At 38.8% G+C, this 288,358-nt stretch overlaps 2 protein-coding genes across 51 annotated transcripts; one reads left to right on the top strand and one right to left on the bottom strand.

Moving 5' to 3' along the window:
• Positions 1-50,493: 50,493 nt before the first annotated feature.
• Positions 50,494-111,013, bottom strand: LOC149128768 (uncharacterized). The gene is made up of 5 exons (XM_089306753.1): positions 110,735-111,013; positions 91,491-92,216; positions 89,113-89,168; positions 60,540-60,770; positions 50,494-50,805 (listed from the first exon to the last, which is right to left on the bottom strand). The coding sequence occupies exons 1-3, from the start codon at positions 111,011-111,013 to the stop codon at positions 89,115-89,117; spliced, it is 1,059 nt and encodes a 352-aa protein (XP_089162879.1). The 3' UTR covers positions 50,494-50,805; positions 60,540-60,770; positions 89,113-89,114.
• On the top strand, positions 91,245-274,118 carry MPDZ (multiple PDZ domain crumbs cell polarity complex component). 50 transcript variants are annotated; one of them, XM_089316857.1, is made up of 51 exons: positions 91,245-91,414; positions 121,873-121,957; positions 122,726-122,797; positions 125,133-125,299; positions 151,075-151,284; positions 152,018-152,157; positions 152,780-152,993; positions 153,765-153,893; positions 155,811-156,020; positions 159,346-159,460; positions 159,772-159,860; positions 170,048-170,231; positions 171,017-171,088; positions 173,348-173,457; positions 175,400-175,546; positions 176,973-177,137; positions 179,189-179,374; positions 180,566-180,775; positions 183,209-183,325; positions 186,294-186,461; positions 194,486-194,770; positions 195,019-195,142; positions 200,654-200,852; positions 203,761-203,802; positions 206,792-206,896; positions 209,590-209,682; positions 210,484-210,537; positions 226,261-226,438; positions 229,121-229,231; positions 233,126-233,224; positions 233,960-234,031; positions 236,355-236,514; positions 240,693-240,889; positions 242,042-242,133; positions 242,695-242,785; positions 245,618-245,698; positions 254,915-255,007; positions 255,095-255,169; positions 256,326-256,497; positions 258,722-258,867; positions 259,542-259,625; positions 259,780-259,973; positions 260,959-261,106; positions 264,594-264,680; positions 265,460-265,550; positions 266,453-266,496; positions 267,382-267,504; positions 268,759-268,863; positions 269,426-269,538; positions 270,776-270,899; positions 272,751-274,118. In XM_089316857.1, the coding sequence occupies exons 3-51, from the start codon at positions 122,782-122,784 to the stop codon at positions 272,895-272,897; spliced, it is 6,378 nt and encodes a 2,125-aa protein (XP_089172983.1). In that variant the 5' UTR covers positions 91,245-91,414; positions 121,873-121,957; positions 122,726-122,781; the 3' UTR covers positions 272,898-274,118. The 50 variants fall into 50 exon arrangements, with proteins under 50 accessions (XP_089172983.1, XP_069908102.2, XP_089173122.1 ...); XM_089316855.1 differs by having other exon boundaries at positions 91,314-91,420; XM_089316862.1 differs by lacking the exon at positions 91,245-91,414 and adding an exon at positions 91,452-91,590.
• Positions 274,119-288,358: the final 14,240 nt, after the last annotated feature.

The following is a 288,358-nucleotide window of genomic DNA, read 5'->3' as shown; positions in this document are numbered from 1 at the left end:
ATCCTTCAGTAGGGGTTCCACATGAGGGAAACTGCTTTGAGCAATGATATAATATTCATTTTATTTAAAAATGGTGATTGATAGAGAAAAATGAAGAAGATAGGGGAGCAAGGAAATGTGAGGGTAAGGGGAACAAGGGAGAGAAAAGAAAGGTATTAAATATAGACAGCCTTTTATAATACCATTCAAAATAGAGAGTGTGTCTTCATCACTCATGTTTGAAGACTAAATGGAAACAAATAGAGAATGCAATGTTTTAGTTCCATTAATTATGCCTCACTCAAAATAGGTGTTGATTTTTTCTTACTTTCTACTTATTAAACCATTTAGTGAGCTCCTTCTAGACTGAAAATGATGTGCTAGGTTATTTGCATTATGACGACTTTACACATTAAATCTGCAACTAGTTTACTATATCCTATTTCATAGGAGGGAAAACAGAGTCGGCTCAAGATCACTCTGCTAGCAAGTAGAAGAGGCAACATTTGGGTGTAATATTCACTTCTTTAAGCCGTGTGTCCTAATATAGAAATATGGGGTAACAATAACTATTTTTTTAACTTTTATTTAATGAATATAAATTTCCAAAGTACGGCTTATGGATTACAATGGCTTCCCCCCCCCCCATAACGTCCCTCCCACCCGCAACCCTCCCCTTTCCCATTCCCTCTCCCCTTCCATTCACATCAAGATTCATTTTCAATTCTCTTTATATACAGAAGATCAGTTTAGCATACATTAAGTAAAGATTTCAACAGTTTGCTCCCACAGAGAAACATAAAGTGAAAAATAATAGATGATTTTTTAAATGATGATGAAATCAGATCAGACCTATTGTCATGTTTAATCCCAGTGAGAGTCAAGTTGGGAATTGATAATTTTTTTTTTTTTTTTTTTACAGAAGATCAGTTTAGTATACATTAAGTAAAGATTTCAACCGTTTGCAGCCCCATAGAAACACAAAGTGAAATATACTGTTTGAGTACTCATTATAGCATTAAGCCTCAATGTAGAGCACATTAAGGACAGAGATCCTACATGAGGAGTAAGTGCACAGTGACTCCTGTTGTTGACTTTACAAATTGACACTCCTGTTTATGGCATCAGTAATCTCCCTATGCTCCAGTCATGAGTTTCCAAGGCTATGGAAGCCCCTTGAGTTCTCCGACTCTTACCTCGTTTAGACAAGGTCATAGTAAAGTGGAGGTTCTTTCCTCTTCCTTCAGAGAAAGGTACCTCCTTCTTTGAAGACCTGTTCTTTCCACTGGGATCTCACTTACAGAGATCTTTCATTTAGGTTTTGTTTTTTTTTTGCCAGAGTGTCTTGGCTTTCCATGCCTGAAATACTCTCATGGGCTTTCCAGCCAGATCGGAATGCCTTTAGGGCTGATTCTGAGGCCAGAGTGCTGTTTAGGACATCCGCCATTCTATGAGTCTGCTGAGTATCTCGCTTCCCATGTTGGATTACTCTCCCCTTTATTTATTCTATCGGTTAGTATTAGCAGGTACTAGACCCTAATGTTTATTGCAGCACAATTCACAATAGCCAAGACCTGGAACCAACCTAAATGCCCATCAACGGTAGACTGGATAAAGAAATTATGGGATATGTACTCTTTAGAATACTATACCGCAGTAAGAAACAACGAAATCCAGTCATTTGCAACAAAATGGAGGGATATGGAACACATCATGCTGAGTGAAATAAGCCAGTCCCAAAGGGACAAATACCATATGTTCTCCCTGATCGGTGACAACTGACTGAACACCAAAAAGGAAACTTCTTGAAGTGAAATCGACACTATGAGCAACGGTGACTTGATCAGCATAGCCCTGACTGTTAATGAACAACTTAATACATTATCCTTCTTAGTAGTTTTTTTTGTCTGTTCTACTTAATATGACTGGTTTAATTCTGTAATTAATACACAGTTATTCTTAAGTGTTGAAATTTAACTGAAATGTGATCCCTGTTAAACATAAGAGTGGGAATAAGAGAGGGAAGATGCTGCTCCTCCGCACGCGGAGGAGCCGCACCGGACCGGGCGCTTGTTGTTCCCCTTTTTTACAAGTCCTTTCTATAGTAAAGTAAGAATAAGTAAACAGCAAACTCCCAAAGCAAGAATGAGTAGAGAGAAATGAGAAAGAACGAAGTAACGAACTTCCCCGCGAACTCTCCAACGCACTCTCCAACCAACCCACACCACCATGCCGTCTCTCTCCTCCTATATAGTCCTCTCCACCAATCCCAACTCGGCTGCCCACACGCCGAGCACGCCGCTCTCCTCCAATCAGGAGCAGCTCCTGCAGCTTGTCAAGTTGGTGAGAGGCAGCTGGGTAGAAGCTGTTTACTTCTCTCCCAGCGCCATATTGTGGGAGAGCAGATGCATAGAATAAATCTTAATTCCAGTAACAGTATAGTCCGAATTGCTCCCCACAGATCCCCCTTTCTTTTTATTTTTTGGCGTTGATACGCGCCTGTGTAAAGTTCAGTGTGATCTTCATGCTATTGACTCTTGTTTGTCGTGCTACTTCAGAGTTTGTTGAAAAATGTCCCGTATTCCAAAGATCCCAGGGATTGGTTATTCATTGTTTTCTTCCTCAAATGGAGTTTTCTTCTTCTAGATCTTCTGCTGGCAGGTTTATCAACCGAATTCTTCTCTCAGGGGTCCATATTGGTTGTGCCGCACCCTGTGGAAAAAAACAAACGGCGCCTCGTACTCTTCTGAGTAAGGGGAACGGGCCTTTCCATTGGTTGTCCTGTAAATCCTTCCACATTACCCACTGTATTGATTCCTTATCAACTGATTGAGTATGCATTTCTGCAGGTGTTTTACCGTTCTTTTTCTTGTTCAAAAAGTTAATTGTATAAAGAGCTAGGGCCAAGACATCCTTGTTGGATGTGGCCATTTCCCCTATTCCCCCTTTTTGTTTAATTATTAAATTTTTTAAATATAAGTGAGCGCGTTCTACCACAGCTTGCCCTTGTGGATTGTATGGAATACCGGTAATATGGGAGATTCCGAATTCTTTCAAAAATGCAGCAAAACGCTTTGATGTATATGCTGGGCCGTTATCCGTTTTGATCACATGAGGAACTCCCCAGGCTGCAAAAGCCTGCAAGCAGTGTTGGATTACTTGTTGTACTCCTTCTTTATTCATGGCTGTGGCCATAATTACACCTGAGTATGTATCTACAGTGACGTGAACACAGCTTTGTCGCCCAAAAGAGGGGATATGTGTAACGTCCATCTGCCAGATATGTCCTGGTTTAAGGCCACGGGGATTGGCTCCCGCAGGAATCTTTGGAACTATGGTAACAACGCACTTTTCACAGGATCTAATGATATCTTCTGCTTGCTTGCGGGGAATATTAAATTTAAAACTTAAAGTGTGGGTGTTAACATGCCATTTAGAGTGATATTCTTTAGCTTGTTCCAAAGCGGTGCATGCAAGCAAGAATCTTGAATAGTGATCTGCCATCATGTTTCCTCGAGTAAGTGGGCCAGGTAAATTAGAATGAGCTCTTATGTGGCCTATGTAAATAGCATGCTCTCTTTGATTTAATAACCCCTGAATTTCACTTAGATAAGAATAGACTGAGGAGGATTTAAGAATAAGGCACTGTGTAGCGAGCATCTGAACTGCATTCACCACATATGCACTATCAGACAAAATATTCATGGGTGCACTCTCTCTGCGTAATACTGTTGCGATAATAGCTAATTCTGCATGTTGTGGAGAAGGGGATGCTGTTAAAACGAAATATCGTTGATTGTTAAATATAGCTGCTCCTGTTCCGCCTTTAGCTCCATCCGTAAATACGGTAACTGCCCCTTGAATTGGATCCCTTCGCACCTTCTGCACCCGTTTGATTGAAACCTGTGTGAAGTTAACAAATGGATGGCGAGGGTAGTGATTGTCAATCTCTATTTGTAGAATGAGAACTATGTATGCCCATTGCCAGCATTCCCTTGTAAAGGCTTCTACTGCCTCTTGAGCAAAGGGAACTACACATCGCTTTGGAGTCTTCCCTGCCATTTCTGTCGCCTTTTTTATTGCTGTTAATATTAAATCGGCCACCGCAATGCCTTGGGTGTATAGTACACGCGGTGCATGTGAATGTGGGTATACAAACAACAAGGGTCCTCCTTGCCAAATGACTGCGAAGGGATACAGCTGTTCCATAAAAATTAATATTTCTAGGGCTTGTTGTGGATCACATCTTTCCATCTGCATTGCTTTAATTTGTTTTTCAATTTTCTGTAACGCCAAGCGGGCTTCTATTGTCAATCTACGAGGGGAATCAAGCTGGGCATCTCCTTCTAAAATATTGAATAATGGCATCATATCTTCGGTAGTTAATTTACAATAGGGCCTCAACCAATTTAAATTGCCACATAATTTTTGGAAGTCATTAAGGGTCTGTAACCCATCTATTGCAATTTCAAATTCTAATGGGGTTACCTTTTCAGAAGTTACTTTAAGTCCTAAGTACTGTACTACTTCCCCTTTTTGTATCTTCTCTGGCGCTACTTGTAACCCAACTTTTTCCAAATATAATAGCAGCAGCTTATATGCTTCCATTAGGTGACTTTCACTTTCAGCCGTTATTAACAAGTCATCCATGTAGTGTAAAATTTGTACTTTTGGGCACTGTTGTCGAACCGGCTCTACTGCCTGGTCAACATATAGCTGGCATATGGCAGGACTGTTAGTCATTCCTTGGGGAAGCACCTTCCATTCATATCTTTTGTCGGGACCTTGATGATTAATGGAAGGTACGGTGAAAGCAAACCTCTGAGTGTCTTGTTCATGTAGAGGTATGCTAAAAAAGCAGTCCTTCAGATCGAGTACTATTAGTGGCCAATGCTTTGGGATCATAGTAGGAACCGGGAGTCCGGGTTGCAATGCCCCCATGGGTTGCATCTGCTGATTAACAGCCCGTAAATCATGCAACAACCGGTATTTCCCTGATTTTTTCTTTATCACGAATATTGGCGTATTCCATGGGGAGGTTGATGGTTGCAAATGGCCTGCCTCTAATTGTTGTGATACTATATCATTTACCGCAGCCAACTTTTCCTGGGTAAGGGGCCACTGTGGTATCCACTTTGGCTTGTTGTCCAGCCATGACAATGGCAGCGGCTGCATCTCAGTGGCCCCCACGAAAAACCCGTGTCCTGTCTTTTAAAATCGCCTATGGGCTGGGCTAGGTCCCTTCTGCCTTCTCTGGAGCCTAATCCTCTCTCCTGATATCCCTTTTTATACATAATACGCCGTCCTGTAGAACTCTCCAATTGATCCTCATTTGTTAACGTCAGTCCCAATTGTTCTAAAATGTCTCTTCCCCATAATGTGATGGGGAGTGCACTAACATAAGGTTGCACATTTCCCTTGTTCCCTTCTTGATCCTGCCAATGAAGCACCTGAGCACTCCTTGATGGTGTCATGGCCGCACCTAGGCCTACTAAAGTATTATCTCCTGGCTGAAGGGGCCATGACTTCGGCCAATCATTTTCCGAAATTATACTTACATCCGCACCTGTGTCTAGCAGGCCCTGAATTGACTTTCCTCTAATGGTTAAGGTCCACAGAGGTCGATCTGCTAGAGATAGGGACAAGGCTGCAAATTTCTCCCCTTGGGGTCCATTAACATCCTGCGCTCCAATCATGATCAGTATTTGAGCCACAGGTTCTTCTGGTTTGATTTGAATAATACCCTTTGTAGATTGTATTAGCACTTTTAGCTTATCAAAAGGTAATTGAATGACTCCGGTGATGACCATTAGGCCTCTCAAAGCATTTGTTTCTTTTCCTACGATTATTCCAAGTCCGTTATGCTCCGCTGAAATTGTTTCTGCCCTCACCTCTATGGCTTGTGGCCCCATTTGAGGTGTCAGTACCGAATATTCGGTGGCTCGTAACTCTGCGCGGTAAATATTTGGTTTTGGGACCGTGGCACCCACCGATTGTTTTGGCCCCGGGGTGCAGGGGCCCACATTCCGTTTTTTTGCTGTTGACCATATACACCTGATCTTCTTATGGGGCCCGGCTCATTTGGCATCCTCTGGGGATTGCCTGCGCTGTTTATTTTAAAGTAACATTCACTGACCCAATGATTTCCTCTTCTACAGCGTGGGCAAAGGCCTGGTCTTCTCGAGTTCTCTATGCCCTGCCGATCTCGGGCTGGAAATCTGGCCCTACATTCCCTCATTAGATGCCCTTCTCGACCACATCTAAAGCATATACGTCCCCTCATGTTCTGTCTAAATTGTCGGGTTACTGCTACTGCAGCATGTGATCCAGAAACTACATCATCCATGACATCCCTACAGATTTTCAAAAAGGTAGGGATGTCCTTATGCTGCCATGGTCTAAGAGCTTCCCGACATGTTTTATTGGCCTGTTCATATGCCAATCTTTTGACTAAGGGCATTGCTTCTTCCACGGTTTCGAAAATGTTTCCTGCTGCTTCCATTAATCGGTTCACGAAATCAGCGTAAGGTTCGGTAGGGCCCTGTACTATCTTAGTTAGGCTGTGTCTTACTTCTCCTTTTCTGGGTATCACCTTCCAGGCTCTTCTTGCTATCTCTCTCACCTGTAAGAGGACAGCTGTTGGTAATCGGGCCTGCTCATCGGGACAGGCAAATCGCCCTTCTCCATTTAACATTTCCTCATCCCATGCTTGATTCCCTGTTTGATAGTTCTGTTTTGAATATTCTCGCGCAAATTCTTTATAGGCAGCTAGCCACAAGAGGAAGCCACCCCCGCCTAATACCGCCTTTACTAAGTTTCTCCAATCCTCAGGTATTAGGCCTTGCTGCCCGATATTATCAAGGATTGCCTGAGTGTAACTTGCATGGGGCCCATACAATTGTACTGATTGCTGCAACTCTTTAAGTAATTTATGGTCAAGAGGCGTCCATCCCCTGTTTCCCTGTGGATCCTGAATTACAGGAAACACCTGGCCTGGTTCCTGGTACTGCTCCCAAGCAGGTTTTCTATAAACAGCTCCCCTTTGCTTGTTTTCGGTTCTTGGCCTTTCTAGCTCCTCCTGCATACCTACTCCCTCCATCACTCCTTCTTCCTCCCACTCTTCTTCAATCTCATGGGGAAAAAAGGGGCTTTTCTTTACAGGAGGAAACTTTGGTAGTACCAATGGGCGATACCGGGGTGGTGATTCATCCTTTATGGTTGAATTTGCCAGCCTTGTATGGCCAGGCATCTCTCTCGGGGGCGAGGTTCCCTCCTCAGCTTCCTTCTCCCCCCCATAAGCTTCCTGGCTCTCTAAATCCTTCTTTGATTTTCTTCTCACTTGTTCGTTACAATAGTTGCTCGCCTGGCTGCCCTGCCATAATTCTTCCTGCATTTCACTCCCCTCATTAAGCAACAACTCGATCCCTTCCGTGGGGTTCTGAAGCACCTGATCAACGAGTTGCCACAGCTTCAGCACTTCTATCGGTTCCCCAGCCTCGCGCATTTTCCGTCCCACCTGCCTCCACTGCTGTGGAAACCAGGGGGACGTCTCTACGATTGCTCTTACGAATGCATGAATTTTCCTCCCCCCTCGTTTCCCTTGCTTAGAGGAAAAGCTGCGACGAGGTGGGGAGTAGGAAGAGAGAGAGAGAGAAACCATATTTAGCCCATAGATGATCTTTAGGGAGAAACAGAGGATGGTGCCCAGGAGGAGGAAGAGGTAGCCAGTGGGCAAAGAGTAGCCAAAGAACTCCATTGTCTGTACCGTCTGTGACATGTTGGAGCAGTGAGCGTAATGGAAGACTGAGTCTCCCAGACGTTCCCAGTTAATACCTCCTTCCTAGCTTCTAATTTTCTTCCCCCGCGGCTTTTTTCCTAGGTTCTGACTAGCTTTTCACCGGCACTCTTTCCGTCCGGCCTTCCCCTAGGCTCTTTGCTAGTCTCTCTCTCCAGTAATTTCCCACTTCTTCCCGGTCTTTCCCTCCTAGGTTTCCTATCCGAGTCACGTTTCTTCCCTCCTAAGTTTGCTCTCCGTCCTAGGTTCCCTATCCGAGTCACGGCACCACTTGCTGCTCCTCCGCACGCGGAGGAGCCGCACCGGACCGGGCGCTTGTTGTTCCCCTTTTTTACAAGTCCTTTCTATAGTAAAGTAAGAATAAGTAAACAGCAAACTCCCAAAGCAAGAATGAGTAGAGAGAAATGAGAAAGAACGAAGTAACGAACTTCCCCGCGAACTCTCCAACGCACTCTCCAACCAACCCACACCACCATGCCGTCTCTCTCCTCCTATATAGTCCTCTCCACCAATCCCAACTCGGCTGCCCACACGCCGAGCACGCCGCTCTCCTCCAATCAGGAGCAGCTCCTGCAGCTTGTCAAGTTGGTGAGAGGCAGCTGGGTAGAAGCTGTTTACTTCTCTCCCAGCGCCATATTGTGGGAGAGCAGATGCATAGAATAAATCTTAATTCCAGTAACAGTATAGTCCGAATTGCTCCCCACAGGAAGAGATGTATAATTTGGGACATGCTCAAGCTGACTTGCCCCAAATGGTAGAGTTAGAAACATACCAGGGGACTCCAATTTAATCCCATCAAGGTGGCATGTACCAATGCCATCTCACTAGTCCAAATGATCAATTTCAGTTCACAATTGATCATAATGAAAGGACTAAGAGTCAAAGGGAGCACATAAACAATAACTATTTTTAAAAGATGTTTTAAATGTTACAAATAGCACATGAAAAGTTGTTTTGGAAGTGCCTAATACATAAAAGGCTGTGTGGTGATGGATAGCTATTGCATTATTATATCCCATAGGATAACTGGGGATACCTTTTCCCAAAAAACATACAGATGAGCAGAACTCCATTTTCCTCACAGGAAACTCAATGTATTTCCCAATATTTCCATCATTAACCAGTAGTTGACATTTCCCTCCTGTGATTTCCTGACTCCAGTGAATTTATTATTCAACTATAGTTTATAACTTTTTCATTGTTGGACCAGCATAAAATCAAATATTAAACATGCTGTTCTTAAAATATACTTGGCCATTTCAGCCTACAGTGATTTAGCTCCTTGGCTAAGCCATTTTCTTTCATTCTACCTAGCAGGGTAGCTGTCTCTTTCTAATTACTGTGGACTCAAAGCTTCAACCTCAGCCCCAAGCAGGTTTTCAAAATGTTTCCCTAAGGAAAACCAAGCTCTTACTTAGAAAAACCTTTGATAACATTGATAAAATAAATGTTTGCCCATGATTATTATGTGTATTTAGGTGAACTCTCATTTATATATGATCAGCCTGAATTCCTAACTTTTGGGATCTGATGCTTGCTGGGTGAATGACTGTCATTCTGACAATTCATTCTGGAATTTATTCATTTAATTCCAAAACAAGAAAGTTGGATGAGATGGTCAGCAAATCTCTATTTTTCTCAGTAACTGTACTCTTCTCAGAGCTTTTGGATAATTCCTTTTCTTATAAACTTCAGCACATAGGGTGGGGTTTGGAGTGGAATTTGAGAATATTTCAAAACCAATTGCAAGACTAAGGATACTTTATGCATATGGAAAAATCATCAATTTTGTTTTTGCTGGTTCACCAAACAAGAAAGGAAAGCCACAAAATCTCCTTCATCACTTTCAGTCAGGGCATACCATGTGACCACAGTAATAAAAACACAGGCAAAGGAGATACAATGCTTTAAAAATGATGGGGAGGGGCAGGAAAATAACTGTGAAGGATAAAATGTATTACAATAATATTGACGAGATCAGGAAATGTTTCCCTACCTAACCACTGAATTTTAGAGAGGTCAGTGCTTTGTTATGCTGAAGCACTTGGTAGTGTCTACAGCACCTAGCAGTAATACTCTTTTTGGTGTATATATATATATATATATCCTTACCCTAATTGTAAGGAAATTTGGACATTTGGAAGGATAAAAAAAGAAAATGAAAATTACTATGCTATCAATCCAGAATAGTCTTTGTTAATATTTTGATTTCTTTTTTTTTTCTAATTGGAATTGAATTGGGATGATAGTATAGATATCACTTTATAGTTTGCCTTATTTTTCTTTGTATGGGTGGCATTAATATTTTTCAAATCAGTCTAACTATGTTTTATGAAGTGTTGAGTCATGACTAAGGTCATATTAATCAAAATCAGGGTGGGTTGATGACAAGTCCTTAGAATTAGGAATGTGATTTGGTTTTCAGATGAAATGGTAAAGTTGGGCACTTGCCTTCAGAAATTCTGAGGGAGACTAAAAATCATCTCAATATTTGAAGTTGTTTTCTTTGACAGGAGCCACATCTCCTGGTTGTGTTTTATAAGCAATTGCTGCAATACATCTGAGTGAGCACTTCATAGAAGACCCCTGAGCAAAGCTCATTTCTGGGTGGAAGGCAGAGCAATGAGATTCAGAAACAAGGAAACTAGAGGCAATACAGTGCAACAGGGAGCTCAGTTACTTGTCGGTACCCTCGGGCATTTGTTGGTTCACACCCTAGCTTTCAACCCTCTCTAGTTGAGTAGGGCTTTACCTAAGGCACTAGGTTTCTTAATCTGTAATAGTTTATTCCCTATCTCACTGGGACTGTGTAGGAATTAATAAAATACATGTAAGTCATTTAACCCCAAATCTACTTTCAAGCACACAATAACTATTAACTATTCTTTATTATTGCTATTATTAGTAGTATTACTACTACTTTTTTTTTCAAGATCTAGGAATTATAAATTTTGGTAGAGAGCTGTCATCAAGCACTTCAGTTTTTCTCTGATCACAACATCCCTGCTTTTCTTAGTCTCTTTTTCCCATCCATTGGCAATATCTTGGGTAAATTCTGTAACATTCTGGTCTCCTTGATGTATTAAAATTCAATTCTGTGGTGGACATTTGGCTTAGTGGTTAAGCTGCCACTTGGGATGGCTGCATCTCATGTTGTACTGCCTAGGTTTGTATCCTAGTTCTACTCCCAATTCTAGCTTCCAACTAAAGAACACTCAGAAAGGCAGCAACTAATGGCTCAACTAATTGTGTCCCTGATACAAACATGGGGCACCTGAATTGAGTCCCTGGTACCCAAGTTGAGCCTGGCTCAGCTCTGGCCCTGGAAGAAATCTGGAGAGTAATCTAGAAGACGGGAGCACTCTGTTTCCCCTTACCTCTCTCTCTGCCTCTGAAATAAATATTGGACATCAATCCTCTTTAAAACTTTTGTCTCAGGTCATTTAAATCTCATCTTGTCTCTCAACCTTCCTCACTCCCAGAATTTTTGAATGGGAACTTTGAATGCCAAAATGGAGGGCAGGTGGTGTGGTCTGGCTCCAATAACTCTTCCCTGCTCCCTGATGAAGACCCAGTAACCCTGACTGGGATAATCAGGGAGTAGTAAAAGAATAAATGTTCACTACTGCCTCATTTCTCTACTGAATGTTCCCATGGACCTATTCCTGTTGGATTTTTGTCATCTCTATATAGTCATGAATGGTTTTCTGAGCCTCATCCAATGTTGGCTCCCTCATGAGCAATCTGCTTGAATTCTCAGTTAAGAGTTGTGTGGGCTTTCCCCCAGCACTGACCTCTAACATGGCATTCTAACTCAGTGTATCAGCTTGCTAGGACTGCCATAACAAAGTACCACTAATTAGGTGGCTTAAATAATAGAAATGTATTGTCTTCCGCTTTTTGAGGCTAGAAGTCTAAGATCAAGTGCTCAGTGGGATTGGTTCCCTGGCTTGTAGAAGCACCACCCTAATCTTTGCCTTCAACTGCATATGGTCTTCTCCCAGTGTTCATGTTTCCTCTCTGTCCAAACTTCCCCTTTTCATAAGGACACCAGTCTAATTGGATTAGGACCTATCCTCATGACATTTTCTTGACTAACTGCATCAATCACAGCTCCATTTGCAAATAAAGTCAAATTTTAAGATACTAGGTATTAGGAATTCCATATGTAAATTTTAGGGAGAAATAATTCAACCTCAAACTTTCAATAACTACCATCCCTGTGCCAATCAGCACTATTCCCAGCTCTTTCCTCTATAAGTGCACTCATTGCAAAAAATTAAGAAGTGATTTGAATTGGCCTTTATTTCTGACTCCTGCCTTGCTACATCTATGTTTATCACAAGAAATCAGTACCTAGCTCAAGACATTCTGTGCACACCCATCTTGGATTCACCCGCCATGTGATGCTAAGTAACTGAGTGTATACCATGTATCCCAGCAGATGTTCTTTTTTTAAATTTTTTAAAAATTTTTTGACAGGCAGAACTACACAGTGAGAGAGAGACAGAGAGAAAGGTCTTCCTTTGCCATTGGTTCACCCCCGAAATGGCCACTACGGCCAGAGTGCTGGGCTGATCCGAGGCCAGGAGCCAGGTGCTTCCTCCTGGTCTCCCATGCAGGTGCAGGGCCCAAGCACTTGGGCCATCCTCCACTGCCTTCCTGGGCCACAGCAGAGAGCTGGCCTGGAAGAGGAACAACTGGGACAGAATCCGGCGCCCCGACCGGGACTAGAACCTGCTGTGCCTGCACCGCAGGCAGAGGATTAGCCTAGTGAGCCGCAGCACGGGCCCCCAGCAGATATTCTTGTAGAAAGTCAAATCAAGTCCCCATACTTTGTTTAGCCATGCATATTTAATAACAAGTTTTCTGGGTTTTACAATGGTTGTCATACAATAAATATCTTCCTGTTTCTTTGTTTTGATTCTCTGGAAAGTAGCAGAAGTTCATGCAAAGACATGTGAAACAGCGGGAAAGTTTAGTGATGCTGTGTCCATTTCCCTCAGTGTCATGTCGACCTGGCTCTGCTCTGGGTTGCCCAACATGGCCCATGTGCTTGTACTCTACACTTAGCAGAATGTCTTACACTTGTTTCTTCATTTTAAAATCAGACGTCTGTTCAGCATATTGCCTCAATGTTGTAATTTGGAGAACTAATTCTAGCACAATGGTTGTCCAGTAAAATACTGTGGCATGTTTGGGAAGAGAGACTTAATGGACAGAATGATCCACAAACTGAGATCCATAATGCCTGCCCCAAGTATGTAATACCTTCCATGATAAAACTTCTAGATATAAGAATGACAGATTTCGGGTCTGGTGCTGTGGTGTAGTGGCCACATGGGCACCAGTTTGAGTCCCGGCTGTTCCACTTCCAATCCAGCTCCCTGCTAATGCACCTGGGAAAGCAGTAGGAGATGGCCTAAGCCCTTGGGCCTCTGTACCCATGTGGGAGACCCAGAAGAGTTCCTGGCTCCTGGCTTTGATCTGGCCCAGCCTTGGCCATTGCGGCCATTTGAAGAATGAACCAGTAGACGAAGATTTGCCTCTCCCTCTACCTCCCCCTCTCTTTGCAGCTCTGCATTTCAAATAAATAAATAAATCTTAAAAAAAAAGAATGACATACTTCAAGTCAAGAAAAGAGTGGAAAGGGAAATGAAGTGGAAGCTGATTTCTTCTCAGAACCCAGCATATGTGACCATTTCTCCAAAGCAGTGGTTATCAGAAGGTATTCCCTGGACCAGGTGGCATCAGCATCACCTGAGATCTTGTAAATTCAGATGCTGAAGCCACACTCCAGACTTATAGGATCATAAACTGTGGGAATAAGGCTCATCCTGCAGTGTTTTTACACATTCCCAGGTGAGTCTGATGCACTTTCAGATTGGAGAAGTACTGCTGTCAATCCATAGTTCTTACTAGTAGCTGCATATTAGAACAGCTGAGGCTTTGAAAAAAAAAAAAAAAAAGAAAAGCTGTTGTCTGAGCCCCTGATCCCTATCAGTGAGGACACAGTCTCTGATGTAGAGTCTGAGTACTGGCATTCTTAAAGGGCACCTCAGATTATTCTTTTTTTTTTTTTTTTAATTTATTTATTTATTTTTTTTTTTTTTTTTGACAGGCAGAGTGGACAGTGAGAGAGAGAGACAGAGAGAAAGGTCTTCCTTTGCCGTTAGTTCACCCTCCAATGGCCGCCGCGGCTGGCGCGCTGCGGCCGGCGCACCGCGCTGATCCGATGGCAGGAGCCAGGAGCCAGGAGCCAGGTGCTTTTCCTGGTCTCCCATGGGGTGCAGGGCCCAAGCACCTGGGCCATCCTCCACTGCACTCCCTGGCCACAGCAGAGAGCTGGCCTGGAAGAGGGGCAACCGGGACAGAATCCGGCGCCCCGACCGGGACTAGAACCCGGTGTGCCGGCGCCGCTAGGCGGAGGATTAGCCTAGTGAGCCGCGGCGCCGGCGCACCTCAGATTATTCTAATGAGCCACCAGAGTTGGGATCCACTCCTCCAAATCAGTAGATTCCACACTAGTCTAAAAAAATCCCCTTTGGGGCAGTTGTCCAAAGGGCGTGGACCTGGCCACCAGGGTTTCAGGATCCTATTCTGATTAACCTGGGGTGCCTGTATACTTACTTGCTTTCTACACTGGGTTTTAGGGTTATGTTTAGCTTGAACAAAGGATCCATGACTGGGAAGCACAAACATTAATCCTATGAAGGATAATAAATTGCAAAAACCAAGAGCCCCTTATTTCCTTCTAGTCCAGTTTTATGGAGAAGGTGAGACAGTAAAATAAATATATGTAGAGCTTATCAGGAAAGAATAGTGGCAGGAGGCTCTGCATGAGGTTATAGGACACCTGAGCTTTTGGAACAGACTACAGTGCATGGAAACTGTGTGGGAAGTAGAGGAATGTGGAGTGCTGTCCCAGCTGCTCATGGCTTCCCTTATCTGAGCCCTGGAAACTCCTTGCTCATTAGAACATAAATTATAGTCTCACAGATAAAAACATGCTCACCTTTGGAAAATAGCTTATGGTATGAAAGCATAAAGTTTATATTTTTTTCCTGATTTTGGTTTGTCAGCCTCAAATCTGTGAGCAAAAGATGAAATACAAAATATAGAGATGCTTAAAATATTCAGGAAGCCAAAGAGGGGTAATGTCATCATAGACAACACACAATGAAATTAAGCATTCTTTAAATGATTTATTCCAGACATGTGCACACGCATGCACACACACACACACACATTCAGAGAGACAGAGAAAGAGAGAGAGAGAGAGAGAGAACTCTCATCCACAAGTTAACTCACTTAATGCCTGAAATAGCCCAGTCCAGGCCAGATCCCAAGCCCAGAGCTGGGAATTCAACCTTCCCAGGGTCTGGTTTAGCAGGAAGCTATAGTCAGGAGCTGAAGCTAGAAATCGAACCCAGGCATGCCACTGTGGGCATCAACCACCAGGCTAAATGTCCACTCACAGTGGAATTTTTTGATGAAAAATAAAATAGTATAATTCAAACTATTTTAGAAGTTTAGGGTATCTATTTTAAGTCTATTTATTTTAACTGAAGTAATTTGAGTATGTAAAGATTTCAAGGTATATGCATATAAGAGTCAAAATACAAAAGGTGGATGGCTGTATTAACCAAGGTAGACAGTAGTTTAGAAAGAAATTTGACAGTCTCACTTTTTCTCCCCTTGCCTCCCCCTGCCTTCTACTGCTACTACAGTGAAAGACTTTGCCAACATTCATGATTAGGAGCTTGCAAATATCCACTGGTTCCCTGGAAAAGGAAATCTTACTATGGATAAAGCCGAGCAGTTACTGTGCTGATGACGGATGCGAGTTCTGAGTAAGCACAAAAACAATGAACAATATTTGAATTTGGAGAGGTATGAAAACAAATGCTTGATGAGTGTCATACATGTCAATGGAACAGATGGAGAGAAGAATGAACCTGCAGGGTGGGGAGGCAGAGGTGACTGTCAGAGGTGGTGAAAACAGGAAACTGCAGTTGGTGGGATACGTGGTTAGAATTATAATCATAACAGTGATCATCATGGGCACTTCCTTCCTCCCACCACCTCCGTGGTATAAATATGGCTCTAAAGTCCAAAAAACACTCCACAGAACACTCATAAAAATCACATTGTCCTTCCGATTCTGTTATGTGCACCCCTGCTCTCGAAACTCAACAAAGTGGCAGAGATTTTCCTGGCAGAGAGAAGCATAAAAGCAAGACTTTTCCTTTATAGGGGAACAAGGGGTCACAACCAACAGACAAGACCGAAACATGCAACCTTTCTTTCATCCTGATCCCTTACTAGTGGAAGATCAGAAACACTGTGGCTTGATGGAAGGGTCTTTAAAACTGCTTAAAGACAAGGACTACACCAACACGTTCGCAACACCCCACAATAAGCACAAGACCTTTAGTCTGACACGAATTATGAAGAGAGGCATCAAGTGGCCTTGAATTTTCTGCTAATTCTCAGAGTTACTAGAAGGTCTTCAATAAAAATTCCCAATGGCTTGTTCTGTTTTCCTTTAATGAATGTTTAGATAAGATGTATTTTTTGCAAATATCTTATGTATGTATCTTCCTACTATATTTTCAACCAATTTTATTACTGGAATTTGACTTATGTGTTAACTCTTACAACCGAGCCACAATTTATCAAACAGATTAAACTAGAAGTTCCCTGGCTGATACAGGGGGAGAGAAGATAGAGAGCACGCATGCAGCTGGGTCACCTTCTCTTCACCCCAGAGACTGAGACCTGGCATCCTTCGTGAAGCCTGGAAATACTTTCCAGAAGCTGCTGACAGTCATTGATCTAACTCATATGATGTTGGAGGTCATCATTCTGTATGGGGTATACGTAGAAAACCAGTAAATCAATATGTAGTTCAATAGCAGTGACCATCTATTAAGAAGTTAACAAGAAAGCTTTCTTCCCTTTAATAATCTGAGGGATTAGGCATTAGCTCTTTTTTTCCAATCTCTTCAAAGCTGATCAGTCCCTCTCTTTGGGTTCTTTCCTCTACACATTCAAACCCATACTTATCTCCAATATCCTTACAAAATTGCCACTCCCCATTCTATCCTGCTCTATATTTCTGCACTGACTTTCCTCCAAATTCATCTGCTTGCTACGTTGAAATCTCTTTTCCAATGTCTCATAAAGATCTCTACCACCACGCTAGTCACTGATAATATCCCAGCTCTCTTTTCTGTACATCTTTCTAGCTTCCTGTTCTCATATTTCTGAGACTTCTGATTTCCTCCACTGGAAATACTTCCCTATATAATCTTCCATAGCATTCCATTACCAATGTAGACCTTACATTTTCATTTTTCTCTCTGACAAGTATGTCTACCTTTGTTTCCTCTGATGCCTGGTTTTACTCCATGCTATTTTTTTTTTTGACAGGCAGAGTGGACAGTGAGAGAGAGAGAGAGAAAGGTCTTCCTTTTCCGTTAGTTCACCCCCAAAATGGCCACTATGGCCGGTGCACTGTGGCCAGCGCCAGGTGCTTCTTCTAGTCTCCCATACGGGTGCAGGGCCCAAGCACTTGGGCCATCCTCCACTGTACTCCCTGGCCACAGCAGAGTGCTGGACTGGAAGAGGAGCAACCGGGACAGAATCCAGCGCCTCGACTGGGACTAGAGCCCAGGGTGCCAGAGCCTCAGGCGGAGGATTAGCCTATTGAGCCACAGCGCCGGCCCCACTCCATGCTATCCAATGATAAAATAATGAAAACATTTGGCAGTAAAAATAGCCAAGGATAAGATATTACAAACAATAATAACAATGGTTAACATTTATATGAGGTGCTTTTAAACTTAGTAGAAAAAGGAATTAAAAGAAAATTTTCATTTTCCATGAACTTTTTGAAGTTATCTTGTATAGCATACTCTATGTGCCTAACACCATTCTAAGCATCTTTACATTTTACACATATGAACTCACAGAATCATCCTAACTACTTGTCTTACAGATGTGAATCGCGCAGTATCAAGCAATAACTTGCATAAGTTTGTAAACCAGTTAGGAGTTGAATTCAGGAGGTTTGGCTCCAGAGGCTTTGACCTGAATTGCTTACTAAAGATGAAGAGTATCCAGGCATGGGGTGTAAAGAGAAGGGGGTGGAATTTAAGGTGTCTGGGGTGAATTTTCAGGAAATACTTGGAGAGATTTTCAGGATAGGCAACAATGAAGTAGACATGAGAACTTAGTGTAGCAAACCACCAGGAAAGAAGGGGCAGGTGGATAGACAGAGAAGATTGCAAAAGGCAACAGTCACTTCCATGCAAAGAGTAGAAGAAGTGGAATTGGGTGGCCAACCAGTGTTGAAAGGATAAATTGCTGATGTAAACATGATGACTCATCTACAGAAAGGGATAATGTTTGGGGCTAGTCCAGAATAATTACTTAGACCAAGTTGATTTTTATAGATTAAAATGTAATGACAGCTTATACATTCTAATAAATGAAAATGCTAGTTCATTGCTTTCTATAATACATCAAATTGGATGAACTAAATGGATAAAATAATTGATTTGGCAGAAATTAAATCACATGTAATTTCTTCAACAACATAGGTAGAATTTAATTACAAGTATTTTCTATATCATCTATGGTGCCTAACTGCTGTCCCCAAAACCTTAGAATGGCATTTTCCATACCAGAATCACTGTGTTCAGATGAAAGAACAGATAGTGGAACTAAAAGAATGATGGATAGGTACAACTGACTAGGAAAATAATAAATAGCTAATATTTATTAAATCTTTACTGTATACTTGTCCCTACCCTACAAACTTTATGCCACTCATTTCTCAAAACAATTTGCATTGAAAGTGCTAGTTCCATTTCAAAATAAGGAAACAGAGGCCCCGAGATGAACAGGATTAGCATAGCAATGGTGAAGTTGAGATTCAAGTTACATATTATAGAGTGGAAGAGGGAGAGAGGATTGAAAATGCATGTCTGCTATGCAGAGATGTAATGTTAATTTAATCGATGCTAACGAAGACATTACAGAGCTGTAAAATGTTTCATTTGAAACCCCAGAGGGTAATTCTGCTTACCCCCACCTTTTATTGTGAGTCTCAGTGTCTGCATGAAAGGATTTCTGGTCAATGATTATACTTATAACAAGTCCACTAGAAATGAATAATTCCCAATGTATCTATTGTCATTTGTATTTTGCAAAGTACATTATTTAGTGTTATTTTATCATGAATGTGGCAGAGATATTACTAAGTAGAAACCTTGTCACAGGGAGGGAAGATGACTTGTTCACGTCCCACAGTATGACAGTGACAGCAGGTCTCTTCAATAGAACCCAAATCTGCAGCCCCTTACTTGGGATACTTGCAGGCTTCCAAAAGTTGCTCATCTCTGTACCTGACCCAAAGAATATCTTTGGAAACTACAAATGGAAGAAAGGCAAGTCATTCTACTTGAATATGTTGCTGCTATACAGAAATTCAATGGGTCTTGTCATCTAATGATAATATCATTACTCTCACTTTATTATCATTGTGAGAATGCAACCCACAAATCACAACACTATCCAAATTCAGGCTTTTGGAACAAAATGGATACAAGTGAATTTTTTTTTGGTTGATTCACTGTTTTATTCTTAACAAATCAAACTCTGGCAGCATACTTAAATCTTAATCTTAACATTTACAATCAGTGGCATGAGTAGGTTATACTCAAATTCTCTAGACCTTAATTTCCTAATCTGTAAAAAATATCTAATATCTATCTTGTTGGGTAGTTGTGAATATTAAATACAGTATGTAAGATGCTTCAAAAAGTGCCTGAGACATTGTAAACAGTAATAGTAATCATCACCATCATTTTCATCATCATCATTATTTCATGTTTTCTTTAAAATAGCACTGGCTGTAAGATTTCACATTGTTTAAAGAAAAACAGTGAAAATTAAAATCCAACTGTGACTTTCTATTAAATAAAACTCATCCAATCTTAGTATTGTTCGAAACATGAAAAAGGTCTGTCAGTATGTATACATGTATGTGTTCAAAGGTTGAAAGTTCAAAGTCAGTTGAATGAAGTTTAAGAGTGGAAAGTTTTAGCTAAATTTTCCCAAAGAAAGTTTAAAAGAACTTCTCTATTTGACAAAGTAAGATTCTCTCAACAGTTCAATGAAAATGTTCTGTAGTAGAGAGTACCATTATAATTAGTGTACTTTTAAACTTATGAATGATGTTTTAATTATGTGCATGATTCGTAGATTTGTGTAATCAGCTGATAATGTATACTGAAAACACAAATAAATACTTCTCATAGATCACTTGAAAAATAAGAATATTTTGTTTATGACCAGATAAATATTCTTGCAGATGTTTTCCTGTAAAAGAGGTGATATCCCGTGAATTTCAGGAACTTTATTGAAATGACAAAGTTCAAAATGCTGCCAAGGCCAACACATGAGGTTTACATAGTGGGAAAAGAACAGATTTCACTGTGTTGATGAGATTTTTATTTCTTGGTTCCCGTTTTCCATTACTGCTTGGTCAACAGCCATAAGCGATTCTGGGTGGTTATGCACAATAAATTTCTCAAATCTCATATCCTTCTCTCCAACTTTATTGAAGACCAAGCACAGATATTAACAGAGATTAAATATGCAGAAAACCTAGCAAATCAGTAGAGAACTAAGCCAAGACTTCCATGCATATTTTAAAATAATATAGTGCATAATCTATCTTTGAAACATTGACTATGTTTAATGATAGCATGATTCTAGCCTTACTAAATCATAGCACAGTTGATTCAGAATTTCAGACACTTTCACATTTATAGAAGCATTTGATTATATCAAATGCATTGAGCAATTGGGTAAATGTGGTTTTTTTTGTTTATTTTTTTCAAAAGTGAAGATTAATTATATATCAGCTGCTATTTGACTATCATGGCTTACCATTGGCAATGGACCCCTCATTTATTATGGTTTGAATTGGACATAAAACGAAAAGAGCTTTTGTCGCTCCCCCTCTTCATGGAGGAACGACACAGGACCCTGCGCTGTTCTTTTGTCTGCTCGGCCCTCCCCGGGTTTGCTGCTGGTTCTTCCCGGGTTGGCTACCGTCCCTTCCACCTCTGTGGAAGGGCGGTTCCCCCTAGCCACTTTCCCCACTTCCGCAGGAGAGTGGCACACCGCCGGCCGGCTCTCTCGGGGGCTGCACAGGTGTTCCTTCAGATAGATGTTCCCCTTAGATGTTCCTGGTGCATGTTGTCTCTCTCCTCCTTTATAGTCCTCTTCCACCAATCCCAACTCTGCTACCCACACGCTGAGTACGCTGCTCTCCTCCAATCAGGAGCAGGTCCTACTGTTTATTGGTTGAACTGGAGGCAGCTGTGTAGAAGCTGTTTCTCCCTTCTCAGCGCCATATTGTGGGAGAGCAGATGCATAGAATAAGTCTTAATTCCAGTAACAGTCTAGTCCGAGTTGCTCCCCACAGCTTTCTGATAAGCAGCTCACATAGTAAATGTAATAAGCTGAAATATTATGTTTTAAAAATATTTTGGCTTTTCCTTATTAGATTTTCAAGTCATTTTACTTTCAGTTGTTCTTTGTTGTTGTTGTTGTTGAATGGAGCACAGAGATTTCTATTGAGTCCCACATTTAAAAGGAAACATCTCTTTTAAAGTGCACTTACAAAGGTGTATTATGACTCTTTGAATCTAAGATGACTTTGATTACAAAACAGAACATTTGTTTGATATACTATTAAGAACAAAAAAAAATCAGCAATCATAGAACACATTCAAACTTTAGGTAAGTTAAAATGTAAAACTATGGATGACTTAGAATGAATAAAATTTCATAGTTTGCATATGAAAATGTGCCATATCATCTGAAGTACACTCAAAGAAGGCCACATATCCTACAGAGAAAATCAGGGAACTTGATTCAGGAATCATTATCAAGTTCCTACTTGACTCTGAATATTTAAGAATCACCTAATGCAAACGATCCAATCCCTAATTTGCATTCTAGAAACACAAGGGATCTCTACTAAACAATCCCTCTCCACCAGCCATTACAAATCTTAGAACAAAAGGGATACTCATAGTTTGCAAGACAGCTGTTTGGATGTCCCTGGCCAGCTCTGTATAAAAGAAAATGCAAGAAATAACAAATTCTCATTCAAAATAAATGGCTGATAAACGTATTTAAATGGGAGGCTTGGAGTCCAAGAAATGGCTGCAATCTCAATGATTGGTGGCCTGTAAGTTCTTATATCATGAGACCATGTGCATGTGCAAGGCTTATTCCTCCAGTGCAAGTGAATACCACACATCTCTTCTCTCTACCAGTCATTTTAATGCATTAAGCTGCATTATTACAAATATGATGTACTACCAGGAACTGGGAGAGGAAGAACAAGCCATATTTTAAAGGATTATGGAAGATAAATCAATAATACAAGGCTAGATTGAAAATAGGAAAAAGAAAAAAAAACTGGAATATGACAACAGAGAAGTGAACTATCAGTTAAGGAAGAAGAAAATTAAGTTTATCTGAATGGATTTTAGAAATGGAATGCAAGTATCTCAGGGCCTTTATGCTGACCTCCAGCATGATTTGGGATGGATTAGCCCTGTTCTTCTACAGGGTGTGTCAGGAAGCAATCAACAGCAGCATCCTTGGCTGGATCATTCTTACCTTCCAGCATAAATGTGTTCCCCTACTTGGGTTTCCCAAGGGATAGAAATTCTAGGAGCAGTATTTCCCCCAGGGTGTGCCCAAAAAATCATTCTAAATTTTATAGACATTGAAGAGATGTGTAGTTATTCTCATATGTGTAAATACTTCAATTAAGGAGTAAAAATGAACACTTTTGTTTACATAGTCTACCAAGTTTCTGTAAACTTACTTTAGTGGGGAATAAAATTGTCTCTGAACTGTGTGAGGTTATTTTCTATTTATTTTTTAGTCTCATTAAACATTGTTCTCTCTTTTGAAAGGAGGGAAAAGAATCAAGAGAAAATGTGCAGGAATGGTGCGCTTACATGACAACCTGCATTACAACAAATTACAAAGAAGCCCAACTTCAAGTGTGCCAAACTACACAAAACTATGAACTAACTGAAGCCAGACCGTGAGGCAAAAGTTTAGTTTGTATTGAAGCTTAATCTTTATAGAGTGTGTGAGCATGCGAAATAGACAAAAGACAGTTATGTGCAAGTTACTTTAAAAAAAAAAAAAAACAACTGCTTTTTGGCTTTTTTAATTCCAAAGTATGTATACTTCATATGCGTGACTCTAGATTTTTGATAGATTTTAGGAAATTAATTAGGCTTTGGACCCTGAGGTTTTCACACGTGTGTGGAATGTCTGTCCTTGAACTCAGTGGGTGCTCCATAGAGCAGAGCAGCTGCAACAACTTGAAAGGCATTTCTATTGTGTGTTGCTCACTGTGGCCCTGAGAACCGGAACTGAGGGAGGTTTACCAACGCCGTTCTCTGCTGTTACTGCTGTGCGGCTGCACCTTCCTTTATGGAAAGAGTATACTCTCTAAATGGCGACAGAAAGCAAATCTCTCCTCACTGCCTTCCATTATGTAATAATGAAATTAGTGAGTATTCCCATGTAAAGAATTGCAGTTCTAATAGAAAACAAAAATTCCTACCAAGTTCAGAGTAACTTTTTTTTCCCAATTGTGTGATGAAAAGGACAGCTTTCTAAGGATTCTCTAGTGGTAATCTTCCTAAAAAAATTTGCATTGACTAAAATGAAACTGATGATTCTAAGAAACAAGCATGCCCAAGGCTTGTTCCACATGAAAGCCATTGCTTTAATCTTTTAACATAGAAGGTGTTCCTTTAAATACAGTTTTGTAACTCGTTTCATTCCATGACAGATAGTCCTTGTTGCCACTCCTTTAAATGCAATGGTTCCTTGTGAAAGTTTCCTTAACATTGATTGGAAACTTTCTGTCACAAGTCAGGGGTGATTTGTTTGCTTTTTATTACTGAATTCTTTATAATACTCCAGGTGCTTTCTCATAGCTTTGTTTTTTATTTTATACCCTCAAACATAAGACATACCTATTTTTCAAAAATTTATTTATTTATTTATTTGAAACAGAGAAAGAGAGAGCTGAATGTCTTCCATTCACTGGTTCACTTGCCAAGTAGTCACAAAAGCTAGGGCTAGGCTAGGCCAAAGCCAGGTGCCTGGAACTCCATCCTGGTCTCCCCCATGGGTTGCAGGGGCAGAAGCACTAGGGCCATCCTCCACTGCCTTCCCAGCTGAATTAGCAGGGAGCTGGATCAGAAGTGGAGCAGCTAGGAGTTGAACTGGCTCTCCAATATGGAATGCTGACACCACAGACAGGGGCTTAACCTGCTAGGCCACAATGCCCAGATATACCTATTAATATCACAATTTTAAAGACAAGGAAGCAAAGTTTCAGGAAGGTTAAATAAATGGTTACAGGAAAAATTTGTCTGGTAGAATTAACATTTGCATAGAATTTTGTCTGATTCCAGAATCAACCCTATTTTCATGGATGATTGCTAAAAGAGGATGCTGCATACTTCATTATTTGTGGGCGTTCTATTTCTCCATTTCCTTTAGTAAAGTAGGCTTCAGTGGAATTTCGTTCAGAACCATAGGGTATAACTATCTTTGGGCAGCCAAAATTAAACTCCTTCAGAACAAATCTAGGAATAAATTAGAGAGAGAGAGAGAGAGAGAGAGAGAGAGAAACAGTACTGATTAGAACACATTGAAACAAATGTGAGAGGTAGCGTCTATGCAGTACACTTGACAAAGAACAGAACAGCATTGAAGCCCAGCCCACCATGAGATACCCAAAGTCTCTAAAGCAACAGATTGCATGCAACGCTGTGCTGTCCTTCTCATTAGAGGTTTGAATAGGTAGTGGTATGTCCTGCAGCAGTTCTCAGTTTTAGCGTGCACAGGCATCACTGGAAAATCATGCTCAAAGGTAGATTGTAGCTGACTGTGTCTAGACAGAGCCCAAGATTCTGCATGTCTAACAAGCTCCCAGGTGACCTTCAGGTGCTGCTTCTGGGAATACATTTTGAATTGCAAAGGTGCAGAGGAAATCACTAACTACTGCTTTAGGCAGACCAGAACTAGAAACCCAGGTCCACCACCTACTTTTTTTTCTTAATATTTACTTATTCATTTATTTATTTTGAAGGTAGAGTGGCAGAGAGACAGAGACAGAGACATCTTCTATCTGCTGATTCACTCTCCAAATGGCCACAACAGTTAGGTCTGGGCCAGACAGAAGCCAGGAGTCTCTACGTGGGTAGCAAGACCCAAGCACTCGTTCTATCTTCTGTTGTCCTCCCAGGACACATTAGCAAGAAGCTCAATTATAAGTGGAACAGCCAGGACTAGAACTGGCACTCCAATGGGGGATGCCAGCATTGCAGCAGTGGCTTAACCTGCTGTGCCACAATGTTGGCCTCTCTACCATCTTCTCAAGCTAAGGAATTAAAGAGAATATCTTTATATCTGAGCTCCTGTTTCTTTATCAGAATAGTAGACATGATAAGCATGTTTAATTAGGGGGATGACGCTGTGGCATAGTAGGTGATGCTGCAACTTGTGATAGTGGCATCCCACATCTGTGCTGGTTCACATCTCTGCTGCTCCACTTCCAATCCAGCTCCCTGCTAATGGGCCTGGAAAAGCAGCAGAAGATGGCCCACATGTTTGAGCCCCTGCAACTACATGGGAAACCCGGAGGAAGCTCCTGGTTCCTGGCTTCATACCAGCCTAGCCCTGGCAGTTGGGTGGAAAATCTTTGTCTCCATCTCTCCCTCTCTCTCTGTAACTCTGACTTTCAAATAAATAAATAAATCTTTATAAAAGAATAATTAGTACTGAATACTATTGGACATGCATTATAGGAATTATTTTATATTTACAATGATTCTACTTTACTATTCACAATGAAGAAAGAGATAGCCAAAAAGAGTTTAAATCACCTATAACAAGTTATGTGGCCAGAGATAATTCAGACACCAGGCAGCCTAGCATCCACCTTTAGGCCCTGCACCACAGAGGAATATACTACCTAGGTCTGTCTATCATGCATGTAAAATGCCATAACCTTAATTCAACTTCCCCTCTTCTACAACGAGGTTGGTTTTTAAACAGAATCTATTTAGAAGGGATGCCAATCTTTACAATGTGTTTTTCACAATGATCCTTTCTTGTGGACTTTTCTTCTGCTAGAGGAAGCCTTTGGTGTTCAGAGATTTGCATCAATTGCTACTGTCGACAGAAGGAATTGCTTTGATCTCTCTTGCGTTATTACTTGATCCATTTGTTTCTTTTCTTCCAGAGTGCCAAAAAAAGTCTACACAGAAAGTGCATTTACTGCAGCTATGATTTTATATGTGTACTTTGGCTTGAGCAACACAAACATCTGGATTTATCAAATATAAAATGGTGGTAGCTCATTTAACAGAATTACTAAAGCCATTTTTTTAACTAATAAGCTCTCTGATTTTTCAAAAATTTTTGAATAAGCTTTAATTTTTATTAAAAAAACCCTTTTCACAAGCTCTAACTGTTGTGTTGAAAATTGGAAACAACAGAAAAAATATTTTGCACGTATTGGTCTTCACATAAGCTGATCCAATCCTGAGAAGACTGACAGCGGATGAATGTATCTAGATCTTGTGGTACAACAGTTTGCTTCAAAAAGTAGCTTTAAATATTTCATATTTAAATTAATTCAAAACATAAAAGTTATTTTCCCTTTTATTTTAATTATTTCTATCATAGTTCTCGTCCTAATATCTAGGCTGAAGAGTGATGTGACATTTCTGAGGGAATTTTTTAGAATCTTCATTTCTAGAAATGCTGCCTTCATGTGGCAGAATTGTTTTGCTTCCTTTTATTCCCACCATGGATTTGTCTCAACATATCTGTTATTTGATAAAGTACACTGTGGAAATGCTGATTTTTATAATAAATATGTTCAAGATAAATTTTGTGAGGGGGAGAGAGGATGAGTTAAGCTACCATCTGCTCAACCCCAGCGAAAAAGATGAAAAATAATAAAGAATTTGTCTTTTGAGAATAGGGAAAGGTGGTGATGGGCTAGGGACTAGGAATGCCGGGTTAAAAAGACATGACTTTTTTTTTCTTTTGTGAGTTAGCAAGAGAGTGATGGAGAAAGAGAGGGGGAGAGAGAGAGTGAGCATGAGCGAGCATGAGAGAGGTTTCATCCACTGCTTCACTCTTCAAGCTCCCCTAATGCCATTGATGGCCCAGGCTGGAATGAGGCCAAAGCCAGGAGACAGGAGCCGAGTATTCAATCCTGGTCTCCTGTGTGGGCACCAGTACCAGAGTACTTGGGCCATCACTGCTCCCTCCAAGGGTCTGCAACAGAAAAACAGCTGTAACAGCTGGAATTCAGAGCTGCAGAAGCGCATCAAATTCAGGTACTCTTATATAGGACATGGCATCATAACTAGTGTCTTAACCACTAGGCCAAACACTTGCTCCCAATACATGTATTTTAAATTCTCAGTGATTGAAACAGTCTGATGCTGGGGCATGATTCCATAGATAAGGCAATGGGCCAAAAGAGAGAATCCAGAACAAGTTGAAATACATAAAAGAATTTAAAATATTTAGGGGAAGGCATTCCAATCAAATTCAGAAAATTCTTATAATTTAATAAATGATACTGGGATGACTAAGTTAAGAAAATAAGTTGAAGAGTTGGCCACTATGGTACAGCAGGTTAAGTTGCTGACTGGGATGCCCACATCACATATTTGATTGATTCGAGTCCAGGCTATTCCAATTGTGGTCCAGCTCTCTACAAATGTGCTTGGGAAGTGCCAGATTATGACTTAGTGCTTGGGTTCTTGCCACTCTTGTGAGAGACCCAGATGGAGTTCCTGACTCCTGACTTTGGTCTGGCCCAGGCCTCGATGTTGCAGGCATTAGAGAAGTGAACAGTAAGTGGAAGATCTGTCTCGATCTCTCTCTATCCCTCTCTCTCTCCCTCTGCCTTTCAAATAAATCAGTAAGTCTTTAAAAAGAGAAAGTTGGACCCATTTAGGACACCTTATATCAAATATAAGTTTATTTTCTTCTTTTTTTTTTAATTTATTGGCAGAGAGAGAGAGAGAGAGAGAGAGGTATCTTCCATCCACTGATACACTCCCCAAATGGCCGCAATGGCCGCAGATGGGCCAATAGAAGCCAGGAGTCAGGAGCTTCTTCCAGGTTGCCCACAGGGGTGCCTGGGCTTAATCATTTAGGCCATCTTTCACTGCATTCCCAGGTGCAGTAGCGGGGAGCGCTATTGGAAGTGGAGCAGCTGAGACTTGAACTTCTGTCCATATGGGATGCTGGCCCCCAGATGTAAGTTTCTAATAAATCAAATATTTAAATGCGAAAAAATGACACATAAAATGCAAGGAGTGGGGCCGGCACAGTGGCTCACTTGGTTAATCCTCCGCCTGTGGTACCGGCATCCCATATGGGCACCGGGTTCTAGTCCCGGTTGTTCCTCTTCCAGTCCAGCTCTCTGCTGTGGCCCAGGAGGGCAGTGGAGGATGGCCCAAGTGCTTAGGCCCCTGCACCTGTGTGGGAGACCTGGAAGAAGCACCTGGCTCCTGGCTTCAGATGGGCACAGCGCTGGCTGTGGCAGCCATTTGGTGGGTGAACCAATGGAAGGAAGACCTTTCTCTCTGTCTCTCTGTCTCACTGTCTATAACTCTACCTGTCAAATAAATAAAAAATAAATAAAAATTCAAGGAGAAAGCAATAAAAAATCATTAATAGGCTTGCTTTAGGAATAAACCGTGGAAGCCTCTGCAGATTTTATGAGAAGGGAGGAGATTATTCCACTTTGTTTTCAGCCACACCTGATCCCACTTTTGCCTGCATGACCCTGATAGGCTAGAGAACTTCAATGGCTCTGAAGTCCCTCCTTCAGTTACAGCCTTCCTAGTTCCTAAGCCAGTCTTGACCAGGACAGAAGTTAAAATAAAAATACTTGTTATTGACTTGGTCTCCAGGTCTAACTGTCTGTATTTGGAGTAACCACTGACTCCTTTTAGGCTTTCCAAAATGTAGCCTTTCATTTTGCTGTTTTGATAATCTTATACATTTCTTCTACTTTTCTGAGACAGAGTCCTCTTATATTGAAAAACAAGCAACCAAACATTCAACATTACTATGATTAAAACATATAAACAGAATAAGAGTTTGAACACTTATCTGATTTTCTAGGTTAACATTAATCTTATCTTTGTTCCCAAACAATGAACTTTTCATAACCATAACAAAACAGTGTGCTGTCTTAATAAGTTGAATCAGAAGACCACATAGTATACCTGGCTATTCACTTGTTTACACAAATGATGTTTCTGCAAATACTTGGTTGATTTCAATGCAGTTTATGTATTAGTCCATTTTCTCTTACTATAAGGAAATACCTGAAGGGTACTAACTTTATAAAGAAAGGAGATTTATTTAACTCAGAAGTTTTGGAGGCTAAAAGTACAAATAGCACAGCAGCAGATCAGGTGTGGGCCTTAGGGCCTAGGGTGGTAGCATGGACATGTTGGAAGAACAGATCACATTTCAAAAGAGGAGGCTAGAAAGCCATTTAGAGGCCAGTTCATTATTTTATTTATCTGAGAGGCAGAATTACAGAAATAGGGAGAGACAGAGAGAGAGGTCTTCCAAATGCTGGTTCTCTCCTCACTCTCTCTGGCTCTCACTGCTGGAGCTGGGCCAATCTGTAGCCAAGAGCCAGGAGCTTCTTCCATGTCTTCCATGCAGGTGCAGGGGCCCAAACACTTGGGCCATCCTCCACTGCCCTCCCGGGCCACAGCAGAGAGCTGGACTGGAAGAGGAACAATCTTTTACTGCTTTCCCAGGTCATCAGCAGGGAGCTGAATCGGAAGTGGAACAGCCAGGACTCAAACTGGAGGCCACTCCATTCTTAACAATTCACTCTCATGAGGGCTCAGGGGTCCCACAGTAGCTACTCTAATCCCTTCTAAAGACAATTCTTCAATGACCAAAGGACCTTCCGCTATGCCCCACTTCTTAAAGGATCCTGCAACTCTCCTCTCTGTCAAGTTCTCAACAGACAAATGAACACTTGGGGAACACCATATCCAAACCACAGCAGGTTATCTGGTCATAACATTTGGACAACTGTAAGATGAGTGAATCTACAGTGTTTCTAACTTCTTTCTTTCCTGCCCAAATGAGCTCTGGTTTTCCTCAAATACTTGCTTAGGAGAGATTCTCAGGCCTACAATTGTTTGATTAAAAGAGCATCAACTGGGATAAACACCAAGGTTTAGAGGCTTTGCCTATTGTAATTTCACACTTGATCTTAGCCAAAAGGCAGAGAAGGGATGCCTATTGTAATTTAAATAAAGCAACTGAGTCCTGGGCTGGACCTGTGGCTTTGTAGGTCAAGCTTCTGACAGAGGCACCTGGATCTCATATGGGTACCAGTTTGAGTCCCAGCTGCTCCTCTTCCCATCCAGCTCTCTGCTTATGGTCAGGGAAGGTGGCCCAAGTGCTTGGGCCCCTGCACTCACATGGGAGACCCAGAAGAACCTCCTGGCTTTGGATCAATCCAGCTCTGACAATTGCAGCCACTGGAGGAATGAACCAGTGGGTGGAAGACTTATTTCCCTCTCTTTCTGTCTCTCCTTCTCTTTTTCTGTAGCTCTGCCTCTCAAATAAATAAAAACATCTTAAAAAATAAAAATAAAGCCATCCTTGGATAGCAGACATTTCTGATGAGAACTTAGAATTAGATTAGTAATGGTTTCATAAGTGAGCCCAAATTCACTAAATATTTAAACTGTTTAAATTTCACAAAAACATGGTAAAATACACTTTTCAAGAATAAACATATAAAGCCTAGTACTTTAAAACAAGAAAAGCATATGCAAACTTAAAATTTAGAACAACAGTAAAAGAAGTTATTGGTTTTAAAAAAAAGCACTGCACACATTAAAAAAAAAAAACTATAGTTCATGGTAAGTCTAAATTACAGTTGGAAAAGTGCCAGCTAGTTACAGAACTCAGAAAAGGTGAAAATCTCCCAAACTAGAGTACAATTAATGCTGCCTGAGCTCTCTGGAATCCTTTCCAAATGTATTTCCAAATAAAAGTACTCTGCTTCTCTGTTGGATGCCAATAAATGGTATAACTTAAACTTGGGAACACACAACCCAGAAATAGCCAAGAGCTCATTTAAAAAACACCATGGAAGGATTCATTTCTTCATGTGACATGAAGAAGAAAAAAATTCTCTTTCTTAAAAATATCCTTCCACTTATTAGACATTCTACTCATTATATCAACCTTTTGTCTTCATTCCACAGTGATAAAATGACCAGTAGACAAATCTGGTTATGAAATTACACAGTAAAGTTTCCACACTGCCTAACTATACTTTGTTTCTTCTCTGGTGGTTTCTGGGACTTTTTTCTTCCCCCAAACCACCATAACATCTCCAGGGAGAATTGACAAGCAAAGCTGGTATTCACTGGACTTCAAAGCCATAGGTCAACTTACATATTCTAACATACTGCCTTCTTTAACTTACAATGAAAATGAAGCCCAGAAAGTTAATAAAACATGGGTGGCAATTGACAAAGTAGGCCTTAATTTCAATTAAGTAAAATATTTGTTATTAATTGCTCATATTCATTGGACACTTGTTTTGTGCAATACTGCTCTAAATTCTTTACCTAAATTTCCATATTTTATTTATCCACAATTCTCAAGACAATCATTAGTATTTGTCTTCTTGGATCAATAAGGAGATTGAGATAAAGTAACTTGTTCAAGGTTAGACCAGACTTGAGCAATGAGGAAAGAGCCTGAATTTACACCTTGTGAAATATACAACAAAATTAGCAAATTCCTGCCCTCAAGGAGCAATCTAGAAAAGATATAGTAATAATTCTTTACTATTAGTGTACAAAGCATACATAACTACATAGAAGACTATCCTATCTCTTAATCTGGGACTGCAGTGGTCCCATAGTTAGGAATGCACTTATAGGGGAGAAAAAACTATCTTTTCTATCCTAGGTTCATAGATGAAGCTTCTATAAAAAAAAAAAGGCAGACAGGCCGGCGCCGCGGCTCAATAGGCTAATATTCTGCTTGCAGCGCCGGCACACTGGGTTCTAGTCCCGGTTGGAGCGCCGGATTCTGTCCCAGTTGCCCCTCTTCCGGGCTAGCTCTCTGCTGTGGCCCGGGAGTGCCGTGGAGGATGGCCCAAGTCCTTGGGCCCTGCACCCCATGGGAGACCAGGAGAAGCACCTGGCTCCCGCCTTCGGATCAGCGCGGTGCGCCGGCCACAGCACGCCAGCCGTGGTGGCCCTTGGAGGGTGAACCAACGGCAAAAAGGAAGACCTTTCTCTCTGTCTCTCTCTCTCACTATCCACTCTGCCTGTCAAAAAAAAAAAAAAAAAAAAGAGAGAGACAGACAAAAACATCCAAATTTACTTATGTCTGATGTGCCACAGGAGTCTTCATAAGGAAATGAAGACCTAAATAAAGAGTTAAACTTAAATGTTTTTATACTAGATTTGATAAAGAAGTGGATAGTTATGGAGAAATAGGATTAGACAAAAGGGGTATGATCCAATGGGAATAAACTGTATCAAATTAATCAAGGCTTCTTTATTGAGGCTCTCTGCATACCCTCTTGCAGTAAAGGGTACCTAATTCAGTGGAAGTCCAGAAAATTCTTCCTAGCTTTTATGACCTGTATCAGGGGAGAAGGTTTGAAGAAAAGTGAGAGTGATTTTCCTGCTTCTGCAATCTTTTCAGATTTCTTCAGGATAAATTATTTTGTGGTAGTATGCCCCGAATCCCATTATTCCTATGACTTTAGCTTCATTATTATTGAACATATAATAATTCCAGAATCATACATAGATGCTATGTGGACAACACTTACCACATAAATGCAAACTATTTTGCTGCAGTATCTGCCTCAGTCATCTAACTCTTCAGCTAATATTTGGAAATTACCCTCAATGTCAATTGTCTTAAACTGATAATTAATTGCCCTTAATATGAAAGAAAATAAAAATTTCTCCAAGCCTGGGTTAGCTATGACAACCTTGGCAAAAAGATTGTACCATCTAGAATATACCTAATAAACAGTAAATAACACACAGAATTTAGAGTCTTGGTACTAATGGAACTCTTATCCTAAAACACTTTCATGAGAAACATTAAGATTCTTCCAGTATATTATTATGGCCGTCTTTCTTTTTCAAGAATAATGTTTCTTAATAGCTTCTAAAACTTCATAAGGGATCCCAGATATTGTAGGTTACTGACCCAACAGTCATTTCCATACAAACACAAAACGAGGTCTGAAAATTTCAGATATTCATTTTCCTAATCTCTTTGGATCTATGAGTATACAAACTTTCTTTTGAATAAGACTAGACTAAACAAAAAGGACTGGTCCAGATTAAAATATTGGTAAGAAGAATGATTGGACTTGGTTCAAGGTTGCTTTTATTTTGGCTTACTACTGAATTAGCGATCAAGTGGCACAAATGATATGCAGCAGAGAAGTATGCAAGAGACTGAGTGAGTGCAACTTTTGGAGCCTGTGAGTACTTAGTGAAACACAAATAGAAGGAAAAATGTACCAGTTATAAGGATCTGGGAAAATATAGGCTCAAACCCTTTTTATTAGAGTGGGAGAGAGATCACAAAGGTCTTAGAAGGCCTACCTACCACTTCATAAGGCAATTCCCCTCTGCATTGTACTTGCATAACTCAGATTCTATTTTTAACTGTATTTCAAAGCCTATGAAAGCCTTAGCCACAGTCGTCCAGAGAATGGGGAAGTATTCCCATCCAGAGAATGGGACTGGGTACAGAATGAGCTGTTTCTGGGAATGATTTTTTTTTTCTAATAAAAAGAAAGATGCACATTAAGCAAACTCTAGCCTCTTTTTTTCCTGAAGCAGACCAGGAATCCCAGATTCAAGCAGAAATCTTAATGACTGCACAGATGTGGGAAAGAAGGCCAACGTGTTGAGGACGGATGAGAAGGATAAAAAAATCCTACATTCTTGTCAACTTTGTTAAATTGATAGGATCATCAACCCTGGGATTTGTACCTCTAAATTTCTTCTTAAGAGAATAAAAGCTACATACGCCTGGATTTATTCCGGTACTTGTGTTTACAACATCTTAAGTGATGCAATTGGCACGCCAATTCTTTCATTAAGGAAATCAATCCTCAGAAAAGACAAAAAATATTTTAGGGAAGATATCCTCTCAGGAGAATGCTCTCTAAAGAGAAACTTTTGGCTCATAAATAGCACTTTTTCCCAGACAGTTCACTTGCAAAAGGGCTGGGGAAAGAGAGCAGAGGGGCTGAAGTCAGGGGGCAGGAATTCAGTAGAGGTTTTTCACATGGGTGGCAGGTACCCAACTACTTGTGTCATCAGCTGCTCCCTCCCAGTGTTCACACTGGCAGAACACTGGAATCAGGAGCTGAGCCAGGAGTTGAACCCCAGATCTAGGATGTAGACAACTTAACCAGCACCTTAAAAGCTAGGCCAAACACCAATTTTAGCATTCATTTAATTTATAATTTTTTGCTTGAATATCTGTGTTTCTTGATAAGCAGTTCCATAGCAAGCTCCAGAAAAGCAGAGACTATTACTGACATGATCTAAATTCTTTCCATCACAAATGTCTGGCAAATACATTTTGTTAAATTAATACCTCCAGTGAGATTATTTGAATCTCTTAAGGTCAACCTTAAGTCTAAGTCATTAACTATGTGAAACTATTTTCAATGGTTTCTTTAATTCATTTTTATGGTTTCCTTTTTATAAAAATTCTCTGCTCCCTATACCTCAGGTCTGCCTTTGACTTCCTCAAAGCTTCATGGTGCCCAGATCTTATAATTTTGTCATGTGTGTGTGTGTATGTGTGTGTGTAAATCTTCAGCACAACATATAATTTAGAGTTCTGGGCCTTCCACTCATTATTTATAATAGAAACTTAATAGCTGTTGAATAAATAAATATATTAATGAGCCAACTAACTCTGTGACCATAGCTTGGTCAATAATATCTTTAGGCCACATTTTCTTAATAGGCGAAATAAGGATTGAATCAACAAATCTTTGTTTAGTAGCCCATACATACAAGGCACCTAACCACTAACGTCATTTGGTAGCTACCATGTACAAGGCATCTAAACTCCATATCAGTTTGATTTTATTTAAATAGCAGGCTTAAATGTACTAAATGGGCTTTATTTTTTTCTTATTATCTGAAAATGTTCTAGGTTTATGGGATAAAACTGATTAGTATATAAGTATAAATTGGTTTCTTCATTAGTTAGATAGTATCTTGGTCTTTGAAAACAAGATACCTTGGGGCTGGCATTGTGGTGTGGTGGGCGAGGTTCCCGTTGTAGGACTGGAATCCCATTTGGGCACTGTTTTGAGTTCCAGCTGCTCTACTTCTGGTCCATATCCCTGATAATGTGCCTGGTAAGACAGTGGAGGATGGTCCAAGCGCTTGGGTCCTTGCACCTGAAGTGGGAGACACCACCCAGCTCTGGATGTTGCAGTCACTTGGGGAGTAAATCAGCAGATGGAGGACCTCTCTCTCTCGCTGTGTCTCTCACTTCCTCTCTCTGTCTCTCTCCCTCTCTGTAACTCTGCCTTTCAAATAAATAAATAAATCTAAAAAAGAAAGAAGAAAGGAAGGAAGAAAATAAACCTCAGATAACAATTTTGCCACCAGAAGGAAGCTTACAAAAATCTTAGGTCCCAATTTCCTCAATGTAGTCATTTCAATAAACTGGAATGGGAACCCAGGTGTATTGGTTTTCTATTTCTGTAAGAATTTATGCAAAATGTAGTGACTAGAACAATACAAATTTATTATCTTATAGTTGTGTAGAATCAAAGTCCAACAGATCCAACTGGATCACAAAGTATCTGCTCAGCCTTGTTCCTTTCTAGAGGCTCCATGGGAGGATCCACTTCTGTGTTATGCACAGTTTGAGAAAACATGTTCCTCATGACACCCTCCCCTATCCTCAGTATATCCTGATTAAATCTCCATGACTCATTCTCTGCCCTGCAATCTGGAAAAGATTCTTCACATTCAAGAACCCATGACATTCAATTGGGACCACAAAGATCAATCCATCAGAAGCTCTTTGTCTCAAAGGTTGGGGTCCTAGACACATCTGCAAAGTCATTTTTGCCATGGAAGGCAATGTACTAACAGATTCCAAGAATTCGAACAGGCACATCATTGGGGTACAATTATCCCTATCTACCATGCTGGGATTCCTAGCAATACTCTAATTTGTGTGCATGGGTGGTATACAGAAAGAATTTGCTACTGAAAAGGCATGGGGAAAGGAGACACTGGAGGTAGACAGATATTCTAAATGATATTTCCTCCTCTTGGCAAAGAGGTCCAGATGTGGAGCAGTAGTGGTGAAAATGGCAGGAATGGGAAAGATGATGAATTAATAGAGTTCAGTGTTGATTTCGGTTAGGTTTTATGAGCTAAATTTGAGAAAATGCAGCCTTGTGGTGAGGGCCATCTCTGAAGCATTAATATTGACAATTCACATCTGAATGTAGTTTTTTTACATAACATTTTTAGGTAAATAATCTAGAATTTTTTTCTTAAGTATGACATTTATTAGCTCCTAGAATATTTTGGTTCTGTGTTAATGACTGGAGAAATGAGGTCCAATTAACTAGGGATAAAAAACGGAATCTCAGGGAGAGCTGTATATCTGGAAGATGTATCAATGTCAAGATTTGTTTGGAAGGAGATCATGAGATCTTTTGGGGGTAAAAAGGTTTTCTAAGATAGGAGGTAAAATTAATATCATACAAAGAAGAGGAGATGAAGGGTTGGAGGATTGGTTAAGCAAACACAAATATTAACTTCTAAAATGTAAAAAAGTCTCTTAAAAGCAATCTGAACGTGGGGTAATAAAACCTAAATTAGAGATGCCCTGATTTAAAAGAGGTTACATGAGTTAGATTTAGTCTGGAAAAAAAAAAAAAAGAATAGGTTAGCATGAACTAAGCAAAGGACATTGTGCCACCTCTTCAGACCAGCACCCTACACCATCATTGTGTCTTAGAGACTTGCACTCTCTGGAATATATTTATTCTGACATGCTCTTACTTTCCTGACTTGAGATTTCAGAGTTAATTTATCCAGAGAAAAGTTGGCCTGACTCTTCTTTGTGAACCTTGGCAAGTTTTGAGTCTGTTGGTGGTATGGCTGTGGGCCCAATCCTCATCTAGTGAATGTAGTCAGTGACTGCATGTTCTTGGTATGCAGGCCTGTTTATGCGTACCAGAAAAAGAACTTCGACATAAAGGAAAAAGCCTTTAAGGTATTTGAGTCTTACAACTACTGTTAAATGTGAGGTGGGCTACCTCCTTATTACCGCACAGGTTTCTCTAATTTTGTTAATAAAAGCCAGATTCCCATTCCTGTAGTTATGTTGTGGCAATGATGAGTAAGAAGTGGAGAGAGCAGATGTGCAGAAACTCAATGAATAATAATTCTTGTCCTTCAGTACTAACTAGTTTTAAGTGCTCGCTATTGAACAATAATGAAAAGTGGCTGAAATCTTTGCTAATTTGTTAATTCTATGTGGCTCAGGTAAACGGTATTCCTTAGAGAGCCATTAACACTAGCACTCTACCTTTCTGGAATTAAATCAGAAGTTCAGATGCAGACAGTATCTTCAAAAAATTAAACACCTTTAAAAACTGAAAAAAAAATGTCGTTCAAATATCCAGATGTTTGACCATATGGTGCCAAACATCTGCATATTCATTCTACATTCAACAAGCTTTTACTGAAATGTTTGAAAAACTATGTATTGGTGAACTAATTCGTAGAACATCAGACCTGGAAGGGGGCCGAGAGGCCATCTAGTTTGTACATTTTCGAGCTGACAGTGGAGTGAAGATAGCTTTGTCCAGTGATGGAAAAAAAGATGAATTTGGTAAAGTAATTTTTACTGAATTCTGTTCGTTTTGATTATGTTTGCTGTCAGATAGATATAGTTATGCTCCTCTTAATTTTTAATAAAAAAGACACGGATGTAATTTCTCAGAGTCTTCAGCTGGCCTCAGAAGGGAAGAGATAAAAGCCGTGTTTCATTTACCAGGGAAGTGCTTCCACTTTTCCAGGACAAACGTTCATTACCAGAGTCTACATATGAAAGCAATTTAGAGTGCCTATCAGAGAGAAGCCTATTAGCTAAGTTCTTTGTACTAAATTAATGGGAGAGCTTCAAGGCTAATGAGACTAGAATATCATTGCTTTCACTTGGCATGATCTTCCTGGCATCTTTATATTCTTAAAATGCATTATATTGCTATGAAGCCACTGCCTCATTTCTTCAAATGATTTTATGAATTCTGAAGATCATGAAAACAACAAAAACAAAGGAATTATCCTTGTCATCTGTGCCACGCAAACCAAATGATATCTAATCCTGTTCACTTAAATACTTTCAGTATCCAGTTTATGAAAGTTATATATAGTGATGTTTCTTAAAATTCCAAAAGTGAACCAAATGATCTGGAAAAATATAGGCTATTTTTCTAAAAACATTACTAACTTCAATGTTATTCCTTCAATATCAGAAGCTTAATAATTATATGTTCCACAAATCAGTTTTCAGGTATTTATTGAAGATAAACCATAAGTGCAATTATGTTACAAGAATGCAGTGCACCGAAGGATGTGAGAGAAATATGTTATTTTCCCTTTTCTTGTCTTTACAGTCTAGACAGAGAAACTAGATTCAGATAAAATTAGAGAGTAATAAAAAGCCTTATAATTTGGTTCCAAATTGTGCATTTTGAACTTCAGAAACTTTTGGTGTTGAAATAAATTAAAAATGTTTGGCAAATAATTTTAGATTTCACGTTTATGTGTGTTTCTTTCAGCAGAGAGTGCTAAATTTACCCAGTGTGGAAAATGACAGAATATCCATCTAGGTTTGATTCCTGACACTTCTATTTGCATTTATATAATCTTTCAAATTGATGGATCACAATTAAAAATAGTAAGATTCACTATGACAATTATAGTTGGGAAGGTAACAGGAAACTAATTATCATTTGTTTAGCATTTAAAATTGCCAGATATTTTCCATTGGTTTTTTCATTTGGTTCTCAGAATAGTCTTATGAAGAAATACCTGAGAACCAGAGAAATAAACTAATTTTTCAAAGATTAAACAGTATGTAGAGGGTCAACATTAAAATCCAGATCTATTTCAGATGCAGTATTCTATTACAGCTCACTCATGATTAATTGTCATGTATCATGTTGTGGATACTTGAGTATTTAAAAATACAATTAGCTCATAGTTGCAATGAAACTCTGAGAATAAGCGAGATGAGATAAACATAAGCTTAACTTTGCCATTGATTCAATGAATGTGTTTTGGCCACTTAAACTGTACCTTCTGATTTATAAAAGAAGCAAGACAGAAAATTTAGGTTGGTCATTTGGAAAATTCATGGCTTCCAATTCAAATGATTGCCTGAGTCTCTTCTGAAATGACAAATTGTAGTAACTAATCTCATCCATATGCCAAAGGGTTAAGCATATTTCAATTCAAAACTCAAAATTAATATAATGTACTTCTGTATCCATTTGATAACTAAATCTAAATAACAAATATGTTCATTCTGTCCATTTTGATAGTACATCTATGAAGTTATAGAAGTAGGGGCATATTATTTCATAAGAAATTCTCAAATATTTACAAAATAATATTTTCCTATTTTAGATTTTGACTTTTTTAAAATGGAAGCAACATTCTTTCCAAATTTCTAAATATTTATTTACTTATTTATGTAGTTGAAAAGCATAGCTAAAGAGACAGAGACAGGCTGGCACCTTAGCTCACTTGGCTAATCCTCCACCTGTGGCGCCAGCACTCCGGGTTCTAGTTCCGGTTGGAGTGCCGGATTCTAGTCCCAGTTGTTCCTCTTCCAGTCCAGCTCTCTGCTGTGGCCCGGGAAGGCAGTGGAGGATGGCCCAAGTGCTTGGGTCTCTGCACCCGCATGGGAAACTGGGAGGAAGCACCCGGCTCTTAGCTTCGGATCGGCGTAGCGCCAGCCATGGCGGCCATTAGGGGAGTAAACCAACAGAAAGAAGACCTTTCTCTCTGTCTCTTTCACTGTCTATAACTCTCTCTCTCTCTCTCTCTCACTAACTCTGCCTGTCAAAAAAAAAAAAAAAAAAGAGAGAGAGAGGGAGAGAGACAGATCAATCACTGCACCTGCACCACTGATTTACTCCTCAATGCTCCCAACAGTCAGGGCTGGGACAGGCTGAACCCAGGAGCCTGGAACTCCATGTCTACCATTCAGGTGGCAGGGATCCAAGCACTTGACCACCATCTGTGCCTCCCACATTGCATTAACAAGAAGCTGGCTTAGAAGCGAAGTAGCCTGACTTGTACAGGCACTCAAACAGTTGTTTAACCAGTTGCACCATGATGCCCTCCACTTAATTTGAGTTTTTAAAAGTGTATTATTTTAAGATTTACCTTTTCTAATGAAATCTACCTAGGATGCATTGCAAATTTATCAGGAAATAAAGGTAATAACAAAAATAGATCTTATTATTAAAATTTGAAGCAATATATAAATCTTTCTTTTGAATAAAGACTTCTGTCAATCATCCAGTATGTAAATGGAACAATAAATATCAAATAAGGATTCAATTTTGAGAGCACTTACATGCTCATCATTCTTACATCTCATTCTATCGCTAAAATCAGAGATACCTTTTGTGTTTATTTTGACAATATTTTTCTCATTTTTTTTTTGACAGGCAGAGTTAGACAGAGAGACAGAGAGAAAGGTCTTCCTTCCGTTGGTTCAGCCCCCGATGGCCGCTATGGCCAGCGTGCTGGGCCGATCCGAGGCCAGGAGCCAGGTGCTTCCTCCTGGTCTCCCATGCAGGTGTAGGGCCCAAGCACTTGGGCCATCCTCCACTGCCTTCCCGGGCCACAGCAGAGAGCCGGACTAGAAGAAGAGTAACCAGGACAGAACTGGCGCCCCCACTGGGACCAGAACCTGGAGTGCCGGCGCCTCAGGTGGAAGATTAGCCTAGTGAGCCGCGGCGCCAGCCGATATTTTTCTCATTTTAAAACTATTTAAATACTTTATAATGAAGACTAATTTCCTGTCTCAGCTTTAGTATATTTTGCCAGAATGTCCCAAGTCCAACTTCAAATAACAAAGCTATGATCCTAAAAGAGATCTCCATGAGTCACTTTTTCTTATCCCATCCCTGTGTCCAGTCATTCTCCACCCTGGCCAGTCTTTACCTCCCCTATTTAACTGGTCACTTAGTCCACCAGTAAGCCATGTTCCAAGACTAGAAAAACAACACATTTCTGACTCAATAATATTCTTCCTGTTTACAATAAAAAATCTGAAATTAAAGTTTCATACTTGGTATTTCAGTCTATTGGTCTCACAACAATTTGAATTATCCATGCCTAGTTCCTAAATAATAAATTATTGTTTCTTATCTCTATAGTCCCCTTTCTAGTTTAACAGATATTCTTGCTTTGACCTGAGAATGTTTTAACACTCTGTCTTTCATACTACCCCCTCAAAAATATAATTACTATGAGTTGCACAACCACAGAAATTCTACAAACTCAATTCTTTGTACGATGCTACTTATTTTTAAAAGGAAGGATAATTCATTTCTTTCTCACACCTTTATTATAAATTTTAGTGATTAGGATGTGGTTAGTGAGAGAGAGAGGGAGAGAGAGAAAGGCCTTCCTATTTGCCGTTGGTTCACCCTCCAATGGCCACCACGGCTGGCGCGCTGCGGCCGGCGCACCGCGCTGATCCGAAACCAGGAGCCAGGTGCTTCTCCTGGTCTCCCATGGGGTACAGGGCCCAAGCACTTGGGCCATCCTCCACTGCCTTCCCGGGCCACAGCAGAGAGCTGGACTGGAAGAGGGGCAACCGGGACAGAATCCGGCGCCCCGACCGGGACTAGAACCCGGTGTGCCGGCGCTGCAAGGTGGAGGATTAGCCTAGTGAGCCGCAGCACTGGCCGACTTTTCAGTTAAATTTCAACACCTAAGAATAAATGTGTGTTAATTACAGAGTTCAACCAATAGCATTAACTAGAACAAAGAAAATACTAAAAGGGATAAAGTATTAAATTGTACATCAACAGTCAGGACAAGGGCTGATCAAGTCACTGTTTCTCATAGTGTCCATTTCACTTCACCAGGTTTCCTTTTTGATGCTTGGTTAGTTATCACCAATCAGGGAGAACATATGATATTTGTCCCTTTGGGACTGGCTTGATTCAGTCAGCATGATGTTTTCCAGATTCCTCGATTTTGTTGCAAATGACTGGATTTCATTGTTTTTTACTGCTGTATAGTATTCTATAGAGTACATGTCCCAGTGATGTAAATTTTAAGTGTAATATAGTTCTCCTTTTAAAAAGATGTATTTACTTATTTATTAGAAAGGCAGACAGAGAGAGACACAAACAGATCTTCTATCTGCTGGTTCACTCCCCAAATGTCCACAGAAGCCAGGCCTAAGCCAGGAGCCAGGAAATCTATCCTGGTCTCTCATGTTTTGGCAGGGACAAAAGTACATGGGCCATCATCTGTTATTCTCCCAGGCTTATTATCAAGAAATCAGGTCAGAAGCAAGCAGGCAGAACTTGAACCAGCACTCCAATATGGTATGCTGATGTTGCAAGCAGTGGCTAAACTCACTGTGCCATAATGATGGCCCTTTTAAGTCTATTTTTGCCACCCGTCCTATATACTTTGGTTGCATTTTAATTTATTTATGTCCCTCCTTGCTTTGTCTCCCAAAATTCGACAGCCTACAAATGCATATAACACAAAGTAAGATGAAAGTAAAAGTGCAAAAGGTGAAAATGAACTAAGAGTGCTTAGGAATCAGGTTATGTCAAAAACATAGATCATGAACACCTCCTGTTCCAGGTGCTATGCTTTATCATAAACCAAAGTCTATGGGGGGAGTCTGGTTATTAAACAACCCACTGTATTATGGAATTAAATTAAAAACAATTATAAAAATTCAGAAGAAGCAAACCAATAATGATACAAATATTGTCAGAACCCCATGAAAGATAATCAGTCTCAACAATATCCTTACTTGACATCGAATTTTCAAAAACTTGTTTCCAATGCTTGCCTTCAACAAATATCAAAGGCATTCAACAGAATGTATTAAAATAAAAGGAGTGGTACTAGGTAACACAATTACATGACTGAAATATATTGATCTTGGGAGTCAAAGAGAACACAGACATAAATTTTAAAATATCAGGAAGAATACCATGCATTATATTTCATAGAACAGTGCAACTCCAAATACCACCAATACACTGATTTGTATGATATAGATTGATTGACATATTTTTGTCTATTTTTATATCTGTTAAAATATAATATTATGGGTTTAGAATGGAGAACAGTGTCCACATTTGTTATTAAAACTGTCATAGTGTTGTTTTAAGAATGCACACATATTTGAGTTGAGTAAGTATTTTCCAAAGCCCTGGAGTTTAAATCCTTAATATTGTTTCTTTCATAGATACCTATTCAAATTATAACAGTCCAGGAATCTAACAGGTCAAAAGGATTTCATAGATGAGTTTATATAGATAAGTGGGATCTCACAAAGCTCCCATTAGTATGCACATGCAAAAAAAGCAATGTGTTGTTCCATAAATACTTTAGATGATACAGGGACATACGAAAACACAGGATGTCTGGGAATGTCTACACTGGTGAAATCAATTGAGGTATGTTAGAGCAAGAGAACCCTTATGGCCTGCAGATAGCTAATTTGTAGCTGTTTCTGATTTGAAAACTGGAGTAGACTTTTAATTTATGATTGAAAAGATTACATTCACCTTTGAAAGCTTAGGTAAATTAGATTGCCCCCAAGTCACCCTTGAAAAGTACCATAACCACCACCATCAGTTCAATTTGTAAAATGGATCCAATGAAAGAGTCGCTAGGGGCACATCATCACAAAGCTAGCCCTTAAATTAGGTATAAATAAGTACCACCAATACCTCCAGTAGGCAAATTAATTTCAAAGTGCAAGGATTTCTATCGAGCATTCTGTTCAAAAGTTCAACTCAACAATGCCAGCAGGACTTGTATAAATGAATCAATTCTAAGACTATGGTAGAAATGGAACAAAGATCACTCTTTTGTAATGGCTGGTATTTCTCTGTGCAAGATACTGTGACACTACTAAAGTGTGTTTCTCTAAAAGAACTTAGAGCCTCTAGCTTCCTGATACTAGATACTGTATATTAAAAAGGCCAGAGAAACCTGAAAGAGGATGAGTAATGTAATTTAAGTCTAACTTCTTAATTTCCTTCCATACTCTAACAAAACCTGCAATAAAGTTATGAGGAAAATAAGCCAGTTGTACAAAGATTTAGAAGGCAGCAATTGGGTCCATGAATTCTCATTAAATTAGTCCTATAAATCATATTCTATAGAATAACTCTGAAAAGCAAACCTTATCTTCTCCAGGAAAACCCACTGTATATATTTAAAACCTCATAAGATTCTATTACTTATGCTGTATATTGTATTAAGTAAGCCCATTTAAAGCATACACTTTAGCTTCCTTAAGCCAATGTTTTTACAAGTTCATGACCATGATAAAATATATTGCTTTTCAGTATAAATATCCTTTATGCCTATCATAACTATGTTCTACCAATTAAATTATACCAACATTTACAGGGCAAGTTTCCCTAGAAACAGAATGTGTTTAATGCCTGCAGTGACACCTACTGGTCATAAAGCACTTAATTCTTAAGGATAACTTGAAAATAATAGCATCCTAGGTCCACACTTTGATTCTCAAGTCCTGAATTCACCATCCACAGCAAATTCTTTCTTTTCATCAGCTACCTCATTTGGTAGCTTTTTGGTAATGTAAGAGACACACAAATAGCATGTTCTTTTAGAGAGTAAAGCTTTGTCATGCAGCAGTTTGTGTTATCTTTGCTGAATATGATGAAGAAATGTTCTTTTTGTTGGGCACAGATTGTCACAAATCATTTCAATCACGCTTATGCAAAACCAGATGTCTCCTCTTACTTAAGATGCTCATAAAAGATGGTGTTTCTGACAATTGGAGAAGAAAACGTAAGGGAAAGAAGCCTTTTACGTGAATTGTAGATGTACAGAACTGTCACCACTGCTATTGTCCCTAAGAGCCCCTGGATATCTGTATGTTCCATGTTGATGCTGTGGTCCTTTCTTGGGGATGTTGCTCACCTGATAGCTGCAAACTCTATCTATTAATATCCTCAAGGCTTCCCTTCCCAGATACAATCCAATACCACAGTTATATGTGCCATGTCTCTCATCACATGTCTTTTTCTCCACGTCTTTTTTGCCATCTCTCCTCTATAAAAATGCTATAAATTATTTAAAATCCTAAGAAGTTTTCCTGACCACTCTACTACCAATTCTCTCCCTGCCTGTGAGTTCTCATTATTTTTTGGTCTTTATATACTAAAAACACTGTGTATGCTCACATTTAGTCCCTACTATTATATTTATATAATAGAATCCATTTATGTATCATCTACAAAATGCTGGAAAAATGCTATGCTTGATGTAATGACTTTAATTTCATAATGACTATTCAAGTTAGGTATTATGATCTGTTTCTCAGATAAAGAAACTGACACTCAGAGAAATCAGATACCTGTTCATTGCAATAGACTGGCAAAGCTGGGACAGACATTTGGTCTAAGAGTTAAGATGCTGGTTGGGATGCCCACAGTCCATACCAGACCGCTTCGGTTCAAATCCCAGTTCCTCTCCCAGTTAAAGTTTGCTATACATGCTTGGGAAGCAGCAGGTGATGGCTCAAGTAATTTGGTTCCTGCCATCCACATGGGAGGCCTGGGTTGTGCATTTGGGGAATAAACCAGTAGATGGGAGCTCTCTCTGTCTCTGTCCTTCTGCTTCTCAAATAAATGAAACGGGTATTTTTTAAGAGAACCTAACAAAGTTAAGACATTAAAGCAAACCTGTCTTGAGTCCTAAACATCTCTTTCCATTATAACATGTGAGTGTGTTATCTGGAAGTTCTTTGTATCCTATTTCCAGTCCTAGGAGCAGTGAGGAACATCCCATCCTCTGTAGTCTGCCCCAATTCATTTACACAACGACAGCTTTCTAGAAAGTTAGCAAGCTTATATTAGTCAACAGAGTTTCAGCATATCCTCCTGCCTTTACCTAAAGGTTAAGGTTCCTGACTGGTGTGGAACCTATGGTGTTTTTATGGATGGTATCAGCTTCTGGACATAATGCCTGTCTTTTTGTCTCCTTACTGCTTGTGCACTGGCTTACTGAGAGATTGTTCAAAAAGACTGTCTCTCTATGCAATACTACAATTATGGGTCAATCATCATGCATTTTTCCAAACAGATACAATATATAATACCAAGAATGGGCCCTCATGTAGGTTATGAACTCTGGGTGATGGTGATATGTCAATCAATGTAGGTTCATCAGTCCTAACATATAGACAAAAACAACAGAAGTTCCTGTATTCGGATGTGAGGTGTTGATAGTGGGGGAGACTGTGCTTATGTGGAGACAAGATTATCTGGGAACTCTGTATTTTCCATTCATTTTTGCTGGAACCTAATATTTCTTAAAAATAAAGCTTATAACAACAACAACAACAAAGGGGCCAGCACTGTGGTGCAGTGGGTTAACACCCTGGCCTGCAGCACTGGCATCCCTTGTAGGCGCTGGTTCAAAACCCAGCTGCTCCACTTCCAATTCAGCTCTCTGCTATGGCCTGGGAAAGCAGTAGAAGATGGCCCAATTTCTTGGGCCCCTGTACCTGCATGGGAGACCCAGAAGAAGCTCTTGACTTCGGATCGGTGCAGCTCCGGCCGTTGCGGCCGACTGGGGAGTGAACCAGCAGATAGACCTCTCTCTCTCTCTGCCTCTCCTCTCTGTGTAACTCTTTCAAGTAAATAAATAAATCTTAAAGAACAACAACAAAAAACCCTCTAATGCCTGGGCCATACCACAGACAGGTAATTCAGAATCTCTGGGGGTCAGCCTTTGAATTGATGTGTGTTTAAATTTCCCCCGGTGACTCTAACATGCAGCCAGCATTGAAAACTGCTGAGCTAGTTTCTCCTGTATTTATGGAATGCCTTTGGTAACCAGGTTGCCTGGTGATAGATGGGGACATGCTTTACTGTAACTACATCATCTAACTGCATTTTCTCCATCCAACACCACTCTAGAGTCATCTCCATGGCAAGTCGTCAGTTTCAGCCTCCTTTATAATGATAATAATAACAAATGTTATATTGTATGTAAAACACATATAATATAATAAATCCGTGTTCCTGACAAGGAACCACATGTACACCTGACATAGCCCACATCACTCATATCATTTCTGGGTCTTTTTCCTATCATTCCCAGCATCTGACTTTTTCTGTGTGTAGTGGAAGATTAGAATTGCCAATAACTCCACTGTGGGTTTGATTTCTGCCTTCAGAAGTGTTCTTCTCTTTTGCCATCATCTTTCATGAAGTCTGTATCTGGATACGTTTACTGAGATCACAAACTTTCTCAAGCATTAGTTGCTGCCATGGGCCATACTAATATATGCTCCTTCAACAGTTAACCTGAAAAATGTTTCAGTCATCTTTAGCATTCATGAATATTTTCATGGATGCTGGTACCAAAAGCATCATAAATTCTCTGAGTGCATTCTCCATTCATACTGGTATAAACGGAGCTCCTAGTAAGGAATGACATATTCAGTCTCACTTCACTTTAAGAGATTGCCTGGGAATTACAATAGATAGAATTACAAAGCAGAGAAAGTTCCAACACAAGAAGCAGTCCACACAGCAGACTCATAGAATAACAAACACCCTAAACAGCACTCTGACCTCAGAATCAGCCCCTAAGGCCTGACTGAAAACACCATGAGAGCATTTGGGGATTGGAAAACCAAGACATAGTGGCAAAAATGGTTCTGCATGAAGGATCTCTGTGAGTGAAACCCCAGTGGAAAGAAGCGGCAAAGAAGGATGTACTTTTCTCTGAAGGGAGGACAGAAGTTCCATTTTGTATTTGGCCCTGTCTAAAAACCAACGGAGTTTGTGAACTCAAAAGGCTTCCATAGCCTTGGAAGCTCATGTCAAGAGCCTTGGGTGATCACTGACATCATATAATAAGAGTGTCGGTTGTTAAATCAACAACAGGAGTCACTGTGCACTTGCTCCCCATGCTGGACCTGTGTCCTTAATGAGTTGTGCTATGAGAATTAATGGTAAAACTTGTCTTCAAACTGTACTTTATACTTTGTGTGTCTCTGTGAGTGCAAACAATTGAAATCTCTCGGTCGGCGCCGCAGCTCACTTGGCTAATCCTCCACCTGTGGCGCCAGCACCCTGGATTCTAGTCCCTGTTGGGGCACAGGATTTTCCTGTGCAACCTGTTCTGGTTGCTCCTCTTCCAGTCCAGCTCTCTGCTGTGGCCCAGGAAGGCAGTGGAGAATGGCCCAAGTGTTTGGGCCCTGCACCCGCATGGGAGACCAGGAGGAAACTCCTGGCTTCGGATCAGCGTAGCGTGCTGGCCACAGTGTGCCATAGCGGCCATTTGGGGGTGAACCAACGGAAGGAAGACCTTTCTCTCTGTCTCTCTATCTCTTACTGTCTAACTCTGCCAGAAGGGAGAAGAGGAGGAAGAAGTGGAGGAGGAAGAGGAGGAGGAAGAAGAGGAGGAAGAGGAGGAGGAAGAAGAGGAGGAAGAATAAGAAGAAATCTCTCCTTAGTAGAGTTGGTCTTCTGTATATAAAGTCAATTAAAAACTATCTTAATGGAAAATGGAACAGGAGAGGGAGTGGGAAGTGGGATGGGAATGTGGATGGAAGTGTGGGAATGGGGGAAAGAAACACTATATCCCTAAAAGCTGTACATATGAAAATCTGTATTAATTAAATAAAAACCTTCAAACAAACAAAAGATTGGAAGCTCTTTAAGGACAGAAGATAGTCCTTATTTGTTTCTACCTCCTCATACAGTGCTTGATAAAACTTATCAAGATATTATTATAAGGAATGAATTAACCTTCCACTTACCTTCCTGAGATTCTGAAGTATGTTTAAAGAGTTAACACTACTGCCATTTTAGAAACATGCACTTGGACTATTTTTCCCTTTCGTGACAATGAAAGTTTCCACTAAGTTATGCAAAAGCCTCACTGAATACTCTTGACCAAAGTCAAATTGTGAGAGAGTTACAGAAAGTATGTAGTAAGTTTAGGGTCATTTGTACCTCATTCTAAGCTATCAAATATGAACTCTGGGCTATAACATGTGATTTTATTAACTGTTTCATTTGGGAATAAATAATAAATTACTCATTAAGAGGAAAAGAGATTCTGTTTTGAAAGTAAAACATGGGACCTGCTATTAAGCTCTAATTTTGTCACCACTGAACTTTCTAATCATCTCCAAGTTACTTAATGCTCTCTGTAAACTACTTGTGGAGTTTATTATTGCATATTTTTTGCAATAAGATTTACAGGCCAGATTTATAGGCACATAACAATAATGAAAATCACTATTATTGTTGATATTGGCATTTTCTTTGCATCACCATAAAATTTTTTAAATGAGGATTTAGCCTACAATTCAAATATGACATTTGTCACTAATCCACATTGCATTTTAAAAAGCTGATAATCTGCTAGATCAGTTAATAGTCTTAAAATACAGCCTTTCATTCCCAGGTATATATTTTTTAGAAGAGAACTGGCCATCATAGCTCAGAAAATATTTTGGCAGTGTCAGGACAGCTCTAATAAAGCAAATTATATGTATTTACCATCCATGCCAATCAGGTAATATCCAAATGTTCCACAGGTGTTTTATGAGGAATGGGTGATCTTAGTTTAGCTTTACCTTTGGATCTATATAATTTACACCAATATTCTAGTTCTGAGAGAGCTGTGTAATATCTGTCTTAGGAGTAGAAGAGAAAGCATAGGTCAGCTTCTCTTGATATAGAGCAATCAATCTTAGGACCAGATACTGCACATTTAATATGCCCACTGTTGTTCTGATGCTCTCTAAGCAGAAGATTAATATTATGGGATAGGAATGATGCAGTCAGACAGACCAGATGTTTATTTCTGTCTTCTTTTGGCTGTGATTGTTTAAATACAACCTAAAGAAAGGTTTAATGAATACTTGCTGTGGTGATGAAAGTTCCTGCAGTGGTTCCAGGTTTGCATGATTTGAATTGCATTTCAGCCTGATGTCAGGATGCTGGTGGGAGCCCATTAATGCCATTTTATAATACATTCTCTATGTGCATAATTTGGTATACATTTAACTGTGTGTGTGTGTATATATATATATATGTGTGTGTGTGTGTGTGTGTGTGTGTGTGTATAAACATAAATGTTTGTGTTTGTTATTTAAGGTATTCCAAGTAAGGTTTAAAGCATTGAGACCATCTGATTTGCATTTTTCAACAAGAACCAACATTTGTATTTATTTATGGAAACATTTTTGGCGTAAGACTTTCTACTAAATTATAATAAAAAGCTTTCTCTATTACCCTGGGGAATCTGGCAATCAGCCTACCTCCTACCCAGATCAGTCTTCCCCCACCCACTCTTGCGTTCTCCCACCCACTACACACATAACTTAAAGCTGTGTTCTTGCCTGGAGCTGGTGTTAAGGAGCAAGAGAAAATTAACCAAGATGGTATGTGGGAACATGGCTGTGAGTCCCTCGATCTATGAGGTCCCTGGAACCCACAGATTGACGATTTATCATTTCGGTGGCTCTATTTTCATTTCCTGTAAAACAGACACAATATATTTTGCATTTATATTTAAAAATGTAATAATATACAAGAAATGAGTTGAATACAATTATTCTTATGGCCTAAGGCTGGGAAAAACACATACCTATCATTTTAAAACTTTTCTCCTATACTCCCATCCAGTTTTTCAAGTCTAAACAGGATCAATTACTAGGCCTTCAAATAAACACTGTGATTTAAACATGAAAATATTATTACTACCACTAAGATAATAAGAAAAATAATGCACATATTGAATACTTGACTATCTTCAAAGCTATATCCTGACTTATATGTACACCTAACTTATATCCATAATTTCATCTTACTGTCAAAATTCTAATAGGTGAGTATTACTATAGTGCCCATTTTATAGATGCTATATCTGAAAATTCAACAAGTTAATGTGATTTGTCCAAGATCACATGACTCAAAAATGGGAAACAGGTAATATAATCCAAAAGTATCTTATTGAATTAATTTTTATTTAGATTGATTTATAATTTTTATTTTAAGAATAAATATCTCCCAATAATAAGTCTGTATTTTTAAGTACTAACCATCCTTGTATGCTATTAATAGTAATGAGGACAAGTATATATATATATATATTTTCCCATTGGTTGATCATTAATTGTGTTCAATTATCATATTAATGCTTTAATATCTCAGTTAATCTATATGTCCCTATAAATTGGGAATTTTTTTAAATAACAGGATCTTTAAAAATTATTCTAATAAACTTATTTTTGTTTTATTTGAAAGGCAGAGAGACAGAAGTAGAGAAACACTGAGACACAGAGAGATTTTCCAACTGCTGGTTCACTCCTCAAATGTCCACAATCACCAAGGCTGAAACCAGGAATTGAGAACTCATTTTGGATCTTCTACAGACGTTGAAGGAACACAATTATTTGAGCTACTACCTGCTGCCTCCCATGGTGTGCATTAGTAGGTAACTGGTCAGAGGTGCAAGAACCTGGACTCTGACCTCACACTCCCCTATTACGTAATGCAGGTGTCCAAACAGGCTTTTTTTAAGGTGGCATCAAATACTTACCTCCAGGAGGGCATTAGTAACAACACATAGGACCTTTTATCTGCCCATATTGATATGTATTAAGAGGTTTCTTCTGACTAAATTTCCCTGCTGGCATCCATCTCTTCAAGAAATTGATAAGATCAAGAACAAGCAAGATACCAAAATATACAGATGCCTAACCCTTTACATAAAATTATGGTGTATATGCTAGAACCTGTATACATCCTCTCATATACTGCAAATTATTTCTGGATTACTTACGATACCTAATACAATGTACTGCTACATAAATAGTTGTTATACTCTATTGTTTTGGGAATGACAAGAAACAAATAAATCTATTAAAAGATATGCATCTTTAGGTTGGAAATTACAAGATTTTTTTTTCTTTTTTTTTTTTAAGATCTTTTAAATTTATTTGAGAGGGAGAGTTATAGACAGAGGGAGAGACAAAGAGAAAGGTCTTCCATCTGCTGGGTAACTCCCCAAATAGCCGCAATGGCCGGAGCTTAGCTGATTCAAGGCCAGGAGCCAGGAACTTCTTCCAGGTCTCCCACGTGGGTGCAGGGGCCCAAGCACTTGGGCCATATAACACTCCTTTCCCAGGCCATAGCAGAGAGCTGGATTGGAAGAGGAGCAGCTGGACCACAAACTGGAGCCCAAATGGGATGCAGGTGCTGTAGGTGGAGATTTAGCCCACTATACCACAGTGCTGGCCCCAAGATATTATTGAAGAATATAAGAAAGACTAGATTTAATGGGCAGAAACTATATGCTTATAAAGAGAAATATTAAAATGATAAATATGTACAAATTTTTATCAAAATTGTCACAGAATTTGACTTGGTGCTTGACAAACTGTTACTAAAATTCTTCCGGGAACTAGTGAAAGAATAGCTAAACACATTTTTAAAGAATAGAATACTCATATTCTATACAAATATACAAATCTCCAGTAAAAAATATACAGTAGTAGTGTCAGTGCAGTCAAAGGGGCCAATGAAACAAAGTAGAAAGCTTAGAAAAGGAAACAAGTTCAAAGCCACTTACTAAATTATAGAAATGTCATTATAAATCAGTTAGATTTTTCAATTTTAAAATGGCATGAAAGCAATATACCTTCAATTGAAATGTGCTTTGAATTTTGGATTTTGATATTTTCCCAGGTTAATAATATGCCTCTTGTGATGCTAGGGGAGAGACAGCCACCTGCAGCTTCTAGTCAGTCACAGGATCACAATGGTAAACAACCAATATTCTACAGTGCACTGTGTTGCTAAACTATAATGTTCAGTAGTTAGGTGTATTAAATTTATTTTTGACATGATAATTTCAACTTATGATGAGTTTATAGGGAAGCAATCCTACCATTAGGATTACTGTCATATGCATATTTTTAAGATTTAATTATTTTTTGAAAGTCAGAGTTACAGAAAGAAAGGGAGAGGGAGAGGGAGAGGGGGAGAGAGAGAGAGAGAGAAACAAACAGACACAGAGAGATCTTCTATCTACTGGATCACACACCAGATGGCCGCAATGGCTGGAGCTTCATCTGGATTTTCCACATGGACAGTTACAGGGACCCAATCACTTGGGCCTTTTTCCACTACTTTTCCCAGCTTTACTAGATAGTCCACAATGCCGGATCCTGCCATATAAATTTTAAAACAGGTATAACTCTCTATCATAAAGAATACAAGATAAAAAAATACAAGATGAGGAGACTTTTTCACATCTGAATTGAAGCTACTAATGGCTCACATATGAGGCTGCTGTGAGGATTCAGTCCATAGATGATGACACTTATACAGGGTAAGCTAATATTGCTGATTTTGAAACAAGGAAAATAAGGATTGAGAAGTAAAATGCTATCATGCCATCACATAGCTAATAAGGACTGAAGTCAGGAACACTTGGGAGGACTATGTAACTATGCTTAGCTATCATTTGTTAGATCTATTTACCTGTTTGGTCTCTTAGTGCACAATGTGGTTTGATTGTCCTCTCTGAAACTCATATTTATACCTAATCCCCACATTCATGTGAAAGCAGCATTTGCATGAAGGGATTTGGGTAGGTAATTGGGATAACACCAAGTCACCAGAGTAGGGATCCCATGATAGACCAGTGGATTTATAAGAGGAAGAAAAAGCCAGGAATTGTTGCATGGTGGGTTAAGCTGCCACCTACAATGCTGGAATTCCATATGGGTGCTAGTTCAAGTCCTGACTGCTCCACTTTTGATCCAGCTCCCTACTGATGGGTCTGGGAAAGCAATAGAAGATCGCCCAAATGCTTGGGCCCCTGTGCCCATGTGGGAGACTGGGAAAAAGCTCCTGACTCCTGGCCTGTCCCAGCCCTGGTCATTGCAACCACTTGGAGAGTGACGGAAAGTATCTCTCTGTCTCTCCTTCTCTCTCTGTAACTCTGCCTTTCAAATAAATAAATAAATCTCAAAAGAGGAAGAAGAAGAAAAAGTAGGAGGAGAATGAGGAGAAGGAGAGACCACAGCTGACATTCTTGCTGTTTCCCTAGGTGATATTTTTTAAAGATTTATTTATTTATTTGACAGGCAGAGTTACAGAAGGAGAGAGAGAGGGGGAGTCACAGAGAGAGAAATCTTCTATCCACTGGTTCATCTCCAAACGGCCGCAATGGTCGGAGCCGGACTGATCTGAAGCTAGGAGCCAGGAGCTTCTGAGTCTCCCACCCAGTGCAGGGGCTCAAGTACTTGGGTCATCTTCTGTTGCCTTCCCATATGCATCAGCAGGGAGCTGGATCAGAAGTGGAACAACTGGGACTCAAACTGGCGCCCATAAGGGATGCTGGCACTGCAGGCAGTGACTTAACCTGCTTCACCACAGAGCCTCCCTAGGTGATATTATATCATGATGCAAAAAGAAGGCCTTCACCAGGTGCTGAGCAGATGCTGACACCATGCTATTGGAGTTCTCAGTCTCCAGAATTGGAAGCCAAAATAGACTCTCATTCTTTATAAATCGCTAAATCTCAGCTACTTTGTTGTAGCAACAGAAAATGAACTGATATAATGCTTAACGATGAAATATTAGTTTTCATTATTAAGGTCAAGATTTTAAAGTTTTCTCATTAAAAATATAAAAAACACTGGTGAGAGTGAAAGAAGCTAGCCACACTTACATGCCGTTGTGAAGAATCTAAATTTGCATTATTTCTTGGGTGGGAAATTGAAAGATCATGCCCAAATTTCAAAAAAACACAGAAGTTGACCCAGCAACTCCCCTACTTTATTTATAATTTTATTTTCAGCTTTTATACTACAAATAAGGGCAAAGAGATATTCATATTCATTGCAGCACTGTAGTAATAAAAACCCTGGAAACAGCATTAATAATCACCAAAGATGTATTGCTTTTAAAGTAAGATATGCTGCAGCCATTAAAAAGTGTCAGATCTACACTCTGCATCATATTACACTAAATAAAAGAGGTAAAATGAAAATATGTACAACATGTTTGCATTTGTGTACAAACAATGTAAGGATGTGTGCCTGGGTATTCTCACCTTCTTATCTATTCCTAGAAAATAACATAGGAAACAACAAGTGGGAGTTTCCTCTGAGGTTAAGAATAGCATGAAGAGGGATCAAGGGTGGGAGAAAGCTACTTTCAACTTGGTGCCCTTCAGTACCACTTTCAGTCTTTCCACTAACTTCATAAACACATAAATATTTTGAAGAAATGATCATACTTGCTTAAATGCAATATGAAAGTACCAAATACCTAAAGTCAGTATCTGCTCCATTCTTTCCTTTCCCAAACTAAGAAAAGGACTGAGAAAACTTTGGCAAGGAAGTAAGATGGTCTAGAAGGAGGCCGGAGGCAGCTGGGGATAGGGTACCAGGGAAGAAGGAGCAAAGGCAGACATCACTGAACCAGAGCTCTAGAAAAGAGAGCAATGGGGGAAGCAGTGATTCTTTCAGAAGTTCACTGTCAACACCATCCCAGAGTCTAGATGCCTGTAAAATGGCAGCATGGATAGTAACATTGAAACGTGTAACCAGAAAGCAGCAGGCATGGAAATAGCAGCTGTGTAAAACTGAATGAAGTGGAGGTGTCCACAAGGAAAGCTGCCTCTTGTAGCTTGAAGCAGGTCTTTGTATTTATATTTCCAGATGGTTCCACAAAAAACAGACACAAACCAGATGGCTTGAAACTGGACACCAAGCAGCCTTATTTTCAGCATCTGATATGATAGAGGACAAAAATCAAAGGTCAAGAAGAACTTTTGTGAGTATCCCGCCACCCTAGGTGTTCTGCTTCAAGTCAAAGTACAGTGTTGAGGGTTAGGGACCTCATGTTTCAGGACCTTGATTTGCAGCAGGCAGACACACAGGTGTACTTGATTTGATTTGACACCTGTGCTGGTGTGGCTTAAAGAGAATGGCTTCAGTGATCAAATCACATTTCTAACATAAAGCATGCAAAACTGATCATGACTTTTTTCTTGCTATTTAAAAACCTACGATCATATGAAAAAATTAAGAATTTTTTGAGAGGGACACGAACAAATCATGCCTTAATTTGTAGGCTATATTTGAAAAAATTGCAAATAATTTGAAGAGCTAGGAATTTGGCTATTTCTGGACATTAAAGTTAAATATACTTTCTTCAGCAATTCGGGAATATGTCATGATTTTGACATATGCATAGCACATATTCTATGGGAATCTGGCTTTTTAAAGCATTCTATAAACATTTCATTTTGCAATTATGAGAAAAACAAAAGCAAAACTGTATCTATATAAAAGAAAATTTTATATTTATATATATATATATAGAGAGAGAGAGAGAGAGAGAGAGAAGAAGAAGAAGGAGAAGAAGGAGAAGAAGTAGTAGTAGTAGTAACTTCATAAGACCTATACTTAGAGCAGGGAAAGCACTTTGTAACTAATAAGGCTCAAATAAACAATTTTAAATAAAGTTAAAATTAAACCTTTAATCTTTCTGATAATTGAAATACAAGTAAATTCCAGTTGACTTTTCCTTCTTTTCTTCCCAAAGAGTTTAGTTGTTTTAGTTATTTTTCCATCTCTTCTTACACCACTGGCAAATGCAATCCCTCAGTTTCATTTTATTGTTCCTTGGGATATTTCTTGATTTACATTTACTTTTCAAAAAAAATTAAAGAAACTTTTCCAAGACTTGTCCCATATCTTAACTTATTGAACCATCTGCCAGATTAATTTTACTTATCAAGCTCCTTTGTTTATTCTTTTGAGATGCTACACCGAGAGTCTATCAGATTTCTTATTTTTTCAAAGAAGAAACACAGATTGAGTTTTAACAGATGTTCAGATGTTTTAATTTTCGGAGTTTGCAATTCCCATTTGGCTTTAATGAGTTCATTCAAGTGATGCTGGCTTTTAGTAGATGGTATATGTTCTCACGCTTGCTTTCTCAGCTCTAAAACACAAAAGAATACTCAAGCCTGTGAAGCAAGTCTATTGTGGGAATGGAATTCTCACATGCCAGTAGGTTTGCAGAGAGGGGACATCCTTAGCTGGTGGGTTGGAAGTGTGGAGAGAGGACAAATAAGAAAACACTGCAAAAGTCAACTCTCCATCATGGAATCTAGCAACTTGCCTCTTATCAAACAAATCCTATACCCTCTTTGACATTTGTAACTACCTTTGATTTTAAATTATAACATTTGCTTGTACTATGTGTTATCTGACAAAATTTATTTGAAAAAGTGGAGTTTAATATTTACAGATTATGTCCCTAGGTCTATGGCCATACCACCCTGAATGCGCCCGATCTCATCTGTCAGATTATGTCCTTAGATTGTTATATCAAATTTTGTAAAATATCATTTAAAATTTTCAATATAATCATCATAGTCTTACCTGTTTCCAGTGGCAGACCCTTTAGTGACAGAACTAACTGGTGCTTGTTTCCTTACGCCAAAAGTTCAACAATTGTATGTATGATTCTGATATTTCAACTGACTGGTACTGAATATATAATCACTAGTAAAAATATTAAATATGACAATTCTTACCCCTAGGCGATACTATCTTGCTATGATGGACTTGATTAATGAATATCAATCCAAAAATCAGAGCTTGATATAATATTGTGTGGCATAATAGGTGTAAAATAGAATTACCAATTGCTATCCTATTGATACCCAAGATTTTAATATAAAATATGTATTATAATCAATAGAAAAGATTTTCATTGTGTAGGATTTCAAACTATTGGCAAATTCTAAATCAAGGATTGGGGCAGATATTTGACCTAGTGATTAAGCCACTCATTAGGAAGCCTGCACCCTGTATCCAAGTACCCGTGTTCAAGTCTCGGTCCCACTCAATTCCAGCTTCCTACTTATGTACACCCTGTGGAGTAGCATTGATGACTCACATTGTTGGATGCCAGCTTCCCACATGGGGAGATCTGATACAATTCCAGGCTCCAGAGTTTGGCCTGGCCTAGCCATAGCTGTTGTGGGAATTTCTTGAGTGAACCAGCAGATATAAGCTCTCTCTGACTCTCTGCCTATCACATAAATAAATAAATAGCAATGAGAAAGAATAGAGTTAATTTCTCTTGGGAATAAAACTAAGAGAGCAGGACACTCCAATCATTTTGTGATCTACTCCACCTTTTGTAGACATCATTCAATGCTCTGCTTTATACCTTACTCTCTGTTCCTCAAGTCTTACATTGTCCTGCCAAAATATAGCTCCTCAAAAGCTTGGATAAATCAATTGCATCTGGAGGACAATCTATAGAAAACACCACAAAAAAAAAAAAAAAAAAAAAAAAAACAACTTTGAGTGACAAAGATTTCCAATGATTCAAAGCACTTCATGCTTAAGTAAATGTCAGTTTAAGGATGTAACTTCTCCTGTATACCTGTATTATTTTAGATGACCTCAAGGTACCTGCTAATTCATTGGGAATAATTTTTAAAAATCTAAACTAAAATATTAGTAAAGTAAATTTAACTTGGATTACTCTAAGAATATAAGGATGATTTACTGGTAGAAAACTTGAGGATATTAAACAGCACGTCAGTAAATCCAATTAACAAATGTTGTGGGTAATCCTAATACAGAGGGAAAATTCAAGACCTTCCTGATAAAACTCAGAAAAATTAGAGAATGATATTTCTTAAATATTACACAGAGTGCTGATCGTACATTGATTGCCAAAGTCCTAGTTACAATGAAATTTGAGAGGCATTCCCAATAATTTGCAAAAAATGATAAGGATATGTGCAGAAGGGCTTTATCTGTGGCTTTTCTATGGCTCCTGTAATACAGAGTGACCAGCAGCTTCCCTCGGCTGCTATCTTTCCTCTACAGGAAGGTTTACAGCAGAGCCTCTTATGAAACAATTCCCTAACGAATGCCTTCACCAGCACTTTAGAGGGCAGATTTCTAGCAAATTCTACCAATGAGTCATCACACCAAGTTCTCCTTTGAATGAGCCACAGTCAGGAGGGAAGGAGAAGGGACTCTCCCTTGGACTCTTTGGTGGGGATTATATCATTCAATGCCCAGAAAAACCATAATCACTAGGTGATCAACATGCACACACTCAGTATTTCAGAAGTCAGGGTAGCATAGTGGCTGCAAGTATATATTTTGGAGCCAAGTTTTGGCTTCATCAGCTCCTATATATTTTGTCTTATGTAATGCCTGTACCTCCTCATTTGTAGCAGATATAATTATTACCTAATAGGTTACTTAATATATACAAAGAACGACAATGGAAGAAAGAGCAGGTAGATGTAAATGGTAGCTTTGAGGCGATGAAAGTAACAGGTATCTTATGGTCCTACTACAGAATTTCCAAGCTGACTTCAAAATGTAAATATTAATTTTAGAATCAGAAATGCATACATATTTAAGTTATGAAAGAAATTCTGAGGAATTATTTCTGGACCCAAGATATTCTAGTTATTACATGAAGCCACCTTCCCAATAAAATAAAGTGCAGGCTCACCAAAGGCACCTTTCATTTTGACAGCATTTACTTTGAGTCCTTTCCTGATGTACAGGTGCAGTATGCATCACTGAGAACATAATTTCAAATTTCCATAGAGCTATGCTTATAATCCATTCAACAATGAGGCAAGAGTAACTATAGCTAAATTTAAATTTGCATAATTACAATCTCACACAAATAAAAAGCATTCATTATGGGTATGCCTGGACTGGCTCCAGTTTGCATCATTCTCCAGACTATACAGCTAATATTATTAACAGCGCAGAGCAAATTCAAAATAAGTTTCAGGAATATCAACTATAAACATTTTTACCCAATTTCAAGATATCCATCATTTATCAATAAATCCTCACTTTTCTGCCAAATCTATTTGTCTTGAATTCTTTGTATCACACTCTAATAACTTTTCTGTTTTTCCCATTGACTATGTTACAAGTTGTGTTTTCTGCAACCCTCCTCCTTTTCATCAAATTACAGTACCTTTAAAGAGCACCTGCCAGTCTGGAGAAATTAATTTTCTTTCTTTTTTTTTAAGATTTTTATTTATTTATTTGACAGGTAGAGCTACAAACAGTGAAAGAGAGAGACAGAGAGACAGAGAGACAGAGAGACAGAGAGACAGAGAGAAAGGTCTTCCTTTAGTTGGTTCACTATCCAAATGGCCACAACGGCCGGAGCTGTGCTTACCTGAAGCTAGGAGCCAGGTGCTTCTTCCTGGTCTCCCATGCAGGTGCAGGGGCCCAAGCACTTGGGCCATCCTCTACTGCTATCCCAAGCCACAGCAGAGAGATAAATGGATTGGAAGAGGTGCAGCCGGGACTAGAACCGGTGCCCATATGGGATGCTGGCTCCATAGGCGGAGGATTAACCTAGTGCGCCACAGCGCCGGTCCCTTGAGAAATTAATTTTCTAATATCCCTGCAAGTTTAACACACAGAGGATTCAATGTTAATAGCAATGCCATTAATTTTTTTTATTTTACAACAAAAAAAAGAGAATCCCATATACTGTGACATATTCCACAACAATCTTATAGTAATTATTTCTAAGATAAAAAATAAAATATAAGCAGATATTTTAAACAAATTTGCAGTCACTAGAAAGAATTTCAGGCCAAAGTCTTCAAAAAATAGAAATCATTAAAATGCATATGATATATAAAAACAGAGATTTAGCCTTTTCTATTCCAACTTTGAGTACTGTTTTCAATTGCCCCACAGATTATAAACTTTATGGGAATCCTCTAGTTACTCTTCACTATTCATTATTGTTGAGCCTTCTAGATAGGCTACTCTTCAGATAAATACCACTGGGTGATTTCTATGCATGCCTTGTGGAACAGAATAATCAATCAACAAGCTTAAATCCCTGACCTACAAAATCATAAAATGTTAAAAACTGATAGCTATTTAAACCACAAAGTTTTGGGATCATTCCTTATGCAAAAAAGTAACAACCATTTGAACATTTCACACCTACTTTAATACCCACAACACTTATATGACAGAGATTATGAAAATCATGCCCTCTAAAGAATGAACTGTGATGAAGAAACATTTGCTTATTATGTGAAATAGTACTAGAGAATGCTCAGGCACTCATTTTATTAAGTAAATTTACAAATTCAGTTCAACTGGAAGCATACTTCTTGGCAGAAGATGGATTCTTCCTAGAATGAAGGTGCAACCCTTGCACAGATTTATTTATACAGAATAAAGCACTAAAATATTTTCCAGGGTTAGGAGAGGGAGATGAAAGTGAAGTCAGGAGGTAGAAAAGTTCAAAGCACATTAGCAGTATATCTGATAACAAAACTCCTGATTTCTTAAGAACCTTTGTTCTTGTTTTATTGTTATTATTATTTTTGTTTGTTTTACTCTAAGCAATCACTGTGTTTCTTCACAATTCCATCAGCACTATTTCATATTTGCATATAAGAGATAAAAATCTGACCTCTTAAACTGAAGATAAGAAGAAAAGTAAAGATGTGTACTGGAGCATGACCTATTTTGTCTCTACCTGAGTTTGAAAGATGAGTTTGTTGAATCCTTGTAGAAGAGCACAATGCATTGCCTGGATTATTGTGCTTCAGAGTTCTTCAGAGTCTATTCACAAATCAGGATATACCTCACAATTCACCTAGGAAATTTCTCAAATTATTTCTCTCTAAAAAGTCTGCTGTGGGATCTGACTGTCTGGCTGTATTGCACAAGATTCTTTTGGTGTACAATCCAAAAATCAAAACAAAACACAGAAAATACAACTCAAACTGACTGATGCATAAAAGGGAATTAATATCACTGAATAGTCAACTCTTTAAACTCCTCCCCACTGGTCTTAGTATGCTTTGTGCTGCTATGACAGACTGGGTTGTTTATAAAGAACAGAGATTTATTTCTTATCGTCCTGAAGACTTAGAAATCTAAGGTCAGGGGCTGCATCTGGTGAGGACTTCCTGCTGCATCAGCCCATGACAGAAGGCAGAAGGGCAAGAGAGCATGGTGAGACTAGGGAAGGATGCAGCTCACCTGTCATGCAAACCCACTCCTAGGAGAACTCACTCACTTTCATGCTAAGAGCAATAATACATTAAGGAGGGCAGAGTTCTAATGAACTAATTACTTCATAAAGGTCCCACCTCTCACTGTTGCATTGACAATTAAGTTTCTAACTCATGAACTCTGAGAACACAAATTGCACCACTACCAATACTTCCTCTCAGGTGCTTTCCAATATAGCTTAAGATTCATGGGGTTCGTGTTGTTGTGTGGAGTCAGATGGGTTAATGGACAATCAGGGGATCTCAATGGAATTTGGGGTGTAAAATATTTGCTTCCTTCCCCAGAATCTTTAGCAAGAACAAACAGGCTACCCACTTTCTTTCTTCTGAATCTCCAAATTTACCATGAGAAGAGCAAGGGAGCTCTTCCTGAGCTCACAGCTTATTGAGAAAACAAGTTACCTATCCCACCCTTAGCAGGCCAGAAAGGATGGAGAATTGTAAATCAGGTCTTTTGTTGAGTTTATCGCCAACTTGTTGATTGACATTTTGGTCTCCAAGATTGTACTTAAAAACCCGAATGCTAGAATGCTATGGGGACTTTTGGGTGGTTATTTCCTCTCTTGGAAGCCCACCCTCCATGCTGCTCCAGCTGGAGGTCTTTGATTTTAATAAATACTTTTGAATCTCTTTGCTGTCCGCTTGGAAATTCTTCTTCCATGTAAGACAAAGAATCGAAGTAACAATAATATCTCCGCAGCCATTTTCCAGTAACATTGTGATATAGTAGTTTAAGCCCCTACCTGCCACACCAGCCTTCCTTATGGGTGCTGCTTCAAGTCCCAGGTGTTCCACTACTGATTCCACTCTCTACTAATGCACCTGAGAAAGCAGTGGAAGGTGACTTAAGCACTTGGGCCTCTGCCACCCATATGGGAGACCTAGATGGAGTTCCTAGCTCCTTGCTTCTGCAGGGTCTGAGCCAGGTCATTATGGTCATTTGGGGAGTGAGTCAGGAGATGGAAGTGTTTCTCTCTCTCTCTCTCTCTCTCTTTCTACTTCTGCCTTTCAGATAAAGAAATCTTTATGAAAAAGATTCATAGTTACATTTCTATCCTTATATAACTGCTATTCATAGATGAGCCATTGTAAGTACTCATTTTTAAAATTCAAATGCAAACTCTTTTATAAGCATTAATGTTTTCTCAAATTATTCAAATACATCCAATGAACATCATCTTTTTTTTTATCTGGACTCTGCCCTCTAAGACAGCCTTTGTCCTGGGAACTCTCTTTTTTCTCCCTTTTCTAATCCATGTCTTATTTCCTGGCTTGCACATCTTGCCCTTTCTTGATTTACCCCTTTATTTTGGCAAATGGAAGATAATGTTTTCATACACAAAGTGTTAGATACCTTTAGTTGGCATAGATAGCTAACTGAGCTTAGAGTTTATGAATAGGGAATCTATTACTTTGGAATTTGAAAGCAGATATTCTTTGTCTTCTAACTCCCAGTAGTGCTATTGCTAAGTCCAAAAACATTGTGATTCTTAATTCTTTATTTGACCATGTGTTTTCTCTTGAGTAGCTTTCAGACTCTTATCTTTTCTCCCAAATGTTTGAAATTTCACAATTGCATGTCTTAGTTTAGATCTATTTTGATCCATTTTGATGTCAGGAGGGAACTTTGAAGTCTGAAAACTCATGACCTTTAGTTCTGGGAAATTTTCTTGAATTGTTTACACAGTGATTTGCCTCCCTTTGTTTCCTATCTTTGCATCTCTGAAAATTTGGACTTCCCAGGCTGATCTTGTTTTCTTATCTTTTCTCTACTATTTTCTATTTTTTGTGCATACTTTATCTCCTGAAAGATTTCAACTTATCAATCTAAAATTTCCAAAGCTGTTTTTTATTTCTACCATTGCTTTTACTTTCCCAAACTATTTTTTCTCTTTTTACAAATAACATTATTTTTTTAAATGAATGAGTTCTTTTATTTTTTTCTTCTGAACTTAGTTTCTTTGACATGTTATTCTTCCTATCCAATGTTTTCCAAGTCACATCTAACTCTGTGTATTTAGGTTTCTCTTTCATGATTGCAGCTTTCCTCAATTATCTAATGTTTCTTGATTCTGTAGTGATAGACTGCATGACCATTCATAAAATTTCCTGTTGTTTCTTCATATTTGAGTATTGTAGATGACCTCAAATCTAAATTTTCAGCAATTCCTTCCATCTTTTTGTACCTCCCCTCTCTTGAATATAGACTGGTCACATGATTTTTTTTTTTGATCAATACAATGAAGAAATGATGTCATACCAGTTTCAGCTGTAAGTCATAAGAGGACTGAAAACTTCTATTGAAATGTTTTCACCACCATGCAAGGAAGGGTGGCCTAGACTACAAAATAATAAGTGACATGTAGAAGAATTATTCACATGGAGGAGAATAAAGGTACTCTGATCAACAGCTGACACAAACTGTCATATATGGAAAATGGAAATGTTACTGGAGAAGCAAGGGCCCTTGTCTTTGAGCATGAAAGAATTCAGGTGTGAGACAGAGCAGTGGAAAGCAAAATAGCAAGGTTTATTAGGGTAGGGACATCCATAAGAATGGATGGGCACCTCTCCAGACAGAACCTGAGAGAGAGTGTGTAGTCCACATTTAGGCTGGGGCTTTTAAGGGGATGGGTCTTGCCCCCTGGAAGGTCATCAGGATTTGGGCAGGACTTTGAAGTACAGATACTGGGCTGCATCTGAAAGGTTATTGGGGTGACTTTGAAATGAGGATGCTGTACTACTATAGATGTCAGTTCCTTAGGCCCTTGTCACACACACACACACACACACACACACACTCACACACACACACACACAAGCTAATTTCTGACTTCCTACCTAACAGAAAGAGGCCATATCCTGGATGTGACAACCTTCACTGAGTTCTAGGTTAAATGCAGCCACCTCAGTTACTGGGTCTGAACCAAGACAGCAGAAGAGTCATCCTGCTGAGTCAAGCCAACCTTTAGAAATATGGAAAGTAATACTTCAATATCTATGTAGTAAATCACTAAGCTCTGGGTAATAGGTAACTGATTAGGGAATGTTATATATTCTTTGCTTTATGACTTTAGCTTGGTTATGTGACATGCTTTGATCAAAGAAATGTTAGAAGTGATGCCTGTCATTTCTGAGATATAGCTTTAAGAATGAATGTACAGTGTGGTGTTCACTGTTCCTACATACAAAAACAAAACAAACCAAAAAGTAAAGTTCTCTATTGATGCTGTTCCCAAGGAGCATGGGGTCAAATTGAAGCTGACATTGCCCAGAGCACTACATTACATGTGGAGATCATGTGTCACTCCAATACAATCTAATCCTCGTGTTGCCTGATACAAAGACTCAATAACCAGAAGGAAATTTAGGCGCATGATTACCCTATGAGATTCCCTGTAGGTAATCTGGCAGATGCTCCAAGTTTCCCATCCAGAAATGAAGGACTTACTTTCCCCACTTCTATAACTGCTGACAACTCAAACCTCAATTAGCACATAGCTTGGGAATTTGCTCTTAAACAGAGAAAACTTTCTCACCGAAATCATACCCTTTTCTTGGGGCAACCTACACCCAGTGATTAGTCAAAATGAAAAGTAAAACCCAATCTCTGTGTCATAATGGAGAACAATTCTGAAGGACCATGCCTGCTTTATAATTCTCCATGGGATCATTTTGAGATGTTATCACAACCCAACTTTCTCTCCCCAGTCCTTCCTCCTTCCTTTTTCTCCATTCCATGGTTGTGGCTCCCATAAACACATCCTAGTTAACTTTCTGCAAGGTAATCTCTATTTTGGAGGCAATTTCATGAAGAACATAACTTGGCATAGTTTCTGTTGTTTTATTTTTGTGGTTTTAAGGAGTACCTGATATCAATACCTTCACGAATTTTATTTTGCATTGATTGTATTCTTCAATAAAGAATTTTCAAATATGATGCTTAAGGAAATAGATCAGGTGGTTAGTGCTAACTCTACCTAATTAACCCCCCAGGTCAGAGACCTTAGTTTTTACCCTCCACAAAGAATAAGCTCGCCATCTCCTGCCATGATAAAAGGGACAATAATACTGTTGTGTGGAATGTATTAGGAGATCTAGGAGCATATTTCTGCTTGAAGATACTTTCAATCAATCCTACTTTCACTCTTTATTTTCAGAAGCAACTGATGCCACTAATTCCAAAGCCTGCAATGGAAGTCAAGTGGTTTGCAGCTTTCATTCCTTTCTAACTTCCAGAATGCTTTTATCCTAATCTCTTCTCCCAATATTGTTCCCTTTTTAAGCCTGTTTAATATAACCTTATCCATTAAGTCTCAATTCAGGAATGAAAGGAAATATGTATGTTTGAATCAGCCACTTTAATTAGAACTCCTATGTATTTACCCTCCTATATATGCATTAGAAGTACTGGTTCAATTTCTTGTTAAAATGTTTTCTATGGAAATCTTTATTAGAATTACATTTAAATTGTAAATTAACACAAGAATATTGAGTTTTCTTATTAACACCAAAACATAATTTTCCATTTATTCAAATCCTTTATGAATGTAAATCTAGTAATACAATCTTTTAAAGATAAATCTTTACTGAGGCCAGCACTTTGGCACAGCAGTTTGGGTCACCACCTGCAACGCCAGCATCCCATATGAGCGTCAGTTTGACTAGGAGATGTTGTGGCCACTTGAGAGTGAACTAGTGGATGGAAGATCTCTCTCTCACTCCCTGTGACTTTGAAATAAATAAATAAATTTTAAAAAGATACGTCTTATGTTTTAAAAGTATTCCACTATTTTATACTTTCTATTTATTTTAAAAATGAGATCTTTTATCCCGCGAGCAGCGGGGACAAGGCCAGTGCGCGCCGGGCAGGGGCCGCAGAGACCCCGAGCCCCGCGGCCGGGTTGGGTTGCACGGGGGCTGCCCCTACAGGGCTGCTGCTTACCGCGTGTCACTCGCCCTGTGACATATTGGCCTCTGGCTCAGTGCTGTCTTGGGGGTGGGTGTGAGCCAGCTTTCTGAGGAGCTGGTGCCCCGGAAGCCCACACTGTAATTTCTGCTGTTCCCTGAAACCTCCCACGCCAGAATCTCCCGTCTGGCAGCCAGTGAGTAAGGGCTTGGCCTCCTCCTGCAACCTGCGTAGTCGGGCCGGGCCTTCAGGGCTGCTTCCGCCCTCCAAGCACCCGCTGGGCCCAGAGGCAGCCCAAGGCCATGCCAGGGCAACCTAGTTCCCTAGCTCCGCCCAATCCCAGACGCCCAGTGTCCTTGGATGACGACTAGGGCCTTTCAGCCTGTTTCCTCTAAGCAAACGCGAGGAAGAGGCCCACCTACCTCATAGACCAGAAGCTCCTCAAATGCCAGTAGCCGTGGTAATGAAGCTGCAGTGCCCAGCTGGCTGGACTCAGGGGCTAGAATCTGTGGCACTCAGGCTCAGAGACAGATGTGACTCCTCTCTCCCCCACCGGCCCGCCCCAAGAAAATCCCAACCACTGGGGCTGGAGCTGTGGTGTAGCCAGTAAAGAGGTCGTGTGCAACACTGGCATCCTATATGAGTGCCGGTTTGAGGCCAGATGCTCTACTTTCTGTCCAGCTTCCTGATAATGTGCCTTGGAAGGCAGTGGAAGAGGTTCAAGTGCTTAGGCCCCCTGCACCCACGTGGAAGACCCAGAAGAAGCTCCTGGCTCTTGGCTTCAGCCCACAACTAGGGGTTGTGGCCATCTGGGGAGTGAACCAGCAGATAGAACAGATATTTCTTTCTCTTTCTCCCTCCCTCTCTCTCTCTCTCTCTTTTCCTCCCTCCCTCCTTCCCTCCCTCCTCCCATAGCTCTGCCTCTCAAATAAATAAATAATAAAAAGAGTTTTTTTAAATTATATTTACTATGTTTGTGATTAAATAAGGAAGAGATTGAGTTTGGGATATTAATTTTGCAACTGGGCATTCTATGATCAGAATCTGCTCAGTACCTGGGGGATTTTACTACAGAAACAGGAGAACCACCTATTTTGGGTACAGTATAAATGACATTTGAAAAATGGCAGTCAAACTACAGGGGTCACATTAGAAGTCTGCCTGCATGCCAATCAAACATAGATTTCCACTGTAGTTCCTTAATTTTACTGACTCCAGGGACTGTGGCTTGTTTTTTTTTTTTTTTTTCCTTTTTTCTTTTTTTCTTTTTTAATGTTTCTGCAGTATCTTCTTCTTACAGCTCAGGTGGACTCTTAGGAGACTTTAATGTTTCTACAAAAGAAAAAAAAATTCGCTTCTTCCTCTAGACCATCTATGAGAAACTTCTAATTCTGAGATATAAGCCAATAGGGGAAACCAGAAACAGGAAGGAAATTGTAATCAACTGCATTCAAAGATGGTCAGAAACATTTTCCCTAAGTTCCATGACAATGCCATATGCCTTTGCCTTTTCTCCAGGAAAAGATGGAGGACTCTCTCCATCTCCCCAACTCTGCACCCCTTTCACCCCGTACCTGGGTCATACCAGCTGTCAAATGTTTTGAATAGATCCATATTTAAACCACTGTTCTGCCTCAATCTGTTGCTAATTCTGGATCATCTTGCTATATAAACTTCTTTAACTGGAATGAAATATATTGTGAATGATTCACAAAAGCATTCCTTCTGATAGTTATTTGAAAAAGAAATAACATTAATGCTACTGAAGGATTTTACTACAGTAATTTTTAATTTTTTAAATCTTGAATTAGGCTTTTAATCTTGAACTAGGCTGCCCAGACGTGGCCTTGGGCTGCCCCGGTGGCCCAGTGGGTGCTTGGAGGACGGAAACCACCCTCATGGTCTGGCCCAACTACCCAGGTTGCAGGAGGAGGCCGGTCCCTCACTCGCTGGCTGCCAGACAGGAGATTCTGGTGTGGAAGGTTTCAGGGAACTGCAGAAACGTTTGCAAAGAGGAAGAGAGAGAGAGTAAGAGAGATATTCCATTTGCTGGTTCACTCTGTAAATGCCTGCAACAGCCAGGTCTGGGGTAGGTCAAAACCAGAAGCCTAGAAGCCAATCCAGATCTTCCATATTGGCAGCAGAGACCTGTCTCCTGGAGTCATCACCTGCTGCCTTAAAGACGCACATTAGCAGGAGGAGTGATGGGACTCCAAAGTCCAGCCCCACAGGCTGTGGGCATCCCACGAGGTGACTTAGTCTCTGTGCCAAATGTCTGCCCCCACACAGACAACTCTGAAAAATATCAGTATAATTCTGAAAAATATCTATTGCCCTCAAGACACCTTGATGTTTTAAACTCATGACTAGCTAGTGTATTGTGGAACCGTTTCATACCTCTTATTATTATTAGGTCTGAATTCAAAGGCAATAGATATTTGTTTAAAAATAAAATAGGACCAAGTCAGATTTTACTTCATTAGCATCCAAAAACTCTTTTTGCATTTGTTTAGTTTTCCATATATTTCATCAGAAGTTTTGCTGTGTTTACTATGGCAAAAGCTGAAGCAGTTGTTATAAAATCATTTTGCACAGTAGTAAAAGCATTTTAATGTGTTCTAATTGCAGTGTCCTCTTAGTAGTTGTTAAAAAAAATCTCAAAAATGATAACATTGTAATCTCTGGTTCCACATTAAGGGGCACTTTCTTCCCAAGATACCAATGTATAAAGTAGAATAGTAATAATAGGTACTTTATAATGTGTACTTGGGGAAGAATATAACCTTTAAAATTACTTACAAATGGAAATCCATGCACCAGGACTGCCAAAACACATCTCATCATAACTAAAACTAATTTTCTATTCTTACAAATACAATTATAAAAATAGCAAATGAACTCCAAGCAGTAAACTTGAGATAAAGTTTACTAATTTCAAGTTTACATCCTAACATTGGATAGTGTTTCATAAACTATTTGTCTAACACAGTAGTTTCCAAACTTTCTTGTGGAAGTGGAGCCCAACTTCAAGTGAAATCTTAACTGGAACACTGGTTAATATAAGCCAATTAAAAAACAAACCTCTGTAGTTAAATTAATGGGGGAGGGTCTAGTGGTCTGCCCAATAACCCCTCTGACCCCCAATTTTGCCAACTGGTCATTCAGAGTAGTCATAAGGTACTTCTAAAACCTTATGAATGCCTTTTAATTTTTTTTAAAAATTCATTTTTCATTGTATTTGAAGTGCAGAGAGACAGAGATAGAGGCAGAAATGGGGCAGGGGAGAGGCTGTGCAAGAGAGGAGAGAGAGAGAAAGAGAGCACCAGAGAGAGCAAGTGAAATCTTCCATTCTGGTTCACTATCCATCCAAACACCTGCAATTGCTGGGGCTGTGCCAGTCTGAAGCTAGGAGTCTGGAACTCAATTTGGATCTCCCACATGAGTAGTAGAGACCCAACTAATTAAGTCATCACTGCTGCTGCCCAGGATATACATTAACAGGAAGCTGGAATCAAAGGTGGAAGTGGGACATAGATCCAGCAGCTTTGATATGGGATGTGAGTATCCAAATTGGCAGCTTAACTGCCATGCTAAACACTTGTCCTATATTGCCTTTTAGAAACTTTTAAATATGCGGATATCTCATTTAATAGATTTTATAATGTTTATAAATTATTTAATATCTCTAAAAGTAGGAAAATCCTAAGTATTAGAACTAAGACACAATTTGTTCTGTCACCAAATATAATCACCTAGAGGCAGGCGAGTAGGTCAAAATAGGTATGAAAACTCCAGAAGTTCAACAAGGACCTAAGCTGCTTCTGTCTTCCCTGCTGCAATTCTTGATGTAGGCATCTGTCTTTAAGGTTACCATATGGCTTATGACGGCTGTCAGAGCTCGATCCATCTTTCCCTTATTCTAGACTATAGAAAAGAGGAAAAGGAAAAGGTTAAAGAAAGGAAGCACACTTTAGCTATCTAGCTCACTTTCAAGAAGCTTTCTCCTAAGTTTTACCTAATACTTGTACTTACAATCCTTAACCATAACTTAGACATCTTTTCACACCTGTCATGTATTTTCCACAAGCTGAATCTAGAGTTTGATTTTACATAACTTACAAACTATTATGCCATTCCTCCACTGTTTCATGTATACAGGCAGAAAACAAGTGACACTTGTGTATTTATTATTGGTAACATGGAAAACAAAAATATATATTTGTAAAGATTGCCTTGGCTCCCAAGTTCCATGAGAATGATGTCCTGGGCCCAGATGAAAGTCTTCACATGAAATGGGATACATTATGGGATAAGAGCACTGATTTAGGGAAGCACAACATGTCACAGCAAGCCATGAGCCAACCTGTTCTTGGTTCTGAGAGCAAACAGTACTGAACCCTCAAGGTTGCTTGCTTCAGAAACAGCCCTGGAAGGTGTCCTGGATCAAGTGTTGTCCAGACTTTTCATTTACAATGAAACTCTGCAGGTAATCTTAGGGCCTGTTTTGTATTCCCTTTCCCAATACTTTCACCACTCTCAACAGATTCAAGATTCTGTCACTAAGGAAGGAAGCATGACATTGTATAAGCATAGTAGTTTAAATCATTTTTTTTTTTTTTGACAGGCAGAGTGGACAGTGAGAGAGACAGAGACAAAGGTCTTCCTTTTCTGTTGGTTCACCCTTCAATGGCCGCTACGGCCAGTGCGCTGCGGCCTGCGCACCTCGCTGATCCGAAGCCAGGAGCCAGGCGCTTCTCCTGGTCTCTCATGCGGGTGCAGGGCCCAAGCACTTGGGCCATCCTCCACTGCACTCCTGGGCCACAGCAGAGAGCTGGACTGGAAAAAGAGTGACCAGGACAGAATCCGGCGCCCCAACCAGGACAAGAACCTGGGGTGCCAGTGCCGCAGGCAGAGGATAAGCCTATTGAGCTGTGGTGCTGGCCATAAATCATTTTAAACTTACTATATGTTCTGAGATTTCTGTGTTATATATTAAATTTTATTTTATTTTAGCAAAGCTTTAAATAACCCGATAGATTCTAAAGCATTAAAATATTTTATTGTCTTCTAACATTCTGCTTGGTTGCATCTGGGACATTGAACACTTACGTTAAATATGGGAACGATTTCCCATTCCTAAGGAGATTTTATTAATGAGATCTTGGATTTAGGACAAGAAGAAGATATTTTTGCATGTGTTCATGCTTAATGCTTCCTTTATTTTGTGGAAAGGTATTGTTTTGAAGAGATAAGCAGAGAAGAGATGAAATTGTATTAGAATAGGTGAGATTGTATAAGAGATGAACTGTATTAAGAGAATTAACTGTAAAACTTGTTCTCAGATTTTGGGTGTGTGTTTGTGTGTGTGTGTAAATTAGAATCTTTCTTAGCATAGAGTTGGTCTTCTGTGTATAAAGTTAATTGAAAATGAATCTTAAAGGAGAATGGGACTGGGACTGGGACTGGGAATGTGAATGGGAGAGGGAGGAGGAGGAATGGTGGGAGTACGGGAGGCAGAGCGAGTATGGTGGGAAGAATCATTATATTCCTAAAGTTGTACTTATGAAATTTGTATTCCTTAAATAAAAGCTGTCTTTGGGAAAAAAAAACAGAATATAAAGAAAATTTCTTGAAAAAAAAATAAAGTAACGAAGATCAGACTAATGCAAAGACCTGGGATGAAGCCCATTTGCTCCCACACAGTGCAGCAATGCCGGACACCCTAAGGGTTCAGGTGTCCACAGCAAGGTCTAGTAGAGCTGCATTGTCGCAGAAAGTACTGTCAACAGAAACAGTACCCGAAAACTCTGAGAAAAAGTACTAAATGAAGATCTCAAGTGATTACACTTCTGAACACAAGTGACATCACCTTACTGGGGACAATCCAAAATAACAGGAGACGAAATCCATTTCTCAGTTTAGTTCTATGTGAACTAAGACAAGCAATTCCGTTTTCTTGAAACAGTTGCTATATTCATGAATGCAGGTAATAATGACCACCTAGAGGTGTTGAAAGATTAATGATGTCAAGTGGGATTTTCTGACCATTTATGATCTACATAAGATTGGCTCATAGAACATGGGCATATGAAAGTGATTAACTCACTGCATGGGGCATGCACATCATATTTGGAAGTGCCTTGTTTCAGGCCTGGCTACTCTACTTCTGATCCTGCTTTCTGTTACTATGCACCGTGAGAGGTGACAGATGATGATTCAAGTACTTGTGTCCCTGCCTTCCACATGGGAGACCTGGATTGAGTTCCAGGCTCCTGGCTTTATCCTGACCCTGCTCCAGCTTTTACATGATTTTAGAGAGTAAACTGGAGAAAGAAAAAATCTCTTTCAAATAAATGAAAAATAAATAAAAATTTAAATAAATGAGATTGGCTCAAAAACACAATTCCACAGCATGCACATATCCAAAGCTTTCTTAAAGATTCCTACAAATTCTCGAGTGGCATTTGATCTGATGTTCATTCCCAGACTTGCTGATTCTGCAAGTACTAGTGTCTTCCATATATGATGTTCCATTTGTAAAAAAACAACCCCTTTCAAAATCTACTCATGTGCACACACAGAACATATCACAAAGCATTTATGCTTGTAGATGCAGTGAGGATTTAGAGTTGGGGAGAAGATAGAGAAGCTGTTTTATGGCAATAAGGCAAGCAATTCAAATAAATGTTAGCCATCCTTAAACTTTCTCAAGGAGGAAATTTCTACTATTTGTTGTCCTATATCTGGCTGATTCTGTGTTTCTCCTCCTTCTCTGTTTTGCTGTCTTCCCTCCATCTCCTTCCCTGCAGTGATGGGGAGATGGACAACAGAGTTTGGGAAATGGGCACATGTAATCAGGGTGTGTGTGCCTCCACTAGTGCCATCAGGCATCCCATCCTTTCTCCAAGTTCATGAAACTTCACCATTCTCTTCCTACCTAGAAGTAGGAAAAGTTCTATGACCACTAACTTGAAAATATTACACTATCCTTCAAGGTATCCATACTTCCTCCCTGCCCTTTTTTATACTACCTCTTTGGCTAAAACCATGACTGAAACAGATGTCAAACACATTTAAGCTTCAGGACATTTTTGTTTGGACTCTCAGTCTGGATATCTGCAGTATTTCTTTTCTTACTCTATTCAGATCTTTGCTCAATTATAATTCATCCAAAAGGTTTTCCAGACAACTCTATCAAAGTAGATATTTCACCACAAGCCGACGCTTCCTTTCCCCTTATCCTACTTGATCTCTCCTGATTAGAGAGATTATCATCTGACATTTTCTAAAAAATTATTTTTATTTATGAATCTTCGTATGCAGTGATGAACACCTCAGCCCAATTTTCATGGGACTTTCCCATGTTTGGTACTGAAAGCCCTGTGTCCAGAGAACCCCTTCAATCACAGTAATTTTAGGAGAGTTTCTTGTTATATTGTGAATGAGATCCAAGCTCCATTCAAACAAGACTGTTTTTCCCACTATTATCTTCAGTAACTAAAACAACGGTGATGTTTTTCCCACTACTGTATATATCTTCAGTAATTAGAACAACAGCAAGCAGTTGGTAGCAACACAATAAATATTTGTTGAATGAATGAATCAGTGTACAGGATCTTTGAGAAGTAGTCTCCAATATAAGAATTCAAATTAGCCTTAGAATACCATATACACCTCATTTTGTGCAAGGGAACACAACCAGGTTGTAGGACTATCAGGATCCAGGTAGAAGAATAGAACCTATATCAAGTAGCTTAACAGAGGACTTTAGAATGAGGAACTGGCTACAAAGGTGTTGGAAAAGAAGGAAAACTGAGGAGGGAATGTTGGAGCCTCACAAATAACAGTTACTGAAGGAAGCCTCTAAGTGCCCTTAGGGATGAGGAGACAAAGGGCAAGCCAGGTTTCCCAAGCTCAAAAGCGGGGTCAGTGGAATCTTTGTGCATATCCAGAAGATGCAGGAATCATCAAGGAGATGAGGCACTGCCAGAGGCTGCTCAAAGCAAAGAGAAAGTGGCCCCCAGACTGGTTCCCCCCTTCCTCTGCCCTGTCAGTTGTGAAATCTCGCTGCAAGCTAGTTGGTCAAGGAACCAAAAGAGTGATGTTGGCAAAGATAGATAAGAAAGAAATTGTAGAGGGCACAAATGAAATAGCAAATTTTTGTGTGTGGGTTACTCTATCTACAATTGACTAGTAAAGAATTTTGGCTAGAATTGGATTTATATAGATAAATAATAGTCTGGGATATTATGGCCATTAGATTGCTAAAAGCAATTTAGTTTCCACCCCTACCCAACCCCTAAAAAAACTCAAAAAAGAACAGAACTTTCCCAAACCAAGCTGTTATTTATTAATTAAGCAACTTAAACTTAAGTTACCTAATAAGTTCTGCTTCCTAATGTTTAAAATGCAAATAATAAAAACTTTTTAGATATGTTTTGAGAACTAAAATGGGAAGTATTGTGTGAACACTGTTAAATTCTAGCTATTAACACTATTGTATACAAAAATTAATATATGAATTACCTCAAATTTTCCATATACTTCAACCATGTGATGACAGTGTACACAATTTTTCTACAAGTCTGTACAGAGTATAAGCCATTTAACACACCAACCTCCTTTGTTAATATTGATTATTTTTCCAGTTTCCCTAGATAGGCATGATGGAAAGATGGACCAACTAACACAACAGAAAAGTCTTTTGTTACTACCATCAGGTTTTAGATTGATTCATGAAACTTCCACTGATGCCAAAACACTTTTTCTAGGCTCAGACATCTCTTTTGCTCTTAGCTGTCCATTAAAATTCTCTCCTAAGATTTTGCCAGAACATGAAAATATTATTTGAATATCTCACAAAAACCTCAAACTCAAAATATCTAAAATTGAAATCACTAATTTCTGCCAAACTTCTTTTACTCATACTTTCCCAGAAGACATCATCTTCTTATCATTTTCCTTTAACTCTCACCTCTGCTAGCACCCTTGCCCACATTCCCAATCAATAACCCATATTGTTCCACATGTCACATTTTCAGTATATTCCAGGTAAATTCCCTGCTATTTCTGCTTACCTTTAAAATTCAGGATCTTTCTTAATTTGTTACATAGCCTCTTCATTGAGATTTAATAATCTATGCAAAGTGTTTAGTACAGTGCCTTGTATTTAGTGTATACTCAAGAAATGTTAATTACTATTACCTATGTATATTGCTCTGTCTGCCTCCTGTCTTCTATTAATTTAATCTATGATTTACACTGGAGTCAAAATGATCTATAAAACCACACTCTTATCAACCCATTTAAATGCTAGAAATTATTTAATAATGATCCTTAATAGATTCTATCCTGTAAGAGTCTGCATGGGACAGACGCCTCCTCTAGACAGGCAAGCTCAGCCTCTCTTTCGGGTGTCTTCTCTCTGAAAAGTTCCACAAGCTACCTGAGTCACAGAAATCTATGTCTATATTTCTTTCTTTCTTTTTTTTTTTTAAATTTGAGATGCAGGGAGATAGACACATACACTCACATATATATATATACACCAGTGAATAGTGATCTGATTCTCTATTAAGCTTATATTTTCTTTCGAGGTAGCCCCAAGTACGAAAAAGTGTGCAATCTTTCATGAACTTTTAAGGCATGCTAACAAGTATTTCATCATAAGTTCAAGGGTAAATGGCCAATACAGGCAAACTATGGTCACTGGGTGCTATTCATAGCAATTATTCGGGCTATTTGTCAGCCCCAATTCAAAAGGTCTCAAAATTTATATGGTATCAAATATAAACAACCCTATCTTTCTTGAGTGAACTAGAGCAAGTTATTTCAAAACTGAAATATTTCAAAGACCATGGCAAGTATCACTGTAACAAAGAAACAAAAGTTAAAGAATACTTTGAAGAGGCAAAACTCCAAAAATTAGAAACTCAAATATGTCTTTAAAAGTATGTTACTGATTTGTTTGCTTGCTCTTGTCAAAATTTTCATCTTTCCACTTTCAGTTATACAATTTCATTGAACTAAGATTACTAAGAATACACCATGTTCTACTTATTTTGTGTGTATATATATGTATGTAAATATAAATATTTAAAATTTTAATTATTTATTTGAGAGGCAGAGTTACAGAGAGAGAGAGGGAGAGGGAGAGAGAAATTACTTCCATCTGCTGGTTCACTCCCCAAATGGATGTAAAGGCTGGAGCCGGGCCAATCTGAAGCCAGGAGCCAGGAGCTTCTTCCATGTCTTCCACATGGGTGCAGCAGCCCAAGTACTTAGGCTATCTTCCACTGCTTTCCCAGGCCATTAGCAGGGAGCTGGATGGGAAATGGAGCAGCTGGGACTCCAGTGACCATATGAGATGCCAGCACTGCAGGCAAGGGCTTAACCTTCTATACTACAGTGCTGGCCCCTATTTTGTATATTTTTAAAAACTACGATTTCTTGGGGTGGTGCTGTGGCATAGAGGATAAAGCCACTGCCTGCAGTACCAGCATGCCATATGGGCACCGGTTCGAGACCTGGCTGCTCCACTTCCGATCCAGCCCTTTGCTATGGCCCGGGAAAGCAGTAGAAGATGGCCCAAGTCCTTGGGCCCCTGCACCCATGTGGGAGACCTGGAAGAAGCTCCTGGCTCTTGGCTTCGTATCAGCACAGCTCTGGCCGTTGCAGCCATCTGTGGAGTGAACCAGTGGATGAAAGACTCCTCTCTCTCTCTCTCTCTCTCTCTTTCTGCCTCTCCTCTCTCAGTATAACTGTGACTTTCAAGTAAATAAATAAATCTTTAAAAAAATGTGATTTCTATGTTCATTAGACACCTTGCAAGAAAGATTAAGACTTTCTAGAGATTATTCATTCAATTTACGAATTATTTAATCACTTGCTCATCAATATTTCAATTTTATTTTTATTTTTCAGTTTCAGGGATCACTACAATAATGGCAAGACTAAGAACTTATTATGGAAAAGCAAAGACTTTAAATGATATAGAAAATAATGTAAATGCAGCACATAGTTTTAAAGTATTTCTTTTCTTTATTTTCCTTTTCACTATTTTTCAGTGAGCTTCCAACTTCTTCTAAGTAATTGGCTTTCTTAAGCTATAAATGAAAATTAGATCTGATTACTCACTTAACACCTTATCATGCATTAGCTTGATTTGTGCTCTCTGGTACACTGATTGCATTTCTAATGGGAACTTCATGGAAAGAAACATGTATCAGAGCCACTGCTATTAACGTGCTTGTGGGGAGCAAACCGGACTAGACTGTTACTGGAATTAAGACTTATTCTATGCATCTGCTCTCCCACAATATGGCGCTGGGAGAGAAGTAAACAGCTCCCGCACAGCTGCCTCCAGTTCAACCAATTAACTGTAGGACTTGCTCCTGATTGGAGAGCAGCGTACTCAGCCGAGTTGGGATTGGCAGAGAAGGACTATAAAGGAGGAGAGAGACGGCATGCACCGGGAACATCTATGGGGAACATCTAAGGGAACCCGTGCAGCCCCCAGAGAGCCGGCCGGCGGTGTGCCGCTCCCCTGCGGAAGTGGGGAATGTGGCCAGGGGGAACTGCCCTTCCACGGAGGTGGAAGGGATAGTAGCCAACCCGGGAAGAACCAGCAGCAAACCCGGGGAGGGCCGAGCAGACGAAAGAACAGCGCAGGGTCCTGTGTTGCTCCTCCACGAAGAGGGGGAGCGACATAATGGTGCCGTGACTCGGATAGGAAACCTGACTCGGATAGGAAACTTAGGAGGGAAGAAACGGGAAGAACTGGGAAATTACCGGAGAGAGAGATTAGCAAACAGCCTAGGGAAAAGCCGGACGAAAAAGGAGCCGGAAGAAGCTATTGAAAGCATAGGCATAGACTCGGATACGGACTACGGGGGGAAGCTGGGAGAAATCTCTAAGGTCGAAAGCGAAAGTGAAAGCTAGAACAAACAGACTCGGACGCGGACTGTGGGGAGAGGCCAGGAGAAATGAGGGAGGAATATCGTTGGAGGAAAGCTTGGGGAAACATACCGGGTAGAGAAAAATGTTAGGGAAATTGAAGCCGCGGGGGGCAGGCCAAGGCGGAAACGAAAGCCACTTTGGGATTCTCAAGTTAGCCCGGGAATAGGGGGCGAAAAGTTAAAACCAGAAGCTGAGACGCAAGCCAGATTGGGATCCGTCTGATTAGCCCGGGGAGCAAAGGACGGGAAGCCAAATCGTGGGGCGGAGACGTACGCTGGGTTGAATTCGCCAGGCTAGCCCGGGGAACTTAGATTGAATCCTAGTGGCGGAGACGCAAGCTACGCTGTGTTACTCGCGGAAGCCGCCGCGTGCAGAGAGCACGGGGCGTGAATAGATAGGGAACGCTGGCGTAGGCCGTGGTTCAGACGCGAAAGGGTTAAGCGTGGAGACCGCGGACCGCGCAAAGCCGGGAAGCCGCGCAGATGAGGCGCGGGCTGAAGCGGCTCAGAGCCGGCGAGGCGCGGAGAAGCAGCCTCGGGGCGGAGCCCGCTGGCGGGGCGAGGCGCCGGGAAGCTGCGCGGAGCCGTGAAGCTGCCGGCAGGGCGAGGCGCCGGGAAGCCGCGGGGATAAGAGAAAACAGAAGTTTAGAAATGGAATGAGAGCGGGAAGCTGCGGGGATAAGAGAAACAGAAGTTTGGAAGTGAAGTAAAAGAGAAATGGGAATGCTGGAAGATAGAAGTGAAATGGGAGAGATAGGAATGCCCGGAGATAGAGAAATAGAGAAAAATAAGGCCTCCCCTCAACATGCCAATTAGAAGGCTTGGATTCGGTCTGCCTAATCAAGTGAGGCGATGAGCACCTGCGGGCAGCTAGCAGCTTATGAGCCGCAGGTCACCGAAGACAGGCACGAACCAACACTAATAAGTCTCCCCCACAATAAGGCAATAAGAAGGCTTGGATTCGGTTTGCCTGATAGGTCTTGTAAGTCCCCTGCAGGCAGAGCAGAGCATGCGCTGCGGGGCACCGAACACAGGCACGTATCAGCGCCTAAAAACCTCCTCACAATGGCGAAGAGAGGACCCGGATTCGGTTTTCCTGATTGATAGGACTTGTAAGAGCCTGTGGCAACTCTAGCAAGTAGAGCAGAGTGTGTGCCACGGGACACCGAAGACAGGCGCGTATCAACGCTAAAAAATAAAAAGAAAGGGGGATCTGTGGGGAGCAAACCGGACTAGACTGTTACTGGAATTAAGACTTATTCTATGCATCTGCTCTCCCACAATATGGCGCTGGGAGAGAAGTAAACAGCTCCCGCACAGCTGCCTCCAGTTCAACCAATTAACTGTAGGACTTGCTCCTGATTGGAGAGCAGCGTACTCAGCCGAGTTGGGATTGGCAGAGAAGGACTATAAAGGAGGAGAGAGACGGCATGCACCGGGAACATCTATGGGGAACATCTAAGGGAACCCGTGCAGCCCCCAGAGAGCCGGCCGGCGGTGTGCCGCTCCCCTGCGGAAGTGGGGAATGTGGCCAGGGGGAACTGCCCTTCCACGGAGGTGGAAGGGATAGTAGCCAACCCGGGAAGAACCAGCAGCAAACCCGGGGAGGGCCGAGCAGACGAAAGAACAGCGCAGGGTCCTGTGTTGCTCCTCCACGAAGAGGGGGAGCGACAGTGCTTATGTATTTACCTCTGAAAAACAGATTCCATAAAATCTGCAAGTGCTGCTGTTTTTAAGAAAAGGTGCAATGGACCTCATATTCTGTTAAAAGAAAAAAAAGAAAATACAAATTTCATATCACTTGAATTATCTCTTGGATTCTCTTAATATTATCGATTGTCTTAAGTTACTGTGTATAAGTAAGGAATACTACCAAGGGAGAAAAGCTATGAGATTTTTGAAAGAAAAAGTGAAAGTGAGACATGCCAGCTATTAAAACATATAAAAAGGGCTGGTGCCGTGGCGTACCAGGTTAATCCTCCGCCTGTGGCACTGGTATCCCATGCAGGTGCCAGGTTCTAGTTCCAGTTGCCCCTTTTCCAGTCCAGCTCTCTGCTGTGGCAGGGAGGGCAGTGCAGGATGGCCCAAGTGCTTGGGCCCTGCACCCACATGGGAGACCAGGAAGAGGCACCTGGCTCCTGCTTCAGATCAGCGCAGCTCTGGCCGTAGTGGCCATTTGGGGAGTGAACCAGTGGAGGAAAAGCCTTTCTCTCTGTCTCTCTCTCTCACTGTCTACAACTCTACCTGTCAAATAAAAAATAATAATAAAGGTAAAGAAATTAAGACAATATGATGCAAGAATTAGAACAATGGGACATGGCCCAACAACAGATACTATTAATGTGTGATTCTCATATAGTATAACACAAGTATTAACAATTCCGTTTGACATATTTTTATTGTCTAGGACCTTTGATGAAGTCCCAAAATTACATATTGTAAATGGAAGTAACAGACATATCCTCAGCACTACTAATAAATGCAGCACAACCTGATACCCTCCACCCATCATCCACTTTCAGCCTACATTTGAAAAGAGAAATTCAAAGGAGGATTTCAGAGTGAGGCTTTCACTTGGAAGAAACTACAATTGGTAGAGAGTCCCCTGTTTCTCCTCTAGTCCTTACAATGAGAAGAGTACTGCTTCTACACATACTCTTCAGTTAAGTGAAAGGAGCTTCAAGAAATCACAGAGTTTGGATAGGGTGCTGGAGAGAAGGCATTTCAGCTCCAAAGCCAAGTGCTAGCTGAGCTGAGTTAAAAACCTTTATGCCTTATCTCATGCATTTATTGAAACAGGGAATAGTGAGATAGTTCTAAAAATTTTTATCTGTTGCTGACGTTTGGGAAGCCTGGAGATCACTGGGTAACTCTACCCTAGAAAAGTTGGAATGTGGAAGGCTTCCAAGAATTGGTCGTGATGGCAAGTGCAAGAGAAATCTACACATGTGGTTAGGGCTGAGTTGCCATGTCACTGGCTAGACAACTTGGAAGGCACAGGTCTAGGAAGCACCATTTTGAAAGGACTTCCCAAAAGAACTGCCTGCCTGTGTAAGTGGGCCCTAATAGGAAGAGTCTGTGAGGGCATGAGTTGAAGGCATGAGTTGAAAGGGAGTTTTGTACACTCAGAAGAAATGTATATCATCCCCACAATGGGCATAGTTCCAAGGGGCCAGAGTGGAGGAGGCATCCAAATAACTCATTAAATCACACCAGAAGAGAAGGAGACAGCCTTGGATACCTGCCACTGTAGGAAGATGTAAGCATCCAACCAAGTGAAGAGATATTTTTGCTCTTTTTCTTCTTATTCCCAGCTTTACTCTAAACTCAGAGAAACAGCAGCAAGTTAATTGAGAGGACAGAGTAAATAAAACCAACGATATCCAACTAAACCGGAAGAACAAAATGAGATGTTCTAGATTGTATGTAAATTGATTATCCCATTTCTACCCCCAAAATTAGTGTGGACAGAAATTTTTAACTCTTTCAAATAAGGGTTATTTGCTAATGCTCCAAAATGGTTGTAAGAGCAATTAGGGTTCGTGGTAGTTTTAAAATATGTTTGAAAATTCTTTGGTACTCTTTCTGTCAAGAGATAGAATCTATGTCCTCTCTCTTGGAATTTGATGAGCCTTTATGATTGTCTCAATGAATAAAATAGGACAGAAGTGACATTGTGTGACCTCTAAAGCTGTATCAGGCAAAAGCCTCCTGGCTTCTCTAGGGAATCAGGGCAGTTGCTCTGGGGGCCTCTAGCTGCAATGGAAGGGGGCTGACTACTCTGAAGCCACCATGGAGAGTGACTACATGCAGAGACTGGATATGTAGATATAGGGAAGGCATCTATTCTATATATCTATATCTATAGAGATGCACACAGAGGGAGACACACAGACAGGCAGAAAGACAATAACAAAGAAGTAAGGGAGATGAGTGAGGTACTAATTGTATGTAACAAAATACCTGACATTGTGTTTTTCAAGAAAAGAAGTTTATGCAGCTCACGGTTTTGGAGATTGAAAGTCCAAGATCAAGTGACCCTATTGGTTTGGCTCTGGGAAGGCTCTCTTGCTTGGATTAGCACATGGCAGATGGCATCACGGTGGGAGCACTTGGGAGAGGTAGACCACAAGGTGAGACAGCAAGCTACAGGTCAGGGAGGGGACAATCTTGCTCTTTTATATTAATCCTCTCTGGAAGGCACACACTGGGATCTGTTGAGAACTTCTTTAATCTCCTCCCAGGACACTGACCCCAGGACACAGGCACCTTTCACTAGGCTCTACCTTTCAACACTGCCACACTGAAGACCAAGATTCTAACACATGAAATTTTGAGGGGCACTCTGAAGCACTGTACAAGTCATTTACCTTGCATGCAAAAAAATCCAGTAGTCAAGATAAATCATATTCTAATGCACTATTTTTTAAAAATAAAAAATCAATGTAAAAATCCATGATGAATAAAACATTGACATCTTAAAGACAGGATCAGTATTACTAGCTGTTCCTTTTGCCATTCCCATATGGCTCAGCAAGGCACTGTTCCTTATCCAGATTGCCTGGAAAGGACACAAGGAAACTTTCTGGGATGGCACAAACTGTCTACATCTTGGTTTCATTGGTGTCTATGTGGATATACATAATTGTCAAAACTTATTGAGTTGCACACTTTACGTCTGTGCCTTCTATTGTTTCTAAGTATGCTATGACTATTTGTGTTGAATACAGGCTTGTGATCCAATTCTACATAAGGAAAGCTGGAGGAATGTCACAGGAGGAGTGGGTTAAAATGAAGATTCTGATTCTGATTTTTTAAATTGCATACCTAGTTCCTGGCAACTAGGCATCTGTTTCTCACGTTGACATTCAGAAATGTCCTCTCTAAAGATATCAAATGGCTCTGGAGTAGACTTTCTCATTCTGGAATTTAGAGGCTCCTGAAAGAACTGTTGCTCTCTCAAAATGAATCACATGAGTCAACAAGACTTGCATGTGCACAGAGCCCTCAACCTCAAGTGGATGTTCACTGTCTCATTGATAAGTGTGAACAGACCATCAAGGGCCACTAACTTGCAAGGAACCAATATAAATAAACATTGTTAGTGGCAAAAGGAAAGAAAGATACCTAAGGACAGGAGTCCACTGAAGTAGAATTGGGAAGACTGTTAAGAAAACCTGGTCTCCAGAGCCACATCACCTGAACTGTCCTTTTCATTTTTCTCTTTGTGCTTGTGGTATGAACAAAAAGATGCCACATTTTTTAGCACAATTTGGCTGCTCACAGATGGAAATTCTTGTTTTCCCCATATTTCTAGCTATCCTTCAATAAGCTGTCACTAACTGTGCTAATCTCAGGATGTTCCTTGAAACATCAGTGTACCTGTCCAGCTCGTCAGGAATGGGTTAATATGTGTATTTCATCTCTTTGGGTGCTGTTAGTTGCAAATCACAGAAAATCCAATTCAAAGTAGTTTAAGCTCTGTGGCTTAATGGGCTAAGTAAGCCTCCACCTGTGGTGCTGGCATCCCATATGGGCGCCAGTTCAAGTTCCGTTTGCTCCTCTTCTGATCCAGCTCTCAGCAATGGCCTGGGAAAACAGTAGAAGATGGCCCAAGTGCTTGCGCCCTGCACCCACTTGGGAGACCGAGAAGAAGCTCCTGGCTCCTGGCTTTGGATTGGCTCAGTTCTGGACATTGTAGCCATTTGGGGACTGAAGCAGCGGAAGGAAGACCTCTCTCTGTGTCTCTCCCTCTCTCTGTAACTTTACCTCTCAAGTAAATAAATAAAATCTTTAAAACAAAACAACAACAACAAAAAACCACTAAAGGATATGTATTGGTTCATACAAATATAATGAAAAGAGATGGAGTTTGTTTCAGGTAAGGTATGATCCAAATGACTCACTAGCATTCTAGAAAAATTATCTCCTTATCACTTACTTTATTTATTTATTTTTTTTTTTTGCCACATCAAGGGAGGAGTACTTCCTAAATGATACTGTGCAACTTGAAAAAATTTATTTTCCTTGTACTTACTGCTTCTCGATTTAAAAAATTTATTTATCTATTTATTTATTTTTGGCCAGCATAGGCTCTCTGAGTATGCAAGATGGAGAAAAAATATCTTGTAGGAGAAATATTCCAAAGTGTGATAGTAGCTTGCATAAACCCAAGACAAAGATTCTGGAACAGCATTTAGATATGCATTTCTCCCCAAAATTAACCTAATCCAAATGCTGCCTTTCCTAGAATTTTCTTACTGCAACAGAATTTGTGGGTCTGAAAGCCAAGGTCTTCAAGGTCAGAAGACCATGACCTCCAAATGCCCTTTCTGTCATCCCTAGAGAGATGAGACCCAATCAGGCACACTGTCAGGTTCAGAGCCTCTATCCCTCTATAAACAGTTTGTTACATGAAGAGAGACAGATTACTCTTCATGTCTTCAGAGGAGAAGTAATCTTGCATTTTTCTCATGCCTGGGATTCTCTCAGCCATTCTCTCCTTTGAATGGCTCTCTCAAAGACACATATATCTATTATCCTCTTTTCTCCCATCTTCATTATTTTTTTAAAATTTTTTCTGCTTTCTATGGAGAAAAACGTTAAAAATTATTTTAAATAGTCTTTGAAAAAAAATACAACATTGATCAAACTGGAAAAGGATATCTACACCTGTTTCTTGTCATTGAGAAAACAGGAGGCAATTGAAATTATAGAGCTAATCAGCCAGTAGACAGAATATACATCTTTTTGTAACCCATAACACATTTGTTATAAATTAGATAGCTCTCAAGCAGATGGCAACCCAAGTATATCATCTAGTCTGCTCTAAATTGAACATTATTAAAAAGAGGAATAATTGGTTAAAGGTGATAGAAGTAGTCCAGGGTCCCACAATTCTAGAATTCCCCTGACCACTTGGTACTTGGGAAAGGATTATGTTCACACAGAGCACTGCTCTGGACTCTTGCAGCAACACCAACCAGTGAGGGTTCTCATATACACTTAGGCTACCCATGTTAGGAGAGCATAATGAAGACTCTGTGCTGTGTGATGGGGGCAACTAAAAGGGGCCTCTGTATTTTCATGTACCAAAATTCAATTTTTTGGTCCAGCGCCGTGGTATAGTGGGTAAAGCTACCACCAGTAGCGCCAGCATCCCATATGGGCAATAGTTATGTCCCAGCTGCTCTACTTCTGATCCAACTTCTTGTTAATGTGCCTGGGAAAGCAGTGGAAGATGGCCCAAGTTCTTGGACCTGTGCATCCATGTAGGAGACCTGGAAGAAGCTCCTGGCTTCAGACCATCCCTTATCCCACCATTGTGGCTATTTGGGGAGGGAACCAGCAGATGGAAGCTATCTCTCTCTCTCTCTCTCTCTCTCTCTCTCTGTAACTGTCTGCCTCCCTCACCCCCCAGCCCCACAACTCTGCCTTTCAAGTGAATAGATAAATCTTAAAAAAAAAAAAATCCAGGATCTTTCAGCAGACATGAAAGTTTCTGAGTGGATAACCTGGACCTTTCACCATTTTGAGTTACAGAAGAGCCATATGTAAAATAATACCATACATTGCTACTTCAAAATATTCAGACAATGGAACTAAAAGATGTTTATATTGATGCCAAATTTTTTTTTTCAAAATCCACACATAGACTTTTTTATAATACACATTGTGAATTTTTTACATTGATTTTTTTTTATTTATTGAAAAGGCAGACGTACAGAGAGAGGAGGAAGAGCAAGGGTGCTGAAAGAGAAATAGAGAGAGAGAGAGAGAGAGAGATCTTCCAACTGCTGGTTCATTCCCCAAAGCTGAGGACTAGGAGCTTCTTCTGGGTCTCCCACATGGGTGTAGGAGCCCAAGGACTTGGGCCGCCTTCTGCTGTTTTTTCAGGAAAATTAACAAGGAGCTGGATAGGAAGAGGACCTGCTTGGTCTCGAACCAGTTCCTATTTGAGATGTCAGTGCTGTAGGTGGAGGCTTCACTTGTTATGCCATAGTGCTGGCCTTGTCTGTGAACTTTTTGAAGATTCCTGGTGTACTTAATGTTGTATTTGCTAAATTACAATGAAAATAATTTAACTCCATCCTAGAAGTCCCCAAGATATTTTCTCTTATAAAATCTTCTGACATTACTCAAATTCAGAAAAACAAATTGCTGTGGAGAATACTTCACTAAAGATCAAACTGGAGTATAGATAATATCCCTAATGACTTCCTTTTCAGATTGCAGACTGTGATCAACATGAAAGTGAATTACTAATCTCTATATATAGAATGAGCTTCAATGCACCCCATGGAGAAAAGCACTTCCATTCTATCTGCTTTATGCTGTGGCTTTATCTGTAAGATTTAATTCAACATCTTTCTCCTTTGGCCAGTGCAGTACAACTTGCTGTTTGTTACATCTAGAAGATCTTGGGGTTTCAGAATTAGAACAAGTAGAAGAGAATAAAGCAATTACTACATGAGTTAATGTCCAAGGAGACACTCTTGAATGGAATCATTCCCAAGGACAGCATAGTTTTATGGAAGAGCTAAACTGTGAAACCTGCCTTTTTGTCCTCTGATATAGTACTACTTAAAGAGGTCATGGAGGATTTGCTCTGGGACCTAACTCCAGAACAATAGCACCCTTTAAGCCATGATAGAATGCTTTGTTTTAATCTCTTACACTTACAATAAACTAGGGAATTGAATTCCTTAATCTTGATTCTCCAATTCATTCTATGAGCTCTTTACTTTTGGTTCAATTATAACAAATCTCACTTTAGCTTCTAGGACTAAAAGATTACCTTCAGTAACTAATTATGGAATTTTTCTCCTCCTCCATTTCTCCTAGCAGCTAACCTATCATGAACTTATTTCATTTTCTTTGGAAAATGACCAGACTCAAAAACTGACAAATCGAAGTTCTTTGCTGTTTAAAGAAGAGGAGGCCTTGGGAATTTATAAGCAATAAGAAAATCTTTTCCAAACTAGATGACTCAAAAGCTGTATGAGTAAACTGTTTATTCTTGAATTCATATACTCATCCTATGTCACTCGAGTACCAATCAGGTGTGAAATATTTTGTTGGGCTCTGAGGATCAGAGTGATATGGTTTCCATTCTCAGGGAGCATATGGTTTAAGAGAGAAGACAGACATTGCACAGGTAGTTACAAAACTAAATATGTAGTTACAAAGTCAAATAAATACTGAGAAACAAAAATACAAGGAACAGTGACAATGTATCACAATAGGTTTATCTTAATTTGTAGGAGTCATGGAGTAAAATCCATGTCAGTAACACTCACAGAAACATTTAAACTGTGGAACATGAGGAGAAGTCAGCAGAAATATCACAGTTTCATTCTGAGTATTCTAGGCTTCAGAAAAACAAACAACATAGTCAGACAGACATTTGGATATATGAATTCTGAACTGAAGATACAAATTTAATAATCCTTGGCCATTAGATGATAAGCTAGATGAGGAAATGGACTTAAACATACAGATAGTTGTTTTTTGTTTTTTGTTTTTTGTTTTTTAAGGAAAGAGGACCCAAAATGGAGTTTTGGGAATTCCAGCATTTAATGGTTAGGGAGACAAGTTCATTTGACAGAAAAGATTGAGGAGAAGCCTTTTGATAGATGCAGATCAACTTGGAAACCAATGAAGCATAATATTCTGGGTATTTCTTTTGCTGGTAGGAGCTCTAGCAATATTTTAGATGGTCATGCATTTTACAGTTTTTAAAAGAAAGAAAATTACATAAGCTTCAGGGTCCACATATCTGCCCCTCTTTAGAAAAAGGAGAAAAACCAAGACAGTGTGACTGCTCGGGATTACCGTCATGATGGGTTAGGGAGGTCTCTAAGCCAAGACTGCAGAAGCTCCAAATGCACCTGAGACGAAGGAAACGAAGTGAGAGAATGTGTCAGTTGGGCTGAGGGGGTAGAAGGCCTCCCTAGAGAAACCAGGATCTAGTCAGCTGACACATTAAAAAAAGTTATCTGTGAAGGGAAAGGGGAGAAGGCTGGTGGCTGGAGAGAGATGGGCTGTGGAGGAGGCTTCTTTCCCTCCCTCCCGCCCACCCCTTTCCTTCTTTTCCTTCCTTTCCTTAGAGGGAGAGATCTGAGTGTGCTCATGAAAAGGTTACAAGAAGACAAAGATATGCTGTACACGAGGGAACAGACAAGCTTTCCCTCCCTGGGAACCCAACTGTTCATTTCTCAGGGAGGCAGAGGTGATGGGTACCTATAGATGCTGAGGGAACACAGTGAGTACCTTAGTTCCCTGGCAGGCCCCTACGACACTGATTCCTATCTGTGAGCACACAGGTGGGAGCATTCTCTCCACCCAGGCTACTGCTGTGCTTGCTTTATTCAACTCTCATCAGCAGACACATTATTCATTTTGATGCTTTCCATAAAATATCTATCTGAGTGCTTAAATCCATTTCCCGGGCTGGCACTGTGGCACAGGGGATTAATGCCCTGGCCTGAAGCGCCGCCATCCCATATGGGCACCGGTTCGAGACCCGACTGCTCCACTTCAATTCAGCTCTCTGCTATGGGCTGGGAAAGCAGTAGAAGATGGCCCAAGTCCTTGAGCCCCTGCACCCACGCGGGAGACCTGGAGGAAGCTCCTGGCTCCGGATCGGCACAGCTCCGTCCATTGCGGCCATCTGGGGAGCGGACCAGCAGATGAAAGACCTCTCTCTCTCTCTCACTTTCTCTCTCTCTTTCTCTCTCTCTCTGCCTCTCCTTCTCTCTGTAACTCTGACTTTCAAATAAATAAAAAAATCTTTTAAAAAATCCATTTCCCTCTGAAGTCTTGTATATCTTACAAACTTAGTTTCCCCTTAAATATTTGATGTTAGAGAAATGCAAATTGATTTTTAGTAGACATACAAAAGATAATCTGACGAAATTACATGGCTTACAGAGAATATTAAAAGAAATTCTTTCAAATATTTTATGTTGGACTTTTGAGTATCCTCTGATGGTATACTTTAACATTAGACATATGGAATGAAAAAGGAAGCGTGCACACACACATAAAATTACAGAGCTCTCAAATTGAGAATTTCTGAAAGACAATATTAAAAGGCGCAAAATAGAAATGAATTATCTGCTCTTCCTGGCACCAGTGACTGTGAATCCTTCTGTGTGTTCACCGTTTTTGAGCTGTTATTGGATCATCAATCTAAGAATACACATCGATGCACTAAAGTTACTCTTGGCTAATCCTCCGCCTGTGGTGCCAGCACCACGGGTTCTAGTCCTTGTTGGGGCGCCGGATTCTGTCCTGGTTGCTCCTCTTCCAGTCCAGCTCTCTGCTGTGGCCCAGGAGGGCAGTGGAGCATGGCCCAGGTGCTTGGGCCCTGCGCCTGCATGGGAGACCAGGAGAAGCACCTGGTTCCTGGCTTCCGATCAGCGCGCTTGGGGAGTGAACCAACGGAAGGAAGACCTTTCTCTCTGTCTCTCTCACTGTCTAACTGCCTGTCAAAAAAAGAAAAAAAAAAAAAAGAAAAGAAAAGAAAAGAAAAGAAAAAAAAAGTGAGATTACTCCTCCGGTGCTCGTTACAGAGCGGCGCCACTTCAGCTATCCTGCAGAAGGCACTTCCAGGGCAGTGCATATAACAACAACGCTGTCAAAAACTACACCTAAAGGCTACTAGTTCCCATAAGTTGCCAGATTCAGCAAACACAAACAAGATTCTCAGTTACAATCGAACTTCAGATGAACAAGTACCTTTTTTTTAGTATAAGTATATCCCAAACATTGCATAGGTCATACTTATACTAAAAAAAAAAATCATTAAAAACAAAAATCCTAATTATCCACTAACTGGGCGCCCCACAGCCTAGCAGAGCGCTCATCCTCTGGCCGCCCAGGAGCTAGTTTAAAACCCAGGACCAGCGGGCTGGGCCGCGCCCCCTGATTGGCTGAGGCCGCCCGCCGCCCCGCCGGTCGCCGGCGTCACCGCAGCCCCGGCAGCCCTGGCCCCGCCACCGCCTCCGCGGCAGCCCCGGTCGGCGCAAGTGCGGCGCGCGCCGGGGGAGGGGGCGCGGCGGAGCGGCGGAGCGCGAGGCTGGCGTCTGGCCGCCGGCGGCCGGCCGCGCGGGATTAAGTTTCTCGGTCACGCGTGAGTGTGAGTGTGTGTGTGGGGGTGTGTGTGTGCGCGCGTTTATCCCGAAGCTCCTCGCCGGGCCGTTACTTACGAGGAGAAGAGAGCGTGCGTGGGCGAGGCGAGCCAGCCCGAGTGCCCGGTGATCCCGGCTTCCCCAGCCCTCCGCCCCTCTCGCGTCCGCCGCGAGCCGGGTAAGCGGCGCCGAGGACCCGGCCGGAAGGCCGCAGCGCGCCCCCGCGTCTGCGCGCGCCCCGCCGGGAAGGTGCGCGGCCGCCCGGGGGCTCGGCAGCGGGCGGCGGGGCCGGGTGCGCTCGCCCCACCCCGCGGGGCCCGACGCCGGGGCGCCCCTGTCCCCTAGCTCTTTTTTTTTTTTTTTTTTTTTTTTTTTTTTTTTAGGGATGGGGTCTGAAGTTTCCTCTGCTACTTGCACGCCGCCTCCTCTCCCCGCGACAATCACCCCCTCCTTTGGCTCTCGCGGAGTCGCAAAGGGTTTAAAAGTTTTTGTTTTCCTTCTCCTGGAGGCCTGGGCGCCTGGGGCGCGGACCGGGCCCTCCGGAGTGCGGGAGCCTGTTGCTCTCCGCTGCTGCGGCTCCCCCGTTACGCAGGGCGGAGCTGTGCCGGGTGGGTAGAGCCCCCAGCCTGGCGTCCCTTGCCTTGGCACCGGGGGACTTCTCCCCACCCCCGAGGCCAGCCCGCAGCTGGGACCCGCCCCCACACCCCGTGGCGCCCGTGGCCTTTCATCAGCTGCCGCTCTGGCTAGGACATTTTTGCACTGGCCTCCCCCTTCATCCCGTCTCCCGCCGGTGGGCGCCTTTGTCTACGACTTCGCAGCGGCGAGATGCCGGACGTTCCTAGGGGAGCCGCGTCTGGGAGATACTTCTCATCCTGTGGGGCTGTGCTTGGGTCTGGGGTGGTGATGGAGTACATTTTTGCTTGCATTCTTTGCAGAGGAAACACAGGCCCGGCCCTTCCTCCCAGGGATCACATGGAAATGGAAGCCGGGACCGCGGGGGGTGGAGGAGCGGCGGCGCGAGGGTGGGAGGTTGAGTCTGCCGCCGGGCGGGGGGCTCGGGGCTGCGGGACCGGGCGTGTGGAGCTCCTGAAGTGGCTCTGCTGGGGGAGACCATGGCGAGGGGCGCTGCATAGCTTTGTGCCTAGGGGCTGTGGTTGGAGGCTCGGGTTTCATCTGTGTCATCAGATAAGGGAGGCTTCACCAACGTGGAAGGAAAACCGCTCCAGGTTTTTTGGCTGCCAAGAGGGGAAGAAATTGCAGAGTGACCAAATTGTCATTCTGTGCTGGCAGGCAGCTCTTGCCGTACACACCCCTTAGTGCTTCCATAGACAATGCTCTTTTAGGTGTCTTTCTATAGAGTAAATAGCACCTCATCTAAGGACACTGATCCCATTCCAGAGGGCTGTGCTCTGATAACCCGGCCTGGGTTATCATGCTATGAACTTTTGCGAGGATCGAATTATCTAAATTTCTGTAATATATGCCTTAGCCCCTGCTAGAACATAGGCGAACGATTGCAATGTAAAACCTAACACACCTGGAAGTTCTGCATCTTGTTGGATGCCACAGTGCCCTTGCATGCCAACTTAGGTAACACTAATTTTGAAGGCCACTTAATTCTCCCCTGCTCTTCTTCCTTTGCTAAAATAAAAAGATTACTCCCAACATGTTACTGGTGGGTCATAGGTGCACTATCTCTCTTAACATGTATTCCTTCGTTTCATCTCCCTTCTCTTGTTTCTGGTTTTCTGTATTCCTGTTCCACACTCCTTCCTTTGATCACTGAAGGCTGATGGGAAGGGTGAGATGTTTAGTGAGGTTGCACAGTGCTCCAAATTTGTGCAACATGGACGAGGCCCCGCCTGACCCTTCAAGACATCTTTGCATTTCAGATGTCTTTTAAATGCAGGTAGTTATTTGGGACTAGGAACTGTTCCCAGAGATCACAGTATCTCTACAAGTTGAAGATGCTCAGAGAGATTCATGGAAGTCTTACAAATGTAGTTTTGCTTTGGTTTAGGCCTGGTCAGGAACTGTCAGTTTTTAGCTGCTAGAGTCAGCAAGTGCTGTTTACAAATGAGGCCCAAGAGGACTCATTGTTTAGAGCTGGGATTAAGGGATTTAGAAGCTGGCTTGGGAGATAGCTGTCCTGAGCTAGAGGCAGATTATTTTCTCCAGATTACTTCCCAAATCTGACACATAGGTTTGACTCTCTTGAGTTGAGTTGTAGGTGGGCTCCATTCTGTGTATTTATAATATGCATGAAGTACTCTATGATTCTCATAAAATGTTTTGAGGCAAAGTTGATGCACTGGGCTGGAAATGCCCCCAAATAAAGTAGAGCAAACCACACCTCTGCCAGAGAGATCCTACACTTTAAAGGGAAGGAGTAGACAACTTCCCAGACTGCTTCCTGGTGCATGTGCAGGGGTGAAGTTCCCAGGTATATGCGCTTTTAACCATAGGCATTTGGCTTAAAGTAGGATTTCATTTGATAAAATTGTTGCATTGTTCCCTATGTTATCAGCTTCATTTAAACGAGAAAGGTATTAATTTTCTCTTGGAAATTAGTGTTGTGCATGAGAGAATTTATGTAAACATAATTGGGAAATTATATTTAATCTGGTAAAATTGATAGTGTGATGAAAAATTTTAGTAGACTTCCATGTAAGGGAATAGGAAAGATAAGGAGATAAAGTATCAATGCTAAGCTATCCACTGCCTTCATGTGGAGGTAGTTGTTCCTTCAGGGATAGTAATAGATGGATCAGGAGGTAAATGTATTGGGTTAGGCACTGGGGAGAACACTGAGTAAATAGAAGATACTGCTCCTGAGGTATATTCTCTTAGTTGGAAAAATAGATACAAAGCATAGAATTTTTTAATACACAGTAAAAGTTACAGGGATTCTAAGAAAGCAGATCAGCATAGGATTGCTTGTTGGTCTCAGTGAGGCTCTTAAGCAAGAAACAGAACAGGTTTTTGTCTTTCAGTAGGGGGGGAGTGAAAGGTATTTTGTTATGAAGTCCACTTAGGTCTGTGGTTTTGCATTGAGAAGGGACATGGTAGGATAGGCTGGAGAACTTCTGGCCTGCAGGCCAAATAAAGCCCCCTGAAATCATCTGGTCTGGCCCTACCAAGGCAATCTCTGGCAGGGCAGCCCCTGCAATTTGATGAATCTACAGCAGGCCAGTTTTTAATATGATGACTATGTATGACCTGTGAATGGCATTATGAATATCTGAATGGCCCTTGGCAAAAAAAAAAAAAAAAAGTTCCCCACCCCTGGTAGAAGAGACTGGCAAAATAAGTGGGCAGGGGGACCTAGAGTGGATATCCATACATACCTGTATAGAGCAGAACAATGAGTTTGTACTGAGAGGAGACATTTGGCTGGGAAAGAGTACAAGAGAGCAGTGAAATACAAGGGGTCTTCAGAAAGTTCATGGAAATATGTGTATGAGAAAACTAGGCATGGATTTCAACATATAAAAAAGATTCATTTATTTGAAAAGCAAAGTGACAGAGGGGGAAGAAGGAGAGAGAGAGAAGGCTTCCATCATTCCATCTGCTGGTTCACTCCCCCAGATGTTTTTAACTGCTGGGGTGGGCCAGGCTGAAGTCAAGAGCCTGGCACTCTATCCATGTCTCCCTCAGTGGCAGGTACTCAAGTATTTGAGGAATCTCCTGTTGCCTCCCATGGTGCACATTAGCAGGAAGCTGATTCAGAAGCAGAATATCCAGGACAAAAACTGGCATTCTAGTATGGGATGTGTGTGCCCCAAGTGGTGGCTTAACCCACTGCAGCATAATGGTTGCCCTGGATTATCTTTTATTTATCCATGAACTTTTTGAAGTACCTGTGTAAAGACTGAGGTTTGGTTTTATTCTCTTGGAAATTCCAACTTTCCCATCACATGTACCTCATTTCCATTGGAAACCTCCATGGAGGCAAGCAACTTAGGCATCCATATTTCTACCCACAAGCCCACAAGTCTCTTCAAAGCCATGCAGGCTTTTTCCAGCACACACCTCAAAATCTTTAGGCTCCCTCCCATCATCCAGTTCCAAAGCCACTTCCACATTTGTAGCTACTTGCTACTGCAGCATTTCATTTCCTTCTGTCAAATTCTGTATTTATTTGCTGGGGCTGAGCTAGCAAAGTACCATAAAGTGGGTGACTGAGACAGCAGAAATGTGTTTCCTTACAGTTCTGGAAATTGGAAGTTGAAAGCAAGCTATTTGTGCGGTGGGTTGGGTTCCTATGGAGGCCTTTTCGTGGCTTGTGGATGCACTGTCTTCCTGTGTCTTCACCCTCCGTGATTATTTGTGGCTTGACTTACTCTGAGGAAGAAATTTGGAGAAGTGGGAGCCAGTGGTTAGAAGATCTCTTTCTTCTTAAGGCTCATTCCAATGACCTCATTTAATCTTGATTACTTTAAAGAGCCTATCCAAATACAGTCACTTTCTGACATACTGGTGATTAGGACTTTACATGAATTTGAGGGCATACAACTCAACCCAAAACAAAGTTCTTAGACCTGGCTGTCATCTGGTTAAACCTGAAGAATGGACTGACTGAGGGTAAGGCAAGGTCACATAGGAGCCTATTGTGGTAGTCTAAGCATTGTTGTGATAATTTGATGTTTGGGAAGAAAGGGAAACTGCTATTTGAGTAAAAGGCATTTTATCACTGGCACAGGGCCATGTGTTTTCTTGCTCTCCTCTTCACTGGGAAATTGTGCCTCTTAGAGCCCTTCCATTTTATAGATGTTGCATTGGTTTTCTTTGTGAGTGTTTCACAAGAACATGTATTTTCTCATCATAACCTATCTCAGAAAAAAAAATAGTAAAACATAAATTTGCCCAAGATAAACTGTTAGCATTGTAAATATCTCATGATTTTTGAGTTTGATTTAAACAACAAAATTTATTCTTTAGATTCCATTGTTCTAAAATCTATGTCCATTGAATGGTTTGTGGGCTAACTTTGGCATAATGTTTTTCACCCAGAGAACAGACTAAAAATGAAATTTACATTATAAACAACAAAACAACCAATTTTTTGGTAGATGTTGAAATTATGTTTTTCGAATAAGAGAAATTTTAAAGTCATTCTTCCAACTTTGATGAGTTTTAACTAAAAAGTAATATAAAAACTTAAATTCTTCTGTTGCCTTCTTCCTGCCTCTCTGCCCCATGGTGGTTTGTTTGGTTTCATGAATTCTTATCTTTATCTTCTCTTTAGTTTTATTTATATCTGCAAAAGCAACATTCATTGTTATTTTCATGTAAACCACTTTACCTACAGATCTGGGGTGCTATAAATAAATGCATGAGGGTGCTATAAATAAATGTAGGAAACATTTGTAAGAAAGGAAACAAACAGAAACATAAGCTATAAAAACAAACAAAACAACTCAAGGAAAACCTTTTTAAATTGTGTTAATTAAATTTTGGTAGTTTGAGTAATTGTGGAATACTTTACCATTTCCTCTGTTGCTTATATTTTATTTTATTTTTTAATGTTATTTATTTTCTTCTACTCAGAAAATTGGGGGAGGGGTAAGGGGCAGGGAGAGAGATCTTCCAATCACAGGGCGGTTCACTCCATAAACACCCCCAACATCTGAAGCTGACAGGCCAGGAGCCTGGAGCCTGGAACTCCATTTGGGTCTCCCATGTGGGTCGCATCAGTACAAGCACGTGGGCCCTACTGTGCTGCCTGCCAGGGCGTTAACAGAAGTGGAGGAAACAAGGCTTGAACTGGCACTGCAATATAGAATGCTGCCATCACAAGTGGTAGTTAATTTGCAAAACACCTGCCCCTATTGCTTATATTTTAAAATTATCTGGAGGGCTGGGCGTTGTGGGACAGCCTGCCACTTGGGACACTCACATCCCCGATCAGAATGCCAGTTCAAATATTATTTCCTATACTTCTGGTTCAGCTTCTTGTTAATTCACCTGGGAGGCAGCAGATGATGGCCCAAGTGCTTGGTTCCTGTCACCCTCGTGGGAGACCCAGATAGTTCCAGGGTCCTGGCTTAAGCCTGTCCCAGCCCTGGCTGTTGTGGGTATTTGGAGAGTGAACCAGCAGGTAAAAGACCTCTTTTTCTGTCTCTCATTGTTGCTTTATCTTTGAAATTAAAAAAGAAAAAGTTAAAAAAAATTTATGGGATTGGCATTATGGCTCAACAGATTAAGCTGCCACTGTGATGCAGGCATTTCATATTGAAGTGCCATTTGGAATCTTAGTTGCTCTGCTTCCAATCCAGCTCCCTGCTGATGTACCTGGGAGAGCGACAGATGATGTCCCAAGTGCTTTGGCCCCTTCTCCACACTTTGGGGACCTCGCTAGATTTCCTGGATCCTGGCTTTGGTCTGGCCCAGCCCTGGCTATTGTGGGTATTTGGGGAGGTGGAAGCCAGTGGATAGAAGATCTCTGTGTCTCTGTCTCTCCTTCTGTCTTGTCACTCTACCTTTCAATTAAAATAAACCTTAAAAAGAAGATAAATAAATAGTAAAATGCATAATTGTTTCTTTTAACAATTGCTTTTGATGATGCAAATAGGACAGTTAAAACATGGATGACATGGACAAGAGCAAGGAGGGAAAAACATTTGCCTATATTTCTGTTACCCAGGTAGTAATACCCTACCCTCCCAGAAAAACCACATAGTCCGGAAATGAGGATACTTAAATTGTTTGGATCAACAACAATAAGTAGAGCTGTTGACTAACAGGTCTCACCAATTGCATTTTTAACTCAGTGAAGCTAAACTGATCTGTGCTGATTAAAATTTCGTTCATTTTGAATTGACACTAAGCTTTTGTTTGAACCAATGTTTCTTGACATTTTTGAGGAGGCATTATACGATTAACTACCAGGTAGCACACAGGACACTAGTGGAGAATGAATTCTAAAAATCTTGATCTCTGCTTAAAATTAGATGTTAAGTAGTCATATTGTTAATTTAAGGGTAACTTTATGTTGTACAATCAGGTTGCCCCTAGGATGCCTACAAAAAAATGGTCATGGGATATCTGTCCTTCTATATTCCTAAGTCAGCACTAACCTAGCAAAACCATGAAGATAGATGAACAGTTATTCTGCAAAATCCATTTCTTTGTGTACAAGGTTCACCCAGCTTCTTTTGTTCCTGCTAGGCCTCTGTGTTAATCCATTTGGGCTGTGACAACATAATATACCATATGCTGAGTGGTTTATAAACAAGAGAAACTTACTTCTCACAGTCTGGAAGCTGGGGAATACGAGATGAAGATGCCAGCAGATGCACTGCTTGGTGAGGCAGTCGTTCCCTTGTTCATAGACAGTGCCTTCTTGCTGTTTCCTCAGATAGTCGAAGGGGAAAGGCAGCTCTCTGGGGCCTCCTTTATAAGGACACTGATCCTGTCCCAGAGGGCTTTGCTCTGATGACCTAATCCCCTCCCACAGGCCCCACCTCCTGAACTCACCTTGGGGAAGTCAAGGCTTCTTTATTTGAATATTGGGGGAACACAAACAGACTGGGATAGGTTCCGCTTTGTCTAAAATATTATTAGTTAATAAGGCTTAGGAATCTTTTTGCCTCATAAAGCTTTCTATTCCTTTTCCCCGAGTCACCCAGGGGTATTTCATTTTAATAAATCAGATGTGGGAGAAGGTGTTTGGCCTAGTGGTACCACACCCCATTCCAAGTACCTGGGTTTGAGTACTGACTCCACTACCTAGTCCAGCTTCCTACTGTTGTGTACCCCAGGAGGCAGCAGGTGATGGTCTGGTAGCTGGGTCCCTGCTCCCAGCTTTGTCCTGACCCTTGGGGGCTTTGAGGGAGTAAACCAGTGATTAGGATCTCTGTTTCTCTCAGTCTTTGTCTCACAAATCACAGTTAATAAAAAAATTAAAAATGTTGGGCAGCATTCATTTTTATACGTTAGCACCGAAGGTTTGGGTTGAGATGTGTCTCAGGGCCAATACTGTGGTTTTATGGTTTAAGCTACCACTTGGGCAGTTTTCATCCCATATCAGAGTGCTGGTTCAGGTTCTGGCTGCTCTTGTTTCCAATCCAATTCCGTGCTAATGCACCTGAGAAAGCAATGAAAAGATGGCTCATGTACTTGGACCCCTGCCACCCGCGTGGGAGACTGGGATGGAGCTTCTGGCTTCTGTCTGACCAAGATCCAGCTCTTACAAGCCAAGAGTGAACCAGCAGATGGAAGATCTCTGTCTCCGACTCTGTCTCCTTCTCTCTGTTGCTCTACCTTTCAAATAAATAAATAAACAGAAAAATAATTAAATCTTTTTAAAAAAGAACTAAATGGTTTCAAACAGGGTTCAATGAAGTGTTGCCACCCCCCCCCCTTCCACATTCACTGTTTTCTTGGGGATGGTAAATGTTGTAATCCTATGCCATTTTGGAAAATTATAGCATTGGAATGTCTATTCTGATATAACTGGCTGAATTATATTCAATTGGATCAGGCCACGTACAAAGTATTTTTAGAACTGTTTTGTGGCTGAAGTAGGAAAACAAAAGAAGAAAAGACTCCTAGGCTTGGATTATTGCTCCCTGGCTAGCTCCACTAAGTTCAGTAAACATATGCTGGGTGCTAAATTGAGGATGTTCAGGCTCCACCCTTTCTCCAGAAAAGGGGGTGGGGTGAGTGTTTGACTATATACCTTATAATATCCAATAAACTGCACATACTGAACGTATACAATTTTTTTTTTCATTTTGGCTCTTGTGGAACCATCTCCAACAATCAGGCTAGTGAATATATATATGATCCTTCAAAGTTTCCTTGTGTTCTTTTGTACTCCTTTCCTGCCTCCTCATCTCTCATCTACAAATTATTAGTGACTGCTTTCTGTTGCCATAGATTAGTTTTCATTCTCTAGAGATTTATAGAAATGGAATCAACCCAGTATGTCCTCTTTTTCTGACTTCCTTCACTTTGTGATTGAGATTCAGTCATTTTACCTGTATTTGTAGTTTGTACTGTTGATTGCTGGGTACTGCTCCATTGTGGGGAGCAACTTGGACTAGACTGTTACTGGAATTAAGACTTATTCTATGCATCTGCTCTCCCACAATATGGCGCTGGGAGAGGAGTAAACAGCTTCTACGCAGCTGCCTCTCGCCAACTTGAGTGATGACCTGCAGGAGCTGATCCTGCTCCTAATTGGAGGAGAGCAGCGTACTCGGCGTGTGGGTAGCAGAGTTGGGATTGGTGGAGAGGACTATAAAGGAGGAGAGAGACAACATACACGAGGAACATCTATCTGAAGGAACACCTGAGCAGCCCCCAAGAGAGCCGGCCGGCGGTGTGCCGCTCCCCCGCGGAAGTGGGGAAAGTGGCAGGGGGAACCGCCCTTCCACAGAGGTGGAAGGGACGGTAGCTAACCTGGGAAGAACCAGCAGCAAACCCGGGGAGGGCCGAGCAGACAAAAGAACAGCGCAGGGTCCTGTGTCATTCCTCCACGAAGAGGGGGAGCGACACTCCATTGTATGAGTAAACCGATAAGGAGGATTTTAAAAAATAGTTTAGAACTCTTCATTACTGTGTCTGTTGTCATGTAGTAAGTTCCTTATTCATTCTTTTTTTTTTTTTAAAGATTTATTTATTTATTTGAAAGAGGTACAGAGAGAGAGGAGAGGCAGAGAGAGGAGATGGTTCACTCCCCAGATGGCCGCAACAGCCAGAGCTGTGCCTATCCAAAGCCAGGAGCCAGGAGCTTCTTCCGGGTCCCCCACCTGGGTGCAGGGGCCCAAGGACTTGGGCCATCTTCCACTGCTTTCCCAGGCCATAGCAGAGAGCCGGGTTGGAAGAGGAGAAGCCAGGACTAGAACTGGCGCCCACATAGGAAGCCAGTGCTTCAGGCCAGAGCGTTAACCCAGTGTGCCACAGCGTGGGCCCCCTTATTCATTCTTGATTGTGGGAGGCTGGGACTTTATCCTCAGGTTCTATAGGTGAGGCAGTGAAACTGACAGAAGATAGATTAACAGGAGAAAAGGGTATACAAGTTTAACTCACGTGCTTAATTTTCCACACATAAAGGCTACAAAGAAAAGAAGTGAAAACCCAAAGTGGTTGGACCTGGGAACATATATACCATTTTCACCAAAAGAGTGAGTTTCTCTTGCTAGTATGAGAGAGGGGAACATCTTTACCAGTGGAATTTCAAGTCACATTTGTAAAGTGTCACAAAGTAAAACTTAGGCCTCACTTTATGCAGAGCAGGTGAGAACAGAGAACATTCTAGTGTCTTATGCTTCCTGATTGCTTTTAGCTTAAAATAATCCTGCCAAAGAGGTGTATCATGGAGCAGCATATTCTGACCCTCTGCAATTTCAGCTGTACGTGTTAGACTTTTGTGTTTGACAGTGTTGCTCAGATTTCTTAAATTCATGCTCCTTTTGGATAAGCGTAGACTTTAAATGCCCAAATGTAATGTTTCTTGAAATTTCAAAGTATATAAATCAGTAGCTTAAAAAATACTGCTGGTAATTGTAAAATAAAATAATTTTAAAAATCATTAAGTTAAAAAAGCCAGGAGAGTATCAAGGCTTTGCATATCCCCCTGCATCCTACCTCATGAGGAGCTAAGCACAGTGGTCTGTTTCAGTGTTGAACCCAATGCACTATTTTCAGACTGCTTGTGAAATTCTTCTCACTCACTTGCATGTCTTTAGCGGTTCTTATCATTTTGATAGGTTTAGCTGTCATTCCTATGACAAACTTATATTATGCTCATACAGTGAGTTGGATAACAAAGGAGTCATTGGTTTCTGAATTATCCAGAGAATTTGCTATTCTGTATGTGTTACACAACTAAGATCATCATCAAGCATACCAAGAATTGAGAGGGGATTATCTGGAAGCCTCGATTAGTCTAGAACAGCCCTGTCCGTAGAAATATCATGTGAACTATACATGTGATTTTAAATTGCTTAGTAGCTCCAGTAAAGAAAAAAGCTAGAATAGGTGAAAATAATTTGAATAATTTAACTTAGCCCAGTTTCTCCAAAATATCATTTAATTATGGAATCAATGTAAAAATTATTGATGAGGCATTTATTTTTCTTGAAAAGAAAGTCTTAGAAGTCTGCTGTGTATTTTACACTCACAGGAAGCCTTAAGGGCACAAGAAGTTAAGAAGAGATGCCTTTATTTTATTGCAAAAACACATTCTGTTTGCTGGAACCAGTCACCCTTTTTGGGGCCAGTTTTAAGGCTTAAATGTTTGTTTCCACTTTCTGGTCACTTAATTGAAATTAAGTGGAAAACAACAAAAAATAACACCATTTAAAGCAGATGTGTGTTCTGGATTGTTACAAAGTAAAAATTGGTTTATGAGCTTAATATTAACATCTAGTCCTTTGAGTACCATAGTAAAATACAGTTAATGAATGTACTTAAATAGTAGATGAGTTAATTACGAAGCAAATAGTCATGTTTATCGAAAGAGAATAAGACCTTTAAAATGTTTTCAGAGACAAAATACCAGTTGTTGGGATGGCCCTAGTGAGTCCTATGGAATTACACTAAATAGTTTAGCTTGTTAAATTATCTGTGAATTAGTAATTAGGGGATTGAATAGGTCCGTGCTTATTTGTCTTACATGGCTAAGGTTCATGTTCAAATACATTCATATTAATTTGGATTTCTTTATGCCATTTTCCCTTATCTGGACTACTTGGAATCTTGCCAAGAAGTATAATGGCATTTCTAGCTCACTTTTCTCTGGGTTTTCTCAGCAATGTAAGCTAGCACTGTCAGTCAGCAGATTTAGGCCACAACATCTCCTTGTTATAAGAGGAATACTGAATTTTCTCCAACAATTCTTTAGTTCAGATTGTAAAACAAAACAAAACAATACAAAAACAAAACCCACTGCTTTTATTATTGTGGGTAAATTTTATGTTCTTTTTGGGTGTATGCAAGTTCAATTAGCAGAAGATCCAGAGGAAAATATATTTTGATTTAGTGTGAAGGTGAATTAGAGAGTGTCATGGCAGATTTTATAATTTTTGGATATATTCCCTTCTGTAATATATCATAATATATGGATATCTCTTCATCTTGGATTTGGCAAGAATTGCTTTGATTCCTTAGGGTTCTTGATTTACTTCACAGATGATTGATTGATGTCAATTTAAAGTACTTTCATCTTCCTCTATATTTAATTTGATTTGATTTAATGTAAGTCATTTGTTTTCACATTGGTAAAGGAAAAAAGTGATATCAAACTATCCCAGTTTAGTATCATGTAAATATATAAGCCTAATTTTTTGGCTGCAGTAGATGTTTTATGATAACACATACAAAAAGTATTTGTAACATTTTACCATTAAACTATTTAATTTAAAAAATTATTTGAGAGGTACAGACACACACACACACACATACACGAGAGTACGGAGAGGGGTAGGGGTCTCCCAAGTGTGTGTCAAGAACCTAGCTACTTAACTTATCACTGCTTCTGCCCAGGTCTGCATTAGCAGGAAGCTGAATCAGGAGTTGGTGCCAGGAATTGAGCTCAGATACTCCAGTGTGGGATGTGGTTGTCTTAACTGTTAGGGCAAATGGCAGCCCCAACATAGTATTACATTTAAAGATTTATTTTTGTGAAAGGCAGAGTGGCTGAGAGAGAGAGAGTGAGAGAGAGATGCAATCTACATCCTCTGATTTACTCCCCTAAATGTTTGCAACAGTTGGGGCTGGGCCAGGCCAAAGCCTGGAGTCTGGAACTCCATTTTTCCATTTTGGTCTCCCGTGTGGGTTACAGGGACACAAGTATTTGGGCCATCATTTGCTACTTTTCCAGGTGCATTAGCTGGTAGCTGGATTGAAAGTGGAATAGCTGAGACCCAAACCAGCATTCTAATACAGGATGTGGGTGTCCCCAGCAGCAGCCTAACACACTGTGCCACAATGTTGGTCCCACACCAATGTGTTGTTAAGTGTTCACATTTTCTCTCTTTTTATTCTGTACCATCTTCTTAATTAATCTCATTTATTATCAGCAACCATTCAGAGAACAATAATTCAGATCTTTTTTTTTTAAGATTGATTTACTTATTTGAAAGGCAGAATGGTAATGAGAGTGGGAGAGACAGAAACAGAAAGATATTCCATGTGCTAGTTTACTCCCCAAATATCTGCAACAGCCAGGGTTAGGTCAGGCTGAAACCAGAAGCCAGGAACTCCATCTAGGTCTCCCATGTGATGGGACTCCAATATTTGGGCCATTATCTGCCGTTTTCCAGGTGTGTTAGCAGGAAGCTAGATTGGAAGTGGAGTAGCTGGGACTCTGGTGTTGGATACAGGCATACCAAGTGACAGCTTACCCCCATGCTACATTGCCTGCCCCTCTCTACTCTTTTTTAATCTCCAAATCCCATTTCCCTTAGATCCACACAGTAATAGATTCATTGTCTCAACGAATTTTATATTTATTGAGCATTTACTCTGGGCCAGCCACTATTTCTGGTTGCTGGGATATAGATCTAAGGAAAAAACAAACAAAAAAACACAACAAAACAGCAAAATGTCTACATTCATGATATGTGAATTCCATTTCCTATTTTCTAGAAACATTTCAAGCTCAGTGTGTCCTCTAGAAAAACATGTCATCTTTCTTTTTCTGCTGTTATTTCAGCTAAATGATATCCCAATGTTTCCAGTGTCCCATGTTAGAAACCTTGAGAGAGCCAACTTTTTTTTTTTTTTTTTTTTTTTTTTTTTTTTTTTTTTTTTTGCCAGGCAGAGTTAGCGTGAGATAGAGACAGAGAGAGAGAGAAAGGTCTTCCTTCCATTGGTTCACTCCCCTAATGGCCGCTATGGCTGGTGCTGCACCCATCCGAAGCCAGGAGCCAGGTGTTTCTTCCTGGTCTCCCATGCGGGTGCAGGGACTCAAGCACTTGGGCCATCCTCCTCTGCCCTTCTGGGCTACAGCAGAGAGCTGGACTGGAAGAGGAGCAATGGGGACCAGAACCCGGGGTGCTGGCGCTGCAGGCGGAGGATTAGCCAAGTGAGCCACGGGAGAACCAACTTCTAATGCTGTTGCCCACCCATTTCCCCTGCTCCTACACTCATGCATTGGTTATTGAGTCCTGTTTATTCCCTCTAATGAATGTGTCTGCTTCTCCTCTAATTTTCTTACTGTTGCTTTCGTCTAGGTTCTCATTATTTATTCATTGAGCTGTTTTTTTTTTTTTTTTTTTTTTTTAACCAGTCTAATTTCTTGTGTTATTTGTTCGTTTCTCTCTTTGGTGAGTTATTTACCCTATTGCTAGAATTGTTTCTTCAGAAAATAAATCTTAAAATCCCCTCATTCTGGGCCGGCGCCGCGGCTCACTAGGCTAATCCTCCGCCTAGCGGCGCCGGCACACCGGGTTCTAGTCCCGGTCGGGGCGCCAGATTCTGTCCCGGTTGCCCCTCTTCCAGGCCAGCTCTCTGCTGTGGCCAGGGAGTGCAGTGGAGGATGGCCCAGGTGCTTGGGCCCTGCACCCCATGGGAGACCAGGAAAAGCACCTGGCTCCTGGCTCCTGTCATCGGATCAGCGCGGTGCGCCGGCCACAGCGCGCCGGCTGCGGTGGCCATTGGAGGGTGAACCAATGGCAAAGGAAGACCTTTCTCTCTGTCTCTCTCTCTCACTGTCCACTCTGCCTGTCAAAAAAAAAAAAAAAAAATCCCCTCATTCTCCAATCCCCTCCTGAGTCTCTACATACTCCTCTGTGCCTGCAGGGCAAATCTCAAGGAAACCATGGAAAAACTGCTTTTCTAGTTCCTGTCATTGCAGAGCTAAGTACTGCTGCCCCAGTGTCATTAAACTCTGTGGGTTCAACACGGTTTCGTTGCTTTAGTAGGTGTCCTTCACTTAGTAAGAAAAGTCTTTACTTTTCCTAGCTCCTTGCTGTACCCTCCTAATCACTACATTCTTCAAGACTATTCACATGTCATCTTTCTTCCAAATTCTTTATGGTACCTGCTGATACTATTGGATTTCTCTGTACTCAGGACTTAGCACATCACATTGCAGTGTGATTACTTAGTGTCTTCCACTAGCTTAAGAGCTCAGGGGTTAAGTACCTCTCCATCTTTGCTATATCTTCACTGACAGATGAATAAAGACTTAATTTGTGGAGGTGCTCCAAAGTAATATTGATAAAATTGTAGATATGAAATAAGATCTGAAAATATTTCTCTGAATATGAGTAGAAAGATCTTGTATAAGGATGTTATGTCCCGCCTAAGAAAGTGGAACTTCTCAGTTTGTTCCTGCTGAAAAGATGTAGTATTTCTTGGGGTTATACGTACAGATATCTATATAGATCAATATCTGTAACTTTATTGTTTGCTACTGATTTTCTTACATTGTCAGTGATTCTGATGCTAACATGAAGGTACTTGAAAAGGTTTGTGGAGAATTAAAATTGAAAGGTAAGTATTTTGGGGGCCAGCGCTGGGGCATAGCAGGTAAAGCTACCGCCTGTGGTGCCGGCATCCCATATGGGTGCAGGTTCTAGACCCGGCTGCTCCACTTCTGATCCAGCTCTCTATTATGGCCTGGTAAAGCAGTGGAAGATGGCCCAAGTCTTTGGGCCCCTGCACCCACGTGGGAGACCCAGAAGAAGCTACTGGCTCCTGGCTTCGAATAGGCGCAGCTCCAGCCGTTGAGGCCAATTGGAGAGTAGACCAGCGGATGGAAGACCTCTCTCTCTCTCTGCCTCACCTCTCTCTGTTTTACTGCGACTTTCAAGTAAAATAAATCTTTTAAAAAAAAAGAAAAATAAGCATTTTGGTGCAAAAAATTCTGAAATCCATTCAAAATTTCTCAAAATACACATTTTATATGAATTTTTGAAGACTCATACTATTATTAATAATAATATTTAATGCTTTTTTAGTACCTTTCAAATCCTAAACATTTTCAGATACTTCATTTACAGAATTCTGACAACTGAGTTACAAGCAAGTGATGCTGCTTTAATTGCTATTACTGTGTTAGGCTGCTTGATGAGTGAAATAAAATAGAGTTGAAATTCTGCCTTTGATTCCGCTTGGTAGAGGAAATGATTCAGTTCTTCCTGTGTGTCTGTAACCTTCGTCAGCAACACTCTCTCTACCTCCTGTTGGCCTGGGGAATGTGAAGGAATTTTCAGAGGGCTTTCTAAGTGATCTCACAGCCACTCCATCTTTCTGTCTCTTCTCTTTCAGCTTCTACACCTCATTATTTCTTCTTCTTTTCCTCCCCTGTTGTTTTATCTGTGTCTTGCCATCCATCAAACCTGTTCCTTCTCCATCTATCTTCTCTGGTGGATAACGCAGAACCTTTGTGGGGGGTCAGTCCTTGGGCTAAGGCGAATTCTAGAGTTTGCAATTACTGTCTATTTCTTCTTCTTTGAAGTACTCTGGAGGATAACTTTGGGAACCTCAATGTACAAAATACACATGCAGTTTTCAGCAATGGGGAAGGAAATGCTATTAACATGTAAGGCATATTGTAATTGCAGCTCCAGCCCCACAGTGACCAATTTTGATTTATGCTTAGGAGTTACTGATTAAACAGGCCTGCTTGATTTTACAGCAGCTGGAAATAGCAAAAAAAAATGCACTTGTGTGAGGGTATTGATAAAATATAAAATGATGATATCAGTAGCTTTTGTATGCTTATTACTTTGAGGCATTTTGCATGTGTTATTAATATCCATTTTATAAAGAGAAAAGAGTAGCTTGGAGAGGTTGAGTGTTACCCAGGATCTCAAACTTTGAAAATAATGTTGCTTTTTCAATAGAACTTTATAAAGTAGCCTGGAAAATCTGAAAGTACAGCTTCCTGTGGCTACTTAATCTGATGCTGAATAATTGTTTTCTTTCCTGCATTTTTATTATTAGAGCACATTGCTGTTTGGTGCAAAAAAGATTTAATTTGAGTGCCAATCAAATTTAGGTTGGGTTTGAAAGTTCTTACAAGCTCATGAATGTAGAGAAAAGCACTGTCCTTCTGAGCCTTAGTTTTCTTATCTGAACATGGGTGTCTGAAATGAACCTCCTGGTAGAATTAAAGGAAATGCATACATGTAAGGCACATATGTTCTGCTTAAGAGAGCAGGGATGAGGTTCCATTTTAAACAATAAAAATGATGTTAGTTTTGTTGCCTAAAAATTCACTTGTGTAAACTATTTTATTCTCTGGAAGACTTGTTATTGTGGTAGATGCAATTTTATCATTGGTTGCTAGTGAATAGCGTTTTTTAGAAGCCCCAAATAACAGATTGTTGCTTGTATTTTTGGATTACAACCAAGCCTGCCTTTTAGACATTCCAGTGATGAATATATATTTGGGAAGATCTGCCTCTGGAAGGGAGAATTTGATGGTGGATTACTGCCTGAGGAATAAAGTTGCATTTTTTTAATCAGCAAAATTATACAGAAAGTTAAACAGTTTGTTCCATAGGGAATCTAGTTACAGTAGATACCCAAGCTGATTAAGATGTTTAAGTCATCTTCTTTCTTAATTTTATCTTTTCCCTCTTGAGCTCAAAATTCTCTTGTAGCTGAAAGAGGTTACTTATAGCTGAAAGCATCCAAACACATTTCTTATTGATTGTGCCTGGCATGTCCCAGGCACTTTGCAGAAAAATTTTCTGTGGAATTTTTCTTTCTGCAAACTTGTCTCTCATTGCTCTTAGAGTTCATAACATCACCCATGCTACAAGTCCAAGTCAGCTGCTTCCTTTTTGTAACTCCTGTATCCAGTCTCCCAGCTGAGTCCTGTCCCTTCTACCTCAAGACTTCCCATCCCTCCTTCTCACTTAGGCAGTTTCCGTAGACTTTCAGCTTCACTTAATCTCTTCTTAGTCCAGACTACTTTATATACAATACTAGATTCATCTTATGGAAACAAAAATTCTGACCATGTATCCCACATGTGTTCTATCTCCCTACTAGACTGTAAGTTCCTTATGGGCAGGATCTATGTCTGAGTCATCTTTGTATCTCCCATAGCATTTTTTTTTTTTTTTTTTGACAGAGAGGACAGTGAGAGAGAGAGACAGAGAGAAAGGTCTTTCTTTGCCATTGGTTCACTCTCCAATGGCCGCCGCGGCCGGGGCACCGCGCTGATCCAATGACAGGAGCCAGGTGCTTCTCCTGGTCTCCCATGGGGTGCAGGGCCCAAGCACTTGGGCCATCCTCCACTGCCTTCCTGGGCCACAGCAGAGAGCTGGCCTGGAAGAGGGGCAACCGGGACAGAATCCGGCGCCCCGACCGGGACTAGAACCCGGTGTGCCGGCGCCGCTAGGCAGAGGATTAGCCTGTTGAGCCGTGGTGCCGGCCCTCCCATAGCATCTTACCAATAAATATTTCTTGAATGAAAAAAAAGGAAAGCATCCAAACAATTGTTGATGTTTTATTGTATATAATTTTCAGTTGCTCTTGTAATAATGACAATAGAAATGGAATTGCTTAAAGAAAGGGATGAGTTAGGTGGTGTTGAAAAAGGCTGTAATATCTTTGATCCTGTACTTCTAAATCTGTAATATCTGATATCAGCAAGATATGTGTTTGGAAGGAGCTCACAATTTTCTTACATCTTTATGTAATAAAGCATTGATAATTCTAACCAAAAATTCATTTTTTTCTGCCAAATATAAAGGTTCTGAATGCTCCCCGAAAAGTATTACAAAGAATGGGCTCTGAGAATGTGAGAACAATTCATAGTGCTTCTCTGTACAGATCTGGAGCTACACCAAGAAAAGTTATAAGCCAGTGGTCAGCACAAGTACAGTACAGGGAGGGAAAACAGCTATAGATAATGTTACCCATTTTCTGTTTTCATTCCAGAGTATTTCTCATTAGAAATTTGAGCCTGGCTTTTCCTGAATAAGGTTTGTAAACTCTACTCTTCAGTCTTACCCAAATTCAGCAAAGGGAAATTTTGAAAGACACAAATTGAATTTAGAAGGCCCTGATAGGTGGGGATGGATAAAAAATCTAATTATGTGTAGTTCTCATAGCTCAGTGATAACTATGTAGGCAATATAACAGACAACACTGTTCCTAATTTGTATAGAAATCATTCCAGAATGGGAGAGGCAGTTCGGAACACTAATGGGGACATGGTGGAAGTCGAGTAATTTCAAGACTTAGCGGGAGAGTCCTAGAAAGTGACTTGGGGAGAAGAGTGTAAACTGTAGGAAGTTGAATGGGAGGTAAGTTGCAGCAGCCTGGTTGTAATATTCTGGTCTGCCCGTCCACCTCCCAGTTCCCCAGTTGAGTGTGCCCTGAGGAGTGGCTCATTCACAACTGACAATGCCACCAATTGTTGCATTCATGCGTTGTCGTGGAGAGCTTAGTGAAAATCTTGTCCCTGAGTGGGCGGCTGAGCGTGACAGACATCTTCTGTCACCTCCTTCTTCAAGAGCTAAGTCCCAGCACAGACCAGCCGCCTGCCACGTTGCTGGGTCCCATGGGGACGTTTTGAGTATCCAAGCTGTTTTTAAGCACTGAGGCACAATCTGCCCCATCTCACTGGAGAATCGCCTCATTCCAGGCAGGCAAAAGGGCAGGCGGCAGCAGCCCAAAGTCATTTCTCTAGGGGATTAGTTGCCCGTGTCAGGATTGCACCTGAGAATTCTGTGGCTCCAAGTTAATCCTTCTGAGGTTTTAGGTTTCCCTAAGAAAATAATGTGGCTGGAGTGAGGGTGTTGTGGGCAGCGGGCTGTTTTTGGAGTCTGTAGTTGACATGTTGTTCACCTGGAGGAGAAGCCTTTGGAGAAATCCCCCTGCTGGTTTCTGTACAAGAAATATGTCTGGCATGTTGCATCCTGGACCTTAATACTGGAAATGAAGCAGCAAACAGAACACTGCCCCACAGCTTGAATTCCTTTGAGTTTAGCATGGAGATGAGAGCACAAAAGAGGCCAAATCTTCATTCTCAGAATCACCTACATTTTTTCTGAGTCACTATGTTTCGTGAAATTAACAATTTGTGGACAAGGTCCTTTTCCTTTAGGGATGTAAGAGGAAAACTCTGAAAAGCTCATGGAAAAATAAGAGTTCAAAGTTGTTTATTTTGCTGCACAAGAGTTTTAAAATCTATGCATAGTTTTTTCACTATATACCTTTTTCTTAAACTTTTTAAAGAACTTTTATACCAGGAGATATTATTATGGATAAAAATTATGCTAAAAGGGGGCCTAGAAAGAATGTATTGGAATTCGTGTGGTTCTGTTTTGTAGAACAGATTAGATTATGGTGAGCCTAGAGAGGGAAGGAAATAAGTATAATATCCTGGTATATAGAGAGTTTAAACAGAATTGATTGATCCAATATATTTTAAAAGAAGGGAAGTCTAGCCCTGCAGATGTAGAGAAATCGCAGCAGCCTGAGATGTACTTCTGATTGGTTATGGAAGGAAGCCTCAGTGACTTTCACTGTGTGAACTGTGAGTTTTTGAGGCTCCTTTCAACAACAAAACTGAATTCACTGCTGAATACAAGCAATAAATAACAAAAATTAACAGCATCACAAAATATAGTGTAAATTTATTATTCTGGAAATGGAAATGAATCTGGTCAAATGTCTTTATAAAACTAATGTCTGTGTTTTTAGGGAACCTACAATTAGGGAAAAAACATAAATATGTTTGAAAGGACTGAGGCCAGCCACCTTAAAAACAAAAGTCACTTTCAAAACTAACATTGAAGTAACTTTTAAAACCAAAGTAAGCTTAATGAACATGTCTGTTGTTATAAGAACAGCTATAAGTAATAAAATATTTTAATTTCCATATTCTGTGTGTTTTCCCATTTAGGAAGGTCCCCCTCTCCTGCATTATGAAATTCCTAGGAAAAGGAATTTTTCTGTTTTCCTTGAAACTTATTTAGAATGTGAGTTCTAGGTCAATTCATGTGTGTTTACATCAGTGTGGATTTATATGCTACTTCTCTGTTTTGTAGTATTAGGTATACCATGTGGCTAACTGTTCTTCGTCTTGGATTGTCAGTTGAATACATAAGAAAGATAAATACACTTGTTTTGATTGAAGCAGATTTTATATGTATGGGGTTCACTTCTCATTCCCTAAGGTGGAATTTTTGGTTCACCTCTTGTGCCTGTTCAAAAGTAGAACAGGAGCAATCATTTATCATTTCCTGCCCTGTGGCTCTCAGACTTGGAGCTGGCCTATCCAAGGCCACAGGCATTTGCTCCCAAGACTCTTATCTAAAACAACTTGGTAAGACTCTGAGTCACGTCTCTGCCAGAACATCAGAATGCAGACTTATTTTCAATGGTAAAACTGAAAATGATTCCTTACAAGACATTATGTTTTCATAATATTTTCTTTAGTTTTATTTGAATTAAGAAATCTAACGTTAGCAGCGGCTTCCCGTGGCTTGTTGTAACTGTGTTCTCTGTAGGATTCTTAATCGTCTCAGTGGTCCTCTAACATTGTCTGTGTTTGGAAGCTCCCTCAACTTTTTATTGGAAGTGGAGTGTCCAGATGAAGCAGTCAGAGGAGGAAGTGTATTTCCTAATGAATGTGGATACTTGAGGGGATTGGTTCCTTTGGGATGGGATATTATGGTGTGATACCAAAGCAGGCTGTAATAGGCAGGTTAGATGGAACAGAGCCTCATACAAAACACCACTGGCAAAATAGAGGTTCGCAGTAAGAATGGATGTCATTGATTGTGCACCTGTAGGGACTAATTACAGTGTTTCCATCTCTTGGTTGTGTAGAATCTCCCAGGGATTCCTGGCTCTCTTTGAATGTTAGCTGTGTTTTTATGTCTCTGTTGGCTGACTTGTTTTGCTCTCTCATAACTCATACTAGCACGTCTCTTTTCTTTTTTTAAAAGATTTATTTATTTATTTGAAAGGGAGAGTTACAGAGATCTCCCATGTAAGTGCAGGGGCCCAAGGACTTGGGCCATTTTCTACTGCTTTCCCAAGCCATAGCAGAGCGCTGCATCAGAAGTGGAGTGGCTGGGTCTGGAACCAGCACCCATATAGGATTCTAGCACCACAGGCAGCGGCTTTACCTGCTATGCCACAGCACTGGCTCTGCATGTCTCTTTTCTTAGCTTGTTTACCACTTACTGAATCTCATTCCATCTTCTCATCTCTAATCCCACCACAAATGGGCTTATTCTTCCAATATTTCTTGAGTTCCCAAGAGAGAAAATCTAGCCTAATTCTGCCATTCAGGTCAGCATGTAGATTGGCTTCCCTTGGGTAAGGAGCCCAATCCTAATTCTTTTTGTTATGATTGAAGGAGTGGAGCATAGCATAGCTTGTTTCTTGGAGCAGGGGCAGTGCGGTGATTGAAATCTGTATTGATCAGCTCACGCTGTTATAACAAGTATCAGACTGGGCAGTGCAAGCCAGAGAAATCTGTTCTCTCACAGTTCCTGAGACTGGGAAATACAAGATCAAAGTGTGGCAGGATTTGTCTTCCGGTGAGGGCTCTCTTTGTGGCTTGTAGTTGGCCACCTTCACATGGCCTTTCTTGATGCTTGTTGATTGGGGATGGTGATAATATAGTCCTCTTCTTTATATAAGGCCACTGATTCTGTCACGTTAGGACCCCACAGTTGTCAACCTCATTTAACCTCAGTTGCTTCCTAAAAGTACTGATCCAAAATCAGTCACACTGAGAGTGAGGGATTCAACATAAGAATTTATGGGGGAACACCGTTCAGTCCAGCGTGGCATTGTAAGTTACTATAACTCAGCTACTCAAACCCTTGATCAGTACCGGTACTTATTTATTTATTTATATAAAAAGTACAAAAATTTCATTTATTTCATAAATACAATTTTAAGCACATAAGGCCAACTTTCCACCCTCCCCCTGTGCCTCCCTCCTCCTTCCTTTCTTTTTTATCTTTTTAATTTTTATGGTAACTACTTTAAATTTACTTTATAAACACAAGTTTATGACCTTAAAATTATTTATTTGAAAAGCAGAGAGAGAGGGAAGAGGGAGAGAGAGAGAAGGAGAGAAAGAAGGAGAGAGAGAGAGAATAACAAGCTATCTGCCGTCTACCGTCTACTGGTTCACAACCCAAATGCCTGCAACATCTAGGCCAGAGCCAGGAGCCAGGAGCTCAGTTTAGGTCCCTGTAATGGGTAGTAGGGATGCAGGTACTTGAGCCTTCACTTGCTACCATCCAGGGTGCATGTTCCAGAAAGTTGGAATTGGGAGCAGAGCCAGGACTTGATCCCAGGAATGCTGATATGGGGTATGAGTACCCTGAGCAGTAGCTTAACCACTGTGCTTAACGCCTGCCAGGCTTTTAAACCCTTCTTCCTCTTCTTCCTTTTTTCTTCTTTCTTCTTCTTTTGAAAAAAGATTTATCTATTTATTTGAAATTCAGAATTATAGAGAGGGAGGAGACAGAGAGAGATCTTCCATCTAGTGGTTCATTTCCCAAATGGCCAAAGTGGCCAGGGCTGGGCCAGGCAGAAGCCAGGAGCCAGGAGCTTCATCCAGGTGTCCCACGTGGGGGCAGGGGCCCAAGCACTTGAACCATCTCTGCTGCTTTTCCAGGCACATTAGCAGGGAGCTGGTTTGGAAGTGGAGCAGCTGGGACTCCAGCCTATGCCCATGTGGGATGCCGGCACTGCAGATAATGGCTTAAACCACTGTGCCTGGCCGGTGCTGCGGCTCAATAGGCTAATCCTCCACCTGCGGCACCGGCACACTGGGTTCTAGTCCCAGTCAGGGCGCCGGATTCTGTCCCGGTTGCCCCTCTTCCAGGCCAGCTCTCTGCTGTGGCCTGGGAAGGCAGTGGAGGATGGCCCAAGTGCTTGGGCCCTGCACCCCATGGGAGACCAGGAGAAGCACCTGGCTCCTGGCTTCGCATCAGTGCGGTGCGCTGGCCACAGTGCGCCAGCCGCGGCGGCCATTGGAGGGTGAACCAACGGCAAAGGAAGACCTTTCTCTCTCTCTCACTGTCCACTCTGCCTGTCAAAAAAAAAAAAAAACAAAAAAAAAAAAACAAAACAAAACAAAACCAAAAACAAAACATTGTGCCTCAGCACTGGTCCTGTAAAGCTGTCTTCTTTACCTCCACATTACCGGGTCTTGAATCTGGCTCTCAATTTATTTTCCCTCTTATTTCTATTTTTGAAAATAATTCTAACCCGATCTCTTTATTTTCAGTTTCTCTTGTTTGTTTTTTTCATATTTCCTTACTGTTATTAGAGAGATCTTCCTAAAACACAGTTGGACTATGTTATTTAATTTAGCTTCAAATTAAATCTAACCTCCTTAACAGTGATGTGCAGGCACATCAGCAGTTTGATTTTTACCATCTCTAGCCGCACCTACCTTTCCTTTTTTCTTACAATCTGGCTTGAGAAACTGCTTGCCGTTCTCATAAGGTCCTGTTCTCTGGCTTTTAGGTGGAGAGCTCTTTGTTCACAGCCTCTGCATTGACTAACTCCTACCCATTCTTTAGGACTCTGCAGCTGGTCTGGCTCCCCCTAGGTTTCCATGGCTCCTCAGTTTGGGTTTGGTGTCTTATTTTTACATTTTTGTGTTTTAATTGTCTGCTTCTTTTTCTTCCATACATTTGCATGTAAATTCCCAGACTGTTTCTCATTTCTTTAATTCTGCCACCCAGAAACATGCCAGTCATGTAGGCACCTTGTGTGTTTTTGTTGGCTCAGTAAATAACAGACTTTGAGTTCTTTTGTAGCCCTATGGCCTTCTTAGCATTATCATATTGGACAAATAATTGATTTTATGGTTTTAGAAAGGAAGGATGAGAATATCAATTAGTAGTTGAAGTACATTATGATGTGGAGGTTCCTAGATACTAGATTTTGGAGAGCATAACAGAATTAACAAATTCAATTTTTATTGAAGGATTTTAAAAAATTTGTAAATGTCAGCTTGAAAATAAGATTTGTGTCCATGATATATTTTTTTGATTAAAGCCTACAAAATTGAGGGGAGGAGTTAAAAACAGGTGCTGAGAAAAGGCAGAGGGAGTGGTTTGCTGGTTTGATGGCTGCATGATGTTGGTGGATATCATAACCTTTATACTTTTTTGGAACAAAAGTTCAATAATGTTGCCCAAAAGTAGCAATTACATAGTAAGTGCAAATATTGCTGTTTTGGCCAGTTGAATTCATGACAAGCTACCTGCCAATGACTACAATCTTGCCTTTTTGTGCTAACTTCAGGTGGTGCTGAGGCAGCCAGGAATGGGACACATGCTAAATTTAAATGCAATAACAGATGCTGAGCAACTTTGACAAGCAACAAAGCATTGCAACAAGCTCTTTTAATGTTGTTTCTTTTTCAGACAAAATTGTTTAGGATCACTAGAAAATTGTATGCATTTGGGGCAGTTTCGCTTCAAAAGAGTTATTTTTAGCCTATGACACATTTTCGTTTGTTAGTTGCCATGTACTGTGCATTGGGCAGAAAGATTGGTGTGATATTTCAAACACTGCTTCTGCCCTCCGTCAAAGCTGTGCCTATACACTACCAGCATAACTTCTGGAAAAGAAAATCGATTAGTCAGTTACTTAGTTTCTGCTTGGAACTATTGTTATCAACCACTTGTTGGGGATTCTATGGTCATATGTGAAAATCTTTATTCATTTATTAAGGATTTGCCAACTCTTACTTAAATTTATGGTTTAAGGCTGAAGGCTTTGTTAAAAATGATTTTTTTTTAAATTTAGGGTTTTTTTTTTAAGGTAATACATACATAGTGGGGTTGCCAGATAAAATAACAGATGCCTAGTTAAATTTGAATTTCAGATAAGGAACAAATTAGTTTTTAGTATAAGTATGTCCTGAGTATTTCATGGAAAATACACTAAAATTATTCATTTATCTGAAATTCAAATTTGACTGGGTATACTAGCCTATTTTCTGTTGTTACCTAAGCCTAGATGACTTCATAAAAACAGATTTATGTGGCTGACATTTCTAGAGGTTCAAAGGCAGGATGCTGTCATGGGGTTGGATGAGTGAAGACCTCATGGCCTACTACAGCATTGTGGTTGCTGTACATGCAAGAGGGAAAGATTTTGTGGAGAGAGAGAGAGCACAAGAGAGCAAGAAAGAGAGATATATCTTCCAACTACTGGTTCACTCTCTGAATGCCCACAACAGCCAGGACTGGACCAGGCCAAAGCCAGGAGCCTAGAACTCCAACCAGGTTTCCCACATGGGTGGCAGGGGCCCAAATACTTGAGCCATCATGTACTGTTTCCCAGGTGAATTGGCAGGAAACTGGATCAGGAGCAGTGTAGCCCAGGACTGGAACCAGGCACCCATAAAGGGTGAGTGTGTCCCGAGCGGCAGCTCACACTGCTGTGCCACAACATCTGGCCGCCCTCCTTTTCTTTTATACAAATAGTAGTAGAAAATGCATTTTCTTGCGTCTTCATTTCCTTGGACTTTTTAAATTTGACAATATATTTCTCCCATATGATTTTTTCAAAACAATATGGAAAATATGAGGTGTTGTGATAAAGTATGGGCTTTGAAAGCAAACAGATTTGGGTTACAGTCAAAATTCTATTTACTCAGTATTTGGACCTTGAATAAAATCTTTGAATAAAATCTACTTTGTTCTGGGTTCTCTTATCTGGAAAATGGAGAGAATAAAATGCCAGGCACTGGTGGATACTATGGGGATCAAGATGGTTAGGGCACCCACTCTCATGGTGAATATATACCTAGTTGATACTGAATTAATTGGGCCATTTTTGATATATCTTGTGGTTGTGAGTGCCTTGACTATTGAAATAGACTTAAGGTTCAGTTATGATCAATTAGTGATTTGGCAACAAGCAGAATGAACAGTATCTAGAAGAGAACTAGGACTTTCTATATTATTTGAACATATATTTTTGAAATGTCATTTATTTGAGAAGCAGGGAGAGAGAGTGAAAGAGAGAGCAAGTTAAGCAGCCAACTCTGGTTCACACCCCAAGTGTGAACCAGTGGCGGGGTCTGGGCAATCCAGGTCTCCTACATGGATGAAAGGATTCCAGTCACTTGAGTGTTAGTAGGAAGCTGGAGTCAGAACCAGAGCTGGGCATAGAACCCAAATACTCTGACCTATATACTTATATACTTATATATACTTACTACTATATACTTACTTACTATATACTTATATACTTATTTTGCCATATACTATTTTGCCATCACTGAAATCCAGAGGAGTAGAGTTCTCATCTGTCAGTGACTTGCAGCTGAATTGACTTTCTTTACTTTCTTTTATTTTTAAGCTGTTATGAAAAGAGTTTCTCAGGGGTAAAAAAAAATTAATTCTATTCCTACATAATAGAGTTGTAGGTAATACTTAACCAAATACTTAACCAGAAGGTTTAAATACCTGCCCTACAGCCATGCTTTAAAATGTACCATTTTTATTAATATAAGGAGTACATTTTTAAGAATATTTCTTGAAATCTTGGAATTTTAATGTGATTTGTTTAAACATATGAACAATGATGATTATTATCTTTCTTTGACAAACATACTAGTAGTTTCTAAATATATAATTTTGGACATTGGTATATTGACTGTCCCCACCAGTCATCACACTTCTTTCACTTTGAATATCTATTTCTTCGTTAGGTTTCAGTTTGTGTAGGGCAAGATCTAGGTGATAATTTTGAACTTGGAAAAGTGAAGGAGGGAGGTAAAATGAATCTTCCTCCTATTGTAGAGGCTAAACTGTGGACTCTGAATGCCTGTGTTCAAGTCCTGTCTCCATCACTTATTCAAGGTATGACCTTAGGCAAGTTACATAACCTTTCTGCGTCTCAGGTGTTTTTAAATTGGAACCTGAGTGGATTGTGTGAAACTTCAAGGATTTAATTGGAAACTATTCTTCCAATAGGGCCCACCCAGCATGTGGAAGGTGCTGGACTTCTACTCTTACTTGTCTCTGAATTAGTGTCAATCTCCTTGTTATCCTATCCACAGCTATCTCTTCTCCTTACTGATTCTGGTGTGTCATTGTCACTGTGTGAATTGGCCAGAAAAAAAAAAAAAAAGAACTCATGGAACTTGGCATTCTTTTGATGTGTTGTTGAGTCTTATTTTTAAGTTCTACTTATTGGCTATGACCTACTGTTATCACTCAGGTATCTTTATACTTCCATTTAGTGTTGAGATGGGTAAAAAGGGAAGGAGGATGGTGGGATGGTGACAGGGTGAAAAGGAGAATTCATGTCTGTGATCTGAAGGGTGTGAATTCGCTTTCTTTCTCCATCTCAAAAATTCTGTGATCACACATGAGTTTGCTTATATTTAGAACTGGAGTTTTGGGATAGGGGTATAAGTCATAGAAAGGAATAAAATTTAAGAAAAACATTTCTTGTCCCTCTGTTATGGTTGCTTAATGATGAAGTCCTCTGGAAACCTTAAAACAAGCTATGTGTTTATTTCAGGGACGTCAAAGCACAGCAGAGATAATGTGAGACTATTTTGCCATCACTGAAATCCAGAGAAGCAGAGTTCTCATCTGGGAACCACTGTCAGTGACTTGCAGCTGAATTGACTTTCTTTACTTTCTTTTATTTTTAAGCTGTTATGAAAAGAGTTTCTCAGGGGTAAAAAAAAATTCTATTCCTACATAATAGAGTAGTAGGTAAACTTTTGGATAATAGTTTTTCTCAATTGAGAACTGCCTGCTCTGTACTTTTCTCTGCGAACTACTGATAAGTCAAGAAGCCTCGGAATCCACAGGCTGTCTCCCCCATGCCATGAAAAATGCCCATCTTTCTGAGTTAATTTTTCATGGGAGAAAGTAGATAGAGCTGAAGTTTATTGTACATACCAAGTACTCATGTATATATTCTTTCAAGACTTTATAAATATCATTCATCTGTAATGCAGAGATTCTAAAAAGATAACTGATTAACAAAAGCATATATTTAATAAATAATTAAATGTATATTCAGGTCATCAGACTCTATTATACATACTTTTCATTGCTTTCAGACTTCTTCCTGGGCTTTTTAATCAAATATACCTTGGACTTTCTCATGCCGGGATACCTTTACTGGTGTTTTCAAAAATTAATTTATTTGAGAGAGAGACAGAAAGAGATCTTCCATCACAGGTTCACTCCTCAAATGCCCATAACAACTGAGGCTGGGTCAGGCCAAAAGCCAGGAGACAGGAACACAGTCCGTGTCTCTCACACAGGTGGCAGAGTCCCAAATACTTGAACCATAACCTGTTGGCTCTCTGGGTGTGTATCAGCAGAAAGCTGGAATCACGCGTAGAGCTGGGAATTGAACCCAGACACTCAGCAGGTATCCCAACTTGGGTCTTAATAGCTTTCACATAGACATTGGCTGTGCAGATCTGTTTCCCTTATTTCCAAGAGTCTAATTAAGTGTTGTCAGAGGAAGATTAGATCTGTGCGGGGCGAAGGAATATACAAGGTGGACTCTTTTTGTTAGAGTGAATCTTTTTTCCACAAGGAATGTAATACTGTGCTGTTTCATGAAGGAGTATTATAGTCTCCTTGTAATACAAAGAAAAAACCCACTAGTTTATTTACTTGTTTTTAAAGATTAATTTATTTGTTGAAATAGTGGTAGAGAGAGAAACAAAGAGATTTTCCATCTACTAGTTCACTCCTCAAATTCTTGTAATAGCCAGTGTTAGGCTAAGCCAAAGCCAGGGGCTAGGAACTCCATCTGGGTCTCCCATGTGGGTGGCAAGAACCCAAATACGTGGGCCATCATCTGCTGCTGGCAAGTGTAATGAGGAAGCTGGATCCTGCATGCAGAGTAGCAGGGATTGAAATGAGACACACCAATAAGGCATGCAGGCATTCCAAGCAGTGGCTTAACCTGCTATCCCACAGTACCTGTTCCCCACCACTTTAGTTTTAAAATCTTTCTGTGTATTTTGTCTCCTGAAACTATGCAAAGTCCCGCATTGCTTGCCTTTCTAGACAAACTGAACATTAATCATGATTATATGTGATTCTGAGTATATATTTTATGGTTACACATTATTCTATTAGCTAGAAATTATAATACTTCATGTCATTTATCACAATCTACCAAATAAGTAAGCTTATTTTCTAGAAGACTAAGGTTGAAACGAGAGGCCCCTTGTTCCGGGCCACATTGCTATTTAATTTTCAATTCAAGGTCAGAGCCGATGTCTATTTCTTTGACACCAGGGCACATTTTAAAACATGAGCCAATAGTTAAGCCATTTGACTATTTCAAATAGAGACAATGTTTTAGACAGTGTACATTAAATTAAATGGGTTCTGTTCTCTGTTACTGTGCAGAGCTAATGGCCGGATGTTGGTGTTCTGTGCATGTGCTCATCTCTATCACACCCTTTCTTCCTTTTTGGTTATTTTCTCTTAAAGAGGAAACAGGTGACAACTTGTTCTTTTTCTGAGAAATCCTGTGACTTATCTTCCAGATAAAGAATGAGGATTTGTGATGATAGGTTCATTTTGTCCACTTGAAGAAAGACCAGTTGATTTTCTGTGAGTCAAAGGAGAGAGGTAACTATGGAGACAATTGTGCGGAATTCTTGGGCAGGAAAGGTTGAAGATGGCTTGGTGATATAGACATTGGCAGAACAGATCTGTTTTCCATATATCCAAGAATCTAATTAAATGTTGTTAGAGGAAGATAAGACCCATGTAGGGTGAAGGAGTCCACAGGGTGTTTTGAATGGGAAAGAGGAGAACATTATCATCAGAAGAGTATAATTCTCACTGTGCTGTCATTGAATTTTTTATTAGTGATGTACTGTTATATTCCAGTGGTTCACATCCTGCTTTAGGGTCACAATTCAGTTCCAGTTGGCATGCATATATTGTCACCCCAGTTAGGACTCTGAGCAGTTGAAGGCTAGATCACATCTTCTACTTTTTACATTTTTGTTCACAGAATTTCTTATGCAGAGTCAAATAAACTCGTTATTCTATAATTAAAGATCTATAAGTTAATCCAAGATTATGGTTATGTATGTTGAAAAGCTCCTAAGGAAATATTTTGGAAACTTTTACCATCTTATTTAAAACAGAATTTATGCCTTTTACCTTACTATGCCAGTATTATGAGAAAATATAAGATAATTTTGAATAAATCATAAAGTGATTACTTTTTCTTTTTGCTTATAATGAGAACTCTCTTAACAATATGTTAATGGTCAGTAATTATAATAATACTCTATGAAGTGCTTTTCAAAGTATTTAATTTTAGGAGATAATTATACTGTTCTAATAAAACATAATCATTCCATTTTATTTATTTATTTTCTCCAGGATTCCATTTGGATTTATAACCATTATTGATACAAGCACAGAACTTTGGGAAAAAAATGTTGGAAACCATAGGTAAGACTCTCCTGCCTACTTTTGTAAGAATTGAAACTCCATTAGGATCTTTGAAATATGAGATGTTCTACAAAGCAGGATTGTGTGTGTAGCAACTTAGATTTTAAAAAAATTAGCATTATACCAGGCTAATGAGTTTCTGTATTTGGACAATTTCATCTGAAGTGTTATAAAAAAAAACCACATCATTTGTAAACAAAAAGAAACATGAGATCCTCTTCAAATTATGGGTTGCAATGAAACAAAATTTAGACCCAATTCTGATTTATGAACCCAGTTCTAGTTAATGTTTGTTTTTGAGTAGTACCAGGAAGTTTAATACTATTTTTAATACGGAAAGAAGGTGATTACTTTTATTTGTAGCATGTGCAGTACTACTGAGTTCTTGCCTTTTATTGATAAAGAGAAGAGCAACAATCAGAGTAACCGAGTTCACTTCAGGCATATTAACTTCTGTATGAGGTAATTTAGATTGAAATATCCAAATTTGTTGGTCTTACCTGGTGATCTCTCTTTCTCACTGTTCCTCAGTTTTAGGGAAACTAATTGGTAGAATTATTTATAGGTATATCAGGTATGGTACAAACCTGCATGTATCTGATACCTATTTCAGGTAACTCTTTGGTTATGGCTATTTGTGGGTGTCTTGATTTCCCCCTTGGCTGATACCTGGACAGCTGTGCATCATGAAGGGTGGAGTGAGAGCTCGTGACCGTGAAAGGAGAAATTCCCTGTTGGAAAGGTCCTCATAAGAAAGGAAAGGGGAAGGACAGTATGTTTTAAACTGTTATTGTCTGGCTGCAATCTGTTAGCTAGTACTGAGTTACAAGAATTAACATAGAGATTAATATTCAGTTTTTATTCTGAGATACCATGGGAAGTATAACCCTGAATAAAATTCTATGTTCATCCTCATCATTATTTACTTTTAAAATTATACAAATAAATAATTAGTATTTATTTCATTGTGTGTGTATGTGTGTGTATGAACTCATGATCAACATCAATTCATGTTTTAATTACCATATTTCTGTATAACTCCATATTTGATGCTAGATAAATGATCTCTGGTAATGACTCCAGTTCTTTTTGACTACTGTAACATGGAATATTAATTTTAGTTCGTTTTGCTTTTTAAAAGATTCATTTGCATTTATTTACATGAAAGGCATATTGACCCAGAGAGCAAAAGGAGGAGAGAAAGAGAGGGAGAGAAAATGTTCCATCTGTTGTTTCGCTCCCCAAAAGTCCACAACAGCTGGGGCTGGACCAGGCCATAGCTAGGAGCTGGGAACTTAATATGTGTCTCCTATGTGGGTGGCAGGAACTCAAGTAGTTGAGCCAACATCTGCTGCCTCTTAGGTGTGTTAGCAGGGAGCTGGATCCAAAGCATAAATAGCCAGGACTTGAAACAGGTACTCCCATATGGGATGTCCCAGGTGGTAGCTTAACCTCCTGTACAACATCTGTCCCAGCAAATATATTTTAATAGATATACTTGTCACCATCATGAATCTATTAGAGCAATATAGACTAAAATGGAATTAAAAGAAAATTGTTTTAGTACAAAAAAAATTTGAAATCCATACGTAGGTTTTTCGTAATGTAATTAATTTTAGGGAAAGACATTTAAACAGTAGTGTTTTTGAAGAAGTATGTATTATAATGTTATATTTTTCAACCTAATTCTCAAGTATAGAATGTTTTGCCCCTTAATATATGCAATTGTTATATTTCGGGGGTTGTGTTTCACTACTGACATTATCCATAGCCACTCATTAGTGTATTTCTAATTTTTCTTATATGTAAAAAAGTTTTTTAAAAGGGAAAACATTAGCATTTTCAAGATCACAGATCATTTGGTTTTATGTAATTTTTATATGAGGATTGAAACAGATGGCATTGGAATTCAAATATATTTTATCTGAATTAGTTTCTGTACTTTAAAAAGAACTAGTTGCATGTAGCATATGCTATACCCAATTCCCTGAGTTCAAACAAACTTACCTATAAGAAACTTAAAGGTTTGTTGGGTATATTTAGGGTCACATGTTACAGTCCCTCCCTTTTGTCCCACCTATTGGATTGCTTTGAAAAATATGTAAATAAATATGCAATTTAACTTGCTATTTAATTTGGGAAGATATTAAAAAGTACTCAATTATCTACTTTTTTAGATTTTTGTACTCCATAAAAACATTTTGTACTCTGATGAAAAGAGACCATTTTGTGGGCCTGAAAGGAAGTGTTTTAGGATTTGTACAACATGGTGTGCTCTTCAGTTTGATACATGTTGTGGAGTCCTGTGACTGACTAATGCTGCTCTTTGGAACAGACAAAAATCGAGCCCTGCAGGCAGCAGAGCGCCTGCAAGCTAAGCTGCGGGAACGTGGGGATGTAGCAAACGAAGACAAGCTGAGCCTCCTGAAGTCAGTCCTGCAGAGCCCACTCTTCAGCCAGATTCTGAACCTCCAGACTTCCATGCAACAGCTCAAAGACCAGGTAGGACAGCGGGCACCCAGTGGCATTCATGGGGTGGCACAGATCTTGTGTAAGACTTGCTTTTCTGAAGGGCTGACTTTTGTATGTGTTAATGAATAGTTAATGAGCCATTTAAACCTCCCAGTGGGATATTCACATGAGTTGTGCCTTTTTCCCTCCTAGTTATTTTTGTAATGATTGTTGCTGTGTATTGTAGATGGTATGACATTGTGTTGAAAGCTGTGTGGCTGCTAAGGAATGAGCCCTTGCAGGAGAAGGGGTTGATAAAAGTATGTGTAGGGCGGATGGCAGTCCACTTGATTTCCATCATGTGATCTCACTCATTCAGACTGAAACTTTTGGAACATTTATAAGATTTCAGATCAGCCTGGGTTTGAATGTGGAATCGTGTATGTGAAGAAGGGAAATCACCTCTGTTTTGACAGTAAAAGAAATAATTACATTGTCATCAGTTAGAGAAATTGCAATTCTCACTTCTTAAAAGAGTGTAAGTAGCAATTGCTTCCATGACAGCATCAGATGGTGATAAACATTAGAACTCTAAATGTAACTGTTTTTTTCCCTGTAAAAATTATGAGCATTAAAAAGTCCTAGCATTTATATTAAAATTGAAACATATCACAATGACAGAATGAAAACTGAAGTCAGATGTTCTTTGAACTTACTTAACTAAATCACCATTTCTCAGGTTTTAAAAAAATATTTTTGAAATGGTTGTTCTCTCAAGATTTGAAGTCCACCTAATTAAGCCTGCAGTCCATGTTGGTTCTCATTCTAATGTTTTTAGCATTAATTTAATGGTTATGGATGACTTGCTAACAAATATTCTTCCTTAAAAGGTTAAAAATGAAACTTGAAGACTAGTTTCATAATTCAGTGAAAGAACAGTGCCAATTAAGAAAACCCAAATTATGCCAAATGCAACAGCAGAATAAGTAGTAGTATAAGAGGGAAGGAATTTGTTTAACGTCATTTAACTTCTTAATCTAGATGCAATTTTTCATAGCAAAAAAATGACAAGAAGAATCTTCAAAAGATATTTTTCTATAGTGAATTTATGCATGGCTTAAAAATTATGATCATGAATTTTAAAAGGTGTTTTTGTTATGTGCAGTTGAGTTTATAAGTTATTGAAAAGACTGGTTCTCCATACTGATTTTCAGAATGGATTGGGAAGCTTTCAGAGAAACCAAAATCTTTAATATAATTATGATGTAGAAAATTCTTTGGTTTTTTTTTTTTTTTCTGTCAGACCAGAAGTTGAACAGATGTCTTTTCTTCCTTATTGTGTCACGTAAAAGTCAGAATGAAGTGGGAAGAAAAGTCAAAACAAAAACAATGTTAAGAAATTCCACTAGCCAAGTGAGATAACTGTTGAAATTTCCCTTGTAGGTGACTTTTTGTAAGGGGAAAAATATTTGTGCATACTGTATTCCATGAGAGACTGTATGAATGGGCCTCATTTAGAGATGGTGTTACCATTTCCATATGGAAGTAGGATATGGGCTGTAAGACTAGTTGGGTCCCGTGTGATTCAGATGAAACCTACTCAGAAAAATATATCAAGGCCGGCGCCGTGGCTCACTAGGCTAATCCTCCGCCTAGCGGCGCCGGCACACCGGGTTCTAGTCCCGGTCGGGGCGCCGGATTCTGTCCCTGTTGCCCCTCTTCCAGGCCAGCTCTCTGCTGTGGCCCGGGAGTGCAGTGGAGGATGGCCCAAGTGCTTGGGCCCTGCACCCCATGGGAGACCAGGATAAGCACCTGGCTCCTGCCATCAGATCAGCGCGGTGCGCCGGCCGCGGTGGCCATTGGAGGGTGAACCAACGGCAAAGGAAGACCTTTCTCTCTGTTTCTCTCTCTCACTGTCCACTCTGCCTGTCAAATATATATATATATATATATATATATATATCAAGCATAATGTGAAAGACCCTCATATTCTGCAACTAAGTACAGTATAACATTATTGTTTTATTATTGGTAGATACTGATTTCTGAATTCTGTAGGCTGATTTTTATACCTTTGCACTTTTAGCTCCATGATTACTTTTGCTTTGGAGGTGAAAACAACTATTTATCATCCTGTTTATTATGGGGATTTAGAGAAGTTCAGTCATTTGATCATAAAGGTAGAGCTAGAACTTTGTTGTCTTGGCCACCAACACACAGCCCTTTCTTTTGCACAGTGGCTTCTCTTCCTTCTTCTTTATTGTTCTCCCCAAAGGTAAAAATGTGGTCCCTGTATTTCAGACCCCAGGTTCTTTGTCTCATTTCCAAATAGAAATTGGTAAGAGGCCATTGTGCAAGCTAGACAAGCTTTATTAGGGGCTTGTGCTCAAACCCAATGGAGACAAACACAAGGGAGAGTAGGGTGAACTAGCTCAATGATATGAAGTAGGCAGGGGGTTTTATTTTAGTGGAGGTGTGGCTGTTCCTCCTTTGCACATGGCACTTTGATATACACCTGGCCTAGCATTCTGCCTTATCAACTTGCACCCAACTTGATGTTCTGTGGATGTGCACGTAGTTCCTTGTGTACTACAAGCCCAAAATGCCAGTGTTGCTCATTACTGCCACCCCAGGAAGGCCAAATATTGTTCTTCTGTCCTGTTGTGAGCATATGTGTGGGTTGGGGAAATCCTGGGCAGGGCAGTCGAGGGTCTTTTGTATTTGGGGTTTGGAAGCTTCTTGCTCCCTATTGGTTTAGATCTGGGGACTGGTACATTGTCTGGTCAGGTAATGGATTAACTTCAGGTTTGGAGGATCTTCATTTAGTGAGCCGGTTTTTATCCTGTCTTACCTCAGTGCCAAGAGTTTTGTGTTTCTGAAACCATGATAACTTTCTAGAGTTTCTGTAACTCTAGTTTAATCTCCATTCTTTATTAATTCATGTCTATTTTTTTCTTGTATGACTATAAACTACAAAAACTGTTATTTTCTATATTAAATTTAAATATTCTAGACTTCTGTCATGTTGGACCCACTAATTGCTATATTTTTTTCTTTTTTTAAAATTTTATTTAAGTTATACAAGTTTCATGTATTTCATATATACAGATTTAGGGACATAGTGATACTTTCCAGCCTACCCTTCCTCCTGCCCACACTCCAATCTTTCTTCCTCCTCCCTCTCCCATTCCACTCTTAATTTTTACAAAGATCTACTTCCAGTTTACTTAATGATCATAAAGTTAACCCTACACTAAAGAGAGTTCAACAAATAATATGAAGAAAAAACACTGTTCCTCAACAGAAGACACAAGGGCTGCAAACACTAACTGCTAATTTGTTAGTATTTATAATTTAATAATTAATCAGTGTATCTAAGGAATAAAATATTTTTCAAACTTTTAAATCAGTGGCTATACATATCTGACAAATGGTTAGTTTATATTTATTACTTAAATTATGTTTTCAAATGTATAATTTTATATGCATGACTGTTGCAAGTTACTGTCTCTACCTTTTCTAATACTACTCGAAAATTTGATAGAATCTCCTCCACCATTCATTTGTCTTTTAGAGAAGTAAAGGGAGTGAATAATTAAAAAGCCGGAGGTATATGCAGCATGTTGGAGAACATGATCATATTGTTGCATTAATGACAGATGCTGTCATGCCATGTTGAATTAAGCCTACAATTTTTTCCCCCTCAGATCCTCCTCATTACTTCTATTCAATAGTGTTTAATTTCTCTAATTTGCTTCCTCAGTATTAAGACTGCCCCTTAGAAATCAGACTGTTTCCCTTTGGCAAATTAAAAACTTGACAGGTGTGTAACTGAGAGGACAAAAAAGCCATGCCCTGAAGGGATGTGCTATTTAAATATTGTCAAAAATATTAACAGGTCTGAGAGTATAATTGATGCCTCTGCTTAACTCTGCCACACTGTGTATTGTTCTAACCACCAGCTAAAGCGATGTATGCTATTAAACCTGAATAATCTCTGATAGCTTCAGTTGATTTTCTCCTGCACGATTCCTGTTTAAGTGAAGAGAAAAAAAAAAAAAAGAATTGTGACTATGTGTCAATGATCTGTCAAATACAAATTCTCAAGTAGTGTCCTCACTGTCACCTAGTCATCACAGCTAATAACTACAGGGCCTCATGCGTATTCATGACAAAAATCCAGCTATTGTGGGGGAAATAAACATGTTAGCAGTTTAATAATAGAAACTTGTCAGCCTTGAGGGTATTGGATTTGCATTTTTATTTTATGAAGTTTCTCCAGTCCAGTATAGGTAGATGCTGCTTTTCTGATTAATTATTGTCTTGCCTTGTAAATTGATCACAGACACTAAAGTAATTGTTTTACCCTGAGTTATAGAACAACTGTGAGTTGAAATTACTAACTTTAAAATAAATTTAGAACCAGTACTTAGAAATTGACATAACAAAGATTATTCTTAAAACTATGACAATGGAGACCAATTCTAAGGTTGCAGAAAAGAGGTAGATGGTTCAGGTTTCAAAGACTGCTTGTATGGGAAATAACCCTACGGACAGAAACTATTTGGGAGGACTTTAATTGTCAATGATCTCCAGTCTTTTTGTTTTGTTGTTTATTATTTCTGTGTTTTTAGTTCATTCACTTTCATTGCAAAAGTATTGATGTGTACATCTATCATCTAGATACATAATGTATATGCATAAAATTGAAGCCAGATTTTTCTTTGTAAACTTTATGATATGGTTCAGAATCAATGGGGAGGTCCTAGGTTAATACAGAATCATTGTTGGAAATTACTGTTCAATGTTGGTTAGGGTAGTTAGATTATTTTTATTCTTGAAATATGATCTCTATGGTATAACATTTTTGTTTTATATTTCTATGTAAGTTAAGCTCTGTCCACATACATACTCAATAAGAATTTGAAATAATTTCTGATGGTTAAGACATACTGCATAGTAGATGATTCAAGGGTAAATCTATACAATGATCAGATGAAAGTATGAGAATTAGGATCATGGGTTACTACAATTGAGTATATCAATTAATTTCTGGTCCCAAGAATGAAGACATAGAAAAAAAGAACTGAAAGGTTATATAGAATTCAGCGTAAGGCATCATTCAATGAAAAAAAGTCCTCTATCATTGGGAGGATTAGCTTATGGACACCTTTATAAAAGGCTCATATTCATTTAACAGATTTTTTTTAACACATGAAATCAATAAAACACAAGGAATAAGATAAAGGTTCTCATATCTATAAGGGAAATAGGGTCCTGGAAAAAAGGAAGATGAGTAGTTAATGTGGAAAGAATTACTATTTTTGACTAGAAGAAAACTTTACCTAGAAGCAATGACATGGAAGATACATCTTGAAAAATGAGCTTCAGTTTGCTGCAGAGGTGGGGGAAATTGTTTCAGGTGAGGGAACAGTATTTTCAGGGGCACAAGGGAATTGTCCACAGATGATAATTGTAGACTATCTCTTCCAAAAGGGACATTTGGAATCTTTTACTTATAGTAAGTGGGAGTGGAACTACTGCTGTCATGGGTTGCGTTCAGAGATTTTGCTGAACATTTCAGTGTGCAGTACAGCTTACCTTCCCAACAAGGAATGATTGAGTTTATAATGTTTGCAGTGCTGAGGTTGAGAAACCTTGGTACTGAGCCAGGTACTGACCTGTGTAATCAAAGCAATTAACATATCTGTGAAGCACTTAGAGAAGAGAAAACTCAGGAGCCAGAATGGGAAGGACCCATTAAGGAAAGGTGTATTTTTGTTGTTGTTTGTTTGTTTATTATCTTTGTTCTTTTGCTTTCAGATTTCTAGGAAATTCCATCACCTTTTTTCTCCCTAAGCCTTCTGTTAAATACAAGATGTAAGCATTTTTATTACTTCTGCATTTTTTATCATGGCCAAAATGATAAGTTTTAATGGCATTTTGATAAATAATACCTTCAATTATAGTTGCCAAATATATATGAATTATTTTTCAAATGAATGCCTCTTTTATCTTCCCAATAATACAATATTATATCCTTATTTAGTGATGGTTTTTCTGTGAAAAGGTTAATGAGGTAATACGCATTGTGTGTGTGTGTGTGTGTGTGTGTGTATTTTGTGATGCTGTCTTGAAACAGGAGCGAATTTTAGAAAACTTAGAGGTATAGGAAATCAATGTAAAATTTAGAGGATCATGTTCAAATATGTGATCTAAGCAGTGGGTATTTGGTAGAGCACAAACTGTCCTGAGGCATGACCAAAGAGGCTTTATTCTGGGGATACAGTTTTGTAAGATTGTTAAATCAAGTTCATGGCTAAAGTGTTGAGATACGCTGTTTTTCAGAAGTAGCATCAGCAGCTATAATTTCTTACATTTTTTTTAAGTTGATGGAAAGATGAGAAATTTTGGTGACTGAACATTTTGTTTCTCAGCTTTGACTTTGGTAAATCTGAGAGATGCAATTTTGTGTGATTCATGAATTAAAGAGCAGAAAAGCCTGTGTTTCCCCAGGTTTATTTTATTACTTCTCATGTAAATGGCAAAATTATGACCCTCTCCCTGTGGTTTCTAATTTGAGACTGAAATGAAGATGATTCATCTGTGAGCTTGCCATCAGTAAAGGGGAAGTGAATATCTAAGTTAAATTATGTCTTAGAGTTAGGAAGAGGAGGGAGGACAGAAAGAAAGACAATGTGCCTTGATCCCATTAGCAGGAATTATTTAAAAATGGAATGAAATTCTTCCCTGTTGATGTGACTAGTGAAAATAAAAATGATTTTTATTACCCCTGGACTAGTTTTGCTTTTCTGATATATTGTTGTAGCCACTCCACAGGAAAGGATCTCCTGTGTTTCTTGTGAGACTCTATTGTACATTATGTAGGAGAAGTTGAAAGAGAAGGAATGATTTTTATGTTTTTACATTTACCGTAAAGTTTATTTACTGTAAGAATCTCAAATACGTTATTTTTGGTACAATAACAGCTTTTAAATGTTTGTTCCTTTAACTAAAAGTTTGTAAATATAGAGCCATTGAATGGACTAAAATTCTTTTTTTTTTTCCTTGGGCAAGAAGGCACTGTTCAAGCTTTTTATACAGTGCTGGATTAAAATGCAACACCATCTTGCTATTGGGTATGCATGCGTGTCTACAACAACAAATGGTGCTAATTGTGTGGTATTTTTATGACAAAGTTAAATGGTCTTTGGGGAAGAAAGAAAAAATGTGAAATTTACTGGGTATAACCTAAATGAGTGTTTTTTCACCCCCAAATTTAAGAATAATAGAGATGCTCATATATTTGAAGCTGTATCAGAAACAATTACCTTCAAGAGGCTCATATATGCAGTGGCCTTTGTCTCCATCTGACAAGTCCATCGGCTCTGGGAGGTTGGTTTTATCCAGTTTTGTTCAGTGAGGAAATTGGGGTTTAGTGAGGTATGTGATTTAAACTGGACGGCACAATTAACCATTGGTAGATTTAGGAGAAGAACTGACGTCTATCTGAACCTGAAACCAGTGTTGTTGTTGTTGTTGTTTTTTCTTTTTCACTTTTATACTGTTTCTGAATCCTTTGTTCTTTATGTAAGGAACAAAAGGGAAAAAAACAGTTCATAACGTTTCAAGATAAGTGCATGTAAACTAAATGTCATAAAAACTCAAACTCATTAAGATTTGCCATTTCTCCTTTAAATTGTTACCTGAAATTTTAATGAGTCTTAACATAAGCCAAAACTTTCATTCTAATTTTATTTATAATTATTCTAGATTTTAAGGGTAAAGTGAATGAATTGGAAAAGAAAATAGTGGAATGGAGAAGCAGTATCACAAGTAACATCCTTCTTCCCTATCAATTCCATAGAATTAATGCTTGTCTGTAGGTTTTATTTTATTTTATTTTTCTCTAGATTGTAAAGAGTGAATCAGTTTTATCTTCTGTAATGTGGGACTGACAGGAAAACTGAAAAATTTCTAATGTCACTTGTGTTTTAGAATTTTTCAGTCATTAAAATATTGACTGTCTCGATTTCAGCTAGATCAATTTACTTAATTTTGATACCTTCTGTGCTTTGAGATGGAGAATTTCATTGTGCTTTAAAAAGAATCACTTTTTGGTCAAGCTAAATTCTGAATATAATTTTTAACAAATATTAATTTATTTATTTGGATGAGTGAGAAAGAGAGAGTGAGGGAGAGACAGAAATATTCCATCTGCTGGTTCACTCCACAAATGGCTGTAACAGCTGGAACCAGGAAGCCACATTGTCTACCCCTCCTTAAATCCTTTTCCTTTGGCTAAGAAAGCACAGAATTGTTGCGATTTAAATAAAGAATAGATATTCTGCAAATATGCATAAACACACAGACTTAAACTGTGGTGTACATGCTTAGTTCCTTTTGCCATTTGTTCTTAACAAGCATGAAAAGAGCTTTAGAATTAATTGTGTTTCAGATTTGTTTGAAGTTCATGTACTACTTTAGAGATTAAATCCATGCAGTGTTCATCTTTGAATAACGTGTACCTTATATTATTTTACCCAAGCTATGAAAAGATTGCTTAATTAATGAGTAAATGAATATTATTACATATTGAAAGTTATTGTGCATTAAATATTTATCTCTCCTTGTCAGAGAATTAGTTTTTAACAAAATAAATTAATCCAATCATGGAATTTATATTGGAGACCTATAATTTTATTAATCACTGTGTTGAAAAGATAAGCCAATCATTGTTGTCATCATCACTACCACCACCACCACCACCACCACCACCACCGTAAAGATTCATGTGCATTAAATCCTTACTATGTGCCTTGAGCTATTCCATTGAGATTGCTCCTTTCATTATTACAATATTTCTATGAAGTAGGTAATATGATTGTCTTCATTTTATTGTTGGAGAAATGGAGGGACAGAGAAGTTAATTGGTGGAGCTTGTATATGAACATAGGCAGGCTGACTAGAGTCTAGGCCTTAATCTCAGAACTTTTGTTTTATTGTCTTTTTAACTAATTAAGAACATAATGTAAGGGTTCCCTGGTGACATGAGGACTTATTATGCTTATCTGATCTCAAAATGAGTTAATGTGGTTAGAAGTATCTGGAGACAGACAAGACCCAGATTTGTATACAGATGCTGATATCTATTAGTAGGTGATCTTGAGGAAGAGTTTATCCTTAAGATGAATATATAAGTGGACACTTCAAAAAATTCACGGAAGATGGAAATAAAAAATAAGTTTATTTTGGTGTAAAAATTTTTGGAATCTATGCATAGTTTTTTTTTTTCTAAATACACATGTTCTATGAATTCTTTTGATGAGCCCTCATATATGCAGTCTTCTGAGTCTCTCTTTTTTCCTTTTAGCTGTAAAATGGGAACTAAATTACATGAATCTAAAAGGTCTAAAGCATATAAATCAATATTTATCAGCACTCAATAAATATTTGTTTCCTTTCTTGTTACTTCCCCTTCTTAGTGAAATTTAAAATTCTAAGGCTAAATTTTTCAACATTTTAGTCTCATCACTGATTTATACTTTTAAAAATTATTAAGGACCATAAAGAGCTTTTATTGATTGATTTTATCTATCAGTATTAAACATTGAAATTCAGATAGAATTAAATTACTTATTAAATTATTTTAAAAATTAGTAGTAAACTCATTACTTATTTAAAAATGCATGAAAAGAATGGCTTGGCTTACATTTTTGCACATTTCTTCAATTTGTGTCTTGATAGAAAAAAACTGGATTCTCAAAAATGCTTCTACATTTAATTGTTTGTATTTGTTGTTTTAGTTGATGTGTGTGGAGAAAATCTGACTTCACAGGCAGGGTATTCCTTTTTTAGATAATAGTGTATGTCTCCACTTGATAGTGTACCAAAACTTGGGTAGTTACTTAAAAGTTAATTGGAGTGTAGAATTTAAAACCAAATCCATGCATATTTTGCACTCTTGTTACTGTAACATCTATTTGCCTGTCTTGCTCTGATTTGTTTCTAACTGAAGCATAATTTTATATTTCATTGACCATTTGGAAAATTTGAAAAATGGAAAAATGACATTTCATATTTCATTATATAATATAAAAATTATACTTGCTAATATCATTTGGGATCTTATCAACGAAGTCTTTAAGTTATGGGAAGGTGTCAGGCACAGGGTGTCAGATACAAATGTTCCACAATTCTAATTTTCACTTGCAAGCCCAAATTTTATTATTGGCAACAATTGCTGTCAGTTGTTTTCCCTGAAGTGACAGGCTTACTTTGTTTATTTTTGAGAAAATGTCTTTCATGTACTGAATCTGCATAACCATACTTTTAGTCATTATTTCAAATATGATAATTAGAAAAAGTGGCTAGTTCAGCTTGCAACTCAAAAATAGTGCTTTGGTTCAAGATAGCCATGTATTTTGTTATGCATCAAAAATACTTTATTTTGCTAACACTTTGAAATCCTGAATATTAAAACGATATGCTCTTAAGAAATACTGTTTTAAAATATTATCAATTTTTCTATTTCATCAAGAACTTTATAAAGTGATTTAAATGGCAGGGAGACAGCATATTTTTCTTGAGAGAAACTGAAAAAAGTTTGTGCTCTGTTTTTTTTTTTTTTTTTTTCAGGTCCTCATTATAATAACGGTAAGAAAGAAAAATACTACCCAAAGATCAAATAAATTTGAGAAAAGAACCCATTATTTTTTTTCTTTCTCTCTCTTTCTTGCTTTCTTTCTTTCTTTCTTTTTTTTTCTTTTTTTTTTTTTTTTTTTGACAGGCAGAGTGGACAGTGAGAGAGAGAGAAAGAGAGACAGAGAGAAAGGTCTTCCTTTTCCGTTGGTTCACCCCCAGTGGCCGCTCTGGTGGCACGCTGCGGCTGGCGCACTGCGCCAATCTGAAGCCAGGAGCCAGGTGCTTCTCCTGAGAACCCATCATTTTTAACATTAGGATCTCTGGGAATAGAATGGAAACTCTAGGAACAGGTTAAAAAATGCTGTTAACGCATAATTTACATCATTGTAGGACTTAAATTTTTTCTACTTGCAAACTTAATTTTTTTTAACAATAATGAAAAGAGATTAGAGCAAAAATGTGACATTTAACTTCAAATTATTTTCCACATAATTACTCACATATTTATCTATGGTTTGTGAAATTGGAAGAAAAATATCTGAATCTGTTCACTTGATGGTATTTCTAAAAGCTCCTGTGCTATGGGCCTTCCTTAAAATTTAATTTACAGGGGCTGTTGCTGTGGCGCTGTGGGTTAAACTGCATCTGCAGTGCAGGCATCTCATATGGGTGTTGGTTGTGTCTCGGCTGCTCCATTTCTGATCCAGTTCCCTGCTAATGTGCCTGCAAAAGCAGTGGAGGATGTTCTCTGGTGTTCTCTGGTGCCTGCACCCAGGTGGGAGACTCGGAGGAAGCTCTTCTGCCTGGCCCAGCCCCAGCCATTGTGGCCATGTGGGAAGTCAAACTGCAGATGGAAGATCTCTGTCTCTGCCTCTCCTCTCTCTCTCTCTCTCTTTCTCTTTCTCTCTGTAACTCTGCCTTTCAAGCAAATAAATACATCTTTAAAAAATTAATTTAGAAAATATACACAAAGTACTCTGCGTTTTGCTGCATGAGCAGATACTTTAGTGCAGTAAGCCTTGTGGATTGATTTTATAAGTATTTTGTGATTACAAGAATGAATAAAATTTTCATAGATGTGAACTTTGAAAACTAAAAACATTGTGAAATAACAGATTGCTAAATGACTAATCATTTTATTCGACAAGATAGTATAAAAACACAACGTCTATAGTTTTGTACTTGAGCTTGCCATTTTATAGGCTACAACAGTCTGCCTTGCTTTAGATTAAATATTGATCATCAGTACACACATATACTTCTGAAATATCAAAAGGAAAAAGTCAAGAGTCTTACATAGTGTAATTAATTTCCTTCCTTGGGATTTTAAGTGTTCTTTGACTTCCATCTTAAATTTTACAGTTAGTACTTTATCCTTTTTATCACAGGAGAATTTCAAGACAAATATGCCCCAGAAACTCTATTTGTATCTAAATGGGGGCAGGTGCTGAAAATTTACATTTTGATTACTCAGAATGACTCCTTAAACATTCTTGAGCTAAGGAATTATTTTCTAAATTTAATAGACTAATCTTTTTAGTTTATCAGCCAATGATATCAAGACTGCTTTAAGAGTATCTATAAATTATAACTTGGGATCTAGACCATGTCTGCTTTGCTATTTGAGAATTTATAGCTATGAAAAGAAATATATCCTTTCTGAGGAGTTGAGTGTACTAAGTTTCAAGGAGTAATTTTTTTGGATATCTAACATAGTGATTATGGAAACCATTCTGTCACTTTAATTACTGTCTCCATCACCTACAGCCCAACGTCAGATATTTTAGATGCTCAGTAAATACTTGGATGAATGAAAGGAAAGTCTCATAAACATGTAAAATTATGCTTATTCTATCTAAAAATGTTTTCTCCTCCTTAAAACTCATTATTCCAATTTCTAGCTTGTTTAGTTCAGAAGGTATAAGCTACTTTATGTCCAGAATAGTCTTGTCAAATTAAGCTAATCTCCTTTGAACATGCAACTCAATTTCTTTAATTAGCTTTAAAAATAAGGATCATTAAATCAGAGTGCCACCATCAATTACTGTGCATGGGTTTGCCTGTTCAATAATGCATCAGAGCTCTGCTCTACTCAGTGTTTCACTGAAAGATTTATGGGAATGGAGGCCTCCCTAGGTTTCAAACTTGAAATGGAGTCCTATTATGTGAAAAAAAAAATTTGTGTGATCACTACCATTTTAGATGTTGTATTTCATTTAATGTTCTCAGTGTCTTATCCATCTTTGCATTTCATATTTGGGATCAGTTCCAGGGAATGTTTTATAGCATTTTTGTAAATTCACAAGAAATTTCTTGCTCTACAAGAAGGAAAGACAAGGTGCAGATTAAAAAAAAAAAGTTTGCATTTCTAAGAGGTGCACCTGTTACAGCTAATTCCCCAGAGTGCTTTCTATTTCCACGTGTTAAAGGGTAGAGAATAAATTAAAACTTCAGATATTAAAGTAGGAATATGTGTTTCTAGTTTTATTTACAATCTAGCAAAACTAAGGTTACAAAAGCAATGATCATTTTTTCTTGGTCACAATTCAAGAAAACATATTTTAGCTTTTAGATGGTAGAAATCATCTAGCATATATACATAAGCATTTGGGTCATTTTATTCTTTTGTCATACTATACTGTTCAAAATTAGCCAAAATAATAAGCCCATAAACCAAGTTTTGATCATCTACATAAATATGCTTTAGGAAATTAAGTTTGATCCTAAGAAATCATTTTGGTAGTCAGTTGAGTGGGTAGTTCTGGAAAGATTGATGTTAACCATTAAAATAGAGCTAATAATATTTTCTTTTCACTTAACAATCCAGAAGGGATAGATGAAGTATAATGTCAATATTTTGATATTTTGTAGCAGATTTAGTAAAGTGAATCTACATATTTTAAATATTTTCTGTTAAAATTAAATGCATCATATCATATTGTACTTATATGTTCAAAATATTGAAGACATTGGCCTAAGTGTTTTTAGAGTACCATTAATTTTACAGGATAGATTTTATTATTGAAAAAGAATAAAACCAATTTATAATTTTGAAATCTCATAATTACATCACTCTGTATTAGCATAGGTTACTATTTTAGTGTAAAACTGTAACATAGTAATTATTTTTTGTCCTTATACTTTTTTTCCTTTTTCAAATTTTTTTTTGACAGGCAGAGTTAGACAGAGAGAGAGAGACAGAGAGAAAGGTCTTCCTTTTTCCGTTGGTTCACCCCCGAAGTGGCCACTATGGCCAGCGCATTGTGGCCGGCGCGCTGCACTGATCCAAAGCCAGGAGCCAGATGCTTCCTCCTGGTCTCCCATGTGGGTGCAGGGCCCAAGGACCTGGGCCATCCTCCACTGCACTCTCGGGCCACAGCAGAGAGCTGGACTGGAAGAGGAGCAACCGGGACAGAATCCGGCACCCCAACTGGGACTAGAACCCGCGGTGCTGGTGCCGCAGGTGGAGGATTAGCCTATTGATCCGCGGTGCCGGCCTTCCTTATACTTTTGTGTGCAATTAAATGACTCAAAGTTCTGAAAATGTATAATGTTTATGGAAGAAAAATAATAAATGTTTTGTAGAGATGAGAACGTCTTTGCCCAGAATTTTTCTTTACTTGATAATTCATTCTGGGAATGGGATTAGGTAGTCGAACCCATATAAAGCCTGTGTCAAGTCATCCATCACAGTATTATTCGGAGCTTCAACTCCAGTTGTCCAGTTCCTATATTCTGCTTCATTTTCAGATGAACTTTAATTAAACTTTAAATTCAGAGTTGGAGTAACAGAATGTGTAGCTTGATATATAAAGTATGTCGCATCTACCTGCTTACTTTAGAATGGTTTTTCTGTCATTCATTAGAATGCCCAGATTCTGTCCTCTGATTATGTATTTTGCAATCTTCAAAAAATATTGAAAATGACATTCATTAAACAGAAAAATTGTGTCACTAAAGGAATTATTATAAATTTAATAGGCACATGTAATCCTCACCTAAATCAAAATGCAGAAAGTTACCAGCACTCTGTAGTACCTTCTTGTACCCCCTCTCAATCTTAACTCTCTTCCCCAAAGGAAACAATTCTGACATTTATCTCATAGAGAAGTATTTGAATTTCATATAAATGCATTCTGAGTTTATGCTTGTGCTTTGCTTTTTCAGTTTTAACTTTGTGTCTATGAGATTCATTTGTGTTCTTGTTTGTAACTGTAATTCTTTTTCATTTTCCAATGCATGAATAAGCTAGAATATAATTGTCCTTTCTTCTGTTGATTTCAATTCTTTCCAGTTTCTAGATGTTATAAATGAAGTTGTTGTGAACATTTTAATCTTACCTTTTGATGTTTGTAAGTATGAATTTCTCTTGGGTATTTTCATAAGGGTGAAACTTCTGGATCCTAAAGTACATCAAACTAAAATATTCCTTTGTGGGGATGTTGATTTTTTGGAGGGTATTTGGAATATTTTCATATAATGAACATTTTAGGGGCTGTAAACCAAGTCTAAGTACGGAATACGCTTATGTTTCCAATGCACCTTACACACACAGCCTGAAGGTAATTTTATACATGAGGTCAGGTGTGGAATTTTCCACCTGTGGTATCATGTTGGTACTTAGAAAGTTTTAAATTGTTTTGAGTTTTCAGAGTGGGGTCAATCAGTGATGCATTTGGGCTTTTGGAGATTCTGCCAAACTCTTTTCCAAGGTGATCATAGACTGACCTTTTACTATTGTGTAAAATAAGCCTTGTTATTTCACATCATTGCTTACACATACTTTTGCCAGTTTTAGCCACTATGAGAGTATGTTATAGTACCATATTATTTTTTAAATCTGCACTTTCCTGATGACTAATGATGTTGAGCATCTTTTCAGATGTTCGTATATATATGCTTTTTGGTTTACCAATACTTTGCTTATGGATTTACAAGAGTTCTGAGCATATATTGAATACAGCTTCTTTGATGGACATTTGTATCGCATCTATTTTCTCCTCCATTTTTGTTTGGCCTTTTTATACCCTAATTGTGTCTTCTAAAGGATCAGGTGTTTTTTTTTTGTTTTTTTTTGTTTTTGTTTTTTTGGTTCATAAAGTTCAGTTTCTCAAACTCTTCATTAATGGAAGTTGGCTGCCAACTGCTCTTCTTCTGATCCAGCTTCTTTTTAATGTGCCTGGGAAGGTGGTGGAGGAGGTTCAAGTACATGAGCTTTTGCCACCAGTGTGGGAGATCTGATGGAGTTCTTGATTCCTGGCTTCATTCTGGCCCAGAACTGGCTATTGTGGCCATTTGGGGAGTGAATCAGCAGTGGGTTGAAGATTCTCTGTCTCTCTGCCTCTCTCTGTTGCTCTACCTTTCAAATAAATAAATAAATACATAAATAAATCTTCAAAATTTAAAATAAAAATTGTGGATATGTGTTCATAATTTTATTCAAAAATTTGACCTAGGACCATTTATTGAAAAGTAAGTCCTTATTTCTGTTGTTATAAATCAAGTAATCATTTATGTATGGATCTGTTTCCGCATCCTTTGCTGTGGCTGTTTTTTTCAAAAGTGTCTACTATATTTTAGATAGAACTAAAAAAATGCTTTAGAGGCAGGAGTTTGGACTGCCAGTTAAGATGCTTGTATCCCATATCAGAGTACCTGGATTCAAGCGTGGGCCATGCTTCCAATTCCAGCTTCCTGTGAATGCTGATGAAGGGAATCAGCGAGTAATGGTTCAGGTAGTCGGGGTCTCTTCCACCCGTGGGGGTGATGTGGATTGAATTTCTGGCTACTGGCTTTGGCATGATGCAGGCGTTTGAGGAGTGAACCACTAAATTGGAGCTCTGTCTTTCTGTCTCTGCCTCTCGAAAAAACAGTTTTAGTTTCTAATTCTTTTTTCTAGGAAAATAATTGATTTTTAAACTACTGATTTTATATTCCACCAGCCTTATTAAATGAATTTATTAATGCTAGTAGACTTTTATAGTTTTATTTAGGCTCTCACAATGCACAGTTATATGATCTAAAAATAATTACAGATTTTGTTTCTTCAATGTAAGTCCTTATACCTTTTAATGCTTTTTCTTGCTTTATTGTTATTACCTGGAACTTTGAGTTTAAAATTGAAAAGAAGTGCTGATGGTATAGATTTTAGTCTCTGGTTTTTTTTTTCTACCATCTTTTGAGCAGGTCTTGTTTTTCTCTTTTATTCTATTAATTAGTGAGTTGAAGTTAATAATTTTCAAATGTTAATTCAACCTTGCCTTTCTGGCATGCCCAGCATAATCATAATCATTATCTTCTTTGAGTAATTTTGGATTCAGTGTATTGACAGTCTCGCTTAGTATTTTTGTTTCTATGTGTGGGGGAGATTGGCCTACAGCTTTCCTGTTTAGAAATGTCCTCATTGAGTTTTCTATCAAGGTTATGCTGGCCTCAAACTGTAGTGAACAGTTCCCTCTCCTGTCACAGAAAGAGTTTGTATAAAATTGGTGTTATTTAAGAAAAAAAATTGGATGAATTTATCAGTGAAGCCATCTGGACCTGTTTTTGTTTTGTTTTGTGTTTGAAGGAGGAAAATTTTTAATAGTCGATTCAATTTCATTGATAGATACAAAATTATTGACATTTTGATAAATTTGTTTTTCAGCAAATTTCATATAATTTTTTCAAAAAGTTTTCTTTGCACAAGCTTGTTAATTACATACCCATAGACTCTAGTTATGCACCTTTTATTTCTGATTTTGAGAATTTAAATCTTTTGCATTATTTTGATCAATATTGCTAGAAGTTTATCAGTTTCATTAGTTTTTTCATTCACGAAGACAAGTATTACTGGCTTGTTGAATTTTTTTTATAATTCTGTGTTGTTCATTTTGCTCAAATTTGTTATTTTCTTCCTTTTTCCACATTTGGGTTACTGTTTTATTTTAGCATTTTGATTAGATGTTCTGCTCATTGATTTCTGAATTTTTTTTAACATTTAAGTGTATAAATGTATTTCTAGGTGCTTCTTTTGCTGCATCCCACAATATTTTTATGTTTTACTTTCATTATCAGTTAAAATTCATAATTATTTTTTTCTTCGGCTTATGATTTACTTAGAAATATATTGCCTAAGTTATCAACATTTTAAAAAATAGATATTTATTTGAAAGACAGAGTTACAGAGAGAGCAAGGGAGAAAAAGAGAGAGACAGAGAGAGAGAGAGAGAGAAAGAGAAAGAAAGAGAAAGAGAGAGTCTTTCTTGTTCCCTCCTTAAATGGCCACAGTGGTCTGGGCTTTGTCAGGCCAGTGCCAGGAGCCTGGTCCTCCATCTGAGTCTCCATGGGTGGCAGGAGTCCAGGCACTTGGGCCATTTTGGGCTGTTTTCCCAGGCACAATAGAAAGGAGCTGGTTGGGAAGAGGAGTAGCTGGGACAGGAACCTGTGCTTATTCGGGATGCTGGTAGAGCAGGCAGTGGCTTGATTCATTGTGCTACAATGCTGGCCTCATATATCAACATTTTTGAATTTTCATATTAGCTTTCTGAGTTGTTTTCTTATTTAATTCCACTGTAATCAGAGACCATCCCCTATATGATATCATTCTTTGAGATGTTGTAGAGACCTGTTTTATAATCTAACTGTAGTCTGTTTTTTTTTTTTTTTAAATTTTATTTTTGACAGGCAGAGTGGACAGTGAGAGAGAGAGAGACAGAGAGAAAGGTCTTCCTTTGCCGTTGGTTCACCCTCCAATGGCTTCCATGGCCAGCGCATCACGCTGATCCGAAGCCAGGAGCCAGGTGCTTCTCCTGGTCTCCCATGGGGTGCAGGGCCCAAGCACTTGGGCCATCCTCCACTGCACTCCAGGACCTTAGCAGAGAGCTGGCCTGGAAGAGGGGCAACTGGGACAGAATCCGGCGCCCCGCCTGGGACTAGAACCCGGTGTGCCGGCGCTGCAAGGCAGAGGATTAGCCTAGTGAGCCATGGCGCCGGCCTGCCGTACTCTGTTTAGCTAAGTATTTCTTGTATTCTCAAAAAGAAAGAAAGGAAAAATAATATACATTTGGGCAAAAGTGAACAGCAAAGAAAAATTTATTCAACAGTTGTTGAGTAAATTCCATAAGTTTTAATTAGTTCAACATTTGTTGAATATTGTTTAGATTTTCTGTATCTTTATTGACTTTTTTGTCCATTCTTTCAGTTACTGAGAGAGATGTGTTAAAATTTCTGTTGATTTTCAATTTCTTTCTCATTTGGGGTTGTGGCTCATCTTCTCCTACATGTTTTGAGAAACTGTTTTAGATTAGTAAGGTTGATCTTTTTACTGAATTGACCTTTTACATCTGTAAGTTGTTCTGATACTTATTAATATTACTATTTATTTATATTATACATTAATATATTAATACTTTTTGTCCTTTTGTTCAGTGTGTGTAATGTATCTTTTTCTATCTTCTTACTGTACTTTTTTTTTCTTTAATTTGAATTTTTGGTGAATAGCATGTCTTTGGGAGTTTTTTTGTTGATATTCAGCCTGACAGTTGTAGATTTATTTGTGTTATTCTGACAGTTGTATTGTTTTACTTTATGTAACCCTTTTATAGCAGAATGTCCTTGAGTTTCATTCAAGTTTGTATATTAATATTTAGTTTCTTTTATTGATGAGTAGTATTCCATGATATGGATGTAGCTGTTGAGGGCCATGTTATTTGTTTCCAGCTTTTTGCTATTAAAGTTGTTGTGAGTAGTTTTGTTTTTGCTTTTGTTTTTTTCACAGAGTTATGTGTGGCCATAGGTTTTTCTTTTTCTACAATAACTATCCAGGAGTGCAGTTAGTGCAGTGTATGGTAAACACGTGTTTAGTGTTTTTTTTTTTTTTCAGGATACCCAACTAGTTTTCAATAGGACTATATCAATTTACTTTCCTAGCAGCAATGTGCCAGCAGTGTAGTGTCTCCATATCCACACCATGCATATAGCTGTTCGTGATACTTGTTTGTGTTTTTAATTTGCGTTTCTTTAATGACTAAATGTGCTGGACATATTTTGTGAGTTTATTTGCCATCCTTCTTTGCTCTTTGGTGAAATATCTGTGTTTTTCTCATTTTCTCATTAGCCTTTTTAGGCATTAAATTTTCTTTAGATAGCCTGGATATCTTTATGAGGTGTAGGTGTCCTTGACTTACTTGATTCTGTTTTAATTCATACCTCCTAGAAAATGCAAGACAGTTAAAACACTTCAACTCCCTTTGTCCCAATCCTATATTTTGTGTAAATATATGATGCTTTATTTTCACATATGTTTCACAGTCTACACCTCTAGAATATTTAGTGTGATAGGGAATTCCAACTGATTTCCTCACACCTGAACTCTTATTCTCATCAATCTTTTCTTCACTTGAGCTCTTCTATCTTAGGTCATTTTCTTTCCTGTCCAAGAATTGACTTTTGTACAAATCTGAGGCAACAGTATAGAATAATGTTTGGGTGTGTGCTGTAAAGATGTTGGGCATTTAATGCATAGGTTTTTAGGTTTTGTTTTTATTTTTTAATTATTCCTTAACATCTGGCTTTCATTGTTTTGCATGAGAAGTCAGTATTTACTCTTTGAGGATAAGGTTCCTTTTTGCTCTAGTGGTTAAGATAGTCTCTCTTTCTTGGATTTCAGCTGTTTTATTTTAATATGTTGTGCTTGTGAGCTCCTAAAATGGATACCAATGATCTCTGCCTTCTGATATCCACATTCTTTTATAAACCTTTATCCTTTGATGTGGGCTGGACTCAGTGCTTTTCTTCTCATAAAGAGAATATGATGGAAATATTGGTTTCTTTTTGATAAAAAAAAACTTATACAGCTCTTATACACATTTTCCAATTGTTCTCAGTGGAAGAGTTACTCTGAAATAGCTATTTGTATAGGATGAACTTAATTGTAGATGAGCTAAGAATTTTTATTTTCTTGGGATGTTATTGTTGAGGCAGATCTCTTAGTGTACCTCCGAAAGAATAACTTGCTAAATGAAAGTACACTGTCCATTTCTTCTGTAAGACATAGTAACTGCTGCTCAGGGCACTCACTAGATGTCCATTCGTATACTCTAGTTGCTGTGCTTTTCCAGCTAAGTGTGCAACTGTGAGAAAATCATTTTTAAGAATATTTTTGTCATTAATACTTTTTTTAAAAGATTTTTATTTATTTATTTGACAGGTAGAGTTACAGTCAGTGAGAGAGAGACAGAAAGGTCTTCCTTCCATTGGTTCACTCTCCAAATGGCCGCAATGGCCAGAGCTGTGCTGATCTGAAGCCAGGAGCCAGGTGCTTCTTCCTGGTCTCCCATGCGGGTGCAGGGGCCCAAGGACTTGGGCCATCTTCCACTGCTTTCCCAGGCCACAGCAGAGAGATAGATTGGCAGAGAAGCAGCCAGGACTAGAACCGATACCCATTTGGGATGCCAGCACTGCAGGCAGAGGATTAACCTAGTGTGCCACAGAACCAGCCCCTATTAATACTTCTTTATAATGACTTCTTATATGGTATAATTTTTTCTGACAATAGTTTTCTTTTCTTAAAAGATTTATTTATTTATTTGAAAGGTAGGTTAAAGATAGGCAGAGGTAGAGAGAGAGGTCTTCCATCCATTGGTTCACTCCCCAGGGGGTTGCAACTGGAGCTGCGCAGATCCATAGCCAGGAGCCAGGAGCTTCCTCCAGGTCACCCATGTGGGTGCAGGGGCCCAAGGACTTGGACCATCTTCCACTGCTTTCCCAGGCTACATCAGAGAGCTGGATCAGAAGTGGAGAAGCCAGGACTCAAACTAGCACCCATATGAGATGCTGGCACTGCAGACGGCAGCTTTACCTGCTACTCCACAGCGCCGGCCCCACTGACAGTAGTTTTTTATGAAAAATCATTTAAATTCTTTTGAAAACTATGGAGGTGAATTGATAAAGTAGTTGTTGTTGGATTAGTTATGTTTGCTCAAACTATAAAACATTGGGAAAATAGCTCATAAAAATCTAGATGATTTCCTCAATGAAGTTAGGTTTCAAGTGCCCAAATTCGGTCTCTTAAAGAGACTGAAATAAAAAATAATACCATTTCTGTGAGCAAGGTTTACATATTAAGGTTGAGGCCTCTCATTTTTGTAATCATATTCAAGTACACCTTAAGTGTGTATCAAGGTATTAATGATTGAACATACATATATTTTAAGTTAGAACAAAGGGCTTAAGTTGTATATTTATCCTTTGTAATGATTTCTGCTTTATCTGAACTTTTGAAATAACTGAATCAATCTAATTGATTCTGACTAATTCTTACATACCTCAGACTCTTGAGTAGGTGTTTCATCTGCCTTTTACAAAGAATTTGCAAACATTTTACTTGAATAATTTGCACAATAATCATTTAAGTTATGTTTTAGGTAATAGTACTAATTAAAATCCATAAATTCAGTTAATATATGTTTATTTACTAAGCACATAAAAGCCCTTTGTAGACTGAGATACTGAGCCAGAAGTTAAACAGAGAACAGATAATTATTTGGTGACTTTTGCTCACTTACTAGCAACTTCCATAAATTATACAGATTGTTTATCTGTATATAAACATCACCAGATATTTGTGTTTGCTTCTGTTTGTTTTGTATTCCATAAACCAGGGATGGAAGTCAAGATCTTTTTATTAAACATTTATAGCATGTCTGCTATGAACAGACTCATCAAGGCAAATAAAATTCATTCTTGTTTGTCAAAGAGAATTCAGAAAGCCACTTTAATAAACAGTCACAGCAGAATTAAAAGGTATTTTTGTAATTTTTTCCTATGTGTGACAGTTTGCAGATTTTAAAATAAGACTTTTGTGTGATTAAATGTCAATTATATTTTTGAAATTAGTGAACTCTGTTATCTTAGCTTTTGTATTACGTAAATCTCAAGAGCTCAGAGGAAGCAGGAGGATTCCTTGACATTTATCAAACATTAACAAATTAGTAGAATACAATTGATATGAAATATATTCATATGGTTCTCATGTTACACTGTTGTACCTATTCTGCTCCTAGTAACTTTACTCTTGGAATGCCTTCATGCTTGGTCTCCCATAGTATCAAAGCTTCTACACAGTAGTTAATTTTTATAGATAGACTCTCTATTCTTGGAATGGGATTTGTTCATTCTGGCTTACCATATCAGAAGTCCAAATATTTTTTCCTATGCAAACATACCATAGGCATTAGGTCCTGGTGTGTGGGATCTTCAGCCTGTCACAGATTTCATTATGCCATCTGCTTCAACCTGAGCGGTGTATCTTCTGCTGGCAGACTTTACTGGAGTTGCCATGGCTCAGGATAAAAAAAAATCAGTCTTGGCACCAGAAGCTTGCTTTTGAAAAAATAATAATTGATCATGCCTGCTGTAGATTTAAAAATAAGCACTTGAAAGGATTCCCAAAAGCCTCTTCTCAACACATTGATCTCTTTTTAATCTATGATTGTAGATAGCTAGTATAATCGTGGAATTTTTGGTAATTATGGCAACTTAAAGAGTTTTTTGTTTTATTTTTAAGAACAGGTAACAAACTCATTTAAGGATTGGTGATATACTGTGAAATATCTATCTGTGGATGCTTTTTTTTACATAGAGTCATATTTTCATAAATGTCTCTGTATGCTTTGTGTGTACTACAAAGATAATAGGAGCAATGTGATGGAAAAAAAGTCCAGGGCACAAATTACTTATTAGGTGTGTGAGTTTGTGTAATTGTATCATCTATCTGTAAAATGAAGACAATTGTATTTGGAAGGTTGCTTGAGGAAACTGGGTTAGAGTAGGTGCTTAAAGGGTGGATAAACATTTGTTTTGCATATATTAGATGGGAAAGAGTGAGAGAGTGAGAGGGAGAGAGGGAGAGAGAGGGAGAGCTAGCTCTCATTGCTGGTTCATTCCCCAAATGCCTACAGTGCCTGGGCCTGTGCTGATGCTTAAGATGGGAGCCAGGGACCCAATTGCTTGAGCAATACCTGTTTCCTCCCGGAGTCTACTTCAGCAAGAAGCTGAAATCAGGAGCTGGGGATCAAACCCAGGTACTCTGGTGTAGATACCTGAGTATCTTAACTGTTGGGCTAATCATCCACTCTTTGCAAATGTATACTAAACCCTAACTCTGCTGAGGACATAGAAAATGCAATAGTCATTCTGCTGCTAAAGAATTTCACATTCTGGTTTTTCTCCACCAACTGGCATGGAACTCCAAGACAACAGTGGTGTTGTCAGGTGGTGCTTACTGCCTTGAAGGCAGGTAGTTCAGGGTAAACTCAAGGAGCATAATGACTAATGCTGTCTCGGGTAAGGTTGTCCATATAGGCCTTTTGTGAGGTGCATTTAGGTGTATTGGAATGGAGAAAAGAAGTAACCATGTAGGTATTTGGGGCAGACTAGTGGAGTGACTTGGCAGTGGGGAGGTCAGCGTGGCTGGAGCTTGCTGGGTGAGAGGCAGTGCTAGGAGAGAAGGTCAGAAAGTGAGCCAGCTGTGGTTAAAGCAATCTTTCTGATCTATAGTCCTGTCTAAAAAGTCACATTTGTGGTACCCTAGAGAAGTACAAAATCAACACCGACTGTACTGCTTTATTAATTATAGAACTTTAAATTGGAGCTCATTGCAACAGGAACACACAAGTAATTAGGATTTTTTTCCCCCAAAATGGTATGATCTTTTGTTGTTGTCACTTATATCTCTGTATCTAGAGTTAGGGTATGGGACTGCAGACAGCTAACCGACCCCTCTCAACACTTCTGACACCACTTGGAAAGAGTTAAGGTCCAGCTGCAAAGTTAAAGGGAAAAGGATGGGCAAGACCACCCTTACTTCTGATACCAACTGCAAGTTTGGGAGGTTCCTGAAACTACCCTCAGTTTTGATAACTTATTAGAAGGTCTCACAGAATTCTCTGAAATATATTACTCGTGTTTATGATCTATTATCAGAAGAGGACTCAATTTAAAAGTCAGTTGAAGGGGGCCAGTGCTGTGGCGCAGTGGGTTAATGCCCTGACCTGAAGCGCTGGCATCCCATATGGGCGCCGGTTCGAGACCCGGCTGCTCCACTTCTGATCCAGCTCTCTGCTATGGTCTGGGAAAGCAGTACAAGATGGCCCAAGTCCTTGGCCCCCTGCACTGCGTGGGAGACCTGGAAGAAACTCTTGGCTTCAGGTCGGCACAGCTCTGCTCATTGTGGCCATCTGGGGAGTGAACCAGTGGATGTCAGATCTCTCTCCTCTCTCTGTGTAACTCTGACTTTCAAATAAATAAATAAATCTTTTAAAAAAAAAAAAAAAGTCGAAGAAAAGAGATTCATGGTATGGAGTATGTGAGTGTTCCCAATGTGCAGCTCTTGTTTTCCTGGAGAAATGTTGTGCTTCCAGTATATGTGTGTGATAATGTATATGGAGTGTTACAAAGCCAGGAAGCTCACCTGAGCTTGATGTCCAGAGTTTTTTCTTTTGATTAAATTAGGGTGTGATTAAATGGCTATGATTGGCTGATTGCTCATATGATTGAACTTAGATTCAGAAATTGGGCTTCCGTCATGATGTCTTGTGGCTCATCATGAGAAGCAATGATACTCTCCCTGATTTGGGAAATTTCAAGGTTTAGAAGTTAGTTTTTAATAGTTGGTGATAAAGTCCAGCTCTCTCTCTCTGGGAGTGACAAACTTCTTTCCTTCACACATTATTATAAAAACACAAGCAATGTAGAAAGTAAATGACCCCCCTGGAATCCTGTCTGTCAGAGATAACCAGTACCTATTCTTCAAAATGTTTAAAATATATATAAATGTCTTTTTTTGGAATGTGCATTGGTTCATATTATTCATGTTGTTTGATAAATAGCTTTTTTGCTTAGGACTGTGATACATATTTTTATGTCTGTTTTAATGAATATCCTGAAATTGAACACTGGAAATAATTCATTTTTTAAAAAAATTTCACATTCATAAGTAGTGCTACATTGAACATTCCTGTATACATGTATTAGTATAGTATTCTGATTTTTTTTTTCCTGAAATAAATTTCTTGAAATTGTTGGGTGAAAGGATATGGGGTACTTTGGAATTTCATCTGTACTTTATCATCCTTCTTGGAATGTTTCTATGAAATAGTTTATGGAATGTCAAAATTATTATTAATCTCTGTTATTCTTAGGTAAACATTGCAACTTGTACAACTTCAGATGTTGAATATGCTCACATTCCTCATCTTAGTCCAGCTGTAATTCCTACTCTGCAAAGTGAATCATTTTTATTATCCCCAAGTAATGGGAATCTGGAAGCACTTACAGCATCTGGTGCTCCACACATTAATGGAAAGCCAGCTTGTGATGAATTTGATCAGCTGATTAAAAATATGGCCCAGGTAAGAACACTTCTTTGTGTTAGTTGTGGTAGAATATATAGTTATCTGAGGAGTTTAATCAAGTTCTGCATAATTTGAAGAATACAGTAATGTTTATAACATCTGAGAAAATTGAATCAAAGTTGCTTTTGTGGAAGTTTGGATGCTTCAAATATTTTTAAGTACTTTTTTTTTCTTATTTATTTATTTGGAAGGCAGAGTGACAGAGCAAGAGAGAGATGGAGACAGAGATAGATATGGACACAGACACAGACACAGAGAGAGATTTTTCATTCACTGGTTCACTCCAAGAATACCTTCAATAGTGAAGGCTGAAACAGGACAAAACCAAGGAGCCTGGAACTCCATCTGGCTCTCCAATATAGGTGGCAGAGACCCAAGTAGTTGGGCCATGGTCTGCTGCCTTGCCAGGTGCATTAGCAGGAAGCTGGATCTGAAGCGGGGTTGCTGCAACTTGAACTAGCTCTTTGATACAGAATGCCTGTGTTAGAAGTAGTGGCTTAACCCACTGAGCTACAATGTCCTCTACTATTAAGACATTTTAACTTGAGCAATGTATGTTGTATTCCGGAACTATTCTTTAGTACAAATGAAACATCTCATTCTAGGTGATGTGTGCTAAAAATTATCTTAAAACATTTAAAAAATTTAAACAAAGTAATGCTACGAGTAAGAAGACTGTTTCTGCAGTAATTGGCTCTTGATTTTATTTCCTGTTTTGTTTCCTGACCAGGGTCGCCATGTAGAAGTTTTTGAGCTCCTCAAACCTCCGTGTGGAGGCCTTGGGTTTAGTGTTGTGGGACTAAGGAGTGAAAACAGGGGTGAGCTGGGAATATTTGTACAAGAAGTTCAGGAGGGCAGTGTGGCTCACAGGTGAGACCATTGCAGCATCTTCTGTTTTTGATACCACATTCAGAAGGTTTTGAAATAAAAAATCAATGTCAGACAGAAAAAACCTGGATGTAATCTACTACCAATGAGCTTTTAGAAATGACTACATGGTTGTGATAAATAGCAAGTCTTTTGAAATGAGCATAGCTTTTAAATATAGTCATTAACTCAATTGCATTTTAGTAAGAAAAATTTGATAACATTATTTTCATTGTTATTAAATGGGCTCTTTTGGTGAGATTTGAGAATTACTGTACTAGTAATCACTCACGATAATTTGAGCTTTGTTAATATTATCAAAGCAACAAGTGAATATTTGCATCTGCACTTTCATTTTTAGAAGAGAGCAGTATTCAATATTCAAAATGGAGGTTGAATGAGCAGCTGAAATAAAGATGGCTTTTAAATGGGGCTAGCTGATTAGGGGATAGCTATGGAATTACCTTAAGAGAGTTGATCACTTAAGTAGAACTGCATGAAAAAGCTTTAAAAAGTGTGGAAATTAGGAAACAGTATTAAAACTAGCCTGAACATAAATTTTAAAGAAGGTAATTTCCCTTGAGATCTGTCAAATATCTTTTGCTCCCTTTTGCATCTTTGATAGAGATGGAAGATTGAAGGAGACAGATCAGATCCTTGCTATCAATGGGCAGGCACTTGACCAGACAATTACTCATCAGCAGGCTATCAGCATCCTCCAGAAAGCCAAAGATACTGTCCAGCTGGTTATTGCCAGAGGCTCCTTGCCTCCACTTATCAGCCCCATAGTTTCCCGTTCTCCATCTGCAGCCAGTACAATTTCAGCTCACTCTAATCCGGTGAGTATCTAAGACTTTCAGAAGGAACCTAACCTGTTTTCTAGTTCTTTCTGGTTGTCCACACTTTCTAATTCCTGTAGATTCTTTGTACTTCTTAAGTGTTTGCTTTTTTATTCTTTTTTCTCCCTCTAGCCTGGAGTATTTGTGATTTCAATATGATTCAAAAACAGCTTTCAAATACAAGCTTTACTTTTCTTTGTGTCATTTTTTTATTTGATGGCATTCCTCCCAAAAAAAGAAAAAAGAAAAAAACAAAACAGTAGTCCTTTTAAAAAAATCAGTTTTTATCTGTAGACAGATATAATTTTGATTTGTAAATTATACAATTATATTGTTACAGTTAGCTGTCAGTGACTTTAAAAAATCATGGAATTTGGAATCCTGCCCCAAGGCAGGATTATGCTGAAGACATTCATTTTGAGGGTGACAGGATTTTTTTTCCCCTTAATCTTTTTCCTTTCCTTTCCTTGTGTGTGTGTGTGTGTGTGTGTGTGTTAAAGAAGTTCTTTAAGAACCTTGCAGATCAGTGTCATCTTCAGCTGGTGAAATGCAATCATTATAGTGATGTATTGACAGTTTTAAAAAGGCTTTTATCAATAGCAGTAACAGTCTATTGAAAGGGAAGTATATTAAACAAAAGGGCCATTGTTAGGGTTCATTGTTATGTCTGAATTCAGTTATTTGATGTTAATGAAATACTGGTCACAAAAATATCCTCTCTAATATAAAATTTTAGTGTTTTATAAATTCACATAGGAGCTTTGCTTTTAGGTTCACTGGCAGCATGTGGAAACTATTGAACTGGTGAATGACGGATCTGGTCTGGGATTTGGCATCATAGGAGGAAAAGCAACTGGTGTGATAGTAAAAACCATTTTGCCTGGAGGAGTAGCTGATCAGGTAAGCTGCTTCATAGGTCTTCTGTGGCATTTTACGAAACAGTGCAGCTGCATCTCTATAGTCTGCTCTGTAGAGAGCAAACTTTGTCCTTAGGTAATGTCAGAGAAACTGAATCTTCTGTTTTATCGTGTTCACCATGAAATACCCTCTTAGAACTGGGAGATAAAGCTTCAGAAAGGGACATTTATCTTAAGATACAATTATAGAGAATGAACTTAAAACTTTAGCACAACAGACCAAAGGCAGGGTTGTTTTTTTTGGCCATTGCCAAGGTAGCTTCTCTTTGTATTGTGTAAGTCGTATTTATAAACTTAGTCAGCTGTTTTATAGTCACATGATTTTATGGAAAAAGAATGCTGCATTATTGAGAGGAAAAAAATAAGATTTAACTTGCCCCCTTAGTAAAGGGTCCTTGATATCATCTTTGCATATGAGCAGAGCCTATTTTTATCATGACAGTGGTTTACTGAAGCATTGGCTTTTTAAAATATTTATTTATTTGAAAGGCAGAATTACAGAGAGGCAGAGTCAGAGAGAGAGAAAGACAGGTCTTTCATATGCTGGTTCACTCCCAAATGGCCACAATAGCTGGAGCTGCGTGGATCTAAAGCCCGGAGCCAGGAGCTTCTTCCAGGTCTTCCCACATGGCTGCAGGGGCCTAAGGATTTGGGCTATCTTCTACTGCTTTTCCAGGCCACAGCAGAGAGCTGGATTGGAAGTGGAGCAGCTAGGACTCGAACCAGCATCCATATTGGATGTTGGCGCTGCAGGTGGTTGCTTTAACCTGCTGCACCATAGCTTCGGCCCCAGCTATGATTTATCTTTTAACTTGACATATTTTGCTAGTTTAAATAACTCTTGCCTTAATTGTAATATATATAAATCTGTATTTTTACACGTGTATTTGAAGTTAAGTCAGGACATCAGGTTTCTGAGAAATTTCTTTTGGAAATTTTATCAGTAGAGGTGTTAACAGTAGCACAGTAATGTGAAAATTTTTGCTTGAAAACTTTGTCTTTGCTTTAGACAGTAGCCAGCAGCTCACAATGTCAAATGAAATTTCCCCAGCTGATACTTGCAATTATATATACACTTTATCTTTAACATAGAGCTTCACTTTCCCATAATGTACCTACTTGTCACATGTCACTTTTAAAATTCAAGTTAATTAAAATTAGGTGGAATGACAGTTCTGTCTCTCAGTTGGACTAGCCACATTTCACGTGCTCCGTAGCTGCTTGTCTCTAGTCGCTGCAGTATGGGGCAGTGGAGAATGGTTCCATCACTGCAGAAAGTTTTACTGAATGACACTTGTGTGGAGGTTGATAAGGCCCATGTTTTCTCCCCTTATCTGCTTGAAATTTTAGCTTCTCAAGGATTTCATCTGTCTGGGAACACTTATAATTGAAATGACCAGACAGAAAATTGCAGCATTAATACAATATTTCCTGGTGGTTTATATCATGTTTCTTAAATTTTTTATTAAAGGTTTATTTGTATTTTATTTATTTGTAAGGAGAAGAAGCACAGAGAGGGAAACAGAGACAGATAGAGGTTTTCTGTCTGCTGGTTTATTCCTTAAATGCTCGCCATAGCTAGGGCTGGTCTAAGCAGAAACCAGGATTCTGGATTTCATTCCCAACTTCCACATGGATGGCAGCAATCTAAGTACTGGAGCCCCATCAGGTGCTGAATCCTACGGTGTTCATCAGCACAAAGCTGGACTTAGAAGCAGAGCCTGGACTTGAACCCTAGCACTCTGACATGGGATGCAGTGACCCCAAGTGGTGTCTTAACCATTGAGCCAAATGTCTGACCCCATAGCATGCCAGGGTTTATTATTCCCTTCCCCCTCATTTAGGATTCTTTGATGCAGTTACAATAACAGTGTCCCAATTCTTCACCGTTTTTATTCAGCATGGGCGATTATGCAGTGGAGACCACATTCTAAAGATTGGTGACACAGACCTGGCAGGAATGAGCAGTGAGCAGGTAGCACAAGTCCTCAGGCAATGTGGAAACAGAGTTAAGTTGATGATTGCAAGAGGTGCTGTGGAAGAATCTGCTGCACCCTCCTCTTTGGGCATTACCTTCTCCTCCTCCCCTTCTTCTACACCAGAGATGCGGGTGAGTAGGTAAAACAGTTCATGTGAAGCTCTGAGACATAGCAGTTAGATGACAGAGTTGTTGATTTAGAAACTGGAATTCCTTTCTGTTGTTCATATATAGTGCAAAAGAACAGAATCAAATTCTAATATTGAGATGCTTCAGCACTAGTAATATTTTATTAATCATTCATCATGTATAAAGAGATGAAAATGGACTGAAGTGCACATTGTTATTTCATATTGTTTTTTAATCCATCTATTTCTTAAAAGGCAGAGTTTTATATATACATACACATACATATATATACACACATACACACATGAACATATATATATGTATATATGTACACAGAGAGAGAGAAAGAGAGAGAGAGATTGTTCTTCTAAACGCTGATTCACTCCCCTAAAGAGCTGCAAGTGCTGGGGCCAGGCCAGGCTGAAGCCATGAACCCAAGTTCTTGTGTCATCTTCCTATGCTTTCTCAGGCACATTAGCATGGAGCTGGAGTAATGTGGCACAGCCGGGAATCCAACTGGCGCTCAGGGATGGGGCGCTGGGATCACAGGTGACAACTAAACCCACTGAACCACAATGCTGGTCCTCACATTTTTGTTTCTAAGCAGCACATTTGTGAGAATAATCTTTTGAAGCATGGCAAAATTAGCAACTCATACCCAAAATGTTTAATTCTTTCTCTTAATTAGAAGGCTTTCGTTAAGGGAGGTCACAGTTCTAATCATTCCCTTTCAACCATCTTCTTTTCAGTCTACTCGTTTTTGTTTTGGATGTTTGAGAAATAGAGGTAGGCTTTATGGGAGTGAATAAGGCTTATTAAAATATTTTATTATTATTGTCTTAAGGTATGTCTTAGAACTGTTACCAGATTCTAATGACTAGTCATTGTTCTCCTCGTTACATAATTTTTTAAACAAAAGTTAGGCTTTGGGTCTTATAGCAAAAGCTTGGCTCATAGATAAAACATTCCATCTTTGTTCTTGATATGAAAAGAGAATGAAAATTTTGAAATTATTGGCAGGTAGTAGTTTTCTCAGCTAATTTATTGGCCACAGACTACAGTGGATGAAAATATCTACAAAATAGTTTTATCTAGAAATCTCTTAAAGATTTAATAATGGAATTGCCCCCAATTTCTGGATGAGCTTTATATCCAGTGCAAGTCCTGTATTCTCTTCCTAGCTGAAAATGCATTTGTGTTTTATTCTATTAAAGTTTTTCTAAACATTGGCTACAAATTCTTTTTTTAAATATCTTAACCTTCTCCACAAGCCCTTTGAAACTTTATTAGAACACTTGAAATTTCCATGATTCTGTTGATTTTAGGATTGAGTTTGGTTGCTATTTTTGATAAAGAATTAAAGAAAGCTTGTTTATGGAAGTATTTAAATGACATTCTTTTGTGGTAAACAAAACATTTTATTCAGCAACATATAAATGAATGCAATACAGAAAACTACTTGATGTAATTGAAAGCTTAGAAAAATATCTATTCTGTGCATATCATCATTTCTGAAGCTTGTGCCCCTTTTAAAACCATTCGATAGTCAAATTGCCACCCTCTAAAATAGCACTCGCATAAGTCTTATTAAAAATAGAAAACACATTTGTTTCAATTGAAGCAGATTTCATCCTGTCATTTTCTTGTAATTATCTAAACTTTAAACTTTTGCTAAGTTTGCACAGATAATTATGTGCAATGAAAAATCAAACTTTACTGTAAAATTATATCTCATTTAGGTGAACTGTCAATGAGATACAAAGTTTGTTTAAAGGAAAGCAGAAAACATTACTAGTTAGCCCCAAGCTGCATGTCCATTAGAACCTATAATCTTGATTTTATTTATCTTAGGATTCCCTGTAGAATCTGTAACATCACACTAATATGTATTACCAATAGCTTATTGATGAATATTGTACCAGCCCACCAGTGCCCTGCAGTCTAACATGCAATTAATAATAACTCCACATGTTAGAGAAGCTGACATCTGAGAAACCAGCTTTCAGCTGTCATTCCAGGCATGACTGATGCTCATGTGGAAAGGCACACTTTCTTGTAAATAGTTTTTCATACTAAAGTTTGAATTTATAAAACAAATAAGAGGACAATTTATTTTTAAAGATTTATTTATTTATTTGAAAGGCAGAGTTTAGATAGGCAGAGGCAAAGAGAGAGAGAGGTCGGTCTTCCATCCACTGGTTCACTCCCAAAATGGCCACAACAGCTGGAGCTGAGCAGTTCTGAAGTCAAAAGCCAGGAGCTTCTCCAGGTCTCCCACATGGATCCAGAGGCCCAAGCACTTGGACCATGTTCTGTTGCTTTCCCAGTCTATAGCAGAGAGCTGGATTGGAAGTAGAGCAGCCAGGACTCAAACTGGCACCCATTTGGGATGCCGGTACTGCACAAGGCGGCTTTACCTGCTATGCCACAGCACTGGCCCCTAAAAAAAAAAAAAAAAAAAAAAAATTAAAATACTGCTATGGTGAATTTCAGTGGTTGTCAGAATAACTCATCATTTTGTTAATATCGTCTCTGCAGGATAGATTATTAACCCATATTCACGGTGTTACCCATCAATTCTAAATTTAAGATAATAATATCAGCTAATGTGATAGCATTACAACCTCTGTATTCTACTAGAGATTTTACACACTGTTTATCATTTAAGAGCAGGGACTCCACAACCAGACTATCTGGATTTAAATTCTGCTTCTACAGATTGCTTTTTGCTTCCAGGTTGCCCTTAAAAAGATTATTATTCCACAGTTTCCCCACTGAAAAATGTACAAACTAATTGTACTTACCTTGGTGGATTATGATAAGGGCTAATGAACTAAGAGATGCCAAGTGCCTATTCAGTAAAAACTGCTCAGTAAATGGTAGCTGAACTGGTAGATGTTTGTCTTTTCCTGAGAGAAAGTGATATTTAGAGAGATTAGCTAGCAAAGCTAGATTTGAATTTACTGGTTTGAATTAAAATAATTTGCTTTTTCAACTGTGCTACATCCTAATTCCCCTGGAAACAAAAATTAACCATCTCTGAAAATAGAATTGCCAATTAAAAAAACTTAGCTTTCTAAAATTTTGTATAAACAAACAGTAATGTATCTCTCTGATATGGAGAGTTGGGCCTTATTCCTGACACTTGTTTCTGAGTTAAAATGTGATTCTCAGTCCATGGTGTCTTGATTGAAAGAGTGATCTCTACTATTAACTCTTTAGCGGTGCTCTGTGATACATTAAACCACATGATTCATAAATTAAGGCTGTATATATTTTTTAACTTCCTACACATCTAATTCTCTGTATATTAATTGGTTTGATTTAGGTTGATGCCTCTACTCAGAAAAGTGAAGAAAATGAGACATTTGATGTAGAACTCACGAAAAATGTCCAGGGATTAGGAATTACCATTGCTGGTTACATTGGAGATAAAAAATTAGGTAATTTTAAAATTAAATACTTCTTTAATTTTGGCGATTGCCTCTACTATCTATGTCTTATGAAATACTACATTAATATTTTTTTTCAGATAGAGTATAGTGGTTGAAAAATTTCTTAGGAATAATTTAGGTGACATATTTAAGACATAAAACAGTTGTCCTATCCTGTAGCCTATGTTTCTGCTAGAGAGTTTGTGCGGCTTGTTGAAATATATTTCTCCAAAACAAGAGCTTCATTTGAGAGTAAAGGATGGCTATTCTTTGCTTGTGCTGTGCAAAATAAGTGAAAAATAACCTCTTTTTAACCTTAGAACCTTCAGGAATCTTTGTAAAGAGCATTACCAAAAGCAGTGCTGTTGAACATGATGGAAGAATCCAAATTGGAGATCAAATTATAGCAGTAAGTTTCTCATTTACTAATAACTGTGTTAATTTTCACCTTTGCATTTTATATTCTCCCAATTTACTTAGTTTTGAGAGTAAAAATAACCCTGTGCTGATTTAAGCTTGCTTTGGTAATGTGAAGGGAAGCTGTCACAATTACTCTGTTTACTATATTGTGGCAATAAAATAGAGCTTTGGATAGAAACTTTACAGACCTCAATTCTAAAGGGAGTCCTCTTAATAATTTCTAATATATCCAGTATCTGGGTGTAATGAATTTGCTACATTGATATTACATTTGTACTGTACTTATACAAACTGCAAAGGTAAAGAGTAGCTGCCATGACAGTTAAGGTACTCAAATCTGAATTGGGATGTGTGCATGTTCTTGTAATCAGTAGAATATTATTGGTTTCATGACGGCAGCTTCTTTTAGCTCTAAGAATAAATAAAAATGAGAGAAAGATCCATTTAGTCTTCAAAAAAATCAAGCTGTTATTGTTATCTTGGTAATACCAGTTTCTTAAAGCATTTGGTTACTTCAGGCTGTATACAGTAGAATACATCCTTCAGTTCAGCATTGAGTGTTCAATGAATACTAGGCTTCCCAAACTACTCCCCGAAACACAAATGTAAGGGACCATTTACCATTTACCTGGTCAGATAAATTTTGGAAAAGCTGGATATAAGAAAATATATTTAAAGTTCATAGAAAAAGGAATTGAGAGAGAAGTTTATTTTGTTGCAGAATTTTCAGAATCTATGCATATGAAGAACCTTCAAAAATTCATGAAAAATGCATATTGTGAAAAAAAGCTATGGATGAATACCAAAAAGTTTTTGCACCAAAACCTTTTATTCCACTTTACATTTATTTTTTAAGTACCCTTGCATACAGTTTTCTTGGAATTCATATTGCACATTAAAAAATTAAAGATTCTGAGAAGTCCTGCAGTAGAGAAACCCATTTACCCCTGTTCATTATTTGCTAAACTTTGTGACTGTGGGATCTTCCTTTTCCCAAACCACAGTCTTTGAAGGACACCTTGGGGGATGTTGACTGATTTCAATATATACTTGCTTAAGCTTAATTAACTCTCTTGTGTTTGCTCAGGCTCTTAATAATAGTACGAAAGCATGATATTAAGGTAAATGAGTCCTTGTTCATTGCTATTGTTCACAATACCCAAGACCTGGAAGCAGCTCAACTGTCTATTGATGGCTGAGTGGACAAAGAAAACGTGGTATAAAAGAGTACTACAAAAAGTTCACAGAAAATGAAATTAAAAATTAGGGTGGGTGCTTGCCCTAGACAGGAGGACACTGGTTGACATACCCACATCCTATGCTGGAATGCCTCAGTTTGATCCCCAGCTCTAGCTCTTGCCTCCAGATTCCTGCTGGTATAGCCTCTCAGTTGCAGTGGTCATGGCTCAAATGTTCAGGTACCTACCCCTCACATGAGAGAGATGAATTGTGTTCCTTCATGCTGATTTTGGTCTGGTCCAACTGCAGTCATTGTGGGCATTTGAGGAGTGAACCAGTGGGTGGGAGCTCTCTTTTTCTGTTTCTCTGCCTCTCAAATAAATAAATATATACATAAATAATTTTTTTATTTGACAGGTAGAGTTGTAGACAGTGAGAGAGAGAGAGAGAGATTCAGAGCGAAAGGTCTTCCTTCTGTTGGTTCACTCCCCTAATGGCCACTACAGCCAGCGCTGCACCAATCCGAAGCCAGAGGCCGGGTACTTCCTCCCGGTCTCCCATGTGGGTGCAGGGACCCAAGCACTTGGGACATCCTCCACTGCCCTCCCGGGCCACAGCAGAGAAATGGACTGGAAGAGGAGCAACCGGTGCCCCAACTGGGACTAGAACCCGGGGTGCCGGCGCCACAGGCAGAGAATTAGCCAAGTGACCCACAGCACTGGCCACATAAATAAATTTTTAAAATATTTTAGTCCAAATAGTTTAAAATCCATTCATAAAAGGGATTATAAAAAGTTTGTGAAAAATACAAATCATGAAAAACTATGCATTAATTTCAGTTTTGCATAAAAATAAATTTATAATTCCCATTTTCTGTGAACTTTTTGAAGTACCCTATGAATGTACAATGAAATGTGAATTTTTTTTTAACTTTTATTTAATGAATATAAATTTCCAAAGTATGACTTATGGATTACAATGGCTTCCCCACCATACCGTCCCTCCCACCCGCAATCCTCCCCCTTCCCACTCCCTCTCCCCTTCCATTCACATCAAGATTCATTTTCAATTCTCTTTATATACAGAAGATCAGCTTAGTATACATTAAGTAAAGATTTCAACAGTTTGCTCCCACACAGAAACATAAAGTGAAAAATAATAGATGATTTTTTAAATGATGATGAAATCAGATCAGACCTATTGTCATGTTTAATCCCAGTGAGAGTCAAGTTGGGAATTGATAATTTCTTCTTTTTTTTTTTTAACAGAAGATCAGTTTAGTATACATTAAGTAAAGATTTCAACAGTTTGCACCCCCAGAGAAACACAAAGTGAAATATACTGTTTGAGTACTCGTTATAGCATTAAATCTCAATACACAGCACATTAAGGACAGAGATCCTACATGAGGAGTAAGTGCACAGTGACTCCTGTTGTTGACTTTACAAATTGACACTCCTGTCTATGGCATCAGTAATCTCCCTATGCTCCAGTCATGAGTTTCCAAGGCTATGGAAGCCCCTTGAGTTCTCCGACTCTTATCTTGTTTAGACAAGGTCATAGTCAAAGTGGAGGTTCTCTCCTCCCTTCAGAGAAAGGTACCTCCTTCTTTGAAGACCTGTTCTTTCCACTGGGATCTCACTCACAGAGATCTTTCATTTAGGTGTTTGTGTTTTTTTTTGTTGTTTTGTTTTCTTTTTTTTTTTTTTTTTTTGCCAGAGTGTCTTGGCTTTCCATGCCTGAAATACTCTCATGGGCTTTTCAGCCAGATCCGAATAGCTTTAGGGCTGATTCTGAGGCCAGAGTGCTGTTTAGGACATCTGCCATTCTATGAGTCTGCTGAGTATCTCGCTTCCCATGTTGGATCACTCTCCCCTTTATTTATTCTATCGGTTAGTATTAGCAGGTACTAGACTTGTTTATGCGCTCCCTTTGACTCTTAGTCCTTTCATTATGATCAATTGTGAACTGAAATTGATCACTTGGAATAGTGAGATGGCATTGGTACATGCCACCTTGATGGGATTGAATTGGAATGAATGTACAATGAAATGTGAATTTTTAAAAAGGTGAAAATCCTGTGTCTTGATATGTTAAAATATGGATGAACCCTGAGGACTTTATGCTAAGTGAAATATACCAATCACAAAAAGACAAATACCATACGATTCAATTTATGTGAGGTTTCTAAGATAGTCAGACTTATAGAAGCAGAAAATAGAATAATGGTTTCAAGGATTGGGTAGAGGAGGAATGGAATGCTATTATTCAGTCAGCATAGTGTTTCAGTTTTACAAGATGAAAAAGTACTGCAGATCTTGCACAGGTGTGAATATATTTAACATTACTGAATGTATCTTGAAAAATGGTTAAGATGGTAAATATTATATTGTTTTCTACCACAATTTTAAAAAAGAGAGAAGTCCTTTATCTCTGCCTTTTGAATCTACATTGTAACACCTTGCCTCTTCTTAGGTTTAGTTCTGGGGATCGTCTACCTATGCCATCTGTTCACCTCTTGAAATCTACTCTAAAGATCAAGTTGAGCTTGCAACCTAATCTGTCTGTATGCTGCTGATGTATTTTCTCAGTATATCTCCATTTTACCATCCTGTGAAAATTAACCACCGTGTTTTTTTAATCAGGGAGAAGAGAGGGAGAGAAAATGAACAGAAATAGACTGTATATCCATAACTGACTCTGGTTTGTTTTCAATTTAGTAATGTTAAGTATATTCACAGTTTTCCATTTATTACCACAATAAATTTTAGAACATTTTCATTACCTTAAAAAGATACACCCTATTTACCAGAGTCAACACCTCGTAGTCCTAGCTGTAGCAGGCATTTGGGGAGCGAACAAGCATTTGGAAGATCCTTTTCTGTCTGTCTCTGTCTTTTGCCTTTCAAATGAAAAATGAAAATAAATAAGACAAAACAATTGAAATCCAAATCATCAAGTTATTAAAGGAAAAATGCATTTTTCCTTTATGTAGTTGGATATGAATATATGAATAAAATTGCTGTTAGGTAAACAGAATCCTACACGGTTTTTCCTCACTGAACCTTCATTTTTAAAGAGTTACACAATAAAATCTATTGAATATGAAACACTTGCAGCATAGAATACATTCATTAATTTTGTGTTAATTTTTGCCTTTGAGGTTTAATCAATATAAAATTAGAACATAGTTTTAAAACTTCCTCATAGGTACCACTATTAATAGTTTGTGGTTTAAAATTCAGAAAATTTCTATGTATTTATGTTTAAATAGTATCATATTGTATATGTCCATACCTTTTTTACTTAAAACAGTGCTTGGGTATTATAGTCACATAGGTACATAGAGATATATTATGATTAAGTGGCCTTATTCCTGGACAGTTATGTTGTTATAGTTATTATTATAAATGGATTGTTTTATAGAACTTTATGTGTCTTCTTCTAAGGAGTAAGACTAGAAACATTTGACTCAGTTTTCTTGCTGTGGTAGTTTCTTTAGATTTGGGTTTTGCTTATTTTGCTGTTTGGTACATGATCCTGTTCGCCACAGTTTTCTTACTTTGAATTTTATGTGATTACTCTCATCAACTAGAATGTTTATTTTATAGGGAGTTAATTTTATAGGGAGAGAATGTACTGGTAGGCTTTCCAAAATTTCTCTGACAATCTCTTCTGTTGCCTTCTCACACTTCAGTACGTTGACAGTTTGCCTGGGGACGATAGATTTGTTGGACAAGGAGGACTTAGTGGATATAATATCAACAATTTTAAAAAACTCGTTTATCGACTGCCACTTTTAGTTTTTAAATGGGAAGATTCTTCTCCTTCCCCTGGAGAAATCTTAGCAAGCTCCATGATGTAGGTTATTCTTAGAGAATAAAGTATCATATGGCCAGTCAAAATCATCAAACACAATCTGAATTTTGCAATTAAAAATTTTCCTATACTAAATAGTGTCCACATTGACACTACTCACTAGGCCCTTTAGAAGTCTACTGTGAACTGATGACTTAGGGGTAGAAGTTATACCACCTGGCCTGTCTTTCCCCACCTATCTTCCCCTGCCCCTCCCCAACTTCTTACCATGCCTTCTGACCTTTGAGTATAAAGGTGAGGGCTGGAAAAGAAGGATGGAGGATGGGACATTTCGTCTTTGACTGGTGCTGTTGTGAGATGGCTTTGTACTGACTGGGCTTAGCAGGTACTTAAAACTGACCATTTCACGGCAGGCATTGTGGTGTGGTGGGTTAAGCTGCTGCTTGATTTGACTACATAATATATTGGAGTGCTGGAGCAGCAACTCAGCTTCCAATCCAGCTTTCTGCTAATGCACCTGGAAGGCAGTGGAAGATAACATAAGTACTAATGCCCCTGCCCCACAAGTTGGAGACCTGAATGGAGTTCCTGGCTCCTGGCTTCAACCTGGCTCAACCCCTGCTGTTGCAGGCATTTGAGGAGTGAAGCAGCAGACAGAAGTGTGTTTCTCTCTGGCACTCTGCTTTTCAAATAAATAAGTAAGTAAGTCTTAAAAGAACCTGTCTGGGCCAGCACCACGGCTCAATAGGCTAATCCTCCGCCTGCAGCGCCGTTACCCCAGGTTCTAGTCCCAGTTGGGGTGCCGGATTCTGTCCTGGTTGCTCCTCTTCTAGTCCAGCTCTCTGCTGTGGCCCGGGAAGGCAGTGGAGGATGGCCCACGTGCTTGGGCCCTGCACTCGCATGGGAGACCAGGAGGAAGCACCTGGCTCCTGGCTTCAGACTGGCACAATGGGCCAGCGTAGCGGCCCCTTGGGGAATGAACCAATGGAAGGAAGACCTTTCTCTCTGTCTCTCTCTCTCTCTCTCACTGTTTAACTCTGCCTGTCAAAAAAAAAAAAAAAATCTGTCTGAGAATTTCTTCTAGGGGTATTGGGAGATTTCAGTGGAAATATCTGTCTTTATTTTGTATGAATGATAATAGATTTTTTTTTTTTTTTGCATCTGGCTAACTTTTCCCTTTGGCCCCTGATTTCTCAGCAGTCTCCTCCAGTGATTCTCTTTTTTATGTCCTGTCATTCTCAAGGAGTACTCAGGTAGGTTTCAGATGATACGAGCCTGTATTTCTCATGTGTGTGGATCATTCCCATTCTATGCCCAGGCAAAAGTCAGGGAGTTGACCAGATTCACACAGAAGAGCAATTTCATCTTGCTTTACTGTTAAAGTAGCTAGACAGCCTTTTCTTCATCCACCAGATAGAGTTGGACACAATCCACTGCATCCTATAGTGCAGGTGACATGACTCTTAAGACTTCTGGTCAACAGGAAAATACCTGGTTGATACAGGAACTTAAAGCATCCTTTTCTCTTAAAAATATCCTCCTCTTAATTTCTGTCTTTTAAAATCCCAGTCCTTTTATGCCCTAAACATGTGCAAATCGTAGTTCTATACCAGCTAGTTTAAACTTCTACTAATTTCCCAACTCCCTTTGGTGTAGGATATCCATAGTCACAAGCATGTTAACTACAATTTTCATTCTCACATACATTGCACTGAATATTAAATTCTTAGTTCATGATTTCCTTACCACAAATTATCTAGATAATATCTCTCTGCTGCCCAGAGGCTGGTAGAGTTTTTTCTTTTGATCTTTGAAATATAAGAGCTTCACCACGATTTGTACAGGTGTTGGAAATTTTTCCATTAATCTTTTTTTTTTTTAATGTGACTCTGATTTGCAGATTGGATGAGATTCCGTTCTACTTAAGCATTTCTTTGATTGCTTTTCTTTTATTCTCTTTTCTCTGTAACTTCTTTCATAAGTATATTGGGCTCCCTAGATCAGTTTATATGCCTCCAACGTTATTTCCATGAAAATGTTTATCTGTTTGTTCTTTTCCTTTGAGATATGGGAAAATTGCCTGTCTTCCATTGCCTTTGTTTTTGCAGTGTTGAAAATCATGTAGACTGCTTTCATCATCAGTTTTCTTGTTTGGCTTTCTTTTTACTTCTGTGTGACTATAGTCCCTCTAAATAAAATGAAATCACAATCATTTTGAAAGGGAGTTTCAGGAAATACCTGTTTTTGTGATCAGTGGAATAACAGTTTCACAACTCGATATCTGCATTGCTGCTTCAACACCCATACCTTCATGTGGACAGTGTGGCTTGTTCCATATCCTGTGACCTTTGGTCATTCTCAGAAAGAACCATGCTTGTGTAAATGGGAGTTGAGATGGGTTCTGCTAGAGGTTATGTGGATTTTATATAGATGATTCAGGAAGGAATAATGTGTGCACAGGTATTATTTGGTTACAATTATTTTTATTATATACAAGTACTTCTGTGCTGTTGCATGCTTCCAGATTTGTGTGGCCTCTAACCTTAGTGTATTTCTTGGAGTCCCTGACTAGGAACCACATATATCAGCCTACTTCTATTTTATTTTTTCTACTTTTGAAAAATGTATTTGTTCATTTCAGTTGAGAGGCAGGAAGCGGGATGGGAGAGGTGGGGAAGAGGGCTTCCTATCTGCTAGATCACTCTCCAAATTCCCGGTACCTGAGGGCTTAATCCAGGTCTTTCATGGGCATGGCAGAGATTCAACTTCTTGAGCCATCACCTGTTGCCTCCCAGGGTGTGCACTGGCAGGAAGCTGGAATCATGAGTGTAGCAGGAACTCAGGCATTCTGAGATGGGAGACAGGCAGCCCAGGAGACAGCTTAAACCACTGTACTAAATGTCCATTTTTTTAAATGAGGGGATATTGTTTGGTTTCTACTAAAGTTTATTCTTACAGACTTGACAAATTAGTCTTGCAAATAAAGATATTCCTTCTGCCAGCCTTCAATCTGGCCATGCACAGAAGTTCTTCCAGGATACTGGTGTAGAGACTTATGTTTTCTTTGGTTTCTGGTTTTGGTGCAGTTTTTTTCTGTGGTATTTTAGTCTTTCCCAAAGGGACACTAGCAGGGTGCCAGTAGAGGGAAAAAAGAGAAAGTCAGACATATGTGTACAAGGTACCTGTAGCTCCGAAGTGTCAGACGAGATTTGAGGAGGCCACAGAGTAGGAGATCCTTATGTAGATCATAGGTCTCTAGAGTTTGATTGAATATGTCCATAGTAAAAATAATTACCTGTTTCTTTCTCTGTCTCTGTGCTGCTCTCTCCATATTTTATGTAGTATAAACTATATATATATTATATTTATTTATGCATAAAGTTAACATATGCAGGATATATATGTGGATATATATGAGGTCTTAAAAATGTTTAATTGGAAGTTTCATTATATTTTTCTTCTGTAGTAATGGTGCTTTATCCTGAAGACTACTATCTTGATCCTGCAATTCTCATTCATTCCAGAACTGTGCTTAGAAAAACTGGACACCTTCAGAACCATATTTTTTTTTAAGAATTATTTTATTTATTTGAAAGACAGAGTTACAGAGAGAGTCAGAGAGAGAAATCTTCCATTCTGCTGGTTCACTCCCCAGATTGCTGCAACAGCCAGAGCTGAGCTGAACTGATCTGAAGCCAGGAGCCAGGAGCCTCCTCTGTGCCTTCCATGCGGGTGCAGGGGTCCAAGGACTTGGGCTATCCTATACTGCTTTCTCAGGCCACAGTAGAGAGCTGGATCGGAAAAGGAGCAGCTGAGACTTGAACCAGTGCCCATAAGGGATGCCGGTGCTGCAGGCGAGGGCTTTAACGTGCTGCACCACAGCATCAGCCTCCTACATAGCCACTTTATAGCCATTTCACCATTCTAAGGAAATATCTGAATTTGAATTTCAGCATTAAAATTATTATTCTACTTTCCTAATTGTTTTTATCATGATCTTCTGATGTTTTTAACAAGAAAGTGTTATAGTCTGTGTTTATCTATTTGCAGAGGTAATTTGCTTTACAAATACATCTCTGATATATAAGCCCATGTGGGGTGATATGTGCTGCATGGGTAACACTATGGTTTGGAGACACTACTGTGAACAGCAGTGACATGGGTGCTGTCATTGAAACATGCAGTCATAAACCACATAATTATAGAAAGTGTTAAATGACAATCCTGAAAGTACTACAGGTGGAGGGGGATGGGCAAAAAGAGCACTGGCTGAGTGAAGGATATCAAGGTCATTTCATTGTGGAGAGAACTGTGAACCTAGGTCTGTTGTAGTGGAAGGTGTTTCCTCAGCGGGCTGATAGACCAGGCACGAGAGAGGGCTGTTCATGGAGTCCAGGCTGGAGAATAGCTTGTAGGTCAAAGGAATGCAAACAAATCCTCAGTGTCTGGAGGGTAGAGGAAGAGCAGCAGCACCGTGCAAGATGTGGCTGGGGATGGCAGTGGTGGTGATAAATGGAGGTGGAGACAGTGGACACAGGAGATTCTAAGGCATGTTGAGGATGTAGAGCCTTGTCCCAAGGAGTGCTCAGCGGAAGGTAGAGTTGGCATGATAGGATCATATCTACTACTTAGGGAAGCTCACAGGGGCATTTTCAAGTATCTTGTTATTTGAGACCTAGAAAAGTAGAAATCACACATAGTTTTGGATTGACAAAGAAATAAAAAGGAAGGCAGTTTCAACATCCTTTTTAAAGGCAGTATAAATATGATTTTGGAATGTGTCAGTGGCCTTGGTTGATGCTTTCTTCACTGTCTTCTATGCTTTTATCTTGCAGAGTATTGATTTCCCAACTTGACTGTGCATCAGGATCACTGAGAATAAAAGAATATGCAGAAAGGAATAGGAGTCTGGGCCACACCTTAGAACTGTTGGTTCGCGGTTTCTAGAAGTATCCCTGTACGATCTGTATTAAACAAAACAAACAAAACCCTCCGAGATGATTCTAGTGCATTTAGGTTAATACCAGTCCCCAAATAGTTGTTGGAGTATTCTTGCCCATACCCAGTTAGAGGAATAGTCATTGTCGATTCTATTCACGTCAATTAACAGCAAATATGCAGTTCGTGGATTAGTATTAGGAATATCTATTTATTTCTTAACGCATCTTATTATCACAGGTAGATGGCACAAACCTTCAGGGTTTTACCAATCAACAAGCAGTAGAGGTGCTGCGACACACAGGGCAAACTGTGCGCCTGACACTAATGAGGAGAGGGACAAAGCAGGAAGCTGAGCTCACGTCAAGGGACCACAACACAAAAGATGCGGATTTGTCTCTTGTTAATGCCAACATGAGCAAAGGTAATGCCAGATTAATCTGCTTTTGTTAGTCCTTTACATTATTTAGATTTTTTTTCTAACTCTGAAACCTTTTTTAAAGGTTAGTTTTTACCCTCAACTATTCATTATGAGCCAGGTAAAACAATGGAGCTTTAATAAAGTCAAGATTAGCTGGAGTGAGCAAAGTGTCCATTAACAATGCATAGACTTCTGAATAAAGCGGATTTTTTATCCTATTCATTTAATCACCTTTTCTCAATCGGAAACGGTGCAGTTATTTCCATTTCTGTTCCTGCCTTATGTTGGGTGTCATTGCAGTGTTCTCTCTTAAGAGGATGCTGTTCTACCTGGATTATTTATGTGGGCTCGTGATTAAGCATCCAGCCTGTCCTTGAAGGAATCCACTTAACTCTACTTTCAGAAATATCATTTATAAGCTGTTGGTACATGACTCTCTTTACAAATTAATAAAATCCCTATGTAGCTCACTGATGGAAGAGTTTATTGGTAGAAGTCAGGCTGTTGACTGAAAAATGCTGTTTTATATCTAAAACTGTGGACATTGTACTATTTTTGTCATATGCTAATACTGCAGTACTAGAGATAGGAAGCAACTCAGAGGGGGAATGTATTCCTGCTCTGTCCAGTAACAGGGGAAATTTCCTTAAAGTACTCATTCTTATTGAGAGTTTATCTCCAAAAAAACAGACTCATCTAGGGGAGCAAATAAATGTACTGCACTTAGAAAAATTCATATGATTGATTAAATTAAAGTCATAACTACTAAGAATGTTTTTATCTTTAAGAAAATTATGAAAAAGATGAAGATTCTTCATCTTTGAGGAGAAATACCAGCATATTACCAATTGAAGAAGAAGGTAAATGATTAGAACTTGATAATGATGTTCTTCAGTGTTTCTATAGAGAAATTATTGTTGCAAATGTGATTAAGCCTTAGGGTTATATCATAAATTTCTAAAATAGGTTTAAAAAGAGATGTTTATAAATGCCTGTTTATTGACATGAATGTTATTTAAAATAACTTATTTATAGCTAGTATATTATCATGCTGATTGAATATATTCTTGCATATGTTTTTTTTGTTTGTTTGCTCTTCAGATTTATTTATTTTTTTAAAAGACAGAGTGACAGAGAGACAGGAGAGACAGTGAGAGACAGAGAGGTCTTCTATCAGCTGATTCACTCCCCCAAATGCTGCAACAGTTGAGGCTGTGCCAAGCCAAAGTCAGGAGCTTCAAACTCCATCTGGGTCTCCATATGGGTGGCAGAGACTCAGGTAGTTTGCCATTGTTTCCTGCTTTCCCAGCAGCGTTAGCAGAAAGCTATATCAGAAGTGGAGTAGCTAGGACTTGAACCAACACTCCAGTAAGGGTGCCAACTTGCTGCACCACAATGCCTGCCTGTATTTTGGTCTTCTTGACCAGAACCTTTTAGTAATAAATTAATTATATATGAAGGTACTTTAAAAAGTTTATAAAGAAACCATAAATGAATTTCAAATTTTTGTACCATAATAAACTTATCTTTTAATTCCATTTTTTCCACAGACTTTTTGAAGTATCTTCATACATAGTTTTTATTTAACCCTCTTATTTTTGTACAACAGATACCTTTCTACCTTATTGAACAAATAATAAATTATAAAAGGTTTAAAAATAAACACAGGAGGCTCTTATAAGTATCACTTCTAAGGAATGAAATTATCCAATTTGGGGATGCCTTCTCAATTTTTCAGCACTTCTAAGTATTAATATTGAGAAGTTGGTTTGGAAAGTCATTGTATAGAGGTGTTATCATACCTTTCTGAGAATTCTTTGGCAAAAAACCTGGGATCTATCAAGCAATTTAGCAATATCTCAGTAAATCATTTTAATATGTGATAATGCCAGAATGCTGCCACCATCATCTTATGCACTGTGCCATGTGCTTCCTTTCCCAGTCAGATTGCCTTAAGTGCTGTGGTAACAAATTCACTGAACAATGTTCGCCAATGATCTCTTCCGTGGAATTCTGACCTGTAGTAAATAATTATACTGAAGCTTTATAGTTCTTTTTAGTTATTTTACCTGTAAGGAAACTTCAAGCATTTGTGGAAAATAGTCTTTAATTTGTGCAAGTATTTTTTGTAAACTATGCATTCTTTCTGAATTTAACTCTGAAGAAGTTATTTTGGAGAGAGGATAGTCTTTTTTTTTTTTTAGTTATAGTTTATTGTTTCCAGAATCTCAAAGAGTAAGCAAAAGTATTTTATTAATTTAAGGTATAACAAGTCTATGCCTGAAGTGAAAAGAAGTTTCCTTAATTTCTGTCTCTCTCAAAAAGGAGATAGCTAAATCTGAATTTTGGAATACTTTTTAAGTTTCAAATTTGAATATTAAAAGTTAATTTAAAAAATTTTAAAAGCCAACTACTGTCTAATAGAGATTTTTAAAGGAGAATCCTCGTGACAGCAATGATGAAATATGCACACCTTTGAATGTGACTTTAAAATTCTTCTCAACAAGCTTGTAAGCTAGGCATTTTAAATATTGTTTATATAATTTGCTTAGTGGTTTTTCTTTCTTTTTTCATTTCTCTTTATGGTAATTAGTGATATTTCAATCACAGGCTTTCATTTTAATATACAATCTCAGTTTTTCATAGTTTCTTAGTTTTTTGTATTTTCTCCTTGTACATGAGAGTTGAATATATTATCTGCTAGTTTCTTTGGTTGGTTTATCAACCTAAGTAATAACATAGTCTTTTTTCCACCCTGAAGAGTGAAAAAAAATGAAAGAGAGATGCAGACCTGGAAGGTGACGTAGCTTTGTGCCGTGGTCACCAGAGAGCCACTAAGTGAATCCAGCAGCAACCCAGGGTCCCCGTTTTTTCAGATAAAAGTTACAAATTATATGAATATTTGGTGGAAATAAAATTAAGATTTATATATCTATTAAAAGAGAATAATATTGAATGTGCAAATGATAGAGTTGTAAATGAAATCATTAAAATAATACAGAACTTAGTAACTTACGTATAGAGTCTAATTCAGTACAACAGGCAGGTTTCTGACCACAGCGTCCTGATTTGGAGATTTTTGCAGTGTATTACTAACTTGACTGCCTTAACTGTTTCAGGGTCTGCATTACTGTCAGCCGAGATAGAAGAACAAGAAGATGCACAGCAAGAAGAAGCTGCTCTGCTCACAAAGTGGCAGCGGATTATGGGAATCAACTATGAAATAGTGGTAGGCTAGCATAGCTTCCGTCCTATCCGAACTTGTTACGGTGCTTGATCAGGAAGCTCATGGCGATAATGAAAATAATCACCAGAAAGAGTCTCAGAGAGGTAGCAAATGTTCAGATCATTTTTGGAAGAAACTAAATGTCCTACCTCACGTTTTTAAAAAATTCAGGTTGGACAAAGTTCTTTAATAACTGAGGAGCTGAAGTAAGTGAGCTTAATGTTTCAGAGCTCATATTTAATCAATATTTTAATATTGTGGTAGTATAAATCATTCAAGACACAAGGAAAGATTTCTGTGCGTTTTAAACCTGTGATTTATAGAACAAATGAGAATAGAATGAGAGTTTACTTAAAAATAAGACAAAAACCATCACGAGTCATGTCCAGAGTAGTGAAAGAACTCTTGCCCACTTCTTCATCTCTCTTAAGTATTTATCTTCCTTTAAGAGGTTAATTCTGCCTACTGTTTAATGTCACATGTTTTATGTCTTCACTGGTTTGTATGTCTAGCATTGTCGCACTGGAAAAGTCTAACATGCCAGCCAATTCCATGGATTTTGAGGAGAAGCCTCAGTTGTTTTCTTGGGAGGAATTTTTCAGATTGCTTTTAATATTCATATACCTCTAGATTAGCAGAAATAAAAGACAAAAGATAACAATGAATATTATTAATAACTAGCACTTACTGAGCACACTGAGCCAAGCATTGTTCTCAATATTTTGTTTATCTTTTACAATAATAATACTATTTTAAACACTCAGGATGACTAACAGTCAAATAAGTAGAGCTATCATTGCCATTTAAATTGTGTTAAGGGAAATACAATAATGCCCAGCTTCACAAGGGTTAATTTAACGTGAAAATTTCAGGGATCCCTTCTAGAAGGGAGCTTTCCTGTATCTGGCATGCATAACTGAGACTCAGTTCTTGGGGCAACAATTGAAGAATGAAGGGAACTTTCTCGTTAGCCATTTGATTACAGACGTGAGAGCCAGGACTAAACTTTCAGCTGCCTGCACGCATAGGCTTTCTCGGTGGTGCTCCTGGTGAACTACACAGAGCAGAAGTATGCTCTAAGTGAGAAAGAACTAGCATTATTTGTTGGACCTGGTAAGGTGTAGGTGAATAAAAAAAAAACTTCAAAATGTTTGCCATGCAGATAAACAGTGTAAATGAGATCATAGAAGGAATGGGGTAGCAGAGAGAAGAATTGGTGAGCCTTGTTAGTGGGGGCCTAAAAGGCTTTTCTGGGCTAGTGAAATATAAATTGGGTTTTCAAGGGTTAGAAAGATTTCATCTAGGATGGGATTTCTAAGTCACAAGATGTCACTTCTGACATTGATCTTGCAGATATTATCTTTAAGTTTCAAAAGACTCTTTTTAAAATGAAACTGTATTTCTGAGCTCTTACTCCCTGTTTCTTTAACTGTAAAACAGGGAGTGGATTAGATATCTTCAGCATACCTCCTGATTTTAATATTACAGTTATTGGATTCTGTGGTTCTCTATGGATTCTGTGGGTAGTTGCCTAACATTCTTCATTATTGATTAAAACAGAGAATAGGAAGTTCATTCTCTTGTTTTAAGCTTCGATTCTCTTTTAAAGACCATTGTTGATCCTCAATGATGGTCTAAGGCCAGGAGTGTGGTTCTGCATTCAGACTGCTTTGGTTTAAAGCCTTTTTCTAGCCATGCAGCTATGATTAGGTTAACATCTGCACATCTTGTGTCCTTAATTTGGGAAACAAAGAGAGAAGATGTGCCTATTTATGAGAAGCAAACCAACTTTAGTTCTATTTCAGAGGCAAAGCTCAAGTAAGGTTTTAAATCTCTTGTGAGCAAGTTGACCATTTTTGGGGGTGGTGATAGTGAACCCAATATGTATACATGAAGAGAAAAAAAAAGATGTAAATTAGGATTCTGATGCTTTTTCTCCTTTCAGGTGGCCCATGTGAGCAAGTTTAGTGAGAACAGTGGGCTGGGGATAAGTCTGGAAGCAACAGTGGGGCATCATTTCATCCGATCTGTTCTACCAGAGGGTCCTGTCGGACACAGTGGGAAGCTCTTCAGTGGAGATGAGCTGTTGGAAGTAAGATGCTCTGCTGTTCTTTCTCCTCCCTAAATAAGATTCTCAAGAGGTTACAGGAGGCTTCACGTGGTGATAAATGAATTATTAGATCTCCCCTCCAAAGCATACTTGAGAGACATCTCCAAACAAACATCTATCCAAAGCAGAAATTTAAAATGTGTGTATTGAGCTTCAGATCTAGTTCCATGCTGTGTTTCTTCTTTTTTTCTTTCTTTCTTTTTTTAGATCCAGAAAGCTATAAAATCTTTTCTTAGAAATTTTTAAGCATGCATTTGTTTTGTAAAATAGATAATACATTAACCATGTTTCAGAATCACAGAAAATACAAAAATAAATGTGAAAAGTTCTTCCTTGTCCCTCAACCACGTAGTTCTTATCACTTTTTATTAGATAACTATTGATTTTTTTCCAAATATCCTACCAGTATTTTTATGCATAAATAAGTTTTTTTTCAAAGATTTATTTTATTTATTTAAAAGAGTTACAGAGAGAGGTAGAGACAGAGAGAGGTCTTCCATCCATTGGTTTATTCCCCAGATGGCCGCAACGGCCAGAGCTGCACCGATCAGAAGCTAGGAGCCAGGAGCTTCTTCCGGGTTTCCCATGTGGGTGCAGTGGCCCAAGGACTTGGGCCATCTTCTGCTGCCATCCCAGGCCATAGTAGAGAGCTGGATCAGAAGAGGAGCAGCCGAGACTAGAACCGGTGCCCATATGGGATGCTGTTGCTTCAGGTCAGGACGTTAACCCACTGTGCCACAGCACCGGCCCCTATGCATAAATAAGTTAATTTAAGTTCTTTACCCTCACTTTTAAAATTATACTAGCATATAATATATGACATTTTAATTTTTATTTTTTCACTTGGCAATTCTGTTACAGTGTTTGATTTTAAAACCTTGTCCTGGGGCTGGTGCCGGGGCTCACTTGGTTAATCCTCCACCTGCGGTACCAGCATTCCATATGGGTACCAGGTTCTAGTCCTGATTGCTCCTCTTCCAGTCCAGCTCTCTGCTGTGGCCCAAGAGGGCAGTGGAAGATGGCCCAAGTGTTTGGGCCCCTGCACCTGTTTGGGAGGACAGGAGGAAGCACCTGGCTTCTGGCTTTGGATCAGCACAGCTCTGGCCGTAGCCTCCATTTGGGGAGTGAACCAACGGAAGGAAGACCTTTCTCTCTGTCTCTCTAACTCCCTGTCAAATAAAAAAAGAATTGTCCTTTTCTCCTTAATCCTCTGAGAATAGCTTCATTAAGTCTCCTTTTCTGAGTTCCTTCACTAGCAGATCAAATATGGAGGAAACCTAGTGGTTTCCTGTGAGTGCATTAGAAGTTCCAGTTCCCACAAAATTGTAAACTTGCAAGTAAATTATTTTAAATGATCCTTCCATAAATCTAACTCTTCCTTATATAATGTGTTTTTTATACAATACAGGTGAATGGCATCACTTTGCTTGGAGAAAATCACCAAGATGTGGTCAATATTTTAAAAGAACTGCCTATAGAAGTGACAATGGTGTGCTGTCGCCGAACTGTGCCACCCACAACAGAATCAGAACTGAGTAGCCTGGACTTATGTGATATTGAGCTAACAGAAAAGGTATCCAATTTGCAGACATGAGGCTAATTTAAATTAGGAAGGCCAAATGCCATTAAAATTTTTTTAAGCCTTTCTTCTTTTCTTTGGTATTTGATTTCATCACATAGCCCATGGCTTATAGGATAGACCAGGAAGTCAGGCAGACCTAGGTTTGAATCTGATTTGACGCTAAGTAGCTGTGCGACTTTGGGCACTCATGCTTTGTCTTTCTGAACCTCAGTTTTCTTTTTTGTAAGATATACATCATGATGTCTGTCTCAGAGAGTTGCTGTGAAGGTTAAATGATGTAATGATATTAGGTACTATTGTACACCATATATGAGGTACTTGTATAATTTGCTTGCAGTATTTCTACTAAATAGATGCTTATATTGTTATCAGAAGAGAAAACTGATGTTTGCATATAGTGTATATGTGGTCCATATATGGAAAAGTACTTTTATGGAACTGACAGCTCTGCCTGGCATACAGTTAACTACTTAGTGAATGGCTAAAATATGGGGAAATTCTTTCTATATATATGAATTTTATTTATTTGCATATTATACTTTTGAAGTATGACAAACTTGAACTATAATACTACATGTCAGGTAATTCTCTATTAAATTAAAAAACTTTAATTTTGCTGTTTGCTTTTTTGTTTCCATTCAGATCAAGATATTAAGATATGGATATAATACCGTTCTCCTATGTAAATAATATCAAAAGTTAAGATTTAGGCTTTTCATTGTTTGTAGTCTATCGTATTTTAAGTATAATGAGAGATTATATTGATATGATTTACATTTTGTTCAAGGAATCAGTATAGTAGCATAATTTTCAAAACTGAAGAATAAATTTCATAGTTTAATATTCACTTGGGTAATTAATTAGAACAAGAAAAAATTCCAAATTATGTAACACTCAAAGACTGGCACTGTATATTTAATACCCATGTTGTATATGGTCTAAAGCAGGTAGAAAGATTTTTATTCATATTCCTCAGCTGTGTAATGATTAAGTGTATAAATTATAATTTCATCCTGATGAACACCTCTCTTTAATTTGGTATGCCCATAAAGAAGAATGAAGTGGCATTAACCTTCATTCACTTATTTTTAGTGAAAAAAAAAATAACATTTTGAATCCATATTTCTGTGTCAGGCGCTTTATAAATGTTATTTCATTCTCAAAAAATTTCTGTGAGTTGGGTAATTCTGAGGCTCATATTAAGACTATTGCTCAAGGTGAAAAACATAAGAAGTCATAGAGACAAGCTTCAAGTCCAGGCAAATCTGATTTCAAGTTTAATGTCTTATCACTGTACCTTAATTTATTAATGAAATAATCATATGCAGAAGTGGCAGCATTTGGGAAACTTGCATACAATGCATAACTTTTATACATATCCATTTCTCTTGTATTGTTCTTATTTATCCCAAGAATTATTTTTATTTAATAGCAAAATAGCTTTATATTTTTTCTGACTATGAAGATAATTCTGAAAATCACCCATAATCATGCTTGTATTTTTTCAAGATTTATTTATTTATTTTAAAGTCAGAATTACAGAGAGAGGAAGAGACAGAGAGAAATGGTCCATCTGCTGGTTCACTCCCCAACTGGCTTCAATGGCTGGGGCTGGGCCAGGCAGAAGCCAGGAGCCAAGACCTTCATCTGTGTCTCCCATGTGGTTGTAGGGGTCCAAGCACTTGGGCCATTCTCCACTGCTTTCCCAGGCAAATTAGCAATGGATTGGAAGTGGAACAGCCAGGACTTGAACTGGCACTCATATGGGATTCCAGCATCACAGGCAGTGCTTGTATATTTTTACAGGAGGTCTTTGAACCATATATTTTTAAATGCGTGTTACTCAAATTAGATATTTATTCTTCTGTAACAACTTTCAGTACTTCCAACCATATATTCTACAGGTTTCATGAAAGCTATTGCTTATTTGAGAATGTTTTGTTCTGGACAGAAGCTGGGAAACTCCTTCTCCCCAATAATGTTGGTACATGTGTCTGCCAGTCTAGTGCCTCTGAAATAAGAGCTGTCCGGTCTTTGTCCAGCCTCATGTAGATCTAGGAGAGTTCATCGGGTCCTCAGAAACAGAGGAGCCAGTGCTGCCGGTGACGGATGTGGTTCAGAATACTGAGGCGGTTCAAGCACCTTTGGCCATGTGGGAGGCTGGCATTCAGCACATCGAGCTGGAAAAAGGGAGCAAAGGACTTGGTTTTAGCATTTTAGATTACCAGGTAAATAACTCCTACTTTTAATGATTTTTTTGAAAACAGATACCATATACTAAAGGTATAGTGTTGATGGAAAAAGTAGATAATATTTCAAAATCATTAAAGATATTTTCTTATTTCTAGTTAATTTTTCAAAACACACATCTATGATGTATTGATCATCATAAAGAATTTCTTTTAACATGGAATTCAATGAGCTTTTTTTGTTCAACTCATGGTAATTTGAAGAATATGTAGGATATATTTTAAGATTATCATGGAAATAGAATTTTTTGGTCATTTAGAGAGGGAAATTATATCACGCTTTATTTCCATGCTCTTAATTGATGACTCATATGTTACTGTAAGACTAAAGTATTATTTATTTTGTTAAATAAGATTGATGTATGATATGTGACATATTATAAATTATGATATTCCAGCTACTTTCCTAAATTCATGAATATGCTCTAAATGGTCATGAACAGTCTGTGTCCTTCCCTGAATTGTGTTCTAAGCTCAGTAAATGAGGAAATGCTGGCACCTGCATGATAGAGTGCAGCTGTTACTCCTTGTTAGTATTCAAGCAGAATGCTATCTCAGATGACTTTAGGAAGTTGTGTGCATTGGACCTGATATTCTGGAGCCTTGTTCTGATGTGAAGGTCGCTGTTCAAATGAAAACACAGCATCAACAAATAATATTTGGCTTCTTTCTATGCTTCTTCATTCCAAAAATGCAGGTCCTATCTAGTGGTGAGTTGATGTTCCACATGGTAACATCCTATTTAATAAGTGTTGTTGCTAATAATTAATACACTCAGAATTTAGCCTCAAAGGATGGTTATAAATGTGTGTTTAGAGTGCTCTTCCATCTTATTAACTGTGTAGATTTGTGTCACTACCATCACGGTAAAATATAAAATCAGAATAGACAGCTTATTAAAAATAAAATTATAATTTTGATGCTACCTGTACAATTGTTGAGGTCTACTTAAGAATATTAGTAAGTGAGATGCCATTGTTTCCAGTGAACTTTCTTTAAACTCTCCAAAGTGGAGAAAATCTCAACCCAGATAATTCATTGGAAATTTTATATGAATTTTTTAAGATATTTGAAGCAGTTACTTATCCTTTATATTTCAGAGTGAACAAATTATAAAAAAATTTGCAGTTCAAAAATGAGCTGAGTTCTCTTTATTTTTTTGTTGTCTAGGATCCAGTTGATCCAACAAGCACTGTGATTGTCATTCGTTCTTTGGTACCTGGTGGAGTTGCTGAAAAGGATGGTCGCCTTCTTCCTGGAGATCGCCTCATGTTTGTCAATGATGTGAACTTGGAAAGCAGCAGTCTTGAAGAAGCTGTAGAGGCGCTGAAGGGAGCACCCTCAGGAACTGTGAGAATAGGAGTTGCTAAGCCTTTACCTGTAAGAATTTGGATTTTATTGATATCTTTCTATATTAGCAAAAAAAAAAAAGATCAGCTTTTCTTTAGCTCAGGTTTTCTCATGATTGAACCATGACTTTTGGTAGTTTTCTTCAAAGTGGTTATTAACTCTCTGAGGAAAAAGATTCAATTTGGAGTATACTTTGAAAAGAATAAAGGAAATAAAGCAGCCAGGATTTCAGAGATAGACTTACAACATTATGGTTCACTTTTGACCTTTTTAATTTCACAATAAGGTCTTTAAAAATGCAATATCAAATATTTCAAAGAAATATAGTATAAAATATTAAAATACTAGTTTACTGGGGTATTGAAAATTTATTTTTTGTCAATTATTTATTGACATTGACATCTCACAATAGAGTCTTTTTTATTTATTTATTTATTTTATTTATTTATTTATTTTGACAGGCAGAGTGGACAGTGAGAGAGAGAGACAGAGAGAAAGGTCTTCCTTTGCCATTGGTTCACCCTCCAATGGCCGCCACAGCTGGCACGCTGTGGCCGGCACACCGCGCTGATCCGATGGCAGGAGCCAGGTACTTATCCTGGTCTCCCATGGGGTGCAGGGCCCAAGTACTTGGGCCATCCTCTACTGCACTCCCTGGCCACAGCAGAGAGCTGGCCTGGAAGAGGGGCAACCGGGATAGAATCCGGCACCCCGACCGGGACTAGAACCCGGTGTGCCGGCGCCACAAGGCGGAGGATTAGCCTAGTGAGCTGCGGCACCGGCCAAACAGTAGAGTCTTTGATCACAGTGAAGTCAAGTAGAATTTTTTTCAGAGTGACTTAAGTTCCTAAATTCTGTTAATTTCAACATATTTGTTTCCTAGTTACTCCAGATCAGGGAATTAAACTTTGGAAAATGGGCTCATCAACTTTTTGACACTCCTCCTGGGAGGGTATAGGTCCCACATTCCACAAAGTAATATTTGAAACAACTAATGAATGTATGCCATATAAAGTACTTTTTCATTTGTTCTAGTGATTGCAGTGTGCACTAAGCACTATATTACACTGAAAGTAAGTTAGAGACTTTCTCAATATCTGTGTGTTTTTTCTGGAATATAGAGTTGTAAAAGAAAAGGCAAATATACTGTCTCTTGAGAAAATAAGAGTACAAATATATATTTGTATATATTTGTTTAAATAGCAAAAAGAATTTGTTGACTTTTGTGAATTTGTTCAAATAATAAGCATAGTTAATGTATTTAAGTATGATTAATTCATGTACCACTTTTTATCTCACAAAGCATTTCAGAACCTATGAAAATATATTTATGAAAAAAGAAAGACAAAGGAGGGAAGAATGACGACTATGTTAGTCCAGTCAAAAACTCACACTGGCGTTGTAGAAACGTCCACAATTGACCAGTACAAAGAGTAATGTGAAAACAGAGATAGGCCATCATGGGATTCCGTATTTATTAATGTTAGATCATAAATTTGGTATAATATTTCTATTAAACAATGAATAGTGCTAAATATCCAATGTGTTTTTTACTGCCCTTAAGGCAAAACCATACAGATTTTTAAAAGCAGAGTATTCTTTTTCTAGCTGATTTCAAAATAAATGCCTTTCATACCATATTTGATATTTCCAATTTGGCATGCATTGCAGTATATGATAAATATATTTATTATACAAAGTCAGGTTTAATGAATATTAAACTCATGTATAAGAAGAATGTTTTTTCCATAGTAATACTTCTTTTGCGTGGATTGCCAAAACAGGGTGATGTAGACAAGATAATTACCTATTTTAGTCCATATTGTCTGAGACTGTATGTTGTTTGAGGTCAGTGTGACCAAGGTCACAATATAATAGCCCAGGACTGAAATTGAAGCAGTACATGCATGTAGAGTTTTTGCTCTGTTTTGTTTTGTTTACAAGCCATGCTTAATTAAGAGACTTCACTGCAGGGATCAGTAACATTCCTTGTCAAGTACATTACATTCTTAAAAGCTTCTGTAGAGAAGCTCATCCTTCCTTTTAATGTTTTCCTCTTCTGCACTTTCTTTTAGGTATTAACACTTAAGACTTGCTTTATTTATTAGGATGTCATTGTTTGGCCAGAATATTAGACAGATAAAAATAACCAGAAAATTACTATAATATTTTTAAATTGCTGTTGACTTTTATAATAAGAATGAAAAAAATTAGTAGGAAGAGATTTTTATGTAATAGATGATATTCCTATTAAGAGAAATGTCCTCATTGTGTCTTAGCAAATTAAAATGCTTAATGAGAATATCAGACTTCTTGATCTATATAAAGTCACATGTTATCATTTGAAAACTTTCCCATTGCTTTTCTCTTCCTCTTTTACTTTCTCTCCCCTCCCCTTCCTTCCTGATCACCTTCTTTCTTGGCTGTTTGCTGTCTTCTCCTTAAACTGTGTTATCCCTGCAGCTTTCACCAGAAGAAGGTTATGTCTCTGCGAAGGAGGATTCCTTTCTCTACCCACCACACTCCTGTGAGGATGAAGGGCTGACTGACAAAGCCCTCTTCAGGGCTGACTTGGCTCTGGTTAGTGGCCACACTTATCAAGCTTTCTCTCAGAAGTTTTGTCTTAACGTTGCCTTTCAAAATACTCCGAAGATGTCATGTTATATTTTTTTGTTTCTTATACTTTTGAAACCTAAACCTATTATCACCAACTCAAGTGGTTCTCATGGTTGAAAATCTCTCTCTATATATATATGTATATATACACACACATTTATAAATGTATCTCTGAATATATATATATAATTATATATACTGAATATATGTGTTTATATGTACATTTGTTGGCTTTGTAGAGAACATTCAATTAAAATGACATTGTATCAACATGTAGACTTAATCTATGATAACTAATGTTATTAGAGGACTTCATTGCTCTGATTTCATACCTGGATATTTTTAGGCATTCTTTACTGTTTTTAGTATTCAGACATAAATCAATACATTGGTTACCTTTTAATGAGGTAACAGGTAGATTTTCTCATTAAATATTAATAGTTTAAAATAATATTAATTGGTTCACTTATCAAAACACATATTGTCAGCCGGCACCGCGGCTCACTAGGCTAATCCTCCGCCTTGTGGCGCCGGCACACCGGGTTCTAGTCCCGGTCGGGGCGCCAGATTCTGTCCCGGTTGCCCCTCTTCCAGGCCAGCTCTCTGCTGTGGCCAGGGAGTGCAGTGGAGGATGGCCCAAGTCCTTGGGCCCTTCACCCCATGGGAGACCAGGATAAGTACCTGGCTCCTGCCATTGAATCAGCGTGGTGCGCTGGCCGCAGCGCGCTGGCCGTGGCAGCCATTGGAGGGTGAACCAATGGCAAAGGAAGACCTTTCTCTCTGTCTCTCTCTCACTGTCCACTCTGCCTGTCAAAAAAAAAAAAAAAAAAACATATTGTCTATAAATATAAGAATGCAAATGATTGATTTACTAGAAAATTTAATTATAAATTTTGTTTCTGCTTGCTCTTTATTAAATCACTAATTAAAATACAATTATTTAGGTGTCACTCTTCCATGGGAACATTACTATCTGGTAGCTGGGACAAAGCTATGTTGAAAATTAAAGGATAAAAATCATCTACCATGTGGCATTTATGCAATACACCAAATTATGCATCCTTATTCTCATTACTCCTACGATTAAAGCTAGATGCCTAACTATGCCCTGCTTTTTACATACTTCAGTGTTGTTAGTCTAGGAAGAGGTTTAAAACCTGTCAAATTCTTATGTATTTATAACTGATTATGCACATCTCGCTTTGAATCACAGTGTGAATTATTTCTTTGACTCTACATTCATTTTGGTAATCCCCATTTTGGGAGAGACAATTCTTTCCGTTAATATTTTTAAGTGCAGGTTCTTGAAATAGCCATTTGGAAAGTTCCGTGCATATTATAGTGAATGCAATAATTTTACATTATAATGCTTAACTTGCTGGATACCTTTTGGCTCTAATCTTCATAGGCATATGTTAGCACTTCAAAACTAGATTAGTATGCTATGAGCTATGTTAAGTTCTATGGGTTAAATAATACCCAACTGTAGCAAATTCCTTTTGAAATGTCAGAGGACACAAATATATCACTGACTTCAATATACACTAAGAAAAAGTATTCTCTCTAGAATTTACAGGGCTTCCTTAAAGCTCCTTAAATGCATATCAACTGAAATGAAGATTAGTCCCACTTTGATGGGATCTTAGCATCTTATAATAAATAGCGTGGCAATCAGTAATCTTGGGCTGCTAACTGAAGTTCTCTGTGTCCTCGTGTTTTATCTCTACAGCAGCTAGATAAATTGTCAGGAATTCTTCCAAGTTTCTAAGGCATCAGTGAGTTATACAAATTATATTGAGGTATGCTTTTTTCAATGTAAATATTCGTTGTAATCCATGATATAAGACTTACTTGATGCTATTTACCTAAATAGCAAAGCTAAGTATTTATTGTCTAGATTGTTGTACATAATGCACATTTGTAAAGCGTAATCCTCCACATGGTGAGTCCCCAGAGAATTTGAACATGTAAATTTGAAACAGTGAATTTGAATATTTAAAAGAGATGAGTAGGCCTATTAAAAACATTTGAAGAGAAGGCCATTTGAAAATTGCCCCTCTGTATTTTTAGCAGCTTTTCACTAGAATATGACTTGGTATAAAGCTATAATGTTTCTAATTTTTGGCACAAAAAGAATTGTAACATATGGGATTTTGCCATCAAGATAGAAAATGCTGGTATTATCAGAGATGAGTAGCATTTATATCTATTCTGCCTATTCTAAGGTTTGACTGAGTGAATTGCAGGAAGACAAGCTCACAATGACTTAATTCTTTCTCTTGGTTCTTCACAGAAGATAGTAACAGGACTTTTAGATTAATATTTAGTAAAATTGCCTCATTCTATATGAGTTTTATAACAGAAGCTTATAACTTAAAGCTTCACCCATAGCCAGATCATAATTAGACTCCTTGTTTGTTAGTGTAATTTTAGCATGATATAACAGATTTTCTCTGGTTTGTGCAACTTGAGTGGTTTCAAAATCTAGTTCAAAGTAATTTACACAGAGATTTTATTTTCAGTGAGGTTGACAAATAGGTTAGAGTAGAGCACCTCATTGAATTATAATTTTATTTGAATAGGAAAAGTGATGACCTAGTTCATTTTATTATAAAATTGTAAGAACTGGGCATGTAAATATGTTCCTTAACATATGGAACTATTTAAATTTAGAATTGATCCAGGCCCTTTGTTAATTGCACTTTTACTGATGGAATAAAATAGCCTTCCATGCCAGTACCCTTTGCAGTAGGTGGGCAGTTCATCTCTGTCCTGCTGCATTATTATTCTGGTAAGCATTCAAGAGGGTGGAGAGAGGGCATGCATAACACAGAATAAACAAACAATGCTACTCGTGTGCTTTTTTTGTCTCAAGTCAAGAATGACATACAGGTAACAGAGCTGGTTTTCTAGATTGTTGTTTTATTCCTAGGTGGACACAAATGATGCTGATCTGGCGGATGAGTCCACATTTGAATCTCAGTACTCTCCTGATAAGGACAGTGTCTACTCTCCTCAAGCCTCTATTTTATCTCTTCATGGCAGTGCTGGTAGTGATGGTATGAACTACGGTTCCTCCCTTCCATCATCGCCTCCCAAGGTACGAAAGAAATGTCTTTTCATTTATGGGAAAACCTTGTGAATAATTTTCAGAGATCAGTGTTAATGGGAAGTTGTGGGGGTAGCATGTTAGAGACAGTGTTTCTCCAGTCACAGATTCTCATTATCAGATTAAAGTACAGTTTCATTTAGCAGTGTTAATTGAGTGTCTTTCAGATTTTGGGGGACCGTTTAACTCCCATGGCCACGAGACAGTGTCTGTCAAAGCTTGGATTAGGATTTCCATGTCAGAAAGAAATTTTTTTTTTTTTTAACAGGCAGAGTGGACAGTGAGAGAGAGAGACAGAGAGAAAGGTCTTCCTTTGCCGTTGGTTCACCCTCCAATGGCCGCCGCGGCCAGTGCGCTGCGGCCGGCGCACCGCGCTGATCCGATGGCAGGAGCCAGGAGCCAGGTGCTTTTCCTGGTCTCCCATGCGGTGCAGGGCCCAAGCACCTGGGCCATCCTCCACTGCACTCCCTGGCCACAGCAGAGAGCTGGCCTGGAAGAGGGGCAACAGGGACAGAATCTGGCGCCCCGAGCGGGACTAGAACCCAGTGTGCTGGCGCCGCTAGGCGGAGGATTAGCCTAGTGAGCCGCGGCGCCGGCCCAGAAAGAAAAATTTTAATGAGTTGTATTTCTCTTTTCGTTTTGTCTACTTTGGAAAAATTATATGAACAATGTTTTTCAGTGTTTTTAAAACTGACATTTATGTGAAGTTAGATATTCAAATATTTCTTATTTTAAAATGTACTAATTAAATTATAGCTAGAATGTTTTCAGTATAAAATGATACTAAAGAATTCACAAAAATAACTGTGAACGGTAAAGTATATTTATGTTACTGTATAAGAATGATGAGTTTACCTACTATTTAATGTCTTTGCCTTGCATCTTTTATAGATAAATTATTGGCAGAAATGCCCCAGCTTTATTCATTTTCTTGGTGACCATGTATAATGTTCAATAAGTAGTATTTTAAAATCTATCCAACCTTTGGGTATAAAAATGACATGTTACCATGAACTTTTTAAAAAAAAAAGATTTATTGATTTATTTAAGTTACACACAGAGAGAAGGAGTGGTAGAGAGGTAGAGAGAGAGAGGGAAAGAGAGAGGGAGGAGTCTTCCTTCCGCTGGTTCACTCAGAGCTGCGCCAATCTGAAGCCAGGAGCTTCTTCCTGGTTTCCCACACGGGTGCAGAGGCCCAAGGAGTTGGGCCATCCTCTGCTGCTTTCCGAGGCCATAGCAGAGAGCTGGATCAGAAGTGGAGCAGCTGGGACTCAAACCAGCCCCCATATGGTATGCTGGCACTGCAGGCTGTGGCTTCACTTGCTATGCGACAGTGCCGGCCCCTCACCCCCTTTTTTTTAAAAGATTTGTTTATACCATGAACTTTTATCTATTTTTATATTGGTTAATTATCTTTGTATTGGTTCGCTGGAGTTTATGTTCTCTGAAAATTGATATATATGTAATAATTTAACATGTTTTTTGAGTATGTATGTACTTTTGTGTAATGAAAGTCTAAGGATGTTGGGCACTGTGCTTGTCAGCTTCAGGGAAGAAGTCACCCTTAGAGATGAAAAGGAAGCATGGGAATTTAGCCGTGTCTATAATATGTCATTTTAAGAAGAGTGAATAAAATATGGCAGAGTATATCTGCTAAATCTGGGCAACAAGTTAATATATGAATATATTTTCTTAATTTTTCTACATTAAAAATATACCATAAAAACACCTTAAAATTGGACAATAAATTTTTTAAATACTTGGCTTCTGCAAAAATTGAGTTCAGTGGGAAGAGGTCTGTATTTATGAATAAATTGTGAACTAGGATCTCCATAGGTTTCACATGGTTTTTCATATTTCTTTATTAACAAATAAATTTTTTTTGGCCAGAACATTTTCAAAGCATTTTCTTTTATATTCGAGGTGCACCTGTTATCCTTGCAAATAATGCTGGGCAATCTTGAATTAGTTTGCAAGGTATAATCTTGGTGGAGCAGCTGCTGTTCTCCCACCACACCTGAGACTGTCTGGCTGTGTCCTGTCTGGAATGTGTTCAGTCTTCACCGGCCTCAGGGCTGGAAGCTTAGTTCATCTCCTAATGGGATCCCCTAATCTACTGCATAGCATATTTCTTCTTGCCAGTGGGACAGATTGCATTGTTTAACTTAGTAATTGTTACTTAAAGGGATTACACAATCTGCATACTGAGAAGCATATATTTTACAGGGCAAATGCTGGCTGTGTGCAGCACAACATATTGGCTTACTGAAGTCTGTTTGCCTCCTTTTTATTTTTTTTCCCAAGCAGTTTACTCTTTTGTTGAAGCAAATTTTGGCAAGCTGGGCTATCAACTGAAAAACTTAAACTACAAAACAACAAAGAAGACATTAATGAGAGTGTTTTAAAACACATTGTGAAACTCCTGTGTACTTTCAGTTTTCTTAGAAAGTAGGAACATTCCTATATCATGGTAAAGCTGTAACATTGTTTTTGTGGGATTTTGTTGTTTTGGGTGGCACCTTTTTTAGTACCTAGATTTTTTGCTAGAAAATTTTTGTAAATAAAAATATTATTCATTTTTCCTGTTTCTTTGTACTATTTTAAAGCACATTCTTAATTTGTTATGAAATTTCAAATTGTCTACTTTTGTTAAATAACCATGAGCTTGTTTCAGAGCTTTCTAATTAATAGCATAAAACCAGATAGTGTATGATGTTATTTAAGCATATATGGTTAGATACCATATAAGCAAGCATATAGTATAAATAGATGTTTAACATAGATAATGCACCAAAACTGTTCTGAAAGGAATAAAATAGAGAGGGTGAGGATCTCATTGATTCCTCAAATTTTTGAGTTTTCTATCTGTGTAATAATTGTAGTCTTTTTTTTTAAAGATTTATTTATTGGAAAGGCTTATTGACAGAGAGTGAGAAACAGAGTATGAGAAATTCTGTCCTCCCACTCCTCAAGTGGCCACAACAGCCAGTGAGCTAGGCCAGGCTGAAGCCAGGAGCCAGGAACTCCATCTGGGTCTCTAATGAGGGTGGCAGTGACTCAAGTGCTTGAGCCATCATCTGCTGCTTCCCAAGTGTATTAGCAGGGAGCTGAATCAGAAGTGTGGAAGACAGGACTGTAGCCAGTGCTCAGATGTGGGATGCAGGAGTCCCAAGCAGCAACTTAACCTGCTGTGAAATCTTGCAGTCTTAAATGATGATTGGAAGTAGAAAAACAATTTTACCTATCTTCTCACTGTGATGAGAGGTTGTGTTAGATTTTCATTGCTGTAATGAAAATACCTGAGAAAAGCTAATTTAAGAAGGAGGATTTATTTTTGTCTGTAGTTTTGGAGATTCATAGCCCGAGATCTGTTGGAATGCTTTGGATTAGCAGTCTGGTGAAGCCAGAAGATGACAGTGCATGTACAGAGAAACAATCACATGTCCATCCAGGAAGCAGAGAGACAGGGAGCACACTCATTCTCCATGTCCATGTATCTTTTCTCTCAAAGTCACTATGATTTGATCACCCTAACAGCCTACTCCAGGCTAATCACTTCCCAAAGTCTCCACCTTCAGACAGCATACTTGGATTAAGCTTCCATCCTTAATCCATTAACATGAATTCATTAAGCATTCACATAAGGCTTTGGAAACCAAAGCTTTAACACATGGGCCTTTTCGGAGACACCTAGATCAATTTGCAAACTATAGCAAGCTCTCTTGACCTTGTTCCATATACCACCAGAAGCTGCAAAAGCTGATTACCACAAGGCTGGCCCATCACAGTGGGAAGCCCTACTCTATGGAGCAGAGTTTAAGACCCTGTCACAGCTTAAACACCAAAGGGCTGTTGTAGCCAGCCATACATTGGTACTCATAAAATTCTCCCCTTTGGGGCCCATTCTACATTTTTTTTTGAAGGAGTACACATTTGCTTAATTTGGATATTTATCATTTAAGAATTTAAATGCATACTTCTTTGATACTTAGGTTAATGGAGGCAGGTCACTTAAATGTGGGTTTTAAAGGCAACAAAGCTATTGCCATTGGGAATTTTTTTTTCCTTTCTTATGGTTTCAGATGTTACTTTTTTGTTAATCTTTTTATCTTTTTCCCTCTTACCTTAAAAGACATGAAAAACGCAGAACTAACTATTTTCCAAATTTAAATGTTTATAGACTTCTGTTTAAGAGCTCAACATGGTTTTTAGGACAACAGATGCTTGCTTTATTTTTTTCCTGTTTTAATTTAAAAATACAACTGGTAGGGATTTAATAGCTACATAATGAGTCTCCATTTCTACTTATCCACACCCTACATACTGCCCTCACCTGGATATCAATAGTCTTACTCTCTTACCAGAGGTAAAATTGTTGCCAACATAGGGTATGTCCTTCACTCCAGAATATTAGTTTTGCCAGGGAATTCTGTTGATTCTACTGCAGGGTGAAGTTAGTGTTTGTCAAGACAGGAGCTTTTCTTTGTACCTTATATACTTAATATGACTAATGGATTCCATAATTTACAAAAGCACACTTAAGTGTCATTTTCTAGCATAAAACATTGCTGCTTCACATCTGTATTTAGAATGTTTCTTATTTTTTTTTTTTTTGAGAAGAGGTTAAGCTAAAAAATCAAATTACTGTAGTCAGAATGATGAGTGAATGATGAAGTCATAGTGACAACATTTCAGGCTCTCAAAGATATACAAGATGTTGCCTTTTCCCACAGTAGAGTGTATATAAACCTAAAGGAAGTATCCCTCCTATCAGGACAGATGGAAGAGTCATAGTAAGTTGGAGCAGCTATGCTTGCAGTATATTTTTATAAAGTATAACAAGAATGCTCTGGTAGACTGCTTGTTGAAGAAAAGCAGAGTATGGCCAGTGAACACTGAAGTATTTAGCTGAACTATATGAAGACATTATCAGGGGAAATAATGTACCCAAGCCCAGCTTTAACATAGGACTGAACTTTTTTCCGAGTATATTTGACATGTTAATTTAACCTCTTCTCTGCTTTTTCCTGAGGGGAAAATATATATTTTATCTATAAATACATCATGTGGAAGCACATGTTAGTATGGAGTTTTGAAAGACTTCAGCTTAGATGCGAGTTGCACTGGAAAATTATAGAGTTATTTTTGGACATCTTATGGGTGAAGAACTGTTTTTCTTTCAGATCCTTAAGATTTTTAAAAATAAAACTCAGTTGGTTGTTCAGCTACCAGAAATGTTTCTGAAGTGGGTGTATGTTGTCTACTGTGTTGATCAGCTATTTCTTTTCTGTGTGTCTGTGTTAACTCCTTCATGAATAATGCGTGGAAGTTTCTGTTACACGACTTTTAGTACACCTCAACTAACAGGTGGCTTCACCTCTTTTTCTGATGAAGACAAATTTGTTATCTTTATTTGAGGCATGGGAAAAATAATTTACTGCTAATTATTATAATTACTTTAGAAATAAGGAAGCTAATCAGTTCTATAGTAAGTACATTGTTATTTTTCTTAAGGATATAATAAGCAAAGTTGGATGAATGAGCCATGGTTTATTATTATTTAGATTCTAGAGCTGGGGGAGGAAACATTCCTATTGTTTGTTTCTGAAGATACTAATGACATTAATTGTTTGTGTGATATTCCTGCTGCCTTAATCTTTGTAACAGAACTATTTAATAATTTCAGAGATACGGTAACTTTCATTGAAGAAGGGAAGTATAATACATTGAAAAATATGTGGCATTTAACTCACATATACCTTGAAACAAATTCTAGATGGTTAAAATCTAAAAATGAAGCATTTATAAAAACAGGATAAAAGCATTAGAAATCATTTCATTTATGCTTTGTAGAGGAAGGACTTACTAAGCCATGTATTAAATCCAGAAGCACAAAAAATTCATTGGCAAAGTTTATTACATTGATTTGGTTTCTGCATGACAAAGTATTAGCTTTATAGACTTAAAAGACAAAGGATAGACTAGGAAATATTTGTAATATTTATCACAAAGATCTTGTATTCAGAATATTCCAATGACAAGAACAACTAAAAATCACTGGATAAATACTTGAACTGTATGAAGAAAGTATCACAGAAGATAAACAAATGGCATGTCCTCGTCAACTATCAGGGGCATGCAGACTGTAATGCTAAAGGATATACTTCTTACAGATATACTTCTTACAGATCAGATTGCTAAACTAATCTAGGGTTGGCAAGGTCATTCAGTTAATATTATCTCTTCTTTAGAGAAAATGATTTATTTGAGAGGCAGACAAAGCTGTCATCCACTGGCTCACTCTCTAAATACACACAGTGTCCCCTGGTGTGGATCAAAACCAGGAGCCAGAAACTCAATCTAGATCTCTGATAAAGGCGGCAAGAAACCAAGTGCCATCCTCCCAGGGTCTGCATTGGAAGGAACCTGGAATCAGCTGCTGGAGGCAGTCATCTAACCTAATCCTCTGTTATGGGACAAAACTGCTAGGCCAAATTCCCCTCTACCCTCCCCCACCACCTGCCCCAGTATTATCTTTAAAGAAGAATTTGGAAAATTTTGGTAATATTTAAGAACAGCATGCCATTTGACCCACCACTCCTTATAGTTCATAATGAATATATTTTTATACATGTGCACCAAGTTGTTTAATATAAATCACAGCAACAGCCAACAATTATTGGGCATTTTTTGTTATGTTAGGCCTGCTTTTAGTACTTTGTGGGTTTTAACTCTGTGCTTTTCAAATGTCCTATTATTTTTCCCAATTAATAGAAGAGAGAAGCAAGGCACAAAGTATTTAAGTTACTTGCCACAGCTCAGGTTGCCCGTGGTGGCAGCTTGGCTCTGTAGCCTGCATTCCAGCACCTCTCATACTTAGGAATAACTTATAGCTATCAGAATTTCTCATAATTAAGATATAAAGATGTTTTAAACACAAGTCAAATACTATTTATTGTGTGGGTCTATTTAGATTTTAAAAATGTGTATGCTTGTGTGTATGCATGCAGATGCATGAAGAAATCTGATTCATAAACACCTATGTGATGTAGCAGTTTTTCCTGGGGAAGGGAATGGAAGTAGGATCCATAAGGGAAAATTTTCATATTGTACTCTGTATGAGTACACAGTATTCATATGTAAGCCTCGACTGTCTCATATGATAATGCATGGGTATGCTACTTTAATGCCTTAAAAATTTCATCAAGAGTGTCAAAGGGAAAACTGATATATTTACTCAACAGTAGCTCCTAAAACAACTGCTTGCCTAAAGCTCATACTGACATAGTATATCTGTTCTATTAGATACATGCATATTTATAGAAATGTAGAATTGTAGAGTTTCTGGGAATTGTAGAAATTGTCCACTCTAAAAGCCCACAGAGATTCTATAATGCACGGATTATGAATAACAGAGTCTGGATTAGACTTTATATTTATGATGACCCATTTCAGTATCTGTTACATCTTCAGAATACTGATACACATTTTCCCTATGATTGAATTGTAAGGCTTTCTATTCTTCATAAATACCTTTAAATGCCTTTCAAAATAATTTTCTCTTGGATGCTTTTATGAATCTAATTAATGTCACCCTTTGTAATGATCCGACCTTGTAATAACTAGGAACTTCACACTGGGTGGACATCAATTACATTTTAAGTGAGACTTGGAAATATAAGTTATTCACTTTTCTCTGTGGCATGAACACTGAATAATTTTATTTGTTGATATTGTATAATATTTTATCTAAATAATCATATGTACAGTATATATGACACGTATAATTCAGTAGAACATGAGATTATGATTTGTAAGAAATATATTTAAGGGTACTTATGGAAATAAAGATAGAAAAGCTGCTAAGTGAAGAACTTACATGTTTATTAATGCTTTTTGAGTAAGAAATAATTGTTTTCAGTTTTATTTTTCATGTAATAGTTGTTTGTTAAGGAGTGGTTTTATAAGATACATTGACAGAAATCTGGTCACAATTTTTGTTCTTTAATCGTCAGGAAGTTACTGAGCATTCTTCCGATCCAGTTCTTGATCTGCATATGTCCTTGGAGGAACTCTATACCCAAAATCTGCTGCAAAGAAAGGATGAGAATCCACCTTCAGTGGACTTGAGCATGGGGCCTGCTTCTGGGTTTACCATAAACGATTATACACCTGCGAATGCTATTGAACAGCAATACAAATGTGAAAACACAATAGCATGGACTGAGACTCACTTACCAAGTGAGGTTATAGCCCGTACAGAACTTACCTCACCTGTGCTACTTGATTCAACTGGAAAGGTTTGTACATTATAATGACATAGGAGACAGTGAAGGGTTTGAGTGTTCTAGCTAAACTCTTACTCTTCATTTGAAATAAATAAATGCTCTCCTGACACTGAGATTTTCAGAAGGCAACCTATGAACTTGTTTTGGTTATAGATTTGTGTAGAATCCAGCACAGCCAATGAGAGCCTGTGTGTGATGTTGAAATCACACTCCAAAGTCTAGTTTTCCTTTCCAGGTAATTTACTTTTTCTTTCTTTCAGGGCTCTGAGTACTTGACTGAACAGAACTCCCTGGTTTCTAATTCTGAATGTGTCATGCTCCAAAACCTATCCAAAGAATCTTTTGTGAAAACTATTACTGCAGCAAAAGGCAATTCTAGCCTAGGTAAGTCCCTCATTTTCCACATATGATGGCTCCTCCAACCCCCTCGCCCAAGGGACATGCTGAATATGGTAGGTTTCAAAACTCTTTGGCATAGATAAGAAAATAGATGTTGAAATTTTCCTGTTGTTTTTACGGTTTTTCTTTTTATGGTACTCATTATTTTTCTTGAAATGGTTAACAGGTTTGTTTACTTCATGCTAGCTTAAATCCCTCAATCTCTTAATTACTTCGAAGTATTCACAAGCCTCATTTACATTCAAGTAAAAGATATAGGAATGGTTTGTGTATGAAATGGCAAATCAGAAAAGGAATTCTTAGAAAATGAAAAGTCAGCAATTTGGAATTCTAAATTCTTTGGAAAAGTAAATTATTAGTTTGTTTGAATGTTACCAGTTATGCACAAGTCAGTTTGTATTTAATTTCTTTCATTCCCTGAAATAAAGATGAAAAGGACAGCCAGGTGTGCCGCTACCAACATGCAAATGTGTGTGATTCAATAGTATTTCCCAGGTGGCAGGATTTTTGTGTCCTGTTACCCATAAAGTATTTCGGTTGGTTAATAATCACAAAAACCTCTGGACTGGACAAATAAGTCTTCCTGTGGAATTAAAGATCCTAATCACAATAGCTAAAACTACATTCAGACAGTGCAATTTGTTTTTCATTGAGTTAAACTGTCACAGACTTAGCCATGTCCCTACTGCTTGCTATTTACAAGCAACATAACAGATCAGTTGCTCTGAATGCCCCAGTACAGCCACAGAATCTGATTAGTTAGCTCTACAGCAGATACCCAGGTCCTTTGATTAAGTAATCCACCAGTACCCATTATGTCAATAGCTAATGGCAGGATCTTGTTTCCTTGTTAAAGTTCACACTTGATGAAGCCAACAGTGCTTCCTCAGGAAATGAGATTCCAGCTCCTGTCATTTTTTGTTTTCTATATGCTAGCCACTATGCATAGACACTATTAAATAATCACTTTCTCAAGGAATATGGATTTAAGAGAGTAAGCTCATTGGCATATAAAGTCCTAAAGGCATTAAAATAAGTGTGCTATGAGAGACACTTATATCAAAAACACGAAAGGCTTAAAAGAGGAACAAATAATCCCTACTCTCTGAGAGTAGAAAAGAAAGATAGAGAAGAGGAAAATATGTATTTAGGTCTTGGGATAGGAGTAGATTTTTACCATTATTTCAGGAATTGGAAAGAGTCAGAAGCTACTAGAGTTTCATACAGGGGTATGAAAACTGTTTGTGATGATGTAGTGTTGTGTGATGGCTCACAAAGTGAGAGTTGAAGCCAAAGGAATGATAGGCAGGAGACAACTGCTGGGCAGGATTATGAGCAGGACACAGGACTTTCCATGTAACCTTCTCAGGCCTTAAGTTTCCAGTAAGTAGTGTGTGCCAACCAAAAAACAGTGACATGATCAGATTCATGTTTTAAGATCATTCTGGCATTAGTTGGTAAATTAGATTGGAAGTAAGTAGATGTCTTTTATAACAGCCATAGTTTGCACAGATCTGATTTTATAATCTACCATTAAGAGTGTGTATTTTTAGTGTACTGACAGAATGTTGGATTTTGTCGAATTTTGTCTTCATCTAATGAGAAGGCTATAAGGATTTTCTTGTTTATGCTAATATGTCAAGATACATTGATTTTACTTTTAGTTGTGGTAAAGTATCGTAACATAAAATGGACAATTGTAACCATTTTTAAATGTGCATTACTGTGGCTGTAAGTGCATGTACATGCTACAAAACTGTCTTCACAAACTTTGGTTTGGAAGACTGATACATTTCAAACACAATTTATGGATTTTCTTTTGTTTTTACTTTTGCAGCCTCACTTTTAAGCATTTTGCATCACATATTGTGTTTCTCATTTAATTCTTTAAGCAATCCTCAGAGTAGGCATTATTATCCCCATTTTACAGATGGGTAAACTGAGGCTATGCATGAGATTAAGTCAGTTGCTCAAGGCCAACCTGGTTGTTCAGTGCTGAAACTCAGTTTTTAACCAGTTTTTTGTTCCACGGTATGTGGTTTAGGCTATTTGAACATAATTTTTCTGAGAAAAAAATGAGAGATGATACAATATACATCTAAAATCTAGTTAGTGCACATTTCTTGCAAGTTTTGAACCTCCCCCAAATCATCATTTAATTAAAGGAAAGTATAAACTAACCCAATTGGGCCGGCGCCGTGGCTCAGTAGGCTAATCCTCCGCCTAGCGGCGCCGGCACACCGGGTTCTAGTCCCGGTCGGGGCGCCGGATTCTCTCCCGGTTGCCCCTCTTCCAGGCCAGCCCTCTGCTGTGGCCAGGGAGTGCAGTGGAGGATGGCCCAGGTGCTTGGGCCCTGCGCCCAATGGAGACCAGGAAAAGCACCTGGCTCCTGGCTCCTGCCATCGGATCAGCGCAGTGCGCAGGCCGCAGCGCGCTGGCCGCGGCGGCCATTGGAGGGTGAACCAACGGCAAAAGGAAGACCTTTCTCTCTGTTTCTCTCTCTCACTGTCCACTCTGCCTGTCAAAAAATAAAAAAAAAAATAAAAAAAAAATTAAACTAACCCAATTGATATGAGCCTCTTGGTTTATACAGTTGACGTGATCTGAAAGCTTTAGTGGTGGATTGGTTCATGCGTTGTATGTGCTGTTAACAGTGAATTCAGAGGACATGTCAAGCGTTGCTCGTGATGTTACATGTCCATGGCTTTCTTTATTGGAGAGTATGTGGAGTACATGGTGCAAATGAGAACAAGATGATGAGTTAGATTTGCAGTATGGGCCATTGAGTTAAATTTTGTTTTGTGGACATTTTTATTTTAAAAGAGTACAATTGTTTGGTGAGTCTTGGTGGGAAGAGTGGGTAAGGTCAAGCTATAGTACCTGAGCCAGCCTCTTTGCTCAAAAGAAAAACCCTTAGGATGAATTGGTATCTCTGCATGTTTGTTGTTTTATGGTAAGAAGGGGTATAGAGATGTCACTTTTTTTTTTCTGTGAGCAAAGCCAAGTTTATTGAAAGCGAGAAACCTCCTACTGCAGCATTCAACTCCAAGTCAAGAGAGGAGTTTCCTGAGATTTCTTGTTAATGATAAGATGTTAAAAATCATTAGAAGGAGTATTAGCAGAATATTTTAAATATAATTAATAATGTTTCATTCTATCAGAAAACAACTAGGAACTTGGATTGCTAATGTTCAGTCATGAATATCAAGCTGGAAACATAATCCAGTGTTCTTAAAATATTTGAAATATATGTCACTTTATATAATTAGGATTAATATATGGAAAGACTATATTTTAAAAAAATATGTAAAACTTAGAAATTGTGACTTCAGTCAAAAAAAGTTTCTTATGAATATCCTGTTAGCTTTATAACTCCTCTTGTTTATATAATCTTTTAGGCAGGAGACTTAGCACTTTAAGTGAACTACAATGTTTCTGCATAATTTTAAACATAATTTCAATGGTTTTATATTTTTTTTTTTTTTTTTTTTTTTTTTTTTTTTTTTTTGACAGGCAGAGTGGACAGTGAGAGAGAGAGACAGAGAGAGAAAGGTCTTCCTTTGCCGTTGGTTCACCCTCCAATGGCCGCCGCTGCAGCCGGCGCACCGCGCTGATCCTGGCAGGAGCCAGGAGCCAGGTGCTTTTCCTGGTCTCCCATGGGGTGCAGGGCCCAAGCACCTGGGCCATCCTCCACTGCACTCCCTGGCCATAGCAGAGAGCTGGCCTGGAAGAGGGGCAACCGGGACAGAATCCAGCGCCCCAACCGGGACTAGAACCCGGTGTGCCGGCGCCGCAAGGTGGAGGATTAGCCTATTGAGCCACGGCGCCGGCTTGGTTTTATATTTTTGAAGGAATAGGGTGAGGGTAGGGTGTGAAGGGAACATTAATTCAGATAGAATGTGTTGAAAAGGCTGTTTTGAGGAAGTGATATTGAAGAGAGAGAAAGCTGGCTTTTCACAAGCGCCAGAAAGAAGGTAGCTTGCAGACTCCAAAATGCAGAGAAGCTGAAAGAAGTTTACTGTGGCGGGACCCCAGGTGGCCAAGGAGTGTATGACACAAGGGAAGGAGACACACTGGGAAGCCAGATCACCAGTGCCCTATAGATTGTGCCAAGAAAGTGTGTTGTACGTTAACACAATGGTAGCAAACTGTTAAAGAATTGCAAACAGGACCCACCATTGTGGCACACAGCTTCAGCTGTGTGAGTACATATAATGCTGAGTGAGTGCTGTCGTTCATGAGTGCTGGTGCTGCACTTCAGATCCAACTCCTCGATAATGTGCCTGGGAAAGCAACAGCAGATGACCCAAGTGCATGGGCCCCTGTATCCATGAGGGAGACCTGGATGGAGTTCTAGGCTTCTGGCTTTGGCCTGATGCAACCCCTGCCATCATAGCTATTTGGGGAGTGTTGAGATGTGATTTGTCTTTTATGAATGGTCTCTGTGTCTGCTGTGAGAAAAAGGCATTGCAGGATCACTGTTAGAAGCCAGGTGACCAGTTAGGAAGCTGTTGCCCAAAGACAGGCAAGAAATGATGTTGGTCTAGGATTCATATGGGAATGGAGAAAGTTAAAAGGATTTATGATAAGTTTTGAAGATAGAAGTAAAAGGACTTGGTAATGGACAAAATATGGGTATGAGAGAGATAGGATTCAAGAGTGACTCTGATATTTGTGTTTTGAATAACAGTGATGGTATGGAGGTATCATTTACCAAAAAGGGAAAGACAAGTGAAGAAATAAGGGGATGTGAAAAACTGGAAGTTAAAGTCTAAGGCTACATTTCCATGAGGCATGCAAGGGCTGTGTCAAGAGAGCAATTGACTATCCAAATTGGGAGCTCACAGGAGCTCAGAGATAAAATGGAACAGATTGGAATTCAGTTTATATCAGTTCAGTTTCGCAAACTACATTCAGGCAGTGTGATAGGAACTGGGGCTTGATAATTGACTATGAGTTTCTTGATGTTAGGAATTCTATACTATGCTTTTTTATCTTAAACAACTAGTATAGGACCTGGAACATAGAAACTATATACTAAATTAGTTCTGAATGAATAAGTGACTTAAAATGGTTATATCAGAGAATTTCTTACTTGGTAGACCCAATTTTTCATTTGTGGTTCTATTTTTATTCTCCTATCTCTGTAAGAGATGAATTACAGTTACAAAATGGATTGGATATTGTCACAGTGTTCTCCCTGAGAGCTTTCAGCTTCACTTCAGTGGCAGTACATCAGGTGGCTGAGCTTACATTCATCCCACAATGTAGAATTGTTTCTTCTCTAGTGTATTCTACATGAGTTACTTTAATCTGGATATCATTTTACAAATATTTTAAAGTTTGCTTTGGTTAGAAAAGCTTTTTTCTTTCCTATTTTTTTTTGACAAAATGTTTCCCCTTTTACATAGGAATTCATAACTATCACTAACTTCAAATGAAAAGGAGTTGAAAATAATGTGTTTACTTCATATATGTGTTCATCTTTTCCTGTAGGGATGACAGTAAGTGCTAATAAAGATGGATTGGGGATGATAGTTCGGAGCATTATTCATGGTGGTGCCATTAGTCGAGATGGCAGGATTGCAGTTGGGGACTGTATCTTGTCCATTAATGAAGAATCTACCATCAGCTTAACCAATGCTCAGGCACGAGCCATGCTGAGAAGACATTCTCTCATTGGGCCTGACATAAAGTAAGTATTGTCTGGATCTCAGTTTGGTTTGGGAAAGTCAGGAGGTTCAATTATTTCATCAGATTTTTTTTTCCAGGATGTACTATTTAAACCACAAAAGTTACCCTACATTTCTTTAACATAAATCACTAAAGAATTTGAATAGCTCTTGATTGTAGGTGTAGTCTCTCTAAGACTGTAAGAGTGTTAAAATTCTAATAAAATTTTCTTGGTATCTTAATTGTACCTCTCCAGTATACTCTATAAGAACTGTAGCTGTGAGAGTTATAAGACATCTCTCACAAAACAGGAGAATCCACCCTTGGGTTCTTAGAAGTTAAGATTGACCTCACTACCTAAGTGACCTGTGTGAATCCTAGAACCAAGCAAGCTTTTGATGAAGGCCAGCATGAGAAAGAACAGTACTCCTCTTACCCGCAACTTCCTTTTCATTAACAGCCTCGTGACCCAGAGGGAATTCACCAACGTGTTGGTATAGTCTGATTATAGGTCATGTGGGATACTTTGTTGGAAACTGCTTAAAATTTCTCATACTGATCTGAAAGCACGTCATATGTGCTTTCAGATTTAGATTTTAAGACACTGAACTTTCCTTGAGCCAGTATAAAAATCAGTTCATTACTTTATTGTCACACCTCATCAATGTGGCTTTCTCCTCTAACATTGATCATTTAATATTTGCTTTTAATGTATAAAGAATAAATTCTTGAAGTAAAGCTCAGGGAAAGATTGTTTATCTTAAACTGATACTGTGATTACTAGTATAGGAAACGTTTTTGATTCATGATACTTTATTGACTACATTTTTTATTACTGATTCTTTTGCACCGGCCATATTACTAGAGCTTAGGTTAGAAAAGCTATATTTACAATCTGTTTTTCATTCAACCATCAATAAAAAGCAGGAAAGTATATAGCATTTGGAGTGAATTCTGATGCTTAAATTATTTTTAGGCAGAACCTTAACTAATGGTCTTTCATATTTTTGTATGCCTTTTTGACTTTTGTTTTACAATTGAACAGAGCATCAAATCATGTAACTATTACTTAATTACCTTAAGATAGTGTAAAAACAAGTGAACCTCATTAAGTGTCAGTCCCTGTATAATAAGAGAAAAGAGAAACTTCGAAGTGCTTTCATTCCCCACCATTTGTGGCCAGTTTTCCTTCATTTTTCTTAAAAGATGAGAGATATAGATTCACTTGGAGACTATTTGCTTAAACAATTTTAACTTACATAGTTTAGATGTAGTACAAAATGCAGACCGCCTAGTACATTGATTGTTTTATTGTACCATGATATACATGGAAGGCTCAGTGCCACTGATGCAGCTTTCCTGCCTATGTTTTGGCGAGATTGTGAATCCAGAATCAGTACTCGGTGCTAGCCTCACCCATCAGCCCTAATGTATTATTGTAGAAATTAAAACTGGCCAAAAAATAAGATAATTGTGACATCAGCTTGGCACAAATCATACATATAGTCAACTCCAGAAAATTTTCATTTTTCAAGTTCAAAAGTCTTTTTCTCTCTTTCTTTATCTTTTGGTATGTGTGTGTGTGTGTTTCCCCTTTTGGCTGATTCAGCCAAATGTACCCAGTCATGTGGGCAATGGCTCTATCATGATCCTGATGGATGGATGTCTAGAGAGCTTGCTTCAGAAGCAACTGCTTTAAGATCTCAAGAAGCAAAATGTACTGTAGAATATTAGCATTTTTAAAAAAGAAGAAAAATCTTGCACCCTTCTGTTCTCTGGAAATCAATTAGCTGGTCAGTTTTTGACATATACCCGTGCTTGCATACTTACACACACACTCAAAAACACAACACATTGATTTCCTCAGTGTCCTACTAATGCTCTGATGCAGATGGTTATAGCTTGACAACTTGAGTAAATGATAGAAATTAGTATCATCCTTACATAATTCTTTCTGAAAAATGTGTTAAATGATAAAACAAAAATAGTCTGCCGTTTAGATTGACCAGGGTTGTACAGCATGTGGTCTGAGCTTTTCAGGAAGTGTTTTTGGTCTTGTCTCCTTCCCATATTTGCCTTTCCTGAAGCAAAAGATTTAGAATTGCCTTGAAAGGAGTCTAGTCCTGTTATTCTGAACAGAACCTTAACATTGCCTCTGACTAATGCAGCTCTGTTAGCTATTGCTTGGAAATGAGCTCCATCCATGTATCTCTTTATTTCTTATTATGAACCTAGCTTGAATGATGGTAGCTGTGGGGGCGTATATTATAGGGGCATTTAAAAAAAAAAACAAAACTCTGGTTCAGTTACATAATTAATTGGTTTTTTAGGGAAAGCATTGCTTATTGAGACAATTAACTGGATTTCATTTTGCCATTTAGATAGCTAGGAACTTTGTGTGCCTTCATGCAGGCCTGGGTAGATAATCTGAGTTTCAAGAGTTCAAGAATAGCCAGTGTAAGTTCCAGGTTTCATTATTTTCTATGGAAAACCAGATGTGAAACCTCACCAGAATGCATTCTGTTTCACTTCTCACTCCACCTTGCCAGGAGCTCTTATATTTCTGTAATAATAGCCAGGGTTTTGTGCTTAGCAGCAGCTGCTTACAACATCTGCCAGATAATTACTGAGCAGAATCAGAATTCACCTGCCTTAACCTAAAGTGTGGGATGAATTCCTGATCAAGGAATAAAAGATTGATTGCAGTTACTTTCTTCCATGCTTGTTAATAATCACTGCTATAGACACTAGTAAAGAGCAGATGCTTTTCTGGGGGAGGTGTAGATGGGAGGGAGGTGGAGAGGGTATAAAAAACAACCAGGAGCACCCACTTTTAACTACATATGTATGCGTCTCACATTCAACACAAGACATTGACATTTGTTAACACCATTGTAAAAAGATGCCGTGGCGTATGCTTCACATTCTAGATTTTCTGCAGCACCTGCTGACTATCGAGCCCCCTTTTATGTGTGAGTATCGGTGATTCAAAAGCTCATTATGGCTGTGTGTTACAACTTGTCTGTGAAAACCATTTCGTGCTTTTGTAAAGTCCCAACGCGTACGGATAGATCTAGATATAGATTCAGCGTATACTTTGGCTTTTTTTTCCCTGCCTTTATATAAGAACATAAATTCAAACAGAGCTATGGGATTGTTAGATTTTTCACATCACACCAATGATTGTGAACTCATTTGAAAATGATATTTTCCAACTACTAAACCTTCAAGCTCCTTTGTAAAGGAATGATTCTGTCTGCATGAGTAGGCACAGTCTCTGGATTAACAGCCCTATCACATTCTGGCTTCGCTAATGATACATGTTTTTTCCTTCTACTCTGCATTATCAAAGGTTACTTTATTTTTAAAAATTTTGATACAACTCTCAAATCAGCTGTGTCAGCATGTACAGCTTCGGTGTTCTTTGTTGGGGCTTTGGAGGCTTTGTGTGGTCCTGCGACCAGGCATGTGTAAGAGTAAGGGTGTGCTGTTGCATTGTGGGATGCTGTTCCAGGGGGCTTGCTGTGTCTACTGGGACAAATATTTCTGAAAACTGCCTGCTTTACTCATTCTCACTGCTACCAAAGTGTTAGAAAAATCTTTGTAAAATTTCTCATTCCCCCAGTTTGGTAAAGGAAGAAAACAAGCGTTGACTGAATACAGAAGAAAACTCATTTTCAACATTGTTTGGTTAGAGCCATCTTTACCTTCTCCATCCAACTAAAATATTTAATACTTTGTACTGGTTATTGCGAGTTTTGCTGTTGTGCCCTACTTTCCCCTCCCTTCCTCCCTCCCTTCCTTCTCTCTTTTTTATTCATTCATTCATTTATTCATTCATTCATTCTTTTAAACTTAAGGTTTTGTCTATATTGATTTTCTTGAATCTTAATAGTCTTCTCAGAATTTATGTTTTATGCTTATTTTTCTTTGTGTAAAATACAGTCTTCCTTCCAGACATAAAGTATTGTGTATTTTTGACTCCTGAGTTTCGAAGAGATAATAGTAAATTTGCAATTCAGCATTATTTTTGTTAGCACCTGAAACTGTTTTAATAGATGAATAAACATGGGCAGATTAGAATGCAACCCTCAGTTCCAGACTAGTCCTAAATTTACTGATCTGTGTTTTCTTGCTTTGTTTTTCAATCCTTGAAGTTAAAGTATCGTGAAGATATTCCCAGAGTCCACACGTTCTGCAGGAGGGCTTGGGAAGAGCAGGAGAGCTGAGGTTCTGTTAGAGCACTGCCTAGTGTTTGTCCTGTGCTTCTCAGTTTATGGTAGCCTCAGAGAGGCGCCTCTTTTTGACAAAGGGTGTGGGAGTTCATCAGTGGTATTTACTTTCCTACCGCATCTCCAAGGACAGGAAAGCCTCACGCTTCGGTGAAGTCAAAGGTTTTATGCTTTTTTGTGAGATCGCCAATATGTTCTTATATCTTTCTCACTCAACTAATTATGCCTTTGATAAAATTTTTCTTTTCTTATATAAAACAAGTCTTTTTGTCCTTGCCTTTCCATGCTCAGGTTTTATTTGGTTACTGTATTAATGGGTAAACTATGGCTAGATGGTTAATAAGCTTCATGATTTCTGTATTGTGCATGTTTTAGTGCTTTTTTCCTTAGTTGTATCAACATGCTGCACTAACATGTGCTGATTCCAGCTATGTACTTTTCTTACCTTTCTGATTCTTAATTTGAGGATCTTAGAACAACCTGCTTTAAAGAAGTTTATCAAGTCTGTGAATAACTTCTTAAGATACCTGTAAACTTGAGTTCAAGTGTCAGTTTCTAAATGTTACAGCTGTAGTCATCATTTAACACTGTGGCTTCCACATAACAGGCCTACAGCCTGTTGAAGCAGTAAGTGACCATTCAAGTGTAAATAACACACTTTTCTTTGAACTTACAAGTGAACTTATAAGAAATTGCGACAAATTGTTAAGAACTTTTCCATAAACTTAAATGGTTTAACTTCATGCTTCAGACTTGAGAATTTATAACTTAATAGAGCTAACTTAATTATTGACAGTGCTTGCTAAAACTATAATTAATTGTAGAGAAATATAAAATACAATGGGATATTTAGTGTTTTAATGGAGTCCAACTAATTTGTTTCTGCTAGAGAACCCAGTTTGGACAAATTAATATTTTAATGGCAATTATTATTCTAAGGATTTATACATCTTCCTATTTCCTAAAAAATGTTCATGTAAACAAAAGAAAACAAGAAAGCAAGAAAGAAAAGGAGAAAGAATTGTGTCTATGAACTACATTAAATCTGTTCTCTTTGTATTAATAGGTCATTAACATGAGAATTGTGTTGTAATAATTATGCATTTCTATGACCCGGAGAATCTCATGTATAAATAAATCCCTTAAAAGAGAAAAAAAAGAAAGACATTTTCTTCCCCCAATACAATTATTGGTAATCACAGACTTTGGCAGCAGCATTAAAAAATTTAATTTCATTGTTACTCTTGCTTATGGAACAGTTTATCCTTTGAAAGTTTGGGTTCTTTGCTAATGGTGCTTTTCTTAAGATTTCTTTATTTATTTGAAAGGTAGAGTTAGAGATAAGGAGATAGGCAGATTTATAGCTCTTTTATCTGTGGATCAGCTCTCAAATGATCATGACGGCTGGGGCTGGGAAAGGCAAAAACCAGGGGCCCATAACTCCATCCGAGTCTCCAGCATGAGTGGTACAGGCCCAAGCACCTCAGCCCACCTTTTGCTGCTTTCCCAGGCACATTAGCAAGGAACTGGAATGGAAGTGGAGCAGCCTAGACTTGAACCAGCACTCCTATGAGATGCCTACATTGCAGGGCCCCTGAGGGTGTTTATTAAATATGTTGTATGAAAATGTAGGGAGGAAGAGATGACGTAATTTGTCCTATGTAGTAGCAGGTTTTCCTAACAGGACAACTATTATTTCCCTTTGCTTTCATGGATTGTTTTGTTCCAGAATTACGTATGTGCCTGCAGAACATCTGGAAGAGTTCAGAATGAGCTTGGGACAACAATCTGGAGGAATAATGTCCCTAGATGCGTTGCCTTCATACACTGTCAGGTAAATGAACCTTAAGTCCCCTACAATGAATGGCTGATAGAGGAAGAATTCTGAATTCAGAATCAAAAAGGACTGGAGCAAATACAGAGTGTGAATTCAGTTCACTCTTCTAAGAATAAAAAAAAAATTCTTCCCCTTTATTACTTAAATAATTATCACACAGTATCAAAATTTTTGGAGTGTATGAATGTTTGAATGATGAAATTAAAGTCTAATTCTGTCACCATGTGTAGCACTTTTATATACTAAATTTTGTTAATTTACCCAATATGAATATTATTTAATTCATTAGAATTCCTATAGTTTTTCTATAATGTTTGTTCCTTTCATATAAGTACCGAACATCTTCTTAAGTTTTATTTATTCCTCTATTATCATATACACAGATTCTGAAATATTTTAATAGTTATTTTTACCCTTTTTGGAGAATGTTGAGCTGAACTTCTTGGTATATGAGTGTTCATCCACATGTTAGAAGACAGAGTGGCTTTTTAAAAGACCTTGATATGCAGCATTTTAAGAACCTCTAAACGGGCTGGCGCCGCGGCTCACTAGGCTAATCCTCCGCCTTGCGGTGCTGGCACACCAGGTTCTAGTCCTGGTTGGGGCACCGGATTCTGTCCCGGTTGCCCCTCTTCCAGGACAGCTCTCTGCTGTGGCCCGGGAGTGCAGTGGAGGATGGCCCAAGTCCTTGGGCCCTGCACCCGCCTGGGAGACCAGGAGAAGCACCTGGCTCCTGCCATCGGATCAGCGCGGTGCGCCGGCCGCGGTGGCCATTGGAGGGTGAACCAACGGCAAAGGAAGACCTTTCTCTCTGTCTCTCTCTCTCACAGTCCACTCTGCCTGTAAAAAAAAAAAAAAAAAAATCCCCTCATTCTCCAATCCCCTCCTGAGTCTCTACATACTCCTCTGTGCCTGCAGGGCAAATCTCAAGGAAACCATGGAAAAACTGCTTTTCTAGTTCCTGTCATTGCAGAGCTAAGTACTGCTGCCCCAGTGTCATTAAACTCTGTGGGTTTTCTTTCTTTCTTTTTTTTTTTTTTTTTGACAAGCAGAGTTAGACAGTGAGAGAGACTGAGAGAAAGGTCTTCCTTCCATTGGTTCACCCCCAAATGGCCGCTACGGCTGGCACTGCGCCAATCCGAAGCCAGGAGCCAGGTGCTTCCTCCTGGTCTCCCGTGCGGGTGCAGGGCCCAAGGACTTGGGCCATCCTCCAGTGCACTCCTGGGCCACAGCAGAGAGCTGGACTGGAAGAGGAGCAACCAGGACAGAACCGGCACCCCAACTGGGACTAGAACCCGGAGTGCCAGCGCCGCAGGCGGAGGATTATCCTAGTGAGCCGCGGCGCCAGCCAGGAGCCCTTTCTAAGTTATTCTTGTCTGTCTTCCAACGCTTTTTTCCCCATCATATTGTCTCCAGTTTTATTTCCAGAGGGTGAGGACTCTTTTTGACCTTCTTGTGCTACATCCTTTGCATGAATGCAATTCCATGATATTGTTTTGAGATTCCTCTTCTTGGGACTGTCCCAAGGAACCCTAACCTCATCAGAGCATTATTCTTCAATCTGCACAAAAGAGGAATTCAAACACAGAGAGCGAGTAAAAGGAAGTTTAAGCACAAAACCAGATAGATTTAATTCCAGAAATTTAAACACAAAATCTACCACACATGTCAAAGAACGAGACATTCAAAGTGAGCCTAGGAAATTGCTTTCCAGAAATGTGAAGCACATTCAAACACAGATGGATTATTGGATTAGGTGACCTCTGATCTCAAAATATAAAGATTATATAATTTTAGGGACTTCAGTTATTCTGTTATAATTTGAAAATATAATTTCTTTATATGTTTCAGTTTAAATAAACATTTATTGTGTCAAAATTTTTATAGTCTTTTCTACTTTAAAAGGAATATATGGACATAATTTTTAACAGCAGCATAAGGACGTGCCACAGTCCTTTAACCTTTCTCTTTTGCCTTTGCAATGCCATTTATTATTGTAAAGCTTACCTTTGGGAAGTTAATAGTTGCTGATAGTATTATATACAGCTTTATTTGTGGGCAATTGACAGACTGGAAACATTTTCTTATCTTTTTGGCATTTTGTAAAATCTGAATTGCTATGAAAATGGAAAAGTGAACTACAGGTGCATTATACCCTGCTTCAAGTAAGGAGTATTCTGTGTCTGGACCCCTACAGCAGGGCTGAAGCTTGACCATGAGCATTGTCTATTTCTAAAGGAAAAAACATTGCTCTGACCTTAGGAAGCAGTGATGCTAACCTCCTGGCATACTTGATGAGATTTCTTCAGAGCAGGGAGCAGAGTTCTGCATGCTCTTTTTGCACGTGATAGGAATTTATGAAATATTATCTGAGTAATTTTTCTTTTAAAGTTGGCTATTTATCCCCTTCTTCCTATTCCTTTCCTTTGTTTTCCCATGTGTCTTCAGGAAAAACAGACTACACAACCTTCTTAGTGTTCAGATATCTTTCCAGACTAAGTTATGGTTGATTGATTCTAATGTAAAATTTTAATTCTATTTGATTTTCATGTCCCTGTGAAAAAAATGTTGCATCCTTGAATGTGCAGGTATGTTGAAAATATAAAACAGTTCAAGTCTGTGTACATACAAGACAGTCTTGCATGCTTGTACTAGATTTGGGGGTGTTCACTGTCTAACTCTTTAATCAGAGACATGCCAGAACTACCAGAGCGAGAAGAAGGAGAAGGAGAAGAAAGCGAACTTCAGAATGCAGCGTACAGCAATTGGAATCAGCCCAAGCGGTGAGGACTGTTTCTGTTTCCAGCTCACTAAATGGTTTTGTAGTGATTAACAAGAGAGAGGTGTGGTTTCAGGTACTGGGTCACAACTTGCTACTTGTGACAGTGGGAAAGTTACTGAATATTCCTCACCCTCCATTTCTTTTTTAGTGTGCAGTAGAGGAAAACATGTCTGTAACACAGATTTAAAACTAACATATATGCAAGTGTCTGGCACATGGAATGCACTAAATAAAATTAACTGTGGAATATTATGCAAAGAGAGTTGGAATGGATAATATTTTCTGTAGAGTTTGGTTTTAGGTATACTGTCAAATGTTATTTTAAATTTTATTTGGAATTTCTATAAACTAGATATTAAAGCATATATATTCAAAATGCACGTGCATGGGAGTGTGTGTGTGTGTGTGTGTGTGTGTGTGTGAAAGTAAGCAGCCTTGTTATCACAGGCTGTGTTTATCCAAAGCCATATTTCATCCAGCCCCAGATTGACATAATAGGAAAGATGATTTTCCTAAACATACTTAGATATTTCACTGTGCTTTGCTAAAGCATATCAACATGTTCATGCTAAAATCAACTTCAGTTTAATAGGAATTTGTTGAGCCCTGATTATGAATCCAGACCTGAAATTGATGATTTAGTGACTAACAAGGGAGTGAGTTTAAGATGTAGATATTGCCTTTGAGGAAGTCTTTATATACTTGGCTGAACAAGTAGACACATGAGACAATTAAAGAACAATTGCAATGTGTTTTGCATAAGCATAAAGTGTAAGTAATCATTGATACCCCTTTTAAACAGATATAAAGATAACCATCATGATGGAATCTGTCATTCAATAATATCTGTTGCACAGTGAGTAAATAAAATGCTCAGAGGAAGCTTTCAACTCTTCAGGATGGAATGCCATTTGATTATTTGATGATGTATCCTGCTCACAAATGAGCTTGAATCTGTTGCGATCATCTAAACCGTGTTCAAAATATATTTTAAAAAAACATCATTTTATGTTGCTTTCAAAGAAACAGTAAGCATTTCCAGCCATGGAAATGAGTTTTTGATTTGAATTTCTTCAAAACACAGTGAGCTCCCTTAAAATATAATCAAGGTCCACGGTCTCTCTATAGTACTTCCTACATCTAGCAGGATATTTAAGTGCTAGATTTGTTCAGCATGAACAAGGTATTTCCTGTCTTATTTATTGAGGCTGAGATAAGTTGACTGAAATTATTTTGTAGCAGGTGGTCATTGTGATAAAACTGAATTTTGTTGGTGAACAGGGATCCTGGGGTGGGAGGGGGAGGGGAGGGGATATGTTGGGAGAAAAGTAATTTTCAGAAAGCAAAATTCAAAATGATTGGCTCCATAAGGGTCATATCTGAATTCCAGCTGTGACATGTAAGGCAGGTTTCTTGATCTTCTCTAGGTCTCAGTGTCTTTATGTGAAATGGGTTTAGTAATGGAACCTCCTCTCCATGGCAGAAGATTCAGTGGGGTAATGCATACATTCCTGAGTCAGTGATTGCTCTTGTCTATCAGCAACAAGCATTATACTGTTGATCACTATTAATAAGCAAAGAAAACACATTGAGCACAAGAATCACTGTGGAATTTTCTTATGAGAAAGAAGATCCTGGAATAGAAAATTTTATACATTTCTGTGCAAACCTAACTTCCTTATCAGCCTAACAGAGAGAAGAAATTCCTGACACATGCATGAATCTTTCTAAAGAAGATAGTTTGGGATCAGCATGATGGCTCAGCGGGTTAAGTCATTGCCTTTTTTTATAGAAAGCTTTTATTTAATAAATATAAATTTCATAGGTACAACTTTTGGATTATAGTGGTTCTTCCCCCTTTCCACCCTTTCCCACCCCAAAACCATCCCACCTGCTACTCCCTCTCCCATCCCATTCTTCATTATGATTTATTTTTAATTATCTTTATATAAAAAAGATCAACTCTATACTAAGTAAAGATTTCAACAGTTTGCACCCACACAGACACACAAAGTATAAAATACTGTTTGAAGACTAGTTTTACCATTAATTCTCATAGTACAACACATTAAGGACAGAGGTCCTACATGGGGAGCAAGTGCACAGTGACTCCTGCTGTTAATAATTGACACTCTTATTTATGACATCAGTCATCACCCGAGGATCTTGTCATGAGCTGCCAAGGCTATGGAAGCCTCTTGAGTTCACAAACTCTGACGTTATTTAGACAAGGCCAAAATCAAAGTGGAAGTTCTCTCCTCCCTTCAGAGAAAGGTACTGCCTTCTTTGATGGTCCCCTATTTCCACCGGGATCTCACTCACAGAGATCTTTCATGTAGGTCATTTATTGTCACAGTGTCTTGGCTTTCCATGCTTGAAATGCTCTCGTGGGCATTGTAGCCAGATCCAAATGCCTTAAGGACTGATTCTAAGGCCAAAGTGTTGTTTAGGGCATTTGTCATTCTATGAGTCTGCTATGAGTCTCCCCATGTAGGACCTCTGTCCTTAATATGTTGTACTATGAGAATTAACAGTAAAACTAGTCTTCAAACAGTATTTTATACTTTGTATGTCTGTGTGGGTGCAAACTGTTGAAATCTTTACTTAGTATAGAGTTGATCTTCTGTATATAAAGATAATTAAAAATAAATCTTAATGAAAAATGGGATGGGAGAGGGAGTAGGAGGTGGGATGGTTTGGGGGTGAGCAGGCGGGTATTGGGGGAAGAACCACTATAATCCAAATTATAGAATGTTGGATCATTCTCTCCTTTTTATTTCTTTTTTTTTTTTTTTTTTTTGACAGGTAGAGTTAGACAGTGAGAGAGAGAGACAGAAAAGTCTTCCTTCCGTTGGCTCACCCCCCAAATGTGTGCCACTGCCGGGGCGCTGCACTGATCTGAAGCCAGCAGTCAGGTGCCTCCCCCTGGTCTCCCATGCAGGTGCAGGGCCCAAGGACCTGGCCCATCCTCCACTGCCTTCCTGGGCCACAGCAGAGAGCTAGACTGGGAGAGGAGCAACCAGGACAGAACTGGTGCCCCAACTGGGACTAGAACCCGGAGTGCCGGCTCCGCAGGCGGAGGATTAGCCTAGTGAGCCACAGCGCTGGCCTTTTAATTCTATCTATTATTATTAGCAGACACTTGGTCTTATTTATGTGATCTCTTTAAGTCATTGCTTTTGATGCCAGCATCCCAAATCAGAATGCTGATTTGAGTCCTTACTGCTCTGCTTTTGATCCAGCTCCCTGCTAATGCATCTGGGAAGGCAGTAGATGATGGCCCATGTGCTGGGGTCCCTTCTACCCATAGGAGAGACCAGGATGGAGTTCCTGACTCCTGGCTGCCCCCTCGCCCATCCCTGGATGTTGTGACCAGGTGTGGAGTGAACTAGCAGTGGAAGATCCTTCTCTCTCCCCCTCTTCTTCTTGCTCTTTCTCTCTCTCCCTCTCTGTTCCCTATCTTTCCCTTCACTTCCCTCTCTTTTTCCCTGTGTTTCAAACAAATCTGTTTTAAAAAGAAGGTAACTTGTACTCACACCATTACATGTAGAAGCATTAATCATCTTTTAGGAAATACTTCATAAGACTATGATGAAGGATCTTACCAGAATAACTAGACATTTGAATAAATAAGGAACAAAATTTATGAGTATATATAATAGCATTCCAAAGTGATGAGACATCAGTTCATGAAATAAACAAAAATTTACATTATGTCAAAATAGAAAACACTTTTTTAAGCAAAATGTGAATTTCAAGATTGGACTTAGGCTATATTACCTTTTTTTACATGTGATTTATGTTAACAGAATTGGTAAGGTATATCATTTTTCAGCTTGCTTAATTTTTCTTTGAATCCTCTGTTTTGGAGATCTATCTAATTTATTTGTGTTACATTTCAATATATAAATATATCACAACTTATTCATTTTTATCTTGATATTGGATAGTTAACCATGATTTGTTATTATAGTGATTTTGGGCTGGAACTCTATTTCTTTTTTTTTTTAACATTTCATTTATTTACTTGAGAGACAGAATAGAGTTATAGTTAGAGGGAGAGACAGAGAAAAAAAGTCTTACATCTGCTGGTTTACTCCCCAGATGGCTGCAACAGCCAGAGCTGCTGAGCTGATCCAAAGCCAGGAGCCAAAAGCTTCTTCTAGGTCTCCCACATGGGTGCAGGAGGAGGCTTAGCCTCCTAAGCCACAGCATTGGCCTCCCCTTTCTATTTCTTTATATAGGAACATATCTAGCAAACATATCCAGAAGTAGAATTGCTGGTTCATTGGTTTATATGTATTGTTTACTTTTACTTTATTAGAAATTGTCAAATTTCTTTTTAAGGTGGCCATTTATTTATGTACATTTTATTCCCCCTCTCAGAAACCTTTTATTTAAAGTGTATAAACTTAATGCATTTAATAATTACAACCATAAGATTAACTCTATACTAAGTAAGGAGTTAAACAAATAGTCTAAAAAAAACAACTTCCTAAACAGTAGAGACAAGGGCTCTTCAAAGTCATCGAATCTCATAATGTCAATTTCATTTCTATAGAGTACCTTTTAGATTGCCTGTTAGTCACTGTACATTAGGGAGAACATATGGCATTTGTCCTTTTGGGACTGGTTTATTTTGCTAAGTATGATGTTTTCCAGTTTCATAGATTTTGTTCAAATGAAGGGTTTCATTTATTTTCATCACTGTGTCATATTCCATGGTGTATCTATCCCATAATTTCTTTATGCAGTCTTCAGTTGATAGATATTTGGGTTGATTCCATATCTTAGCTATTGTGAATTTAACTGCAATAAACACAGGGGGTACAGATAACTCTTTTATATGCCGATTTTATTTCCCTTGGGTACATTCCCAGGAATGGGATGGTTGGGCCATATGATTGGTCTATGTTCAAATTTCTGAGGTGGGGCCAATGCTGTGGCACAGCAGGTTAATGCCCTGGCCTGAGGTGCTGGCATCCCATATGGGTACCAGTTTGAGACCCAGCTGCTCCACTTCCAGTCCAGCTCTCTGCTATGGCCTGGGAAAGCAGTACAAGATGCCCCAAGTCCTTGGGCCCCTGCACATGCATGAGAAGACCCAGAAGAAGCTCCTGGCTCCTGGCTTTGGATCAGTGCAGCTCTGGATGTTGTGGCCAGTTGGGGAGTGAACCATCAGATGGAAGACCTCTCTCTCTCTCCCTCTTCTTCTCCCTCTCCCTCTCCTCTCTCTCTGTAACTCTGACTTTCAAATAAATAAATCTTTAAAAAATAAATTTCTGAGGTATCTGCATATTGTCTTCCACAGTGGCTCCAGTTTATATTCCCACCAACAGTGGACTAGGGTACCTTTTTCTCCATATCCTCGCCAGCATTTGTTCATTAGTTTCTATATGAAAACCATTTTTATGGAGTTGAGTTGATACCTCATTATTTTGATTTGCATTTCCCTGATGGCTAGTGATCCTCAACATTTTTTCATGTGTCTGTTGTCCATTTGGAATTTGTCTTTTGAAAATTGCCTGTTTAAGTCCTTTGCCCATGTCTTAACTGGGTTGTTTTGTTGTTGTTGAGTTTCTTGATCTCTTTATATATTCTGGTTATTAATCCTTTATCAGTTGCATAGTTTGCAAATAATTTCTCCCATTCTGTCAGTTGCCTCTTCACATTGCTGAATGTTTCTTTTGTAGTGCAAAAGTTTCTCAAGTTGATGTAATCCCATTGGTCAGTTTTTGCTTTGATTGCCTGTGCTGCTGGGGTCTTTTCCATGAACTCTTTGCCTTTGCCAACTTTTGGCAGGGTTTCTCCGATGATCTCTAATAATTTGATGGCATCAGGTTGTAGATTTAGGTCTTTGATCCATTTTGAGTGGATTTTTGTGTACGGTGTAAGGTAGGGGTCTTGCTTCATACTTCTGCATATGGAGATAAAGTTTTCCCAGCACCATGTGTTGAAGGACTGTCCTTGCTCCAGGGATTGATTTTAGCTCCTTTGTCAAAGATAAGCTGGTTGAAGATGTGTGGGTTGATTTCTGGGGTTTCTGTTCTATTCCATTGGTCTATCAGTCTGGTTTTTTGTGTTTTTTTGTTTTGTTTTGTTTTGTTTTGTTTTGTTTTTGTTTGTTTTTTGGCTAGTACCAGGCTGTTTTGATTATAACTGCCCTGTAGTATGTCTTGAAATCTGGTATTGTGATGCTTCTGGCTTTGTTTTGTTGTATCAGATTGCTTTAGTTATTTGAGTTCGCTTGTGTTTCCATATGAATTTCACCATCATTTTTTTCTATATCTGAGAAGAATGTCCTTGGTATTGTGATTGGTATTGCATTGAATGTGTAAATTGCTTTTGGTGGTATGGACATTTTGGTGATATTGATTCTTCCAATCCATGAACATGGGAGATTTTTCCATATTTTTGTCTTCTTCTATTTTTTTCTTTAATGTTTTGTAATTCTCATGGTAGAGATCTTTAATGTCCTTGGTTAAATTCAGTTCAAGGTATTTGATTTCTTGTGGCTATTGAGAATGGGATTGATCTTAGAAGTTTTTCTCAGCTGTGGCATTGTCTTTCTATACAAGAGTATTGATTTTTTTGTATTGTTTATATCCTGCCACTTTACCAAACTCTTTTATGAGTTGCAATAGGCTCTTAGTGGAGACTTTTGGATCCCCAATATATAGAATTACATCATCTGCAACTAGGGATATTTTAGCTTCTTCTTTCCTAATTTGTATCCCTTTTATTTCTTTTTCTTCCCTAATGGCTCTGGCTAAAGCTTCCAGGACTATATTGAAAAGCAGTGGTGAGAGTGGTCATCCCTATCTACTTCTGGATCTCAATGGGAATGTTTCCAACATTTCTCCATTCAATAGGATGCTTGCTGTGGGTTTGTCATAAATTGCCTTGATTGTGTTGAGGAATGTTCCTTCTCTACCCAATTTGCTTAAGGTTTTCATCATGAAAGGATATTGTATTTTATCAGATGTTTTCTCTGCATCTACTGAGATAATAATATGGTTTTGGCTCTTCTGTTTGTTAATGTGATGTATCACATTGATTAATTTACAATGTTGAACCATCCCTGCATACCTAGAATAAATCCAACTTGGTCTGGGTGAGTGTTCTTTCTGATGTGCTGTTGGATTCGACTGGCTAGTATTTTGTTAAGGATTTTTGCATCTATGTTGATCAGGGAAATTGGTCTGTAGTTCTCTTTCTCTGTTATATCTTTTTCAGATTTAGATTAGGGTGATGCTGGCTTCATAAAAGGAGTTTGGGAGGATTCCTTCCCTTTCAATTGTTTTGCATAGCTTAAGAAGTATTGAAGTTGGTTCTTTAAATGTCTGCTAGAATTCAGCAGTGAAGCCATTGGTCCTGGACTTTTCTTTGTTGGAAGGGTCTTTATTACTGATTCAATTTCTGTCTTGCTTGTTGGTCTGTTTAGATTTTCTGTGTCTTTGTGGCTCAATTTAGGTAGGTTGTTTGTGTCCAGTAATCTATCTATTTTTTCTGGGTTTACTGATTTGTTGGCATACAGCTCTTTGTACTAATTTCTGATGACTCCTTTTATTTCTGTGGTATCTATTGGTACCTTTCCTTTTTTTATCTCTAATTTAATTGATTTGGGTCTTCTCCATTTTTTAGTTTAGTTGGGCCAATGGAGTGTCAATTTTGTTTATTTTTTCAAAAAAACAGCTCTTCATTTTGCTGATCTTTTGTAATTTTTTTGTTTCAGATTGTTTATTTCTTCTCTCATTTTAAATATTTCTTTTTCCCTACTAACCTTGGGTTTGGTTTGCTGTTGTTTTTCTGTGTCCTTGAAATGTATTGATAGCTCATTTATTTGGTGCCTTTTCAATGTCTTGATATAGGCACCAATTGCTATAAACTTTCTGCTTACCACTGCTTTTACTGTATCCCATAAGTTTTTACATGTTGTATTGTCATCTTTATTCATTTCCAGAAATTTTTTGATTTCTTCTATGACCCATTGTTTATTTAGGACTGTGTTGTTCAGTCTCCATGTGTTTGCTTATGATCTAGAGATGCTTGAGTTGTTGATTTCCAGCTTCATTCCACTGTGGTCAGAGAAGATGCCGAGTATGATTTTGATTTGCTTGAATTTGCTGAGACTTGCTTTATGGCCTAGAATATGATCTATCCTAGAGAATGTTACATGTACTGATGAGAGGAATGTTATTCTGCAACTGTGAGGTAAGAAGTTACATAGATATCAGTTAGGACCACTTGGTCCATAGTGTCAATTAAATCTGTTGTTTCTTCATTGATTTTATGTCTATCTATGTTTCCCTTTAGGTCCCTAACATTTCTTTTAAAAGCCAGGTGCCCAGTAGTTGGGTGTGTATACATTTATTATAGTTACATCTTCCTGTTGGACTAATCCCTTAATCCCTTAATCATTACATAGTGCCCTTCCTCATCTCTTTTAACAGCTTTTTATGTTAAAGTCTTTTGTCTGATATTAGGGTGGCAACTGCCCATTTGTGCTTTCCTTTAGCATGAAGCATCTTTTCCTATTCTTTCACTTTCAGTCTGCATATATTTTTGTTGGTAAGATGTGTTTCTTGTAGGCTGCAAATAGATGGGTCTTGTTTTTTAATCAATTCAACTAGCCTGTATCTTTTAACTGGAGAGTTGAGGCCATTTCCATTCAAGGTGACTTTTGATAAGTAACAACTTGGCCCTGCCATTTTCCATAAATATTCCTATTGTTTACTTTGAATTTCTTTTGTACTTTTTCTGGGGGATTTTCTGCCTTCACATGCTATCTTTCTGTGTTTCTGGATGAATGGTGACAAATTGTTTCGATTTCTGTTTGTTATGGAAGGTCTATATTTCACCTTCATTCATAAATGAGAGCTTTGCAGGGTATAGTATTTCTAATTTCTAATATTTCTAATATTTCTAATTTCTTTTCCTTTTTTTTTTGTTCTGAAAGTAAAATTTCCAGAGATTCGTCTTCTAACTTGGATATTCTTTCTTCTACCTCACTGAGTCTATTCTTAAGGCTTTCCACATTTTTATTTGATCTATTCAATTCTTCATTTCCAATATTTCATTTTGATTTCTCTTTAAAGTCTCTATTTCATGAAACAATTTTTATTCATGTCATGTACAGATTTCTTTAATTCATGGATTTGCTTTTGATTATTTCTAAGTAATCCCAAGATCAGTTTTTTTTTAACTCCATTTCTAGCATTTCTTCAATCTTCATCTTCACATTCTAGTATTGAAGTATTGTGTTCTTTTTGGGGCATCATGCTGTCTTCCTTATTTTTATTTCTTGAATTGCTACATTTATAATTAGGCATTTGTGGAGATGCTTGTTGGATTTTTCCCCCTTGTTGGCTTTTATATTTGGACTATTCCTCTGTGACTTAGTGGAGTGTCTGCAGTTTCAGTAAATACCCTGAGGCTTGTGCTGGGTGTGGCCAGGGAGCTCTGTTCAGTACTCCAAGGTGAGGGGAGGGTCCAAGGTGACACTCATGTTGGGCATGGTACATCTGCTCTCTCTCTCTCTCTCTCTCTCTCTCTCTCTCTCTCTTTCTCTCTCTATCATAGGAGGTTTTGATCAGCTCTGTTGGTGTAGTCCTCCCTCCTCTCCTCCAAGGAGACCAATGCCTGGGTGCTAGCCCCAATGTGTACAGTATTCATCCAAGCTGCCACAAGAACCACACAAAGGATCTGTGCTGTCCTTGGTGTGAGCATGGATCCCACAGCAGTTACCCTCATCAGGGAATCAGGGGGCCCCGAACATGTGGAGCCTCCCACAGTGGCTGCCCAAAGACCCAGCCACACCCTGTGGCTTCCCATGCAGCCACAGTGTTTTCATAGTCCCAGTACAGAAGGCTCCCACAGTCACGAGCACACAGTCCTCTGTCAGTTCCTCCAGCCAGACTCAGGTGTCTCCTCTCGGCTTATTGCCAGGCACATGGACATAAGTTGGCACAGCTGTTACATATGTCCAAAATGGCACCCACACTCTCTTGGCTAGTTACAAGACACCAGTGCCCAGTGGTCAGGCAGAGAGAAATGTCACCTGTTTTTTTCCCTCTAGGTTGGCAGATACTCTGTCCCGCATAGGACTCAGACCAGGCTCTTCCCACAGCTTTATCTCCAGTAGCTTGGGCTGCTGCAGTTTGGTCTTACCTCTCTCTCCAAAGCTGACGCTGAGGCTCTCAGCTGCTGGGGTCCTGAGTTGTGTGCATCCACACCCTCCATGTAGATCTACAATGTCCTTCTAATTTGTGTGGAGTTTCCTCTGCAGTTTTCTCTCTAACTCTTCCCTGAGATTGCACACTCTACACTTTTTTTTAACTATCTTCTCTTAGACTAGAGCAGTAAGCTCCCTCCCTATTCTGCCATCTTAGAATTCACTACATTTCAATATATGAGAAATCTCTTGTCTGAAATCCTTGTTACCACATCACATGATTATTTTTTTCAAACTTTTTTTTTTGTCAATCTGATAGGTAGAAAATAAGAAGGCAAAATGGATGGGATGGGTTTCAGATTTGCTCCTTTGTCATTGGATTGGATTTCCTGTTGGGCAGTAACCACCTCCACCATCATCATTTCAAAAGCAGTTTTATTTATGGCTTACTATTTACCAAAGGTTTTGTTTTACACTTTACACGCATTAATTTAATCCTCATAATGGTTCTATGAGATGGAAATTATTACTGATTCCATTTCACAATTTGAGGGAAGACATACTAAGTGAGTTGCCCAGAGTCACATAATTAAGAGGAAAAAGAGTAAGAGTTAGACTTGGCTCATAGCCAAGAGAGCCTGGCCATAGAGTTTTGTTTCAACCTTGCCTTTCTGAATTCCATTTTTAAAAAATCGATGTATGATTCTTGATGATGGCTGTCATTTTTTTTTTCTATAAGGCCAACACTGAAGTGAACTAAGATCTACAAATTGTTTATTTTGTAGGGCCCTGTGTTCTTTCCTATAGACATTTACCATGCTGTGTTTGTGAATAATGACTCTCAACACTATGGCTGTTTTGAAATCTCTGACTTTGGTTGTCTTCTTTGTTGTTTCAAGTATTTGTAGCCTTTACTTCTAAGGAGTGCATGTGAGTAACTTTGCTATCTATGCCAAACTCTCTGAGACCATAGGGTGCTACTATCTAGCAGTTACTTAACTTCTGTCTCCTCCGTTCTTCATGAAATAGGCTGTGAAGAGCATCCCCCTTTGTAGAAATGATATGAGAATTAAAGCTTATGTAACTCAGAGCACAATGCTTAGCACAGGATAAGCCCTTAGTGGTTATTTGCTGCTACTGTGGCTTTGTTGTATCATTCAAGAAATTATAAAAACCACTTGCTAATTTACATCAACCACAGAGAACTCTATGAGGCATTTTGTTTCATTGTCTCTCTGATTATTGTATACTTTTTAAAAAAAGACTTACTTATTTGAAAGGCAGATATAGAAAGAGAAGGGGGGCTGGCGCCGTGGCTCAATAGGCTAAACCTCTGCCTGCGGCGCCGGCACACCAGGTTCTAGTCCCAGTCGGGGCACCGGATTCTGTCCCGGTTGCCCCTCTTCCAGGCCAGCTCTCTGCTGTGGCCCGGGAGTGCAGTGGAGGATGGCCCAAGTCTTTGGGCCCTGCACCCGCATGGGAGACCAGGAGAAGCACCTGGCTCCTGGCTTCGGATCAGCACGATGTGCCAGCTGCAGCGGCCATTGGAGGGTGAACCAACGGTAAAGGAAGACTCTCTCTCACTGCCCACTCTGCCTGTCCAAAAAAAAAAAAAAAAAAAGAGAGAGAGAGAGAGAGAAGGAGAGAGATAGAGAGTGAGAGAATCTTCCATCCACTGGTTCATTCCCCAAATAGCCACAAAGGCTGGTGCTGGACTGATCCAAAGCCAGGAGCCAGGAGAGTCTTCCACATGGGTGCAGGGGCCAAGCACTTGGGCCATCTTCTACTGCTTTCCTAGGCCATAGCAGAGAGTTGAATCGGAAGTGGAGCAGGTGCTCCATCGAACCAGCACCCTTATGGGATTCTGTGCGGCAGGCGGAGGCTTAGTCCTCTAAACTATAGTGTCCTACCCCACCTTGTCTTAGGGGATCTCCTTCACTTCTCAAGAGTCCTAACTTCAACCTTCCCTCTCCTCCAGGAGCAACTCAGATGTAGAGAGCAGTTTGAAAAGGCTGTCTTTCTCACTTCATGTCCAACATGGTCTTTTGTGCATCATGGAATGAATTTCAGAGTTTCTTTATCTTCTATCTGTCTGGCTCTGTGTTAGGTATGATTTTGTCTAACACCCTGAACTGCTACCTCTTTTCAGCTAAACAAGTCACTGCAAATTACCTTATTCTGTGTGCTCACTTTTGTACAAGATATATATTTTAAATTCTCATTTTAGAATCTTTGCCATGAATCCCATGTTATGTGATATTAATATATCCACTTATATTTTTTAAAAAATATCTTGCATGTGTATGTATATATATATTTAAATACAAGGTAAACATGACAAAATGTTAAAAAGTATTAAATCTGGCTAGCGCCACAGCTCACTTGGCTAATCCTCCACCTGCGGCGCCGGTACCCCAGGTTCTAGTCCTGGTTGGGGCGCCAGATTCTGCCCTGGTTGCTTCTCTTCCAGTCCAGCTCTCTGCTGTAGCCTGTGAAGGCAGTGGAGGATGGCCCATGTGCTTGGGCCCTGCACCCGCATGGGAGACCAAAAAGAGGCACCTGGCTCCTGGATTTGGATCGGCGCAGCGCACTGGCCGTAGCAGCCATTTGAGGTGAACCAATGGAAGGAAGACCTTTCTCTCTGTCTCTTTCTCACTGTCTAACTCTGCCTGTCAAAAAGTATTAAATCTGTGTATACTCATTGAGTTATTTATATTTTCTGTATTATCTGAAATACTTTAAAAAGACAGATCAGTTGTGTAGTTCTTATAGCCATTTGTAGTTTTAGTAATTAGTTTTTCATGGCTCCAAGATGCTTAAAGACTTAAGAAATAAAGTAAAGTTTATTTAGCTTGAAGTTTTGGATATTCAAGTCCAAGATTAGGCGCATTCATTGCTTTAGCTTCTAGTGAAGGCAGTGAGTGACAGCACATCATGCTATGAGTGCATGTGGGAAGAAAAGATTGTGTCTAATTTTTTTTTTTTTTTAGATTCACTTATTTGAAAGGCAGAGTGACAGAGAGAGAGAGAGAGAGAGATCTTTCATCTGCTGGTTCATTCCCTAAATGCCTACTATATCTGGGTCAGTATCAGGCTGAAACCAGGAGCAATGAACTCCACCTGGGTCTTCCATGTGGGTGGCAGGGGCCCAAGTACTTGGAACATCCTCTGCTGCCTTCCCAGGAATGTTAACAGGGAGATGGATTGGAAACAGAGTAGCTGGGACTCGAACTTGAACTCTGATAATGGGATGCTAGCTTTCCACAACTCTGGATCCCAAAAAGTCATATCTTGAACTGGAGCAGAGAGAGATTGGGCTGGGCCAAAATAACATTATAACAATCACTCTTGGGAGAACTACCTTACAGGGGCACACTGCCTGTGACCAAAGCCCTCCGACTAGGCTCTACCTGTTTAAATTTCCACAATTTTCCAATAGCACTATACTGTCCTTTGGAGAATATTTAACATTCAAACCATAGCATAGAGTACTTCAAAATGTTTGTGGAAAAAACAAGTTAAAATATTGTTTTAAACATTTTTTTATTAAAAAAGTAAATATTATGGTTGCAAAAATATTTTGAAATCCCTGCATGATAAAGTTCTTCAAAATATTCATAGAAAAATCATATTATGAAAAAAAATATGCATGGATTTCAATTTTTCTTTCCACCTAAAAAATTATTTTCATTCTATTCTTCCATGAAGCTTTTGAAGTACCTTTAGTGCATTCAAGACTGAGGAAATAGCAAGTGCTGAAGGCCCAAGGCAGGAAGACCATGCCAGATGCATTTAAGTAACTGTAAGTAGATGAAGTAGTAGCTGGAGCAGCGAGAGGAAGGCACACAGCTCTGGGATACGAGTCAAGGGAAGTAGTAGTGAAACCAGGTTGTGGAGGATTTTGTAAGCCACTGTTCTTTGTGCCCTGGCTGTTAGTGACCATATCTACTGTGGCAAGACAGGTTTTTACAGAGGGATGCTTCTAACATAGTGTGTAGGATGTTCTTCCTTTGATCTGGTTGCTAAACTTAGAAGCTACATCTGTTTAGTGATAGCTGAATTTCTTGATTACTTATTGCTGATAATATAGTTCAGGTAAAATTTTGCTTTTATATTGGTTAGTGCTCCCACTGGAATGTGAATCCAATATTTACTTGTAACAAATCAACCTCAGTAATACGTTAGTATCTTTTTTTTTCTTTTTTTTTTTTTTTTTTTTTTGACAGGCAGAGTTAGACAGTGAGAGAGAGAGAGACAGAGAGAAAGGTCTTCCTTCCATTGGTTCACCCCCGAAATGGCTGCTAAGGCCAGCGCGCTGCGCTAATGCGAAGCCAGGAACCAGGTGCTTCCTCCTGGTCTCCCATGGGATACAGGGCCCAAGCACTTGGGCCATCCTCCACTGCCCTCCCAGGCCACAGCAGAGAGCTGGACTGGAAGAGAAGCAACCGGGACAGAATCTGGCGCCCCAGCTGGGACTAGAACCCAGGGTGCTGGCGCCGCAGGCAGAAGATTAGCCGAGTGAGTCGCGGCGCGAGCCTACATTAGTATCTGTTACACACCACAGAACACGTAATTGGGAGATTATTTAGAACTATCTTATTTTACTACTAGTAAAATTTTAATGAATTAAAATATATAAAATTTATTCCATTGCATTAAAAATGCTTATTTTGGAAAAAAAAAAGTGTATTTTTATGAGAGAGAGAGAGAGAGAGAGAGAGAGGGAAACAGAGAGAGAATGAATGAGAACACAAACACTGCCATCTACTGGTCCACTCCCTAAATGCCTACAATGTCCCTGGGGGTCCAACTTCAGACAACTACTCAGTCTAGATCTATCCAACTAGGTGGCAGGGCCCCAACTTCTTAAACCATCACCTGCTGCCTCCTAGCTGCATGTTAGTGGAACTGGCTAATCAAGAGTAGAGCTGGGACTAGAACTCAAGCACTTCAATATAGGATATGGACATCCCAACTTGGAATTTAACCACTAAACCAAACATCCACCCAAATGTTTATTTAACATTTTTTAACTTTAAGTGTACAATTTTAGCTACATTAAGTACATTCACATTGCTGTAAAACTATCACCACAGTCTATCTACAGCACTTTGTCTTGCAAAAATGAATCTCTATGCCCATTAAACAATAATTCCCCATTCTTCCCTCCTCCCACTCCATGGTCACCAGCACTCCACTTTCTGACTCTGAATTTGACTACTCTGGGTACTTTATATAAGTGGATCATATAGCATTTGTCCTTTATTTTACTTGACACCATGCCTTTAAGTTTTGACTATGTGGTAGCATGTTTCAGAATTTGCTTCCTCTTTAAGACTGAGTAATGTTCCACTGCATGTTCACCCAGCCCTCCAGATCTGTTAGTTATGCATCCATGGATTTAACCAACTGTGGATTGAAAATATTTGAAAATAAAATTGTGTCTCTACTGAACCATGTATAGTCATTTTTTTCTTGTCATTATTGCCTGAACAATATAACATAAAAACTCCTTGTACTAGTTATTATAAGAAACTAAGGATGATGTAAAATATATGGGAGGATGTGCATAGGTTTTTGCATTTTATATGAAGGCCTTGAACTCACAGATTTTGGTATCCTCCATGGTCTTAGAACCAATCCCTTGCAAATACCAAGAAATGCTGTATATACCATTTGTACCTTTTTGTTTATCCATTCATTTGTTTTTGGACACTTGAGTAATTTCCTTTTGGCTTTTATGAATCATGCTCCTATGAATACGTATGTACAAACATCATTTCAAGACCCTGCTTTAAATTCTCTTGGGCATATATCCAGAAGTGGAATTGCTGATTCATATGATAGTTATATTTTTAATTTTTTGAGGAACTGTTGTACTGTTTTCCATAGCAGCTACTCCATTTTACATTCTCTCCAACAGTGCACAGGTTTCCAATTTCTCTACATCCCTGTCAACACTTGTTATTTTCTGATTTTTGATGGTAATCATGTAATGAGTATAATAGGGTGTCATGTTCTTTCTGTTTCCATTTTCCTGATGCTTAGTAACATTAAGCATCTTTTCATGTGCTCTGGGTCATTTATATATCTTCTTTAGAGAAATGTCTTTTCAAGTTATTTTCCCATTTTTAATATCTTCCTGTTTCTTTGTTATCAAATTTCAGGAGTTCTCTATATATTCTGGATATTAATTCCTTATTAGATGCGTGATATTTTCCCCTGTGGCTGGGTTGTCTTTTTATTCCATTAATAGTGTTCTTTGATAAACCAGTTTGCCACATTGATGAAGTGCAATTGTTCTCGTTCCCTGTGCCTTTGTATCATAAACAGGAAATCACTGACAAATCTAAAATAATGTTTTCCCTCTATGTTTTCTTACAAGAGTTGTATTTATTTTTGTAGGGTTGAACTTTGGAGAGAACCAAGCAAATCCTTGGGCATCAGCATTGTTGGTGGACGAGGGATGGGGAGTCGTCTAAGCAACGGTGAAGTGATGAGGGGCATTTTCATCAAACATGTTCTTGAAGATAGTCCAGCTGGCAAAAATGGAACCTTGAGACCTGGAGACAGAATAGTAGAGGTACCCTCCAGTGAGCTTTCTGTGTCAGAATTCATCTCCTGTTCCTTCCTGTTTACCAAGGGAATTTTCATCTTTGTACATATTACTCGATGTAATTTTAGAGTAAAACATGTTTATGGTTAAAGTATTTCTTTTCATTCATAATTTTCTCTTATGATGACAGATTGTATATCTTGGTGTAGAGAATGATGTTTGCAGATATAACCAACCATTTAAAAAACATTGGCCCCTAATTAAAATAATTATGTTTGGTTTGAATAAACAAAGCAAATTTCCTAGGGAAAATTAAATTGTTTAAAATCACACACACACACACACAAATGTACACATCATCGTTAAGTTCTCCAGTTAGATTTTATTTTAAGAAATTCTTTATCATTACTACTTCACCATAGATAAACTTTGTGGTAGAAGATTTTTTTTCGAAATGAGTCTTTTCTGTTAAATCTTTAATGCTAAGACCTTGATTATGTTTCGTGTAAATGCTTTCCCTCAGTCCACCCAGGTTCTTCCTCCTGCTTCTTAGCACAGTGTCTGTTCACCACCAGAGGCTCTTCATGGTATTCGTGTGCTTACGTACCTGTATGTTTACACATATTTGTATTTTGTTATATGCAAGAGAGAGACATGTGGTCAAATTATACATAATTCCTTAATTCAAAGCAAAATTTAGCATTTTAATTAGACTCTTCTCTTGTGAGTCACTCATTTACTCAGCAGACATTCCTAAACGGCTGTTGCATTCCCAGGGTCATAAGAAAAACTGGGCAGCCTGTGGTAAGCAAGGCTCTACACCTGACTACCAAGTGGGACAGACTTGATGTGAAATCAAATTCTTCAGCTTAGTGTGATGCATTATTTGAACAAAACAAGTATAGTTTTATTTTAAAAGTTAAAGAAAGGTTACCTGACCCGGATTCGACAATTTCCAGATGAAGACAATGTAATTGTAATGATCGTGTAAGTGATTGCCTCATTTTCTAAAGCCATGTAACTTACATATTAAAATATCTTAATTATTTAGAAAAAAACTACAGCAACCATGTCTTTACAATGAACAATTTGAGGTTCTTATTTATTCCTTCATTGATTTATTGTCTCTGAGAGCAGAAGGAAAGAAATTGAGAAGAGAAAGCAAATGCCATGTTTCTTTTCTTTTTATGATTGTTTAGGAAGAATGATAGATTTTTAAGGAACAATTTCAGTAGTCCTAAAATTTCCAGTTTTGTATTATCACAAGAAATTTATTTTATGCATACTTTACCTTTGATCCACATAGAAAAAAAATTAAAAATTCACAAGTCTTTCTAAAAAGTATGGGTTGTGGTTTGACCAAAATGCTAAGTACATTTAATAAGCTTAAATATTTCCTTCAAACTGAAAAGAAGGGAGTTTTTGGTGTGTTGTAAAATATTCTATGTAATTTAGCAATGATTTTGTGTATGTTCTATGTGTAGGAGCTTAACCAGGAGAGAAAGCCTTAGGCCCATATCATCCTGGGAATCCTAAAACATGACTCTGCTAAGTTTCTGAAAATGTGTGTTGACTTTGTAAGCAGAGACCTGCAAAGTATTCCATTCTGAGTGTAGAGTACTTTGGACTTTGGCAAAGATATTTAACACCCTGATAAATTTTCCCACTAATGGAATAATATATAGTAGACATGCATAGTGACTTTTGTTCTAAAAGTTAGAAGTCGTTTTAGTATGTACTGGAAAATAGGATATCATCAGGAAAACAATATAACAGAGATCTTCACCTAAATAACATATATATGTGTGTGTGTATATATATGTGTATATATATATATATATAAATATAAATCTGTTACAGGTGATAATGTTACATGCAAAGATCTAATAATTAATTTCATTTTTCAGTGTTGTGTCCATTTTGAGATTGTTTTTATTTTGTTGCATATACCATATCATGGTTATTGGAAATTATAACATAATAATTGCATCCTATAATTTTCTGACAGGATTAGCATTTGGCCTTTTAAACTATTTTCCTCCTTGCTCTTAGTTCATATAAAGTACAAGCTGAGTTGATCATCACCCAAGCAAGCCATGGTCAATGAAAAGTTACAAAATAACTCATTTTTCAACTATTTATGCAAGAATTACTAACAAATAAGCACAATTTCTTGGCTTACAGCTCCTTTCATGTCTATTGCAAAGATTCTTTTGCAAAACTAACCTTATCATAGTCTGAATTTTCTGGACATCAGAATTTTGTTTTTAACTTCAAGCTTCCCCAGGAAACAATACGGACAGCATCACCCAACTACTTTTTAAATTACTCAATAATGAATTAGAAGAAAATTAGGACAATGACTTTTACGATGAAAATACTACTGTGGGACAATTCCCTTGTATTTCTTTAATGTTGATTTCTCAAAGGAACAACTGAGCAATGTAAGAGGGGCAGAAATAGTCTTCATTCCAATCTATTATTATTACATTTCATTATTGGAGACAGATATCAATGTTTAAAATAAGGGACTACAGATCTGCTAGACAAATGAGAAGTTCTGCAGCATCACAAAGTAGACTTAGTTATTTTTGACAATGAAACATGTTTTCCAGGAGCCTAACCAAGCATCCTCAAATCTCCAGATCCACAAGTTGTTCTATTGTTCTATAGCTTCTTGAAATGTTAAGCTGAGGCCTTCCATTGCAGGTGGATGGAATGGACCTCAGAGATGCAAGCCATGAACAAGCTGTGGAAGCCATTCGGAAAGCAGGCAACCCTGTAGTCTTTATGGTACAGAGCATTATTAACAGACCAAGGGTAAGCAAACACAAAGGGCAAGGTAGGCATTTCCAAACAGCGCTCAACTTGGAATCTAATGTGTGAAGGACCAAGTTGTCTATATGAACAAAAACAATGATTTTTGAAATCTCAGACTTGGTAGAAGTTTCTTCTGCTTTTTAAAAATTGAATTATCCTGGAAACCCCTTCCGACATGCTTAATAAAGACCTGAAGTCTGTTGAAGACACAGAAGCAAGATATATTGGTGGCCATAGATATCTAGATGATTAATGACCTATATTTGTTCAAGTCAGAACATACATAAGTTGTTAAAAATAATGTGGTGTGGACATTCAGGTTAATAGTCCAGGATCTCTAGAGGAGTAACTTAGTGTCCAGAAACATGACATTTTCTTTAAATTTATTCTTTAGGCAGAATCTCTTGCTTATGCAATCCATGATCTTTAGTGAACAGTAAATTCCCATGGGGTATATTTTGGTAATTTACAAGTGATTTCCTAACTGCTATTTTCCAACTCTAGTTACTGTATAGCCGTTCTTCATTTTATAGCTGTGGTAGACAAAAACCCACTCACCCATTTTACTGTGTAAAAATGGGTGAAATAGATTTAAAATATTCTAGAAATTGTAAGCATTTGTAACAAATGCTGTGTTGTATATGCCCTAAAGATGCTGAATTTAAAAATTATGCCAGAGCTTAAAACTGTGCTTTGTGTTACTTCTTTATGCTTCACTGGGCAAAAAAAATTCCCAGTTGCATCAGTTATTAAATATAATTGAATCACCTTCTCATCAAACTTACTCATTTGCTCACAAGTTTGCATATTATTTCAGCAGTTTTCTAAGTGTCCTAAAGCTCTTAGAAACTCCACTTCTGGATTTAGCAACCACTGTCATACTGAGTCTCTGAAATTACCTGGTGCTAATTGTTCAGATTGGTTGTTTTTGAAAGCAAAAATATTAACATGTGTAAGAGCAGTTAAGGCATCATCTAAAACTTAAAATATGTAATTTAATGTACATTTAATTTTATCTTGCCAAATTGAGAATTCAAGGTTTTAATGCTCAAATGAAGGATGAAGCCAACAACTCTAGATGAGATCAAAGTAGCATCATTATTCTTTGCCATGGAATACAGAGCACCCCAATGTATCTTACAGGTCTTTTCCTTTGTTGTCAAGACAGGCACACCTCTGATCTGGGTTCACCACAAGTGAATTTAGCAACTCTTAATGTGAGCAGTTATCTCCACATCTGTAGTTCTGAATCATTCAGTTGTTTGTTGTTAGGTAATAATTATCCATTCAGATAGAAAATCTTCCAAATGGTAGAGCTGCATCGCATTGTATTCTTTACAAATGCTGTTCAGTTTGTTTAAGTAACTACAAATCTTGTTATATTTGTTTCCATTTGTTGTGTTAAACATAGACACAGCATGATAATGTTGGTAAATGCCTGTTTGAGTTAAAGCTACTCTTTTTGTGGGTGGGTGAGTTTTATTCCTTTGTTGTTTTATTTTTAATTTACAACTTTTACATCACTAGGGACAGTTCAAGAAACTGCTGAGTAGTGATTCTCAATATTACTTTAATGTTTAAACTACAAATATTTCTTTATATGTTTATCACATTTTCTTGAGAGCTGGAGAGATTATTTAATACACCTGGATAATATTCCTATTTTTACTATCCAAAGTGTAATGATGCCTCATTTTATGGCAATTATTCCAGGATGCATCTTGCTTAAAATGAAATGTTTAGTCAAGTTAGACTAATTTTTTCATTTAAAATGAAGTATACTTTGTTTCCGGTGATATTTTTCCCTTTGGAAGTAATCATGTCTCCATTAATTTAAAGAAAAAAAAATATGCATACTTAGGAGTCTCTTAGTAGTAAATGATTTATTTCTGGATATAGGATAAAACATACAGAAACTGAAATGCCAGTCCATCTTTTTGGTCCTTTGGGCATTCAAGAATCAGACTTTCCCAGAGTAGACCTGAGATTGACCCAGAATGATGATGCTTTACAGAATTTGGTCTGAATATATTGTCCCCTCAAAAAGTGGACCCCATTAATCCAGGTCAGAGGATGCTTTTGTCTTGTCTGCACTGCTTCTCAGTTAATATTATCTCTGCTTTTGTCAGCCCTTAGGACTAAAAATAGGTATTTCTTCACTGATTTTTTTAATAGAAAATAGTCTGTTTCCATAAATCTTTCCCTAGTAGGAGAGTGACCTACAATTTCATCTGCTATACTCATCCTGTGCTCTTATACTTTGCTTCCAGGGCCAAATTCTAATCCTATAAGATTTTCAAATCAACATAAAATAAAATAAAAAAAGCTAGAGATCTCCTACTGTATTCTATTTCTTGCCATATGATTTTGTTTTCTATTGTGTTACAGAATTATAAAGGACACTGAACCCTAAAAATAGCATGTATAAGAAAAAGCTTAGAAAAATCTCCACCCTCCATAGCATAGACTTATTTGCCTGGGATTTGTTTTTCATCTCTGCCCAGTCATTTCTTCAACCTTAGTGAATGGTCCCATTCCTTGGCATTTGTAATCTTCTCTTTGGTAAAGCAGGAGTTGACATTTTAAACTGAAAAGCAGGGAGAGAGTTGAGATGAGCAGAAATGTCATTGTGCCCATTTCTTTTCCCCGTCTTCCCTCTGTAGGAAAAACATTGCAAGAAGAGCAGATTGAAAGGGTGATGCGGCATAAGCTTTAGTGCAGGCTTACTGAAGACAGAGTCTCTGCAGAGTGTTCTCCAAACAGGGTGGTGTCACATGACAGCCCCTCTCCCTACACTCGATGCCTGCCAATAGGGCTTTTTTATAGAGAGAAGTAACACAAACATATAATTGGAGCCAAAATGAATTTTAAATGTCTGCAATTTCCCCTGAAAGATATAGTCAATAAAAGAAAAAGATAGCGGGTGTGAAAAGAAGGAGAAGAATTTATTGTGCTAAGGAAATTACTTTTCTTTTTGTTAAAGCCATGAAAATGCTAAATTGTCTCTGGCAGTCGTCCTGCCTTTAATTTGTATATTCAACTCTAACAGTCCTAGCTGAGGGCATCTTACAGGCAAGCCACAAAACCTCTGAGAAACACTATAAGGTAGGATTTCAAATATTATCCAAAGTCTCATAAAGTTCCCAACAGTAAGAGAAATGTTATAGAAAAATTTTTGTTTCAAAAAATGAAGCTCTGTGTTCCTACCTTTGCAAAAAAAGTGGACAGAAATACAAGGGGGCTTCAAAAGGTACAGAAAGATTCACATTATATTTTAATTCCTATTCTTTCTTTCACAATTATACAGTGGTTCATTTCTTCACACACTGTTGATTTCATTTGTTTAATGAAAAAAAATGCAGTTGCTTTGGAGCAGCCTTTATCTAGTCAAAAGTATGTAAAGTTTCCTTACTGGAAAAATAATAATTAAAATTGCTGATGAACTGGCTGACAAATGCTTAATTTGCATTCTGGAACAGACAGGTTTCTTTTTTGTACATAACAATTCGATTTGAAGTATAAATGAAAGCATTTATGGTTTTAATTTAGTAAAATGTTTACTAATAGCTTGAAGCATACATTATTATAGAGTGCACAACATGTATGTGTCTATCTGTGATAGTGTCAGTGAAAATAAGAGAAATTTGGGATCCATTTGGCCAAGCAGATTATTGTGTGGTTTGTAGACTGATTCATAGACTCAAAAGTAGATGCAGGTCATTAGGGGCAATCCTATAGTCCCAGACTGTTAAGAAGATACTGCCATTAATTTCTGGATGGACAGCACCTAATCTCATACAGAGAGTTCTTTAAATCAGTAAGTACTTTGTTCTAAAAGTGAATTGTTTGAAGTACATTTCCCTTGCGCTCAGCGCCTCTTATGTTTCCTTTTAGAAAGCCCCCTTGCCTTCTGTGCCGCACAACCTTTACCCTAAGTACAGCTTCAGCAGCACTAACCCATTTGCTGACTCCCTCCAGTTCAACGCCTACAAGGTTGGATGATGCCTATTGTCTTGCCATTACCTTGTGCGAATGTTTTGTTCTCTGTGACTGATGTGCTTGTGTCCAACTTCCCTGTTTAGCACCTTTGGGCAGGAAAAACAGCAACTGGGTCTTTGGAGTGAGCATGAAAATCCTTTCTTAAGCACATTTTCTTGCCAGAGAGTATTTATTTTTATAGCTAAAATTAAATAGTCTTTGTTTTCCTGAATTTTGGTATGATATAATTTTTTGGTACTTAAATTTGTGTTAGTTGCCTAATGGATGAACCACTTTCTGACATAGTTTCTTTAGAACCCTGTGTTGGTTTAAATCCTTTTCAGACTGCTACATGGTGGTCATAAAAGCTCTTCCATGACTTGATCATTCTTCCAATCATCTTGTATGTCTATTTGCAGACATCTCCTAAATATTCATAAAGCATGTCCATGCAAATGCCTGAATCGGGAAACAACTGTTTTAATGCTCAGAAAACTGTATTTGCATAGTCTCATATCCTGATGAAATTATAAAACAAAAATTGAAACAAAAATTTATAAGAACTTATAAAACCACAATTGAGAAAAAAAACTATAAGAACATGTATACCATTATTTGATCGTGAAAAGGAAAAAAGCTGTCAACAATTCCCTTCAGGAAACATTTTATGAATATTCATTGGATTTTCATGTTGTGGTCAGGATAACCAATGATGCTGTATCTGACAGAATGTATTTTCTATTACTGTAGGAATTACAGAGTTCAAGTAGAGTTTTCTTCCATTGTTCCCCAACTAACCCCTTTGCTCCCACACCATTTAAGGTTTGTCTCAGTGTGAAATTTCCATAAATGAGTGTGTTACAGCGTGCTGTATGTGTATGTTGTGTTTGCTAAGTACATGGTTGGCATGGAGTGATTTCAAGTGCACTTTGCATTTTTACCAGTGAAGATTAAATAGTCTTTGTTATAAAGCTGTGTTATAACTAGTACATTTTTGGATGTATCAGTAGTATGCCAGCTACATACATAATCTTTGTGAGAATGAGGATAACAGAAGGTAGTAAAGCAGAAGACCTAGTTGCCCTGGTTAAGGTACCACTAAATTTTATTCACAGTAGAAAAAATGTTGTGTCTAAGATCCTGAGGGGCTCTTCTGATAGGCAGATTTTGTTTGTTTGTTTCTAATGAAAATAACAGCTTAGAAAAACTATACAGCAAGATCCTTAGAATGTGTATCTATCAATTATGGGAAGCTTAAATTGGATTTTGTTCTACTTTTTAAAAAGGAGATATACTTGTTAACAGTTTCCATTGTTACAGAGATGTGAATGTTTAGCCAGAGAAATTTTGAAGTATCTATCCTCCTTCCCCTTTGTATGATCAATGAACTTTGATTAGGTCAAGTGTGTTTTTGTATGCTTTTTATTTTATTTGCATATTATTAATTGGAAAGATTTATCACACAGTGTTTTGGAAAATAACAAAGGTTCCATTTGCAATAGTAACATTTTCTGTTTGGGCAGTGGTGTGTCAACTATTTTAACAGAACATCCTATTTTAGTCTGTATTGCCCTAAAGTGACTGTCAACCAGCTCTCTGCTTTACTAGAGAATTGACTGCTTTCTGAATCACTCAAAGGAAGATCACATTCAGTGTCAAATCAGGTTTAAATGTTAGGTGTATTTTGGGTATTCTGATTCTTGGCACCAATGCATGCTTCTGAAGTATGTGTACATGCCAGTCATTTAGTGAGTTCTTACAATAAGTAGGTTTTTTAAAAGTCATTTTTAAAAGATATACGTTACGCAAGAGAAATATTTAAGCAAAATAAAGTAAAATGAAGATAGGGGCCGGCGCCACAGCTCACTAGGCTAATCCTCTACCTCCGGTGCTGGCACCCTGGATTCTAGTCCCACTTGGGGTGCCAGTTCTGTCCCAGTTGCTCCTCTTTTAGTCCAGCTCTCTGCTGGGGCCCGGGAGTGCAGTGGAGGATGGCCCAAGTGCTTGGGCCCCGCACCCACATGGGAGACCAGGAGGAAGCACCTGGCTCGTAGCTTCGGATCGGTGCAGTGTGCTGGCCATAGCGGCCATTTGGGGGTGAACCAACAGAAGGAAGACCTTTCTCTCTGCTCTCTCTCTCACTAACTCTGCCTGTCAAAAAAAAAAAAAAAATGAAGATAGGAAAAATACAGGTTTAAGGCATCAGGAACAGCTTTATACCAAAGTTAGAGCTTTAGCCAGGTATCCCTGCAAAAGTTAGGTAATTATACTAGAGAGTGGAAGAGACAATGAGGTATAATGGAAAGCATGTTGGATTAAGAATTAAACAAAAAGATGTCCAGGTCCAGTGGTTTTGAACTAAATCTTTCGCTTCTTGTGGCTTCAGGTTAGAAAGATGGATTCATCTGCCAAATCAATAAAATGACCTCAGTGACTTAAAGTCCTTTCAAACTCTTATCATACTGTTTTGAGGATCTATAATATAGGAATTTCATGAAACTGTTATTAAAAATAACAGGACCTACGGTCCTAAGTGATAGCAAGTGCTCATTGGTTTTGTGTGAGGTGTTCCCCTGTGTTTTCTCACTGGCATGCCACCTTGGCAAGTGACAAATGGTGGTGTTCTTTAAGACCATGCCCCTTTGGCTCTGTGGTGTGCTCTGTGCTAACAAATGGGCTGCCCTGGTAGATGAGCCTGCATGTGTCCCACTCCTTTCATGGGTTTCCTGAGAGGATTCAGGTAGCAATAAAGAATTCGTTATGTGGAGTCTCATTAACAAGACTTCCAAAAGTTTGCCCAGACCTCTGCATTTTAATGATAGCTTTTAAATTGAATTTTTTTCCAAAAGTGCAAGTTTGTACAGTTCTCTAGCTTCAACCACCTAAGATTCAAATGGACAAATTCATTGGCTTAAAATAGCAAACAACAGTTGAATGATTTGTGCTCTGATACTATTTTGTTGACCCTATTTTCACTTTACCTGAATCCTGTCTAATATTCCATATACTCCCATAATAGAGCTTTTCCATTCTTTGTTAGGTGTTTTAAAGCCAGTTCTTGTGTGGACATTGTGCTTGCATTTCTTTTCCTTAAAGTTTTCTTGCTGAGTTGCACATACCCACTGCATTCTTCTTGTCCCCACAGGCACCCAGTCAGTCAGAGGCAGAGGAAGAGAAGGCTCCTCTGTGTGATGTGCCCGCACCCACTCCTTCAGGAATGGCAGAAATGGGCAGTGATCTCACACAGTCTGCAAGTAAAACCTCAGAAGATGCGGATAAAGAGGATGAGTTTGGGTACAGCTGGAGTAAGTTGTCTTTCTGTGATACACTTAATTATGAGAGGTATTAAGATAGCTTTGGGTTTCTCCAGGCTAATGCCCTGCATGATTAAGTATGCTTCAGCTTCACTAATGTATACTGTGATCCTGCATGGAAAAAGAATGTTTTTGTTTTTCTTGAATACAGCATGGATTCCTGAGGCATGAAATCATGCCACTCCTTTCCTTTGAATGTGCATTCCTGATAAAGCTGCTTGCCTTTTGTATGAGAATTAAGGAGGACAGGGCCTGCTCTCAGAAGTTAATACTGGATCAGCCACTCTGTGGTCCTGAACAAGTTATCACCCCTTTCTAGGCCTCCTATTCTCCTTTGTGAAATTTGATGAGTTCTTGATATTGCACCTGGAACTTCCAGCATTTTCTGTACTAGGATGGTAACATAGTATAATTGTTGAGATCAAAAATGTGGGGCATTTGGTAAGTTATTTAACTGCCTCTAATTTTTGGCCCAGTGGTTACCTTTCTTTTTTCTTCCCTTAGGTTGTTAACATGAAATTTGATAATACTTGAGGAATGTTCTTCTTAATGCCTGGTGCATAGGGATCATTGAAAGGCAACTGTTACTAGAGCAATGGGCTGTCTCTGTTTTCCAAAGGAATGACCCATTAGGCAGGGAAATATTTTTTTAAAAATTTAGTCAAAAGTTAGGAATGTATTATTGTTTTAAGATGTCTCACTTAAAAGGCTGATTGTTTCCTTTAAGAAAGCTATTGTGCATGCTTTTACAAAGTATAAAGTTATACTGCTGGATTCTCTAAGGAGTCAGTGATGATAGTTTATAAAATCAATGCAGTTAAGCTAAAGCAATCTTAAACAACAAAAGCAAAACCAGAGGCATCACAATACCAAATTTCAAGACATACTACAGGGAAGTTATAATTAAAACAGCCTGGTATTGGTACAAAAATAGATGGATAGATCAGTGCAACAGAGTAGAAACCCCAGAAATCAATCCAAACATCTGCAACAAACCTATATTTGACCAAGGAGCTAAAACAAACCCCTGGAACAGAGACAGTCTCTTCAACAAATGGTGCTGGAAAAAGTAGATTTCCACATGCAGAAATATGAAGCAAGACTCCTACCTATGCCTTACATAAAAATCTACTCAATATGGATTAAAGATCTAAGTCTATGACCCGGAACCATCAAGTTAATTGAGAACATTGGGGAAACCCTGTAAGACATTGACACAAGCAAAGAATTCCTGAAAAAGACCCCAGAGGCACAGGCAGTCAAAGCCAAAATTAACAAATGGGATTATTTCAAATTGAGAAGCTTCTGTATGGCAGAAGAAACAATCAGGAAAGTGAAGAGGCAACCTACAGAATGGGAGAAATTATTTGCAAACTATGCAACTGATAAAGGATGAATAAGCAGAATCTACAAAGAGATCAAGAAACTCCACAACAACAAAACAACAACCCAGTTAAGAGACGGTCAAAGGAATTAACAGACACTTTTCAGAAGAGGAAATCCAAATGGCCAACAGACATATGAAAAAATGTCCAGGATCACTAGCCATCAGGGAAATGCAAATCAAAACCACAATGAGATTTCACCTTACCCCAGTTATATTGGCTCTCAAACAGAAATCAACAAACAAAAAATGCCAGAGAGGATGTGGGGAAAAGGGTACCCTAATCCACTATTGGTGGGAATATAAACTGGAAAAGCTACTATGGAAGACAGTATAGCGATACATCAAAAATCTTAATATAGACCTGCCATATGACCCAGCCATCCCACTCCTTGGAATTTGCCCAAGAGAAATGAAATTGGTAAACAAAAGAGCTATCTTAACCTCCATGATTATTGCAGCTCAATTCACAACAGCTAAGACATGGAATCAACCTAAATGCCCATCAACCAAAGGCTGGATAAAGAAATTATGGAATATGTACACTATGGTAGACTACACAGCCATACAAAAAATTAAATCTGCTCATTTGCAACAAAATGGATCAATCTGGGAAACTTCATACTTAGTGAAATAAGTCAGTCCCAAAGGGACAAATACTATATTTTCTTCCTGATCTGTGAGAACTAATAGCATACATAATATGAAAGCTGTAGAAGTGAAATTGACACTTTGAGAAACAATGACTTGAGCAGCCCTCATCCTGACTGTTGAGAACAGTTTTATATTTTTATTTCTTTTTTTTTCTTTTCTCTTCTTCATACTATATGTTGAACTCTTTACTTAACATAGTTAATAATATGTATATAAAGTCAATTGAAAATAGATCCCAATAAAAAATAGGAGGGTGGATAAGAGAGGGAGGAGGAAGTTTGTAACTATAAAGTTGTGTAGTTCTGTATACAGTCCTACAGATTTACTTCTAAGAGTACAATTTAAAAACTTGTCATGGGACTCCAAATCCCATTAAAATTGGTGTTAAAAATGCCATCTTTATTGTTAAAGTGATCACATTAAGGGTTAAAGTGAACATATAGATAGGATTAAGTGTTAAAGAGATCATATAAATAGCATCAAGTGCCTGGTAATAATAATAGAATTAAAAAGGAGGGAATGTCCAACATGGGAAGCAGTCCCCACAGCAGATGCATAGAATGACAATCACTTTAAGTAAGTGACCTCAGAATCAGCCCTTAAAGCATTCAGATATGTCTGAAAAGCCCATGAGAGCATTTCAGGCATGGAAAGCCAAGATATTGTGGCAAAAGATATCCTACATGAAGGATCTCCGTGAATGAGACTCCAGTGGAAAGAAGGGGCCATCAAAGAATGATGCACTTTTCTCTGAAGGGAGGAGAGAACTTTCACTTTGCTATAGCCTTGTCCAAATACTGATAGAGTTTGTAGTCACAAAAGGCTTCCATAGCCCTGGCAGCTCATGGCAAGAGCCTCAGGTGATCACTGACATCATAAATAAGAGTGTTAATTATTAACAACATAATTCACTGTGCGCTTACTCCCCATGTAGGACCTCGGTTCTTAATGAGTTGTACTATGAGAATTAACTGCAAAACTTGTTCTCAAGCTGTACTTTATATGTTGCATGTATGTGTGGGTGCAAACTGTTGAAATCTTTATTTAGTATAGATTTGGTCAATGGGATAGGAGAGGGAGTAGGGGATGGGATGGGAGTGGAGATGGGAGGGTGGTTATGGGGGGAAGAACCACTATATTCCTACAGTTATACCTATTAAATTTGCATTAATTAAATAAAAGATTTTACAAAAAAATCAATGTAGAGTGTGTGACATTAACCATGTAGTTAACATTTTCTAGGCAATTAAAACTGTAACATTCACAGTTTTTATCAATTTATTATCAAGAGTATTAAAGGATATTGTTAATCCAGTGAAGGTGACCAGAATGTACTCTGGAAAATATGAATCAGAATATTTGAGATGATTAACAAGCCACCACAGAGCTTAATGGCTTATACCAACAATTTATTATTAACCTTTCAAAGTGTGGTTTAGCTGGAGCTTGACTGGATGTCCAAGGTGGCTCACTCACATGGCTGGCAGTTAATGCTGGAGCTGTGTACCAAAGCATTACCATTGGTCTCAGCCTCTAAGATCAAAGGGAATGAATAATAGACAATACCTCTTGAAGATGTGGTGTAGGAGAAATTTTCTCATCTAGCTAGGATGTGTTTCAAAGCTGGAATGTGTCCATCAATTTGTCCTGGGCAATATGAAAACCCATTCTCTTCATTCTGGAGATATATAGCCAGCAGCTGTCTACCATGATGTTATACTATACAATGTAGACTTTCATTTGAGAGGAAAGCTCCCACCGACACATGAACAGAAATATGCTGGCTACCTTAGTTCTGTCCTGCTCTCCAAATGATAAATTAAATACCTAGTTTAATCATAGATAGACTTTTGAGAGTTTATAAATGTGAGTCACTTTTCCTAGGTCTGAACAACTCAAGATAAACTAATTAATCAGATGCTGTGTTTTTTGTACCCTGCAATCAAAGAAATCCCTCAAAATGTGGGTCTTTTAGGAAATCATTCCTGATATTTGTTAATATTTTATTTTATTTTCCTGTTTTGGTACAAATAGTGCCCTTTGAAACAAAATCAAATAGCCTTCCATCATAAAGCCTTTGACTGTGATTTAACTCTAAATATGTGCTTTTTGTTATTGTTGTTGCATGTAGAAAATATCAGAGAGCGTTACGGAACACTAACAGGAGAGCTCCATGTGATTGAACTGGAGAAAGGTCGTAGCGGTTTGGGTCTCAGTCTTGCTGGAAACAAAGACCGATCCAGAATGAGTGTCTTTATCGTGGGGATTGATCCAAACGGAGCAGCAGGGAAAGATGGTAGATTGCAGATTGCCGATGAGCTTCTAGAGGTAAGTTTTTATGGAACCTTTGAGTTTACATTTATTGTAGCAGCTGCAATGGAATCATCAGTTTCCAATCACTGAAACCTCATAAAGGGAGGTCTTCAAAAAGTTAATGGAAAAGTGCACATTTTAATAAAAACTATGAAAACAATTTCAAATTTTTGTGCTAATATAAACATCTTGTAGTTCTGTGTACTTTTTGAAGTACCCTCACATGGTGATTGCAAAAACAGTTACTTGCCTAACAAAATAGATGTATTGCAGCAAATTCAACTCTAAACCCAAATCTCTGCTAAATAATCTATGTTTCCATTAACTTCCATTAAAAGGTCATGACTATGTAACACCAGAAACAATTTTTGCCCCAAGACAGTAATAAAGATCACACTTCCAAAACATTTTCTTTGTGTGCTGCATTTTTATTAGGAGTTTTTGAAGAGCCAAATGTCCAGTCATTCCCCAATAATGAGGCTGACCCACTAGACATTCTGGAAGTTGAATCCCTAATGGGAGAAGTGATGAGAGCGCAGTGGATTGGGGTCAAGCTTAAGACTAAATAACAAAAGCAGTAATTCAGCCTGCCAAACAAAATAAATATGTGGACCATACCTTATACTATTTATAATGTTTTTTGCTTGAGTTGTTTGTGCTTGCCTCCTGTAGGCTGGGATCCAGGAATCTTCATATTCTTCCATTTTGGCTAGGGAGCCTCCAGTAATGACTCAAAGAGCAAATCTTACCAAGCATCACTTCCCCCAACAACCTATTCCTAAGACATGAGTTTTGAGACTGGTTGGGAGAAAAAGTGACGATGAGAGTAGGGGAGTTTCCAGGATGGTCTTTTCAGATCATAGCCCCTGGTTTGTACAAAGTATGTGGAAGCCTATTGCCTGTTAGGAAACTTGAGTCTCTTCTACAGTTAGTACAAATGCCACCTCTGAGCCACCAGTGCATAGATATCAAACTTTATGCAAATTCTTTTAATCTTGGCTTTAAATGTCTTTCCTTCATTCACCATCAAAGCTCAGGTTCACGTCACAGGGAGGAAATACTTACATTTTAAATGAAGATAAAGGATGTTTTTCATTAGTTAGATAAGATACTACCAATTTTGAAATGAAAATTTCAGGATTAATTAATGATATTTATTTCTCACAGATCAATGGTCAAATTTTATATGGAAGAAGTCATCAGAATGCTTCATCAATCATTAAATGTGCCCCTTCTAAAGTAAAAATAATTTTTATCAGGTAAGCATTTTATTTTGCTGATTTACCAAATCATTTCATTAGCACTTCAACTCCAGGTTCTTTTAAATGAAAAAGAAAACGTGTAAATATGTGTGTTAGGCCAGTGCCACGGCTCACTAGGCTAATCCTCCGCCTGCGGTGCCGGCACCCCAGATTCTAGTCCCAGTTGGGGTGCCAGATTCTGTCCCGGTTGCTCCTCTTCCAGTCCAGCTCTCTGCTGTGGCCCAGGAAGGCAGTGGAGGATGGCCCAAGTGCTTGGGCCCTGCACCCGCATGGGAGACCAGGAGGAAGCACCTGGCTCCTGGCTTTGGATCAGCGCAGTATGCCGGCCACAGCACGCCGGCTGCAGTACGCTGGCCGTAGGGGCCATTTGGGGAGTGAACCAATGGAAAAGGAAGACCTTTCTCTCTCTCTCTCTCTCTCTCTCTCACTGTCTAACTCTTCCTGTCAATAAAAAAAAATGTGTGTTGTAGTTTTAAAGAATTGTATCTAATACTCTGATTCTTCAAGTAAGAGAATGAAAAATATCGTAATAGTATGATTGATGTTTTTTTCTTTTAGGAATAAAGATGCAGTGAGTCAGATGGCTGTATGTCCTGGACATACAGGAGAACCATTGGCTTCTACCTCAGAGAGCCTTCAAAGTAAAGAGGTATGGGTAACTTATCTTTGTATCTCTAGGAAGATTTGATCAATATACCCTTTATTCATTCAGTAAACAATACTAACACAATTATAGGGATATCAAACATAGATAAGGTACAACTTCAAACATTTGTAGCCCAGTGTAAGAAGACACTCAGCTAACTAAGCATACCATTTCCATGAATGCTGCAAAAGGAATAGTGATCGTAGGGAAGGAGTTGTCAGTCCTGCCTCTGCAGAGAGTGAGACTAAGACTTTAGGGAGAAGGTCTCCCCATGAGATGTGTGGATCCTGAAGATTGGAAGGTTGAAGCATCATAAGCAGAGGGTATGGAGTAAAGACTGGCATGGAGGTGTTCTGGCCAATTCAAGGGATCTCATTTCAGTGGAGGACATGGAATGGGGAGCTGGAGAGGAAAGGGTCACAGAGAAAGGAAACAAAGCCAGGGCATAGGAAACATTCTAACAAGCTGATATGTATATAATTTATATAATATATAAAATATATTATATATTTATATTTATTATATGATATTTATATGATATATAAATATATATTATATAGGTATGTATATATTATACATACACACACACATAAATACTGACTTTGCGGTAGTGTGGAGCCCCAAAATGAGAAAATTGTACTTTAAAAAAATTGTCAAACAATAATGTAGGCTGTAAGGAAGAGAAGCTAAACTACAGGAATTAAGAAAATTATTGGAATAATTAAGGAGAAATATAACAAGGGCCTGAATTAAGCTAAGAAAAGTGGGAATGCTTCTGGCAGATGTCTAAAACCTAAATTGTCCCCATCTTAAATGTACCCACTGAGGACAAAATAGCGGTTGAGAATTTGTATTTGGGACAAGTATTTCTTTAGTAATCAACCTTGTGCCAGACACCTTTTTGGGGCTGGAGATAAGATGAATAAATAGACAGAATGTACATGTTTCCAGATACCTGAATTGGTAACATAATGGATGGCTACCTTTCACCAAAATAGAAAATACAGAAAAGTGAAGCAGAAATGTGCAAAAATTTGAGGCTTAAGAATGAAGTACCCACTGGACTGGAACACATGTTAGAAGTACCTATTAGAACATTTAGTCTAGAATTTGGGGATGAATCTCCATACATGCATACTTGCATTTGGAAGCCAAGAGAGCTGAGGTGCTTGAGAAGGATGGAATCCTTTAATAGAAACACTAAGGAAGAAAGACAACAAAGAGAGGTCAGAGGAGAAGAAGAAAACTCAAGAGGGCTTGTTGCACTCAATGGAGCAAAGCTTGTTCAACAAGAAGGGCATATTCCACAAACTTACATGCTTCCAAGAGTCCAGTAAGAAGGTAGTTAAAGAATTTTTTTAAGATTCAGCAATTCAGGCCGGCGCCGCGGCTCACTAGGCTAATCCTCCACCTTGCGGCGCCGGCACACCGGGTTCTAGTCCTGGTCGGGGCACCGGATTCTGTCCCGGGTGCTCCTCTTCCAGGCCAGCTCTCTGCTGTGGCCAGGGAGTGCAGTGGAGGATGGCCCAAGTGCTTGGGTCCTGCACCCTATGGGAGACCAGGAAAAGCACCTGGCTCCTGCCATCGGATCAGCGCGGTGCGCTGGCCGCGGTGGCCATTGGAGGGTGAACCAACGGCAAAGGAAGACCTTTCTCTCTGTCTCTCTCTCTCACTGTCCACTCTGCCTGTCAAAAAAAAGAAAAAAAAAAGATTCAGCAATTCAGAGATTATCAGTGATTTTGAGATGGTGAGTGATAGATCAGAAATTAAGGAGGGAGAGAGTGTGGTGGCTAGAGCGATGTGGGAATTGAAGACAGTTCTTTCCATTCTATTTTTTTAATTGAAAAATCGTTGAATACACATATAAGATAAATAAAAGGAAATAATAGATAGTGAAAAGCTTAAAATCAGAAGAATCATGGTGACTGTCCTTGGGGGAAGGTATAGGAACAGAAATAGTCTCCCCTAAATGAATATAAACCTAGGGCTTATATTTACATAAGACAGATATTCAAATCATCATCTCATTCCAATGAATTGAGTCAGGTGGTTATTCAAGATGGCCAAATCATAAAAGAAAATTTTATTTTCTTATAAATTTTACTAAGTATACCCCCTAAGAAAATGAAGTATTATAATGATCTTCAGGTAAAACATTCAATACTCTTTATTTTTAATTAGATTATTTATTTGAAAGAGTTACACAGAGAGAGAGAGAGAGAGGCAGAGACAGAAAAATCTTCCATCTGCTGATTCACGTCCCAGATGGCCACAACGGCCAGAGCTGGGCCGTTCCATAGCCAGGAGACAGGAGCTTCTTCCATCTCCCTTGTGAGTGCAGGGGCCCAAGAACTTGAGCCATCCTCCACTGCTTTCCCAGGAGCATTAGCAGGGAACTGGATCAGAAGTGGAGCAGCCGGGGCTTGAACCAATGCACTTATGGGGTTCCAGCACCACAGTCCATAGCTTTACTGGCTACTCTACAGCACTGGCATTCAATACTTTCTAAATTCACTTGATAACTAACACAGTAAAGAGGAGTGCATGATGCCTCTGATCACACTGTTTATTTCTCTAAGTTTCACTCTTTGGTAGCTGGGTTGCTGTGAGATTTTGTTGTAGAGTAAATCAGATCCCCTTGGCCTCATGTACCCTAAAATCATTCCTCTCCAATCATATCTCATAGGGATTTTGAAGAACACATTATGATTATAAATGCCATAAAATAGCATAAATAAAATCTGTGAAATAATTTTGACTAAGTGGCTTGTATATTTAAAAAATGAAAAATGCCAACACTCATCGCCTTTTTTGCCGTTTCTTTTCATCTGTCAGATGGAGTCTGGTGTTACTATGTCTGAGGTAGCTGTGGGCCTCAGTTCATTTAAAAATGTGCAACATCTGGAGCTTCCCAAGGTAAATCTGCTTTAAATTGGAATGATGTGATGTGAGTACCTTCTCACGAGGGTCTCAGCTCACTGGTTCTCAGAAGTGGTCTCCATACCAGCAGCCTCAGCACCACCTGGCATCATGTTAGAATGCAGCTGCAGAGCCCACCCAGCCCTGCCTGCTGCAGTAGAAGCTCTGGGGTTGGGCCCAGAGGTATGTGTTTTAATGAACCTTCCTAGTGAGGCTGATACACTCTAAAGTTTGGAACCCACTGTGCTCACTGATACTTTATCAGGGACCAGCTTTACCTTCCTTTGTAGTTGTTCCAAAGTATGAAATTCAGCCATCTCTCCTTTATTCTTTTACCACGTTCCTGCTATGGAGGAAATATGAATAAAGCAATATGAGTTATAACCTTTGTCCTTCCTAAAACTGACACTCAAATAGCTAGAAGTTCTACTGTCCTTTGAAAAGACCTGAGCTTTCAGTTCAAATGACCACTGTAAAGAAGTGGTTTGCTGAACACATTTAGGTTTACCAATGCTTTCAGGTGCTACAGGCTCAGCCTGGGAAGCAGGTAAACAGTACATGAATAAGAAAATAAGCAGTGAAATGTTTTGGAAGGTGAAGAAGAAAGAGGAAGTATGGTGGAGGAGTAGGGGGTGATTGACAGGACATACTGCAGACAGAAAGAAGTGGAGCAGTTCGTATGCCCCCTGCAGCTGAGGGGCAGTGCTGTGTGGTGCTTACACCCCAGCCTGCTGAGTCATTCCATCTGGGTTGCTTCATCAAGTGCACATCAGACATATTATGTGATCTTCCTTTGCCTCAGTTTGCCTCAGTCTGTAAATCGAAGATGGTAACAGTACTTTTGTCTTCAGAAATTGTAAAATGAAGATAAAATGAGTTGCTTATAAAATGGTCAGCATAAATCCTGGCACACAGTCACACAGAGAGGAAAATCACCATTACCATGTTAACTATACTGATGTTTTCTTTCTGTCTCTCCTTAACAACAGAAAGTTCTATACAAAAATGGATTTCTCCAGTCTTGTTATATGTGCATGAAAGGCGTGTTGTTATTGATTGTTTCTGCCATAAAGAGAAGGAAAAGAGCAGGAGTCATTAAAGCCTTTTGCCCTTTCTGTCAAGAAGTTCATAGTCTTCAATTTGAGAATTTCATTCCATTGCCATTTAAAGAGAGAATATCTTCCTCTTTCTTTTTCTGTTTCAAGGTTTGGCTTATTTTCCTCTTCTGTCCCGAAGTCAGAGTTTATAGAACTTAATGATGCAATAAATGAGTTGCTAATTCTGAAATGTTTAAATATATATTGAATTCATTACAATGAATGATTTTTATGCCAGTTTATGATTATCTTTAGAAAAGTCTAAATAAAATAATTTTTAGCATATCATTCCATTGCATTTATCCTAATATACTCACCCAAGATTTGGTACATCCTAGAACACCAGGAACACTTGGTGAAATAAATTTGTTAAATGAATGAAGAGCAGACTGCTATAGTGGCTGAGGACACAGCCTAAAAGGCAGAGCACCTGGGTGAAGGCCCTAGATTTGCCACTTGCAGACTGTGAGACTGTGACCTTGGACACTGCTGTTAATCTGTACACAGTTTCCCCTCCTGCGAATGGGGATAATAAGAGTACTTGGCTTGTAGAGTTGTAGTAAGACTTGAATATATATTATGAGAATTAAATATGCACATGGATAGTGTCCAGTATGTTGTAAGCATTACCCACTCTGACTATTGATGTAATTAGTAGGAAAGAATAAGTTGGCAGATATCTGACTGTTCTTGATGCTGGTTTTCTCTGATACCTCCTCTAGCATCTGACTACTTGATAACAGTGTTAGATAAAAGCATTTTTAATCCCCTTCTCAGAACTTTTCAAGGACTTTCACTGGCAAACAGATCAGTTCAGCTTCCTCAGTCTGGTATTTAGCAAAGCTGGTGGATGGAAGTCTGCTGTGTTGATCAGAAGCTCTTCTCAGGTCCTGAGCGATCTCACTTCAGCTTCCCACTCCCGTTGGTCCTCACTTTCTTCTGTAAATGGGGCCTCCTAGGTCAGAAGGGTACTGCTGGAGTTGGGAGCTAATGAACAGTTTCTTCCTTCTGCAGTGCCAAAGCTGGTGTCTGCCTTTAGCTGAAAACTGATGTGCACACTTCCCTTTCTGAATTAGTTGCTAAGAGGAATCAATGAATTGCACACAGAAAGCTTCTGTGTCTCTGTAGATTTCAAGGAAATCTAAAGCTCAGGTAACTGGAATGTATTTATTGATGAAAGTCAAAGTGAGTAAGGGAAATACTCAAAATCTTTTAAAATCAGCTAGACAGAAGAAGCAATTAGCCATGATTTTAATGATGTGTTAAAAGAGAAAAGTACAACAAATCTAATTTTGCAGATCTTAATTGGCTTTTACTTGTTAATCTAGAATCTGGCAGCAGTCCGGACCAAAAATGGTTCAGAAAGCTCCGCCGCACCACATGTGCATGTTGTATTTATAGCCAGAGGAAAGGAAGTGACATACAGACAACGGAAGTGAGACAGAGAGATAGCTTAATTAGCTACAGCTTAGCGTTTGCCTTATTTGAACCTGGTTTGCACAGGTATTGCCTGTGTTTCATGGAGGCTTGGTGGCTGTTACAGGCTTGAGACTCTGCTGCTTGTTATAAGATTAGGCTGCAGTCTGTTTATACATCAAATTAGGTAACAGTTCACTATGTTTGGAGTAGCCTTTAGCCCAGACTTAAAATATGTATGGAGGCAGTTTTAGTCTAAGCTTAATTCGATTTAACAGATTTTAAGTGCGGGCTTTGGAGTCGTTCAGCCTTCTCTCGGCTTTAGGCAACCATTCTCTGTGCCTTATTTTCCCCAATTACAACTTCTAATTGGATATACTATTGTAAGGATTAAATGAAAGAATTTATATAAAGCATTTACGCAGTGCAAGTTATTATAATTATTTTCATTTATATTTTTATCCATGAGGTTCTGAGTGCCTCATAGAATATGTCCCTGAAAATATTCCTTGAGGAAGCTATTGCTTTAAATGCCACTAAGTGATCCATCACACAAAGCCTATATACTACCCCTAGTGTTAGCTGGCTCTGGGAGTAAAACTCACGTATAGAAGAGAGAATTAACCAGATTCTGATACTCCTGCCTCATCTGAAATCCTTTGTCATTCATACCACTGGATGTTTTTAAAAATTAGGACTATTTGAAAAATAATGTAATGGTAATGTCACATTTGTTCATTATGTTATGTACTTATGAGGTTGCTATTATTTCCCCACTGTTTTTTTAAAATTTATTGATTTTATATATTTATAATTTAAATATATAATTTGAAAGGCAAAGAGACAGAGAAAGAGAGAGAGAGAGAGAGATCTTATATCTGCTGGGCACTATCCAAATACCTACAATAACCAGAAGCCTGGAACTCAATCCATAATTTCCTGTGTCAGTGGGAGAGACTCAAGTACTTGAACCAACATCTGCTACTCCCAGAGTATCCATTAGTAGGAAGCTGGAATTGGGAAGTGGAACTAAGTCCCAAATCCAAACACTTTGATATAAGATGTAGGCATCCTAGTGGCACCTTAACTGCTACACCAGTGCCTAGAGTTTCCCCCACTTTTAACTGTTCTCTGAATTCCAAATGGTAGAGCTGGAACTTAAATTCTGGCATTCTAACTCCAAGTCCCATTTCCCATTAGTAGTTGGGGCTGTGTGTGGATGAGTGTATGTGTAGTTAGCTTTGTAATATTCTGTGTGGTGTTGGGACATAATATTTATGCAGATATGTAGCTTACTTTCCCTGCTGGGAAAAATAAGTAAACATGCTAACTCCATAAGGCTAAACCAAAGAAGAGGATTTATAGACTAGGTTATTACTGTTGAACTCTACCTACTTTCCTAAAACTACCAAGGGTCCATGAAAATGGGGAATTCATTCTTGATTGCCTGTGTGTCACTTGGATTGTCTATCTTTTTTCTTCCAGCTAATATAAAACACCCAGCTGAAATCTCACCTCTGTTTATTTTGAAATATTCTTTTGCCATTCTGGCCTATATAATGCTTACCACTAATGTTTTGTTGTCATTTAAGAATATATAGGCCAAGAATAGTTTTTTGGGTGAACTTTGTTTGTGTACCTTTTCTATAAGTATAAAATGTACACACACTGAGAGAGGAAATCCTTGCCCTTTTTTCTCATTATATTATGCTGTGTTGTACACATAGTTAAGACTAAGTATTTGGAAGGGAAGAGTGAGCATTGACATGCAGTGTATGCATAAGGTGGAAGATGTTGAGAGCAGAAGAGTCAGGGAGGGAGAATAATTTTTGGATTCTTTCAAAATTGGGAGTTTCAGTAACAGATCGTTTCTAATTCTAGTTTGAGTTCTTAGGAACTCTTTGACAAGTACATGATTTTTATTCTTTTGAATCCTTTATATTTTAAAATAGGAAAATCAAAGTATGAACAGAACAGAAAGTTCTCATCTATTCATATTTAATCTAAACTTCAGTGACTGAAATGCTAATTCAGTTTATTAGAAAATATTTTTTATTAAGGTTCATTTTTAGCATAGTTTTCCCCAGGAAAGGACCTATACATCAAAGCAGTTAACAGTCTTCTGGCTGGTGCCGCGGCTCACTAGGCTAATCCTCCGCCTAGCGGCGCCAGCACACCGGGTTCTAGTCCCAGTTGGGGCGCCGGATTCTGTCCCGGTTGCCCCTCTTCCAGGCCAGCTCTCTGCTGTGGCCAGGGAGTGCAGTGGAGGATGGCCCAAGTGCTTGGGCCCTGCACCCCATGGGAGACCAGGATAAGTACCTGGCTCCTGCCATCGGATCAGCGCGCTGCGCCAGCCGCAGTTCACCGCCCGCGGCGGCCATTGGAGGGTGAACCAATGGCAAAGGAAGACCTTTCTCTCTGTCTCTCTCTCTCACTGTCCACTCTTCCTGTCAAAAAATAAAAAATAAAAATAAAAAATAAACAGTCTTCTATCATTGTCGGAGATCTGTTTCATATTCACCCAGTTTTATTTGGCAAAAATTTCAAATACAATTAAAAGTTATTCTTCTGAGTTGTAGAGACCTTGCACCTTCAAAAAAGTCCTCCTGATAATACTAGTTTGTTGAGATTTATCCCAGTTTCAATTCTTATTTATTCTAACTGTTTAATTATACAACTCTTCCTCTGTAAATATACTTCCTAAATTAGTTTCACATTCCCTGTATGGTAGTATTTTAGTGACTAGCTTAGGACAGCATTTGTCAGATCTTTTACTGCAGAGGATTATTCATACTTTGGCAGAATTAGAGGAGAAAATTGAGCAATTAGATAAGAAATTACACACTCACACCTTATTTCCTTTTTTGTAAGTTGTCTTGCTTATCTGATATTAATAAACTGTGTGTGGGGCTGGGTGTGGATGGGTATATGTATAGTTACTTTTGTAGTATTCTGTGTGGCATTCAGACATAATATTTATGCAGATGTGTAACATTTTTCCCATCAAGAAACATAAGTAAAAATGCTAACTCCATCAGGCTTAACAAAAGAAGAGGATTTATAGACTCAGGTAGTTGGTCAGTAGGCTATAAGGACTGATCTTGTGACAGCCATCCACAGGATCAGACCGAAGGCTGACCTTTCCCATTGTTTCAGCAGAGCTACCACTTATAGCTGGGCTCTGTGTTAGTTCTCTTACCTACAGATGGAGGAGGAACATTCCTTTTTGTTGTTGTTGTTAAAGATTTATTCAAAGGCAGAGTGACAGAGTGAACAGGGGAGACACACAGAGTTCTTCCATCTGCTACTTCTCTCCTCAAATGGCTGCAAAAGCCAAGTTTAGGCCAAGCTAAGGCCAGGAGTCTAGAATCCCATTCTCGTCTCCCAGATAGGTGGCAGCAGCCCATGCACTAGGGCCATCTTCTGCCACCTTTGCAGGCATATTAGCAGGAAACTAGATCAGAAGCAGAGCAGTGAAGACTCAAACTGGCAATTCAGTATGGGATGCCAGTATCACAAGTGAGAGCTAACCCCTCTGTACCACAACACTTGCCCCAGAAGAGGCATTCTGAGCAAAAGTCCCATGATTCTTCTTAATTGTGTTGTTGGAGCTACTTATCTTTTGCTATATAACAAATTACCACAATTAAATTAAAGACTTATAACAACACGCATTTATTGTCTCACAATGTTTATGGGTCAGGCATTTGGGATCAGTTTTGCTAGGTTTCTGGCTTAGAATCTCTTGTGCAATTGCCAGCAAACTGCCAGCATGAGTTCCAGGCATCTGAAGATTTGGCTGGGGCTGAACATCACTTCCAAGGTGATTAACTCAAATGGCTATTGTCAAGAGGCCTTATTTCCTCCTCCCAGGGCTGGTGGCATGTCTGTGTCTTCATGGCATGGCAGCTCACTTCCCATAGCGCAAATGAGTCAAGAGAAACAGCAAGGAGGAAGCCCTGGTGTCCTTTCTGATGCAGTTGCCGTTTTCAACACCATCACTCTGTTTTATACTGTATGTTAAATTTCAGTCATTAAGTCCAGCCCATACATTCAACTCTCCCCATATGGAAGGGAGAAATATCAAAGGATTTTGCCTCATATATTTAAACATCATAGGGAACTCAGAGAAGGAGAGAGGGGATAGAGGTGAATGGAAAAGTAGGTTGGGAAGAAGTTGTTAGGCATGCAAGGGGGAGCTGCCTCTATATTCTAATGAAGCTTACCAGTTTTTGCAAAGGGTTGAGATGAGAATGAATGTTAGATAAGCAATTGGCAAATGAGAAACAATTGGCAGTGAGAGAGAGAGACAGAGAGAAAGGTCTTCCTTTGCTGTTGGTTCATCCTCTAATGGCCACCGCGGGCGGTGCGCTGCGGCCAGCGCGCCGCGCTGATCCGATGGCAGGAGCCAGGTACTTATCCTGGTCTCCCATGGGGTGCAGAGCCCAAGTACTTGGGCCATCCTCCACTGCACTCCCTGGCCACAGCAGAGAGCTGGCCTGGAAGAGGGGCAACCGGGACAGAATCCGGCACCGCGAGTGGGACTAGAACCCGGTGTGCTGGCGCTGCTAGGCGGAGGATTAGCCTAGTGAGCCACAGTGCCGGCTGGCAAATGCCTTTTGTACCAATAAAGTACTTCACTGATTGTTACATGGCAGGCCTTTTTTTTTTTTTTTTTGAGTTTAAAAAAGTTTAATTTATTTTTAAAGACAAGAAAACAGATTTAGAGGTAAGATGTTTCTACCAAGTTTCTACAGCTAGGTCGATGGTAAATTTGCTCACCCTAAAGGTACAGTTTTCTCTGTATTATACACATGACTGATTTCCTGGAAAGAGATTGGTGGTAGAGACAGATGAACAGTACTATCTGAAACTTATCAGGCATTAATAATCTACCCAGAAAAGACACAGTGTTGATAGTAATTAAAGCGAGAGTGAAACCTGGCCCTTTTTTTTTCCCTTTCTTTATTTGAAAGGCAGAGTTACAGAGAGAGAAGGACCCCAAATGGCTGCAGCGGCCAGGGCTGTTCCAAGCCCAAAGCCAGCAGCCAGGAAATTCATCGGGGTCTCCCATGTGGGTGCAGGGGTGCAAGGACTTGGGCCATCCTCTGCTGCTTTCCCAGGGAGCTGGACCACAAGTAGAGCAGCCAGAATTTGAACTGGGCCCATATACAATGCCGGCATCACAGGCGGTGGCAACAACACCAGCTCTGAAAGCTTACTTTAATGTTGTAGGCATGACCATGAATGTGATGGCAAGCTTGGCTTTAGTGTGGGTATTTCGGGGAAGTCATGGCAAGATTTGCTGGTCCTTGTTTTACTTTGTGTGATTTTTCCTGGATGAAAACTATAATGAAAAAGGTTTCTAGCTCTGTCCAGAATTAAAATGTTCAAAACTCTATTTTAATTTAAGCATTTTTTTAATGTAAGCATTAAAGAAAGGTAAATGCCAGGATTATTGAACATTTGGTTTTGATAAATGAAAATGTGGAAAATATGGACCAAGTAGGTATAGCTCTCCAACCTTGGCAGGTTTTCAGTGCATATATTTGGGCTCCAAGATATTTTCAGTCTGCAACAAACCAAAATGCTGTACCCCAGAGAAGGAACACTGGGCATTCAGCCCCAAGAAAGGACAAAGCATGAAGTCTGTCTGCTGGAAGAAGAAACATGGCAGAAAAGAATGAAGTGGCCAGATCTGATTATTTTTTTGTAAGTTCAGGCCAGAAAGAGAGGAGTCAGGAGTGTCCTTTGCTAGGTTTTGAATGACTTGCTCAGTAAGCCAGTGACACAAAATTAAGTTTGCAAATGTTGAAAATTTTGATTATTGAATGTGTTTTTGCTATCTGTATATGTTGCTGCAGTTACCAAAGAACACTTGATTGTTTGATGGTTTGGGGGAAGAGATTAGTCCCAACAGAAAAAAAAAATGTGAAAGATTAAGGAGAGATTTCTTTTAAAAAGATTTATTTATTTATTTCAAAGGTAGAGTGATAGAAAGGAAGAAAGGGAGAAAGAGACACAGAAAGATTTTTGCATCCACTGGTTCACTCCCAAATGGCTGCAATAGCTGGGGCTGGGTCATTCTTGGAGCCAGGAGCCAGGAACTCCATCCTCATCTCCCACATGGGTGGCAGAGACTCAAGACTTGTAGGAAGTATAGCAGCCAAGACTCATACCAGAACTCCGATGTGCTCTGCAAGTGTGCAAAGCAGTGGTTTAATGCACTGTGGCACAAAGCATGCCCATTCTTTCTGTTTTTAATTTTTAATTTATTTTCATTGTATTAGAGAGAGAGAATCTCATTACCCAAACATCTGTAACATTCTGGCCTGGGCCAGACCTAAACCAGGAGCCTGGAACTCCATCCAAGCCTCCAACATGGGAGGCAGGGACTCAAATACTTGACCCATCTTCCGCTGCCTTACAGGGTACACATTAGCAAGAAGCTGAATTAGAAGCCAAGATGCCGGATTTAAACCAGACACTCACATATGGGATGTAGGTGTTCCAAGAAGCAAACTTTGATGCCCAGGCCCACCCGAAAGAAGACGTTTCTAATAGTGGACTTCAGAAGAGTGTTAATTGCTTTTCTAATCCTTGAGTAGAAGAAGATGTTCAGACATTATGGCTGCATACCTTTACATTTGGATAAAACTGATCTGTTTTGTCTTGAGTGTTCTTGTTTTTCCTTCTCTAGGATCAAGGAGGTTTGGGCATTGCTATCAGTGAAGAAGATACAATCAGTGGAGTCATCATAAAGAGTTTAACAGAGCATGGAGTGGCAGCCAAGGTGAGACTTTACCCCTCTCACTATTATGAAGTGGTGTAGAGGGAATCACTTCTGGAAAGTCACCAAATCTACCACATTTCCATTTAGGATGGACGACTCAAAGTTGGAGATCAGATCTTGGCTGTAGATGATGAAGTTGTTGTTGGCTGTCCAGTTGAAAAGGTACTTTTCCAAAACAGAGTAAATGGTACTGTAAAGCCATCCTTGGATGGCTCATGTGTGCATATGTTAGGAGCTGGGGATTACAAGGAATTTGGGCTAACTAGCTATTGACATTAGACATTTTTAAGGAAGAGAAGCAGTTATGAAGAAGTTCTTTTTTATGTTTTTTTCCATCAAGATGATGTGTCGTATGTTTTGTTTCCTAGTAAACTATTCAGTATTCACCAGGCATTTTTTATAAATGTCATTTCCATTTTTCTGTAGGAAAAAAACTGAATCTCATAAGCAGTGGCTAAGTGAGTTCAATATTACAGAGGAATATTTATTTATTGATGTTGACTCATAAATATCTATATTAATTTATAAAGTGATCATAAGACTCAGCCATTAAGTATGTTAATTCTGTTGGTATTAAGTAGCTTTTGCTCCTGAGTTCTCTTCTCCTCAAAAGTGATCATAATACTTGGAGTTTCATTTGATGCTTTTCATGTGTAATCACCAATAAAAGCTTTGTTTTCCCTGAGATGTAGAGTTCCTTTTATCCCTTGCAATGAGGAAAAACCAGGTCATGAACCATGTTTCCATGTCTACATTAGCCAGCAAGAAGCTTAGCATTCTTTTAAATAAATTTGTTGTTAATAAAAGCATTGGTATTATCTAAGCCATAAATTTGGTATTTTAACTTTCTCTTGGCTTTGATTTTTCTGTTGTGTAGTTTACCTATCCTGATTTAATATATGCATTTCTGTTTTTATTAGAAGTGTGTATATAGGCCTCAACAGATTCTATGTAGAATCAGGAAGTGAGTAAGATATTCTACATGTCTTCTAAAGTTGTGGGAATCCAATCTATAGGACAAGATTAACTAGAAATGGAAAAGATTGGAATTTCTATACTTGTATAAGGAAGAAGTTGTTTAGAACCAGACTTAGAGTGGAAATTAGCCATGACCTTAATCTATATCATGCATTCAAAAAAACTAGAGAGAAATTAATTGTTTCTTGGCCTCTCACATCTTAACAAGGGATTACTTTTCCTCTGTGTTGCCTCTCAACCTTAGACAGAATTAGATTCAAGTAATAATGGCAACTCATTTTTATAAGTCTGCTAATAAGCATTTTAATTTTGTTTCCCCACCATTCCAACACCCTACCAGTTTATTAGCCTTCTGAAGACAGCAAAGACGACAGTAAAACTTACCATTTGTGCCGAGAATCCAGACTCGCCAGCTACTTCAGTAGCTGGTGCAGCCAACGGAGGAAAAAGGAGCAGCTCTCAGTCTCCAGTGGTGCCACAGTCGAGCTCTCCAGAACCAGAGCCCATTCGAAGTAAGGACTGGACTCACGAGAGTCCTGTGTGTCTGGCATACTCAGCACAGGGAGCCTGCTGAGGGTCCAGCTGCCTGCCAGTGGCTGATTGTTTGAAAGGTGTAACAAGGGAGCCCTGTGGTGGGAGGCTGGTAGCAAGAGAGGGGCTCCTAAAGAAAGAGCACTGGATTGTAAAGTAGACGTCAGGGCATCTTACATTAACCCACCGTGGGACCTCAGGAAATCCACCTGTTCACTCTGAGCCTCAACTTCTCTGTTCTCCAAGAAACTTTTGCTGAGAGTACCAGTGATTTCAGATATTGAACTAGCAAATTGGAAATATCATTTTGGAGATACTGTATATATATGTATACATACACATACACTGAGACAGTAACTTAATTTCCCTAAGTCTCAGTTTTCTTATCTGTAGGATGGATATACAGTGATCCTTTTTCACAGATAGGATCAATATTACCTGCCACCACAAGAAACTCCTGAAAATGATAGCTGTTAACACTGAGTATGTTGTAGCAATTTGAGTTCTGTGGTTTGAGGGCAGTAGTAGACCTTATGAAAGTAGATAAAATGGATGTCGTGGACCATGGGATGATAATTTAGTCTATCATTAAAATGCCCGTCTAGTATATGGAGGTAAATTATTCCTATAAGTTACTTTTTGACAAAAATCACACTGGTTTCTTATAAAACAATAAATTTCAACCTCTGCACCATCAAAAAACATAATTGCTCAAACACGTTGCCATTTTCTGCAAGTGTGGGGAAAAATTGGGCCTACAAACTGAAACATTCAGTTCTTTTGACATGGTTTTAAGGAAACACTAATTTAAAACATTTGTAGTATAGTTAGACAAAAATGGCTTAAAGAGATATATCTCTGATGAAAGTAATCCTTTATTTAGAAGGACTGAATAATTGACTGAAGTGTTAGAAGATTTTATGAAAATATTCTCATTTTTCAATTTTACATTGATCCCTAAATAGCATTGTCTATAAAAATATGAAATGCTATGTGAAAATTTTACATAAAACGAAATATCTTACACCTGTTCTTACCATTTCAGGAACAAGAAAATGGTCTGTTTCTGATTTCCTAAAAAGAGAACATCTTGTCCAAAGCATACGTTATTCTACCAAGTATAGCCATCCAGACTTTCCCCAAACATGCTATTTGTTGTATCATAAAACAGGTGATACGATAAGAAGACTGTCATACAACAGGATGTGAAATTATATTATTCTTATTTTCTCATAGTCTATTCTTTTTTGAGCATCTATGCACCAGGATTTGTTTATAAAAAAGCAAGGGAAATCCAAGGGTAAAGATGTAAATAGTGAGTATTTCCTTAGACTTGATCATGTGAGAAGAGATGCTCTAGGATAAGGGGGAAAAAAGGAAAGCATAAAAAGCCCTGAAAAGCAGGCAGTGGGACCAAAATTATTGATGTGCTTTGTGTTTTGTTATCTCCCTTGAATGTGCTTCTATGTGTCTGCCACATGTCTCAGATCTGAGTTGTACAAATCTTGATTTCATAACAAGTGTGTTTTGCTGCAGTGAAGTATAGAATGTCAGAGTGAAACTGGAGGTTCTGTTCAACTTTCTGTTCTCCTTCCTTTACACTCTATCTTATATAGCAATTTAAAAATACAGAATAGTATAGAAAATAAACAGGTGATTTTGTACCAACAACCTTAACAATGATTTAATAATATTTCTTTCAAAATATATTTATTTGTTTTTATTTATCAGTAGACAGACAAATACAGACCTAGACAGAACACCAGAGGGCTCTTACCCACTGATTCACTCCCCAAATGCCAGTAACAGCCAGGACTGAACCAGGTCAAAGCCAGGAGCTGGGAATGTCATTTGGGCCTCCCACATGGGTAGCAAGAACCCAAGTATTTGAGCTATCACTGCTGCCTTCCAGAGTGAGCATTTGTAAGAAGCTGGAGTTGAGAATGGAGCAGGGATTCAAACCCCCAGGTACTTCCAGGTAGGATGCAGGTACCCCAGATAGCGTCTTACCCACTGCCTCAAACACCCTGCCTTAATATAGTTTAATATAGCTAGAAGAGCTGAGTAAATTTGCAATCTCCTTTTTCACTAGTCTGAACCCCTTTTCCTACTCCATCCCCCAAAAGCAACCTGTGCAGTGAGTTTAGCCCATATACCTTTTAATCAACATTTATTTGTATTTCATTTCTCTTTTAACTCATTTAGGTACAAGCAGGTCATCAACACCAGCGATCTTTGCTTCTGATCCTGCCACCTGCCCCATTATCCCTGGCTGTGAAACAACAATTGAGATTTCCAAAGGGCGAACAGGACTGGGCCTGAGCATTGTGGGCGGGTCAGACACACTGCTGGTGAGTGCCCACCCAGAGGTGCTCACTAGCTGGGCAACCCTTCAGCCAGGCCTCAGATACCTAGACTGAGGGGATGGCTTTCTGTCTGTTTTGTTATATTAAATATAAAGGCTGAGGAAAAAAATGTATTGCTCATTATTATTTTTAATTTATAGAGCAAATCCTTAATGGGGGTACTGGGATTTTTACTTAATTAAGTCAATACTGACTCAGTAAGATTTTGTTACACTTGTGAGTGTGACGTTTAGATTTTGAAATGTTTCTGTCAGCTCACCAGTGCTTTTGGTTTGGATTTCCTTTTTAATGGAATCCACACCACATTGGTCATGTGTTGAGAGGAATCTGAACAATTGGATGCTTTGTAGACAAAATTTTGTAAATGTCAAAAGGTAATGTAGCTCTATTATATGTAGGTATAGATAATTTATATATTTAAAATGTTTTCTAAATGTCCCTACTGTTAGAAAAAAAAATGCACAAGCTTTTCTGAGCCATTTAGCAGAAAGTGAGTTGTCAGACATTTCCTTAAATGATGTAAGGTTACCGGCAGGTGGATCCTGTAAAGATCAGGCCTGCTGGCTGTCTATAAAAGTCCCAGGTGTTTGGACTCCATTTCAACTCTGTATTGCTAGGGAGAATGGAATAAAGCATGGGTTGTTGTGTTTGGCTCCCAGGGTGCCATTATCATCCATGAAGTATATGAAGAAGGAGCGGCATGCAAAGATGGAAGACTCTGGGCTGGAGACCAGATATTAGAGGTACAAAGCACTTCCTTGTGACCTTCAGAAATAACAGCAAAAAGGCCACTGGGGAGGCCACTGGTTCTTGTTTCCTTCTCCCTCTTTTCCCTTCCTTTATTTGCCCTGTTTAACTCGCCTAGTTTCTCACTCTCAAGATCCCGTTTTGGTGCAGGTGAATGGGATTGACCTAAGAAAGGCCACACATGATGAAGCCATCAATGTCCTGAGACAGACGCCCCAAAGAGTGCGCCTGACACTCTACAGAGACGAGGCCCCCTACAAGGAGGAGGACGTGTGTGATGCCCTCACCGTGGAGCTACAGAAGAAACCCGGCAAAGGCCTGGGACTAAGTATTGTTGGGAAAAGGTGTGCCTAAGGATGATGAACCCAGTGACCTTGTGGGAATGAGTGATTACATTCTTGTAAGGGACTGATAGTGGAATCGTTGGCAATGGCTAGTATCCTCTGCGTATCTGTCCTTAGCCCACACACAAGGGGATGTGGAAAGACCTAAGTTTTGAATTTTTAAGTTAGTATATTGGGGGTTTTGAAGGTCCACAACTAAAATCCATTTGGTATTTTTTGACTGCCTGTTGCATGCCAGGAAATACATTCAGTTCTGGGGAACTAAGACAAATGAGACATAATTCCTGACCTTGAAATTTCACAGTCTGCTGGACTAGAATTAAATATATTCTTGCAACAAACAAATGTGTTGATGGGAGACAGAGCACATTTTAGGGGAACCAGGGAGGCAAAGGAGAAAGGGACCAAGTGACTCTATTTAAGAGAAATAAAGGAAAACTTCCGAGAAGGGAGCTCCTTGGTCTGAGGCTAACAGTGATAAATGGCATTTGATGAACTAATGGGCCAGTTGAAGGATATTCTTTAGAGAAGGATCAGCATGAATAAGAACATGCATCAGCAAGGAACCCAAAGCAGGAAGCAAGGCATTGGGGTGATGGCAGATTCGTGACTGCACATAAATTCAATACCTAACTTATTTAAATATTTATGTATAAGTACATTTACAAGTTATAGAAGTCATTTTCTACCTGTGTGATCCATAAAATTGGAATAGTAGTACCCACTTCTATTTGCAGTAAATAGTTGATAAAGAGTAAACATGCTTATTAAAGGTATTTTAAATGTATGAAATACATTACATAAGCTGGTATTTATCACAAAATATAAATCTAATAATGTTGCCTCAGTGTCATTCAAAACCATTAAACTTTCAAAGTTATAAAAGTAGAAGTGAAAATTGTGGTTATGAAAAGTTAGCTTGCCATTAAATAAGCATTGCATTGGAGTTGAGGAAAAACAAAGCTGAAGTTAAAACCGTTTGCAGGAATGATACTGGAGTGTTTGTGTCAGACATTGTCAAAGGAGGAATTGCAGACGCAGATGGAAGACTGATGCAGGGAGACCAGATATTAATGGTGAATGGAGAAGACGTCCGTAATGCTACTCAGGAAGCTGTAGCTGCCTTACTGAAGGTAAAAACCATGTGCCATAAATAATATCGTGTAAAAGTATGGGAAAACAGAGAAGATACCATTGTGCTGTTGTAGCTAAATTACTACTGAGTTATGTTTATTTGAAAAATCATCTCGAATAAAATATATTTGTAATATATGTATCATTGATGAATTTCTAAATAGTAAATTTGTGATTAGCTGTTTATTTTATTGTTATATACTTAGTGGTAGTGAGAGTTATGAATTGAATGAATGTAATATTAGTAGGTCTGTTATCTTTAAGGTAAGTATTATGTGGATCTTTCCTTGAAAGAAAAGTATTCAGATCACGAGAAGCAAAAATATCAACCTCCATCCCCCCATATTTATTTCTGGATTTATTCTTATGACCTCTTGCTGTGTGAAGACTCCCATCCTTGCCAGGGGTTCTGTGTGAAAGGCGGCTGTCAGTTGGCAAGAACTGTCAGTGGGGACATCTCAGTAGACAAGAAGGGTGTGCATGGTAACTCTGAAGTTGAATCTCTCTGACCTCTCCTGACCCAGCCCCTTACCTTCTGGGCAAACCAGGTTGGGCATCCTTATGTCTTCTCAGAGATGAAGAATATGACAGAAAGATTTTAGCCTTTTGACCCCTAGAAGGAAATATTTGGTCCAGATCCTATTCTGACTTAACACTACTAAGCTATTAAAGTTGACACTTAAAACTGGGTGGCCGGCGCCGTGGCTCAATAGGCTAATCCTCCACCTTGCGGCGCCGGCACACCGGGTTCTAGTCCCGGTTGGGGTGCCGGATTCTGTCCAGGTTGCCCCTCTTCCAGGCCAGCTCTCTGCTGTGGCCAGGGAGTGCAGTGGAGGATGGCCCAGGTGCTTGGGCCCTGCACCCCATGGGAGACCAGGAAAAGCACCTGGATCCTGGCTCCTGCCATCGGATCAGCGCGGTGCGCCGGCTGCAGCGGCGGCCATTGGAGGGTGAACCAATGGCAAAAGGAAGACCTTTCTGTCTGTGTCTCTCTCTCACTGTCCACTCTGCCTGTCAAAAAAAAAAAAAAAAAAAAAAAAAAAACTGGGGTTAGATGGCTCATCGTTACACCATGAATGTAACTTAATGCAGATTCACCTGGAAATACCTTCACAGGGAATTAGTCCAACACTGATGAGTCTCCCATCCCTAGGTGTCATTCTGTTTACAAATTCACATTCCTGCGAAGAAAAATCTCCATGAAGAACCATTTTCTGATTAGAAAACCAGAATCAGACTTATTTTAAAAATAAATTTCAAAGTACAGAACAATCACTGAAAACCAGTGCTTAGCACTGTAGACACACTCTCTCTCATGGAGAGACACACTCTCTCTCACTCTCTCTCATAGTCTGATCTTGACTTCCAGAGGGGACTGGAATTTTCACAAAGCTGCCACCTGCAGTTCATGTGGGGGCTGCTCCATTTCCAATCCAGCTCCCTGCTATGGCCTGGGAAAGCAGTAGAAGATGGCCCAAGTCCCTGGGTCCCCGCACCCACATGAGGAGACCCAGAAGAAGCTCCTGGCTCCTGGCTTTGGATCAGACCAGTTCTGGCAGTTGTGGCCATTTGGGGAGTGAACCAGTGCATGGAAGACTTCTCTCTCTCTCTCTCTCTCTCTCTCTCTGCCTCTGCCTCTCTGGAACACTGCCTTTCAAATGAATAAATAAATCTTAAAAAATAATAATAATTTTAAAGATGCAAGTGATTTGAAATGATGTTCAGGACAATTATATTAACATGAAAAAACATGTAATCAGTAAAAAATAAAAGTAATGTGTTTATGATATAGACAACCATGTAAAATAACATTTTACAGTTTTTCATAATAATTATGAGAATTATTGGAATTATGGTGTTTTTTTCCTCTTTTTTTTTTTAAAGAAGGGCTTACGAGGAATGACACTTTTGTATTATTTAGATTTATCTTATTTATTTGAAAGACAGAGTTACAGAGAGAGGTAGAGACAGAGAGAGTCTTCTGTCCACTGGTTCACTCCCCACATGGCCACAACAGTTTGAGCTGAGCCGATCAGGAGCCAGGAGCTTCTTCTGGGCCTCCCACATGGGTACATGGGCCCAAGCACTTGGGCCACCCTGCTGCCTCCCCAGGTGCATTTGCAGGGAGATGGGTAGGAAGTGGAGCAGCCGGGACTCAAATGGCACTCATATGGAATGTGGACATCAAAGATGGTGGTTAAGCTACTGCACCATGATGTCCCATGAATTGCTTTTGTAATGGAAAAATTTTGTTCAAAAATTTTAAAACTAAAACTCTTGAAGTTTGAAAAAATACAGGTAGATAAGTTACATTAAATTAATAAAGCACACATTAAATAATTAGTGTATGGATTTGTTAACCTCTGTAGATACGAAAACTTAAAATATAAAATAAGTTCAAAAAGAGTTGGATAAGTTCCAGGCCTTCCTAAAGCCCAAACCAACCAAACATACCAATTTATGGATGTTACAGTTAACCTTTCAAAGTTTGGTCCATGGCTGACATGTTCCATAGTAATGCACTCCTCAATACCCAGGAGAAGCACTATAATATCAGTGCTCTATATTTATGTTAATACTGCTTTACACTGGACACTGTCCTAAGCATTGCACATAGATTATTTAATTATACCAACAACCTAAAATATATACATTTTTAAAAAGTAGAGTAAAAGGCTTATGAAGGTTAGAGATGCATTCTGATCAGTAGCTAGTAAATGACTGAATCTAGATTTAAAACAGTGTGTCTTATGCCAGAAGCCCAGTATTTCAAACACTTCTTTGTGCCGCTTCCATATTTCACTACAGAACATTTCTTGCATGCCTGTACAGGGCTACAATGAAATTGTTTTGGGGGAAGAGAGAAAATAAGAGAGAGAGAGGATCTGAAGTACAGAGTCACCTGGACTCAAACCAGCCACTCTGTTAGCATGTCATGTTAGCATGTCAGGCAGAGGCTTGACCCACTCCTCCATTTCATCTCACCAGCAATATATAGATTTAAGTATTATATAATAGGTCTATTCAGATATGATGTGGACGTGAAAGTTTGCCCAATTATCTGAGAGCTTCTTATATTGAATACCGAAGAAGTAGTTGTGGTAGAGGTGGTTTTATTATTTCTGTTAGGATTTTTGATTCCTGAGTTATTTGGTTCTTTTGGCTTATCTCAATCAATATGTTTCATAAGGTAAGGGCTCACTTCTCAATTTCTCTTGGCCTTGGTAGAAATAGTCTGCCTATCAGTCATGAAATAATAGGCTTGATCCTGGAGATTGCTGTTGCTGCTTGTTGTTCATACTGTTTTTATGAGTTTTAATGCGTTTTAAAAAGCCATTTTTCCAGAAAGGATTGAAGGTGTCCATGACTATGGAAACTATACAAAATGGCGCATTTCAAAAATTCAGTCTTGAAGAATAAAACATATTCTTAAAGATGATTATAGCATTTTGTTTCCACATTTCCATAAAACAACCACTGTCCCAGTGTTCCTTAGGCACAGTCACCTTGGAAGTTGGAAGAATCAAAGCTGGCCCATTTCATTCAGAGAGGAGACCTTCACAAAGCAGCCAGGTGGGTAGGTGGTGATGTGGTCCACGTGCCAGAGGAATCCATGGCTAGCCCTTAACTGTGAGTCTGTGCAGGGTCATGCACTCAAGTCTAGCTCTCTGGCATGCAGCAGAGTGACTGGGATGTAGATTTGAGACAGGGAAGAGTGGAAGATGCAATCGGACAAGTAAGCCAGATGTAGCTGTTGAGTTAGTTTATGAATTATTTTAAGATACTTAATTTCAAGCATTCTTCTTTTGGATATGATTCTTTGTCCTTAATCTCAAATGTTAACCACTAATATATGTAAAGACTACCAAGATAGCATTTTTAAGTATTTTATAACAAACATCAGCCAGTATTCAAGTGAAAAAACTGTAGTTTCTCATCACCAAGAATAAATCAATGGTGTTAGAATATTTCAAGTTTCATCAGTCTGTTATTAAAAATCCCTTAATTTCTTCCTTAATTACTAACATTTGTTTCCTGTTGACTGACCCAGTTTATGTTTAAGTCCAAATCTTTGTACCACTATACTTGTTTAAAATTAGTTAGATTGCAATCAATTTCTTGTAGCCTTTTTAGCTTCAATGAATTTATGTCATTTGACAGATTCTTCCTTAGAAAAAGAAAATCAATAGAAACTATGTTTAAATTGCCATGCAAATTATCAAATGCCACTGTTGCTTAACAGGTACTTCTCTGTGGATACACTAAAAGAATTGAATTCTGCTGGGAAAAAAGTGGTGTTTAGGGGGAATTATCCCTTTGAAAACTTCCTAACATAATTGCTATATTTGTAGGTAAGTGAAGGCAGCTTGTCCTCTTTCACTTTGCCAATTTCTGGAACAAGTACATCTGAGTCACTGGAAAGCAGCTCAAAGAAGAATGCATGTAAGATTGGCTTAATATTTTAAGCATAATTTGCTGGTTTGAATGTTGACTGTCGACTTTTTTTTTAAACCTTATTTTCCTCTGAGAACTCTTAGCACTACCCCCAACCAAAACATCTTATATCCTAATAGAGGTACAAAAATGTGTGTCGGCAAAAATTCTGAATACTGTGAAGCTGAACTTATGGCAGCTTTTCCCAAGTGAAATTTATAAGATACACTAAATATTAGACTCAGTATCATATACTTTTTTTCTTACTAAGCAGACTGCTGTATTCGACTTTACTTTTTTTCTCTGTTTAATGTAACACCAGTAAATCAGAGGATGTCACTAAATGAAGCCTTCATTTTTCCATGAAGAGTGCAAAAATTTTGAGAAAATGAATGTAGATCCTCCTGTGTTTTAATTACTTGAAATCATGATGCAGAGAGGTTTTTGGCTTGGTGCATTGGTTGAGAGTTGTTCAAAATGAAGAAACTAACCATATGGCAGTCTCTGTTTGCAATGTGACTAATATTCTAGAAATTTAGGCACTTAAGACCATGGATTTTTTTTTTAATGCATCCATGATTTTATTCCTCTCAGCTGTGCACATGTGTCTCTATCCAAAGCACATTCTGTCCTTGACACATTCAAAATGGATTATACAGTTGTATAATCAGTGCTTAAAATGAGAAGGGAAAAGAGGGATAGTATGTATGTTGTTCCAACTGAAGAAATGAAGAATTCCTATGTGAGTCAGATCTAATCACATGTACTATTAGTACCTTTGAGCTCTTCCTTTCAAAAAAATAGTAAATGAAGAAGACACTGTTTAGTCCCATTCAGCTCCTTGTGTTGACTAAATAGTCAATTAACAAAAAGTGCTCTGCTAACAATATTTTATATTTTTTCCTTTACAGTAGCATCTGAAATACAGGGATTAAGAACAGTTGAAATAAAAAAGGTAAACTTGGGGGACAGGAAACTATAAAAACTCTCAAAATTTCAGAGAATCTTTATGCAATTTTCCTGTTAACTGTATTACTGCCTTATAGGACCCATGTGAAAAAATAGATATAGGTAGTGTTTACAGTAGTTATACACAAAGCTGGCTTGACTAAATTTCCTAGTCATAGTACCTCATTTGAAAAGAAATTTGCTTATATATACTATATTATATTAGAATATATTATTATATATTTATATGGATTTCCAAAAATTGTCGTCAACCCAACCCATACAAAACAGTGTTGTACCTGACTTTCCCATACTCATATATGAGCCTTCTCTTTCAGTAGGTACTTCCCAGTTCTCAGATTCCACACAGGCATGCCCAGAGAGAAAATAAAAACAGCAATGATTTGTTGAGCCTCTGCTATGTGCTGAACCCCTTAGACACTTCCTGCCATGGTCCTGTCGTTTAAAATTCACTGCAGCCATCTGGATGAGCAGCACTGTTAAGTGCGTTGTGAAAACAAAGACCTAGGGATTTATTGAGCAGGATGGGCTTTGTGCAGGTCCCAGCATTTGTTAGGTCTGGGTTCTAGACTTCAAACCTCTCTGATTCCAGAAAGTGTGATCATCTCACTGCATGATTTTGCCTGCTTTCTACAATCGCACAACATGGTTTTCATTTAGCATGCCTTAATTCCTTTTACTTCCTGAATTGATGTTTGTCCCCCCACAAACCACACTAAGGACCCATGTCAAATAAAGTAGGGTGGTTTTCTTTAGCTTCATTTTCCACCCTCACAGAGTATCTGGGCTGCCTGTAGAATATTGTACCAGGGAATAAACAGTCAACTAAAAATATCACTTTGACTAACATTTTATCTCTGTTCTGTGACAGGGACCTACTGACTCTCTGGGAATCAGCATTGCTGGGGGAGTGGGCAGCCCTCTGGGTGATGTTCCTATATTTATTGCCATGATGCACCCAAATGGAGTAGCAGCTCAGACACAGAAACTCAGAGTAAGTTTCACCAAGAGCCATAGTAGCCCTACCAAATCTAGCCCAAGATTTTTTTTTTTTTCATAAACCCTGTGAATCTGGCCGCCTGTTGCTAGGCAGTTTTAAATGTCTGTATCTGCTTTTAAATCAGTGACTTCAGCCCTAGGAAGACTTTCCTTAAGTAAAAGATAAAAAATATTAAAAGAAAGGAGAGAGTGATGCTGTTGAGTGCCAATTTGCAAGTAAATGACATGAGAAGAGCTATAGTTGTCTCTCCATGTATGGTTGAAGTTCTGTGGAACACATTAACAGAAACAGTATTTTCAGAACTTTAGTATGAAGTGAAACTTTTCCTATATATGTTTCATTGGTATAACTGGCAATTTAATTTTGTTAAACTGGGAAGTATTTTTTGCTTTGGTTATAGATTTTGCAGAATTTTAATGTAAATATGACTTACCATCTTGTAAAACCATGCAAAACTTGCTTCGGAGCACTTTGGTAAACTACCCAGCTCTAAAATCATGAGAATATTCTATGACAGCCACTCAGTCTCTCCCCGGTAACAACTCTGAGTGGCCTCATGCCACAAACAGGGTCTCCGAGCACAGCCACATCTTTAAATAGTATCTATATTGGGAATAGTTCAGTCTCCTTTGATATCTAAATTTATGCCTGGCACTTAAAAACTGATTGTACACATAGAACAAGGGTCAGCAAACCTTTCTCTAAGGACAGATAGTGAATATTTCAGGCTTTGTGGGACACAAGAGTCTCTGTTGCAATTACTCAACCCTGCCCTGTAAAAGCAGCCAAATAAGCGTGGCTATCTTCCAACCAGACTTTATTAACCAAAACAGGCCATGGGCCAGGTTTGGCCCAGGGGCTTTAATTTGCCAATTCCTGACTTAGAGTCACATCCAATGATTATAATAATGTCCAGAGAAACTCAAATTTCCAAATGATATCAATATTTTATTCTTTTACTAGAAAGTAATCTCTTACCCAGGAAGAACGAAGAGAAGGGAAGAGTGGTTTTTCTCCCTCTCCTTTCTCCTGCCCTTGGTGCTGTGGAACTCAGTCGCTGTGAGCAGATTCTTTGTGTGCTAGCAGCTGCTTGCCCTTTTTGGAATTAGTGCTTTCCTTGCTTGTGTTTCAGTGGCTGGTGGTGGTATGTATGTCATCTGCAAGGTGGACAAGGAAAAGACTGCTTGGGTCTCAGGAGTGCCGCTCTGTGACTGATGTAGCAGATGGTGCTCTCTCTCTCCGTTGCAGGTTGGGGATAGGATTGTGACGATCTGTGGCACATCCACGGAGGGGATGACTCACACCCAAGCAGTCAACTTACTGAAAAGTGCTTCTGGCTCCATTGAAATGCAGGTAAAAATTTTATCCCAAAGCCTGATCAGGTAGCTTGAGAACATGTGAGTGTTGATGTTAAAGCTTTAAAAGTGAGTAAATGTCCTGCTATTATTTAATATTTCCCTTGATTATGAGTGATCAAATTGAGAATTCTGAGAACATATGTATGAACCATTTCATAACTTTTTTTCCTGAAGCATTTATTGCTTCAGATATCTATGTAAAAAATAATACAGGGCCTCAGCAGTGAATGATGAATCATTACAATTTTAAGCAGTGTGAATAAGTGGGTTTATTCGAAAGATCTTTAAAAAATAGTTGCATGTGAGTCCATATTTTAATGGCATCAAAGAACTTTGTAGAACTGAGTTAGTAAGAATGTTTTTACTGTCAGAACAGTTATGAGGCCTCTGGACATTGTAAAATTTCTTTCTCTTTGGTTATATTTTATCTTAACCGAAATGATTAAGTGAACAGTAAAATACACTTTTTCATCCAAATGCTTTTCTTAAAGGAAATTTGCTGCTGTCTTCCAGGCCACATGAACCTGTGTTTTTTCTCTTTACATTTCTGTGCACAGGTGGTTGCTGGAGGAGATGTGAGTGTGGTCACAGGGCATCAGCAGGAGCCTGCCAATTCTGCTCTTCCTTTCACTGGGCTTACGTCTAGCAGCATATTTCAGGATGATTTAGGGTGAGCTCATATATTATAGCTGGTGTATCTTTGGTCCCTTATGAATCAGATCTTCTGACAGTTGCATTCTTTGTCCCATGTTCTTAACATTCACAAAGAGACGAATTAATGGATGAAGCATGAAATACAAAAACCAAGTGCGTCTCAACTGCCGAATAACTATGGCATGGATTTAGCTAGTCAAAGGTAGATAGATAACATTATTCATAAATAGATTATGCATGGCACTATGTTTCCCATGTTTCAATTTTCATTTATTGGGGGAAATATTTTAGTTTTGCTGTCACCTCCCTGTGTGACATAAGCAAATGAAATCTACCCTTTCCAAATTTCCATCACTGCCTCCTCATTTAATATAAAGCACTTCACAGTATTTCACAGTATTGGGTAACATTCTTTGACTATAAAAGCATGGGGAAAATAGAGAGGGAAGAGAGGGGCCTTTAAAATAATTTCTGGCCAGCGCCATGGCTCACTAAGCTAATCCTCCGCCTGCAGCACCGGCACCCCAGGTTCTAGTCCCAGTTGGGGTGCCAGATTCTGTCCCAGTTGCTCCTCTTCAAGTCCAGCTCTCTGCTGTAGCCCAGGAAGGCAGTGGAGGATGGCCCAAGTGCTTGGGCCCTGCACCCCATGGGAGACCAGGAGGAAGCACCTGGCTCTGGCTTCGGATCAGCTCAGCGTGCTGGCTGTAGCGTGGCCGTTTGGGGGGTGAACCAACGGAAGGAAGACCTTTCTCTCTGTCTCTCTCTCTCTCTCTCTCTCTCTCTTTCTCTTTCGCTAACACTGCCTGTCAAAAAAATAATAATTTCTAAGTACTTTGATGTAACTTTTACGTTGCTTATAATTAATTTTTCTCTCTGAGCTCAGGAGTACTGGCATGTAAGACTTAATGTGCGTCTTCTAAACTTTTGCCCTCTGATTTTAAACAAACTGCAGAAAGAAACAACTGCTCTCTACAGTTAGAACATGCCGTGAATATGTGAGTTTACAGAAACCATAAATGAGTAGTAGAATTAGGGTGGTAACTAGGACTTCATTAGACTGTAAATTTAAAATACTGAGCATAGCATGCACTGACAGTGGAAGCATCGCAAAGATACTTGTAATATACTCACAAACAGTAACAGAGAATTATGCCAACTCTAGGCAGATGTCAGATAATCTAACACTTACAGATTCACAGATGCATATATATTTGCAAAACCCCACACCTCTTTTTCTCTTCTCCTTACTCTAGACCTCCCCAGTGTAAGTCTATTACTCTGGACCGGGGACCAGATGGCCTAGGCTTCAGTATAGTAGGAGGCTATGGCAGCCCTCATGGAGACTTACCCATTTACGTTAAAACTGTGTTTGCAAAGGTAAGCTTGCACATTCTAACCAACTGCTTTGCCCCGAAAAATTCATTAATAGTGGTCAGCAGCTGGCTTATTAGTTTATGGCCTGAGGTAATGCCAAATGGTTAACAGTTGATCATTTTCTTTCGAAACTCCCTACAGAAATAGGTCATTAAATATTTTTGTCCAGTTTGAGGTTTAGTCATGTTTAAAGGAAAATAGACTCAAATTGAAGCTCCGTGGAAACTCTTGACAGTATACATAACACTATTAATGAACTTTGTGGTTAGGAAAGCCCTTTTTTCTCCTTTGAATGCAAGTTACACATGATTGCTTTTGAAAATGAGACCTTTTAAGTATGTATGCCATAAAGAACTGGAATTATTTTCTTTGCATTTTTTGTTATGAAATATCAAATAGGCAAAGTAATGTACATCAAATACATACACAAATTAACCAATATGGCATTTATTTTACAAGTCTAATTCATTCAGTAAAATAGAAATCTAACCACTAAAATATTGGAGGAATATGAGCCACTCTGTCGTCTTTAATCAACTATTTGTGATCAACAAAATCTGATTTTTTTAAAAAAAGAAGGCCACTTATATATAGTTGTAATTGTAGAGGAAGTTCTATCTTGAGAATGTTTAGAGTAAAAATAAAGATATTGTACCATTGGTGAAACTATTAAAATAATTTAAACCCACATAAATATTACTAATATGTTGTTAAGATATTTTCCCAAGAGCTACAAAGTTGGGTAAAGTTACCTACAGGAGAAAATTCAGAATTTCATAATTTTATGATGTAAAGGAGCAAGACAAATCCTTCAAATATTTCTTATAGGGGCTTTATATTAGTACTATGGTCCTTCAATCTATGGAAGCTTCATTCTATTTTGGAGGGAGGTAAATTTATTATTTCCAACCAGTTTAAAGCACTACAGCTACAGCAAGCTAGCTATGGGTTTAATTTATGAGTTTTTTTTTTCCTAAGCTATTGGTATATCCAAAAATATAAACAGCATTTGCCAGTGAATAGAAAAGTCACGCAGTCCTTTTCCTCAGCCTAGGAACAATTTATTTAAGGCATGCTAGTTAGAACATATTTTAAGAATTTCATCATTATAGATTCCTCATTAACTTTTCCATATTTTTAATCTTAGATATTTAATTGCATAATTGTATTCTATAAGCATGCCTTAAGATGTGGTTCTCTTTTAAACAGCAATGTGTGTGTTTAATCTTAATCATTTAGGCCCCATTGGAAATGAAGAAACCATCTACCCTTAGGAAGTAACAACTAAGACAGCTTGAACAGCATTTTCAAAGCCATAGGGGAAAAAAATTAGAATTAGCAGTAGGTTCTACATGCAGGAGTCAGGCCTTATCCTGCTCCAGTCAGTGTTTATGTGGGCTGGTTGCTTCTGCAAAACCTTGGGTTTTATAGTTCTGTCCTTGTCCTATAAAACTGCTTTTGTTCTGTCTTAAACCTTTGGCTTCTTTCTGTAGGTTTTCTTTGTAGGATAGAAAATCCTGCATTCTGTGAAATCTCTCCTCCTAGGCAGATTCCCAAATATTCTTTATTAATTTGAGTTCCTACCAACTGCTGTGCTGAACAGCCAAAAAACCACGCAGCTCAGCTATTGACTTTAGAATTCCCGCTCACATTAGAATCTCAGGGCTGAAACTCTTTAGGTAAAAGGGCTGTTTTGTGTATGTTCATCATTGCTGGTAGCTGCGGAACACCTGTGGAGCAGCAGGAGTACTGTGTGTACACACAGCAATTTACTTTCTTGTTTAGATCTGCTTCTGTTGTGTGGCTGTGCGGCAGCATTTGGGGGACATAAACAAGCCTACTTTGTAATTTCAGGGAGCAGCCTCCGAAGATGGGCGTCTAAAAAGGGGTGATCAGATCATTGCCGTCAACGGACAGAGTCTAGAAGGGGTAACCCACGAAGAAGCTGTTGCCATTCTTAAGCGGACAAAAGGCACAGTCACTTTGATGGTTCTCTCCTGAATTGCCTGCCAGAATTGAGCCAACCCAAGCACCCTTGTTCTCCCCTCAGAGTACAGACTGTGGAACTTGGCCTGTTGATGACTTTTCCTAATGTTAATTTGAGTTTTGAGTATTTTTCTCATACGGAAATGGTTTTCTTATAACCTAGTATCACCTTTTCTTTCCTCTTGCATTTTGTGAACCTAGACCCAGAAGGAGTATTTATTTGCATAGATAAATCCAGTTTTCCTTTTTTTTTGGGGGGGGGGGTATATAAGATTTTATCATCACATGGGCAAAATTCTTATGTGCTAAACTGGTTAGTAGAGAAAGAAAAGTAAGTGTAAAGGTAACCAAAGATCTATATGTTTAGCAAATTAGGTGAAAAAGAAAATATAAAATAAAGAAGAAAATCTTGGAGTTTCATAAATGTGTATCAACTTTGCAACCCACCTCCTCTCCACAGTAAAAAAAAAAAAATTGTATTGAAAATCTTTTAAAATATTCCCAGCATTTAAAAGTTTTGAATATTCAAAATTGTACCTCCCCAATTATACAGTTTTCCTGCTAAAATTGAATTATGATTGAGTAAACAGCAAATATATGAAGCAGTTCCCCTAAGCTTTATAAAGAAATTATACATAATGCACATTTTGATATTCATTTTCATTTTTTGACCTTTTATAAAATATTTTCCTGTTGCTATGAGTAAAACAATGATACTACCCCATGTTGACTGTGGATTTTCCAAAAGCAACCATGCTGATCATGAAGAGACATTAAAGAATCTAAGAATCTTTTACTGCTGGTTTAACAACTAATGCAATACTAAAACTGTGTTGATCTGCTGTATAATTGGTTTTCAATTAGTATTAATCTTAATGACAGAGAAAAAAGCAATGCATTAGTAATTATTTTGGTTGTGTGCCATTAGTAAATTGATAGAAAAATTAAGGGGATTAACATAACTTCATTTCATTGCCTTATATTAACATCTTATAATACAATAGTTTAAGACTAAGGGAAACAGATGGAACTGTTTATTGCGACAACTGGTGAGGAATTATCATGTGTTCACTCCCATTTTAGAGCGTGAAACTCCTACATTAGAATATATAAAGTCACTTTAAATATTATCTATATTTGTAACAGAAGTAGTGTACAGATATTTTATTACAGCATTTTTGTGTAAATGAAGAATTAAAGTGAATAAATAAGAAGTTTCAGTGGTGCACAAATAAAGAAGCAGGCGTGTTTTTTTGTTTTGTGCTTTTTACTGGCAAAAAGGTTTATTGTATTGTTCGAGACTTACTTAAACTGGTTTTCATCATGTCTGACTGCACATATGGTGTCCATAGTTACAACTAGAGGAACTGTGGAAGGCGTCTTTATGAAAAGCCCAGTACATTTTTACCTCCACAACTTTTTCTAATTTGAGAGATTCATAAGTTCCTCCGGAGCAGAGGAAGATGTCTTCATAGGAGGAGAAGTGTTCTGCTTGTGGACGTCTACCTGAGTGCTGGCAATGGAGTAATATCACCAGTTATTCTTTTTGAGGAGTCAGGACCTATCGTACATTCAGATGGAAAAAAGTCACAATGAAAATTATTTATATTAATAAACATGAAAAGTCTGTTTGAATGTTGAGGAAAGAATTTGTGCTATTCCATAAGTTCTGCCCCATATTAGACAACAAACATGTGCATCCCTTCTGAATCACCTCATCTGTGAGATAATAGGTTATTACATGTCTAAATTTCTACTTAGTTCTAAAATATAAGAATTCTGTGATTCTTAGTTGCATGTAAGACACATGGATAAAACTACATATTGCAGCAATTTTGTAAGCACATATTGCAACCATCATTGTAAATTGAGGTGCATTTTATTATCCCAGTGACAAATCCAGCTTCATAGTCATCACTCAATGTCCCTGACGGTGTGCCAGGATCATTTCATGGCAGGCTGCTGGAAGCTGAATTGCCCTCTTTATAAGTTTGCACCAGCAAATGTCTCTGGATTACATTCTTCAGCAGACTGTAGGAGGGAAGGTCAACCAACTAAATAGCTGGGAGTACCGCCCTAGAGAGCAGCCCAAGAAGTATCTCTCCAAGCTTCAACAGTAACCTGTAGACCTACAGCAATAGTTTTTCTGGGTGTAATTAGTAAAGACCATATGGTGAGAGTGAGCCCTGTCCCATCACTGGTTCCCTTATAAGAAAACCATGTGAAGACCCAAAGACAAAGGGAAAGTGGACATGTGAAGTTGGAGGCAAAACAAAACAAAACAAAATAATAAGCCAGGGAGCATAATGGCCACTAGAGCCTGGAAGACGCAAGGAAGAATTTTTTTCTTCAGGTTTCCAGGAGGTTGTGACTTGCTGACACCTTGATTGCAGATCTCTGGCCTCCAGAACTGAAAGTAAGTTTCTTTTGTTTTGAGCAACCCAGTTTTTAGTGCTTTTTTACAGAAGTCCTGGGAACTAGTATAGTATTTTAAGTATTTTTATATACTGAGCTACTAGCATTATACCTGCCCAGTAGGAGAGGCTGTTTGAATTGCTGTTCACTAACAACATCAAAACAATTGAAAGAGAAAAGGGAAGGAAAGAAGGTAAAGTTTGTGAGGAAAAGAATAGATTCATCAGCACTGGAGAAAAATAACAAAGCTTTAGCTTCACTTACTGTCTTCTGGAAGTGCAGGAGTTCTCTGCAGTGAACCTTGAGTTTAGAGACAGATGAGTGTCAGTGCCATGTGTGACTCAAGACAGGGTGTGGCCATTAATAGTTTCAATTTAACTGCTATTTCATTTAAGTCTTAGTGGAGAATGCCACAGATTTCTGTTCTTCCTCAGTGCTGCAAGAGGATAATAATAACAAGAGTGCTTCATGTCTGTCCTGATATGTAGCAGCAGGAGTACCAGGAAGGTGTGAGCAATCAGTAGAACCCATACATTGGAACTGTAATGGAGCTGGTCTGTGAAGAGTTTAAAAGTCACGGTATCAAGAAAACAACAACAGAGGGCTTCGTTTTTGGTTTGTTTCTTGCTAAGGATCTCAACAAAGCATATTTTGTTAGAAATAAAGAAGCAGGGGCCAGTGTTGTGGCATAGTCGGTAAAGCAACCACCCGTGGCACCAACATCCCATATGGATGGCAGTTCGAGTCCCATGTGCTGCACTTCTGATCCAGCTCCCTGCTAATGCACCTGGGAAGGCAGTTGAGGACAGTCCAAATCCTTCGACCCTTGAACCCATTGGGGGAGATCCAGAAGAAACTCCTGGTTCGTGGCTTTGGCCTGGCTCAGCCCCATTTGAGGAGTGAACCTGCAGATGGAAGACTTTACACTCTCTGTTCCTCCCTCTCTCTGTAACTCTGCCTTTCAAATAAATAAATCTTTAAAAAAAAAAAAAAAAAAAAAAGGAAGAAAGCAGCAAAGGGATCTCTGTTCTGAGATACTGTTGTCCTATGCCTCTAGAGGATTGACTAGATATTGACTGAGAATGACACAAAGTGATTTAGTGCCATTCCTCACAACCCAGTAAGTAAATTGAGAGGTTGAAAAAGGATGTCTGAGGCTGGCACTCTGGTGTTGTGGGTTAAGCCACTGTCGGCAGTGCCAGCATCCCAGTGCCAGTTTGTGACCCACCTGCTTCACTTCTGATCTAGCTCTCTGCTATGGCCTGGGAAAGCAGCAGAAGATAGCCTAAGTGCTTGGCTCCTGCACCCACGTGATAGACCCAGATGAAGCTTTTGGCTCCTGGCTTTGACCTGGGCCACTCCTGGCCTTTGTGGCCATTTGGGGAGTAAACCAGTGGATAGAAGATTAATTTTCTGTTTCTCCCTCTATCCCTTTCTCTCCCTCTCCCACTCTCCAACTCTGCCTTTCAAATAAATAAATAAATCTTTAAAAAAAAATGTTGCCTGCAGGGAGAAAGAGTAAATAGACTTTCTTTTTTTTTTTTTTTTTTCAAGTCTAAGTGTGGGAATGTCAGAACTTTCATCACCTGCTCTCAGCTGTCCTATACGTTGTTTCATGTCAGTGACAGATATTCAGGAATGCATTTGATTTGTGCAAAGATGCTCCTCAAATGTGCATGCTAGAAATTGATGTTTAACCTTGCCCCTTCCTAAATGGAGTTATATGAAAGGCAGAACTGGCCTCTGTTACCTCCAGAGGAGAGAAAAATGTTGGTGTCAAAATTTCTCAATAGAAGAGGATGAAAACTAGAAAAAGAAGATGTTCTTAAAGTGATGTATGCTTGGCTTTGCAGTCCCCCCCAAACTTACAAGTATTTCATATTGTCCATTTCAGTGTAAATAAAAATATTATTTGTTCAACAACTGTAATTGTCAGTCAAGTACCAAGCAATTAATAGTGGGCCTTTCAAAGGAACTCTGTCAAAAGGAGCTGCATTTATGGTAATGATCTCAGGATTGTCTCAATGAAGATGTTTCTGGAAGTTTTCAAAACTGTGGTAGCATCAAAAGATTGCCCTCAGCATCTCGCAGGAGCATGTATCAACTGCTTCACTTAAAAAAAGGATTCTTGTTTTGAGAAGGTTGTCTATTTGTGAATATTTGGTGATCCTTTTTCCTTCCACCTTCCTCCTTATTATATGCATATTTTCAGAAACAGTCATCCTTGAAAGCTACCTCTTCTTATTTCTTATTGATGTATTAAAAATTATGATTTTTCAACCAAGTCTACCCTGAGATATTTCGCACTTGAAGTTCCACTCCCCTAAACTTCATGAGCATATAGGCATTTTATTCTATTCAATACAATTAATAGTTTTACCTTGATTTGGATAGTAAAATATTAACACTGTGCACAGAATAAGCTATGAAGAATTGGTAGTAGTTGTACTTATCCTAGAAGACATAGAATAATAAAAAGTCAATAGTTTCTTCAAATAGCCATCAATTTTAATTTTTGTGCAGTTGTGTCTTTTTGTTCTGAAATTGGATGCAAATCAACTTATACTGAATTTTTCAAAATTTCAGTCGTTTTGGGAACACCCTTCATGATGTTTCCCATATCTTCTAACTGTACTATTAATCACTAAATATTTTTAAAGTAGAATAACTTTTTAACTTAAAAGTGCTTGATGGAGAAATTATACATCAATGCTTTAAATGGAAGCTCAATAAAATTTGCCGTAAATATGAAATAACTGAGCAAAAGCTATAAATTCTACCCAAATATTAAGGTCTACCAAGGATCAGGACTGGAGGCCTACTCTGTGATAAAGGGAAATTGCAAATGTTATAATGGTATCAAAAACTTAGTGGAAACTATTTCCTGGACTTAAAGAAACAAAGATATTTTCATACCTTGATTATGTGATTTAACATGAAAGGACTTTAAAACTACTTGGAAATTTTGCATTATTTTTAACTTCACTTGTCTGTGAATTTACAGAGCCCCTAGTTTTTGCTAGTGCCTTATCAATGGCATGTAAAATGATCTTACGGTGTGCTCTCTCTGTAAAAATAAATAAATAAATAGATAGATAGATAGATAAAACACTATTAAACCAAAGTCAGTAAGGTTTTGTTTATGGGACTCTTTTTTTTTTTTTTTTTAATATGAAAGCCAGTCAATCAGTTTCTGTTGTTTAGAGTATACTTAGCTATGGAAGTTGCTAAACATTTCATTTATAATATAATGCTTTCACTGAAATCAGAATTAGGTCATTGTGTCCATTGCCTTCATTTTGGCAATCTGAGTTTGAAATAAAAGACAAATGACATAAATTAATGGAGTAAAATTAATGTTGTGGTAATATTAAATAAAGCTAATGCCTCTTGCACCTGGAGGGCTATACAGATGGCAGGCATACCTAATTACGCACCCTGCTGCCTGTAAGTGTACAGATAAAATCTCTCAACTGAATATAAAATATGTTCATTCACTGGCTCCATAAAGGTATGAGTAAGACACACAATACACAAAATCAGAACCTAGAATTCACATTTTTTAGGAAAAAAAATATAATTCTAGTGGTGAAATGCACTGAGGAAATATTCAGCTGATTTTAAAAATAAGTCATTATTTCAGTTTGGTCTTTCTCTTCCTGTGAAGATTAAAGGTACATGTCAATCCCATTAGAAAAAGCTTACTCTGAATCCAGTAAGGAAGTACTTAAATTTAAGATTATATTTTCACTTGCTACATATCAGTGGAAAAGAATAATTTACTATTAAAATCCTAAACAAATTGATTGGATTTATCCAGGAATAAACTAGATTAATTATTGCTTAGATATTTTTAAACTTGTTCAATTCTATAAGTAACTTCTGTAGAAAATACATTACTATAATTAAGCATATAGATATTACGTTTTGCTAAAGATATTTCAGAAATGTGACTGAGCTTTTTAAAACTTACTGTGAGTTCTCTCCATTTAAGGAATGTGAATTTCCATGAATTTCATTTTGTTGCAGTTAAAAATACAACCAGAAACTTACACTTTTAGCTTCAGAATGATTTTTAAATCTTTTTATAATATTTGTTATACATATTTATTATTTTTCTTATAATTAGCTATATATTTGTTGCCTACATTTTAAGCATTATGGGCCAGTATTACTTTTTCAGACTTAGTTTCCATCAAACTAGGAGATCTGGGAGTAGGCATTTGGCTTAGCAGTTAAGTTGCCTTTACACCACATTGGAGTGCCTGGGTTCAACTCCCAACTCTGGCTCCTGACTCTAGCTTCCTGCTAATGCAGACACTGGCTCAAGTGATTAGATTTCTACCACCCAAGTGAGATACTGGCATTGAGTTCCGATTTTTCCAACTCAGCTCAGTCCTGGCATTAGAGGAGTGAACCAGCAGAGGGGAGTGCTCTCTCTCTCTCTGCCTCTCATTTAAAATTTGGATATCTAGAGGACCAGAGTTGTGGCCTAGCTGGTAAAGCTGCCACCTGTGATGTTGGCATCTCATTTGGGTACCGGTTTGAGTCTCGGCTGCTCCATTTTGATGATCTAAGTCTTTGGGTCTCTGCTACCCAGGTGGGAAATCTGGAAAAAGCTCTTGGCTCCTGGCTTTGGCTTGGCCCATCCCTGGCAGCTGTGGCCAACTTAGGAGTGAACCAGCAGATGGAAGATCTTTCTCTTCCTCTCTCTCTCTGTAACTCTGACTTTCAAATAAGTAAATAAATTTAAAATAAATAAACAAAATTAAGAAATCTGGTGTCATATATTTTTAAGAGGATACTTTCTAAACTAAGGAACATATGGTTTTCTCACCTTATACTATTTAACCTTAGAGTTGATAAAGTATACATTTAAACATATATTTGTAATAAGTGTTGCCATTTGGATAACTAAAATCATCACCTCATCCTTCTACACTAATTTATAGGTATTTGATTATTATTCTTCTTATGAGTAGGTGATTTTTTTCCAAAGTTTTTCCTTTCTGTACATTAAAGGTATTTATGTGCAAAATTATCATGTCTTGTCTTTCCTTTTTTCTGTCTTGCTCTTGCATTTCATGTAAATCACTGGTGACAAATGTCTAACCTTGAAGGCACTCTAAATTTCTCTGAAAAGTTGGGTGGAGAACAAGAGCCTGCAGATTGCAAGGCCCTGAGTGCATTCCCTGGCTCGGTTCCTGACTGGAAGACAGCTGACTTCTGTATGGAAAATGGGAACAATAGCATCTTCCACACAGTGCTGTTAGTATCGAATGAAATGAAGTGTCTGTACATGATGACACTTGATAAATGGTAGAAGTGTTTTGGCTACAAAAGTCAACATAGCTGGAGTGCTGTGATGATACACTGGGTGGAACTGTGGGGATCTTGTGAAATAGAGTGGGCTATTGCTACTCTTAATTTATACCTCAACTTTTAACTAAATTTGTAACATACCTTCCTACTTTCTCAGTTTAGAGATTTCCTCACAATTGCTGCAAGAAAGGAAAATTGAAAAAAAAAAAAAGCAATTCTCGAAGTAAGAACTGTAGAATATCCTGGGTTGGTGAAATGAATGCCACAACTTAATAATATGTGTAAGATTTTTCTTTATTCTTTTTTTTTTTTTTTAAGATTTACTCATCTACCTGAAATTCAGTTACAGAGAGAAAGGAGAGATAGACAGAGAGGGATCTTCCATCTGCTGGTTCACTCCTAAATGTCCTCGATGGCCAGTGCTGGGCCATGTGGAAGCCAGGAGCCAGGACCTTCTTCCCCACATGGATGCAAGGACCCAAGCACTTAGACCATCTTCTGCTGCTTTCCCCAGGCCATTAGCGGCGAACCTAATAGGAGGTGGAGCAGCTGGGACATGAACTGATGCCCATATGGGTTGCTGGCACCACAGGTAGTGGCTTTACCAGCTATGGCACAATACTGGCCTCTATATATGAGATTTAAGTGAAAGTTATTTAAACCTAATGAGAGGCTTTACCAATAAAGCCTCAATGCTTGTAAAAAAAGTCAAATATCTAGTTTTAAAAGTAAATGGAGGCCAGCGCCGCGGCTCAATAGGCTAATCCTCCACCTGCGGCACCAGTACACCGGGTTCTAGTCCCGGTTGCCCCTCTTCCAGTCCAGCTCTCTTCTGTGGCCCAGGAGTGCAAAGGAGGATGGCCCAAGTGCTTGGGCCCTGCACCCGCATGGGAGACCAGGAGAAGCACCTGGCTTCTGGCTTCAGATCAGCGCGGTGCACCGGCTGCAGCGCACCGGCTGCGGCAGCCATTGGAGGGTGAACCAATGGCAAAGGAAGACCTTTCTCTCTGTCTCTCTCACTGTCCACTCTGCCTGTCAAAAACAATAATAAAAGTAAATGGAAAATAGAATATTAGCCATCACTTTAGGGTGGTATTGTGTGCAGTGGGTTAAGCCAACGCCTAGGTTGCCTGTATCCCATATGAGTGTGGCATAGAATCTAGGCTGCTCAGCTTCCAAACCAGCTCCCCGATGATCTGCCTGGGAAAGCAGTAGAAGATGGCCCAAGTGCTTGAGACACCGCCACCCAGGTGGGAGACCCAGATGAAGCTCCTGGCTCTTGGCTTCAGCCTGGCGCAGCTCCAGCCCCAACTACTGTGGCCGTTGCGGGAAGTGAACCAGCAGTGGAAGGTGGATCTCTTTCTCTCTTCTCCTCTCTCTCTCTCACTCCCTCTTCTCCCTCTCTTTCTCCCTCTCCTCTGTATCTCTGCCTTTCAAACAAATGAATCTTTTAAAAATAATAACCATCATTCATTCATATATCCCTCCACTCCAGACATTGGTGTTAAATTAATTAGGGTAAGTAGACCCCATTTCATTGCTTTTTAAGGTACTTCCTTTTCAAAAGGAGAGAAAAAGAAAAGTTAGCTTGGTTAACTAAACAGACCTCTAGGTTGTTGATGAGATCAGACTACCTGCCACAAGCTTAGTTTCTTCCATATTACAAATTGCTCAGATGCTTGATACTAAGCAAGTTGGTAAAACATAAAGTGAAAAATGTATGTACCACTGGTGGTTAAGTTTTTACACTGTTAAGTTTTATTTGAAGAAGTCAAGAAAAGGAAAGGTGCTTCTAAAGAGCACTTCTGCCAAGCAGTGAGCACATTTGACTATAAAAAGAACATCGTGAGACCCTGGCTCTGGAACTTCAGACCGTTTAAGACCAAGGTTAGGGTTGGAGGACAGAAGTTTCCATTTCAATACTGCAGCAAGTTTTCTTTGGGTGTCAAGTGGGGATGGTACCTCTCTGAACTGGAAAGCAGCAGCTTAATGTCTACGTTTACACATTGCAAGAGATTATATTCAGTCTTGATCCCTGCTTGCTAGTTAAATTTTTATGGATATTTATAAAAGAAATGATGCATTTCAAATATGGAAAGATAGTAAAGGGCCAAGAATCACTTTTAAACATTAATGAATTGAGATTCCATAGAGTATAATGTGTATAGCCACCTGTGTAGAAGCAATTATTTGTGGAAAGCTGTGTTCCTGTGAAAGTTGTGATGAGAAGTTCTGAAAGTGAAAATCTTTGGTGAATTTTCCTTTATGAGCCATGAGCCATATTTCTTGTATGATTTACTTACCATGATTTTGCTTAGGAGGCTTACCTGTTTTCCAACTTTTAAATGAAAAACAAGAAAAAGTTACTGGAAAGACCTTTAATTTCTAATGTGGATTCTGAATACTACAGATATTAGAAACTTAAATTGGTAAAAATTTGAATGCCCTGTTCTCTAAATCTATTTCTTAGAAGTATAGACTCTTCACTCAAGGTTCAGAAATCAAAATGTATAATTTATGTGAAAATTTTTGAAACACGATATAAGCATTGGGCATTATTGTCATATATTAGCTCAACTATATATTTATGGCAATTTTTATTAAATTATCAAATAGACCAAGATATTATTTAAATGTGTGTTCTTTCAATTTTCTGTTATATATGCCTAGAAATAAAACCTTTCTTCTGATGCAATGCTTAATTAAGGAATAACATATGTCAAAAATTTCCAAAAGGTATGATGTGGTATGTAATTTTTTTATTTTACAAGTGTGTGTTTTAAAAAATTCAGTGAAAAACTTGTCGATTTATATTTCTTTTTTTTTGTAAAAGAAAGAATTTGTGAAATCTCAAGTTTGCATATAATTACTATTTTAAGAGCCTCATACTGAATATGAATTAGTGGGTATAAATAAATGAACAATAGAATTATTTGGGGAGAGATTAGGATAAATAAGAAAAAAGGAAACCAAATAGGTACCAATGCTAGTTTACATCTTCTGTATCTTTCACTTTCCAAGCATTTCTCTTTGAGTTTGGGAAAATGGTACTAAGAGAGTGGTGATAATTATGGAAATTTTTCACACTCTGAGAAAGCAGGAAAAATGTGCAAGGTGTTCAGTGTCTGAAGGTCGGAAAGCAACTGGGGAGAGAGAGAGAGAAAGAAAGAGATCCTGATCCTGCATCTGCTGATTCACTCCCTATATACCCACAAAAGCCAAGGCTGGCCCTGGCTGAAGCCAGGAGCCTGGAACTCCATCCAGGTCTCAAGAGCCCAAGCACTTGAGCTGTCATCTGCTGCTTCCCAGGATGCATTAACATGGAGCTGGTTTGGAAGCTCAGTAGATAGGACTTGAACTCAGCACTCAATTATGGGATGCAGTTATCCCAAAGAAGACAACTGTTATACCACACCGCTCATTCCTGTTAATTCTTCTTAATTAGTTAAAACTGCTTCCAAATATAGTCTTTATTATAAATGAAATCATTTGCAGTATGAATCTTATTTAATCAAGCCATTTATCTAATCTGGGTATAGTATCTATGGACAAACAAGAAATTTTCAAAGAAGTTAGCATTTCAAAAAATCAACAAAAAAGAAAATTAGCATTTCAGCTAGACTTATCACCTTGACTCTTGCCTTAGGTAACATTAATAATAATCAGAATCATCCAGTCTGTTGATCCCTCTTAGAATCAAGCATATTTCTTCTGTCCTTGGGTTTATAAATCCCTGAAGTCCCCTGAGAAGACTGTAATAGGTAGTAGTGTGAAGCAGAGAAATGAAGTAAACCCAAATCTAGATATTCCAGATGAAGCTGGTTTTCTGGATTAAATTATCAAGTAAATTAAGCCAATATCACGAACATTTCTGTAGTACAGATTTTGCTAGAAATATGGTAAAAATAAAGTATAATCCCAACACTGTACACACAGGGTGATGAGTTTAATTACTGATGATGACGATACTCTAGTCTCTAGTTTAAAGTGGGGTAAGCGGCCTCTTTTTTTCTTGGCCTGTATCCTGCGTGAACACTTTAGAAAGTGAAATGTTTTCTAGAAGTTGATTATTGTTTGGAAGCACAGTGGCTATTAAAACATCCTTAGTGGTATCTTGCTCTGTCTTACCTTCTTTTCCCACTGAACTACCCTCTCCCTGTAGAAAGAGTATTGCATTTTTTTATATCCCATTACAGCGGTTTCCTTGTAGTTCCAACATGCTTTATGTCCCTCTGATGTTCTGCAGGAATTAAAAAAACAAAAAAGAATGATTCCTTGCCTCTTCCTGAGTTAAATTTCTGGAAGTGAAAGGGTATAATCTTTGCCTTGGATAAACAAGAAGTAGGCAGTGACAGTAACTAGCATTATCTCAAAGAAGCATCACCACATTAATGCCTACAGTTAATAAGTAGACAAAGGCTGAAGGCTGAACTAAGAAAGTGGGGCAAGGGAGTAATCTGGTGTAGGGTCAGGGAAGGTCCAGATTCCCACGCTGGTTTACTAGAAAGGCTCAAGGACCACAGTTCCTTCTCAGAATTGCCCCAGTTTCATTTAGAATTGATGTTTTCAACCCGTCCTTATAAACGAACCATCTATGGGAGTCAAGAGAGCAGAGTTGCAACAAGTCTGTTTTCTCTCTTTCCTCGTATTCTGATTTTCAGTTCTCCATAGCTAGATGGGACATTGCTTATGATCAAGTCTTTTCTAGCTATAACTTATTTATCAACTTTTAAATCTTTTTGCTTTCTTATGGATCTCTCCAAATCCCTTATGCCTATGGTGTTTATCTAGTAGGATTCAAATTTAAGGTTAGTTTTCCTAACATGATCAATGAGTAAACCATAATTTATGTGTAACCCAAATATAAATGGACCATAATTAACGAAGCACAGTTTGACAACCAAAAAACGTAACCAAAGGCTGACTAGACATTTATTTCATCTATGATATCTTAGCTGATTTGCCCCTTAGCCTTCTTCAAAATAGTTTCACTTCTGTCTTGTCCTAATCTTCTACATTCAAAGAAGGGGCTTAAAATTCTATCTCCTCCCTACCTTGCTTGCTCATGCCTCAGTACTTCCTCACATTAAGCTTGGCCCCATTTCTGTATCTTCGAACAGGAGCAACCACTTCTAACTGCCAGGTGTGTCAGGCTGACCTAGACTGCTGGGCGACCTAGACTCTGCAAGTACTCCTCGCCTGTACAGGAGGAAACACAGAGCAATCCCTAGGAAATTTAATTCAACCCCAACTCTGACCAGTACTCTGCCAGAGTCACCCCATTCTATAAATTCAGTGCATAAATAAATGAGAGTAAGAAAAATTAAAAAAAAAAAAAAACTCTGCTTGGGAAAATGTGTAGATTGGGAAGACAAGGCAGACATTTGTAAGCAGGTACAGCAGCAAGGTGCACAAGCAGGTGTGGCAGTACAATCACTTGAAATGCAAACAACTGTCTTTTTCCTCTCTCTCTCTCTCTCTCTCTGTCTCTCAATCAAAAGGTCATTCCTCCCTCAAAATAAATAAAGTCTCAAAGTACCTACTGGTAGAAATGTTACAGGAAAGTCTTGGGTGTCCGATGCAGAAAATTTTCACACCTCAAAAATACATCAAAATAAGAGTAAATTGTGGGGAGCAATCCGGACTGGACTGAGTTGCTGGAGTTAAGACTTGTTCTATGCATCTGCTCTCCCACAATATGGCGCTGGGAGAGAAGTGAACAGCTTCTACACAGCTGCCTCCAGTTCAACCAATAAACTGTGGGACTTGCTCCTGATTGGAGGAGAGCAGCGTACTCGGCGTGTGGGCAGCCGAGTTGGGATTGGCGGAGGAGGACTATAAAGGAGGAGAGAGACGGCATGCACCAGGAACATCTAAGGGGAACATCTGAGGGAACACCTGTGCAGCCCCCGAGAAAGCCGGCCGGCGGAGTGCCGCTCCCCTGCGGAAGTGGGGAATGTGGCCAGGGGGAACTGCCCTTCCACGGAGGTGGAAGGGATAGTAGCCAACCCGGGAAGAACCAGCAGAAAACCCGGGGAGGGCCGAGCAGACGAAAGAACAGCGCAGGGTCCTGTGTCGTTCCTCCACGAAGAGGGGGAGCGACAGTAAATAAGGGAGAATGAATTGAGTAATGGAAAAAAATAAAAGTCCTTAAAGTGGGAGGTGGGCAAGAAGCTTCTATTGCAAGGAGCACAGTCCAGAGGAAGAGGACTAAATGATCATCCCTGGTTGCCAGCTCATTCGTAATTGACTCAGTCCCTGACTCTGTACCCTTTTCTACTCCGTTGCCTGTGTATAACCCACCATCCAACAGGACGAGTCACCTGTAAGTCCCCCAACTGAGGAAGGGTGAGAGGCATTGGATGACATTAATGGATTTGGTGACAGGGAAGGAAAGTCTGTAGCCTTCATCAGAGGGGTAGTTCATTACCAGCTGGAAAGTTCTCTAATAGCCCAGGCATGCAATGTTAGAGTATATCTCCAACTCTCAGATGGCTTATGTTTCAAAAGTTTCTTTTGGAATAATTGGGCATGGGGGCATGGTGGTTGAGAATAGAACTTAGCAGATATTTTACTGAGGCTTCGGTAGTGATTAGGCTTCCTGGATCCAGACTGGTTTGTTAAGCAAAGAAACTTTCTTGAAATACAAAGATATGGGGTTGGTGCTATGGTGTAACAGGTAAAGCCACCGCCTGCAGTGCTGGCATCCTACATGGGCGCCAGTTCGAGTCCCAGCTGCTTCATTTCCAATCCAACTCTCTGCTATAGCCTGGGAAAGCAGCAGAAGATGGCCCAAGCCCTTGGGCCCCTGCACCAGAGTGGGAGACCCAGAAGAAGCTCCTGGCTCCTGGCTTCAAATCAGTGCATCTCCACCCATTGTGGCCAGTTGGGGAGTGAACCAGTGGATGGAAGATCTCTCTCTCTGCCTCTCCTTCTCTCTCTCTCTGTAACTCTGACTTTCAAATAAATAAATCTTTAAAAAAAAGAAATACAAAGATAGTTTATCAAGCCCCACTTCCCCAGGCGATGCCATGTGGTCACTGCCAGAGGTCTGGCTTGTTGCCCGTTGTGTGCTCTGAGCAGAGATAGGAAGGGAAAGCGTTCACTCCCTCCTGAAATCTGCAGGTCAAAATAGCTTTCTTGGGTATTTGAGTTTTATCTTAACTCAAAGCCACACTTTTACGTATGATACTTACACCTTCTGTTCTTCTCTCCATGGTCCTGTTCTTGATCATCTACTCTGTCTGATGGGACTCAGGATTTATTATCCCAAGATCTTGACATACTGAGCGTTTTAAACTGAAAGAATTTGAAAACCAGAAATTGCAGGAAGGACTTTTTGACCCTTCTTTGAAGCAGATCATAAGACCCTGTGCTTGCTATCTCCCTCTACTTAGAGAAAAGGAGCATCCTTGTCTCCAAAGTTGGAAAGGCATGCTGAGAGGAATCTGACAACAGGTCCTGCTGAGTTTCCCCCAATCTATACCTTCTGGCTCGTGCCATTCATCTTATCCCCTTTCATCATAACTCTTAGCTGACATTTAGGTTTAACCATGTCTGTGACTCTCCAGTTCCTATGAAGGCTCCCATGACATATACAACTTTCATACGTATTGTAAAGTTTGTATGCTTTTCTCTTGATAATATGTCTTTTGTCATAGAGGCGCCAGTTGTGGACTTAGAAGGGTAGAAGGAAAAGACAGTTTTCCTCCCCAGTAGATGAAAAACACCACCTTGTG

This window comes from Oryctolagus cuniculus, chromosome 1, assembly GCF_051225735.1.
Source record: "Oryctolagus cuniculus isolate XC-2025 breed Fujian yellow rabbit chromosome 1, ASM5122573v1, whole genome shotgun sequence".
In the NCBI taxonomy this organism is placed as follows: Eukaryota; Metazoa; Chordata; class Mammalia; order Lagomorpha; family Leporidae; genus Oryctolagus; species Oryctolagus cuniculus.
The sequence above is the reverse complement of the archived record's forward strand: the minus strand, read 5'-3'. Positions and strand labels throughout refer to the sequence as shown.

Coding starts and splice junctions, on each gene's coding strand:
- LOC149128768 (XM_089306753.1), bottom strand. CDS start 111,013: ATGACTTTGGGCTGCTGCCGCCTGCCCTTTTGCCTGCCTGGAATGAGG. Junction 92,217..110,734: donor ATGCAACAATTGGTGGCATT/GTCAGTTGTGAA, acceptor GCGAAGTCGTAG/ACAAAGGCGCCCACCGGCGG. Junction 89,169..91,490: donor ACGCACGCTCTCTTCTCCTC/GTAAGTAACGGC, acceptor CCTTCGTCTCAG/GTGCATTTGGAGCTTCTGCA.
- MPDZ (XM_089316857.1), top strand. Junction 255,170..256,325: donor TTGGCTGTCCAGTTGAAAAG/GTACTTTTCCAA, acceptor ACACCCTACCAG/TTTATTAGCCTTCTGAAGAC. Junction 256,498..258,721: donor AGAACCAGAGCCCATTCGAA/GTAAGGACTGGA, acceptor TAACTCATTTAG/GTACAAGCAGGTCATCAACA.